Raw genomic sequence first — 272622 nt, forward strand, 5'->3', positions numbered from 1 at the left:
TGTCCAAAACAATGCTCCCCAGCCACCCATCTACCTCTCATCTCTAGAATAAAATGGGAATCTTCAAGTAGAGGTAGAAGAAGGGGATACAGGCTCATGGGTCAAGCCCTACTCTTCTCACCGTGCAATGTCCCCAGTCGTGCATGTAACTGCTAACCCATTTCCAATTCTGTTACACTCTTGTTTTACAAACTGCCAAGTGTTTTGATTTATCTGTTTGAATGAAGGGAGTTATAAACAAGTAAGGAACCTCACTCCAGCTGTCCATGTCTTGAAGGAGGCTGAGATAACAGAAATGAAAAAAACCGTGTCTCAGCAGAATTTTCTATATGAAAAGGATGGGTAGTATTAGTGCTGTTCTTCCATAAGACTAACACTGATTGAAAATACCTAAAGTGCTTCAAAACTTTTCCCAGTAAAGACAGCCACTCAACTGTATAAGAAAGCTGGGAAATTCAAAGGCAATTTTTAAAAAAGAGAGAGTTTTTTTTATTCACTTACTGAATTCATCAAGAATTTCACAAAAAGATAATCTGTGAAGACTGAGTACTGGTACTGATGAGTAAGATTAAACAAAGTCACTCTCAATAATGACAAATGCCTTTTTGAGAAGGAACTCAATGCATGACAATTTCATCCACTTAAAATTTCAGAGCCCAGTTAAGGACTATGTAAAAGTCTCATTAGACCAAACAAGCCTGCTGCTGGTGTTTTAGACCAGCCTCTGCACTGTTTGCCATTATCCTACTAGATTCCACATCAAGTCTGTCAAGACAGTGCCTGTTCTTATGCTGAGGTCTTGCCTTTTACAGTCTCCTACTGCTTGTACACTCTGAGAACACATAGTGGGACATGTCAGGTGATTTTTGTCATATGTCTCTGCTGCTTTGATGGAGCAGGAAGGCAACTCCTTGGACCCTCTCCCCTCACTGGCAGCAGTCGATGGTCCATGGAACTAAGTGGCAGGACATGATGTTCTGCCCATAAAAGGTGGATATCTTAGCCTGAAAATGTACTAGACTAAAACATGCATGTCTGTTCATGTGAACCTCCAAAGCTCCCTGGTTTTTGTATCACTGAACAAAAAAGGGTAGGTATAAAGAAATGTTGGGTGTTGTTAATGGAAGACAAGGAAAAAATGCCTGGTTTAATCCTGGTACTACCTGAGAGTTATTCAGCATATGGGAAATTTCACCTGGGTCCTTAAAACACTCAAGATAAACAGTGCAGTATGATTTCCTTATTTGAAAGGGATAAAGAGGGAAGGAAATGTGTACACCTTGTTTGTGACTTGCTCACTAAAGCTCAGATTGTTTTTAAGAGGACACAATATAATCCTGAATATCTCAATGCCAGCATTAAGATCAAGTGTCTTTCATGGTATTCAGAAATAGCATGTGATATGAGCAAACAAGTGGACAGAATTATTTAACCCATGGCTTCCTGAATCGTATTCACTCTAGAGTCCTAGAATAAGAAGATTTTGTCTGAAAAAACAGACATGGAACTTCTCATTCCACAATTTTGTCACAATGCACTACAACAATTTTCTGAAGAAATTTCAGTATAGGTACTATTCTGTCCTATTCTACACAGTTTAAGTTTTTCAAAATTACCTGCTAATTAATATTCCTCAAAAAGTTAACATTCCTCCTTAACAAAAACTCAGTGTGTTTGTATTACTAATACATCATGAGACATGCCAGCTCTTCCGAAATAATATAAATATTATAATACTTATTCATTAATAAACTAATCACTCCTTTGTTTAAAGTATGTTACCAGTTATCTGGTAAAACTAAAGCATCTTTAATGGCCAAACCTACACAAACTTGGAAAGGTAAATAAATAAAATGAAAGTCAGGATACTGTTATACAAACCAACATTTATCTATAGTCAAAAGGCAAGAAAGTAGTGTGAATGCTTGTCTATATAAATATCCACTTAGAGTCAATTTAAAATATAGCATGTAAAAATACAAACTCCAACATTTTAGACAGACTGGAACTTATTTCTTGGATTCTTGAATAATCCCCCTAGTTTAAGATTAAACTACCCTTATATGATGCTTAAAGGTCAGTTCATGAGTGTTAAAGTTGTTTTATTTCCATTTAAGCATAACCTGATTAATCTTTCATCCTAACCATTCCCATCTTGAGCTTCTTTCACTCCTCAGGTCTGACATATACTTATTTTTTCAAACAAATACCATTTAACTGTGAGCTTCTCTTTCCAAAAAGTTGCCTGGAGGTGAAAATATTCTAAATCCATTTCAGTCACCAGTAGTACATGTTCCTGTAAATTCAAGTAAAATGCTTGCTGAGCCAACACATCAATGCTCCTGGAAGCATTTAGTGTTGCAAGAGAAACATACTCACATGGGGTTCAAACCTGAAACTGTTATTAAATATTTACATAATTCAGTAGATTGTTTAAAAACCAGTTAGGGTAGCTATATAACTGCATGAAATACAACTACAATTATTTCTAAACTCTCAGTTACACTTTATTTTAAGCCCTGCATTCACTTCATCTGTAAAACCTAGCAAGGTTCCCTTCAGTCAGGGGAACCAGGCAGGCACTGGACCAGCTAGGGACCTATAAGATATTTATAGCAGCAGTGTTTATATCCTTGTCTGGACAGTGATGTGCTAATCTGACAGTGTAGTCAGTTGCTGGTGTGTGAGGAACAGCTAACTAACAATACACTGCCTAATCACCACACGCAAGAGTGGGATGGCTGTGACACCTTCACCAACACTAGTGCCCTTTCTCTTCACTGTCCAAGGCACACACAGCAGCACCTAGATAAAACAGTAACAACAAAGACTTTCTTTGGCACTCTGTAGTTGGCTAAAGTGCCAGGATGACAGTAAAATTTACACTCTGTTGGCTGAGGCAGCAGTGTTTGACAGAAGCTCACAGTGTAACATGAAACAAAAAGATCAATGTGATTCCAGCCTTTATTCTTCCAAGTATAGTGCTATGTCCTGTTCACATTGTGTGGTTGGTGAGACTATGTGCAGTTGTTTTAATGCAGTGATGTTAACAAATTAAGTTATTTGGAGAAGCAATGAGAGAGGAAAAACTCTAAGGCTTACTTTTTAAATCACTTACAACAGAAAGGTAATTATTTTTCAGATGTAGTATTTAGGAAGTTAGTGAAAGTGACTTTAAGCCATTGAGGACTCTAATTACTCAATTGAAAACAAACAAGCAGACAAAAATGCCTCTCAAAAAACTATCAAGCTTAATTTGCCAAATATTGCTATTAAAAAATTAAATTCAAACTTTAAATGCATGTGAAGGTTTTACTGTGCTGTTCTTGCTTTAAAAAAGCTCCCAAGAGCTTAAATTTTTTTAAAATATTTGAATTATTTACCTGGTTCAGATACTTAAAAACTTCCTGTTACCTTGGTATCTAAAAGCAGAGGGACACCAGAGTCTAAATCAATCAAAAATTCTCACTGTTGTTAGAAAAATGGAAATACAAGATACCAATTGTACTTGCCTGACAGTCAAAGAAAGCAATAATCAGGAGAAACAAAAATATTTTTCTTTCCTATAAAAAAGTAGTAGCTCTCCATTTTGATGACCAAGGTATGTGGGAAAAGAGAGCAGCTGCATGTTAGCTGCTGTCAGAATTTCAAGCAGCCAACATACACTGCCGTCCCATCACACACAGTTGCACCACCTGCATGAATCCCTGCATGAATCCCAGCATCTTCCAAAGGAATTGCCCTGAAACAGCGGTGAGCCAGCCCTGCAGCTGTTGACAGTGTAGCAGTGACTGCTGTGTTAGGTACAGCAGTCAACTAGCAATACACTGCCTACCAGACACAGAGCCCTTATGAGGGAGATGCCTCCTGACAATAATATGCCTGGAAACATTCCTTATTTTTTACCTAAATTCAGCATTGTTCACCTGCTTTAAGGTTCACGTTTCATGCAGGTATATACACAAGTTCAAACAGTATGTATTGTCAAGAAATAAATGTCACAGGTAAGTGTCTGACTCAGGAAAACCAGAGTAAGAGCAATACTATAAACCGTGTGTGGAGCTCCCAGACTGTCCAAAAGGAACTAGATAGTGTTACAGGTTCTTGTCTTAGTTGTAGGAACACCAGTATGATGTGGAATATAGCTGGTGGAAATACCAGTTACCCCCAATGTTAAATTTGTGTCATATACACTCACTTCAGTGCTTTTCTCTGTGGGACATTTACTTATGGCCACTGTTGCAACCCCCTCCCCTTAGTCTAGGTGAGCCCAGAGTCAAATTCAGCGTAGTCAATTTTGGTTTGAAATTAGAATTATCCTTGGTTACTCTATAGTCCAACTTACCTGTAGGTTACAAGCCACAGCATACCTCTATTTAGAGTCACCTAATGGAGAACAAAGGTTTCAGGACTGAAACTTATGAATTTAGTATGGATGGAGGTAAAATTTTTACCTCCAATATCCATTTCGATTGAAAGTCAGTCCTTCTGAAGTCGTGCTGGAAAGGAGGTACTGCTGGAAAGGAGGTGCTGAGTTAGACACTTTGTATAAAAGCCAATTAATATTGTATTTGGAGCCTTCACTTTGTTCCTTCAGAATTGGTCTTAAATCACTCAAAATAAATCTTAACTCGATACAAAACAAAACATAAAACATTTACTTCCTTGAGTGCTGCTGCTGTTAGCAGCCACAGAAAGTACTGGCTAATTGAGTTCTTCTTGTTCCACAGCAAAAGGAGGCCACCTCTGAGTTTTCCGTGATGCTTTTGAATGAAACAATATGGAGTGCAGCTAGCAGCTGTGGACACATCAGGGGCAACAGCCAGCTAACATGCACTGCCAGACTGTTACATTCTCTTCAGTTTGTGGCCATTAGTTCCCCTTCACCATCAAACCCAAAGTTTTGTCTCCCAGAGCTCAGTCATTGCTCACTTCAGCAACGTGGCTTTTCCCTAAGGGATCACTTACATAAAATACATATGTTGAAGCAACATTCTCAGCATGCTAGAGATTACGTTTCTATACAATCATGTCAATAGCATACTGCTTATCTCCTGCCTCAGTGTTTTTCAGCATGGTCCATCCCACCAACACCTTCACTTCCCACTCCATCAGTCTGCATGTTACATTCTTACCTGGTTTTGTGATTCGTGTCAACTCCTTAAGACACAAGCTGCCTGTATTTTACCTATTGATTACTGTTCAGCAATTATTTTTGTTGTGTTCTTTATCGTTTACCGCCCCCTAAATGTAAGTAACTGAGTTTGCAGTACCTGTGAAAAGAGAGCTCTGCAAATCGATACAATCCCTTCAACCAGGTCATGTAACTTTGGCTTTTAAAGAGTAAGCAGTCCCTCTAGTGCGCCAGGAGAGAAGCCCAAAGGTGGTTTTGTTTCCTGCCCTGAAGAGATGTCGATTGACCATAACTTGTGTTTTTCTGACATTGCAGATGCTACACTTAAGAAAGTGTCATAAGGATTAATAGAAAAGAATAAAAATTATATGTTGTGGGGGGTTTCTCAAAGTCAGTTGTTTTCCATAGCTTCCTTCCCTTCTTCCCTCCCTCTGTCCCTCAGAAATGTGCAGTGGAACTCTCAGTTCAGTGCATACAAAGGAATGCCTGTCCTTACCTTAGCCGCTCTCCGCAGGCTTCGCTTTCTGCTCCACTTCAGGTCTTTTCCAAGCGTTCTCATCGCGTCATGCTTGAAAGAAACACAGAGACACAACACTTAGCAACCGCGCGGCTCAGTTTATTCACCCTAAACCACCTTCCCTCTAGCCTTCCTGCTGGCGAGGCGTCCCTGGGAGCCACGGCCCCAGGGACAGGACAGAGACCCCGAGAAGGACCGGTCCTCCCCATGGAAGCCCCTGTACGCCCACGGGGCACAGTTACCAAAGCAAGTCCCCATCCATCCTGCTCCTTCTCCAGACGGGTACTTCTAATTTTCGCTCCGTCTCTGCCGGGACTGGCCGAAGCCGCTGCCTCGGGAGAGGCGCCTGATGTGGAGCAGGATCTTTCCCAGCGGGTCAGCTCCGGGCAGGTGCGTGGCAGGTAGCCCGCTCCCACGGACACCTGTGCGGAGGGAAACTTATATCCCGGTCGGCCCTCGGGGCGCCGATCCCCGCCGGGAGGCGGTGCCAGCCGCTCTGCCGCCCACCGCACCGTTCCCTGGCGCCGCACGCCGTCCTTTAAGCGTCCCGCAGGCGCGCCCGCCGAGGCGGGAAGCGCTGTCCCGTCCCGCCGGCGGGCCCGGGCTGCGCGGTGGCGGTCCCGGCTGGCGGCAAAGCGCCCGGCCCGGCGGGTCCCGCGGCTCGGCGGGCAGGGCGGCGGCGGCGGCCGGTGCCAAGGAGCCCTGGCTCGGCACCGGGCACGGGCAGCCCGCCAGAGCTGCACCCCGGGCGGCCGCTGCCCGCCCCGCCGAGGCCGCTGTGTCACCGCCCCGGCCGCGACCCCGGGACTGCCCCGTGGCTGTGCCGCCGTAAGGCGCTGCCACCGCCCGGCCCGTTCTCCCTGCCTCGGGAATGGGGCTAGGGCAAGTTCACAGCATCACAGCATCACAGCTTCACACAATCACAGAATCAATTAGGTTGGAAAAGACCTTTGAGATTATCCAATCCAGCCTATGATCAACACCCTATGATCACCAACCATGTCAACTAGACCAGGGCACTAAGAGCATCCAGTCCGTTCTTAAACACCGCCAGAGGTGGTGACTCCACCACTTCACTGGGCAACCCATTCCAATGTCTAATCACCTTTTTGTGAAGAAATTTCTTCTAATGTCCAACCTAAACCTAATGGCTTGAGGCTATTTCTTCTTGTCCTGTCACTGGTTGCCTGGAAGAAGAGACCGACCCCCACCTGGCCACAGCCCCGTTTCAGGCAATTGTAGGGTGTAATAAGGTCACCCCAGAGCCTCCTTCTCTCCAGGATAAACACCCCCAGCTCCCTCAGCTGCTTCTCACAGAACTTATGCTCCAGACCCTTCACCAGCTTTGTTGGCGTTCTCTGCCACACACAAAACCCCTCGGGCCTCATATCAGCTGTTTCCCAGTGACACTTCGCCTGCTGTGAGGAGCCGGGCGGCACCGCACGGAGAAGTCTGGGGGCAGGCAGTGCCATCCTGAGGCACTCAAACCAGGGTATCTGAAACTCTAAGCTGAATGCAGCGCCGTTTTCTCAGACGAGACTGAGCGGACGGCCGGTGCACATCTCCAAACCCAAAAGCGAACTTCATTACCATCTTACACTACCAGATTCCGAAAATAAGCTGCTTTTACATGTCAGGCAAAGGGAGAAGTCGTAGGAGAAAGTGTGAAAATTCGCTTCATGCCAGCAGATGAGTTGCTAATGCATGTGTTTTATGGGGTTCGCATTCCGGAGGGACAGTACACATGCTTAGGCATTCACTTCATCTGTGAAAACCTGAACACAGGTTTGATAGGAGAAAGGTAAAACACTTTATTTTGAAAGATAGGGCTTCGTTAAATCGAAAGGGGCAAAAAGAGACGAGTTACTGGTACATGTAACAGTTTTTTCTCATTGTAAATTCAGAACCATTTTCTTTAAGTCCTCGTCGTAATGTCAAAATTTGGGGTGACACCACCCAGGTTTTCAAGTGACAGACGAAGGCACACAGTATGTAAAAGAGCACATTTTTCCTATTTCTAGCTTTTGGATGTTAGAAATAGCATTAAAATTGTTATTTTCTAAGAATAAGAAACAGAGTACCACTTTTTAAACTACGCTGAAAGTATTCTTCACTTTCTCACTGTTTCTAGAAAGCAGGAGAAAATTTTCTAAATTTTCCGTTGGAAAATAATTATTTGAACCAATAAAAAAATTCTTCTGCAAAAATCTTCTCATATAAATTCTTATTTCCTACCTAATTCTATTTTGGAGCTGCACACTCCACATCTGTAGAAAAAACACCATGTAAACAAGATGATGGAGGGCAATATTTTTATTGATGAACGTATAATAAACAATAATTAGATATCAGTGGATGGAGTTGTTTTGCCAAATCAAAGTAAAACTATTTCAAAGAAGTGCCACCTTATTACTTCCCTTTGTGTTGGTAAGGGCACAAACTAAGCACACCCATCATACAAAGTGGCTGGGTCACTCAGCACCTTCTTAATGCTTTCTGTAAAACAAACAGCACACAAGGCACTGCTAGCATAGCTTCACAAAGGATTGTTTGCAATGCTTCAGTTGCTCGTTTAACGGAATGTGGGCTTTTTCCTACAAGACTAACGTTTAACAAGCACGGCCAAATATCGTCACCCTGCCTAACAGCAGACTGGCGTGTACTGCAAAGCCAGCTCGCTTGAACACTCAATAAATCAGCAACACTCAAGCGAAGTGTGTTTAACTGTTACCTATCAGACCAGTGTTTGAAGCTCTTAACAAACTTTTTTTCTCACACTGAAAAGTTTCTTTCAGATGAGAAAACCTGTAACCGTGCAGGTTGTTTGATAGTGGGAGGAAAGAGGTTTACGTGACTGTAAACTGGAATAAAAGTCAAAATCTTTCAAAGTCAACAAGGTTTTGTTCGAGTGAATTAGGATTAGGATTAATAAATGCTGAGCAATTCATTAAAGAGTAAATTATATGATCCACTGCAACTGGCGTTCCAGTGATTCCCACCAGTGAACCTTCACCCCATGCATGCTGTCATACATGCACCACGAATGGATTATAATAAAAGATCTGGAGGTTTTTCTATAAAATTTCTCACCATGAATTAATGTTAGGCTCCTCATTATGGAACTTTTACAGCCAATTGCTCAGTTATTTCACTTAAGTACTAGAAATGTGGCTGAAATTTTGTAGCTCCCTGTAAAAATATTTCCAAACCGATATGTAAGAAACCATGTAGTTTGTCCTCACTGGCAGCAGATGGTGCTGATATGTTGTGCCTTGTATTTGAAAGCTGATATTCAGGTTATCAATACCACAGTAACATCGGGTTTTCTCACCCATTATCCCTAAGATCTTTTACTATAAAATTGCCTTAATCTTTATATATCAAGATCTATTTAGATAAAACGCAAGTTTGTAGTTTGAAAGTGAGGTTTGGACATCAACAGCAGGACTCACAACATTACCAGAGAATTGAGCACTGACTGAAAAAATACATTTTAGGAAAAGCTGGATTCATCACATCCAGGCTGCTGGACAAGGACCATTAGTACTTTCAGGACCACAGAATTCCAGGATATGAAAAGGGTAGTAGTGCTCCTTGCCAAATGATTGCTGACAAGATGGGATGATAGCTTACACCAGGTTCTGGCAAGTAGAGAGATCTCAAGAGCTTGTCATAGAACATTGCCTTAAAAGCAATAGATCACAGATTGTCCCCATGTCAGAGAAAGAGAGAGATTAACAAAACTGGCCTTTAGGTAAGTTTTTAGGAAACTTTCTCTTAAATGAAGGCCTACTGTGAGAAACCTTTCTAGTTATGGAGCGCAGGGACTTAGATATCAAGGGCATACTGAGAGATTATCCAGAGATGGTGTAATCACTGCCTGTGACACTCAGGACAAACCAAGAAAGGTGTAACAAATTGTGTTAAGGAAAGGAATACTGTTTGACAGTGTGAGGGGTCTGAATGAGAATTACACAAGTTTGAGTTTTGAAATAGGTGGGAAAAAATTGTTGAACATACAGAGGTGATTTGCAATCAAGAGAGATTTCTGGGAACCAAGGCCTCCAGCCTCCTGCCAGAGGGAAAATTATGTCCCAGCTTTGTTATATGCTTACTGAGCAGAGATCCTGAGATATGGAAACATCTTAATTTTTCTTCCTGTATTTCTCCATTGTTCTCTCTAGATTTTCAGCCAGTATACCAGAAAGATCCCAATCTTGTTGCCTGCTCAGTGCTTAAGTGCTTCTGCGTGGGTTAGAGGAACAGTTCTCACAGCGGGACAGACGAAAAACTGGACTTTTCTGAGTGACTGACAGTTGTAGTAAATGGTGGTTCTCATTTATTAAAGGGGATTTTGACGCCCAAGTATTTCTATCTGCAACAGAAAGCAAAGCAAGAAAGGAGAAGGAAGGACTCGGGAAAGAAATAGGGACTCAACTCATGTGGCTGTTCCCATCACATCATTTCACACTGCAGTGAGCAGCTGCTGTTTATACTCCAGAATGAAATATTGTTGACCAGGTAACTGGAATATTCTGGCAATGAGCTCAAAGCTCCCTTTTAGCTGTACAATGAACTCCAAGCTTCATTTTAGCTGTGCAAAGGAGAGGTAATTAAGAGGACAAGAGGAGGAAATAGTTCCTGCTTACATTAAAACCAACAATTAACATCTCAGTCCAGTACTCTGGTGGTTAGAAATCTCCCATAGTATTTATCTTCACCAGCATAGTAAAAGGGGATGTGAACATGAGGGGAGTCAACTCTAGAAATAACTATCCACTGTTACTCTTGAGATTAACCCCCCCTCCCAACACTCAAACACTAAGGAAAATTACATTTCCTATGCAAACAAGTGAGAAAACAAAGAAAAAATACATAACTGTTACTTTTTACTGCATTCTGTCACAGAAAGAATGCATTATGTGCCTAGACTGGCATTTAAAAGATTGAATACTGTCTACATAGACTTTTGCCTGTTTGTGCCACACTTTCACCTGTATCTAAACCTCTTTTATTTCCAACACTAAATTCAGCAATAACAACAAGCCTGGTTGGCAAGCATATGAGAGATCAAGGCCCTATTTAGCTCAGGGAGGAATTTGTGTCATCTGTTACTTTCTGGTTTTATTGGTTTAAAAAGAGAAAGGTGGAAAAAAAAAAAAAAGCAAAGAAAACAAGGGATTAGTGCATTTTGATAAATTATATTAATTTTCATGTAACACACAGTTGACTCCCAGGATTTTCAGTTTTATAAAACAATAGTCTATTTCTTCATCAGACCACTACAGTAATTTCCTGGTTTTGCTTTTCCATGGACAGATCAAAAGCTGTCCTGCTAAGTCATCCATCCCAGGCCTTTCTACTAAGTTTCACTCTTCAACATGTTCTCCCTTTTTTTGTTCACACTGCAAATCCATTTCAGCACACCACTGCTACAGTTTAAGTCAAGGCTTCCAACACGCTGGGATCCTGTGCTGTCATTAAAGAGTGCATACAATGTAAAATTACATTTTGTTCAGCTTTAGATAAACTCCAAATGAACAAAGGAACTTCTGGGTTCGTTGCCAGCTGCCAACTGTGTGCCTAAATAATATTTCATCCCAGAATCCCAAGAGTCTGGATTAATAAACTGCCAGAATAGCACTCTGACTTGGTTCTTTCCAAAGCTTTCCTAGCAGCTTCTGTTGATAGGACAATGCTTATTTCTACATTACTATTACCAAACTGCTTGTATGTTATTGTACAATTAAGTGTTGCAAAAAATAATTACCACTCTGAATAACTATGAATTGCAGCTATATCCAAGGCTTCAGGCACCTGCTGTAGGTGACTCCTTTCATGTTGTCTTGGACACAGGGCAAGGTTTCTAACATTCTTTCCTGGATAAGGCTAATTAACTATACAGCTTAAAAAGCACTGTCCTCTCTCCATGTAAGCATGTTTCCCTCAAGTGATTGCTGACAGGTTCAGCTTCAACACCTGTGAGTTTCCGGAATTCAGTTGCATCTCCATGTGATTTGCCATGGAAATAAGCCCCTGGTTTCACTTCCAATGACTAATATTTGGGGAATCATGTCCAACTCTATTTTCAATATAGTTGAATGCTTAATCTAAGTTTTCAGTTAAAATGGTTTTTCGGTTTGTTTTTCTGTTTCATTCTTTCAAAACTGATCCATTTACAATCACTAGATCAAAACAGATCTTTTCCATATACAAATTTACAAAAATAATATCCCTCATCTCCCTATTGAGGTAAGAACTTCAGCAAGTTTTTAGATAACACAGGTTAAGTCACCCCCTCAGCACTTACAAACTTAGTGTTGAAGATACCCAGATTGTACCTTACTCTGTAGGAGATGTTCATCTATTTCAGCTCTTCCACTTTTTAAAGCTTCTAAAACCCCTCCTTGATATTCAGGGTATAGGTATAGATCAAACCATCTCTGTCAACTCACAATTTGTAAAATTCCTTCCCCTCACAAGAGATACAAGTCCATTACAGCTCCTCTCAGAGACACTGTGAGTCTCTAGTCCTGCAAAGACCTTGGAACTGCTGGATTCCGAACCCACTCAAAGGCCCACTGAGACAAAGGAGACTCTGAATCTCACCCGGAGACATAAATTTGACTGCAAATTTTAAAAGAGAGGTGCACACTATGAAACATACATAAAAATGGAACAGTACTAGGGACAACCAGACCAAATAAGAATAAAATGGTATTTTTTAAATAAATATCTCTGTATCTGCTTTAATAATAACACCTTTCACACAAAGAGGCCAGTATGAGAGATTCAGCTATTGATTTTACCCTCATCTTTTCCTTTCCTCTTTGTTTGGTAGGTATGCACTTGCTCTCCACTGCACACCCCAGAATATCCTGAAGTATGTGTTGCCCATTGCTCCAATCATGGAAAAGGAAAAAGACCTTATTTGGGGTCCTATTAGAAAGTTGAGCAGTGGTGTGTCACAAGTTCAGTAGTGATTTTGTAGCCCTCTTTACGTCTCATCTTGAAAAATGATGTGTAGTGTCCCAAGGCCACAGCCTGTTGGAAGTCAGATTGAAATATGTTAGGAACTCTCCTTCACCTGTTTCTATCTGAGATCCACCTGAGTTAGGAAATTACAAAGATATAAAGCTTTGGTGGCGGACAGAGAAAATCCACTAGAGTATAACATGAAATGTTTTTTCTGCTTGCAAGAGAAAACTGTTTGCAGCCAAAAAGTAAACTGAAAAGTAAACCTCTCAGGCATTCAACATCAGCTGAAGGCTGGTTTTGCCAAAAACCCAGGTAGGTCAAAGGACCTGGGAAATTCAGTTTTAGGAGTAAATGGCAGGATGGACATCATCAGATTTCAATGAACATGTTCAACAAAACAGCAGCTATGTCCCCACCAACCAGCAAGAAGGAAACACAGGCTTTCCTAGGTGCTGTGGAGTTTGCAAACTGCATGCTCCAGACCATAGCCAGATCGTAAACCCTCTCCATCACATGATGGTAAAGAAGAATGATTTCAGGTAGGGTCCTGAACAACAACAGACTTTTGAACAAATGAAACAGGAGATTGTTCACGGAGTAATCCCTGGGCCAGTCAGGACAGGATGTGAAAAATATGCTCTACACTGAATCCAGACAAAATGGTCCCTCCTGGAGTCCTGGCAGAAGGTATCCAGGAGACTCAAGGATGATCCCTGGAGTTTTGGAATCAGGGATAAACAGGAACTGAGGCCTTCTACACCCCAGCTGAAAAAGAGATCATTATGATGGGGTTTGAGTTGCCTCAGAAGTGGTTGGCACTGAGGCACATCTTCTTCTGGCATCCTGACTGCTACTGTTCCACTGGATGTTCAGAGGGAAAGTGCCTTCCATGCCTCCATGCCACAGATGCTACATGGAATTAATAGATTGCTCTGACCACACAGTGAGCTCAAATAGGAAACCTCAATCACCCAGGGATCTTGGAACGCATCACAAACTGGCCTGAAGGTGAAAACCTGGGATTGTCATCACCAGAGAAGGAAAGTGTTGCACATGCTGAGGAGGTCCTACACTACAATCAGCTGTCAGAAAACGAAAAGCGATGCACTCTCTTTCACGGATGGTTCCTGATGTATTGTAGGGACAAACTGAAGGTGGAAAGATGCTGTATGGAGTTCTATATTATTGAGGGACAAGGTGATCCAGTCAGTTCACAAAGCTGAAAGCTGTCCAGCTGGCTTTAGATATCACTGCATGAGAAATGGCCACTGCTCTGTCTTTACACTGACTTGCCAATGGTGGCAAATCCTCTGTAGAGGTGGTTGGACAAATGGAAAAAGACCAGTTGGCAGTGCAGAGGGAAACCCATCCAGGCTGCTGAAGTGTGGCACCTTTGCCCAGGTGGAGAAGTTTGCTGTAAAGTACATCATGTAGGTGCACAATACCTAGGAGCTGGTCTACTGAAGGATTTCAAAACAATGGAGAGGTGAATCGAGCTGCCAAGGCTGAAGTATCTCAGGTGGATCTGGACTGGCAACACAAGGGTGAATTATTTCTGTCTCAATGTACCCATGATGCCTCAGGTCACCAGGGAAGAGATGCAACATCCAAAGGGGCTCATGATGGAGGGTTGGACTTAACCATGGATACTCTCTCCCTGGTTACCACAAACTGTGGCAGATTGGTTACATCGCACTATCCCAAACCCACCAAGACAAGCTTTATGTGTTTACAGCAGAAACAACCCCTGGATGGCCCTCCAGGAAGGCATTTTGGATTAGTCATGTCTCAAGCAAAGGCAACTACATCCATGGGATTATTTTTGCTCAAGGATATGGATGCACTTAGTGGGTAATGTAGGACAGGGAAACATGATGTGTTCCTCAAGGAGGTTTGATTTTTGGATGAGAACAGTCTGTAAAACTGAATGGTATAATATTGGTTGCTAAATGACAGTGCCACTGTATGCCGTAACTACCACGGGCAGCAAGGATGGACTGCTCCAGATACACCAATTGTGAGCTGATACAGCACACAACCAGCCAACAGCACACAAGCCCTCCTGCTCTAGAAGATATCCAGGGAGGATAGAACTCATAGTCATGGACTACATGAATTCAACAGACATCTTGGAGGGACAACCATTGACTACAGAAATAATACCTCTATATTTTTATATCTCTGTCTATATAGATATATGTATCTGCAAGACACCAGGTCTGGTCAGTTAGACTCCATGAGCATTTTTTGTGTAATCACCTCCTTTTATGCATTGTTGTTAGTATGTATCATTGCTGTTACTTTTCATTTCCTTATCTCATTTCCAGTAAATTTCTATCTCAACCTACAATTCTGCCTTCTCTCTCCCTCTCTGTCTCTCACTAGTATGTGGATAAGAGACTTGAGCACAAGGAGCGGTTGCACGAAGTTTAACTTCCAGCTGGGTTTAAATCATAACTCTCACAGGCAATTGCAACAACAATTTACTGCGTGAAAAAGAGAATAGACTCAAAATCCAAGTTGGCTTATTTTAGCAAGTGGGTTCTAATTGTAGCTCCATTATCCACATAAGAAATCTGGAGGTTTTACCAAAAACTATTATTTTCATGTGTTTTAACAACACGTGAAAAAACCTTTAAGACTCCTAGTGATTTATTTTTCATAGGATTTTATTTAAGAGTATAAAGATAATATTGATTTATTTTTCATAGTATTTTATTTAAGAATACAAAGTTACTATTGAACATAAATACTTGCTATCAGAGTTTGAACATGTGCTAGATGCAGGGCAGACTTTAAGACTGTTTTTGCTGCAGCTATGAAATAATTGTGTCAAAGCAAGCTACAGCCTCTTTTCACCTCATCAGCTTTAGTTGTTTTTTAAGGCTGCACAATGCAAAATGCACATAATGGCTGCTGACCAGAAGTAAGTCAACATTTAGAAAAGATGAAGAGTGCTGATGCTGTCATATAAAAAGGACTGAAAATTGCTTGCCTTTTCCTTGAAGTTACACAGAGGGATATTTTTATTCAGAATAATATTCAGGAAAACAAGATAATAAATATCAGTGAAGTTCAATTTCTCTGCAATCACTGGAGAGCCAACAGTAGTAGTTTCATACTGCTGCCATCACATGATAGCCATGTTAGAATATAATCTCTACATGATCACCAAATGCCAGAGCCACCTCAATGCCTGTCTGCCACCACACAAGATATGTGGAAAACTAGCAGGAGCATCAGTTGCATCTTTGTGAATGGAATAAGAATGGGAGTTGCATAAACCTGTGTGCTTCAAAACCAGTGATGGGAGTAATTAAATGACACCAAACATTTGCTTGTGTTTGCATATAACTTGATAATGAACATCAAAACAATAACATTTCTCTTACTGGCATGTGGAGAGAAGTTCAGACTTGTGAATGGGCAATGTTTTCTCTTTATGATCCATTGAACAATCCTGATCTGCCCTGCAGGGAAATGCCATGCTGACACCCAGCCTTGGATAGCGTCTTTTGATCAAGGGGTGAGCAAAATTTCTGATAAAAAAAGGCTTTCACAATTTATAGCTATAACAGAAACCTTATGCCATTTCTAAATAACTCCATCCTTGTCCCTTCTGGGGAACTTCTAACTCCCCTTGGCCCTTTCCATCCTTAAAGTTACTGACTTCAATATGCACCTACTTACTAGAAGTTTGTTGAATGGAAACTTTAAGCTTGATTAAAACTATAGCTTGATAGTTTTAATCAAGCTATCCGTTGGGATCTGGTGTTTTCTTTCAATTAACACCTAAGGATTTTACCCAAGGAAAACCCGTATTCCCAGACAAAGTATATGTTAAATTGGGGTGCTTGTCTTCAATACATTCAACCAGTAAACCATTACCCTGGTTCTTGGTTTGGGAAGACAGGTATCTGCCAGGGAAAAGCTGGAGCTTCCCTTGGAACGGAGAATGTAAACCACCACCACCACCATTTTTCCAATTATATTTTTTCAGTTAAAACTTTTAGGCAAAAGATTTCGGAAATAGAAAAAGCACTTCTTTACTAGTGTGGTAAATGTAATGGATAAATTCATGTATCAAAGATTTGGTCTATTAAAAAGCCACTCCAGGGCATCTCCGAGATTCCAAGACCTGTGGTGCAAGCTGTGAAACCACAACATTTGCAACAGAAATGACATAGCCGGACTGGAGATGGCCCATTCATCAAGGATGTGCCTCCACCTCACAGCTGCTCGACATCTGATATCAATCTTGATCGGGGATCCGGAGGATGACCAAATCAGCACCTCAAAGACGAGACCCGGGGAGACTCCTGAATTGTCTTTTCATACTTACGGGAACCCCTTTCAAGACCTTGCTTGGAAATAAAAAGATACATGAATATTTGCACTTTCAATGGACTTAGCCTCAGGATAAATAAACTGCATAAAAACCGTACATCGGGACCCAGTGTGTGTGGTTGAGGTTTGATGGTACCGTTGTTACTGTCACTCTGCCCAACCAGCATTCAATTGATGTTGTCCAAATTTAATATGGCTTTTTTATTTGGTTTTGGAAATTTGCTAAATAAATTCTGTTATTTTGAATTGGCTTCTTATAATTTATAACACTAGTATGTATAACAAAGCAAACAAACAAACAAAAAAAAAAACGCTACAGCATTGATAATCTCTGTAGATTCCGTACATAATTTATAGGGAATGAGAGTTCTTTGAGAGAATTCCTCTCACCCTCTAGAAAACACCAGGAGTGGACCAGATGTTGTCTTGGTTTGGGAAGACAGGTATCTGCCAGGGAAAGCTGGAGCTTCCCTTGAAATGGAGACTGTAAACCACCACCACCCTTTTTCCAATTATAAATTTTCAGTTAAAAGCTTTTAGACAAAAGATTTAGAAATAGCAGTTCTTTACCAGTATGTATAACAAAGCAAACAAACAAACAAAAAAACAAGTACAGCATTGATAACAAAAACAGTACCAAGAACTTCAAGGGCTTTGCTTCACAAAAACCCAGGGCAGTTTGGTCTCAGTGCCTTTGTAGGATCCTCAGAGCACCAAGCTGGAAACAGCGGAGAAGTCCCAGGCTGCTGGGACGCTGCAGCCAATGACACCATTCTGGATGGAACTGAGGCCAGGCAACTGGGATCACTGTCCCGGGATGTGGTCATTGACCAGGGAATTGGGAAAACCCAAGAAACTCTCAGCCTCTGGCAGGGACTGCTAACAAGTGTGAAAGACAGATACCTTTGTAAAGAAGACCTCCTAGTGCACCAAGGAAAATGGAGCACAACAGAACAAGATATCTGATGCCTGAAGGAATTGGCTGTGCTGGAAATTATTTTTGCAGAAGATGAGAGATTTCCTAAGAGCCCAGATGATGTCCAGTGCACATCATGGATGTGGTAGAGATTTGCACAGCTTAGACCAGAGATGTACTCACGTTACCTGGCAACACTGCAATGGAGAGAAGGTGAGGACAGGGTGGGTGTCCTGGCTAATAAACTAAGGATTTACGAGGACACTGTCACCACCCCAGTTCGTACCCATGTCTTGTCTGTGGAACCAAGACTGGCTGAGCAAGTCAGGAGCTTAATTGGAGAAGGCCATCAGAAACTGAAAAAAGAATTTAAGGAAGAAATTTACAATATCTCACCAGAGCTGATGAGAGTCTCTGCCATTAGGAGCAGGCATCCCCCAGCCAGGGAGAGAGGATACACACCCCGAGGTAACCTCTGGTCTTTTCTTTGGGAGCATGGAGAAGACATGAAGAAGTGGGACGGAAAACCCACCTCCTCCTTAGCAGCCTGGGTACGTGAACTGAAAAGAGAAACACCTACACAAAAAGCCCATCTAGAATCAATGTTGCTCTGGTTTCTCATGCTCAGAACTCCAGATGATACAGGAATGATGATATGACTGATCCTCTTGAAGGGACCTAAGCAACATATTTACAGGAAGAGAACAATGTATGTGATGACCAGGAATAGGAGGGCCCTACCTCTAGACAAGAAGAGGAAAGGGACAATCAGATCTACTGGACTGATCCAGTGTGGATCCAGTGGCCTGGCACATCTGACCCAAAAAAAAAATTTGGCATTGGTTGACATTGGGGCCCAATGTACCATGATGCCATCAAGAAATGTAGGAACAGAACCCATTTCTATTACTGGAGTAACAGGAAGGTCCCAGGAACTGACTGTATTAGGAGCTGAAGTGAGTTTAACTGGGAATGAGTGGCAAAAACACCCCATCGCAACTGGCCCAGAGGCCCCATGCATCCTCAGCATAGACTATCTCAGGAATGGATATTTCAAAGATCCAAAAGGATATCGTTGGGCTTTTGGGATAGCCGCAGTGGTGAAAGAAGACATCAGACAGTTGGATACTTTGCCCGGTCTCACAGATGAGCCCTCTGCTGTGGGACTGCTGAAAGTAGAAGAACAACAGGTACCAATTGCCACAGCAACAGTACACCGTCGGCAATACCGCACAGACAGAGACTCTGTGATTCCCATACATGAGATGATCCGTAAACTGGAAAGCCAAGGGGTGGTCAGTAAGGCCCGTTCACCTTTCAACAGCCCGATTTGGCCGGTGCGTAAGTCCAGTGGAGAATGGAGACTGACGGTGGATTACCGTGGTCTGAATGAAGTCATGCCACCACTGAGCGCTGCTGTGCCAGACATGTTAGAGCTTCAGTACGAGCTGGAGTCCAAAGCAGCAAAGTGGTATGCAACCGTTGATATCGCCAACGCCTTCTTCTCCATTCCTTTGGCAGCGGAGTGCAGACCTCAGTTTGCTTTCACCTGGAGGGGCGTACAGTACACCTGGAACCGACTGCCCCAGGGGTGGAAACACAGCCCCACCATCTGCCATGGACTGATCCAATCTGTACTGGAAAAGGGTGAGGCTCCAGAGCATCTGCAGTATATTAATGACATCATCATGTGGAGAAATACCTCAGAGGAAGTCTTCAAGAAAGGAGAGAAGATTATCCAAATTCTGCTGAAAGCTGGTTTTGCCATGAAAAGAAGCACGGTTAAGGGACTGGCTCAAAAATCCAGTTCCTGGGAGTCAAATGGCAAGATGGTCATCGCCAAATCCCCACAGAAATAATCAACAAGATCACAGCCATGTCCGCACCTACCAACAAAAAGGAAACACAAGCTTTCCTAGGCGCCATAGGCTTTTAGAGGATGCACATTCCTGAGTACAATCAGATCGTGAGCCCTCTCTACTTGGCGACCCACAAGAAGAATGATTTCCACTGGGGCCCTGAACAGCAACAAGCCTTTGTTCAGATCAAGCAAGAGATTGCTCATGCAGTGGCCCTTGGCCCAGCCAGGATGGGACCAGATGTAAGAAATGTGCTTTACTCCACAGCCAGGAACAATGGTTTGTCTTGGAGCCTTTGGCAGAAAGTGCCTGGGGAGACTTGAGGCCAACTATTGGGATTCTGGAGCCGAAGTTACAGAGGCTCCGAAGCCAACTACACTCCCACAGAGAAGGAGATCTTGGCCGCCTGTGAAGGAGTTCAAGCCGCCTCAGGAGTGATTGGCACTGAAACACAGCTGCTTTTGGCACCCCGACTACCAGTGCTGGGGTGGATGTTCAAGGAAAAGGTTCCTTCCATGCATCATGCCACTGATACCACATGGAGCAAATGGATTGCCCTCATTACACAGCGCGCCCGCACTGGAAACCCAAATCGCCCTGGGATTCTGGGAGTTATAAAGAACTGGCTGGAAGGTGAGACTTTTGGATTATCCTCTGAAGAAGAAGAAGATGAAAAGCAAGTTACACATGCTGAGGAAGCCCCATCATATAATGAGCTACCAAAGACTAAAAGACGATATGCTCTATTCACTGATGGCTCCTGCCAAATTGTAGGAGCTAACAGGAAATGGAAAGCTGCAGCATGGAGCCCACACAACAAGTTGCACAAGCTACCGAGGGACAAGGTGGATCGAGTCAAGTTGCAGAGCTTAAAGCTGTCCAGCTGGCTTTGGATATTGCTAAACGAGAGAAGTAGCCGAGGCTCTATCTCTACACTGACTCATGGATGGTAGCTAATGCTCTGTGAGGATGGCTGAATCGCTGGAAAAAGGCCAATTGGCGGCACAGAGAAAAACCCATCTGGGCTGCTGACATTTGCCAGGACATCGCTGCCCAAGTAGAGAGGCTGACCATGAAGGTTCAACACGTGGATGCGCATATACCCAAGAGCCGGCCTAATGAGGAGCATTGCAACAACGAGCAGGTGGACAAAGCTGTCAAAGTGCATCTAGACTGGCAGCACAAGGGAGAATTGTTCCTAGCTCGTTGGGCCCATGATGCCTCTGGTCATCAGGGAAGAGATGCAACATATCGATGGGCCCGTGACTGAGGGGTGGACCTTACTATGGACAGCATCTCACAGGTCACCCACAACTGTGAGACCTGCGCTGCAATCAAACAGGCCAAGTGAATGAAGCCTCTATGGTTCGGTGGACGATGGCTGAAGTACAGGTATGAGGAAGCCTGGCAAATTGACTATATCACCCTTCCCCAAACACGCCAAGGAAAGCGGTACGTGCTGACCATGGTGGAAGTCACCACTGGATGGCTGGAAACCCACCCTGTGCCTCATGCCACTGCCTGGAACACCATCCTGGGCCTTGAAAAACAAATCCTGTGGAGACACGGCACCCCTGAGAGAACTGAGTTAGACAATGGGACCCATTTCAAGAACGGCCTTATAAACACCTGGGCTAGAGAACATAGTATTGAATGGATATACCACATTCCTTATCATGCACCAGCTACCGGGAAAGTTGAAAGACTGCCCTGAAGGCACTTGGTGGGGGAACCTTCAAGAATTGGGAACTAAACTTAGCCAAAGCCACATGGATGGTCAACACCCGAGGGTCTATCAATCGAGGTGGTCCTGCCCAGTCTGAACCCTTACACAGAGTGGATGGAGACAAAGTACCTGTGGTACACATGAAGGGCATTTTAGGAAAGAGTGTTTGGATTAATCCCACTTCAGGCAAAGGCAGACCCATCTATGGGATTGTCTTTGCTCAAGGATCTGGTTACACTTGGTGGGTAATGCAGAAAGATGGAGAAACCTGTTGTGTACCACAGGGAGACCTAATTTTAAGTGAGAGCAGCGTGTAAGGTTTCATTCTGTATGTATATATGCATACCTCTGTAAGAATGTATTGATTTGGGCATATTGTAGATGGTGATAGAATAAGGGGTGGATTGTTCTGGGTTGTAGTTTAGGATGTATTCTATCACCATCTTCAGTTAATGGCTCATCAATGCCTTGTGCATGACCCATAGATAACTCCCTCCGGGAGTTACCTCTCTTTAATGGGCCGTCAAAGACCTTCTATATGACTCACCATCCCATTGTGAGATGCTCCGCCCATGGGGAAGAGCCAAGCATTCTCACCTGGATATAAGCTGGGATTTGGGACAGTAGAAGCAGCCCTTATCCACTGGATTTCCAGAGGACCGGAGCTACCAGACCTTTCCATGGGATCACTGCTTCAGGAAGACCACCTCACCTGGACTGCTTCCATCACCCTGCTCAGGTTGTATTCTGACTCTGTTAGTGGTTTTTCTTTTTGTATTGTTGCATTTATTTTATTTTATTTTTTTCCTTTTCTTCTCATTAAATTGTATTTTCTGACTTAAAGCCTCTCACTTGGTTTGTTTTCAAACCACAATAAGTCACAATCCAACAGGGTGGTTACTTCATTGCTGCATCCTACACTTTTACTGTGTTACTTCGTTCCTGAGGAACTGATATTCTTATGAGCATCACATAATTGTACACACAGTACATTTTGTGCTTAATTTTATCAAGCACACAGAGAGGAACTGTATATATATACAGTATATATGTGTGTGTATATATATACACATGCAGTATATATATACACATGCAGTATGTATATGTATGTATGTACATATGCATATATAAAATATATGAAATAAATATATCTTTTGTTATCAACTTATTCTCTGCTGAATTAGGTGCAGACAGGAAGGTTTTCTCTCTTCTGTCTGCTGTCAAATCAGAGCTTTCATATAGGATTTTGGCCAAAATTCCAAAGGTCTTCTGCAGAAATGTAAATGTCTCTTAAGTCAACCCAGGGTTGAGCTTGCAACATCCCAGGAAGGACTTCAGCACCATCCTGATAGAAAAACGCCAGTGCTGAAGACATGAAGGACCTCAGATACTCAATGACAGCTTTTGCAGTCTCCTAGCAGCCATACAACTACATATTGTGCTGGCAACTGGCAACAACAACCATTCTTCTTCTGAATACATCTCTGCTTTCCAAAAACACAGCAGTATGTGCAGAGTTTCAACTCCCCTAGGAAATCCACTGAGGTGATGATGTGCTGTCAGCTTAACCATCACACAAGCCTGTCACAGTTGGACTGCTGTTAATGTACATGGACCCAATCAGTGATAGTGGAAAAGATGAATGCTGAGAAAACATTAACTTCACAGGGAGAAAATCTCTACCCTGGTTGGAGCACTGTGTCATTTGCATGCCACAGAAACACAAAAATATCAGGTGCTGTTTCATGAGTGTTTTTAGTGGCCCAGCTTTCAAACTAGTGGGTGAAATGAAATGCATCCATTCAGAATAGTTTAACAGTACTCTTTAGTTTTCTCTTTACCTAAGTTAGTACCAATGGATGTTAAAAGCAGCAGGTTTTATTCTAAAACTTTCTATTCTATCAGAGATGCCTTCTGCTATCTCCTCTAATGAAAACCAACATGCATACCTGATGCAAAATGAAGTCTACATTAAATCTGTACTACAAATAAAATGGCAATTTTAAGCACTATTTAATCACCATAACGAATACAAATATACACATATAATTGCACACATGAACGATACAAGTGCGCTTTGTAAACGTTGTGGGTGTAAAAATCCACGATGGAGCAGCTGCGTCGTATTTAACCACCAGGGACGATGACTCTGCTTTCATACTGGCCAACTTCAGCCACTGTCCTGTCAGCTGCGCTTGTCTGCTCAGCTGACTAAAAATTTCTGGATAAAACCGGGCAGATCTTCATTTAATTTCTACTTTCATTACAGTCATTGGGAAACTATCGGTGGCAAGCTGCCGGCCGAGGAGCCACAGCAGCACCGCGCACGAAGCCTGCGGCGGCCGTGGCTGCGGCGCAGGACTCTCGCTGGGGCTCGGGGACCTCTGCCGCTTCCGTCCCACCGCTTCTGCGGCAGCGGGGGGGAAGGCGTGGATACCCCTTTTCCCAGAGAAAACGGGGAGCGTGCCGTCGGGTGGGGAGCGCTGCCATCCTCACGCTGCACGGGGCCCCGCTCCGCCCTGCCCGGGACGCGGGTGCCCGGAGCCGCGGGGCTCTCAGCGCGGCACCCATCGGAAGCGGTGCCCGCCGGCGGCGGTGCGGAGAGTGAAGGCGTTTCCCTGCGGGAAGGCCAGGGTGCGGATGGAGCCCGCCTCCCCCAGCGCCGCCCGCAGGCTGCCGCCGCCCTCCAGCTCCTCGCTGCGGCCGGTGCGCAGCCCGCGGAAGGCGCCGTGCAGCCGCGGGCCCGGCCGCGGGCGCTTGGCTGTGGGGCTGCCTCCCGGGCTGTGTCCCGGGCTGCCCCCGGCGCTGTCCCCGGACCTGTGTCCCGGGCTGCCCCCCAGGCTCCGCAGGGCGGCGCGGCACTTCTCCGACACGGCCCGCAGCATGGCATCCACGCCCTCCGCATCCTCCAGGCCGCTCCCGGCCGGGGCAGTGGAGGCGGGAGAAGGAGGTAAAGGATGAAGTGGAGGAGGAGGAAGGGCTGTCCCGTCGGCGCTTTGCGGAAGCATCAGCGTCTGCCGGCGAGAAGAAGCGCGAGTTCCGAGATGTGCAGCGCACAGGCCCGTCTTGTTCCGCACCGCGCTGTGCCCCACTGCTCCATCCCACACCGCCCTGCCCCGAACCGTACCACGCTGACCCCCCACTGCCCTGCTCCACCCGGCACTGCTTTACCCCACACCGTACCAATCCACATTGCCCACCCCGCACCACCCTGCGCTGCACCACACAACTCCCACAACCCCACACTGCATAATCCCATTCCATATCTTCCCCAGGCTCTGTCCTGCCCCGTGGTGCTTCACGCTGCATCCCATTCCCACCCGCACCCGACATCACCCTGTCCCGCAGCCGGGCTGTGGGGCAGCCAGGCCAGCTGCTGAGCAGCACTCACGTCAAGGACAGCGGCCAGCTGCCTGGCCTGGCTGGCCAGCTCCTTCAGCTGCACATTGCTCTCTCGCAGTGTCACCAGCTCTTCCTGCTTCTGTGTGAGGGTCTCCTGCAGCTGTGAAGGACAAATGGGGAAAGGGGTGTTTGAGACATCCCTACTGTCCAGGCCCCTGCACACTAGGGCCCTGCAGTTGCCCCAGCAGGATGCAACAGAACAAACCCAGAGCAATCTGGGGAGGGCTTTGGGGTCTCTACCTGGCTGTTTGCTTCCAGGGCATCTCCCAATGCTTTCTGGTGCTGGTCTGCCAAGTCCCTCCAGCATGGCTCAGGGGAAGACACGTGCTGTGGGGGCACCTGCACCAACACACTACTCTGCAGCTGTGGGGTGCAGAGGCCAAAAGCCACCTCCTCACCAAGTGAGAAATCATAGTCAGTACAATCCAGTGATGGTGGCATTAAGGTGGATACATCTGGAAGGAATAGCCACAAGTGTTAAATGGAAGTATTAATGTTTGTTCCCAGCATATCGTTCTGGTTCTAAACATCCCTCTGCTATGTTCTGAAGTGCTTTTACGCTACTGTGACAGCTGTGCACCCTAAATCTGTTTGGATTTAATTTGTCTCCTGTGGGAGAAAGCTCAGTGACAGCTCAGGTCTCTGAGGAGGTGTGCAGTAATGCACTACTTCACAGACTGTCCCATGGTGGGACAAATGTGCAGTCAGTGGGCATCCAAAATTCCAAAAGCAAAGCAAAAAAAAAAAAAAAAAAAAAAAAAAAAAAAAAAAGAGACCAAATGCAGGACGACTGCAGATGTCCACATGCAGGTACATTTGGCTCAGGTAAGGAAAAATATCTACTTGCCAGATATAAAATCACTGACAGTATCCCTGAATTCCTGGAAATCAAACTCGGGCCCATCCTGGAAGCAGGGACCCTGTCAGGGGTGAAGGAAATGATCCAATGAGCAAGGTCCAGGGCTCAGACCTGCCCACACCACTGCCCATACTGTTTCAACAACATCTGCTGCCTGTGCTCAGCACCTTATCACAGCTCCAGCACCCCCAGCCACCAACCCCTTGCCACTTGCCCATAACCCATCTGACACACGGGACAAGATGCTGTCCTTTGTTGTGCCCATTTCGCAGAGGGGAGCTTATAGCACCCATCTGCTGGAGAGAGCTAACCCTCCAGGTGCTAAGAGCAGCCTAGGCTGTTCTGAACAGTAGGTTTACCTGCTGCAGGGTCACAGGGCCAGCTGGGGTGGTGGGAAGGATGGGGGCAGAGGCTGCCAAATCCTGCCAGTTGACGGTGCTGAGCACTGGGGACAGTCAGAGACAGAGGTGAGTAGCACAGGCAGGGGCGGATGTAGCCAGGGGGGCACGGCAAAATGAGGAGCACTGCTGGGGAACATCTTGGATATGCATGGCCAGGGAATGCAGGGTTGGGAAACAGGGTGCAAAAGCGCCAGAGGGGGGATACAGTGGGGCTCATGGAGAGGGGTCATGGCCGGGAGACCCAATGGAGGGTAAGGTGGAGGTGCCACGGCCAGGAGATGCAGGGCTGGGCAGCACGGTGGGGGACACCAGAGGAGCGCAGAAGGAGGAACGGGGAAGGGTACACGCCTGGGGGCTAAGGCTGTCCGCCGAGGGCTGACTCACCGAGGGCGGGCGCGGCGGGGGCCGGCGAGACGCCGCTGCGGCGCGGACGGGGCGGGGGAGCTCGGGGGCTCAGGGCGGCCGGGGGCGTCCACGCCGTGCCCCTGCCGGGCCGGGCCGGCTTCTTGGCTGTGCGGGCGGGCTGGCCCTGGACCGTGTTGGGGCAGATGCTGCCGAACGCGCGGCGGCGGCCGCCCTGCTCCATGCTGGCCCCGGCTCCGGCTCCGGTGCCGCCGGGCGCCCTCGGCCTCGCGCCGCGCTCGGCGCCGCCCCGCGAGCTGGGGCGCGGGGGGCCGCGGCCATGGCGGGGGCCGCCCGCCTTCGCTGCTCCGGGGCGCCGAAACCTCCCGCCGCCGCCACGGGCCGCGCCGCCGGCTCCCGCGCCCGCGGAACCCTTCCCCGCGCCCGCGGAGCGTGGGCGGGCCGAGTGGGCTGTCCCGGAGCGAAACTCGAGGAACGCGGCCGTCCGTCCCCCCAGCACCTCGGTGCCGCCCTCACCCCCGCGGGTCTCTGCCGGGCAGCGCGGGAGGCAGCTTGAGGGCTGGGCTGGTTTTGACAATGATGTTTGTTAAATATCTTTACAGGGGTAGGGGCCGTCTGCGCTGAAAGTCACGGGGGTCCAGGGACGGGGGACGGGGTTGTGTTGTGTAGGAGAAAAAATCCCGCCCGTGGCATCCTGAATGTACCGATCCCCGCACCGGCAGAGGGTACCCTCGCACCGGCAGAGGGTCCCACCCGCTGCTACGCCAAGTCCAGCTGAAATCACCAACGGGGTTGGCGGAGGATGAGCTGCCCCTTTTGCCCGTGGTGGTCTTGTAGGCATTTTCCGTAACAGCAGCGTGGACAGGGTTTTCTCGTTCTGCCTCAACACCTGGCGGCAGGCAGGACCTGGAGCGCCGCCCGGCGTCCGGGCCCCCCGGCGCTGAGAGATGAGCCCTCCCTGGGCAGCTCTAGGTGTTTGTGAGGTCTTTTAACACAACTTTTGTGCACAGATACAAACGAATAAAATTAAATTCTTTACAACACTATGACTATTTTCTGCCCTTGAATGTGTCAACCTACTCAGGAGAGTGCACCTGGATTACAGACTGCTAGAAAACTAAACAAACAAACCCGGCTGTTACTATAATTCCACACTCTGTTTTCCTACATTTATGTCACGTCATCTAATTTTTTTTCCCTCCCAGTCATGACCAAGACAACGGGTGCAGATTGAAACGGGTGATGCCCAATGGCTAGAAATAAAACCCCGTAGACTGGTGTCTATAGAACTGGTATTTGTTTATTGCGGCACTGGAGGTGAGGGGATTTCTCCACTTAACTCATGCACCGTTGCCAAGTGCTGAGGATTATTTATACAGTAATTTATACAGTAATAGCAATATTGCTTAATATTACTATGTTATTATCACATCATCATATATGTACCAGAACTGATTTACAGAATGTTATCTCATGGTCATAAATTGTTCTTCTGTACTGTGTGTTTGCTTCCCCAACTTAGGTGGTCTTGGGGGTCTTCTAAAATGAAGGCTCAAGGTCTTTCTCGCATCTGAATTTTCAACTTTGTCTTTGGGGCTTGCACAGTTATGGTGTTCCTTGTTCTTTACGCATCTAACCTGTCCAAGGCCTTCCTTCTGTGGCTAATTTGCTTTACCTTTGTGAATTACTTATTAGTACAACCTGCTGCTTCCCAATATAGCTATACTTGTCTATTTTTTAAACTATTCACTAGGCGAATTTCCATTTATTTAAGCATTAAGCAACTAGTTATATACTAGCTCTTACACTGTATAGAAAGTTATGATTCAGGTTATATTGGTATCTTATAACTTAAGATGTATAAGCATCTTGTAACTTTGACCCAAGTTATATAGGAATCAGAGGGAATGACACTATTGGGCATCTTTATTTTGTGGGGGATTGAGTTAACTGGTGAGGTGAATTCGTTATGTGCCAATGTGCTTCCTCTCCCAGCTGCATCCCCCTACCCCCAGCAAGTAAACAGATAGAGGTGACAAGTAGAAAAGAGTTTACTCAACATTCAGTTGGTCCTTACATTATCTTTATGGACCACTCTCCAATTAAATAACACAGTATATGAGATTCAGTGAATTATTTACATGCTGGACATAAAAAAGTAGAGCGAAGGGATAGTGCAGATGACATGATACATAACATCATTTGCGAAATGCCATCTAATTTTTAAGTTCCGATGACACTAAGGCTTAGCGGATCAGACTGCACCGACTCTGCGGAGCACAAACTCCGAGCCAGAGCCGTCGCCACCACCACGTGCTGTCAGCGGTTATCCCCAAGCCAGGGGCACTTCTGGGCCACCTCCGAGGGCAGGAGGAGAGACAGCGACCGCCCGTTCAGAGACACCAGGAGCTGCAGCTGGTCCATGCAGTCCCGCAGGAGCTCCTCCGGGTAGCCGCTGACTCGCAGGTCCAGGGGGCTGCGGTGGCGCAGGAGCCGGTCCGCCAGCCCCAGGCTGCTGGCGGCCAGGAGAGAGGGCGCGTATTTGGTGAAGGCATAGTCAGCCAGGCTGAGCTCCGCGACGCCCGCCGCCAGGCTCCGGGCGTCCGCCGCCTCCCCCGCGTCGGCGCCCCGAGCCTCCAGCCGCACCTGGCTGAAGTGCTCCAGGAAGAAGCTGACGGTGGGCGCCGCCAGGTCGAAGTCCAGGCGATGCAGAACGATGCACTCCAGGTTGCGGAGCTGCTGGCGGGTGAAGGCATCGCAGCAGAGGGCGAGGAGCTCTTTCACGCTAGGAGGGTGCACCTCCACCTGCGAGTACGGACAGGAGTGAGGACGCTGCCGCGGGGGAGCTGGCGCGGAGCCCAGCCTGTCTGTGGCCCCCTCACGGCGATGCAGAGACCCTGGCGGCGGGGCAGCCGGGCCCCAGGGCTACCCTACCTGTTTGCAGGCGATGAGCAGCGCTGTTACCCCCAGGAGCTGAAAGCAGTCGGCGGCCACAGGCGTAGTGGCGAGAAAGCGGTCGAGGATGTTGACGGCCAGGCAGAGTGCCTCCAAAGAAAGCCCGAAATGCCGGTGGACGGGGATGAGCCAGCTGACCAGCTTGCAGCGCGCCTCTGCCGTCACCTGCGGCACCGGCCATGGGGATCAGGTGGGGCCGACCCCGGAGTCCCACGCCCGCCCCCCGCCGCCGCCGGCCCTGCTGCCTCTACCTGCGGCTGCCGGGCGAGCGGCTCCCGCGGCTGGAAGCGGCTCTCCAGCCCCTTGCGAGAGCGGTACCAGCTCTCCCCGTAGTCGCGGAAAGCCTGCAGCTCCTGCGCGCTCTCCCCCGCCGCCGTCCCCGTCCCCAGGCGCCGCCGCCGCGCCGGGCGCCGCGGGCAGCCCCCGGGGGAGCCGCCGGGCCCCCGACACTCCGGAGTGCCGCCGCGCCGCCCGCTCGCCGCCGTCACCATGGGGTGGGCGGCCGTGGCAGCTCTGCTCCGGAGGAGGCGCCGGCTATTTGAGCGGCGTGGCGGCCGCCAAAGCCGTCCCCGCCCGCCTCCCCGGCACCCCGCCCCGCCCGTCCGGGGAGGTCGTCTGAGCACTTACGGGACCACCGTCTCCAAAACAAAATCCGAGACACCGAAACGTCTTCTCTTCTCTGCCGCTTGCCCTCGGGGAGAAGGCTGTGATGGAGTCGCCTTTGGACTGTGGCCTCCCCACCACGGCCTCCTCGCCCTCGCACAGCAGGGAGAGCAAACGAGGCAGCAGCGCTACAAACACACGAACGCAGCCAGCTGAAGCTGCTGCATCTCTCCAGCTCCTAGCAGTTCAACTCGGAACCTCGAAAGCTTTAACAGGTATCACTCTCCCCAAGTAACACTTTCAGTTCAAAGTCACTAGAAACAGTACAAATACACGAAGAGAGATAACCAGGAATGCTTACAGGGTAATATGGGTCTCAGTTACACTTCCATCTATAGACTGTTTATGTAATAGAGCACTCTTTTAAACAACTGAATGCAGGAAAATTAAACCTGCACTCCAACCATACATTTATAGTGTGCTGTAGATGGGGGAAGACCTGAAGAAAGAAAACCTCTTCAGGGCTAAGCACTGGGAAATATGGCAGTGGGAAACAAGAGCTTCAAAGCCCATGACACAGAAGAAAAAGAGGGGAGGGGGTGAGAATTCTTTGACGTGAACGGCAGGAGCAGGAATTCCTCTTCAAGCTGAGGACACTGACCAGAAGAACATGCTGCCTTTAAAAAAAGAACACATTGCACACTACAGCTGAGATTATGGTGACCAAGATCCAGGGATACTGAGTGGTCTTGTGTATGACAAATGCTTTGAAAAAGTAACACAAAGGTGCTAAGAGAAGTCTTTATTTAATAAATAGACCAAAAGATAAAGTTCATCCACCCAAAAGAGTACAGGCACAAAAGCTGCTCATGTATACTGCAGAAGCAGAAAGCCAGCATAATATCTGTTTTTTGTACTGTTTTTAAGATAACTGTGCTTATCTGTACACCACAGTGTGACCTCCTTAATCTGTTTTGCAGAAAACTCTTGCTCACACAGAAGATCATGCAATTTCCCAGTTTTTACAATATATCCCCTTAATTCATTTATTTATTTAAGAGATTACAAAGCAGAGCATGCTAGAGAAACACAAATAATAACTCTGAATTTCAACATTACCACCTATAAATGGAGAAAAACCTCTTATCAAAGTCGAATAAGAGAGAAAAACCCAAACACAATTCACACTTTCCCTGGAATCTAACAATTTAAGACCAACAACTCATTTGCAAAATTCATACCCAAAAGAAAGAGGAGCCTGCTAGTTACTGAATTACTGAGCTGTTTTTTTTAATTTGTGTTTCCAAAGGATACAAATAAAATGTCTCAACTAAAACAAAACCCCTGTTTGGAAATTTGTTTGGGGTATAGATTTAGTTTATATCTCCTATTAATATAACTTGCAAGTTTTGATTTTAGTGTGGCAATACTGAAGACAAAGTTGAGGTCTTAAGGTCTAAGATCAAAACTTCCCATTCAAATGCTTCCCTGCCTAAAATGGTTTTGTAAAAAACCCCAAAAGTGACTTCCTGTCTCCTATGAAATCAAGACATCCACTAGATTATTGTAATGCATAAAAAAAAAAACCAAAAACAAAACCCAAAAAAACCAAACAACAGATGTGATTGCTGTTCCTTCAAAGCTGTTAGCAAACAGGCTTTCCTCTTCCAAACTGAGTGCAAGCTAATGGGCACAAGCTAGACAGCAATACCAGTTCCTTTGTGATAAAGTAACTGGATAGGATCCATATATCTTGCCTTCTTATGCACTCAGTTTCCTCAGTGCCCTTTCTGTACGTGATTAACCTCGACTGTATAAAATCCTTTTTTTTTTCAGACTAAAAAATAGTTGGCATCTATACTGTGCTTCTGTCTGTAAAGACAGTTCCTATTTGACTCCAGCTGTTTAAAAGCAAATCCTCCCCACCAATCTATTCCTTATTCTTGAAAGCTGAGTTCGCTATCTAAAATTGCACTTCATAATTAGAAATAGTGTGGATAGGTGGAATGTGAGAACATCTGATTCATTAAGCTACTCAGTTAGAATTATTCAGTATTAAAGAAACAAGAAACAAAGGATCACATAGACATCTAGTGATTGTATGCAACTAGGGTAGGAGAGAACTGCCACATGGACGTTTCCACTAGGGGCTTCTCTGGTATTTCCTATAAAGAGGGTCAATATGAATTTTGATCAATGACAGGGGAGAAAAACCACATGATCATCTCTTGAAGGGGGCTTGCAAAACTATGCAAAACTTAACATATAAAAAAGAGACAGCAAAATATACTATAGTTGCAGGGTTGCAAGAATCAGGATGAACAGGAACAACTGTGAGAAGAGGCACATCCTTGGTTTGGGACAAGCTGAGTCAGTACATGTTTCACTGAGCACTCGTTCACAGCAGTCCATACTATCATCTTATCGATCCTTATAGAGCATCTTCTCAATATAAATCATACAGAAAAATTAAGACTTCTCTGTAGATAGTGTAAATTAATAGCTCCAAAGAAAAAAGACCATCACTTAGGAAACCCATATGAGAAACATTTGTCTTCTGTTTGTGCACATGGAATTCTTCTCAGCTGAGAACCAGGACTGAATTTTCAATCATCAGTCCACACTGTACAGATGGTATGATAAGCACATTAAGCTAAAAAAGAGGAATTGTTCACAGCCATTTCTCTTTTGAAAAGAAACTCCTTGCAGTTATCATTCATACAGTCAAGACAAATGGCACCAAATATACTGTAAAGGCTAAACATATTCAATGTTCATCTTTAAACTGATGAAGAGAAAGGCTAATCCTATGCAAAGTAATATGGTCTATCCCCATGGTGGCAGGTATCAGCCACACTAAGAATTTAAATACTTCCAATTAATGTTGCAGTGTGGTAATTTCCCCTGCAACTACTGAAGCTCCAATTCATTACTGATTTCCAATTTTAGTTACTGTTTTCTGTTTTTATCAGCTCTTTGATGATGTATAAGACCTTGTCATCTAGAAAAGAGAAGAAAAAAAAAACACAGTGTGTGAAAAAGAGCAGGCTTAAAAATTGATTCCTGAAACACCAAAAATTTTAAGAGAAGTCTAGCTCTCAGCAGCTTAAAATTTTAATGTTTTAGGTTATGCCAGAATCAAAAGCAAAACAAGTGGTTACTATTTGACAAACGAAAGGACAAACGGTATGTACATAGTACATCATGATAAAATTATTCACTGAAATGTCAAAGACCATTTCAATATTCCACAAAAGAGACTGGAAAAGTCATGGGTTAACTGCAGATACATCAGCATACAGGAACTCCCTTTCTTCTCCACCTACAATATGCTCCTGAATATCCAGTGTCCAAATTTTAAATTGTGCTCTGCTATCCCTCACTTTTGGGAGTAAACATGCCATTGGTTAACCTAGATTTTGAGACAACCTGTAAGTCATCCATGCATAGGATTCTCCACACAAACTCAATTCTATTTTGTGATGCGTGCTTCACCATTACTACCACTACCTTGAATGTTGCTACCAGGGCTCTTTAAAAGCTGTGCAGATCTTTGTACATCTGCGGTGAGCCACACAATATATACAGGGTTAGTAATGACCTTCTGGACACCTCACTGAGACTTTCATGTCACACATGCTACAGTGTGAAGCTTCAGTGTACTAATGATTTGCTACAAGGTCCACTTAACAAACAGTAATGCCAGCAGTAAGTTACCTTCTAGTGACATTTTGGGATTTTCAAGCTTCTTCTTCAAAACAGACTCAATAAGAACTCTCAGCTGCTTGAAAATTACTGCTATCTTAACAGGAGCCTATAAAGAAAAGACAAACATTTGCACACATTTCATACAAAAATACAGATCAAAATATTACCCTACGTAAAACCGTAAGTTTATAACAATGCTCCTACAAATATGATGCACATATGTGATTTTAATGGTAATGATAATCATGATGGATAGTATACTCATGAAATAACTGGGCTTACACTATGCCTCAGCTTTAGGCAGCAGTTGTTCACAGAATCAAAGTCTGAAGAACAGCAGCTCTGAAGGGTAACTAAGAATGTGTTCCCACACAACCAGCATAAGAAGAAATTGTTAGTTTACCAATAAGCTGTCCAATTAATTGCCTTTTACTCTCCAAGATAACAAAGTTCAAATTACATTTAAAACTGAAATAAAAAAGCTATGCATTTGCCTCTTGGGAGGTCATCCAGGCCTTTTGACAAAGCAATCAAAAGTCTTTCCTAAATCTCACTAGGAATTTGGATACCTAAAACCGAACTGTCTCCCAAAAAATATTTTATTTTATCCTATTCTCCCTATTTCAATCTTTATTTCATTTATATGCTGCCTTTGGTATAAGAACTAGCTTCCATGGCAGAAGCACAAAATGCAACATATTCTCCTTAGTGTCCCAGCAGAAAAGTAGAAATTCTGAAACACTAAGATGCGGTTAGCCCAGCAACTGTAAAACTGTAACTATCCAGAGACCAGGAAAAAAAAATCTCTAACAAACCAACAAGGGACTTGATTTTTAAAATTCCCTGTGCATGATAAGCAGTTAATTCCATTAGATGAATGCTTACTTGGATCAGCAGACTGCAAAAAATTGTTTTGTTGCTTATAGTTGTCTTTGAGAGTAGCACAAGGCCCAGAGCACACAGGGAGCACAGAAACTTGTAACCATGTAGCTGCCTGGAGAGCAAAATCCATGACTTGCCATTTACAAGAATTTACAGAGGATCTTTTCATGACAACTATTCTGTCTGCAACAATATGCTAGCCAAGTACTCCCAGTTTTCCAATTTCCAAATAAAACGTATACATGTGGAAAGGGAAAAAAAAACCTAACCATGAAAACCAAACATCCCAAACCCAAGTAAGCAGCTACTTTACAATTTGGATTTTTTTTCTTTTTCGAACAATTCTGTCTGCACTATAGAACAACATATACTGTAATGTGCTAAAGATAAATAGGTAGTTACAAGATTATAAAATTGTAGGAAAGAGTAATATAAAAACAGTACACTCCTCTGCTTTCAGTACAAGCTCTATAAAAAAAGGTTTAGTCTGCATCCATTTTCAATACCTTTTCTGAAAGAACACTTCCTTCTTGAAGAGACAGGGAACTGATTTGTTGCAAACCATATATAACAAGTCTCTTCTTTTGAGTGTGATTTATTAAGATTTCATTACATGTATATAAATTTTCTTATCATTATCTTTAATTCTCTGCCCCTTTTGTCCCTCTTGTCTCCCTCTCCCTTATACAGTGATCTGAATCAAGCTAGCATATCAACCATGTAATACAAAAGCTCATGGAATCACAAAAAGTAGTTTAGTTATGACTCCAACACACCTGAAAATGGATCCAACCATCAACTGTCAGGAGACGCTCGCGATGCTGGACTTCTATATCCCCACCAAAAAGCAAAATGGGAAAGGGGGAAATTAAAGTAGTTTCTCTCAAATACACCTTGGCATACCTCACCTGCATATAAACAAACACAAACAATTAAAAACAGCAACAAAAAATTTCCAAACTACATAACATCTATAACACTAAATTTGATTGCTACTTCTACAAGCAAAAAACACCTTTTTTTCCCTTTAAAAGATGTGACCAAAACAGTTATTGCATACAATCAGCAGCTGTTTGTCTGCCTTCCACAACATAAAATAACTCACCTCTAAGTGACAAGCTTATATGCTAGAAGCTGGCTAAAGCCACAGTTACCTTCTTAAAGCTCAAATAGAGAGATAATGTTAACCTAGAGGTGTTCATAGAGGCAACACTAGTAACACTACTGAAGCAAAAGGCAGCCAAAGCTCTTTGATTACATATTCTTCTTGGGAACAGTTGTTTTATCAATTTATCTACATCCACATATGCACATGCATAAATGTGGTACACACACATATACTGCATGAACGATGGGGCTCAGCATGTGCTGCTTCTGGCTTTGGAACATATCCATCAAGACAAAAATGGGGTGGAACAAGTTGTAGCAGGAAGAATGGACATAGAAAGAGTGCATCCTCATAAAAAAAGTGCAGGCTCTGTTTGCCCCACTGGTTATGGAATAAATTCCCTACCTTACCTGCTGTCTTGTCATTACACTACATGCTCTTGGGGGTCAGGAAATATCTTCAACTCTCAATACTATCACTTTCCATGCATTAAAAAGTCTAATATTTACTGCTTCTCTACAGTAAATCTAGCTATTAAGCAACTGCTGTAAAACTTTCATTGTACCTGAAGTATAATTAAATGGAAACACTTGAACTTAGCAAATAGCTGACCAGATTTTCAACTGAAGGGGAAAGAAGTGAAAAAACCCCAACAATTTACTTAGGAAGTTCACCAGTCCATTACAGAATTGGCTGTTTTATTTTATTACTGGGATATGTCAGTACCAAGTTACAAAACTCTAGAACAGTAACAAACCAGACTTTGAAAAGTTATTACTACATACTACTGTGTAAAGTGTTATTAAAATTTAAAAAAATCCATGAAACTATTAAGTAAAATGATACACAGAAAATTCCTTCCATTTATAGCTACTGGTTTCACCAGGAACAGATTTGTTCATGATCTTCTGCTTCACCTTCTTTTTCTTCAGCGCTCAGTTGACTCACTCTTATGGACGTTAGGATCATTAGACAGTAAGAGACTTTAAAGATAACACAATTAGATACTAAATAACATACATTAGTTTAAGTATATTAGAGGCAGAAATCCACCTTTACACAAACTACTAGCTACATTCACTATCTTCAACTTACCTTCTCCTGGTAAAGCAGCCATCCGTATGTCTGTAAGTCTCGATTTACAGAGGAGGGATGAACTTGCGCTTTACCCTGAGCAGTTTCTACCATGCAAGCCAGTTTCTCTGTAATATCCACAGACTTGGTATACAGTATTTTTCCTATGTTGTCATACAGCCCTGCAGTCAACACAGCTTTAAGAAGAGCTATTTCACTGAGAGACAGGGATTGTGTGGCTCCATTTCCATCCCATCCACATTGTGTTGAAGGTGCTGTGAACCCTGCTGCTCTGACCACTCTCATGAGTTCTTGCTTCACATCCTGAAATTAGGATGATATTAGTAAAGTTTGAATTAAAAAAGTTACATACTCCACTTCAGCAGCAGCAAATGACACTTCATCTGAATTATTCATGGTCTCCAGGGTAAAGTCCCTTACTAGACCAACCACTTCTATTTTCTGCAGCCTAGCTATTTCCATGAGAAAAACATTATTTATAACATAATCTGGTATCTGAAATACAGGATTAGACATATGAAAATATATATACTGCAAATACTAAATCTCTACCTGCAGTTAAAATGAGAAGATATGTTTGCATCAAAGATCCAGTTCCACTCAGATGTACTTAGTCACCCAAACTTAAAACAAAGATCAATTAAAACGTTTTCTCACCAAAAATAAGAGGCCATTCACGTAGGTTTGTGGCTTATATTTCAAATTAACTGTTAATAGACATGTTATTTGGTACCAAGAATAATATAAATACTTTAAGTTTTGATTCTCTGATGACAGTAAGGCCTAGCTTTTGCATGGTAATGACTACAAAGCTGCTTACCGAAGTCTGCATATCAAAACTCAAATACAGACACAGCTACCTCAACTGAGAGTGTGTATTTCATCAGTCCCTAAAATCCTGCTTGCTTTTGTCTAAATAGTAACTGCGATGTATCATGTCTTTGAAAGGGAATTACATTTTCAGAGGGAAATTTTAACAAATAACTTAGAAGTGCAGAGCATAATGATATGTTTTACCTCCAGAGTTAACAGTGAAGTCCTATTAAGAAAATTCCTTCTGCAGTAAGTCATTTCAGCACGATACCCCCCTTCCTGTCGAGCCCTTTTCCACCTAAGGAAAAAATAGTGTTTATTACAGCAAGAAGAAAGCCATCAAGACTGTAACAATAGAAGAAGCACTAAGTTAAACAAGAATGTGTTTTGGTAAGAATTCTCCACTCTAAAATAAGTTGTATTAATGAAGAGGAATGCTGCTGGTCTAAGGACACTCCAGAGAACATGCCTATAACATAGATTTGACAGATAGTAACAAAAATGTAAGGTGATTTATTCTCAAGACACCACACATTTCTGTCTTGATAGTTGAAACAAAATTCAGACTTAGTGGTAATACCCTAAAGAGGAAAAAAACCTGTATGTCCTTTTATACATTTGTGCTTTACCAAATACAAAATATTCTGGTCAAAATACCAAAACCAGCAAACAAAATACTTTAAACACTAGGATAAACTGACATTGTAAACCTCTGTATGTGTGCAAGCATAGTTAAAAGGAGTTGAAGAACAAAACACTAAGCAAGCTATCCATTTGTGTTACAGTACTTAGCAATCTACTGTTACTCTCAGCAGAAAAAAACTTGAAGTGAAAGCAGTTCAAAGAGATATTAAGGATTCTTTACATAACTGCATAACTTGTTATCTGCTACCAGTTACGAGCGTAAGAGAATCATCACTTACCCCAGATAAGCGTTGTAGATCGTTATATGATCAGAAACTGCCATAGCTAGAGATGATTTCGCAAGATCTGCTTCATCTCTTCGACCAATAGGTGTAGTAAATGGGGATTTTTCTGTCATAACAGCAGCCAAAGTTGCCTGCAATTATAAAGTACACATCACTTAAAAGTATTCTGTTGTAAGCTCACAGGTTTATAAAACAAATAGTCTTAAATTTTCTTTTATCATTATCTTAGAATAACAGGCTTGGGTTGCAAAGGACCTTAAAGATGATCTAGTTTCCATCCCCTGCTATAGGCAGGGACATCTTCCACTAAACCAGGTTGCTCAAAGCCCCATCCAACCTAGCCCTGAACACTTACAGCAATGGGACATCCAAAACTTCTCTGGGCAACCTGTTCCAGTGCCTCACCACCCTCGCACTAAAGAATTTATAATCCTCTAAAATGCCCTTCAGATACTGAAAAGGTGCCATTAGGTCATGCTGGAGCCTTATCTCCAGGCTGAACAATCCAAATTCTCTCAGTCTCCTCAAAGGAGAAGTGCTCCAGTCCTCTCTCATCATCTCTGTGATAAACTCTGGACTCATTCCAGCAGGATTCACTCAACATCCTTCCTGTGTTGGAGCTACCACAGCTGGATGCAGCACTACAGGTTAGTAGTCCGCCTTCTCATGAAGGCACATCAGATGGGCAGAATACCCTCCCTCCCCTGCTGCCCACGGGGCTCTGGATGCAGCCCAGGACACGTTTGGCTCTCTGGGCTGTCAGTGCCATGGCCGGGGCATGTCCAGCCCCTCATCACAGCACTCCCAAGTCCTCCTGGGCAGGGCTGCTCTGGCTCTGCTCATGCCCAGCCTGTGCTGTCCCAGGGGTTGTCCTGGCCCTGGTGCAGCACCAGCACTTGGTGTTGTGAGCTCCACGTCTGCCCACTTCTCCAGACCCCTCTCGATGGCATCCCATCCTTCAGGTGTGTCAGCAGCACCTCTCAGCTTGGGGTCATCTACATCTGCTGCGGGTGCACTCAACTTCTCCATCTACATCACTGATGAAGATGCTAAATAATTCTGGTCCCAATATAGACCTCTGAGGGCACCACTTACCACTGATGTCCATTAGGACTCTGAGCCACTAACCAGCACCCTCAGGATGGGACAGTGTACTTTCTTATCCATCTAATAGTACCCCCTCTGAATCCAATTTTGGCGGGAGACCATAGTAAAGGCTTTGCAAAAGTCCAGAAAACAAATATGTAAGCTTTTCCTTTGTCCACTAATGTGGTCTCTCCACCACAGAAGGCCACCGGATTGGTCAAGCAGGACTTGCCCTTGGTTAAGCTTATGCTGGTGTCTTGAACCACCTCTCTGTCCTCCCAAGTGCCACAGAATACTTCTAGAAGGATCTGTTTCATGATCTTCCCAGGTATAGAATTGCAACCAACAGGTTAGTAGTTCCCATGGCCCCTTTTTTCCACTTTTTTTTAAAGACAGGTCACCTGGGACTTCACCTTACTGCCATAAAAAAGGTTGCCATTGATGACTGAGGTAAAAACACTGAGTACCTCAGACTTCTCCTCATCCATAGTTACCAGTTCATCAGCTGGGGTACATTTTCTTTGATCTTCCTTTTCTTGCTGACATAGCTGTATAATCCCTTCTTACCCATCCTTGTGTTCCTTGCCATGTTCAGCTCCATCTTTGCTATGGCCTTCCTCAGCACATCCCTATGGCAACTAGACTGCATTCCTTTAGTCTTTCCAGGACACTCATCCTTGCTTCTGCACTGATTGTGCATATGTTTTTTGCCCTTGAGTTGAATCAGCAGATCTCCATTCACACTCATCAACTGTCTTCCCTGCCCGATTTCTTACACCTGAGAATCACTAGCTCTTGTACTGTACAAGAGTACATAATATTTAATTACAGTTTATCTTCTACTAAGTTTCAAGGAAAACTCAGGACTATAAGAATTTCCCATTTAGTATTCAGCACTTGCTTATATTAAAGCCACTGCTTACATAGTGCCTTAAATGCAAGCATAAAAAACTTCCCAAAACTCACATGAAATGTTTTGCCAAATGACAGTGCAATGAAGGTCAGATTAATCAACTGCTTTAGGTTATACCACATTAACAGGAGATAATTAAGAAATTCAACTTTCCCTTTCCAGGAACTAACATACTCATGTTTTCTTCTAATTTGCAACAAATTAGATGGATTAGCTGACAATATAAACTATGTCAGAGTCTTAATAAATTACCTATGAATTGATTTGCAATAACTTTGATTATGTTCTTGCCCACAAACTGGAGTAATCCAGACTGCCTAATCCCCATGTAAGAGGACATTTTCTTTAAATGTCAGATTCCCTGGGATCACAGGACAGCCCTGGAGACCAAGCCTGACTGTCCACTGTAGAGAGTACCTTGGAGTTTAGAATCCTAGAATCATTTTAAGTTGAAAAACTTTAGGATAATTGAGTCCAACCATAAAAGAGACTTATATTATTCCCCTCCATGATGTTTTGATGCCCTCATCCTAAAGTAAACATTTTAACTTGCATCAGCTTTTCAAAATACCCCATTACAAGAAATCAGATTAATTGCAAAGAATAAACAATTTCTATACTTTTTAAAATATTATTTTTTTTACTCACCACAGGATCCAAGCAGCCAAATATAGCACCAAATATAAGCATTTTGCCAATCTTTACATTAACAGGAAGGGCTGCAAGGTGCTGGCCCAATGGAGTCAGCTTGGGCTCGTTTAATTGACAAGCACCAATCTTCCTCAATAGATTCATTGCATTACCAATTACTTGCTGCTGTGGTGGATCTAATGCTCTGGAAAGAAAATCTTCAGGAGAACCAAGACTGCATTTCTGTGAAGTAAATGGACATATATTTCAACATAAAAATTCCTTATAAAAGCATTCTCTACCAGCTACACAGAAAACTGGACAACTCATTTTGCATCAGAAGTTCACATTCCCTCCCCACTAAGCATCTTGTTTCCCAGAAGGCTGACTTGTCCCACATTAGGTCAACAAAACATCATTGTTTGTAAGGGCTTCATATGACATGACCACTGTTCTGAGGCATGTGTTACCAGTGATCACTAATGAGCAGGAGATTCGATCGTGATGGGAGATGCTGTTCAACCCAGCACAAATTTGCCAGGTTGCTAGTTTTCCTGTGCACGTACTTCTCACTTAAGACATGGTGAGAGGTAATGGAATTGCTCCCTTAAACAGAAATCAATTAGAAGGCTATTTAACAGAGTTTCAAACTGTCAGTTTGAGAAAAACTGCAAATCATACAGTACACTATTCTCACTGAATCGTGAGAATATTTTACAGCAATCAAGTGCTGAGTTACCCCCAGACCTCAGTGAGAAGCCTCACTAAGTAACTGCATTGGATCAGGCCTGTCATAAACCAAACTTTTTTAGCTAGTAGGGTCAATAATTCCAAAACAAGCAATAGTATGAATAATACATAATTCCTCCAAAGGCATGCATAGTATTTTTAGCTAACAAGGTGTACTGGGCTTCTGTGGCCAGGTTTAGGTAGTAGAGGCTGCATGGGTGAGTTTGGTGAGAAGCTAAGAGCAGCTTGCCCTACATTCAGTCAATGCCAGGTAGCTCCAGGGCAGACCCACTGCTGGCTAAGGCTGAGCCAATCAGTGATGGTGGTCATGCTTCCAGGAAAAGTTATTGCACAGAAACAAATTGCAGCTAGAGAAGAGTAGGTGAGAACAACTCTGAAAACACCAATTATTAGTGAAGAAAGTAGCGGAGAGGTTCTCCAGCTGCTGAAGCCCATGGTGAGAAGGGCTGTCCCCCTGCAGCTCATGGAGCCCCGTGGTGGAGCCCACACTCAAGTGGGTGGATGCCTGAAGGAGGCTGTGACCCTGTGGAGAGCTCACACTGGAGCAGGCTCCTGGCAGGACCTGTAGCACCTTGATGGTATGAGCCCACACCGCAGCAGGTTTGCTGGCAGAACTTATGACCCTGAGGGGGATCCATGCTGGAGCAGAACATGAGAAACTGCAACTTGTGGGAAGGATTCACACTGCAAAAGCTTGTAAAGGACTGTCTCCAGTGGAAGGGAGCCCTAGCTGGTACAGGGGAAGAAGGAATCCTTCCTTCTCCTGAGGAGGAAGCAGCAGCACAGACAATGTGTGATAAACTGACCAAAACTGACATTCTCCATCTCCCTGTGCTGATGGAGGATAGGAAGTAGGGAACAGGGAAATAAAGTTATGCCCAGGAAAGAGGGGTGGTTTTTACTTCTCATTAACCTAACTGGCTATAAATTTAATTGATTTCCACAAATCAAGTCTGTTTTGCCTGGGACAGTAACTGGTTAGTCATCTCTCTGTGCTCTTCTCTCTCTAGCTATGAGCTTTTCATTTTATTTTCTCTCCCATCCACTTGAGGAGGAAAGTAATAGAGGAGCTTTGGGGCCACTCAGCCTTCAGCCATGGTCAACCCACCGCACAAGATTAGCAATTCCAAAACCAAAAACCATACCATAATATGAAGGCATAATTCCTCCAAAGGCACACGCAATATTTCTGGAACAGAATATTCCATGAAACTTTCAAACCTGCAACATCATAAAAACACAAACATGTATATTCAACATATATATTCGTATATATAAATATTTGAATTAAACCTGCAAATCCGGTTTTTACATGGTAATTCTTTGCAGCTTTTCTCTTGAGAGGCTGGTAAGGGAGTAGCACGGGTAAGTGACTCATACTTTGAATTAAGGCATGTGTTATGGAAAACAAATCGAAAAACAAATTTTAGTCAGAGAGAAAAAGACATGAAACTCCAATTTTCAAAACAAGTCTGTAAAATGCTTCCACACTGAAGTCTTCTGTGGGACTTTTTAAAAGGCACATTTCATTGGTTAGATCAAAAGACTAACCTTAATTGTTTCTCAGCTGAAAGTTGCTTCAGGCTTTCACAGAGGCAGGAGAAGAGGCAGTAACAGAAACTAATTCTGCAGTGCCTCCATCTCTTATGCATAGAGATTACCTCCTCAGAAACCTGCAGATTTCTCTGATAAAAAATTCAAAGCTCAGGAGGTAAGGTTTACGTATATTTGATGTAAACCAAGCAGCTGTTGTAAAAAATTGATGCTCTACAAGTCCTTGTGCTGCACTTTTCATTTAATTATGAATATTTTTTAAAAAAGACATTATAGAAACATTTAGAATAAAATCAGCTTCTTTTTTAGTGAAAGATTATTGTAACACTTCACACACACAATATTCAAATTCTTGTTTTGGTTTTTTTTCCAGTTTTATCTTTCTGTGAACAAAGGGAAATAAAGTGAATTTCAACAAGAATCTGGTTTTTCACAGAAAACAAAGATGGTATCTATGTGACTTACAGAACTCTGCTAGGTTTACAGTACCTGTCTCTTGTATACATTCGGAAGCAGAACCCATCCCTAACACGCCCAGCTCTTCCTTGTCGCTGCAGAGCACTAGCTTTACTAACAAAGGTCTCTTCCAGGGAACTCATCTGACTGCTTTCATGATACCTTAAAAATTACAAAGATTCAGATTCCTGAATTAAAATTTTCACATATAGATAACCTGAACACTACCATATTGACAATATATCTAATAAGCAATTATTTGAAAATACATTTAGTTTTGAAAACCAAGCATATCTGGGAGGAACTGTATATTATAAAACTTTGAATACAACTCACCAGTGAAAGTATAAAAACTGGAAAATGAAAGCTTTATTATTTCATCTCCCTGACAATTCAGAATCATTCCAACACATTCTGTAGGGATTTTTATACTTAAAGTGAACAAAATTTAACTTTTAAAAACTGAAACAGTATAAAAATACTTCCTTCATTTTTAAAACAGTCCTTAACCATTAATTATCCCTACACCATATCCATTATCTATGAACTTCCCTTGTTCTTCTCATCATTTTGAACTCCAAATATATATTCCAAAACTGTACCCAAAACTACAAGCTGTTAAATGAGCTCAGCACATTTCTGCATCCAGAACTCTAGCTTAAAAAGGATACTACAAAATTCTTGCAGTTCTAGCCTCCAAATATTCATATCAATCATGGTATGATTGATGAAGATCAAACTCTTACCTATTTTCTTTTGTTCTTCCAGTATCAATTACAAAGACAACATCTGGTATTGTGATACCCGTCTCTGCTATATTGGTTGCCAAAACAATCTGTTAAGAGTAACATAACATAAACAGAAAAACTGAAATGTCCAACGGGTTTCAATCTTTAAATCAATATTATGGAGTAAGTTTGGTTAAATTGTTTTACCCAATTTTTTAAATAAACTGACAAATAAACAAAACCTACATGACTTGGAAAACGGTAAAGTTTTCCCCAAGGAGAGAAATTAAAAGTCAAGAAATAATTCACATTCACATTTTGTTATACAATCCATCAAAATTACTGGCTAGTATCTGCCAAAACTGATCAATATTTAATTAGAGTTTGGCAGTAAATAAAACTGTATTTTTCCTAGATAAAAGCCGTAATTACTGCTTAACAATGGTTAAAATACAGGTAAGTAACAATTAAGGAAGTTCACTGAAAAAATTTAGGTTTAAGAATTTGTTCAATACTTTCAAGATTTTCACAGCATAGCTTCTACGAATTACAGACCACCAAATGAGATTTGGCTCTTTGCAGAGAAGAAATTCTAGGAACACCCGGTTGTGGTGTAATTCTGTATGATATTGTAACAATTCAGAGTTGCACCCACAGAAAATTTCTCTTTTCAGTTGTGAACTTTGTAAATATTACCTTTCTAACACCAAGAGGAGGTACTGTAAATGCAGCTGCTTGATCTTGAGTAGAAAGAACAGAATGCAAAGCTATCAATCTGTGCCTAGAACAAGAAATTATAGTAATAAATATATACTTATCAAATAACATGGAGTTAAAAAAAAAAAAAAGACTAGCATAATGACAAGATTTGGAGAAACCAACTAGAACAGACAATTGAAAGAGTAAAACTTTGTGTGATTAGGTATGAAAGTCTGCTTCATTGTTTTATTACAATATGTAGAAAAAAACAATCTAATTTGTTCACAGGGATGTTCTCCTATTCAGTAAAAATGTGGGGAAAAATAGTAATGCTGCAGAACTGCTGGTTACTTTACAGTAACACTCTAGCAATAAAGGTAGATAGAAGTCCACAAACTCAAGGTTTTTAAATTGTGCTTCCAAGACAAGGATCATTACAAATACATGCAATTTGAAGTCTGAGTAGAGACAGCTACAGAGATTGTAAAGGTCTGGAGAGAAGGAAAGTACCAATCTCAGCTAATCAACAAATATTTAGCATTTGACTGCAATTGTGCCTTTTACACAGTTTTGTTAACTTTTCGTTACTCAAAAAATAAATTTCAAAATTTATCTGTCACTACAGCCCTAGGCTATTTCTCCTGGTATATCCAGATGCCCTGGAACTCTTCTCAGGAAGTAGTCACTTCCATGTGAACAGTAAGCCACAGAAATCTGTATCCCAGGTATGGTAGCTTCCATACCCTAACAAGTGGAAAAGAAGTAGTCAAGTGCTTTTGATTAAGTAAATTTGTTGAAGAATAAAATAGAAAATAATGAAAGAAAATTCATCATACCATTTGTAAGTATCTGTTTTTTTTGCTTGTACAACTTTTAGATTATAGTAGTAAATTTGTAGCACAATCAGCTCAGAGGTATAACTCTCATTTGCCTTTTACACGAATAGTAAACCTTAATGAATGTTTGCTTGGTTGTAACTTAAGAGTATTAATTTAATAAAAAATATCCCCATTACCTATCATGCAAGTTAAATCTTCTGTCAGTTGAAATGAGATCATACAGCTGCTGGATATGAGCAAGGCCTGGTAAAAAGATCAGCACAGCACCTTCAATATTCTTGAACTGGGGAGTTCTATCTGCAAAATTACAGTACAAGCATATAGTTAAAACCAACATGCATTGCATACAGTTTCATACAACAACAGGAACAAATGCTAGGCCCTGTGGTTAATGCTTTTTAGGATCTTTCATGTAAGAACGAAGCACTTCATTATCAATAGAAAGCAGTGGGAAATAGCTCCAAAGGACAACCCCAAGTACATAAACTTAAGAAGTGGACTGTAAGTACCTAAGTATGCGAGCAACTCCAAAATAAGTTCAAGGTTGATCTTGTAAGGGTTCATATATAAGATAGCCTGCTGTGTACGACTGCTATACTTTGCATAGTAAGGAGCCAAACTGATACCAGATCCAGACTGGACTGGGACATACTCCTAAAAAACAAGAGTAAGCAGACAAAAAAAATCACATTCTTAGTAATTTAGAAGAACATAGCAGAGCAGAAGGTGAATTTGCCATTCTCTTGAAACAAAGATTGTGATAAGAGAAATTTAACTTCCCACCAAAACCTGTGTGTTAAATCACAACCACACATAATGTGTATAGGTATCTACAACTGCTAAATGACATTTCAGACTTCAAAAATAGGTAAAAATTAACGTCTTTCAAGAGGTAAACAGGCCCCAGGTCTATATCTGGCATTCAACTAGTATCAGTTCAAACTGGGATAACAAGATGCATACTCTTTCAAAATTTCTACTTAGGGGTGTAAGAAACTAGTTTCACATTTCCCCCTCTCCCTCACCTCATCCTTCTTAACTTATGGTTGCAATGAAAATTAAGTATGAACAAGGTGGCAACTCCTGCAGTGTTTTGGAACAGGAAAAAGAAGAGCTAGCACAAGAGACATAAATTTGAACTTTTTCTAGACATCTTACATATATAGCATAGTTTCTAAATTAAGTAGCACTATTGTAAACTATTTCATTGTTACTCAACACACTCAAGAAAGCTTGACACCACGTATCTTTCTGTACTGAAGGAAAATAATCAGCAGAGCATACCAGACTATTCTTCAACATATGTATATACGTGTTCAATTGCAGCAAGCTAATTTTCATTAGTTTCACAAAGCAAGTTGGAGCAGACAGGTATCTTCCCAACATACACAGTCTAGATGAACAGCCTAAGCTGCCAAAGTCAGATGGCATTGACAGCATTTCCCTATCAAGAGTTTTGATCCAAAAGCACATAGAGCTGTCACTGCAGAGTACCTCAGGATTAACCATAACCTGTTAAACTAAAGAAGTCTATACAACAATCCCATGTAAATCATTTGGCATGTCAAATTGGAGAATCTTGGGAGTTTTTCAGCTAAGAAGGATAAGGCCTTGTATCTTCTGTTGTTAAGTTCACTAATGCAGGAGACTTCTTTGGGGAAAGAAAAAAAAAAGAAATTGTTTCCCTGCTGCTTGTAGATCCAAAGCTGGTAATCTACATGAGACCTCAATGTCAAATACAGCAAAATCAAGACAGCTATACAGGAGCTGGAGCAACAATCAAAAGAGTGCAGCATTCATAAATAACAGTAGGAGTGCCATTGTGTCTGTTTCTTATGAACTGAAAGAGTATTTGATATTCTACAATCCAACCACATTAAATTTGAAGGAATCAAAACGATTAAATAATAAAACCCCTCAAAGGTTCCAACACAAAACTAAAAATGCCTGTCTTACCTGGTGCTTTGCAGTGCTTCCTCCTTTACCAGTAACATGTATTGTTACTTCTTCCTCCTCCTCCAAGAACTTCTGACAATATTCTGAGTCCTTCTCCAGAACATAGCCAGTAGCTTCAATTACATCTTCAACATGGAAAATCTTTAGTGAAAATTCAAAGAAAAAACATGAGGCATGTCAAAAACTAACCAGCAACCCTTTTCACATTTTAAAGCTTACATAATAAAGTTGAACAAGGCATGCCTTAACATTGTAGTAAATCTTGCAAATTTCAACTTGAACTGTCTTAGGATTTTTGAAAACCTAATCTAAGAGCTGCTACAGATTTGTTAATGGGCTTCTCCACCTCATCACTACATAACCACTACCACAGCCTATATAGCGTAGGAAAAAACACAGAAGAGTGCAGTGACAAAGTTACAGGCAGTGTGGGAGGAATTCTTTAATGCTTTCATTTTTACCTAGGTTTTAGAGAGAAAAATCTGTCACTGATGTGTCACTGAAGGACCCACCTGTAATCAATAAATCCATCACAAAAAATAGTAGACCTATGAACTCCAAAGCCTGTATTTTCATAAAGCTGTATCTTCATAAAAGAAATATTTTGTATTTTTTCATAAAAGAAAAAGAACTACAAGCCCTTGAAATATTTAAAGACCTGTACTTCTGGTTTAAAAAAAATAAGTGATGCAGATATACTGCCTAGATACTAATCAGGCAAACACTGTACACATAGATATGAAGTGTCTTGCATAATCAAAAAAAACATCTACCTACCTCAACTGGGTAGCTCCTCCCCGAGATCCTTAAAATGGGACAGTGTGAAAAATAGCTGGAAAACTTCTCACTGTCCACAGTAGCGCTCATTAAAATCAGGTGCAGATCTGAACGCTTATGCAAGATCTCTCTCAGAATAACCAGCAAGAAATCAGACTGGACACTTCTTTCATGCACCTAGAATTATAAAAACAGATCTATAGCAAGAATTTAGTAAAGGTCAAGGCACAGAACAACTGTAATTTCTGCAGAATAGTAAAGAATTTATAACCTCATCTACAATAATGTGAGATATATTTGACAGGAGACCATCTTCCTGTAGTTTCCGAAGCAGGACACCTGTTGTACAGTATAGCAGTCTGGTGGCTTCTCCTGTTCTTGATTCCATACGAATTTGATATCCACACAGGGAATTCTTAAAAAATAAAATAAAAATATAGAATAATTAAAAATAACATACAAGTTAACAATATTCAAAATTAAGTGAAATTTAGTAGCCATCAGATTCAGACACCACACAAGTGCTAATTAAGTAGTATAGTGAATGACTGCCACGCTTCTCTTTGTACAAGAACTTTTCTCTGTTAAGAAAGAAAATATATGTGAAATTTATCCAGAGGGGCAAAGAGCTGGTAAAATCAGGGTTGTTTTTAGGACTTTCTTGACAGTTTCAAAAATACTTTTGCACAAATTACCCTAACAAACGCAGGAATTCAACTTTTTTCAAATAACAAAATAACTTCAACTGGAAAGGGCCTCTCTCAAATCATGGCCTCACTCAAGGCCAGACTGGATTGCTCAGAGCCTTATTCAGGTGACTTTGCTTCATCCCCAGTGATAGTGACACAACATTCACTGGGCAATCTGCTCAAATCTTTGACCATTCCAGCTATGAAACACTGCTGCTTTACATCAGCCTCCGAAGATTTTAGAAATCATACAACCATACCTACAGGTTCACAGGTGACAAGGCAAAAAAAACAAGTGACATACCAAGAAGTTGTTTTCAAGAGAAAGTAACATGTAATTGTTTGGTTGTGTAAGAAATAATGTTCTCACTTTTTCTAAAGAATCGAGCCCCTTGTATTTGATCAAGACAAGTAAAGGAATTAAGACATTTCTTACTTTTCCTCCCGGTCCTGATTCGCAGCCCAGCTCTTCACAAACCCTCGTTGCCAGACTCACTGCTGAGATTCTTCGGGGCTGTGTGCAAACAATGTTGCATTTTTTTGATCCTTCATCTAGTAACAAGTCTTCCAACAAGAAATGGGGTACCTGGGTACTCTTCCCACTGCCTGTTTCACCAGCAACAACAACTACTCGATGTTTTTTAAGAGTTTCTACAATTGAGGATCTGTGCTTAAACACAGGTAACTCCTGTCTCTCTTTCAGAAGCCTCTGGTATCTAGAGGAACTCTGCAGCTTCTTAAACAAAATCCTTGATGGTTCCAAAAGATCCGTATCTGAGGTCTCAAGGGAGAGACTGCTGAAGTCCTCATCAGAAACCAAGTTTTCCCAGGAATCTTCAGGACCCTCAGACAGTTTTGGCTGGTTTTCAGACTGTAGCTGCTGTTGCTGTTTGAGTTTGTTCAACAATTTAGCAATAAAAGTATCACGCGGCTTGTTGGTTTCTATCTTGCTTTCTTCTTCCTTTTTCTTTTCAATATCACTCCATTCTAGCCAGACATCTCGGTAGGTAGGAGGCAGCAACTGATGAACTGACTTTATGTGCAAAAAGCAGAAAAAAATTACATTATTAACTACTTAGTAGTATCACTAACATTTTATGTGTAAACAAACTCAAATGTTTAAAGATTTGACAAAAATCAAGAAGGAAACCATTCTAAATACAGAAACTATGAAAGCAGTAATATAAATGTCAACAGTACATCTTTATTTCTGATTTCAGATTTTAGAAGACTGAAAGTACAGCTTTATTAAAAAGTATCGTTTCTGTATGCAGCAAAGTATATGCACAATTAAATAAAATAATTATGTAATGGAAGCAAAGAATTTAATGGGAAATACTACATGAAACTATTTCTAGAGCTTAACTATAGATACTACAACAAAAACGAGCAGAGGCAGATTCGACACCAAGAACAGCAATACTGCTAAGAAACTTACTTGTCCTTTGGTTAAATGGTAAAGTGCCAAAGTAGCAGCTAGATGTTGTGCTTGCATACTGTCTTCTGTTACAATTGTAGGACACATCACCATTACATCATCTGATGATTTCATAATCTTGACCCTTAGAGAAAAATTTCAAAAGCAGTAATCTCAATTTTTTGCTATCAATATAAACAGAAAATACATATATGATGTAACATTTTCAGTAAATATTCCAGTAGTGAATTTGTGGGATTTTTCTCTCTTCACAAATATCTCCATTTTCTCCAAGGCAGAAGTATTTATATACATACAATTACCACTGAGGTTAGGTGCTTTGGAAGGATTCAATGTTTGTGAGCCTTTAACTATTTGGGATAGATAAAGTTGACTTTTAATAATCTACATCTGTTCAACAGATAAACAGCAGTCAGAGAGGCAGCCAAATTTCCCATATTCTTAGGGGTGGCAGTCTGTCAGTAGTTTTTAGCCTGAGCAAGAAAATTAGCTCTTTTACTTGGTTCCTTCGAGAAACATTGCTTGTCTAGAACTCTGTGTCTCCTTTATTCATACAAGGTAATATTCTACTCTATAGCTCTGTATTTCAGACTTAATTTCTAAAAGAAATTTAAAAGTAAGATACCATAAATTTATGGGCCAAATGTTGCAGTACCTTGGATACAAATTTTTAACTTCCACTTTATTTTAAACAATTTCCAGAAGAGCTTTGGTATTCATAGACTTGAATCTTTGATTTTTTTTAATATGTTACTTTGAATAAGAATAACAAACATTAGTTGTTCAAAGCTATTGTTCACAGTGCTAATTCAGACAAAGCTTGCATTCAGCAATATACACATAAAACCCTTATCCCTGCTTTATGGGAACATTCACTAGAATCTTACTTTTGTGATTCTGTCTAGGCCAAGCATCACTTTTGCAAAACACAGAAGAGAAGAATGAAATATTCCCCTGATGGGCTAAAAAAGAGTTTGGTTTAAACACACTACATCAATATAAATCTCCATCAACAAGAGTAAATTGACCAGAATCTTTATTTTCAAATTAACCAAAAGGCAAATGTAAGGATTACTAGAAACACGTACCTACATTTCCAATATTTTCCAACGGGAATTTTTTCAAAAGAAGGATTTGGGCTCTTCGGAAAATTCTTTCTGCACCAGTCAATCAGAAACTGTTTTGGAGATTTACCAGTCCAGCTTCGAGCACTATAATCAAAATTTCTTACATCTAGTGGCTCTCTCTTTTTCACTGCAAGAGCAGAAAAACACATTTTAAAGCCTCCTAAAATCTATTTTACATTCCTTTGAAGTAATTTTTACCTTTTATTCACGTGTATTAAGCTAGATAGCAAAATGTTCCAAAATGTTTTATAGGAATGCTGGTATTATGATACATGACAGAAACATCTGCTTTTCCTAAAGAAGTATCTGGTAGAAAATTAACCTAAGTATTTTGTTTTCTTTGATCACCCAATAATTTTAGAAGTTTCACTGAAGTTTGGTTATTACAAAATATTTTAACAGTTGAAAGATTTATAGTGAGAATAGTTTAAAAAGAACAGAGTGTGACTGAAACAGGAACTAGCCCTACAACTGAAAAAAAAGAAATCTAATTTTTAAGATATGGCAGGATGACAAGGTAATCTGCTAAAACAATTACAGGTCCTTTCAAGCCAGCTTGGTCAGTGAGACAGACTGTACGCAGATGACACTGAGCTGAGTGGGAGTGTCGATCTGCTGGAGCACAGGCAGGCTCTGCAGAGGGATCTGGGCAGGCTGGATCATGGGCTGAGGCCAGTGGTGTGAGGGTCAACAAGGGCCAGGGCTGGGTCCTGCCCTTGGCTCACAACAGCCCCAGGCAGGGCCACAGGCTGGGACAGAGGGGCTGGAAAGGACCTGGGGGTGCTGGTGACAGTGACTGAACATGAGCCAGGCTGTGCCCAGGGGGCCAAGAAGGCCAATGGCATCCTGGCCTGGGTCAGCAATGGTGTGGGCAGCAGGAGCAGGGCAGGGATTGTCCCCCTGTGCTGGGCACTGCTGAGGCCACACCTCGAGTGCTGTGTCCAGTTCTGGGCCCTCACTGCAAGACAGACACTGAGGGGCTGGAGAGAGTCCAGAGAAGGGCAGTGGAGCTGGGGAAGGAGTATTGTGAGGAGCAGCTTAGGGAGCTGGGAGTGATCATCCTGGAGAAAAGGAAGTTCAGGGGAGACTTATCAATCCCTACGAATGCCTGAAAGGAGCTTGTGGCCAGGTGGGGTCAGCCTCTTCTCCCAGGCAACCGGTGATCCATCAAGAGGACTATAACCTCAGTCTGCATCAGGGGAGGTTCAGGCTGGATATTAGGATAGATTTATTCACAGAAAGGGTTGTCAAACATTGGCCTCAGCTGCCCAAGGAGGTGTGGAATCACTGTCCCCAAAGGCGTTTAAGGAAAAACTAGACTTTGCACTCAGTGCCATGGTCTAGTGAACATGGTGGTACTTGGTCACAGGTTGGACTCTATCTCAGAGGTTTTTTCCAAAAGCTAATTGGTTCTGTGGTCCACCTTCCTTTCCCATGGTGAGAGCTTGTTCACTCAGCACTGTAAACCTAGAAAAACAAGAACTAATTCTGGAAATTTATGGTATGATTCAAGCTTGCACTGAACTACTTCCAACGCACCTTTGTCTTCCTTTGCAGCACCATCAGGTTTTTCAAGCAAGCTCAAATTCAAAGTGGTTTCTTGAGGTTGAGGTGGGGGAGTTCTTTTCTTTTCATTTTGCTGTTGGTTTGAAATCTTTATGGCTGGATTAAATACTGGATGTTCCTCAAGTACTGCCATTTCTGTCAGAAAGAAAATACACCTTATACCCACCAACCGCCTAAGAAATAACTTTATTAATTTATACCAAGTACCTAAAACCAGAACCAGTGAAATGTTACTGATTTTTTTAGAATCTCACTGAGAAAAAACAGATTCAGAAAAGCCTCCATTTCACAGAGTGGCCTAAAAATAATGCAGTAATTTAATTCACCCTTACTCCAATATTTAATTGCCTAACAAACATGCAAGCCAGAAAAAAGATAACTTGCATAACTCTACCTTGCTGAATTCTTCTTATTTTCTCTTGTGCTGCCTTCTGGCCTTGCTTGTCTCTGTCTTGCTTGGATATGCTTGCTTGTTCTTTTGCTTCTGAAAGCTTGGCTGACAGAAGTATATACCTCTCATTCTATTTCAAACAGAATTATTAATTACAAGCTGAATATGGTATGCTTGTCACTTTCAATGACCTTCACAATGAAGTGCGGGTTTTTTATTCTTTATACCAAGCTTATGCAATGGAGAAACAAAGAGGTTTTATTTAACTGACACTCAATTCCCAGAATTTGATAGTAACTCACTCAACCTCACGGAAATGTATTTTAAATTCTTCTTTCCTGCACATTACATTCAACATTTTGAACACAGTACAAGTATATATGGGAAAGGAAAAACAACTTAGAAAACAAGAAGCTTCAACAGATTTTCCTTTCATAGCCTGATATATTACTGTTAACATAAAATTCAATCCCCAATTTGTGACACACAATTTTTTAACAAACAGATCCACCACATGCAGAAGTATCAGACATGCCAGAAAGACTTCCAAGAAGCATTATTCTCTCTTACTGGGTCAAATTTTTCTTCATCTGTCTCTTTCACAGACTCATCCTTCTCTTCATCACTCTGTTGCTCAGCATATTGCAAAATCCATTCCTTCACAGTAAATTCTTTTTCTTTCCTTACACTCTTTTCCTAAGAAGAGCAACAGAAGTTAAAAGTAATGATAAAGAATGTGAAAGCAATGCTTTTTTCTGCCAGTACCCAGGAACTACTGTTTAGATTTTATATATAAAATATATATACAAGAAAAAAATATAAACCAAGAAAATATATAATATAAAAATATATACATATTACATATTACCATAAATACGTTGTAGAAACATTAAATATATTTCTAAATAATATTTATATATAATATTATGCAGTATATTACATAATTTTATGTAACATAGGATTTATATATAATACATTATATAAAAATATATTTACACCATATATTATTAATATATACTAATACATATTATATACTAAAATTATGGGTTAATATAAAAATCTTTATTCTATAAATACATCTATAAATACATATACATAACACAAGAAAAAATATAAAACATACATAACAAGAAAAAAAGGCACCAATCTTTCCCAACCAGGGTGAATATCTCACTATACACCTAAAGAGATCTTAACGCTAGAATAACTGTAATTTCTGTAAGCAGTGAAATCATTAGCAGGGAATCTTTTTGTTTTCTAGTTTAAGATTCAATAACCACAGAAAGAAAAACACTGATAGCACAGAGGCAAACAAACCCTCCTAAGTCATTCAGTGTACCACATGTACATAAACAGACAAACCTATTATATGATAGAACTAAGAAATTAAGCCACAGAATGGCTTGCATTGGGAAGGACTTTAGAGATCATCTCATTCCAACCTCCTGCTATGGGCTGGGACACCCTCCACTAGACCAGGTTGCTCAGAGCCCCATCCAACCTGGCCTTGAACCCTGCCAGGTATGAGGCATTAGCAGTTTCTCTGGGCAGCTTGTTACAGTGCCTCATCACCCTCACAGACAAGAATTTTTTCCTAATACTAATCTAAATCTCATGAGATTCTCTGTGCTTTACCCCAAAAATGAACTATGAAGAACCTTCTAGACTCCACAGGAAAAATATCTTTAAATTACCATTCTACTAAAATTAAAATGCAGGTGACAATTATTAATCACACAACATTTTCATAAGCTTTCCATATCAGTGTTGGAAATCAATGCAACTCCTGTATTCTAGGAAGTTTTGTTCTCTCTTCCCCCACCCCAAGTAACTACAGATTAGACTTCCAGATTACCTTAGAAAATGGCCCTGAAACTTTCCTTTTGTTATCTCCCAAGTGAGGCAGTGTTCCACATTGTGACACAGCAGAACAAAATTTTCCTCTAGGTTTCTGCTGCTGTTCTTCGAATTGCTGGCTAAAACCTTCAGGCAAGGCATCTTCAAAACAAAAAACCCCAAAACATGTCACAGAAAATATCAATAATAATTATAGGAAAATATTTTCAACTATGTTTGGAATCAACTAGAAGAACACAAACTGAAATAAAAATCAGGCTTTAGCATTTATCTAAGATCGCGCATTTGCTCATTGGACTTCCACGGAACTCCAACTGTAAGAACAGGAAGACCAAAAGACTTCATGCACTAAAATATCCCAGAACTAGTCAGCTGTGCATCTAGGAGAGGAACACTGTTGCAACTACCAGTCTTAGAAAAACGTTATATTTAATTACTATTACAAAGTAGTAATGCTTAGCAGGTCCTATTTCTCTTCTGCCAAAAACTATTTTCTGTCACCATACTCACCATCAGGAAGGTTTAAACAGAGCCAGTCAAGTGCAGAGTGCAGATCACCACCATATAAAAGTGTATTTTTCATTGCTTCTTCAATGTGCTCAGTCTTAAAAGAGAATCTTTGTAAAGCCATGTATACATCCTATAAATAAGAGAGCCAGAAAAGATTCAATCTAGCAATCTAATATAGGCTTGCAAAGTTCTATTTCCCATATATCAGAAAGGCAGTATTAAAGGGAAATAAACAATGTGCATTAATGTACCCACAAATTAAACAGAAAATTCTGTTTTGCAGAATTCATAATATTTTCTTTTTAATTATGCACGGACAGGTATAAATAAATCTATATTCCTACATCCCTATACAATGTATTTTCTAGCTAAATAAAGATGTACCTGCAATTCTCCAGGTGTATGGAGTCAAAAATGAAGGAAACCTGAAATATTCAGATTAAGTACTATTCCTCTATCTTTTCTGAAAGCTCTTGATTTTAGTTCCTGAATCCATAAAGATGTGCCTTTCCCAATGAGCATACTTCTTGATTTCACTGGCTAATCATTAATATAACTACTGAAAAGCATGCTGTATTGGCTTGTACTGCACACAGTACAATTCTAATACACACGAGTGTAACATGATGCTTGATAAAAATTACAAAACATAAACTTTGTTCTAAATAAATAATGAAAAATAAAATTTTGAACTGCACCTGTAGTTTCTTTGCAGTCAATCTTTTGGAAATCATTCCTTTGTTGTCATTTTGGATATTATGGTTATTGATCACATCGATAATTCTTTTCTCCAAGTTACCATTTATCATTACCTGCAAAGAAAAAATTAGTTGCTACACGGTAAACATCGGAAGTTCTTACAACATGTGAATGCTCCTCATAACTAAGGATGTAATATTGCAGAAAACTCTGTCAAATACCAATTTCTCAAGCTTTTTATAAGTGGCCCAAACATGTCCTATGAAAAGGACACTACTTCTTCTTCTCCAAGCAATATGCTTTTACAAGAAAGAGAAGAGTTCATTCCTTATGACCAAGAAAGCCCGTTTACATCTTCAAGGAAATTTAGTATGTTAATTTGTAAATTAACTAAAAAAACTTGTAAATACTCCAAGTAAATGACAACAAGGCCTTTCTCCTCTGCTCATATAAAATAATTTGAACATCAAGATGCAATATGTGATATCCTCCTTCCAAAACACCTTTAAAAACAAATATAATACCATAATTCTAATATTTGAAACTCTTCTCCAATATGAACCAAGCTTCAGTTACTACTAAGTTTGATACATAAAATCTATATCGTTTCTCTGACAGGAAGGAAGATTGACACGCACAGCAGAAGTCCAGACCTAGCTCCCAAAATGGTCTTACAAGTATTCCCAAATATGTATCCAAAGTATTATCTGTTATTTAAAAAAAGACATTATCCTACCCCAGTAATTTAACCCTATGTCTTAAAGGGCACTCAAAATCCTAAACAAAATCAAACTCTAAATGGTCAACTGTCTCATACACTAATGCAGTTTTCATGCACAACATAATACTGAAGAAGACCTGAAGACATATTTACTCAGCTAAGGCAGTATGATGAAAATCAAAGTTATTGTAAGCAAAGAAGATACTTGCCTTAAGAACAGATTTATCTACATTTGCAGCAGCACTGGAATCCGTTGTTGAACCAAAACTGTAAGTTTTGGGACCTGCAAATTGCAAATAACCACCAATTACACAAGACCCACAAAGAACATTGTTTAATATAGCTAAAGCAGACCTAACGTAACACAGATTAGTGCAAGTTATTACATTAACTTGCCAGAAACTTGCAGGTAGATAACAACAACAACCACCAAAAAATGCCTTGAACAAGGAATAGCAAAGAGGGCTCCAACTCTTGGCAGCCAAAATATGAAATTCAAAGACTATAATGAGGGGAAATGGGATTGACTGCTTACTCTGAACACTGAAAAAAGATTGCTAAATAGGGAACTAAATGGCAATTTCAAAACAAGCAAGCCTGTTGAGGATTTTTTTATTGAAAGTGCATAGCTATGTAACAGAATCCCCCGCTACTAAAGCTATGGACAGTGGACATCTACTGAGGTCCAAGGGCAGACAGAACAGCTTTGCAGTATAGAAATCAATTGACATGGGACAGCATTGAAAAAAGAATTCCATTTGGTTGAGGGAAACCCTAAGCCACAGCTGGCAGAACCTGTACGAACACCCTACAGCACTATCACTACATGTCTTATCTGCTCTTACCTAGTTATATGCTTTTGTCCCCTACCTAACAGAGGGCAGTGGCTTACAGGAGCCTTTGGTCTGCTCTGGTCACTCTTAAATGCTGTTGATTTAAAAGCTATTAAAAAAACCAAACGTCAATTCACAAAACTATTTATTGTCATTAGAATGACAACACACAGGTTGCTCTTGAATTCCACCACTTTCAGAGCACATACACTGTAGGTGGCAGAAAGAAACTGAGCAAGGCCACAGCTTCCACCACTCTGTGTGGCTGCATGCTGCCCCAGCAGACACAGTTACCTCCCAGCAGCTGGGCTGGGCAGCTCATCCGTGCTGGCCTGCCTGCAGAACAGCTCTGGCAGAGCCTACTTTGAGATCAGACCAGGTTTCGGTAACTGCATTTCAGAAAAAGTATGGACCCCTCTGGTCAGGAGATACAAACAGCTGTCAGCACTCAGGATCTACAAACTGGCACTTATGGGTGGGCTGTTCAGAATATATCAAATTAGCTTTCACTTACATTGACTGATTTTTCACTACAGTATACAGACAGAGAGAAGCAGGATATTTTCAGAAGAAGACTGAGCATCATGGTTATTGAAGGAATGGATGATGTAAGAAATACATTTAGTAGAGCCTACACTTGTAAAAGCAGAACAGATGAACAGGTTCTGGGAACTTACATTAACAGATTAAAAGACCTTTTCTTAAATGGGAATCTCAGATGCCCTGGCCATTGCATGCATGATCTGCTCATCGTCTGCAACACAAGCTCTTTTAATGCCACAAGGTATCTGAGCTACTTCTAGCAAAGCTGGCTTATGAAAATAGTCATCACATAGGGCTTCAGACTATTACTTTTCAGACTGCATTCAGAACAGTCATCCCTCATCTTCTCTAACGCCACAGAAGTGCCCTGTAACAGGCTCTTCAAGACAGGAAAAAAAACCCCATTAAATCCACATTATATTGATTTTGGTAATATACAAAGCACACACATGCATCAGAAGCTCTGGAAAAGTGCCTTCCAAACTCTTGCTTCACAAGAACTGCTAATAATCTAATAACAAGACTTTCTGTAATTAACACATCAATGCCACCAAGGCTTATCCGCACAGGGACACCCCTGACAGTAGAATCTCAAAATGGTTACAGCTGGAAAGGACTTCTAGAGATCATCCAACTGGATACGGCAGGATCACCTAAAGCAGGCGATACAGGAATGAATTCAGGTGAGTTCTGCATGTCTCTAGAGAGGGAGACTCCATGACCTCCCTGGGCAGCCTGTTCAAGTGCCCTACCACCCTCAGAGTACAGTTCTATCTCCTGTTGAGGTGAAACTTGTGTTACAGTTTGTGCCTACTGCGGCTCATTCCCGGGCTCCACTGAAGAGTCCGGTACCATCCTCTTGGCACATGTTTTTGAAAAATTAATATACGTTTATGTGGGCCCCTTTCAGTCTTCTCTGCACTGAGTCTCTCCTGCACCATCTTTGTGAGAATCCACTGGACCTTCTCCAGTAGCTCATCATTCTTATTGTACGGAGGAGCCCAAAACTGGACATAGAACACCAGACGTGGCCTCACTAGGGCCAAGTAGATGGGGAGGAGTCTCCTCCCTTGAACCAGCTAGACAGGGAATATGGGCTGTAGCAGGCCCAACGAGACTGGGAGCGGAGTAATTCCAGCTGCCTCTCCCGACGCTGGGAAACATCAGCCTCAATGGCCAGCCTTTCCTCGTAACGCCGCGGCAGCCGCACCCTCAGGGGCTCCATGGGGGCACTGCCCCTTCCAGCCATGGCACCCTCAGCTGCGCGCAAGGCACGGCACGCCGCCACAGTGAACGACACGGCAGGGCACGGCCGCTCCCGAGCCACGCGGGCCACGGTACCTTGTTTGACACGTGGCTCCTTGGAGGCAGGTGCTGGACGCGGCGGGACCACCCGGCTGCTGGGATCCGCGGCCGCGGCCCTCCCGGGCGGCGCGGCGCGGGCGCGGGCGGTGGCGGCGGCGGCCGCATGAGCCGCGCTGCCCGCGCGCTGCTTCTTGTTGCGGCCGCCCATGGCGCCGCCGCCCCGCTACGCGCGCGCACATCCGGGTAACGCGCTCGGCGCGCCGCCGCCTCCCATTGGCGAGCGCGCCCGGCGCACGCGCGCGGGCCGCGCGGCCTGCGTCGGCTTTTCGCACATCGCCTCCTAGGGCCGGAGGGCTGGGTGTGCGCCCAGGGGGTGCTCACGGACGGGTTCGGCATCGGGACCGAGATCCAGACCCGGAGAGAAATCGAGATCGCAATCGAGCACGGGCCGTGTGGGCGGCTACCGGTGCCAGGGTCGTCGGGAGTCTCTGTCGCCCCTCCTGGGGCGGGGTCGGAAGGGCACCTCTCGCGCGAATTTTGCGACCCCCGCGCAGGGCATTTCGGGATCGCGGCGGCTAAGATGGCGGAGGCCTTTGGGGATGAGCTCTTCAGCGTGTTTGAGGAGGATGCGGCCGCCGCTGCTTCTGGCGCCAAGAAGAACAAAACGGGCCCCGCTGAGGCTGCCAAGAGGCCGGGGTAAGGGCGTGGAGCCGGGCTGGGGCAGTGGTACCGGAGGTGCTCTGGCGGTGGGGTGAGGGCTGTAACGCTGGGCCTGGCTTCTGCCGGCGTGTTTGAGCTGCTGAACCCCGTCGGGACCTTGTGAATGTCTGGAAGTGATTGAAGGGAGGCTACAAGAGGATGTAGCTGGGCTCTTCTTGGTGGTGCCGAGCAACAGGACAACAGACAATAGGCCGAAAGTGATACACAGGAAGTTTCACCTGAACATGGGGAAGAACTTAAGTGCGTGGGTGATTGTGCACTGGAACAGATTGTTCAGAGTTTGTGTAGTCTCTCTTACTGGACCTATTTAAAGGCCACGTGGATCCACTCCTGTGCAGGGTGCTCGAGGATGGTCCTGCTTGAGCAGGGCGGTTGGACCACATGACCTGCTGTGGTCGCTTCCAATCTGACCCATTCTGTAATTCTGTGACCTACTTTCCCAGGATCTCTTGCTCTATGGCCAGTTGGGGAGTGTGGGGACCATGTGGCCAGATTATCTGGGAACTGGTTTGAAATTCCATGGCTCTTTTTGTGGGTGAAGCTACCTGGGTTATTCCCCAAGTGCAGTGGGATCAGCATTGTCCTTAAGGTATCTGTTTTCTTTTCTGAAAATACATAAATAAATAAAGTAAAATTTAAACTTTTCATGTGTTTATATTGCAGGAAACGATCGGAAGAAAAACCTTCAGTAACAGCAATAGTCAAGCCTAAAAGGGAAATTGAGATTGATAGTACTGAAAATGTTATTTTAGGAAAAAAGCCGAAGTTAGAAGATGTGTTATCAGAAGATGTTAAGTAAGTGCCTAAATGTGTAAGGCAGTCCTAGCAATGCACCTTGGTTAGCCATGAGCTGGTTGAGAACAGTCGATACAAAGTAGTTTTGCACTGTTTTCCTGTAAAGATGAATTTAAGTGAGTTTCATTTTCCGTTATGTGTTTAAGTGAGAATGTGATGTTACTGCAGCCTCAGCAGTGATTAATGCTGGGTGCATTTAAAAGAATAATGCACACCTGTTGGCATTTGCAGTAGCAAATATTAATGAATTGGTAGTTACTCATTTGAATCGGTGACTTTTGGTCAAAGCCATCGTTGGTTTCACGCAGAGCTGGAGATGAGCTCTAGAAGGACATGGCAGGAGGCAGGCTTGCTGTGTCCTATGATGTTGAAAGACATAGTTGGCTTGAGTACAGGAAGAATAAATTGGTAATAAGACAAACAAGGCTTTTGAGGCATCTATGGTTACCACCTGCATTGTCATTTGGTCTTTGCTATAATTTTTCTGAAGTTTAGTGTCAGAGTTTCTGTGAGAAGCTCATGAGAAGACTTCTCAAAACACAGTAAACAAAGGATAAGCGTACAGAAGGAAAACAAAACCAGAGCTAATGTTTTAAGTAATTTTCTGTGTTAGTAGTATCAGTAGATTATATCAGAAATAAACAGTTTCATGCATTGGGACTCCAGTCTCTTCTCTTGGCCTTGAGAGAAGGAACTGGTAAAGAGGGGCCTTGTCCTCAGGCAGGTGCTTGAGATGCACAAGCTGCTCTTACTGTCTTTAGTAGTAGCAGGAATACGGGTATTGAATTTTGTTTCACTGTATCTTGAAAAAAGTCCTCATTTAATCATAAAAGTTTGTATGAGTAAGTGTGACCCAAGTGCCATTTCGTGGTGCAGTTTTTGAGTCAATAGCTCAAGTAGATTAATACAGTAGCAAAATTTTGACTTCCAAGTAGTAGTCCTGGTAATCTCTGTTACTGGCCTCAAGACGAAGACCAGCCTCACTTTTTTTAATGCTGCAGTTAAAGCAGAGGTGAAATTCAACATGTTCATGTTTATAAAAAACAGGATTTTTTAATACTATTTCACAGTCCTAACTCATCTTTTCAGTCTGACAGATCTGATGCCTCAAGTAAAGGTGCAGTCTGTGGAAACTGTTGAAGGCTGTACACATGAGGTGAGTGCAGTGAAAAGGTAGGCTTGTTACACCTAACTGTGTGTATCACTGCTGGTATAACAGTATTCTTTATTCTGCCTGCAATTATTATATGACAGATTTTTTTAGTTTGGAAAAGGCCTTTGAGATCATTGAGTCCAACCATTAACCCAGCACTGCCAAGTCCTCCCCCCTAAACCTTGTCCCCAAGTGCCGCATTTATACAACAGTATTAGATATTGACCAGGAATGGGAGTGTTACCAGTATAAATACAGTGCATTTTGGAAAGGGAATCTTATCAATATAACAGTAATGTATGATGTAACAGATCAGTAATTGCTTAGAATATCCACTGGCCAGAAGACATGATTGTGTCTTGGCTGAAAAGCTAGTGTTCCAAGGTAGGTGAAGCAGTAATAGCTCACACAAGACTGTAGGGCTATCAGAGATGCAAGAGAAGCAGCACTGTTGCAGCAGGAGAATAAAGAGATTGATTGAAAAAGTTCTTTAGAGGAAGTGAATGAACCCTTGATGCATGAACTTTTTGAAACATTATAACAGAAATTTGAATTGATCTTCATCCACTTCACATTGCCAGAAATGTCACTGTTGTGGACACAGAAATCTGCAACTGTTTTTATTTTAAATGTATTTCATAGGTTGCGCTTCCAGCACATGAAGAATTCACAGGTCTGAAGCCAAGAACTGGAAAAGCTGCAAAAGTATGTGGTAGATTCAATTTATTTTTCTTTTTGTACATGCTTGATATAGCAAGTTAAAATACAGGGAAAAATTATGTACTTTGTCAGTGAGGTCTGGAAAAGATGGTCTCTCATAAATAAAATTGATGTTTTTATATTTAAAATTTGGTAGAGGAAATTATGTGGTTGAATGAGGTGGATAAGGCATCATGATGTTGGTTCTTCCTGTAACGTAAGGCAGGGGCAGCATTCCAGTTCTGTTCCTGAGCTGAATTAGTGAAAATTCACTAGTCATCGGGGCAAGATTTTAAATTGCTGAGAGAGCAAGACATAAGTAAAGATCTTAGGTATGGTATGAGATAAAAATATTTTAAATACAAAGTCGTTGTATAATGCTGGGTTAAGATAAGGGGAAACTACAAGTATCTGCAGTATTTAATTTCTCCCTCTAATTTACACAATACGTCAGTCAGAAAATTAGTTAGATGTAAGTCTTTCTTAAACTTCTGTAATGCTTTTGCTTTTTTCCTTCTAGGAATATCCATTTATTCTTGATGCCTTCCAGAGAGAAGCTATTCTTTGTGTAGATAATAATCAGTCTGTGTTAGTGTCAGCTCACACATCAGCTGGTAAAACTGTCTGTGCTGAGTAAGTACTTTCCTAACAGGTTCTGATGAAAGAACAGCATGATGTCCCTTTTGTCACTTTGTTGAACTGTCAGTAGCTGTTGCCTCCCAGTTTCTTGATACAACATTCAGTCCACCAGTTTTAAATTTTAATCGGCTACTCTTGAATATAAAAAGTATATCTTTCATCATTTATTGGATAGCGAAAGGCTTAATTTGTGTTTGAGCTTAAACTGTCAAGGTGTTACTGTATAGATTGAAATGGAAGTTTCTTCATTGCAGGTTTCAGTAAATCTAAAAAAAACACCTTTGTTTTCTAGCCCTTGGCTAGAGCTAGTAAGGACTTTCTTCTGTGCTTTTTTGTTGGAAGCGGTGGTTTGATCTAGTCAGCAGCTTCTCTGTTAGGGTTTGGTTCAGACAGTGAAGTGCTGACCTGAAGTGAGAAGTGAAATGTACATGAAGATATATTAAAGCACGTGTTCAAGTAATAATAGTTTCGTTGTCTCAGAGTCACAGTTTTTAAATTAAACTATATGTACTCATGTCCCTAAGAATCATCTAATTTGGTGTTTAAAGAGTTCTCACTTTCAAAAGATGCGTATGTAGTCGTAGTGAACTTAATAATCAGGATATGAAATGCTAGACGTGTTAGAGCATAGATTCAAATGCTCTGTATCATTCCCTTGGTGTTCTGAATCACACAGTTTATATTATATATGTCTTCCTGACAGCTGTTAATAATGGATATTGTTTGAATACAGGTATGCAATTGCCCTGGCTTTGAGGGAAAAGCAGCGTGTGATATTTACAAGTCCGATTAAAGCTTTGAGTAATCAGAAGTACCGTGAGATGTATGAAGAATTTCAGGATGTTGGTTTGATGACTGGGGATGTCACCATTAATCCAACAGCTTCTTGTTTGGTAATGACAACTGAGGTAAGATCAGACATTAATTCTTGATTGGTGCTTTCTTCGACCATTTTTGATTGAGGAGGTCTAATTTTAGAAGACTAAAATGGCCTAATTAGGGTAGAAGATATTTTAAAGTTCATTATGACTCATTTGAATGTTTTAACTTCTGGTAAATCTCTGTGAATTTATGCTTTTGAACTGTAAGTCAGGAACTTCTGATTCTAATGTGGAGAAAGTCAGAATTTAATTTCCTGAGTGCTCACTCAAGACACTGAGTGTTCTGTAGATGTGAAGTGCTGAAAGTTAAATTTTGTAAATCCTGTGGTCAGTATTTTGTTCTAGAAAGGCAAAATAGGGAAAGCAAAATCATTGAAGGATAGTTGAGTGGTTTACATTAGGTGCTAGAACTCCGGGAATATGTAGCTGTTACTTATAAAAAGTAACAAACTACTGTTTACAGACTTTTTTTCACATTTCTGTTGTAGAAATGCAGCCATGAGTTGGAATTTTCCTCTTTTTGCCTTTACCTCAAAGGAACAGGCATAACTTTAGTGGGGAAAGATTAGAGAGATTGAATGATTTGATTTCTGACAGAAGAGTTTTCTCTTAGTCATGGGGAGGTTATTTATTAGGATGAGGTAAGAAGAGGGCTTGACAGGATGAGATCTGTAGAGCTGTAACAACTACCTGCCAGTGGAAGCTTGGAGAAATTCTTGTTTCCTTCTTTGTTGTTTCATTCTTTCATGTTCCTTTCAGAGAAACCAGTTTCTCTCAGATAGTGAGATTGTTAGATTGGAATGAACTTGGAAAACATCTCAAAACCTATCTTTAAATGCTTTTATGTTTTGTGCACAATAAGATTTTATATATCAGTGTAGATGTGGATTGAAAATTCCGGCAGTTCTTACCAATGTCCATGTAACATGGCTGTTGTTGTTTCATGTGAAGAGACTCAGCTTTTGCTTCTTTTTTTAGATCTTGAGGAGTATGCTTTACAGAGGTTCTGAGGTTATGCGTGAAGTCGCATGGGTTATTTTTGATGAAATTCACTACATGAGAGATACAGGTATCCTAGATGTACTATTTTTCTTTTCAAATCTTTGAATTTTTTGCCCAAGAAGAATTTCCTTTTCTTTTGAAGAATTAAGTCTTATTTTCTTTTCTACTATATGTCATCTCTTTGTATAAATAATTTATAATTTGTTTCCTGCTGAATTTGTATAAATATTTGTTGCAGTTTGTATTTTCTTCATCAAAGTAGTAATGACTTTGAGAGCATGTAATATACCCCATTTGTGTAGAAGAGATCTGGGTTTTTTTTTGTCTCATTTTGTTTTTAAACATGCTGTTCTTTGGGTTCAGGGATGAGAAACGTACTTTAATCACATAAATTTCCCATATGCCTTTCCATTTTCAGAACGCGGTGTGGTTTGGGAAGAGACTATTATTTTGCTTCCTGATAATGTGCATTATGTGTTCCTTTCTGCAACTATTCCAAATGCCCGTCAGTTTGCTGAATGGATCTGCCATCTTCACAAACAGGTTATATTTCTGATACACTGTACCTCTATGCTTTTTGTCTTGTGGCATAATACTGTCTGTTTGGTTGATAACTGGACCTCTGAGTTTCTTCTTAGCTATTTTATTGCTTATAGATGACAGTATAGATAATTCCTAGCTTTTCTAGCTGTATTCCTGCTTTTACAGGTATACTGGCTGTTGCTTTTGAATGACAACATTAGAGCTGTTTCCTAATGTCTATTTTCCACAATTATTTAGGCACCTGCCTGATTTCAGGAAACACTCAGAATTATAAAACATGATGAACATAGAGTGATTTTCTGAGGGATGATAGACAAGAGGTTATTGGGAGAATTTGGCTGAGGTGCTCTGTAAAAGGCCATGTAGAAATCAAAAGCAAATCTTAAGTCCATATTGAATACTATATATGTTTGCAAGCAAGTGAGAAAAGTGTTATTTAAGAGATCTATCCTGTCCTGTAACCTTTAATTTTTAAATTCCATTATTTTTTTCTAAGACATGCTTTTATAGCAAAGACTGTGTGAATTAGAACTGGAGAATTTGTTATCAACAAGATGTTGGTCCAATTTTAAAAATATCCTGGAGATTTATACTATACTGCCTTCATCATAAACAACATAAGAATCAAAGATGTCAACTTGACTTTGTGTTGCAGACCATTAGATTATAGGCCTTTTAAATGCAGATTTATGTAATATTTAATGTTTTAAAGGAAGTGTTGTTTTTTTCCCTAAACAAGCCTTCTCCATGCATCAAAACATTAAATGCTCATGCAAGTCTACTGTGAGTCTTTCTTAGGTGTTTCTGTAATACTTCAGGCTTTTTCTACAAAATACAAATTAACATGTTTTCCTTTGATTTTAGAAGATGTTGATATTTCAAGTCTGTCTAATAATGCTGAAAGAAATGTTGGCTATCTTTACTTGTTTTCATGAGAAAGAATTTTTGTAGCCAACTTGTGTTCTAAAACATCTGCAAACTTTCTTTTTCTTAAACCATGTCACTAGTACAAAAATCCATATTCAGGAAAGAAAATTTGTCATCTTAGTTTCTGAAGGCCTTACTTTCTGGTTTTTAGATAGTTGCGTTTTAGTAGTAATGTATTGTATTTTCCATCAAGTGATATTGCAATGCCATTATAAAATATTTATATGAATTTCTTCTTTATAGCCTTGCCATGTGATTTACACTGACTATCGACCCACTCCACTGCAGCATTATATATTTCCAGCAGGAGGAGATGGACTACATCTGGTTGTTGATGAAAATGTAAGGAATGCTCAGTTGGTCTGAAAGGTTGTTTTCCTCACTTAACAGTCAAAAGCTTGAGCGCTTGCAAAATTTGCATAGGCTATATAAAGGATGTTCTTGTTAAAATTAACTTTAAGTGAGTGGTGGTTATCTCTGAATTGCTTTTAGAGTTTTGGAGTCTTATACAAGAAATTTGTTTTATTATCTAATGTCATGTAATCAGCTGAGTAATACTTCCCTGAGATGTCTTAAGTGCCCACATCCTTGCCTGTTTTCTAAATTGTGTGCTACTTTTTGTAAGTCTGCAAAGTAGTAGATGTTTCTTGTACTGTTTCTCTCTCAAAAGAAAATGTAAATTTGACTGCATGTAAATTTGACTTTAATCAAGGGATCAAAATACTTTCATTTCTTTAGGTGTTTTTGGACTAAAAACTTGTTTAAAGTTTATCATTAGCTTGTTAATATAATTAGCTGGCTAATGCCATAAATGGTAGTGCTGCACTTGCAGATAGGTCTTCATTGAGCAATGTGGTTGTATGTGGACACACCTGAGAGTCAGTTTTGGTACTCTCAGCAGTACCAAAATGCTGGTGAGCATGGTGAGCAGTATGGTGGATAGAACAATGAGCAGTAACTTCAGAGACACACCAGTGTAATTGTGAGCTGTGACACTGACCTAATGAACTCTTTTGATAGCTCATGCATTGTTTTTGTCATTTTTCCTGTATATATATATATAGGGTAATGGTACTGGCTGTGCAGTGTACTAAGTATTTTTCAGTGGGCTTTGTAAGTAACTATTTACAAAAGTTCTGTTTTACCTCTAGGGAGATTTCAGAGAAGATAATTTTAATACAGCAATGCAAGTGCTTAGAGATGCAGGAGACTTAGCAAAAGGGGATCAGAAAGGCAGGAAGGGAGGAACAAAAGGTGAGTTTGTTCTGAGGTAATTTTTAGTATAAATTTTTTTCAAAGTTCTATGCAAGTTGTGCTTGTGTCTCAATTACTCTGTAAGATATTCTTTGTGGTAAAATTTAAATTAATGTAATCTGTCTGCAGGTCCTTCAAATGTTTTTAAGATAGTGAAGATGATCATGGAAAGGAATTTCCAACCTGTGATTATTTTCAGCTTCAGTAAGAAAGACTGTGAAGCCTATGCACTTCAGATGACAAAGTTAGATTTCAATACAGGTATAGAAATCCAGTCAATTCTATTCAGTTCTATTACAGATGTAATTTATTGTGAAATACTACTTTTCTGTTGAATATTTTGTGTAAAACTAAAAGGAAAATGCATATTGCTTTCTTAATTTACTGTGGTGGTACCTTAAGCTGTATTCAGTAGGAAGGTATTGGTGCACAGAGTCCTTGGTCATCACAATGTCAAACTGTTCTTCGATTTTAAACTCTATTTCTTGCCTCCAGTATGCCATTTATTGTAATAATAACACAAGGCTTCCTAGAAAATTCTGTCTGTAATGGGAGAAGACTGATCATAAAAAAGTATTCCCTAAAATTTTCATGTTAGGTTCATTGGAAAAATACTACACTCTCAAGTCCAAACAACTTTATAACAAACGAGTAGACTGTTCTTTCTCAACAACACAATCCATTTTTCTTTATTTCCTTCTTCCCCTTGCTTCTCAAAGTAAAAACCAAGGAGTAAACAAAGAAGTTTTTTTCATCTTGGATGAGACCAAGCTTTGCAAATAAGTTGAAGCTCATTGCTTCTTAGGAATCTCAAGAGTTTTAACAAAAATAAGGAATTTGTTGTAAATCAGTGTACTGCTTTCATGTTTGTGAGTTGTTCAGGGTTCTTGGCCTGCTTATTTGTTCCTATCTTTACACATTTTGGTTCAGTGTGGTGGAACAATGCAGGTGTTTGTCAGAAAATTTAAAGATACATGTGGAGGTGTCTTTTCATGTTTTCTGCAGAATCACACCTTTGAATGTATATTCTTGGTATTCATAATACTTAGTAGAAAGGGTGTAAACTTTGAGAGTTAACAGGGAAGAAAGAAACTGTATGTCCCTGCAGACAGGGACTAGTAGGTGGAAGAGGAACAGGGGAAGCTTATGAAATAGGCAGGGAGCACATGAGGCTGATAAATCCCAGGCTTAAAAGTAGCTGAAGTTTAAATTATTCTGAAAGGTTTGTTCTAGTTTTCCTTGTCCTGGTCATCTGCTTCTGCTTACCATCTGGCTCCTCTAGGCTTGTTTAAGTCTTGATCAAGACTTCAGCCTGACCCAGTGTGGGTGGTTTTGTGTAGACTTCACAGTATTCCACTCAATTTTTATTGTATGATTTTGTAAATATTTGGATGTGGTATCACTTTATTTACATCTGATATTACCCTTCTGCATTTTGTAATAACTTAAAAATTGCTTTCTTAGATGAAGAAAAAAAAATGGTTGAAGAAGTCTTCAATAATGCAATTGATTGTCTCTCAGATGAAGACAAAAAGCTTCCTCAGGTGAGTGGAGATTGAAAAGAGTTCTTTTGAATAGTGTTGAATTGCCGCTATTCTGTTTTCTGCAACTTGTGAAGCTGTGAGTGTTTTGTAGAGGGTACTGGATAATCTCATTCATCTCCCAGGCTTTAGTATCTCCTGCATTGCTTCTTGTCGTCATGAAAGAGGTGATAAGGATTCCTTTGAGTTGCAATTCCAGCAGATGACTGACATATGTCAGAATTAACAGTGGAGTTCCTACTCCTTGTTTTATTTTTTCCAATTATGTTTTTAAGTAAATACAGAAGTTTATAAAGAGATAGGCCTGGGTTAAAACAGTCTGGAAATAGTTCAAGTAGGAGTGCAGTATGCACTTAGCAGTTATTGATTGCTGAGGCTTTCAGAAAGTTGAATTGATGCATCTACAGTCTAATTTGTTGTATAATGACCAAGCATAGTGATGTTTTCCCATTTTTACAGTGGAAAAGTACAAGCTTCTAAGCAGAATATTAGAAAATTGAAGGGATAGTTACTTTATTTTTAATTGGGAAATAGTGAATGACATGAACACTAAGAACAGCATTGAGGCTTTCCGTACAACTTCTAGTAACAAGTGCTTAAAGTTGTTTGCTGGTCTTTTGTATGTTTCTTCACAGGTTGAACATGTGCTTCCTCTTCTGAAGCGAGGAATTGGTATTCATCATGGTGGTTTGCTTCCTATCTTGAAAGAAACCATAGAAATCCTTTTCTCAGAGGGCCTGATAAAGGTATTTTTATGTCCACCCATAGTTTGTTGTGAATACATGGCTGGTAATCCTAAAAATCCAGGAAGTACACTTTAGCTCAGGGTGTGTGCTGGTATTACAGTGGAGACCTAACACAATTGCAGCTGTAGTTTTAAGTATTCCGGGTTTTATTCACAAGTATTTGAACTTACAGTGTCTAACTTTCATATTTGTCTTCAACTATTTTATGTTACATCTTGCTGCCATAAATGACTGGACATTTATCAAGCTGACTGTTGGTTGTTCTAAGGACAAATACTCAGAAAAATGTAACCTTGGGTGAAAGTTTTGGTAGCTAGCTCCTATTTTCTTCTTGCAAACATGAATATTGAAATTAATTAATTAGTATTATTGATTAATATAATTTGTACTCCATTACGTTTCCTTTTGGAGTCTTTCACGTGGTCCCATCTATTTAGGTTTTGTGCTTTCCCAGGAAAAATAAGGGAAGACATGAAAGATGGTTTTGGTAAAGTTTTTAAGTATTGAATATGCCTGTGTTTCCTGTATTGACTGCACAGATACATTAAAATCCAGAGAGGTTTTGTCTTGCAATCTCTGACTGTTTTCATGTTTGCTTGAGATCCTTTTTGTGTTTTGCTTGCATAACTTCAGTCTGTTTATTTAGGCCTTATTTGCAACAGAGACTTTTGCTATGGGAATTAATATGCCAGCCAGAACTGTGCTGTTTACAAGTGCCAGTAAATTTGATGGGAAAGATTTCCGATGGGTAAGTAATAAAATGGTTCTGTCAAATAACTGAATTATTTAAACCTTATTAGGATTAAATTTACTCTTGATGTGTTCACCTCAGTGTAGTAGAAAATACTTTTTCTTTCAAAAATCTTTGTGTCTAATCCATTTATAGTTAATACCCAGATTTCTGAAGACAATTTCCTCGGTTTATCCATGAGATTGTTTAATAGCTACATCAAAAAGGAATCAATTACAGATTAGCAGCAGACATTGGATTAGACTTCTGCATACCTTTTTTAAAACCACGGGACCCAGATACTTTATTCTGTATTGGAGAACTCTGAAGAATAAATGGGCTTCATATCCTATCATGATGGTCATTAATTTTGACAGACCCAAGAAAAGAGGTCATTTACCTTGGAAGAGTATTATTTTCCTACAGCAGAATCTTTTGCTTAATTATAAAATTTTAGACATTAAAAACCAGGTATGTGGTTTACTAAAAAACAAAAATGATGTCTTGCAAATCATCACAGCAAAGTTTTATAAGAGCCACAGCTTATCCTTCAAGGGTGGGAAAGTTGTGGTGAATGGAACAAGTGACTTGACCTATGTGTTATGAAATAAACATTTCTTCAGTCTTCGTTTGGGCTGTTTGGTTTCACTGTTCATTCCGATTGCATGCATGTAAGATATATATAAGAATGGATTACCTTTGACATAGCAGATATGTGAACTTCCAAAATTATTTAGCACAGTTTGCCTAAGTAGTTTTTGAAATAGGACCTAAAGTGAAACTTGGGGAGTTGTTGAGAATGCAGTTCCACAGATGACAAAACCCCTGTTATATAACCTGCTGGGACATAGGTAGCCAGTTGTTGCTGCCTCTTGTCCATGTCCCAGTTCATAAAGAACTCTTCCATCTCACAGTTGGAAGGCATAAAATTACTCCTTTTGCAGCTATCAGTATGTTAGTGTTACTCTTGAATACTTTGAATGAAACTATACATTACTTCAAGATGGTGGAGAGGCATTATCAGTATGTTGAAGATCTGTTATTTCTCCACCATGCTCAGCAACCTTCCATTATAAAAGACATTAGTAAAATGGCTTTTGTGCTTGTTAAAGTGATGCACTGTGATACGGAGCTGTAGGAGCATTAGTTAACTTTTACTGCTGAGTTATATTATTATTCATAGTCATGGATTTACATTGTTGTTTCATGGTAATTATGACTAATGAAGTCAATCTGGATAACTGATAAATTAGATAACTCTTCTTTGCTAGCTTTTATACATCATGTGACTTACTGTGCTATTGTAATTAGCACATTATGTGTTCCTGCTATTTTCTTGATGTTTGTTAATTTCTTTTTCTCATTTTATTGTAGATATCCTCAGGTGAATACATTCAAATGTCAGGTCGTGCAGGACGCCGAGGTATGGATGACAGAGGAATAGTAATTCTTATGGTGGATGAGAAAATGAGCCCAACAATTGGCAAGCAGCTTTTGAAGGTAGGAGAGACATTTGGTTTCTATTCTCCCAACAAGATTATGCTTACTTGGTTAATGTTATATGGAAAATTATTCACCTTAGACAAGAAGATCATGCAGGTAGAAAATGACAACTCCTAAAAATAGCTTACAGTGAATTCTCATAGTTTATGTTCTGAAACTAAGTCAGAAGACTAATATCATCCTTATTTGTATAAAAGGGCTATCAGGCAGGACAAGTAGAACTCTATCCTGTTTCCGTAGTGATAGTGCTACGACTGTAATATTCTGTGTTTTTTGCTGACTGCCATCAGTTTAAGGATTATGGTGAACTGGGAAACAACTGAGCTTTTGCAAGAGTTACTAAATTCTAGGTTCTTGGTGATGAAATAAAACTTTGTTAATGCACTGTCAGTGTGATAGAGAAGATCATGCAAAAATGGGGTACATACAATAAAAAAGAAGAGTGACATCGCTGTCAGTGTGCTAAAATCAGCTATGGAGAAAAGACAGTTCTTGTAGAAAATGTTGAAGTTTGGAAGTTAAGAGGTTAAAAAAATCACTCACGGTTGAGACCAGCATTAAATTATACTACTTCACTGAACTGTAATGGGAGTTGTTACACATGATCACACTAATAGTAATATAATGTAATCTTGCTTTATAATTTGGATATGGAATACTGTAATCATTACACTTCTATTTAAATTCCTTGGCAAAAATAACCACAAAGAAGTATAATAATCTATTGTGTGAGTTGCCTGTCTTAGGCTACTTACATCATTTGTGCACATACGCCTAAATTTAAAACTTGGGGAGTTAGGCTCTATTTAGGAGCTTGTAGCCTTGGTGCAAATAGCAGGTCATTTGTGTTAGAACAGCATTTACAGTATTATTAGAATTAGTATAAATTGTGGGGATCATTTCAAGTCAGGGTGAAGTTATGTTAACAAAAGACTTTTAGCTGTTGCCAAAAAAAAAAGGTGCCAATGGTTTTTTCAGGCAAATTAAGAACAAGGGGGAAAGTACCTACATGGCAGCTGCTAGTTATGCAGGTGTGGATTCTTTGTTGTGTGTCTTGATCTTGTCAGTGCTACATCTTAATCCATAACATATCTGTAAATATGTATATTACATGTACCTTTTCTACTTCAAGAAGGCAGTATTTACCTTCTTAAAGTCACAATTTTCATGAATGCTGTATTATGGTTAACTAACCAGCAATCAGTAAAATAAATTTCAGAAATATTCATGGTATGGTAGCGTTACATTTTGTGTTAATTTGTTATTCTTGATTTGATTTGTGTTTTCTCAGTGGAGTGTATGTATATTTATTTCGTGACATGCACTCTTAATGCACGTGTACATCTCTGAGATGTATAAAGACTAAGTTTTTTTTAACTAGATTTTTTTTAGTTTTTAAGACTGTTTAAGAAAACAGATGTAATCTTGTGTCATACTTACTTTTAAAAAGGTTTTACACATACGTACTTCCTCAGATGAAAAATAGAGAGCAGGATATCAAAAATGAGAGAGGCAAGAGAGAAGCCTTCAAAATAGTATTTATTAAAAAGTCCCCAAAAAGTTTAACTTAATATGAAATAATTGTTAATAGCTTAAGAAAGAATGGTATTTCAACTATTTATCTTTTTACCTTTAAGAGAGTAACTTTTACTTACTTTATAAGCTCAACCATTCAATAGTGGGTTTTTTACAAGTTTGAAAAGTCAGTAGTTTGAGAACTATAGAACTTGATCTGAAAGAATTAAGGCAGTATTAGATCACTCACTTTCTTTTTGATACTACCTCTGGGGCTTTTGTCAAGATTTAAAGGAAATAGTAAAATCTTTTTCCTTCATTGAAACAAGACCTTTAGTTTTCCCCCTTTTTAATTACAAGGAAATAAATGGGAGAAAAATGGCTTTTGCTTTCTGTCTTCTATCTTTCTTCTTCTACATTAATCTAAATAAATTAATGCATTTCATTAATTTTTGACACTACTTCGCTTGTGATCAAAGATTGACTTTTAGATTTTTCTGGTAAAGATCAGAAGTGGCTGAAATGAAGGTATTGATGTTTCTGTAGCTTCTGTAACTATTTAGCCAATTGCTATAAAGGCAGTAAAAGTGATCTTTTATGAAATTAGCTGTACAGCACATAACCCCCCCTGCCCCTGCCCGCCCCCCTGCTATTTTCCTTCTTAAATACGAAATATCTAGAGGAAGTTCCATGTCAAACATGCCAAGGAAATCAATACAGACTAAAATTCCTGCTATATTTACAAATGATAGTCATCATTAAGTATGTGTCAGATTTTCTTTCGTTATAGTATTTTTTGGTAGTAAAGACCTAGTGGTTGCATTCTGCTCTCAGGATAAGCTAAAGATTTATAGGAAAAACTCCAGAAGAAATAAATTAGCCTTATTGAGAATGATAGAACATTTACATAGAACATTTTAGTCATAGCTCTTGAGCCCTAAGGGGTGTCTGATCCAAGCCATTTCCTGAACATGAGAGGAAAACATCTAGGAATGGTGTTGTCAGCTGCCTCTGGCTGCGGTTGGTGGAGTGAGAGCTTTGAGTATATTGGTATCAGCAGCATTGCTGCAGCTGTGCTGCTTGGCTGTGGCACTGTGCATTGCAACATTGTGTATAGCACTCCAGACTTATATTCAGCATTCCGTTCTTAGATGGCGTTCTTAAAAGAGCGTTTTGTAAATATTTCTTAAACTCAGTAATGCACATTTGTCTTCTGCAGTGTAACTAGGTTTCTTTGTTTATCCTTAGCATTTACTTGACCACTGAATATTTAGTAAACTGGTGACTTGCATGACTCAATAAACTTAAATGCTTACAAGGCTATTGGGACAGCTTTCTGAAGATGGTAAATTGTAATAGTATGTTGCATGATACTAAGAAGCATTCTATTGGGCATTTTTTTGTGTCCTTACTTAAAATCTTTAGCCATATTGTGTTAGTTTAGGTAGGGTGTGTAAAGCTTGTTCTTGATGCTGGATACCTTTTGAAACCAGTGCAGCATCTCTCCAGATTGGAACTTGGCCATGCTACAAGGATGTACTCCTACAGAATGAGTTGAGTTACTCAACAGTGGTAATTTTTGTTATGTCTCTGAAACATAAAACCCTTGAGCTAATTATGTTACCAGAATGGATGATTGCACTCTGAAAGGGAATGTGCTATGTAAGTCAGTTTTTGAACTTTGAATTTGAGCCTATCAGGGCTTTGCATCTACTTAGTTCATCACAGGAGAAGATAGACTCAAAAAAAAAAAAAATTCAAAGAAAACACAGAATCATCACAGTTGGAATCATCACAGTAGGTCACCAAGTCCAACTGTCAACCCAGTATTTACCAGTGCAAGCCCTAAACCACTAAACCGTATTACCCAGTGCCAGATCCAGGCACCTCTAAAACCAAGGGATGGTGACTCTATCACCTGCCTGGGCAACCTGTTCCAGTGCCTGACCACCATAAGAAGAAAAAAAAATTGTTTCTAATATCGAATCTGAATATCCCCTGTCTCAAGTTTAAGGCCATTTCCTTGGGTTTTCTCCCTGTAGGCACAGTAGAAGATACTGGGCCTCACCTTACTGACACGCTCCTTTCAGGCAGTTGTAGAGGGCAGTGAGATTCCCCTGAGCCTCCACTTCTCCAGGATAAACACCCCCAGATCCCTCAGGTGTTTCTCAGGAGACATTAACTGTAGATGCTTCGTGAGCCTTGTTGTCCTTGTCTGCACATGGTCCAGCACTTTATTGTCCTTTTAGAAGTGAGAGGCTCAGAAGGTGCCTTCTGAGGGTCACAGGACTCCGAGCTGTGACCTCGTAAGTGCCAGTCCTTTTCCCCAGTCCTGGCTACACTATTTCTGGAATGCATATAGGAATGCATTTGTCTGCCAAGGTAAAAAATACATTTATATGCTTTCTTGTCTTTTGCCTATGGAACATAAAGTGCCTCAATGCCAAGGTGTAGGAGATACTCCACTAGCTACATCTCATTCCTTAGCAGGACTTTAATTTTATAGAGCTGACTGTACTGCCTTATTTGTCCTCTATGCTGCTATAGCAAGTCTCTTTGCATTTTATTTTAATTCTTAAATAGTATTATTTTACCATGCAAAAGAGCATTTCAGACAATTCGATAGTTTCCTCTGCAAACATCAGCTTAGCATGCTATCTTAATTACACTGTGGTACTTTGGTTTGACTCAGAAGTTCCTTCTGGGAGGGGGAAAGCCTCAGGGATTGAGAAATTTACCATATCAGAAGAGAAATACTTCAGCTGGAGATTGGCCCTAATACTTATTGGAAAAGACATTGCAAAATCTAAAATAATAGATTATCACTAGTGGTTTGAGGACAGTAAAATATTCTTCTGAAGTTGTGACATAGATGAGAATCACAATAAAATGTATTTTGGATACTTTATAAACCATATTTAGATAAAAATAATTTTAATGTGAAATAATGCTTTTACTGTAAACTGACAACCCTTTCTTACTCTTATGAAGCATGCATTGCAGGAATTTTCCAGGCTCTGATTCAGGAAGGTACTTAACTTCTAACCTTATTTTAAAATTGCCTTGAAGTCAACAAGATTCTAGCATGAAATCACAGAGATCAGGGAAATGGATAATCAAACACTTTTGTGAGCAGGGTCACAGTTTTGTATATAACTATGGAAGCCAGCAGATGGAAGGGAACAGCAAATAGTTGTTCTTGCTGATGTTTGCAACTAAAATGTAGGAAAATGGGGTGCATCAAATAGTGTATGAAATGGTTTGTCAATCTTGAACTTCACCTCAGAATTTTCATGAGCCTGCAGGACTGAGCTAATGGGTTTTGTTTATTAATTGTGGCTGCTGCTTTAATACCACAAAATACTTCAAGTTTTATTTCAGTCTGTGGAAAGCAGTTTTCCTCCAGATTTTTGGAAAATTTACTTTGGTAAACTCATCACTACAAATGTGAATGCATTTTGGCTGAGCTAGATTTTTTCTTTGCTTTCTTAAAACAAAAAGAGTAGGTTAGAGATGAACAGACACCAAAGATACTTTTTAAAATTTATTTTTCTATTAATGTTTTGTAGAAGAATGGTAGTCTTTGCTAGAGCACACTTTTCCTTTAAGTTAAAACATACTGCATATATACTGAAATTGTAAAGTGTCATAAAATAAATACATTGCTGTCCTGGTAACTATAGCAGCAGATCTGTTGAGGATGTCAGCCAGCAGTTTTTTGAAGATAGAGAGACCATTTGCTTTTTCCAAAAACAAGAAGACCAGAACTTGGAGTTGCTAGCCTGAAGTAAAACTAATGATGGCTACAATAGTAGCCTACTGTATTAGAGAGGGTAAATGGTTGAGAATTTCCTTCATTCAGAGCTAACTTGAGAAGGTAGTATTTGCAGGTGAGAGAAGCAGAATTATATTGTTTTCAAGTCTCCTGTTACAACTGGAGCATTTGTTGAGTAACAGCCTGAGGTGTTTTCGTCAGCAAAGCCTGCTGAAACACTATTTTGCCACCCACAGTGGGTTCTGTTTGTGCTGGTGTGACTGGTCTGGGGCAAAGCAGTGAGTCAGATTGGTAATAAATTTGTGCTTAAAATACCAGTTTACCATTGTTTACTAAAAACAACCTTACAGAAGAGTTCTTTATTGGTTTTTGCAGTTTTTCTAATGTAGCTCAGGCTAATTCCGCTATCAGTGTAACTGCATGGGGGTATTCAATATTTCTGAGAGTACTGAATAGTCACGTGATTATTTTATTACTGATACCTGGAAGAAAGTGTGTTGTTATTTCACAAGAGGTGTTTCTGTGTCTTGAAGACATATCAAGCAGTCACTTGCATTTTTATTTAACGAAGGTTTTAATAGAAGTTTGTACTGATGACTGTTACAGACAGCTAAGTCTACTTATTTTCCTTATATGATAAACAAAAGGGAAATACCTTTTAATTATTATCAGTTTGTTCTGTTCTTTGCTCTTTTTGTAAAGTGTTTTGTTATTTCCTTTCTGGAAACTCATTGATTCAGTTTATCTCTGGAAACACTGATAAGCAAATAAAACTGTCACTGGACCAAAATGGTGTAAATTATATCCTATATTGTATCTAATTTCATCATTATGAAAGATACTTTATTGTTGCTTTGCAAATTAGTTTCAGACAGTATCTGCCATTTGATGTTCCCATGACAGGCTGAGGAGCAAGAAAGTTATGTGCTGAATTTGTTAGTCTCTGTTCATGGGAACAGATTTAAAAATGTAAATATTTTTCTCCTGCTGTAAGAGAGAGCAAGAGGAAGTAGCCCTTACCAAGTGTATGTCTTGCTCAACACTACATGCCATTTTGCAGCTCTCACATCTCTAGTTAGACAAGGCTTCCGAGTCTTAACACTAATTAAAAAAAAATGCTGTTTATCAATTCCTTACACCAATCTTCCTCATCCCAATCTTTATATCTTTCTAGCTTATGTGGGCAAGAAAATGTCATACCACTAAATACAGAATCCCCTGTTGGATTGTTTGGTTCTGTCAAGAAGAGGATCTGCTCAGAAATTATTGGCAGTTAAACAGGGAACACTGAATAGCAGCTATGATTTTCAGATTCTCATACTTTTTTTTAGCTTTTGACTAAATTATTTCTGTAGTGAATTTTTTATGGTTACGTTCCTGATTTTTAACATCATCAGCTTAATCCAGTCATTCACCTAATAACCCAAATCGTGGAAAACTTGAAAGGGTGCTTCTGTTAAGTTAAACTAAATTTTTTTGAGAGTTGACTGCAAGTGCAGATGGGGGGATCATTGGTTTCTAAGAGCTTCAGTTGATATATGCACTGTTCTCATGTATCCAGGCAATTGTCATCCAGAGGGATGGAAAACTTACGAAGATATTCTGCTTTCTAAAAACTATTCAGAAAAAAAATCTCTTGCTTCAGTCTTGCTGAATTTTTGAGGTGAGGGAGACTGTCATCTCTGAAGGAATGAGAGGCAGGATTACTTGCAGAAAGGAGGCTGGAGGACTGGAATGGTCATTCCTCAACAGCAGCATGTCATGGATGCCGTGCATGTTTGAAAGTCACTTCTTGATGCCTGTTCAAGGCAGTCTTTCTCATCAACTCTTTTTGCAGCTCATATAACATCAGGCTTTTGCTTGATCTTCTGCATTGAGTGGTTGATGGTTCTTCCTTTCTCTACTGTGGAAATTCTTCTACAGAGACAAAGGTGAGGTTTCCTCATAGACTGAGACATATTGAGGCAGATGATGGTGTAGCCTAGCTTGTTGAAGAGAAGGTTGATGTATTTTGACTGGAGGGCCTCTGGTAGAGGATGAACTAAGTGCTTCACAGTATTTTTAAGTAGAGTAATCAATCTGGGAGCCAGTGGCAAAAGGGTTGAGCAGACAAAGGGATTTCAAGAGGAGTAAATCATCATGGAGAAAGTGTAAGTTAAAACTGATTTATGTCTTATTATATCTTGGCAATAAGCAAAATCCAGCATAGTTGAACACTTTATATTGTGAAGACTCTTGAAGTCTTTAAGTTAGGAAGGAAAAGCTTATGTTTTCCATTTTCCTGTCAGTAATACGTCTTCCCTTCTGTTACTTGCTTCTCTCCACCATATGTATCTGACAGGTGACTTTAGGTAAGCACTAATGGTCTCTTCAGTGAAAATGACCATCTTTGGTATTTGCCATAAAAGGCTGATTGGCTACTCATGCAGCTGCAAAATCTGGATGTTGCTGTTAAGTAAATGAAGCAAAGGCATACAGGTGATTGCTCCCTGTTAGGTGTGAATCTACTGATAGCCTGGGGTAGTAGGTAAAGACTAATGCATGCTGCAGAACTTGCTTGCTGTGCTGAAGGCTGTGCTGTAGTATAGTGGAGCTAGTGTGGTCGTATTTCATTTGAAGAACTAGCAGTTTCAATTTTCAGACGAAATAAGCTTCACCAAACTCTTGATTTCAAATGTATTGCTTGGAGAACACTGAGAATGCAGGAGTTTCTGCAGCTTGGAGAAAAATGTGTTTATAAGATGATGGAACAGGAAAAATTCACCATTTTTGCCAAAACAGGATTTGTATTCTAACTGCTATGTCTTAATAGAATAATCATATTTTCAAATTGTAAAATGCTGATCATGTGTTTAAAATAAAAATTGCCACATCAGCAACTGCCTCAAACATTGCATTTCAAGTAAGTCTGCTTATATAATCTTCTAAATAGCTGGGGTTTTTCTTTTGTTTTGTAAATCACTCCTTCATAGCTGAACTCTGCTGATTTTAAAAAAGGTCTTTAAAGTGAATCTTCAGGAATTGTTTCGTCTGTCTTGATATATTCTATGTATCTATTACTTTTGTATGAAGTTCTGTGTTTTCTCACTTTCCACATTTAAGTGGAAGTGTGACACAGTTCTATTCTTTGAAATAGTTTATAATCTTGCAAGCACACAATGAAGGTTTTTCCCTCCAAGATGTCAGGAATGGAAAGAGGATTTGTTATGTACTGTGATCAGAACAGTTAAGCAGCAGCTTTTTGCCAGATCTCTGTAGCAAGCTGGTGAGTGTATTCCAGCTTGTTTAGCTGGTGCCTGGCTAGAGCAGTGGACATTGCAGTAGGAAAGAATCTGACCACTGTTAGATCTGACCACTTCTTGCTATAGAGAGGCAAGCTTTTTAGGGAGTGATAATTTCTCTTTCTTAGAATAAATAATATATTTAGAAAAATGGACAGGAGGTTGGTACATACATAATCCTTTTATCAGATCTAAAAAAACCACCTATGCTACATGTTGGTTAGCATCAGCAATGAAAGTTCTGTCATCTTCATTTGATATATAAAATCAGAGGCATCTGTAGAAACTTGAGCACCAAAGCTTAACTGTTGATGTTATTAGTGACACATTTCTGTTAGTAGAAACCCATCTGTGATGACTTTAGAACTGACATTGTTATTTTAAATACACATTTCATGGGTCTAATTTACAGGTACTTCTGCTCTGAGATCCATCACTTGAGGTGAAAATGTAGATGTGTATTTGTGATCCACTCAGAGATGTAATCTAGAATGACTGCATGAGTAGCCATGGGAAGCAAAACGTTAGAACATCATTTATTCAAAACTTGTTTTGCGTGTATTCGTGCTGGTACTTTCATAGTATAAACGTATGCTAAAGGCTTTTCTGTAACAGCTGTGTTCTTTTCTGAGGCAAGATAACCAGACAGTGAATAGGATTCTAGCATTGTAGGTAGACTTATAAAGATCTGCCTCACTTAAAGCAAATGGGCTTACAGTATTCTTAAATCTTGCACATGTGAAGGAGTTTTAGATTCAAACTGCCTCTTACTGTCTGATATCAGTGCATCAATGTAGTATGGATGTAGTAGGATCTGAATTCCTGATACTACCTTTAAAATTAAAAGAAAAATGTGTGTACTGTAATATTGTCATTTATAGTCTAGTACACTTAACTTGGTCTGGAAAACCACGGGATTTGAATTTCAGCATTTGTATGTATTAACAAATCATCAGGTAATTTTTTTAATAGCCAGTGATTTTTTAAATTAGGTATGACAAGGAAAAATGTCTGCTAATAGAGAAAAGCAAATAAATTAGTTGCAAAAAGATATAATTAGGTTTAGGCAAAAGAATTTTTGAGCTTAAAAAAGGTGCAGTGTTGGATTCTAGTGTCAGCATTTCTGAGCTTCTAAAATATCTGATAGAATATGTGGAACTTCAACAATCATATTGTTGAATGAAAAATATGTCTTGAAACATCTTAATTTTCTTGTTGCATTTTATTTACTTAAAACGTTTAATCATGACTAGATTTACTCATAGGCCTTGTTGAAATAACAATTCTTGTTTAGTAAATTTCTTATATTTCATATATATATATTATTTTAAAAGAATAAGAATCACAAGACCATTGCAAACTGTTGCCCATTGTCTTTTATTATACTTTCAGATTAAATTTCACTTACCATTTTATTCCTTGTCATGTTGTTTGACTTCAGACATCTGGTACAATTTTTTAGTAGACCTTGCTATTTTTCTATCTTTGCTTTTTTTATGTTTCTTGTAAGTCCAGCCCTCTTTGAGCCTCTGGGAAATTTTGTTTTGCAAAACACCAAATTTGCTCTTGTTTTCAGTTTAGTATCACAAGAGTTTAGTTTTTAAAAACCCTTAAGCATTTAATTATGTTACATTGTTGGAGGGGAGTATCTTGTCATAAGCATTTCAGGAATCAAGGAGGTATGATAATCCATGTACTTGTTAGCACCTTCGAAGAGCTCTGAAATATTTGTGAGACCTATCTTGGTTTTATAAAAAGCTTTTTGTTGCCGTTCTGCTATATTCTGTTATCTGTTATCTGTTGCTTCTGTTTTCCACTGCTTTAGTTGCACACAAGTTGTAATTTTCAACTTCATAGCTCCTGAATTTCCCTTGTATACTTTCTGAAGGACTGTCAGATACCTGTTCCTTTGATCCTAGTGCTGCTTGGCTAGAAGCTTATGCACCACAGTTGGGCATTCAGAAGTGTTGGACCTCTCTCATCTGATTTCATCAATTTGGTGTATCAGGATGGCCTTCTGTGCTGATATTCAAATGATAGACAGTTTCTCAGGCTTGCTCTTGCTTGGATAGGTTGTGTGTCGAGCTCTTATAGATCTCCTTTGGACACTGTTTAAGTGTTTCATTTGTTCTTTGAATAACTAGTTATTTTTAGTCTATGTCAATTAAATGTTTATTTATGATAACATGGTTGTCCTTGTGGGTAGAACATAGTAACAGCCAATGATGAATCACACCAAAGATGTGTTTACTTAGTCCAAAAGCGCTTTTTGACAAAAGACAATAGTAGACATTCTTAAAAAATAGGAATGGGTAAAGAAGGTAATATTCCCTGCAATGCTTTCTCAGTGTCTTTTTTTAGATTAGTCAAATGTAGTCAAAATACCCGTATGTTCTACACTGTAAAAAAATTAACTTCCCAGGATGGTGGAGTTTGTAAGGGACTTGTAGAGATCATCTTTTCCACGACCTCTATCAGGGTCATCTAGAGCAGGGTGCCCAGGACCATGTCCAGAGGAGAGTTCACAACTTCTCTCAGGCTACCTGCAAATTATGTTAATTTTATAATGAGACATAATTCAAGTGAAAGAATTTGCAGGTTGCTTGTTTCTGAACAAAATTCCCTAGATACCAATGTAATCAGTAGGTCTTAAGACTTGCAAATAAGGGTTTTTTCAGCGTTAAAATAATGAATTGCTTTAAATAGTTACATGACTATTACTTTAAGGTTAAAATAATGGAATCCAAAGTATAAACGACAAGAAACATCTAAAGTTTTTACCTGGACTTTTCATTCAAATATCATTTTTAATATCCTAGCTGTGGTAAGTATCTGTCTATACACTACAAATACTTTTACATGTTCAGCATAATAAAATTGTTTAGGGTTTTATGTAACATGTAATCAAAATTCAAGACAAGTTATGCAGTTCATCAGAGGAGCTCCTCATATGAAATACTGCACCATGGTTTATCCAATTGTGTATTATAGGCTGCAATTAATATTTTTTTCAAATGGAAAATGTTCTTCTATCTTTTCTAGGGTTCAGCTGATCCCTTAAACAGTGCGTTCCACCTGACATACAACATGGTACTGAACTTACTTCGAGTAGAGGAAATTAACCCTGAATATATGTTAGAAAAATCATTTTATCAGTTCCAGCATTACAGAACTATTCCAGAAATAGTGGAAAGTAAGTATTGCTGCGTGTTCTCATATGAGTAGGTATAATATATAGTCAGATTTAGTAGTTAGACTTAATTATGCTCACAGGTGTTTTTACCTGTGCAGTTTTTGTCTTCGCTGCCAACAGTTGCCGTGCACCAAGTGTTGCTGCATTATAGTATCAGTAATTTTCTCTTGTTCTTAGGACCTATACTGATACATGCTGTCAATTTTTGAAGAGAGCTTTTGTCTATGAGTCAGACAAGAGTGGTTGTCGCATTGCTAAACTGTAGAGAGGGAAGAAGGAAAAACAATTTAAAAATTCCCGTGGGTCATTTGAGACGCAGAGAAGAAAAATCTTAGGGAAGAGAAGTCTTCCACCTTTTAATATCTCAGTACAAGCCATGAAAGGAACTTAAGTGCACTGTATTCAGAGTAGTGTAGGTAAGAAATGTTTAATTATAATACAAAGAAAAATTCAGAGAGATCTGGAACGTTACTTGCGCTCCACCAAGTAACTGCATTTTGGGCCATGCTTGAGTAGTGAGTTTTCCTGAGCCAAAGTCAGTATCTGGAGATTTCAGCCAGTGTTTGAGAGTGAGGCCTCTTTCAAACTTAATCTAGGAGAATCATAAGAACATGAGAGGTAATTATAATTATTGAGCAGTTCATCTGTTTGTTTGTTAATTGGATGTTAAGAGAGAAAGCGTGTATGTGCATGTAGCTTTGGCAGTCATGCAGAGGGAGAGTTTCAATTACCTTTCTCTAAGTTTGCAGGTGTAGTAGTAGTTAAATATGGTATTTATTTCCTTCCTTTATTTCCCTGTTCCAGCTGGCATGCCTAGATCTTTATTCTGGCATTCTAGCATTGTTGTTTAATGGAAAAATGGAGCTGAAGAACATTTTTCATAGTTCTTGTAAAGTTTCAGTTTAGGCACCATACTGGGCATTAGAATTTTCTAATCACTTCACCTGCAATTAAAAACACAAAGGAGAGAATTGGTTACTTAGGCTAGGGAAGAAGGCATGCCATGAGTTCAAATGGATGGCTTATTTCTTTTAAAAACTGGCAGGTAAAAATAAGGAACACTTCCCTGAGTAGTTTCTCAGATCCCAGAGAAGTGAGATTTCCAGGCCACTTACAGCTGTACAGAAACAGCATGCAAGAGGATGAGTTGATAGAGAGAAAAAAGAGATTTTTTTATAATCTGTTCTTTGTTCTTGTTTGCTGGTGGTAATACCAGAATGACAGAATTAATCATACTGCTTAGAATAAAAACTGATTTGCCTAAACAAGGTATAAAAATATTGAAGGAAGAAAATCCTGATTTTTTAACTGGAAACTCAGAGCCTAAAACAAGTTAGGAAGAAAGTAGTCTAACAACTCCCCTCTTGTTGAAACACATGTTTCTAGAAGATGTCTTTGAGCAATCTTATTTTTGTAGGAGGAGATAAACAGTGGTAGGCATTGAATAACTTTTTACAGAATCATTGCAAGTTTTGATGTGACTTCTGTGCAAACCTGCATCAGTTATTCCTGGATAATTAGGTGTTGAGCCTTTTCCAGTTTCTCAAGCTTGTTTATTCTAAGAAAATAATGCTGCTGTGTAATTATGTATAAATATAATTCAGTGGACAAACTTACAGATTTTTAGCTTTCCAGAGAATGGATTATTGTAAGTAAAAAATTAGTACTAAAAGTGGTCACAAAATATTGGTCATGGAGATCTGAAAGTGAAACACCGATTCCTCAATCTGTGCAAATTTCCATGAGATTTTACTTTTCATTATAGGAGTCAATAACTTGGAAGCACAGTACAACAAAATTGTCATTCCCAATGAAGAAAATGTGGTAATATACTACAGAATCCGCCAGCAGCTTGCAAAGCTGGGTAAAGATATTGAAGAGTATATTCACAAACCAAAGTACTGCTTGCCCTTTCTACAGCCAGGAAGACTGGTAAAGGTAGTTCAATTTTTCTTTTGTCTTGTTTTTTATTTCTACCTGTTTGTGAAATTTGCAAGGGTCGTTTGTGTTTGCCACTTTACGATCTTGAAAAATCATGTGTCACACTAAGCACCAGTTTTGACTGGTGAATGCTAAGCATTCAGTAATTCATTAAAGAAATACTGTTTTCATGGTGAATAGTAGTCCTTGACTGTTGTGGTAAATATAAAAAATACAAAAAGTTGTGCTTGCTAGGATATTATTAAATGTGTTATGTTATAATATCCTGTAATATTTCCAGGTGAAGAATGAAGGTGATGACTACGGATGGGGTGTGGTTGTTAATTTCTCGAAGAAATCAAATGTTAAGGTAAAATACACATTTTCTCCGTTACCAAAATATATACCTGACTGTTTTTTCTGAAAGTAAGACAAAATTCCTATTCTTTTATAGTTCCCAAAGGCAAAAAAAATTCCTTTTATCTCAAATTTACAAAAAGCTCCTGAAGTGAAGGTATAAAAAAATAAAGCTATGGAAGATGGAGAAAACTCGAAGTCTTGTGTTCCATTTTTAACTTTTAACATATTTATGGAGGAAATGCTTGCTTTTCCTAAATAAATCACTGAAAATTTTTCCAACTAAATTGTTTCTGAGACATTGCCATTGCTAATTTAAGCTGTTCATGAGAAAGGTACTGTGTTGTTTTCTCTCAGAAAATCAATAGAAGCCCTAAGTGAAGGCTGAGAATAGTGGGAGACTGACATTTAGCTCTGTGAAAAAGGTTATCTTAAACTGGCAAATTGTGCCTTGAGTTCTGAATTAGTGTGGGAGACATGGAATTGCTTGTCCTCTGAGATGTTGCCATAGAACTGGAAAATTAAAACACGAAGAGAGCAAAACAATAGAAATGGATCTGAGGACATTTGGAAGAAAAGAAGACAGAGGGCAGTGATGCAATAGAAGCCAGACTTTCAGAAATGCATTTTCATAGTTGGTCTCTGGATAATCCTTAGATGATGTGTTGGTCTCCCTTTCAGAAATGTTTTAACCAGCTACTCTGCTCTGTAAATGAAAACCTAAGTTAAAACCATCTTTTTCTGTGGTAGCATTTTTGCTATAATTTTATCAGGAGAGCATTGGCTTTAATTTGCTATTTAAATGCAAGGTTGTCTTTTTTAAGTTCTAATGGTGCCTGTTCATTGTGGCACCTTTTGGTGCTTTTCTAATATATATGCATTAAAGAGGAAAAATGTGTTCATACAAAACTTACTAGTAGAGATCTTGTTTTGTTTTCCATCTTCCTTCTGAAAGTCATATTTCTTTTTTCAAGTTGAAAACCTGGGCCGTTACTGCTGTTGCTTAAATCTTTGCTTGTAGATTGCTTTTCTCATAGAGACACAGAAGTAATAAATCAGATTTCCCCCTAGTCCCAGATTTCTCTGTAAAATTGCCAACTTCTGTGTCATTTGGAGGCAGTTCTTCTATCTGTGTCATATTTTACTCACGTATATATTTGCCTTCCCTATCTGGCCTGCCCCACTGTTGTATAAACCTTTGGGTTTGAATATCAGCTTAGAAATGATGGTCTGTTTTGAAAGAGAAGGATGTGGCTCCAGCAGCACTTTTTTCGCTAAGTCATTCTAGCAGCTGGGTTGAATTTTTCTTTCTGGGTGTGTGGAAAGAATGACAATTGGTGCTGGAAATTAAGGAACAAACTTAAAGCAATGCAACTCTTAAAGTCAGTATGAAAAGACTAGTTTCTGTGAGCAGAGGCGAAACAAATTACTTGGAAGAAGTTACTGTTTACCGATATTAGTGTCTATTCAATGTTTTTTTGTCCTGAGACACTGATGTCATTCCCTATTACTATTTAAAATATACAAGTATACTTACGTAGTACTGGAAGAATATTACTTATGCTGTACTTTTAAACCTTCATCCACATGTGACTGTTCAAAGAGCAGTTCTTTGGGTTTGCTTTTAGGAATTACATTCAGTCTATATTAGTAGTTTAGTTGCAAACTTTGCTTTGCTATATCATTGTTTCTAATTAAATTCTGTTTCTTATGAGAAATCTACATAATTAATACAACAAGAATATTACAATACTACATAATAATAATGTAGGGTTATAGTATATCTGTATTCCACATACTATTCCTTACTCTTTGCACTGTGAAAGCAAATGCATAAATCATGTCAGTTATGTTTGTTATTAATTATGTGTAAATGCTTTTCCATCATAATTTCACAAATCAGTGTTCCATGAAACTGTCAATGCAAACAACACTTTCCTGTCTACCGTTGGTCAGAATAGAATTTATCTCAAGCAGGGGTGCTTGGTATGCATTCTACATTATAGTAGGCAGTAAAATAACTATGTCCCTTGGAATTCATAAAAAACCCATATATTTTTGAGTGAGAAATATTATTTCCACTGGATTGTGCCAGCAGTAAGCTAGTGATAGTGTATGCTCTTGATAGTCAATATTATCTGATCCCTGATTTTAGACATGAAATTTTTGTCTCTTAGAAATTATTGATACCGGAATTTGAGATATTGTAATTCTATCTTCCCTGTTTAGATTATTATAATCCTTGTGTATATATAATGTTTACTACATAAACATCTCCTTTAGTACTGTGTCATGGTCATTGAATTTTCAGTAAGTTTGATGTTACTAATCTGGGACTCTTCATTTCTTACTTGTGCTATCCTTCTTGGTTCCTGGGCATGATCATCTTTCTTATTTTATTTTGTTTCCAGACACTTAAAGTAAGAGATGTTTCAGGGCAAATCTAAAATCCTGAGAATTTGACTAATCTTGCAGTAGTCTGCCAAAAAGGGTTTAATTTTGTCCTTGAAACACGTGAATTGATGCAGCATGAACTAAAGAATCACTTGAACTTCATATGACAGAGAAGTCTGTGGCTAGCAAGTGTTTTAAGGGTTCTAGTCTCCTTTTATTCTTGCATATAGAAACATCTGTTGCTCTTAAAAGGTTTTAGTACCTATACTGTTGTAGGAAAAGAACACATTCAAAAAGCAGTTGTAGACTGAATCCTGTCAAATCAGCATTATCTAAAAGCTGTTGGTGGATGTAAACTTAAAGAGAGTTGTATTAGCAGCAGATGTTAATGATTTTTATACTCTTGCTTTATCAATAAGTTTACAATACAATCACAAGTAGAAATATTTTTCCTCTCATGATCTTCTAGACATCTCCAATTCTAGTATTTTCACTTGTGCAGCTAAGAGTTTAGTCTCTATTTCATTCAAGTCAGCTTTATGCCTTCCCTGGCTTTGACTGGATACTGATCTGGTACATTGTGGGTATTTTAAAATTCTCTTTCAGAGAATGGCCATGGTTTGGATCTCCTACATTGCTGTGAGTGCTTTCTGCAAGTGTAGGATACAATTCAGAGGAGTAGTTTCTTCCTCAGCAAGTAATTGGCATTTCTTTAAGAAATAATTTAGCTTGTACAACAGGATCACCCTGTTTTTCTCTAGTTTATGAAGGCAGTTTCTCATAGCATTTCTGAGAATCTTAAAAATGCTAGTCGGCACGCAGGGAAATAAAATAGCATGCTATAGATTTGTAATGCAAAATGTTGCCCCGTAAAAATGAACTAAGTTAATACGAGATTTTGAAAAAAGTTTTCTTTTTCTCTTGTATTTGGAAGCAGAAGGCTTACACGTGGTATTTTAAAAGATGATGTCTGCCTTTTATGTTAGGGCTATAACTTAGTTCTGTTCAAAGTTCTAAAAATATTTGTTTGTAGTAGGAGTGTATTTGAGCAACCCTTTTGCATATTGATCCAGTCAAATAACTATTGCCAGCCTTTTTTAAAGCAGTGTGTAAATAAGGTTATGGCCTTGTGAACAGTAGTCTTTAATCACCAGATCTGCATGTTTTTGTTTATTAAATCAATGCCAGCTGTTACAGGTGCAGTTTAGGGTGTGTAAAGATGCAGCCTGCAAGATGCAGCTTTCCACTTGCCACAGATACAGGCTGTTATGCTTGAAAGATTTTTCTGTGGTCTTTATTGTGCATGAAAATTTGAACCTGCAAACCTGCAAATGAAAGAGATCCCCTAAATTTTGGTGGGTTTTTTTTTCAAATGCAAAGTTCAGTACTGCTAGCATGATGCAATTATGCATTTCAGTTTTAAAACATATTGGCTTAGTTCGAATGAGCTGCATAGAGAAGAAAATGCAGTTGCACCTAAGCTTCAAGCAGACTTTAGGCTACTCTGGCAAGGGAGGATAAGGAGGGTAATTTTTTTCAAGTATTTTTTTGTGGGAGGGGTCTTCCAATCAGTTCACTACAATGTGGGTTTTCAGAATGTACTGCAACACTGAGCTAATACTCGGCAAGAGGCATAGCTCATTTCATACCTTTAATGTTGGAGTAATTGTGCATTTTTCATTAATTCCTACTTGTATTTTAAAATAACTGCTGCAGACCTACTCCTTTTCTGTACCCTCAACAGCCAAATTCCGGTGAATTGGACCCATTGTATGTAGTTGAAGTGCTCCTGCACTGCAGCAAAGACAGTTTGAAAAATTCTGCTACTGAGTCTGCAAAGCCAGCCAGACCTGATGAGAGAGGAGAGATGCAGGTTTGTTACATGTGTTTATTCTCAGTTGTTGCTTATAAACTTTCCCAAATCTTCATTTCCAAGCCATTTGCAAGCTATGATACAAGAGGGACTGATGCATTTGAGAAAGAGAATTTGTACACCTAAGTCTACCTTCTTAATAAATTAAAGTAATACATTTTTAGTAGTACTTTTTGACAAATGCTCAAATGCTTTTTTTTAGCAGTTTGACAGATGTTCTTTTTTAGTCTCTGGGAACAGAACTCCTTTTTTATTTCTTAAAATTATTAAGAGTGGAGAAGATTTTCAAGATCGAGTCCAACCCTTGAATACTAGTGTGTCACCTAAATCATACCCAAAGTGCCAAATCCAGTTGTTTCTAGAACACTTCCAGGGATGGTGACTCCACCACCTTTGGACGGCTTTGCAAAACTCCCTCATTCTAAAATTAAATTGAATTTTTTTTAGTGAAAATATTTGTATTGTTTTAAAGTTTCAGTTTGAAACCCTATATCAAGACAAACAGTTAGAATTTTCAGATCAGAGGAAGTTTAATTTGTCTGCAGGTTTTTTCTCAGAAACTTCATTTAAACCTTAGAGTTTAATACAGTATTTATTCTTCATGGTGTCATGATGTTTTTCGTACTTAGGAAGATGTATTTTTCTGGCTTGATGTTCTCGGCTAGTAGCATTCTTAGTTAAGTATATAACAATACTTTGTGTGGTTTGGATCAGAAGAGGTACTCCAGCAGGTGAGATGCAAGGTATTAGAAAAGCTGTTGGTTTGTTTTCAGTTGTAGTCATACTCCAGATGTAACTGCATTCAGAATTTTCCCCTTTGGAGAATGACTCCTCTTTATGAATCCTTCAGGTCATTAGCTGCATTTTCCTGCTTTCTGATACTGCTTTACCCACCACTGCATCCTTGAGCACTAAGTTTTCCTTTTCCCTTGAAAATGTTTTTCTGTGGACAAGTAACAGGAGGTATGTTTTTGACTTATTTGTGAGTTACTATACTCTCTTTAATAGGTTGTTCCTGTTCTGGTGCATCTCGTCTCAGCTATCAGCAGTATCCGACTCTACATCCCGAAAGACCTGAGGCCTATTGATAACAGACAAAGTGTGTTAAAATCTGTACTGGTAAGTTCCACTAGGCTGTTGTGAGCACTCTGCTCTGATTAGTGAGGTACTCTTGAACACAGGGCAACTTGTTCTAAAGAAATTTGTCTCTGTCACATCTTCAGCCTTATTCTTTAAATGAGTTGGAAGCCACAATGTATGTGAATTCCTTCTCCTGTCACATCGATTTAAACTGATTTTGAAAACCGCTTAAACATAACATAACTGACATTACGGCCTCCTGTGTCTATAGTTATGCTAGCTCATTTGTAAAAAATGTAGTTTATTTAACTGTTACTAATCTTAAAAAAAAAAAATCTTTTTTCATCATTTTAGGAAGTACAGAAACGGTTTCCTGATGGAGTACCCTTACTGGACCCTATTGATGACATGGGCATCAAAGACCAAGGGTTGAAAAAAGTAATTCAAAAAATAGAGGCATTTGAGCATAGGATGTATTCACATCCTCTTCACAATGATCCAAACTTAGAAAACATATACAAACTTTGTGAAAAAAAAGCGCAGGTAAAGATACAAACCAAATTACTTCATATTTAGCGGGGGCAGGGGGGATGGTGGTGTGCGTTTGTCTTCTTACTTGCTTTTCTTTTTATTTGCAAAACCCAAATCAACCTTTTTTAAATTATTGAATCTCACCACTAACAAAATGGCTGAGTTGGTGGTATGCCCTTCATTGGTACAGACACAAAGTATGTCTGCAAAGAAAACTTCAGAGGAAGTTTTCAGGAATTAGAAGGTTACAGGGGTCTTCTTCAGTGAATAGATAGATGTAGCACTATGCAGTGTAGGAAAAGTTTTCATAGATGATTTTTAATATAGTTGTGCAAACCTGAGTTGAATTGATGGGGCTTGTTAGCTTGAGGAGTGTACCAGAGAAATCATTGTGCTGCTGCTTCCTAAGAAGACTCTCAGCCTGGAAGCAATGCACTTACTTATTTTGTATGGAGTTGTACCCTCTTAGACTGAAAGCAGCTGTGCATGAAACCAGCTCTCGTGTTCTTCTGCTGCTTGAAAAAACAGGTTCTCTAGGAGCCACTTCACAGAAGTGAGGTAGTTCTGGTATGGACAGACTGCAAGCCACTGGAGAAGTTCGATAGCAGAAAATAATGTCTTTGGTTTACATTTCATTGAATAATTGGTCAGGTGAGACTTAGTATAGTTCTCAGAAGATCAGCACTCATTTCTCAACAGAGGAGCACTTCTTTCTTTTTTTAGTTTGGGCTGGTATGATTTGTTTCCCACTGTGGGTAAATAGCTTAACTTCCCAAGCTTGTCAGAAGTTTCAATGGGTAAATGGAGTTTATTTTTTTACTATTATTATTATTAAATTTCCTTTAAACCTTCCTCTTGGAAGACTTAGGCAAGTTGCCTAGTCAAGTAGTATGTTCATATACCATTGTTCTTAGGCCTTCATGTAAGTTAAACTATGTATTTAAAACAGCTGCATCTGTTAAACCAGCAAGGTGTAATTCCTCTGCTTCTGGCCCCCAGATTGCTATGGACATTAAAGTAGCAAAGCGAGAATTGAAGAAAGCCAGAACTGTCCTGCAAATGGACGAGCTCAAATGCCGCAAGCGTGTTCTGAGAAGATTGGGGTTTGCCACATCTTCAGATGTGATTGAGATGAAAGGACGGGTTGCTTGTGAAATCAGCAGGTAATTGGCTTCTGTGCAAACTGTTCATTGTCATGAATGTACACTTTATTGTCCTTGCTAAAATTAGTAATCATGTTTATATTTTAAAGTTTTGAGACAATTAGAAAAAGGGTTCTTCAGAGACTGTGTTCTGTGTAATAAAGGTAATATACTGATTGAAGCAGGATAAGTAAAGGTAGCAACTTAAGGACAAAATACAATAGATTTTAAAATTAGAATGTAGACATGAAAATGCCAAGATAGTGGCTATTTTTGTGCCTGATTTAGGTCATAGCATGTGTTTTCATTTAATGTTGTACACTGCATGAAGGTCTTGATTTCCACAGTTGATGTTGAACCGGGACTGTTGGTACAGTCACTCACAAATGAGTGTAGCAACAGTTTTGATGATTGTCAACAGTTACCAAGTCACTAACAGGTTTGGAATAGAGAAAAATTGGAGATTCCCATGCATTTTACTGTAATACATTTATCAGGTACAGATATATTGAAAAAGGTGAAAAAAATAATCAGATTTTAATATCTTACAGTATAACTCGGATTTTTATAGGATTTTGTATTTTTAAAAGTCACAGTGACTGCTGTATTCCTTGTCTTACAGGCAAGTTTGAAACCTGCTACTGATATTTGTTTAATAACTAATTGCCCTGAAAAACGAATCAGAATTTTATCTAGTTCCTGTCTGGAACTGTTTGAGTTACACATCTTTTTTTAAAAAAAATCGTGCTTTGTGTTTTTCCCCCCATCCTATGCGTTTTTTAATTAACTCTAAAAATAGATGTTTGGCCTTAACAAAAATTTGGTGTTTTATTTGAGTAAGTATGTTTGGATTTTGTATCTGCATCATGCACTTAACTGAATTATAATTCATTATTAAGTCTTTATTCAAGTAAGTTGAAGCAAGTTTGTTCCTTTCTTCAGTATTTTGGAAATGCCCAGTTGAATCTTTCAAAGCAGCAGCAGTACTAGTTTTAGTCCTTTTCCTAAGTTGCCTAACTCCTTGGTTCTTTTTGATCTCTTGATATTGTCTGATAGAAACTGACTAAATCATCAACTATTCATACTAACTCATGTGATCTGTAAGGAAAGTTTTATTGTAGTCCAGTAAGTGTTTTTAGTTTCTTTAAAATACTGTTGCAGTCTCTTATTAATTGGTATCCCCCTTAAAAAGCTATTATATATAATTGTGTGTGTGTGTGTATTTGGTGTCCCTTACAGTAAAATTAGGATGCTGGTGCTTTTATCCATATCCAGTTGCCTTACAAAACAGATTAATAGCTCTTCATTTTAAAATTACATATCACTAAGTCTTTCCCCTAAGCTTCCTTCTCTTTTATTTTAGTGCTGATGAACTACTTCTTACAGAAATGATGTTCAATGGTCTTTTCAATGACTTGACTGCAGAACAAGCAACTGCACTTCTCAGCTGTTTTGTGTTTCAAGAGAACGTGAGTTACTTCTTCAGTTCAAGAATTCTATTGAATTCTGTCTTCGTTCATTCTTTCTTCTAACAATACTGTTTTTAATTCAGTTGCAGAAATTCATTATAACACTATGAGCCATTGCACATTTTTTACTGCTTCCTAAGGTGAAAACATTTCAGTTTCAGTGCTGAAGTCTCTTTCCTCATGAGCGACATGCCAAAGGCTGTGTTAAATTGCAGTCTTCCTCTTGCAATGAAGCAGTATCATTAGATTCTCAGCATATGTGCTGCAATTTATACACACACACCCCCATCCATATAATTTAAAATGTAGAATTATTATCTCAAGAAGATGCTCAACTGCACCCTACACTCTGGGGTGAGCATATATTTAATTCCTAGATGTGTCTGTGTTATGTTACATGTACCATTGATCAAAATGGCAGTACCATGTGGAATTGGTAGCAGAAAGGCTGTTAAAATCACACCATAAATTTTTAAAAGCAAAACCATGGGCATTTAATAGATGTTACTGTTTCCCACCTGCAAGCTGTACATGAGGTTAGTATCACTCCAGAAAATTAGTAAGCTTCCATACGAAATATTTTTGCAAGTAGATAGCAAGATGTATCACTCAGATTGATTTTAAATATGGATAAAAATCCATTAGCAGCAGAGGCTAATGCATTCCATTTGTTAGTAGAACAGAAACCGAGGTAAGCCATTATAAATTAGAATATTAGGATTCACTCAACAATAGTACTTGAGTCTAAACAGGTAGGGCATACAGATGTTATGTATTTTGAAAAGCCGTGTTTTCATATATTGCCACTGATGCTTAAGTTACTAAAAACATTTTGTATTCTTAAAGTACTCAATGGCAGCTCATTTTTCAGTTTAAAACTATGATGCAGCTAAATAAAGGGAATTTTGGAAGTATCCAGAAAGCAGGAGCTGCTTTTCATAATGTTGGTATACTGTACAGAAAGATTTCATTTCTTGATTTAGTTTGAGGACAAACATTTGTGGAATTTAGTAATTTTAGTGTTTGGTAACAGGTTTGAAAAGTTATTGGAATAATTTAGGCAGTAGCATGCATTGAACTTCTGTTTTTGCATTTAATTTGGTATAGAGCAAATGTATAGGAGCATTTCAGATTGTTTAATGTCTTCTTTTTCAGTCCAGTGAAATGCCAAAATTGACTGAACAGTTGGCAGGACCACTTCGGCAAATGCAGGTAATGAGCAATCTGTCTGAGCTCAGGGTTAGTGTTAACATGAGAAAGCTCATGAGTAATGTATAAGTACACAGCAAAGACCTGATTTTGGATCATCAGTGAATTCAGCTGGCACTGCATGTGATTTTGCAATGTGTAATAATATGTTATATGGTTTGCAAGAAATCTTTATGCTAATTTAGGACATGCTTTCAAAAGTTTTATAAGCTTGCTTGCTACACTATAGATGGTTAGTGCAGGCAGACTTCATGTAAACAGTGGTTTACTTTCTGGTTCTGAGTAATTTCACACTAAAAGGAAAGCCTCATCCTGTAATGTAGTACCTAATAATGTGTGTGTCTATTTGTTAAATACTTACTCTGGTTAGAGATTTATATATTACAAATATATTTTATTTTAAAGGAGTGTGCAAAAAGAATTGCCAAGGTCTCAGCAGAAGCAAAACTGGAAACTGATGAAGAAAATTACTTGAATTCTTTCAGACCCAACCTAATGGATGTTGTGTATACATGGGCAAATGGAGCTAACTTTGCTCACATCTGCAAAATGACTGATGTGTTTGAAGGTAGGCTGATGAGTTGTTCTTTAGAAGGTATGAGTTGGTAATTCTACAATAGGGAGTGGTAATACTGAATAACCTTATAGTAAACTCAGTTGGGGAAAACTGTTTACTATATTAATTTATATTTACGCACTGTTGATTTAGAAGATTTTTTTAAAGGGATATCTCTGTATTCTAAAAACTTTCTATAAAACTTGGAAATTTTAAGCATTACAACAAAAGGTAATGCTTACTTTTCCTAGTTAAAAGGAAAAAATACATGTTCCAAATGCTTGTCATCAGGAAGTGCAGCACTTGCACTTGTCCTCATGATAGTTAAGTTTTTTATTTATTTGGTATAACCAATTGGTACAACCGATTCCTCTTGCTGACTTAATGAGGACAGAAGTGAGAAATGGTAACCAAGTTTCTCTTTCGAATAGTTTTGCACAGCAGTGCAATGGAGATAGTTGCAAAGCCTAAGATATGATGTATCAGGAGGATAAATTTGGTTCCTAAAACTGGCGTACTGGAAACTACTCCTTGAGGGAGAATACTTTGTTCTCACTTTGCTAAAGTGTGATGATTTACCGCCCTGGTGTTTTGTAAAAACAAACCATCCAAAGGGTTGTCAAACAAGAATGAAAATACCGAACCAGAATGAAAAAACAGCCTGTTGGAAGTTGTAAAGAGTAGGATGGATGCACTAGTCTCAGAAGTCTTCCTTTTTGAAGTCATTACTGTCACTGCTGCCTCTTAAGTGCTATTCCTTCTTTGCAAAGGTTTGCAGATTGCCTCATAACAAGGGAATTCATGCATGTAATCCAATGCATAGACCCAGGAACTTTCTAAGGAAAGTCACTTTTGAGTAACACAAATCTGGCAGTCTTTGCTACTGCAGTCAGCAGATTCCCCCTATTTCAATGAGTATCTTAGCCTTCTATTTGCTATGGAAGCACCCTGAGTATGTGGAGCTCTAAAGCAGCTGTCTTATGTTTTATATTGACACTTGGATGTTCAGAATACACTAGGCAGTAACATTTTCCACATATCATATTTGTGCTAAGTCAGTTTTGTTCTACTCAATAGTGCCAGCTCCCTCAAAATTAGATTTTAGTGGCCTGTTTTGAGAAGGTCGGCTCTTGTAACAGGGGTCAACACATGATTGTTCCCTTAACTTTCAGTAGGCTGGTTTTCTGTGCTTTGTCCAAAAGGAAGGGAAGCACTTCAGGCATCCATTATTGGTTCTGTGTGCCTTAAATGGATTGTGGTGCTCCTAAATCCCATAGTTTACCTTGGTTATTCAAGTAACTGTAGTGATTTCAAAGAAAATCAAAAAACAAAATAAGCATGAGTGGTCCAAGAACAAGTGTGTTTGCCATAAAGTGGCGTAGCCTTGATTTGCTAATGAAAACACCTTGTCTTTAACCTGAAACGTGTGTGTTGGGAAGAAGTAAAAATAAGAGCAGCTTTTTAAAGCCATTAGGAAAGAGCTAAACTGAGTTTAGTATCCTATCTGTTAACTGCAGACCAACTCCTGCTTTGTGGAAGTATAAACAATAGTAATTAATTTAAAAATTGCAGTTTTCTTTTTCTTGAACAAAAAACTATGTCTGCAACCAGCCCAGCTATGCTGCCTGTAAACAAGAACTTCCTGGGATGGCTGTCGGGTCAGCCTTGTAAATGGAGATGAGCAGGATCTTTGAGAGCTGAGCCAGGGCCTGCCACAACACAGCACAGCCGTGCTCGGGGCAGCTGCCCACAGAGCACTTGTGTTGGGGTGTGCTCTGTGCTCAGTAGTGTATGTGTGGGTTTTTCCATCTCAGATCATTGCAACAGGTTTTACAGACTGCTGCTCTGACACAAACTGTTCTCAGTGGAGAAACTGACATAGCCTAGTAAGGCCCTATGAATGCTTTTTAGAAGAGAAGCATTACTTTATCATATCTCACTTTCCCAAGCGCTTTGAGCAATGTTCTTTTCATATTGATTTTTTTTTCCCCAGATACTATGCCTTAAGGGGGTAATAGAAAGGTTGTGTAGACCAAACCCCCTTCAGTGAGCAGGGACATCTTCCCCTAAATTTGGTTGCTCAGAGCCCCATCCAGCCTGACCTTGAATGTTTCCATGTATTGAAAGGTCACAATAAGGTCTCCCTGGAGCCTTCTCTTCTCTAGGCTGAACAACCCCAACTCTCTCAGCCTGTCCTCAAAGGAGACCTGTTCCATCTCTGATCATCTTGGTGGCCCTCCTCTGGACTCACTCCAACAGGTCCATGTCCTTCCTGTGCTGGGGACCCCAGAGCTGGATGCAGCACTGCAGGTGGGGTCTCATGAGAGCAGAGGGGCACAGTCACCTCTCTTGCCCTGCTGGCCACACTGATTTGGATATAATTGGCTTTCTGGGCTGCAGGTGCACATGGATGGGTCATACAGAGCCTGTCATCCAGCAGCACCCCCAAGTCCCTCTCAGCAGGGCGGCTCTCAAGCTCTCCATCCCATGTTTACCCAATAATAGTTATTTTCCCTACAGCAATTTTGACTGTCGGAGATGCTGCTGGAGGAAACGACCATACAGGATACCGTTTGCTGGTGGCCAGAAGAGCAGAAGCATTTAGGGTTGTTTTGTGAAATTTATAGCAGTGACTTGGGCTGAGCTGTGAGGAAAGTTCAAAGAGGAGATAAATGCATACTAAATCACAAGTGGGTGTTGGGTTGCAGTGTAGGAGCTGTGGCAAGATGCTTCTGTGCATTATTGTAAATATGCAGTGGAGTGGTAGGGTTGTCCATGGACCCTTGAGTCGAATAGGTGTAGCGAGATAGATCACTTACTGTTTTACTGCCTTTGCCAACTAAAGAACTAAGGCTTATAAAAAACAATCCCAAAATAAACCTGCAGTAGTTCTTGAAGCAGCAAAGTCATCAATCTCCTAATGCTCTGTGGTTTTTGAGGAAGTCTTAACAAGTACTTGAAAGAAAAAAATCAGCTAGGAATTACTCAACAGCCCAGAAAGTAGTGTGATTAGATGTTAGAGACTGTAAAAACAGTAGAAAGGACAAGCATTTGGAAACAGCTTCAAGGAAATTCCTTACAGAGAAATTTACTGTGCAAACAGAAACAAAGTTTAAGACATTTGACTTCTAGATAATTGAACAGGGTTGTAGAAAGAACTATTACTTTGGAAAATTCAGGACCAATTATATGACATGGCACAAAGTTTTCCCTTGCTTTTTCATACAGGTAGCATAATTCGTTGCATGAGGCGTCTAGAAGAACTGCTTCGGCAGATGTGCCAGGCTGCAAAAGCCATTGGGAACACAGAACTGGAAAATAAGTTTGCAGAGGGTATGTATTTCATTTTTACAGTAAATGAAGCAGTTCTAGAAGAAAAAAGTGATAGAGGAAGGGGCTGCACAGGTAGTGAGGGCTGAAGGTGAAAAAGTTGTGTAATGTGAACTTCTCTTGTTGACTTCATAGTAAACAGCCACCATTGCTGTTATCTTTCCAGATGACATCTCTATTACAAAGTTTGACTTAAAAGGTGGCTAAAAATGGATGTACAGTGACTTCCATTTGATACTTGTAACATGCTTATAACTGTACTTGAAATAGTGGTTGTGTCAGTTCAGACTCTTAGGTATTAATATTCTTTTTTCCTTCTTCATAGGGATTACAAAAATCAAGAGAGATATTGTGTTTGCTGCAAGCCTTTACCTGTAACAACAGATGTCTTCCAGAAACTATATGACATGATGGAACAAATTCATCAGTGTCACATATGGCTTCCATATCAAGTAATTCCTTTTAATGGTGTTTACTTAAACCACAGTTGATTCAACAAGGCATGTACAAACAGCAGTATATGTAATATAACTTGTTACAGTTTTCAATAAAAATTTACAATTGTAATAGCTTTCTTTTAAGCAAGAGCTTGAACCAACTGAAATTTAAAGTTTAGATGCACAGTAACTGTGGCAGATGTTACTATATACAGGTAAAGTGAGCATCCAAGAGCAGCAGCAGTCCCTTAAAGGCAATTACTTATATTACATAGTTAGACTTGTGAAATTGATTTTTTTTCAGAGCAGTGAAGGTGATGTGGGTCATTCTTCATGGTTGATGATTGCTGCCAAAGTGATTTCCATTTGTTGGAGTCTCATGTAGGGTTGTATGGGAATCTTCTTTTGGTTGAAATGTACATCCTCTCACTTTGAAGAAGTCTGACACATACACAACCTAAGTGAACAAATTAGTGTTAAATATTACTGAGTGTTAAATTAGTCTTGCACTCACAAAATTCTGAAACAAGGGCTCTGCAGCAGGCAAATTCTATGATGAAAACTAATAAAACGCTTTTATCAGTTTTAGATCAATTTAAAACATTAGAAAATGGCAGGGAAGTCTTGTACAGAATTCAGACAGGTTCTTCCAATAGCTTTTTCACCTTGCCATTGACCATGTAGCCACTGATGGTTTAAGCCGAATTCAAGGCTTGTGCTAACTAACTGCTGATTGCCTTACCGGGCACTGCTTCATTACAAGCCATAGTTTGAACAACTCTAAATGAAGGAGCAAAATTTACATTTTGAGGGCCCACAACACAAGTTTAGTTAATTTTTTTTCCTGTAATTAAGGTAGAACAGGACAGGTGGTGCTTTAGCTGGACCCAGCAGCTGTAAGGCCAGCTCTTCCTATGTATGTAGTTCTTTCCTGCAGTCCTTTAAACATACCACCTCACTTCTTCACACCTAGGAGACATCTCCCTCGCTACAAGACAGGTGGTTGATCCAGTTCTGCAGCTTGCTGTCTTCCACTGCTGATTTCACCAAGTTCCATAGCAGATGTGCTGGGCACAGTGCTGCATGGAGTGCAATAAGTCTTACATGATCCCCCCCCTCCCTCCCTTCCTATACTGTGTCTTCCTCTCCCACTGCGACCCTGAGAACTGTGGAACACTGTCCATGGCAGAGAAACCAATCTCCCACCCACACTGGCAGCTGGCTGATGATCCAGCACACGCTTCAGCCACAGACCAGGGGAGTTTCAGCTTCCACTTAATCCCAGATTCCCTCAGTTCAATTTAGTGATCAATTTGCAGTTGCTGTGCCACTGTGCTCTAACCTCAGCTTGCTGCTTTTGGAAAGGAACTCATCAGTTCTTTCAGATAAGAGTCTGAGGGTAGTGGTTGGTGCTAGTGTATATTTTTAAAAATACTTTCCTGACCTTTCAACTTTACTTGCTGTAATGCTACTTTCTACTCTCTCTTGTATTACCAAGCACCTTCTGAATCATCCGACATCTTGGACTAAACTTGTTTTCCTAATAAAAGTGTCTTCACCTCTTCAATCTCTGATGTTTCTTACTCTCTGAACTTTTCTTAGAAAAAGAGATTGGACAAAAATGAGGGGTAGGATTATGCCAACATGTAGCCATTTTGTAACAGCTAATGCAGCCTGTACAATTTCCCAGAGCTGCTCCAAGATCTGTTTCGATATTGACTGCAACTAGTAGACAGCTTTGTCTTGAACCATACCCTTCTGACCTGAGCAAGCTGACAAAGCATTTATTTTGGAGGTAGTTCTTCCCAGCTAAGCCTCAGTTCTTGGCAGCTGAATCCTTCAGCATGACCTCAGTTTGCTCCCACTGATCCAGAAGTCTGGATCTGTCCCTTCCCATGCATGAATTAGCCATGGGACTCTGGTGACACCTAGTACAACTGTTGTCACCAAGTCAGCTGGGCCTGCTCTGATATGTTTAGGCAAGTGTCTGTTTCCTGGGATAGCTTTATATATACATACAGTATAGCTAACTTTCACAGGTTCCTTGCAAACACATTTTTAGTACTAGGAATGCACACAATAAATGGTAAAGGTGGCACACTGTAAGGTGACAAATACAGACACTTTGTTGCTCTCCTTATTCTTCAAGGCCTTTTCCCCCCCCATTTACTTTAGACAGAGTTCTCTGCATTTGTACTTGAGATTTTGAATGTGGCCAGAAGCAAAAAGTATGATTTATATAGAGAGGCCTACATGGTTTGCAGTTACCATTTACATCTTAGTTATTTGAAAAGCTCTTGAGCAGAGACAATGTCATATTGTCCAGTGTCTAAAACTACCACTTACCTCATTGGGCCAGAGCCTGCCTCACCTCCCAAAGTACTATTGCTGCACCCAGTTCAAGGAGTGGTTTCCCTCCTTCAGCAATTTTTGAAGCATTAAAAGTACAGGTTTGCTTTCCTCTTAACACAGCCTGCAATTCTAAGATGCTGTTCATAAAAGCAGCATTCACACACGCCCACCCCCTCAGGAATTACTTACAATGAGCACAGCTACCACTGCACCCTGGATGAGTCCTGTTAAAACATCACTCCAGTGATGCTTGTAGTCCGAAACACGTGAGAGCCCCACATAGATAGATGCAGCAATGAGACCAAATTGTATAGTAGGACGTACAAGTCTTGCCCAGTCTCCTTTCATTCTTGCCTGAAGATACAACTGAAATAAAAATAAAAATAAGTTACAAAATGCAGAAAGCATAGAAGCAGTGAAATTGTGTTGGCTTCTTTTCAAAGAATTGATTGAAATTTTATTTAGATAATATTCACAGCTCTTCTAGGTGCTGTAGCTATATTCTTAAGGCATCCAAGGTAGAATCTGATGGTTTTGGACTTTATTTATATTTAACACTATCATATTGTTCCATTTGTACCAATATGACAAACGAGTATTTTCAGGATAAAGGTCCTGGTAGTACTAGAGCCCTTTAAGGCTTAAAAAGAATCCACTGGAAGTCAAGCCAGTATTTTACATGCAGGTAAGCCTTATACAAAATAGTTCACATTTACTACACATAGAGCTGACAAGTTGTTTAAGTTCATTCACAATTCCAGTCACATTTAGTACTACCAACTTTTAGCATAGCATTGCACCTGTAGGTAAGTGTCAGAACTAACTGGATGTAATGATTGCATTTCTCAGTTGTCACTGGTGTATTTCACTGAGCTGTGTTCCTCACCTTTTTCAGCTGCATATTCACCATGCTACCACTCTGATGGATATTCCCATGTTTTTTCCCTCCCTTCAGGTCTGCTTTTGTTGCGTATGTCTATGTTTTTGATGTATTATCTCTAATTTGCAGTACTTATTACTTTCCCGTCTAATCTAATCCAAGACCCTGCTTTTGTTTCTTCTCTGGTCTGTCTAGAATCTGGCTGTCTATATATGTCTAGCTCTCTAGTTTCTCCAAATATACTCTGTAAACATAATTGAATTTATTCTGATACTTAATCCTGTCACCAAAAAATGCACCACAGTTACTGCATTCACTGTGAAAACAAGACATTTGGAAGTTGTATTTAACATTTCAAGTACATCTTCACAGAGACAACTAGAAACTTTAGGGCAAGGACAAAACCTTAGCTGACAGTCTTGAGAGATGTAGAAACCAACACATAGGCATCATACACCACACCAAACTCCTGGTAAAACCCTCCACTGCCAACTTCAAAAGTCATGGCTGACTCTGAGAAGCAGTACATTTACAATGTAAATACAGGCACAGAGAAGACACTGTAGATGCAGAGGTGATACTTTCCAAAGTTAAACATTTGGGGGATGTTTCTCTTAGTAACTTGCATCATAATTTTGTCATGCTGACATTTTGAGCTATAAATGGAGCACCAAAAACATCAACTCCATCCATAAACAGTTTTCTCTATTAGCAAGGTCAGGGTAGAATCAGATCTGAAGAAGCTACACCTAAGCCTAAACTGAAATGTAATTGTTCCCCTTCAAATTATCTACTGCACAAAGTTCTTTTAACAAGAAGTGTTTTAATGACTTACAAAGATACTACTACTGGATTTACCAACAGAAGACCAGAACACTACAAAGTGCCTAATGGAGCAGAGGAAGGTCCAAGGAACCTATGCTGGTAGCCTTAAAGAGTTGGCTGATGATTTGCTACTGCCTGTTCTTTGCTCTTTCCTGAAGGCAGTTAAAATACCTTGCTGCAATGAAGTTATTTCCTTGTAAACATTTCTGGAAGTTGGCAAAGGGTGTATAGTCATAGTAGGGGAAAAAAACCCTTTTGCAGATCTGGGTGAAAACAGTTTTACTGATGAACACAAGAGAAAATGGAGCAAGGCATGCAAATGCCAACTTGGAAAGATGCCAGCCCGGTGCACTGAATGATCGATAAAGTAGTCTTTGCCCTTACTCAGCATGTATTCAAATTCCTTCTGTTTGACAAAGCATCAGACAAGAAATTTGGATTTGAATCTATGTGAAAGCTTGATTTCTGTACAGTGAGAGTAAGTTCCCATCATTGAGAAGATCTGGAGCTGTTCTATCAGCTGCAGAGCACAAAGAGTTGGCTATAGACTTCACAAATTCTAGTTGATTCTTCACACACACATCAGCTCTTGTATCTGGACAGGAAATGGAAAAAGGCGTTCTTGCACCTTCTACTAGCAAACAGATTTTCATTGTTCTAAAACTAGTGTGAGAAGGGTGAGAAATGATACCACAGGTAAGTGTTAGGCTGAATGATCACCTCTGTTTAATTTCAGAAATAGCAGCTGTCATTCTGGTTACAATTGGGTTTGGGCTTTCAGGGTTTTGGGTTTTTTGTTAATTTGAAAGTAACTGCTTATTAACCAGGTGCTGCAATAGCAGATGCCGTGTTATTTTTAAGCAGGTAACCTCAAACTGACACTGCTTTTAACAGGCTCAGAGTTATGCTCCCCTGCCAAGCTTCTTCCCACTACTGTGACCTGCTCTTCAGAAGACAACAGCAACATGTCTAGGTGCAACAGGCCACCAGGTCCACAAAGCTTTTGTCATAGTTCATTAAATGTAAATCAAGGTTAATACTGGAAGTACTCCCAGCTTACCTTTATATAGTATTAGCCCTTATGTAGCTTTAAATGCACAATGTGGAGATGTCTTACCCAATGCTGCATTAACTCTTGCTACTATTTTGACCCTGTTGACTAAGAGAATGCAATGGCTTCATGCTTTTTACAGAACCTACTCCTTCACAGCATACTTCAGGTTCCTTTGCTCCTCTTCAAAGTCACTTACAGCATAGCTTTAGAGAAAGAGAACAGAAGCAAATCCCTGTCTCCCCACCCAACCTTCTTTTCTAGAAAGGAATATGTTTAAGTAAAACTTGGGATCTGTAGAAGCCACAGGAACTTTAGGAAATCTCATCTGGTTAAAACTGCTGAAATGCCTCCTACCAGCATTTCTCATACTGCTGAGAACAAATTTGTGAGCCTACAAACACAGCAAGAGAATCCCAGGCTGCCCTGGTGGTGACTTGCTCCTGTCAGCATTCTGACCATGCCAGCTTCCCTCCACACTGTTCTGAGCACTCTGATCCTTCAAGCAGTTGTCATTTAGCCATGCTCTATTGCTCTCCACTCCCTCATCCTGGTGTTTCTTGTAGTGCTTTGTTCACACCTTTTAAAAGTGCAAAGAGATTTCATAAGACTTCTTTTTAATGGTATTAAATAATCTCCAGAGTTTTTTCTTTACTGGCTTACTCCATAATGAAAATATGTCCTCTATGCCACACACATCCTGAACACAAATTTCTTCTTAATCTATGGTCTAGTACTTCATTTCTAAAAATACAGCAATGAAGAGAAACTCACAGCTCCTTTGTGGCTTCTCACAAGAAGCCACAGACATGAATGGAAGGGTCTCTGCAACTGGAGAATTATTTGCTATACCACATTTCTAGCATGACTTTTGAGCGTTCACTCTTTCATCAGAGCAGTATTAATTTACATAAACACATGCCTACCTAATTTGGAAGTACAGTGACTTGTGTCTCCTAGATGGACTTCATGACATGCAACCATGTGGCTTCACAAGGAAATTTCCTAACAGCTAACATATTACTTCTGCACTTTTAGGGCACAAAATTCTTTTAAGTCTACAAAAACCTACTCAGTTCACCAACCAAGTTCATATTTTAGATACTTAGTTTCAATACTTAAAACTCCTTGGTTATTTTTCATTCAATACCTTCTCCTATTTTTTCCAAAATCCAATTATACAGAAATCTTGTACTGCAAAATAATTTTGCCTATTTAGGTATGGGAAATCCTCCTGTACTTGTTCAAGAATGGAAGTCAAAAGGAAGAAATCTGGAGAGGGGAGGGATTGTGGTGGTGGTCCCCCACCAAATACTACTACTACTTGTATCAATAGATTTGTTCTGATACTTCTCAATAATGGATTTTCTCCTGATACCAAAAGGCCCCAGTAATTGCATTTCCTACAGGTGTCCTGTCGTAAAGTACAGAAGCAAGGCACACCTTCCCTTTAGAGATATATCTGTTTTCACTCTTGTTTCTGTCTCTCCAACCCTAACAGGCTCACAGCATCATTAACTTAAGAGGAGAACAATGAGAAAACAGTTTCCAAGAGAGAAAATTTCCTGTGACATAGAGAAATGAGAATGCTTCTCAGTTTGTCCAAATACAAGTAGTAAGACTCTGGAGATGAAACAAAGCTGCAGAAAGTCAGTTCTCATTAAATAAACCCCTACTTTGAGAGACCTTACTAGTCAATACAAGTTTTAGAAGCAAGCAAATAAATGGCATTTACTTTACTTAGCTGAGCATTTGCTATTAGTCATGTCTTACTTTGGTTTATGGTATCTGCCTGCGCAGTAAGGAAGAGACTTATGTCATTACTGTTCTAGGAGGCACAAAATACTACTGTGGTTATAGTTAGTATTTGGATCCATTATTGGCTACCGTTAGGAAAGCTCATACTTCAAAGCAAGTCTGCTGACCCAAAAAGTCCCAAGAGCCACAAACCATAGGGATTCTTCCCAAACCACGAAGCTCTGATTTAGGAATGCTTAAGCACACTCAAGTACTTGTTTTGTACACAAGTATGTGGTTTGCTTTGGGATTTCAGAGGTGGAGGGAGTAGATATGGAGCTACTGTGTATAGGGGTTTTGTTAATGAGGCAGGGGTGGAACGAAGGGAAAGCACAGGAGGCACCAGTGTTTTGAAGTCTTCAGAAAAACAGCCTTGGCATAACTAATATGAAAAGATGGGGCAAAAATTTTCAGGAGGTCTGGGATTAGGCATTTACAGCTGCTGAGAATCCAGGCACATTTGTAAAAACAGGGAAAATTCCATTTCTACAGATATCCCTAGGACATCCTTACAGGACACAGTACCCCCTCTCCTAAGACTGTGTGAAGTCTTCCGTTAGGAAGTTGGGTAGATTCATAGAGTGGCAAAGTACCTATTCACCCTCTAGCTCCATCAGTAGACACACACAGTCACCTTTCCCTGAGGGGATGACAGTGCAGTAGCTACAGTACTACTGTTGAACGAGAGACAGCTGGCATCTGAACCTCTTTGATAAAAGCCCATATTAAAATAGATTCTTGCATAATGTTACAAAGCAACAAAACCCAAACATTTAGACAAACATACAGATAAGTGATCAGCCATCCCTGTTCTGGTCCTGTTCAGCAATCCAGACACCTCTCCCCTGCTCAGACTAGGCAACAATAGAGAGAAAGGTTCCCTTCAGAGATTCTCAAAGCTTTCTCCTACATCTGTGATGTTTGCAGAATAGTTCTTCCCCCTTTCTGACGGTTATGGGGAACTTGAGAGATGTCTTCATATAAAAGCTAGTTTATATAAATGCTATTACTCAAATAGCTTTGTATAGGAGTTATTAATCATATTTCAGGTAGCACAAACTCCGGAATTCAAGGAAATATAAGAAATCCAGTAAACGGCTTTAAAATTGCAGTTCTGAGCACAAAAGAGTCACAAGATGTGCTGAGAAATAACCCATCATATACAAGCTTACATTTATGCAAATATTACACAGAAGTGCAACAGCTTATTTTGTACCTGGAAGCACTGTATCTATGAATAAACACAGAGCTATAGGCCTCAGCCAACAAGATACTGCCTGCAAACCAGAAATGTGGATAATGTCTCTCCCATGTACTTTTAAACACAGCAGGCTCACATCCAAACAGAAAACTGTATTATAAAAGGAATACAGAGCTGTAGAAGAATTCATGAGTTACTGTGAGCCAGGCTTCTCAAAGAAATATTTAAAAGAATAAAAATAAACCAACTTAAGACTTTGATGCCTGTCAATACATTTTGCCTTTTTAAGATCATCTCCTTTTCATAAATATATATTTATGATCCCTGGTAAATTGCATTATAATATATATGTCCTTTAGTTTTACTTTGATTGGGCAAAAAATAAAAAAAGAAAGAAGCAACAGCTCAGAATTAGTTCTTCCCCTTCCAGTGAGCGAAAAGGATACAGGTCTGCAGTGACCTCAGTGTGGGGGTATGTCTGAGCTGCTGTTTAAAGGGATGGCATTTCCCTATTACTCTGACCATACCTGTCTCCCCTGCCTCAGGTCTGATGTTTGAACAGCCCTTCAGGGAACTGATCTATTGGAGGGCTGAACTGTGAGGGGGAAGTTACTTAACTAGGGAGAAAAGGCAGAATACGTACCAGTCTGGGCTCCAAGACAGCGGCATCCTCTTGCAATTGATGTGCAAGAGCTGCCTCCTGAGCAACTGGCATAAAGTCCTGTTACTAGTAACAGTTCAGCTTTCAATTCTATATCAAAACTATAATCAATCAATCAAATACTACTTATCCAGTGGGTAATGATTTTCTTAGGTTTTAATCCTCCAGGGTCAACTTGGCCGTACATTGCCAAAATACTTTCACATTGACATATTTTTTACCATAGAACAGGATAAACTAACATTTTATTCCACTGCAAATTGGAATACAACACTTACCTCTTTTCCCTTTTCAAGCGGAAAAAACCCCTTGAAGTTAGTATTTTAACCTTTACTAGAAGAACTAAAGCACCACAATGTATTGCTTTCAACTCACTCCTAGAAGAACCAGTTCACAATACTGGCATTACTACTGGTGACCCTAACTTCCAAGCAAACCACGGAGAAATCAGTTTTCTTTGTTTGCTTACCATAAAAAGTCTAAATAACAATATTAAAAGAATACTAGGAACACATACAGGTAGAAGCACAAGTGCTTCAAGCACAAAGCTTGAACCTTGCAGCTCAAGTTACCCTTTATTTTTTCATCTGCTGAAAGTAAGATACTTGATATTATGCGCAGCATAGCCAAACAAAGCATTTTCAGTAACATGTCTTTTCATTAGCTTTAGAAGACTAGTCCTCAACTTTCATGTGGGCAGGAACACAGTTAAGATAGTTCTGTGGCTCTAGTCAACAGCATTTGGGAAACCGAACAAATAACTGCTGTGCAAACAGACATAACTAAAGTGATATGTTAAAGACTCTTCTTTGAGTACTCACTCAGCCTCCCAACATAATTAAAATCAGAGTTTGAGAGCAGAGCTTGACTGGCATATTTGGGAGCATGAGTACCAAAAGCAGCCTAAAGCCTGCTTTCATTTTTGTTTATCCTATGATCTCTCTGCAAAAGAAGGCTGTCAATCCCAGCCACTGGAACACCACCTGGCCTCCTGTTCTCATCTGTAATTCCATGTGTCCTTGGATACAAAAAGTGTTCCAAATGACTTGTTGGAGAGGCACTCAAGTTACAGCGTGCAAGATTCATCCTCCCCGTTTGTCCCAAGTCTAAGCAGCACAAACGTGTTGCCACCCTCAGAATAGCACTGCCTCTTGGCAAGGTTTGTGCAGCCCTACTCTTCATCCTGGAATAGGTGCTGGCAGGAAAGTGCCCAGGCCCACTACAGCCAAGACTGATTCTGTTACAGCAACATAATCCTCAGGGCCACACCTATTTCTGCCAACTGCCCACAGTTGTGGTAGATCATTCTCACTACTGATGACAGCACACATTTAACATTTTTACTTAAAATAACTTTCTAAACATACTTAAATTGAAAAGTCAAAGCAAAACCAGCATGTTTTGCATGGCTCTAAGGCCAAGGTGGTAGTGTGGTCCTATAGACACTGCTAGAAGAGGTGTTCCACTACACTTGCCCTCCCATTCTCCAAACCAAGATGAAATAGTTTTGGGACAGGACAAGCCATGCCAGCTCTTTAACTATGGAAGGAAAAAAAAAAAAAAAAAAAAAAGAGCAGCATTGGGAGAGGACAACACAGAAAATTTGGTATCCATAATCTTACTAGGTCACTGTATTCCCACATACTATTGCAGTCAAACTCCCTCAAGGTTCCATACAAAGCTGCTGTTGGCAGTAGTTCTTATCCCAGAGATAACAGCTCTGTTCAGACCCAAACTAACCCATCTAGCTTTGTGAAATGAGTCTCAAAATACATTCTCCACCATAATTTCCCAGATTAATAGTCTGCAAACAGGTTGGTTTTTCTTTCTGGGGTTTCACTCATTCTACATTAGGAAATATAAGAAAGCATAACTTTAACCTGGAAGTGGGCTGAAAACTCAAGCTTTAAATTAGTCTAGCTAGACACAGTAGGTTTTTTTACACGTGCAGTAACTTCTGTACTCTGAGAACAACAAGCGATGTATACTGCTGTGATGGATAATATAAACTATTTAACATTTCCATGGAACAAGCAGTTAAGGAAGAGAATTTGGTGACAGTTCCATGTGTGGCCCCTGCTAAGAGCGGGGACATGCAGCATAAGACTATGTTCAAAACTGCAGTTTTATCCTCCTGATACCAGCAAAGCCATGCAGTAAAGACTCAGATAATTTCTTCTGTAAGTAAAAGAAAGGAATACTCTTCAACATAATTCAGACTCTTGAAGAAATCCAAATGTCAAGTCAAAGTCAAAAATGTCATAGAATCACAGAATTTTTTAGGTTGGAAATGAGCTTGGAGATAATTTGAGTTCAGCTGTTAACTCAGCACTGACAAGACCACCAGTCATTCATGTCCCCAGGTGCTGCATCCACATATCTTTTAACTACCTCCAAGATGGCAGTTCCACCAGTTCCCTGGGGTAGCCTGGTCCAGTACTTGGCAATCCTTTCCAAGAAGAATTTTTTCCCAATATCCAATCGAAACCTCTCTTGGCACAACTTGAGGCCATTTACTCTCACCCTATTGCTGGCTGCCTAGGAGAAGAGGCCCACCTGGCTACAACCTCCTTTGAGGCAGTTGTAGAGAGTCATAAGGTCACCCCTGAGCCTCCTTTTCTCCCAGCTGAACCCCTAGCTTCCTCAGATGCTCCTCCAAGGGCTGGTTCTCTACAGAGTCATGAGTTCACCTGACACAGCACATGCATTCAGAAGGTAACTCCTAAGAGCACACTCTCTGCAGTACACATTCAAACACACACGAGAAGACAGACTCCTCCAGCCTCTTCAGAACGCAGCATGCTACTGTCTAGTTATGATTAATACAGCCTCTGCGTAATGCCACATGTTAATGACCTGTCCTGTTGGTGACTGAGCCCGTGGCTGCAGAATGTGTGCAGGGTGCAAATGAAGCCAACAGAGTTCAGCAAGAGAACAAGTCATCAAGTGCTGCACGTTTGGCTTGGAGCCAGCAGCCACACTCAGCCTTGCCACTCAGGCAAGTGCATGTGTGTTTTCCTCACCTTCCTGCACTAGCTGTCTTTTTGAAGACATCTGCACTTGATTTGGTTTCTTGGTATGCAGTAAGGCTGTATTAATCAGCAAAACAAAAATGTACTGCACAGGAGCCATTAACCTTCTTCAGATGTCCCTACAGTGGCCTCATGGCATTTCTAGATGAATAATCTTATCAGACAGAAGGAAGTAGAAGTCTAATCTCCACAAAGCCTCTTATTTTTCCTGAGCAATATAGCTCAGCCAGAGACAAAAAAACAGGTGCAGGAACAGACAAGGCTCTGGAAACTCATTGACTAATTCATGAAAAACAAACTGATTTCCAATGAAACACTCTGTTCAAATGTGATCTTAGAAGAGTTAAAGGCATTTGTACACCTCTAGTTTAAAGATGCTATTAAGCAAAGCCACATTTTGCAGTTACTACAGAACCGAGTGAACACAAGGACAGCTCTGGGCACAGCAAGTGTCTGAACCAGGACAGACACAATGCCAGGATTTATGGTATTTTGAAGTAGCTTGCATAAGAATGGTTCAATTTGCACTTGACTTGTCACCTGTCCATGTGGGAGGGGAACTGATACACACAAAGCCCCAAGACAGCTAAGGTTCATAATTTCCTCTTCAGGAACTTTCCAGACAAGCTCTTTTGCATGGATTCAAAAGAATATGCCACAGGCACTCCAGAAAACATTATTCAAGCCACATGAAGGTAGTAACTTCAAAATAAAGAATTCTTTACTTTCTTGCCAAAGGCTGAATTTTTAAGCCTAGTAGGTTAACTAAACAAGGTCTCAAGTCCAGGCTGTTCAAGGCATCTTTTACTATCTTGTATGCATCTATAAAGTTTTGTTATCTAATGTGACCCATTACCTTCAGTTAAGGAGTTGAGAATTGCTACTGACCACCACTGTTTTCCCAGGCTGCAGCAAAATTCACCTTACACACATGGGACAGAGGTAAAAGCTCAGACAGCTTCAGGTCCCTGACAGATGACTGCAATCCAGTCAGTATAAACTATCAACAATACGTATTGCTACACAACCACCAAGGTCTTTCTTATCTCCAGGTTTGCTTTCGTGAGGTGTAAGTATCACGTTATCATGTTGCTCAACAAAACCATGTGAGAAGATGTTGGATTAGAAGGGTGTGACTAAGCGCAGAGGGGCAAGTCAGTATTAGGGTGCTAGCTGTATAGCACTAATTGCTTCACTGTACTATGGAAAGAGTGGGTTTGAGTTTGAAATGCTATTATGAGTGGACCCATATAATTTTGGAAACTGCCAGTCATAATGAGCACAAACACTTTACTATTTATTTTCAAAAACCCAAACAGCCAACGGGAACATACCACATTCTAGCCAAAACCAGGATATAATACTTTCATGAACTCTTTTGTTTGAATCAGATAAGACCCGAAAGCAGGGGTCGACAATCCAAACAGGTTTAGCCATAAAAAAACCTGCATGATAAATCAAAACTGAACACCAAGCTTCTGAAATAGCTTTATTTTAAAATAAACCTAAAAACCTACCTACATCATACTGAAGAGCCACCCCTTTGGTGTTTTAGTTTGAACAAGTGGTTCACACACTGTGGATGTTATACTATTGCCAAGAGAGAGTGAAAAAATTAAAAAAGCAGCAAAGACAAAAAAGCAAATTGAATCTGAGGCCTGTAAAAATCGTTGAATGTCCATATTATGTTAGCAGCTTAAGTCCAGAGCTAGAGTTTAATTTTACAACTACATTAACAACAAAATTCCATAAAGTTGTTGATGCCTTCTGTGTTACTACTTAGCAGGGGGAGAACAACCAAATCAGTCTTTCATGTTATGTGTTTTATGCTAAGAGTGAAGATAATTTGTCCTAGTTGACTTGGAAAAATTTCAACTAAAAATATTAACCTCAAAATGAAGCATTTCTAAATTGATTTTATCATTAGTATTTACTGTCCCCTTGTTTTCCTCAGCCTTCCCCCTCTGTCCCAAAAAACACGGAAAAATAAAAAGGAATTTGAAAATTCAATCTCATCTGCTGTTTTGTGTTTATGTGCCCAGCCACACTTATCAGTGTTTAAGGGTCTTGTTTGCTTTATTTTAAAATAGGCTTTGCACATCTCATCAAATCAGACATGTTTTATTATGGATCTTTATAAGGTTTACAAATTCAAAAATATTATAAACCTTTTAAGTGTTATAAGGTTTATAATAGTTTAAATGTAACTAAATTTAAGTAGCGTCTTTTTTTCAAAGCACGCTTGTCACTGGACTCATTTTAGACATGACACACAAGCCAAGTACTATATTAGGTATTCTTAGGCATAATAAGCATCCTTTTACTTCTTGTCCCAGTATCACCACCCTTAGAACTGCTATTGCGAAGTCTTTAACTGTACCAGAAAATCATCCTACAAAAGCAATGTCCCTTGTGCAAAGCAGCCAAGTAAATATTCAGTACTGGGTAGCTAAGAGATCTTTTGTTATCACTTAGATGGAAAGAGGATACTTACTGCTACGAAGAGCATGCAGTACATGGAGAATGAAGAATGGCCAGAATAAAAGGAAAGTCTGGAGGGAAAAAAAAAAAAAAAAAAATCAGACATCATCAATTTTCTCTTATGACATTCAGTCTGCAGTGATACTAATCTATATTACACAACAGAACTGGTCAAATGTAAACATATCCAAACTACCCTTCAAGGTGGCTCCCTAAGCCACATCACACAGATTTTCACAAACAGTACAGACTTCACTATGCAGCAGTTATCCTTTTCCAGAGTTAAGCTGATCTCTACATCAGGCAATAAGAAGACTTTTGACTGAAGTTTGAACAGCCACAGATCTTCAAAGACAGTAATCAAGGGTCCTTTAATAGTTCATCTTGACAAATACCAGAATACTTTAAATATAATTACTTCTTAAAATTCCTTATCTTATAGTCACAGTATATGTATGAACACAGACGACATTTATCACCCCAAAACAATTACTTGCATTTAGTCACCATCAAGAGGCAGCAGTTAACAACTTACACCTTGTAGTTTATATTACATTTGTACACCTTTGTGAAATGTATGATTCACACAGACCCTCATCATTTGTCATTGGAGGGAAGGGGAAAAGGCAAAAATGCAGTTTATTAGGCAACCAACTGCAAAAGATGACATCTCATCTAATATTTGTAGAAATTGGTACTTGGCCATCTCATTTATAGTGTCAATATTGCCTTCAGCTCCCAAAGGCTTTATCAAGTCCAGGCTGAAGGGACTTGACAGTTGCCACTGAAGTCCAGGATGCTTTGGCCAGGTCCTCCCCTGCACAGCTCATTTTGTGACGAGCCACAGCTGTAAAATAAATGCCACCCACCTCTTCAAGAGAAGGCACAACTGAAAGACATTTCTAATTTAGTCTTAAGCAGGGAGATGAAAGAACTGTACTGAGGACTACTGCTTTCCATTTTATGCACAGAGCCTTGTAACAGTGCTGCTTCACAGGCCACCAGCCAGGTCTCAGCCAGCCTTCCGTGCAATTTACACAACCAGAGCACTCCTCCCTCAGCAGTTGGGCATACAAAAATATGGCCACCTTAATAAAGTTGCATAGCTCTCCAAACTGACCTCTACCATATTCAGCAAGTCCCTTGTTTTGGAGCCTCTGCTTGGCAGACCCCAAGCTCAGGGATATTCCTGATCAAGGAAACCATTTCCAGTCTTTGGACTAGCAGTAGCAAAGACATCTCTGACATCCAGCAAGAAAATGAGGTTAAAGATACCCCACTCAAAGGGTTCCACAAAGAAGGCAATGAAACTATCTTGTGCTTAAGTGAAACTGCAAAACTTCCTGAATTAATGTGCACATATAACATTTAGAAACTGCATAAGAAAAAGCCTTCATAGGTTTATTCCAGAGGTTTTAGAGCTTTTGGTTTATGGTTGATTTAAAACACTGGCAGTAACTTTTGGGTTCAAAGGTAGTAAACAAGCAATCAGAAATAAGATGATTTTTGTTTCACCAACTGATTTTCCAATTAACTTCTTAAAAAAGAAAATCTTTGACAATGTAAACTTTGACAAGGTGAACTTTAAACATCTAGCTTCAGATGTTTAAAGTTCAAAACCATTAAGATTACCCCGCAGCTAGACATCCCTCTTCCACTCTTGTACTCTAAAACTTCAGATTTCTGGGCAAGAGTCCACCAGGAAAACCAATACAACAAGCATTTTGAAGATGTCCTTCAAACATCATCTGAGAATGCAAAGCATGCAGTTCTACAGAAGACACTGAATAAAGAATTCTTGGCTCCTATGACAATATTTTATCCAATAGCTCTGGGGCTATTCCTGTTGGCCATAAGATGACATTTCCTACAATTATTGAAAGCAACCTGTTGCAAACTGAAGGAATTTAGAAGACTAGTAAGTGATAAAAGGCAAAAATACCATTCTTTATTTTGGAATTCCTATACTTTTTTTAAAGTGTTCTTAATTACTGCTCTTTTTTGTTTCAGGAATATATTAGCCTAAGGTTCATTAAGAATACCTTGTCCCAGGTTGAAGACTACAAATTTTGAATGGATTCTTACTGAGCATGGATAAGTATGCTGTACACAACTGAAAATACTGTGTTTAGCACATGAAGTATTGCCAGAAGTACAGCTGGGACAAAATATTGATCCAACTTTCACACTGTGCAATCCCATTGAAATTTCTTTGTCAATACTGCTGTCTCTGGACGTTTTTAAAAACAGTCATTTAAAAATAATCTTAAAATACTTTCAAACAACAAGATTGACAATGAAAAATTTCCCAACAATTCATCAGAACATAAATAATGGCTTCCGAAAGCCAGGAGAATGTCATGTCTATCAGGCCAGCCAAGCATTTGCACAGCCCAGGCTTCTTGGTGATCCTACTGCAAGTGCTGGTTTCCCATGAGCCAGCAGTAAAATGGTACTGACAACTCTCCAAATCCCTACCTTTCACCAGTGAAAGAAAGGCTAACCTTTCCCAGCAGGAATTCACACATCAGATTCCAAAACATCCTTTTCAAAGTAGTCGTAGAACAATATCCAGTGAAACTGAAGTATCATGAAAATGAGCTGGTAAGTGCAATCCTGATCTGATTGTTTCCAAAATGGCCAATTCTGACATCAAAAAAATAGTTTTTCAGTCCATCAATACCTACCTCATAGATCTCCTCCTATGTCAGGAACAGGGCTTCATTTTAACAGGAAAAAAGCATAAGCTTTAATTACTTCCATTTGGACAACATTATTCCCAAGTTAGAAGAATGCCTTAAGTAGTAACATAAAACCAGCTTCATGTCTCAGTTGAGGTCTAAAGTATACTCCTAGTTTCCAACGTACACAGTAGAGCTGGACATAATAAAACAGTCTTGAAACAAGGTAATTTAAAGGCTGTTTTGCTTTCTTGAAACTTAGTTTAATCATTAATTTTACATGGTTTCCAAAAAAGACAAAAATTAAGACACAGTAGTTCTTAAAAATGTTGCCATAACATTGACTACAATTTATCATGGTGGTTTACAGTTTAGAAACGTCTGCATTTTTAAAGAATACCTGGGAAAAAAATGAAAGTACAAACAATTCCTACAAGAAGCAGATCAGCTGAACCACTTCGTTATTTTAGCCAGGATTTCTGCATCCAGATAAGCAAGACTAAGAAAGATTGTGTTGATGACGACAGCTTTCTATTACCTTCCATGCACAAGGCCAGCTTAGCCTAGGGGAGCAGAGCCAGCCTGACAGGCTATGCTTCTTCAATTAGTAGAAAAATGGAACACAGCAAACAGCATATAAAAAGATCATTTATCTTGTACCATGACTTACAAGAAAGAGCACGTCTTAGGTAGTAAGTTCTGCTTGGCACAATTCATGAAGTGTATGATTTCTTAAGTGAATTAGTACACACTGGGGCTCAGTAAACAAGCTTGATGTCTTGTCTTCATTTAATGTCTTCATATAAACACCTGAATGTGCAGAAACTTTAAGACCAATGCAGGAATCTGACAGTGAAATCAGTTTGGGAAACACAAGACTAGAAAACAGCTGAACACATGGTACAGTGGAGGATTAAATGGTGAGAAATTGAAGTAAATGACAGCAGAAAGAGGTATGCCACAAGAAAGGGCATCCTGTGGTACTACAATAAACTTGGCAGAGGCTGAATGATAAGGAAATCTTCCCAACCTAACTACAGAATTACGGAATGATCTCTTGGAGAAAAACAGAAGACTCAGCAAAACATTAGGCACTCTCATATCAAAGCAAATAAACACACCCAGCTGGATTAGCCAGTGTGTCCTTTCCATCTTCAAGTTCCCTGGATTCTCCCAGTCTGACTCAAAGCTTCCACTGACATTTGTGTTACCCATTCCATGATCTGGAAGGCAATAAATGCCAGACTGCTGCGGCTCAGAATGGATGTGTTGAGTAAGCCAACTCCTGTGACAAGCAAGCCACATGCTCGTCAGTGAAATACTCCTAGTATTTCAGTGCCATGGTTTTAAAGTCCTAGTTCTGCACTTAAACACTACATTCTTTTAAGCAAATTTTCCCTGTCTTGAACAATCAATTTGTTCTCCCAAGATCTACTCTTTCCTCATGTGCTGGACTTGCACCACTACAATTTGCAAAAGCGTGGGCTTTTGTGTGGGCTGGGAGGTTTGAAGACTCTGAAATTAAGCACTTCTGTCACTACTGCACAGAAAAATTTAAATAGATACAAAAGCAGTTCACCTACTGAACAATATCAGGAACTACTCAGAACCTCATGTTCCCAATTTCTCCACTTTTTTCCTTCTCTGCCAGTAATTATACCCACACTTCAGTACAAACCCATACATTTACACATAGGAAAATGCTGCCAGAGTCTTTCCAGTTCAGTAATCCTCATCTGGAAAATTTTGACAGTTTTTTGAACTGGAGATGTAACATGTAATAGCAAGTATCTTGCACAATTCCCATATCATATCCTGGCTGAAGTGTAGATTAACCCAGCTCTGCTTTATGCAGTGGCAGATAGTGAGGAAACTGTCAATACTGACATGTAACACATAGGATTTAATACTATGACCATGTTTTTGCAGCCTTTCCACATTTTTCCTTTTACAGTCTATCACACACAATTAAATTTCCCTGCTTATCCTATCAACATAAACACAATCTAACAGGTTCTAAGAAGCAACAGATATTTTTTTAATTTCTAACCACCTTCCTAACCATCAGCCTTTGAAACAAACACTGCAGACTGTGCAAGAAATGGGTACAAAGTAACTTTTCCCCTAACTCAGGATCAACATGAAGCAGTTTTAATCAACACTAAGTATGAAGTACAAAGGGTTGTCTTCACTGTTAGATTGACCAGATTCTGAAGTTGGTTAAAAGCTTCTGCTGGCATGATTTGATGGGTGCTTGTTTCTTTATTCTCTGGGAACTGAAGAAATTAACTGACAATACATTCAGGTGTGCAGATAGTCTGTAAATTTTATTTAAACAGAAGTATTATACATTGATGGAACAACCTAACATAGCAATGACTACTTAAGCTAGCTATTTTTACAGCAGAAGTTTATATCGGCAGCAACCAGGGGAATAAACTTGATTGCAAAATAACCAGAAATAAAATTTCATAACCATACTGGGTTTTTTTTTTCCTTTTAAAATAGCAGCAGTCAATCTGCACATCGAACTTCCAAACGGTTTTATTTTTTACCAAGAGAGCAAGAAGTTATCAACTCCTGTCATTCATGCCACACAAAAACATGTACATTTTGAGCTTTCAATATTCCAAAGTCCAACAAAATTCCATGCTGCAATTTCCTCATGCACATTGCAAAACCATTACAAAACAAGTTATCTTTCATCAGTTCTGATTTTATTCCATTTAACTCAATGCACAAAAGGAAAGTTTAACTTTCTACTACATTTCCAGGTAGCCTCCTCCAACAGGGAAGAAAATAAAAATTATGACTTAATTTCGTTTTCTCAGAAATTCCATCTTAGGAAAAGACAGAGTGAAAACAGCAGCAAGGAGTACTCAAACCAACATTTCTAAAGACTAATATCTGCTCTCACACCAGATTGCAGGTTCCTGTTTTATTTATTATGTCTGCCTAACTTCTCCACCTAATACTTTTTTGATTGACAATAGTGTTATTTTACATAAAGTGAAGGAAGACAAAACTATAATCTTTATTAAATCAGGGATTTATGTGTTATTCCTTCTTTAAGGAACTACTTTGGGCAAGAAATGCTTGGCAAGCATGCAGAACACGTCATTTGGCAGATTTTTGTTATCTTCAAAGGGGAAAAGGAAAGGAGGCAGTGGGAGAACAGTTAAGGGGATTCCTGTTCCTGCAGTACTATCTGCTTCACACAGTTATACACACCAAAAGTTTTATCTTAAAGGACTTCCTGTTCCTCCTGTTACCTTAGATATAAGCTTTGCAAAGCAATGAAATTCTGTAAATGAGAAGATGCATCTACCCGCTTTGTTGGCCACAGCTTCTAAATAATTTTCAGGGTGCACTAAACACAGGTGCATGACTTCAAATGACCTCAAGCATGATAAGCTACTGAAATAGATTTCAAGCCAAGCTTTGTCTGAAAACCATTAAAGGAGGAAGAATTTTAGTTACCATAATGAAATAGACTCAAAAGGTCAATTCACACTAGGGCAAAGGAGATGTAAGATCAGAAAAAAGATCCAGATTCCAGAACCGCATTTCACCTTATTAGAGCATGTTCACCTTTCAGATTCAATCCTCCTTACCACAAGTCAATTTCTTTTGCAAAGGCAGTTCCTTTTGCTCTCAGATCCAGTACAGCCCCATTTCTACAAGCACTGCCAGCCCAGAAGCTTCTAAAACTTAAAATATTTAAAGGCTTTTATTCACTACTATTTTTCCATCCATTTAAAATTGTATGTGCTTGCCCTGATTAAGCTCCACTTCTCAAATGTGATGAATAATTTCACTAGGACTGTAAGTGTTCCCAAACGAGACATGTTATATCTTGAATAATAGTAATGGCATTAGGGTGAAAGCAGTGTTTGAGGAAAAAGCTGCACCATCTGAATAGTAGTACCTGTGTAGCAGCCTTCCATTCCTCTCAAACACCTTGGTATCCAAGCATCTTCAATTGGGTTTTTTGTGGGTTTGGGGTTTTTTTTTGTTTTGTGTTTCTTGTTTTGGTTTGTTGGGGTTTTTTGTTTTTGTTTTTACATATGTTTTTAAAAGTAAAAACTAGTAAATTAGTTTCTCAGATGAAAATTTCTCTGATGAAAACTCCTATACATAGAAATTTCAGTAGTGTAGAGCACTTCACAGGTTGAAAGCTCCATAAAAGAGATAATCAGTGCTGTACACAACATACTTGTATGCTCCCAGTAAACACATAGGAAGTCTCTGGCAAGTCAGAAATTTCTGATTCATGAGGCTGATGGACACAGCCAGACGAGAAGTAATCCATCTAGTTATACTTGAATCATTAAATGCAGTTTGGTTTTCAACAAAGCTTTAAGAAGTTTCGAAACAGACTATTGGCACATTTTATAAAAGCAAGTAATTTTAATGCAAAATAATACTTCACTATAGAAACACTCCCAGTAACACTCCCTGTCCTACTGACAGGCAGGGAAACAGATAAGGAGAGAGACAGACAGGTTATTTAATAGAGATGGGTTAACTTAAACCAAATGTTCAGTCCCTTGACTTACGTTTAAAAATTCCAGAGCAAACCAAGGGAAAACAATTTCATTACAGTCATTAAAACAGAAGTAAATAATGTATAAGCCTTAGAAGTTTTGCAAAGGTTTTTTGGGTTTGTAGTTGTTTTTTGTTTTAACTAAGTTACAATTTTGAAGGAGTACACAGAACATACAACAAAAGAATTTCCAAAGTTGGGTTGAATTTTAAACAAAGTGATATAGGTTAGTCCCATACCAGCCATCTGGAAGGAGTTCTTTGCCACTGGGAACTATTCAGTGATTTAACTGCACTCACAGCTCATGCAGGGCTATCAACCAGAGAAAGAGCTATGAACAAAGCTGACAAATTCCTGCTAAATAATTGTAAAGAGCATTACTCTGTAATTGTGTTGACATAAATTATCAGTGTCAAAACGTTCAGCTGTAATTTCCTAAAAACTTCCTTAGAGGATTACACTTGGAGTTTGCAAGGGCAGACTATACACAGCTTGTTTGGAGTACAGTTAGCATGGGAGCAATACATCAACTGAAGCAGGGAACTATTTTTTCCTTTAAACAACTGAGTTGTAATATGAATCTGTACATTAGTAATACAAGTATAATAATGAACCTTGACAGCTGTGTTATCAGTTACCACAAACAGAAAACTGACAGACTGAAGTTAGAGAACTACAAATACCAAAGTTAACTTAAAAGGAAGTGTTTCACACACATACACATCCTTGCTAACTGTGCAAGTCTGATTTTTGGGGCCAACAAAGCTCAGACTGCACAGAGTGCCTCTGAAGTAGCAGCCTTCTACAATATGGTATAATACTTAATACTTCAGGTTCAAAGGTTTAATTTTTAGGTATGTGCTTAGTGAGCTGACAAATAATCCAGGAAGGGTGGTTTCCTGGATAGATTTCTGGATCTGGCTTGTCAGGAGGTTTTCAGTGTTGCTCCCAACCCAGAACTCTGTACTTTTAGTTTCTACCCCAACATCCATACTCAGCAAAAAGAGATAAAAAAAGTAATATCTAACAAAAATACCTAGAAGTTAGTTATTACATTATTGTAACAAATCTGCACTGGTCAGCTAAAATGTAATAAATGCTGCTTTCAAGAAAAATTTGTAGTAAACTCAGGAAGCCTAAGCAGGTAGATAAAAGAGCCCTTTATCACATACTCAGGACAATTATATATAGGAAAAAAACCCACCACATTGCACAAGAATTTAAACTGAGGAGAATTAGTTTAACCAGTGTTAAAGCAAAAAGATGTAACAAACTGTACTGCAAACTGCAACTAAATTTAGTATCATTAGAAGGGAAGGCCATTATCAGCCTAAGTGAAGATGTTGGCATTCAGTTAATTTTCTGGATATTCATACCATGCTTTGTTCCTCTTTCTTATTCACCTGTTGCATTAAGGAAGAAGACGGATTTTGGGGAACAATAAATGATAAAAAATAATGATTTTGTCCTAACCTCATTCTAAATAATAAGGAATTCTCAAAATTGGTTAACATGATTGAAACTTCAGCTACAGAAGGCCTTAACAAGAAATTCCTTATAATACATACTAGAAAAGATAATTATGGCAATCACTAAGTACGCCCACTATCAGTACTCACTTGTAGATCACCGACACTACTGCTTTGTGCTCAGAAAGAGAGGTTAAGCAAAACAGGGTATGTATGCACACAAGTACTGCATGCACATAGTCTTAACTGCTCAGTTAGAAACTTGCCATCATATCTAAAACTGCTTCCTTAAAGGGATAGTCTTTCAAAGGACTGTTCAGACACATATTTTCACATCCTTCACTAGAAAAGATCTGGACTCTTACTTCTCATTCCCAGATTTACAATGTATTGACCAAGGAAGAAGATATTATGCTTATGGCCTCCCATCTGCAACTGTTGCATGTCTAATAGCAGGACACTTAAGCACTTGACATTCCTGGAATAAAAAGGCTGCTTAGTCTACATGATGAATATAGATCCTTGCTAAATGTGTATAATTGCCCCACTTTTTCCATTTTAAAGAGCATTAAATAATTGGGGAGGCAGGGGGTGAGATCTTTGCTACATGCATCTTCTTGCTGTAATGAATACTGACTCCTCCACTTTCAGAAACAGAAACCCAAACTGTTTCCATGTACAACACTGAAACTGCATTGTTATGGAAGTAGTGTCAATATATCAGCTCCAAAATGTGAAATAAGGTTCAGAATTGCATTTCTGAAGACTAAGTTTCATTATATTTTTTTTTAAAACCCCAAAAGCTGGACCCAGCAATTACCCAGGTTTGAAATTCAATCCAGATTTTTCAGTTGCAGTCCATAAGGACAATAAAATTTCATCACAAAGGGACATCTGGAATTTATAAGATCCAGATCTTGTATATGAACGTAACAAAAAGCCCTTATATCTGCATCTCAAAAGAAGAACCATAACAAGCCAGCAATACCTCAACAGTAGATGTTTAAAGAGACAGGAATGCCTCCAAATCTGCACCTTAAATAAGAGCTCAATAAATAAACTTAGGACTAAAAGTTAGTGAATTGAAGGATCCAAGAAATTGAACCATATATTGACCCTTCTCCTTTTAACTCATCGTAAGTACAGCTGGAGAGGCATAAAAAGAAAATGCACATGCCATAAAAGAAGGTGAGCAATTAGAAGGACCTTTTCTAGCCTCCCAGGTCTTCATGCTTAGTAGCAAAGTTCAGAGAAGAGAGGTAGTACCCAGCCACAGAAGATCTTACTATGATTAGTAAAACATGAGACAAGCCCATGAGTCCATGAGACATGCATCCAGTGGTGCTGAACAAGGCAGATGATGCCATGATCAGGCTGTCTAGATACCTCTAAGAAGCCATTTGGAGCCAGTGTGTCCCTCAGATGGTTAAACAAATGGATATGTATTCACAAGGCTTTGTCAAAACGCCACAGCTACCTTCACATAAATGAAATATTTAACCCATTCTTGCCAGTCACTGTAACAAAACTTCCACAGTCTTCAAGATGATATAGACAGTAATAATAATGGGGGGAAGGTAGCTCAAGGCTTGCTACATTTAGAAGAAGCAAGAGAAGCCAGCATATTTATTTTCTGGAATAATTTAATCCTTTTTCTGGTGACATTTTTAAAAGGTTTTTAAAATAGCTTTCACCATCACTAGTATAAAAATACATATTCCACATTAATCCAAAACTATGAAGAATAACTTTATAACCAAATTAACAGATATCTGAATTGATTCTTTAACTTGTATCCACTAAGTGGATTTGTCCCAGCTAATCTGTTTCAGAGATTTATAAACCCATAATAGATAACCAGGTACACTGAATATAGAAGAAGAGGAACACATTAAATAAAAGCCTTTTGCTTTCAAGGCTTATAAGCTCAACACAGCATTAGCAAATTTGTGTTTCTCACTCCTTACTAAATACAGACATTGTAAAGTTTTTCCTATATTATTACTGCAGGAAATTATTTTAAAATGAGAAAATTAAAAGAAGTATGCTTTAAAGCTTTGAAGTTCTAGGCATCATTTGCATGAGCACTAACTAGTATATTATTACATCCTAGTATATTATCATCCCTGTGAAATTATTCAGCAGACACAGAGTAAGAGCATAGCACACTTCATGCCACAATATTTATTTTTAACATTTTGTGGATAAAATGTAAGCTGAAATAGCATCAGATTCAATACACCTGACCTTTACACAAGGCTTTAATGTGCAGTTTGTGCTGCCAAGTTTATAAAATTATATATATTTATACACACTCAAAGTGACAACACAATCCTAAATTAGGTTCTAAAAATACTCTAAGATCTATATAGCACCTGCTACATTGTTTGAGAATTAAATAAGACTAATTCAGATATTCTTTCAATCACATACAACTTATCAATACCAGAAGTTTGGGGTTGGGCTTCCTTGTTGATTTTGTAGAGTTTTTTTTCAGTTTTTACATCTTTTTTGCTGGGAAGGCTTAGGGAGCTTTGTTTGATTTTGTTTTAGTTTTTATCTCTTGTAGAAAGAACTTAATAAAACTGGAGATAAACACCTACCATCATTACTAAGTTCTCAACTGCCTTAAAGAATATTCACAAAACCTTTATTTATACTGCATTTATTCTTTTTGAAGTTAAATTTTACAACCAAGAGGAAATACTTATTGTTTGTTCAAGATGATAACTGACACTTGCCTTTACTAGGTTCATGTTCATCTGGCCAAGAGTGTCCCCTAGATTCTAGATCCTACTTCCCAGAGATTACAAATGCTTATCTAGGCAAAGGCAACCAATGTTGAATTAGCAATTCCTGACTGCCAAAATTAGTTGGAAGCCACTAGCTAATATTGCCACACCATGGTTCAGTATCCCAATGATATAGTCAGAAGGCACACTATCACTGTCTTTAAATCTTGAAGCACAATATATTTAATCTTAACTTAACAAATACCTTATAAAGTTGTCATTTTTCCCCTCTGCCAGACGCTAAAATGTAAGTCCATTCAAAAACAATCAAGTGTTCACATACTAGAGGAAAAGAGCAGCTCTCGATGTTCCTTGTTACTCTACAAGGCTCTCAAGCTTCACTGTTTAAACACTCATTTCAGACAACCAGCAACTACAGTTATAGCAACAAAGTATACTCATGAGAGGAACACTGAAATACTAATTCAGAGCCGCTGCTGAACATCTGTGGTTTCTGTTCAGTCCTTCGGATGCAGGAAACCTAACAAACAGGATGTATGAACATCTGCCATGGACTGGTTAGAGCAGACAGGTTTGGGAAATATGCCTTAGCCACCAATAGTGAATGGGGAAGCCATGATATGTCCTATCTGCCTACTTCTCCTTGAGGAATTGGATATTTCACCAATCCACTCAAAGCCATGCTAAGGGAATGCAGTGGAAGGCCAGAAGAAAAGGAAGATGAGCAAAACTGGAAGCTGCATAAGCCAGAGATTAGTAAACACTGCTCCCTCACCCGCCCGCCACTTTATCAGGGTTATAATACGTGTATGTATTTTATAAGCAGGCACACCTGCCTATTTTTCTGAGCCTTGCTATGTTTATTTGAAAGGGGAAACAGCCAACTGACTAGTCATTATCTTTACAGGTGCTAACGAAAGTACCCTAAAGGTATGAAAGCATATAGCAGTACACTAAAAGTGACATGCTAATTGCAAGCACCAGTGACAACAGAACACCATGACTTTGATCTCTCTTCATTCATAGACACAAAAACTTGTGCTTCCATATCAAATTTACTTTTCTTTAACTAAAACAAGCTATGTCAGGCTCCTTTATTGAGTTACTACTCTTAGCATTTATTTAGAGGGAATACTACACACCTCTACATAAAACTAGCCGACATCAAATCCAGCAATGCCTCCACAAAAGCTTGAGATGGCACTTCTGTACAAGTCATTCACCTCAAAAAAATGCCATTGAGTATATCATTGCAAGCCTCTGTGTCTAACTTAAATTAAATGCCAAACACCACCTGAAGAAAGGACTGCCTCAAAAAAGAGGCACAGGAAAAAAGTACATCTAATAGTTAATATTTAACTAATTTATATAACCAGTGATTTTCATGTGTAGAGATCTTTAAGTGCTACAAACTTGGATGTATACATGCCAACTCTTACATGCATCTTTCAACAAATATGAATCAGATTTGCTAAGTACACTGCTGTGTTTGTGATCCTCTGCTTTGCTGAGCTAGCAGCAGTAATCAAAATGCACACATACTATAGAAGTTGTCAAGGAGAACCGAAGGTATTTAAACATGAAAAGGACTGCTTTCAGTATGGTGTATTAGCAAACAAGATGCTTCAGTCACGAAGAACTGTCTTATTAACTGCAGGTTAGAAAGTGAAACTTTACTGAGACTAATGTAACTCTGGGCACTTTACTCATTTACACAACCAATCCTAAATCCATTGATTTATATTCCTGATAAAGCAAGCACGTATTGTTGTACTGTTGTGGCCACTGAACAATAAAAACTAAACACTGTTTTTCTCTCTTGTCCCCATGTTATAACATAGTAGACAAATGCAAAGAGTTGGAAGCGTCAGATTTACATAAAGCAGTACTGGAACATAATGCTCAATATATTTGCCTAGAACATTCTCAGCCTCCAATCATAAAACTTACAGGCTTCCAGAAACACAGGCTGTTTTCTTGAGGTTAGTCTTCTAGAAGTTCCTGCAAGTGGTGTTTTGAACTGAGCCAAACTTACACATCACAGTACGATAAAGAACTTACACAGCTTATTCCTTAATCTTCATGTGGAAAAAATAAACTACTTCAAATAGTTTCTCCTTCCAGTTTTACTGTTAAGGAAAAAATGAAAGCACTGACTGATAACCTAATTTTATACTTTAGGAGCTTTAATCTTACACCCAGCTTTTCAACACACACACACACTTATACTATTTCAGAACAAGAAGTCTGATCTACTCAGGGATGCTCCATACCAAAACAATTTTATACTTCTGATTAGTAAAAAATGGTATGAAATGAGAAGGGAGGAGATAATCAATCAGAAAATACAATATGAATAACGGGAGCACATAATGGACTTTTACATTGCTCTCACTGTTTTCAATGAAATAAAATAATAAATTTGTCTTTTTGACTATACAATTAAGCATGAGTCTTTAAAAACATTCAAATGCAACCTCAAATTTTACTACTGTAGAGGAATAATAGGTTCAATTCAGAACATATGATTTTATATGCAACACTATGATTGTCCTGTTTTCATTCTTCCTTTGCATTTCTACCTGCCTATTTAATCTATGCAAATGAAAGTAGATGGTATTAGGTGTGCCACTAATAATTTTATCAACTAATATAGAAATCCATCTCTGAGTTATAGTTTGAGAGACTACTGACCTCTCCAGCTTCCTGTAAAAAGCTCCCTGCAATCCACCTCTCTCCTCTTAGTGGGCCATTAACTGAAAGGTTAATGCCCTTGGGCACTTGGCCTCTGTGTGGGCCCGTGACCCAGGATCACCAGAAACCCTGAAAGATTTACTGGATCACTGCACCCAGGTCATACAACTCTACAGGACAATGTCCCACTTTAATCTATCCTACCCTTCTTAAATTAGTTACTAACTTTTTGTTTACTGTTTCTTGTGCATGCAAAAGCCCCATCTGACAGCAGAAGCCCCACAAGCAAGTACATGTTCAACTGAGCACCTCAAGGAAAGTTCTGACCAAACACAAGAGCCCTCTCACATGGCTCTACAGGGGAAACTAGCAACAGAAAAGGGGAACATGACAGTAGCTGGAAATACAAACCTAATAGCCAATCAGTTAATAGATGACAAAATAATCTTGCATCCAATATAGAAGTCTGAGATGTCAAAACACAGGGAAGAATACAAGGTAAGCAATCACTATGCCATTGTTCTCCCATTCTATTCTCATACACAAAAAAGCTATTTCTTTTGTTTAAGCATAAGCTAACTCTTGTTTTCCAGCATCCTCAAAACCCAGAAAGATTACATCAGGACCATTTCAGTCATTACAACCAATTCAAATTTTTCCTCACACTGCTCCTTACACTTAAGAAGCATTTTTAGACTCATGAAGAAGTTAAACTAAAGACTTGGAAATGGCTGGCACTGGCTTAGTGGGACATAGCAGCTTCTCAAAGAAGCCACCCCTGTATCCCCTGCCACAAGTACCAAGTGCATCATTCTACAGCCTATTCATGCACTTTCTCCTCTACCACCAACAGTCATTCACATTTCATCAACATTTTCCTGTGGCTACTGAAAAATACCATGCATGTTACTGGAAAATTATAGGGAACACATGCCCAAAGAGCAAAGGAGCACAGAGGACAGTGAGGAAAACGACACACATCTACTTCACAACTATACAAAGAGAGAAGTTCTAACTAAGACAGTATATAGAACTTCTAGAAAAAGACATCTCTGTACAGGTAAGGTTACAGAAAGCTCAAGCAATTAAAATCATTCTGAACATACTTTTAACATTTCCAGTAGCACTCAAACACTGAGTTTACTGCACAACAACTAAAGTTTGAAGTGTCAGAGGCTTTATTCTTGTTTCCACAGTATCTTTCTGCAATTGAACTGGCAGATAAGTAGTCAAAATTTTAAAATTCTTAATAATGAGAGAAAATAGAGTGATTTTAATAGTCCTGCATATATTTATATGGATGTGCAGGTTTTATTTGCCTTCATTCCAAAACTAAAACATTTCCTTTGCTATTGCACATCCAATTTCTAAGTCAAATTTCAAATTCTTCTTTTCATTTAGAAACACAAATAAAAGCCAGTTGAAATTAAAAAATAAAGACAAAGACAATCACCCACAAGCATAAAAACACACAATCAGGCATTTAGCTATACATTCATAAAACAAGCTTTCACAAATTGGGGAAAAATCACCCAGGGTCTAGACAGGGTTTAATGTTTGAAATAAATTACAATAAATTTATTCTAGAAGCACAACAACTGCAGCAGCATTACCAAACTCATCGCTCCAGGTTAACAAAAACATTATGCAACGAAGTATACAAGGTTCACTCACCTTCCCTCATTGATTTTTGCTTTGTCCCCATGGCAAGTGAAGTTCTCAATGTATCCCAGGCTGCAGTTTATCCGTGTCCAGTCAGGCTGGCACACAGCAATGAAGTGAGGACGCAGTCTACCTATGGAGTACTTGGCAATGTCTGTCAACGACTGGCTAGCAGCTGCCCCAAAAATGAAGGTCCCAATGGCTTTGTAGATAGTGGCTATGTAGTTATTTCTGACAAACGAATTTGAGTGCAAATTATTATAAAAGACTGAGAGAGTCTCTCCTAGGATTATCTGAAAGAGAAACAAGGACAACAAGTTAAAGATAGAAACTTCAAAAGAAAAATACTACACTATTCTTGTTAATACGCACACATATAGTTTCAGAAATCACTTTTTTATAAACATTAAGCTGCAAATTTAAGTTTTCCAAGAATCAGCAGTAATCATGTCCAAACATTATAAGCACATTCACAGAGAAGAGAAACACCCTTTTACTTTACCCTACTTCATGTTAAACTTAATCATATTTTCAGAATACTTATTAAAACAAAGCCTTCTTGAAATAACATTTAACCATATTACTTGGCATGACCCTAATTAGAAACAATTTCTCCTGTATAACTTCATTTTACATTGAGTCTTCTTCAACTAAATTTCTACTAAGTAATTTTTTTTTAAAGCTTGTTATGTTTTTCATGAAACCAGAAACTATTCTGAAGGGTTGAGACTTTATATACAGATCTGAGAGGCCAGATGTTCCAAGAAAGACATTTCCTACTCCTCATGGAAATTAAATCCTTTGGGGAGAAAAAAACACTAATGAGAGTAGGGAAAGACAGGTCTTTTACTGAGGTCTTTTCAAGGATTTTTCAGCCTACATGTCCAACGTACATGTATCAAGTGTTGACAAGAAAGCAGATCTAATTGTTTTCTTGCAACTTCATCTTTTGCAGAAAACAAGTTTTCCCTCATGACAAATACAGAACTGCACTTCAGATAATTTGGATATTGAACCAGATGGTACCACTCGGTACAGAAAGGATCAATTCATACAGATGATCATATGTGTGGGGGACTGGATGCATATATGTGAAGTTACCTTGAAAAATCATGTAAAAATTAAAATTATGGCTCTGTCTGTCACTTGAGCGTGCCGGGTCCTGGATCCCAGCAAAGCAGAGCTTTGGTGAATTAAGCCATTACTTAGACACTGCCACCTAGGCACACAGAGTGACAGCTTCTCAGAGGCTCTCCACACGAAGGCAAACAAACAATACCATCAGAAGCTTTACACCCTCCACTATACCCAAACATGGACTGAAGCAGAGAAATACTAGAACATAGAATAAAGCTGACAAAGTTTTCAGTAAAGTACATAGACGCCTAATTCAGAAAGTAACCTCTTAAGGAAGATGGATGAGCACAAATACCCATGACAGGTAAATACTGAATCCCTTTCAAAGAACATCACTGCAAAACCTGCAAGGTGATCACTTATCTCAGGTAACAAAGTCAGTGCAATTACTACACTGTACAGGCATCAAAGAATATTCACCTTCAATAATCTGACTAAGCATTGAGTAAAGGACACCAATATTTGCTTTTACCATCTGACTGTGAAGCAATCTTGACAGAAAAGTCTGATTTCACAACTAAAAGGTAGTCTCTCTGATGTTGCAAAAGAAACTTTGTTAAACAAAATACTCGTAAGAGCTCAAATGGAGATTGGATTAATTCAAAAGGGATACATCCATTAAAAAACTATATTCAGCAGAGTCTTTTCTCACTCAGGAAGTCTGAGTTGCAAATGGCTGGTAGCCAAGTAGTGAGGGGAATACATCAATCTTTCCATGCTCTATTCTGTTCTTCTTCACTGAGCTGTTTTAATTGCTCTAGAAATGAGATAAGCTATATGGACTTCAGTTGTGACCAAGCATTGATGCTCTCAGGTAATACTGACTATCGAAAGGCAGTAACAGGGTGAAAAAAAAGTCATATCTTAAAGGCAGGATCTTTAGTATAAACCCCTTGCCAGTTAACAGAACACACAAACCCTCCCCCCCACCCAAAATTTTATCTGGTTCAGAAGCTTTTTTATAAGTTTTTGAAGCGGCTTTTCCAAGACAAGGGAAACTAGGCAAGCCACAGTTTCAATTCTCAGAGCATATTTCTAGAATTGCAAAAAAATTCCACCCAAGAGCAAATATGAGCAAATTGACATTTATGCTGGAACCTCGATAAAAATTCATACAGTCCCTATGCAAGGCAGAGTTAGATTATCATAATATCCCTCCTGACTTAAACCCATTAGCCCAGAGAAACAGCTGGTCAATACTGAGGATTACATTTAGCTGTGCCTTTTCATTTTTGGCTCCTAAATATACTTGGATAAATATTTATACACCTAAAAATCTTATTTGGCTTAAGAAAGTTTTAACTCTGTTCAAAGCATGGCTCTGATGAGTTTGGATGCTACCCAACAGAACCATCAGTGGAGACTAAAGCTTTTTAGCACATCTGGGCAGGAATCTTGAGGCCCCTGTGGAAGGGCCATTGTAGGAAATGCAGTGCAGTCCCATCAGACTTAGGACATGAAATGGTTAACTGAAGAGGTCCAACTGTCCCCTCTGCTCATGAGGACATGTCATTTTGCCCAGCCTGGGTATGCCTCCAAGAGCCATTTGCACTCCATTGTAGCCAAGGAAAGCTGCTGTTTTCCGCCAAGCTAAGGCATTTTACCCGCTGATCCTGGCTCAGACAAGCCACAAGAGGTGGCAACAGACAGGGTAACAGGACCTCAACTCTTGTCCATACGTAGTGAGCTATAACGTTAGCTCAGCTGACAGCATATAATTAAATATTAGATGTAGAAACTCACTATATCCTTGAGACAGTTCAGCTGAGCTAGGAGCTGTGGGCAGAGAGAGATCCCAAACTGGCAGTCACAGAGAATCTGTCCAGCTCCCTTATCTAGTGTAAAGAGGAGGAAAGAACAGTACTCTGTTTTCAGCCAGGTTAGGTTCAGTATGAAGCATGCCCCTGCAATAGTTGAAATACAAATGGGTCCAGAGTTCTATCCTGGCCTTCAGTGAAATATCTAGGGAAAAACACCACACCTTATTTTTGTATTCTAGTTATGCTTTTGATAACATCTGACTGGAAGCCATAATCTTTCTCTTAAATAGGCTAGTATCTGTTGTTACACTACCACACACAAAAGTATTCCCAAAGATTCTGTGGCAGATAAAAAAAGCTGACTTAATAGGTCATGCACACTGATATTCTGGAAAGTAGCAAGTCCTGAAATAAAGACTTGTGACAGTCACAACAGACTAGTTTTATTCTTAATAAATCTGGTAAGAAGTTTTTATCTCTCAGATTATAGATTTTAGCCACCATAGTTCTAAGGGTCTAAGGTATTGTTTTTCTGTTCTATAACTCTAGCTGTTTTACTTCAGTTAAAGAAAACCTTTTAGTTATTCTTGCCAGACTACCATTTCTACTGCTTTAGCACCTGGCCTAAGGCCATTATTTTAAGGTTGAGAAATCTTACAGAATACAGCTTTGTAAATCTGTAATAACAGATTACCCCTCCTCCCTCTTTCCCGCCCCCACTGAAATTAAAAGCAATGAAGAAAAGTTTAACTTACAACAATTACACTGAAAGGAATAATTATTCCCGCTAACAATTTATAAGAAATGGTGTCCTCTTTGTATGGATACCGGATGGATTCATCACTACAGAAAACTCCTCTCTGGAAGGGGGTACGTCGTGAACTGAGAATTGCAAAAGGCAAGCCAGCTGGCAAAAAGGAATACAAAATACATTACAAAACCAAAACAAACTGGCAATGATCATACCCCCACATTTCCAAAGAGAAGTGCATAAAGAGGAATGAGCATGCAGGAAGTTAGAAGGTTATGCACTTCCCTTGGCCAATGACTACTGCCTTGACTTTGTAGCTTCCAGGAAGGATTGCTGAATGAAGGAGAGCAGGGCAGGATTCCTCACATCTTCACATTTGTAGCACTTCAAGTGTAGCCAAAACCATGGCTGAGTAAATAGTTCAGTGACAACCACTGAGGTGCTCAGTCTGTGTGACAGGCACAATTACCAAATATTTCTTTATGTTCCAGTGAGCAACAGTTGCCCCTGTACACCTTCTCTGGATAGCTTTACAAGTCAGAAGAGCAAAAATCACATTTCATGAAAGCAGAAAATGAGGTGCTTTACAGGAGTACAAGTGCAGAGGGAGTTTTTGGGAATATGGAGAAAAGGAAATGACACATGCATGCGACCCCCTCACTTCCTCACACACTGGGTATCTTTCTAGAACAACAGGGTCACTGCATAAGCCCTACAGCCTCAAGGCATGGAGATGTTACTGTCACCTCTTCCACCAAAGAGGATGCCTTTGGCTCGATCTAATACCTACAGAACACAATACTAAGGTGCACAATGCTGCACGCTATTGCACATCAAGGTACCCACAACATAAACCAAAACCAGTCAGTTGAACAGCAAAGGCTTTTTTAAAAAAAACTCAAAATAGGATGCAAATTACTACAAACTAATAGAATTCCGTTTCTAAATCCCATTTCTTCATCCTTAACACATATACAACATCTGCACAATCTGCTTGTGTACAGCGATGAATACTCTCAGAAAAATAGCTCTATGGAAAACAACCAGTGGAGGACTACAAAGAATGTTCAACAAAACAATAAATAATCTTCTTTAGCTTAGGCATGTAGATCCCAGTAGCACAACAGCTCTTGACTTTATGTTCAAAATTCTGTTGTGTTGCACATAAAATACATACCACTTTAAAGTTACACAACAAAAATTATCTGGAGGAGATACTGACAGTATCTGACAGTAAGGGATCAGAAAGATAAAAACAGTCTCCATCCTCCCTTCTCAGCAGAAATAAATGTTGTTGTAGTCTCAATTCTCCCCTCAAGACCTCTGTGCCAAGGTATAGCCTACCTCTTCCCTTCCAGATACACACCTAGCCCCAAATATGCATGTGCAAATAAAAGTAAAGATGTAAGGAGCAGGAGAAAAAGTGAGTTAAAGACACCAACAAGAAAACTGTTAGATAAGAGACCTAGGATCCTTTCCAATCCTCTTCCCTCCTTCCCTCCACCTATGAAGTCCTCCAAACTAAGCCTGACTCCTGGGACCATCACAACAATACAACTAGGATTTTACCAATGATTTGCTACCAGTTTTGTTCCACACACCATATACTGCTTGTAAGAATACTCTGGTTTGAAAACAAACAAATAAACTAACGGCTCAAAAGGTGAAAATTTCCCTGAAGTGAACTCTGGTGAACAATTTTATTCCTTGATCAGGTAGTTTATAGGTCTATCATGTGGGCCCATGAATTTCAACTAAGCCTGTTGCAAAGAATCATGCACACTCTCTACTGCAGCAGTCATGAAACCAATAGCATGCAAAACCTCCCTGCCAAACGTGGTAGAAAAAGACCACTGTCATCGTCAAGAAGGGTTGTTTCCAATCTATGCCAGTGGAACTACAACTGACACAGCTCTGGAAGCCTTCCAAGCACACCAACAAAGCAGGACAGCAGGATGGGCTGAGAGCCAAGCCAGAGCCTCACCAAAACACTGCACTATTCAGCCAGCACAGAGCCTGGGAGCCAGACTCTGCAGTACAGTGCAAAAATACATCCTTTCCTACTAGGAAAAAAATTCCTCTCCCTTTCTCTTAACAGGAAGAATATCAGGGTTTTGAAAAACACTGCAGTCCAGACCTCATTTTTTCCCCCCTCCTCTTGTGCTGGTATTGTGACACATCATGATACAGCATTAATTGTCTAGTATTAAGCTGACTTGGGTCAAGGATGAGGCAGCAACATCTCTAGCCATGGTGAGGCACTTTTCAACATAATGCTGTGGTGTTTCCAACACCATTTATCCTACAAAATATGTATCATATGAAAATTTCATCTGCCCTGCAAACCTACTAACACCAATATTCAAGACTAAGTATTGGACAAAAATATATTGTTTGAACCTCCAAATGTAGAGAATTAGGCATACACAGATAAGAATTTCTTAATTATTTATATGGTTACTTCTTTTGAGTTGGAAGTTATTGGTAGTTGATTATCATAGAAAAGCAGTTGTTCACAAAATAAAGTTCCACCCAAAAAAACCTTATCACAGCTTCAGCACACTGCCACAAACATCTGTGGTTATAGTTAAGATAGTGTCATTGACATCAAATCACTAGCTCTGTATCACCCATTTTAAAGATCTGCTCTATGAATAATGGTGTCATGGTACCCTACTCCTCGTTTCCTTTAACCCACACTTGGATGTTTCAGCTTCTCAAGGTGAGAGATTGAAAATTTTCACAATTCTGGGGTTATCCAGGGGAGGAGTTTTTTAAAATGTACACTCCATCTACTAAATCAGATATAAAAAGCAGTGGTGTGTGGATCACAGGAATGAAATCCCTCATGCAGTGAGGATCCATGTTCTTCCACGCTGAGTGAAGCTGCTTGAAATGTGTGTGCTCATTCTTCAGCAGTATTGAGATTATGATGCAATTAGCCTGTAATTGCACCTTCCTGTATCTAGATCATGGAAACAAAATACCAAACAACTCCAGGTCTGTTTTTGTTTTGCTTTGTAAGTAAGTATGAACAGCTGAAACAAAATTACTGTCTTCTCTTTCATAATTTCTTAACACCTCCTTTGCTTAGAGTCTTAAAAGGTCTGGGTATCTATGTGGTACTCATTAAGTTTCTATTAAATGGAAGAGCTATGCACTGAAATATAATACTGCTAATAAACCTTATACAATAAATGTAAGACATGTTTCTTCAGTTTCCCCAACTGCACAGCACATTCAAGAAGTAATTCCAGTCATTTATCTTACTGCTGTTCCTCAGCACCTTTCAGTGTTGAAAGAATATATGCTACATGAAACCTTGAGAGAAAAGTTTTAATTTCTAAAAAACAGACTACAGTAGAACTGATCAGATTAACTTAACACTTAAATTGTATACTGAAGTCACAGAACTACATCTGTAATTTACCTCTTGCTCAATCCAAGGAAGTCATTAGCCTGAAAAACCATGCCACTAGGGGCTTTTGATATCTTTTTGGTTAAAGCATTCTCCAATGTCAATACTTAATCCCTCAGAACACGCTCCATGAAGCAGGTTTAATTTGCTTTTTAACACACATGGATTGACTTCACTATTATTAATTACTGGGAAAGTGCAGAAAAGTAAAAGTCAAACCAAAGGGACATCAAATGTTTCTGGCATGTGAAGCCAATAAGAGAACCTTCTCACAATACTCTGGGTTCTGTTATGTTTTAAATAAATCAGCAAAGTCCACTTTCATGGGTTTTCAAAGTGTTTTCATTACTAAAATCAAATCAAAATTATTTCAAATATATAGCTTAAATATTTTCTGGAGTGGAAGCTTCCCTTCAAGACAATAAAAGGACAAGAAAAATTAGTTAAGCTTCTTTAATACTGCAAGCAGAACAAACAAGCTGTCATAAGTGATAACGACGCAAAGCTTCTTACTATATCAAGTAAAACAGTAGAGTTTCCCTATAGCTGTGATATGTTACTTTTCCATCCTGACAGATATCATAATTTCAGAAGACAAGGATAAGTTTTTGCATCACACCAGCAATTTTCTAAGCATGGAAGCTCCCGGTACAGATGAACAGGATATGACTGAAGTTACCAAATGATACTTGTCTTTATAATGGTACCACCACCACTAGTGTCAATGTCCTTAATATCACAGATATGACTGAGGAAAAAATATTTACTGTAGTATAGGAAATAGTGCACCTCGACAGTAGGTTTATTCACATAAACAGCTAAAGAAGTTTCTCAAGAAAAAGTAACAAAGATTAAACAAAGATTCACTGTGAGAAGAAATCCTGCTCATCTACCATGGTCACAGTGCCACATTCAGTTAAAAGAAAGGTCCTACAATATCCTACAAATACCCATTTTGCTCAGTTTTCCCTGAAAGTAAAAGCTTTTATGTAAAAAGTGGAGACAGCAAAGGAGCAGTAAAGGCTCTCTACTGAAGACTTCTCATATGGCAATACCAAAAAGCTTCCCTGATATACACTTCATCTTCTAAGCTAGTTCTAACACAGCAAAGAAATTACCTAAAGGGAAAATGAGGACATGCATGTCAGGAGGAATTATGAGGTTGGGAAGAGGTTACCTGTAGGGTAATCTCAAGGATAAAGCCAACAAGCTGGTGTTATGCAGTGCATATGCATTCTTAATGAATAACTAGCAGATGTACTGCTGACGGAGCTGGCAATTCTTTGATACAGTGGAAGATCAAGGTCAGCCAGTTCTGCCTGCAAAACAACCCTCAAAGACTGAGGCAAGAGAACATGTGGAGATTTGTGCAGTAATGAGCTCAGAGTCATGCATTTGCAAGTTAAACAACTCTGTTGAGTTGGGAGCTTGTCAATTCAAAATAGCAGGGGGAAAATAACGTGCTTCCTGTGGTGGTTGTATACCAGTATAATAGCATTACCATTAGACAAGTCTTTTCAGAGGCATTAACACTTCTAACCACTTGCCAAGTAATTTCTTCCAAGACATCTTCAGCCAGAATTAGCAAATCCATTTGGTTTTAATTTGTATGTTTTAAGTGCAGACAGAGAAGGACTGCTAGGACATATTCCTCATTATCTCAAAAACAAGAGTTTAGTTTTGCATAGTTCAGCAGAGTCTAAGGTCTGTAAATCAGCCAAGTGCAAACACACAAGATACTAGAAAAAAAAGAGCAAAGCTGATCCAACAAGCAACCAAAAATTAAAGAACTAAAACCACAGTTGGTAATAAAGATACAGGGGGAAATACAGGCTCTGAAATGTTTCAATCAGAATACTTTGAGTAGAAACAAGTAGCTCAACTGATAAGACTACATATTCTAAACAATTACCCTTGTCCATAAGTCTGATTTATACAGTATAATGAATTTGTTCTCCTCATAAACTGGAGTGATTTCTGACTGATTATGTTAGGTTTTTTCCATAAATACCCTGCATAACACAGATCCATTTCTTTCCAAATTTCTAATCTTGGTTAGGTTTCTTCACTGGGCATGAAGCTGTTCTCTCCACTAAAGCTTGACATTAAACTCTGAAGAGACAGAACATCAAACCAAATACTTCCCTCAGGTTGTCCTTCCCACTCTGTACTCAGAAAGCATATCACCTGGCATTTATCCATGCTGTATTTCACCAATATTACTGCCATCTTTTGTATTTATTGCTCTGGGTTCCCTACTTCGCTGCTCCACTGCACTCACTCTCTCCTTCAGGGCATTTATGACTACACTCAACAGGGCAGACTTCCAGAGAGCTCTATTTGACATCTTCCTTCCCTGCAAAGGACAAGGAGCACTTACTCCTACTGCTCACCTCACACAGTTTAATGAATTATTTGTTCATTTAAGGATTCTTTCTCCATAACTCCGTAACTTTCTCCATAAATGTCTCCATAAACGTCTCCGTAACTATTTACTTTCTTACTATGTGGTTGAAGTAAATATTGGAATACACACATCCAAACAATGAGACTTTCTAAAAATTGCTGCTTTAGCCTGAGTTCTCCATCATCTTTATTTATCACAGGGATTAGTATAAGAACAGCTGTGACTGACACCAGGAAACAGTGGGTATGTTTCTGACAAAGTAGCTTTCAACATCTGTGCTTAAGTAGTGGGTACTAATCTTTCTCTAGAGTTCAGAAACAAAACAAAGTTTAAAAGACTTTGTTGTCTTCTCTCCCAGCACTTCAAAAAAACCTGCCACCACTTTTGTGTTGTTATCTACTGCCAACTTCATTGCTGTAGCTTTAAACTGGAACTGACACCTCCACTTATTTTTTAAAAAGTGTAAGTAATATTTTGAGGTTTAAGTCTTCTTATAGCAGAAGTTCAGATAGATGGTAGAAGCTAACATTTCCCCCAAATATGCTGTAGGTATTTTATCACTAATTCCATCAGCAAAAACATCTACAGTACTCATTACATTAGAAATACTGTCTGGAAAAACGTGCTTTGCAAAAGCTTAGATAAAACTTGAGCAGATATTACTGCTCATATTTTGTGAAAGCTGGGTAGGGTGTCAAAACCTCTTCACAAATTAAGTTGAGACTTTGGCTTCTCAGTATAAGAAAAGTGCTACTTTCTCATAGGAGTTTCAGAGTTCAGGAGAGCACCTACCAAGAAATAAACCATCACTCCACAGTTCACTAAGATGAATGGTTCCATTTTTTGACATTCAGCTTTTTCTCCTGAAAAGGTGGGTAAAACCTATCTCTTTGCATGAGCATTTCCTTGCACAAGGCAGAAGAAAAAGAGGTACAGTGATGTGAGCCAGATAAAGGGAAACAGAGTAGGCAGCAAAAAAGGAACAACCCCTGCCTTACTTTCCCTGCTGCTTGGCTCTGGTTCCTAGCGGAGTTCTCTTTTCTGACACCCTCTCCAGTCTCTGGTTTAAGTCCTATATGTCAACAATACATAAGTAGTAACTGTGTGTTAACAGACTTGAGATAAAGAAAAATCTATGCCATAGACTGCTAGGGTTTAGGTATCTTCCTTAAATTACAAAACTTAAATAAGCTGCAACTTTCTCTACCTACATTTCTCCATTTTACCCTTTTTTATACTCCATTAAATAGTACTTTAAAAATCCCCCTATACCAATATGACTGCTTGGCTTTCTCACAGCTATGACCAAGCTTCACTCAGCACTTTAAAAGCCATTGTCTGGAGTTCCTCCCACTGTCAAAATGCCAACTGTATTGCTCAAACACTATGTGCCTTCTCCACCACTGCAAGAAATGTATCTGAAGGGTTAACGAAAGTACAGGAACAAGTCCACAGGGCTAACAGGCAAGTTGCTATAGTTTTTTACTTAAAATACAAAGGCACTTAGTAAGAGTGATTTGTACAAGTAACAGAGGCAAATGGTGCTCCTCAGATATTTCCTCACCTTATTTCAAGCTCACCAGAACACCCACATCATGGACAGGTCAAAAAGTGAAGCCAAAAGTCAGATGCTGCTACTTCTTCAGCATCTGGTCCCACAGCACTGATCTCAGTCAGGAAATACTCATCAATTCAACAAGTCAATAAAGTGAATTACCTTACACACTAAACCTTCACACATGGATTATTACTACGCTGGCTTTAAAACCAGAACCAAAAAAATAACAGTTTATTCCTCAGAATAAAGTTGAGTTTGGAGATAGTGCCGATCTGCAGTAGCACAGTTAATATCAAGTACGTGAACAGTTAATATCAAGTAGAACTCCCGACAGATTATGAAGTTCAACAGCATTGCCCAAAAAAACTTCCTAATGCCATAAATACACCAAAAACCACAATGAAGATAAAACACGAGCACCTTTTCAAAAAGTTACCAGGTAAGAGGCAGTCCTGCTCAGAGCATAATAAAACCTCTTACAAGTAAACTGAAACCTAGGAGTCAAGTTGAAGTCCACTCTAGCATCAAACAACAGTTTTAATTTCAATTAGCTGCAAAACTAACAGTGGGTCATAAAGCTTTGACACGGCTGATAAAGTGAAAAGCACATCTACAAATCAGTAAGTCTTCATAGGTTTCATTAATCCCCTCATTTATTGATCTCTATCACAGCAGTAACTACCTTTGTCCATGAAGACAGAGAAATTTAACTCAGTGAGTGCTTATGTCAGTCAATCTAATAGCTGATGTCAATAAAAGCTTCCCTTCAAAATGCACCCCTTTCATATACAGCATAAAAGATCAATTTCTTTTGCCATAAAAGAAATCATTCAATTGACTCTAAGGATGATTGTGCTAATCTGTAGGAGGGAAAGCTTCAGTCAGAATATCATTGGTATAAGCAGACATTCCCAAAAACATTAAGCCTAACACCTAATAGGTTAAAATTGGCACAGGAGCAAAGCTACATAGGTCCTTTTTGGGAATTCACTATGATACTGAGGACATTTTGCCACACCAAGCCTAGGAATGTTTTGATTCAGCCTTTTTTTGGTTGTTGTTCGAACTAGTTAGAAATCAAATGTATCTACCTTGTATGAAATCTATCCAAATATCTTTTGAACATGTTCAAGGTGGAGAAATTAAGTCCTACAGGCCACATCATATTCCCTTCTCTCAAAGAAGTTCCAAATAGCAGTGGTTATCCCAGAGAACTGGGCTAAGTTCTGTATTTACTAATGAATACTTCCTTGTAAGAAACATCAGCATTTGCATTACTTGTTTTGGTAGCAACAAGCTGTGGAGAACTTTGTCTCCCAGAAACTCAGTGCAGGCCTTTGGCCGAGTTAGAAGTTCTGAACTCTTCTCTCTATATCAGCCCATCATGTAATAGAAACCTACCAGCAATTTGTGAGCCTTCAGCTCTGGGACAGAACTGCCAGGCAAAGCCTTGGCAGGGAACCACAGAAATCCTAGAAAAGGAAGCAGAGACAACTCAGCAACTCTCATGTTGCTCTGTTGTTCTGCTTCTCTGTGAGAAGGATGTTTCTTGTAGAGAGGTTTTCCTTGCTCTGTGCTTCTCCCTCCCCCAGTGCCACTACCACTGGAGGTATGAGAAAGTTCCATGAGTGTCACTGAAAGAAGTCATCTGAGTAAACAAGATGACTGGAGGTAAAAAAGTCAATTTGAAAATGAAGCTACCAGAAAAGCCCAACTGAACAGGGCATCTACAAATAGACATGGTTACACCTCACTGGAAAAGATATTGACATTAATTTCTCATTTATACTTGAAAAAGTTGGTCTCATGCAGACAACTGAAGACCAAAAATGCCAGAACAAGCACATTTCCAAATACTCCTAGAGCTCCAAGCCATGGACGGTGCCTAGTCATGGCTTTTAAATTACACAGAATTACTATCTAAATATATCCAAAACACGTAGTAAAATAGAAGGATCTTTTGGGGTTCCTTATACGTTAGATATAATGAAAGTGTGCTGCTCTAGACACCAGCCTAAGCCATCTAGAGAGATTCAGTCTTCTAGCCCACTACCAAGACTTGTTTGACCCTAAATCTCAAAAAAATTCTAGTACAAAAATTGTGGTTCTCATCCAGACAAAGAGAGCAATTTGGAAAATTGAGAAGCATCATACTAAGAAGTAGCACTTCAAAAAGAATAAACATGTGTTTCTCAGACACTTTATTTCCTGATAAAAGGTGGCAATGGCAGCACAAAGGGTTCAGAGCTACAAATAGAATTATGATTCCTAAAAGCATCTTCCTATTTTTGAGTTTCTCACACATCATCTTCATAAAATGCCATAAAAACAAATCCATGATTATGCAACCTAGTTTCTTTTATGTACAAGAGACTTAATAAAAGATCTGTGTATGTTTTGGGGTTTTTTTGCTTTGGGTTTTTCCTCTTCGAGAATATTTTATACTCCATTACAGGCCTACCCCAACAAGACCTTTTAGTACTATAATTATTATTATACAGCAAGATGTTCAGGCCATTTCTTATTCCATTCTGAAGACTAGCAGGCCCATAGTGCAGCAAGGGCCATATGCATATAAATGGGTTCTACCACTTAGGAGTAAGTATCATGTTTGAGGTAGTCTGATCATGGAAGGCAAGTACGTATAAAAGTGTAATTTATCAACTCTAGATGAAATTTTTGTCATCAATTCCTTCAATGAGGATTCTGTCCCTTTCGGTAAAGTCTCATGTCAGAACAACAATTTTTACTAGATGTGGGATAATCAGTTATTGCCCAAAAGTCTCTCACAGGTGAGCTGTGCTCCTATTGGGGTATTGAATGTGGAACATATTGCTTCTAAAAACTTAAACTGCCTTGGAAAAAGTCTTAAGCCTTCAGTGTGTCAGACCAAAGCAAAAAAAATTCCGAATTCAGATTCCCAAACTGATAATTTTTCCCAGATTGTCCATTTTGAATAAAGATCAGTTTTGAAGACAGAATCCATTCAACTGGAGCCCTCTTTCAATTCAGGAAGTTGTGATATCCCATGTCTCATACGCTCTAGCTGTACAGCTTACTCTAGCCCTCAGTTCTCAGTAGCTATGAAGATTTTTTCACCTCTTGATTGAGACTGAAGAGCTCTCTACATCTAAAACTGAGATTAAGAGAGCCAGGTTAAGTAGACCAAGCAAGGTGCTTTAAGGTTTGGAAAATGTTCAGACTGAAAAGCAAATTACTTGGTTAGACTTAATCATAACAGCTATAAGTGCTCTAGAACTTATTTTTTTTAAACATCTCAGCACAGAGACTAGAAGTGGCTATTCCAATTATAAACTCTAGCCTCCTGAACAAAGACAAGCAATGAAAATCCACTGTGTGACTTCTACAGAAGTCCCATAGCAGAAAAATATCAGAATAGACTGGAATTACTGACACATCTAATTTTAAGCTGTAACTTCCACTACAAAGATTACCTAAAATTATAATAGTACATACTAGTCTTTAAATGTTCAGACTTTCATGTGAATTAGCTCTAAGTCAGATGTTTTTCCATGGCTTTAGAGCCAGGAAAAAAAAAAATCACTCTCCATTGACTTTATATTTCAGCAACAACTTCAAATCTAAAAATGATATTTAAATATGATAATTAAAAAATTACACAATTCAACAGAACTGCAGCTAGAACATTTCTTTAAAAGTCCAAAAGTACACAGAGCTGCAATTGTTAGCTCACCTGTACCCCTATCAATCAGGGTACACAGGAAACCTACTGGAAAATAAATTTTCCCTAAGGTGTGCTGAAAATACACGTACTTGTCAAAGCAACAAACTTTGCTTAGAAGCGAAACTATACTAGTGAATACTTGTGTCAGCCTCCTATTTATTGCACAGGCCTAATGGAAGCTTTAATACATAAGCACTAATGGGAAAACCAGAGTAATGCATGTAGCTCAGCAGGTTCACTTGGTTTAAATTACTGTCTTCCATACTTAAAGCACTTCATATACTTCTTACTGATTAATTTAGCTTATATATCTATCAGATAAAAAAATATCATCATAATCTTTGACCACAGGCTTGGCCAAGTACTGCAGAGACAAAAAAGATGTACCTTCAGGTTCAACACTATTTTGCAAAGTTAAACTTTTGATTCTACAAATCAGCTCAAACATTACTAAAAACTGGGATATGAGCAGGCTTAAAATATTGTTAGAAAAACCTACTGAAGAATTAAATTGTTCTTTGTCAAAATCATGTGGTCTTTAAAACACTGAGCCTCTTTTCTACAAGCAATTAGATTTTCAGCCTCTGTATCCCATTTTATCCCACTCTTCTTTAAAGAGTAAATGCATTACTTTCAAGCTTAGAAAAAGCTTCTGAGTCAAAATAAGGGTTATTTTTGCAAAAAATACATGGAAGCAACCAGTTATAGGCGTGTGCACTGCATTACAGTGACAAATTCTAACATCACAAGTGTTTAAATTAGCAGACTAACCCATTCTGAACAAGAGATGTAATCATTCCACAATATTTTCGAAGAGATTTTTTCCTCTCTAGTGATAAAAGCCTAGTATACACTTTTTTTCCTGTTCCTAAAACAAATGAAATTAGCAACACTAGCAGTTAAAGATTAGTTCCAGATTTTCTGTGCAAACAGTAGCAACAGCACCTTTCACATGCATATAACTATACATATATGGGATTTTGCCTGTATAGACTTGTCTTCAACTCATTTACAGTGCTGAGCTCGTGGAAGGCATACATTTTACTCCCATCACCAAAGCTCCCTATATATTAGCTACTTACAGAGAAAATGGGCAGGGTGAACCCCACTGTGTAGAGGACAGTGGATGTGATGGTACTGTCATGGAACGGATACTTGATGCTGTCATCATTACAGAAAAAGCCTCTTTGATACGGTTTTATTTTGGCCAAGTTTAGAACACCAAGGGGTAAGCCAGCTGTTGGGGGAAGGAAAACAAAAGAACAAAAACAAGAAATACATGTGGTTAAATCAAAAAAAAAAAATCATTTCTAATCATGCATGGAGGAAGCTACCAAACATGCATAACTCAAATTTCCTAAGTATCATGCAATGCACACACTTACCAAACTCTGTTTACAGACTTTTTTTTCAGATTACTTCAGAAAGAGTCTGAGGTTTCCCATCAGGTACAGATGTTTAAAAAAATACAAAGTTTGAAGTCTTCCATCCATAAGGTGAGTTGCCACCAAACCAAGATTACATTCAAGAAAAAGCCTTTGCCCCTCACATGACTAACTGTTATTGAGGGCAGGTAGCCTTTCATCCCTCCTCCCTCTGCCACTATGCCTTGACTTTGGCTTGTACCTGATTTGCCAGCCTTGTTCTCTGCACTATGATGTGGTCAGTGTTTACAGATAAGACAAAGAATAGACAGGTTCTGTCATGGTTAGGGAGTTAAAAATTTCATGCAAGTAGTTTTCATGCAGGTAATGGGAACAAGAGAACTGCAGGGACACTAATAGACACGTTGAATGGATTGCATCTCCAGGTAATGAGATTATACATTGAGTATCTATTTACACAGCTTTTGTACACTTTAGAAGATTTCTACATGAAAATATAAATTATTAACATAGCAGCTGAGATCTGGGTACAAATTACAGCTCTCAGAATTTATACACTGTGATATATTACCAATTCCCTCTCCTATGAGTTAACTTGCATTATACTATACTGACCGTCATGTGAAAGAAGCCATCAAGACTTCTGATTATTATACTCAGGTTTAACTTACTTCTGATTAGAACTGCTTGCCATGTAATACATGTTCTGCAGGAATAATAACCTCAGGAAATTAAACTTTTCATTTTACTTTCTCATAAAAACAGTAAGGTTGGAAAGGACCTCCAAGGTCATCAAGTCCAGCCTTTTACCAAATAAGACTATGCCCAGTTTCTCCCTTCCCTTTGATCCACTAAGCAAACTCAGTTTAAGCACAGATTAAAGTTGGTAAATTACATAATGCCAAACCCCCAAACAAAAAACAAAAAGTAAAATTTGTTTTAAAACATGGTAAAAAAGGATAAAACTTTGTATTTTCCCCAACATCCATTCAATAAGTAATGCTGCAAATAGACATTCTATATGTAAATCAGAGGGTGGGCACAATTACTGGAGCAGGAAAGACTGCTCAGTATATAAACAACTTGCTGACTGAGAACAAAAAACATTTCAAAGAAGTTAACATGATGAGTGATTGCTTTGATTTCTGGTGACACCTGCTCACTACCAGGTAAGTAGCTTAAAGTTGTTTTAAGTATGCTTATTTCTATATACTACATTAGAAGAAAAGACATCAAGAGTGAAAGAGTGTAAATGTGATAAATCCTGGCCCTGTCTTTAGGCTGCTCAGTTGCAGTGCAAAGGCTTGTGAAGTGCATAATGAAACTGTGTTATGACTGGTAGCACCCCAGCTTTCAACTCCTCTTCTGAGAAAATTGCTATGGTCACAAGAAAGCAGTCTGGGAATATTTTAAAGCCTCTTATGGAGCAGAGGGGAATTTTTTCACAAATTATGTGAAATATGAAAACTGTCCACACTTACTGATGCTTACCATCCCATAGAGAAAAAATGAATGAAAATACAAATGGCACTAAGCTTATTCTTCAATCAAAACTTCAGGCAAAGTTTTTCATTAAGTAGCACAGTATACCATTGAATCAACTACATCTCAAAGGGCTCTCTACTTCTGTCTGCTTAAATGACTGAGAGAAGAGCTAAAGCTTGACAAAACACACGGCAGACAAACAGATGAAATGGAACTTCAGCCTTTCAAACATGAAGGGGCCCACACTGAAGAACTCAAAGTTCACGCTGACCAAAGGGATTGCTATATGTTCACATGCCTGGAGCCAAGTTTCATTTATGCTCAAGACCATGGCAAGATTCCACTAACATAATTTAGGAGTTCATGTTTCCTGTCTTTACCTCTACTACTGCACACCCAGCAGGATGCTGGAGTGGTAATCCCATTACCTATTTGATATAATCATATCTGCTCAAACAGGTCACCAGATTTCCACATACGGAAATATCACATGCTCGTGATTAACTTAAGCAGCAGCTTGTGTTTTCCAGAAGTGAAGTGCTTTATAAATACCTGTTTTCCACAAAAAGCTGCCACAATCTTATACCAAGAACTGTAACACATAATAAACTTTTGACCTGAAAAGGGGAGAAAATGAAAAGCAGCAAATAAAGGCGTCACATGACAACAGTTTCAAAGCGACTGCAAAACTCATCTGTATAGCCTACACTGAAAGAATATAAAAAAAATTAAGTTGGTTTCAGATCTTACACTAACTGCCCATTTCCATCTTTTTTCATTACTGTTAAATTCTTACTGCAATCTAAATGATATACTGTTTTCAAACAGCTGACTATAAGATTTTGTAAAGTGGTATTCAGTTGATCATTAACCCATCCCAAACAGTGGTAGCATTTTTACTGTTTCTCATTTTATAGGTAAAGACGAGACTTTGTGCATGTAAGCAAACTTTTTACTGTAAGCAGAAATAAACCCCACCACTAATGTACATAACAGGCCAGTACTGCCATCAGAGGTGCCAAGCATCACCATGACCTTTAAGCAGGCTGAACTTCAGAGGAATGTACTTATGTCCAGTCTCATTAGCATCTCCAAACTGGAGCAAAGAGTGACCAAGATCTTGTGCAAGATCACCAGGCTGAAAGGCAATCTTGTAGAGCAGCCCTCATGCCTTATTCTCTGCTCAGTATATCTTCTTTTCCTTTTCACCTACCCAGTACCAGCAGTAACCTCAAGGTGCTCTTCTAAACCAGGTAGCTTTACACCTTAAGGGATCATAACGGCTTAGTCATTATTCATATCCTATAAAGCATGGTCTTCAGCAGTAAAAAAGGACTATTACTTGAAGTCACCCATCATTCAGGCTGGAACATATTAGAATTGGATTTTATCTACTTTCTGGTAAAAACTGCAGTTTATTTTGTCAAGAACTAGTGACCAGCATATTCTGGGCTGTTTTGTTAGGCAGTAGCAAGAAATAGACAGCAGTCCTCTGATGTTCCTTTCCCCTCTAATTATAAAGGGAAAACAACCAGTCACTCCAGTGCTCTGTGACTTACAAAAGGGGACACTTCTGCAATGCTCACACAAATAGACTCTAGCTAACCCACAGACCAGGCTGGATGGGGCTTAGAGCAACCTGGTAAAGAGGAAGGTGTTCCTGCCCATGGCAGGCGTACTGGAACGAGATAATCTTTAAAATCGCCTCCACCCAAAATATCCTACGGTTTTATAACCCTGAAAGCTACAGATGTAGTAACAAAGTTGAACAGAAAAAGAGACTCCAAAGATTTGAAGCCTTTGCCTATGAAAGAAAGGTAAGAAGTAAGCAGGGTAAAGACGGAGACAAAGTCAAGAACGATGCTTGAATTACTGAGGAGGGATTGTAGGGACAGAACAGCCTTTAAGTTTTGGGCTAGAAATGTAAGAACAGGGCAACATACATTTGTACAGTTACGTGAGGTATGCTGAGTTCACAAGGAATTTTCAACTCTAATATTTAGGTCCAAGTCAGTTGCATTGTAGCTTCCACTGACCACCTACAGTAATTCACAGTAATATACATAGCCTTTTTGATCATATCTGGCTGGATGACATAGCGTGACAAACGCCTGTAAGAAGGGAAGGAAGGGAGGTCCAGGCTAGGAGAATAGGGAGGAAGTTGCTGGGAGAATGGTCCTCCACCCACAGAAAAAGAACATTAAAAATAAAATACCAGTACCCAAGGGGGGGAAAGTGAATTTTTTTTTCCCAAAGGAAGTCTGTTAAATGAAAAAATGTTGATTGATTTGCTACATTTTTAGTGGGTTTTGTAAGACTAAACAAACAAACAAACAAAATCTCAGTTTATCCTACAAATGGAAATGATGGGTACCAATCCATCATCTTTTTACAACGTGTGTATCACTGCATTACTGTTCTGATCTGTGACATTTATCACACTGGCCATTTTAGAGTTGGGTGCTTGAGCTTGGAGGCCTAAGAAGTCAGATTCTGAAGACTTCTAGGTGTCCATGTAGCTTTAGCAGCAAGCTGCCTGTTTTTCTTAAACAGGAGAAAAGAATTTATAGCCAAATTAATTATAGCCAAAGAATTTTATTTTATGTCTAAAAGGATATGAATAATATTTTACGTATAAAAGGAAAGAAACTGTTAAAGTTCCTAACCACTTCAGTGATGCTGTACTACCTAGTTCTCAACCAGATGCAATGCTCACAAAACTTGGCTCAGTTTTCAACAGCAACCTAGGACAATCTAGACTGTTGTCCTCACCCACTACCCCTCTCTTGCCCAGGCATTAGTTTTAACACCAGCCTGTCCAAAAAGATAAGCCCATGCCCAAACAACACTGGTTTTTCAGAGGCACGTGCTCATGTGGCCAACTGTATTATTGTAAGACCTGGCTTAAAGGACAAAGTAGGAACACGTAGCCAAGGGTGTGGAATAAAGGACAAGGACAGATGGGACAGATCAGCTTCAACACCTCATGAAGCTGCAACTTGATCAGCGGTGCTTTCTCCCTCACATTTTTAAACAGTACAAAGGAATGCACTGTATTTTGTAAACACACCTTAATTAACCCACTTGGCATCCTTATCTGAGCAAGTGACTAAATATCCACTTGAGGTTCTGTGCAGTCAAACCCATGATGAATTGCTGTTTCAAGTCCTCCAAGGCAATATTACTTTGTACTCCTGTTTGGTCCTCAATCAGACAGTTCTCTCCAACAAAACAAGTTAATATCTAGGAACTGGGGTAAAGGCGGTTACCCTTAAGGGACACTATGGCAAATGAGAACATTCTAGCTTGATTATTAACCAAAGTCATTTCTTCATGCTGCAATGAACTCACAAGTAAGTGTTAAGTAAGAGAACCTGTGCTGGACTACTATGAGACTCAGGGGGTTTTTTCTCTACACTTACCCTGAAGAATATGATCAATACACTCTGCACTTGATATGCTGACAAAGCTTAAGGTTTTGTAAAGAAATTCATAGTTTATTATTTAGTTAGGGAGTGTCAAACAATAATTCTAGCTGTACTAGAGAAATAATGAAATAATCTCCAGAAACCACATCAAATTATATCTTAAAAATAGATTACCTACTTCTTACAGCTTACATTCCTATTAGATAGATGATACTGTTAATAACCTCACGGAGTCATTTCAAGCTAAACCTATACAGCTGTCAATTACTACCGAGAGCAAGAGAGAATTTAAGTTTTCCTACTCTTACACATATATTTTTTCCTTTTATTTTCAAATCGGACAACCATGTTTGCCTCACTGTTCATTTTTCAGTGTACAGTCTGGGGTGAGGAAGTAGGCAAGGGATTTGAAGAAAATGAGGTCAACCTCATGGTACTGGAGAGAGCATGGAAATATCTGTAAATGATACTGCTCTCTGCAGAAGACAGGTTGAAATTCTTTTTCTGTCAACAGTCAGAGAAAGAATCAATATACTTTAAAATAGGTGGTTAAAAAACAGAATACAAAAAACTACCAAGAGAAAGAAGAGATTAAAATAATGATAAAGCATTTAGACTTTTGATAATTAGAGGTAAGGAGTGTACAAGAGAAAAATCAGTGCACTATTTATTTGCAGTAGCTGAGAGAAGTGGGTAGCCCACAACTTACCTCCTGGCCACTTTAAAGAACTTTATCTTACTTTTCTGCACTAAAGAATGTGAAGTATTTCTAATGCCAGTAAACTGATTGTTCTGATAATGCCAGAAGCTGTGATAGGCTTCAGTAAACAGGATACATGTATTTAAAAGCATGAACTTTCTAATCTCTCCTACTATTTTACTTGCAACTTTATGCTACGTACATTTTTATTTGTCCTCTGATTTATGATTTGGCAGCAGAAAAGCCAGATCAGCAACTGAGCAAGTTCCTCACCACTTTTTGTTATGCCAGGCAAGGGTGATGGAGGCAGGAAGCAAATGAAACTTTCCTCTTAGCTCGAACAGCCTCAACACAAGCATGCAATTTCCAGTCATTTACAGAGACAGAACTACATCATGTTCCCATTTCTTTGCATTCAGCAGTCTACTAGATGGGAGCACTAGTTCTACAGTCCCAATTAATTAGAAGTCACTAATTTCTTGTGACTTCATCACTTGTTTATAAACATTTGCATGGACAAGTGCATTCTCCCTTATATCTACATTTCAATTTAAAAAATGGATGCTTAAAAGCGGTTAAAAGTAACTACATACATGTTACTCTAAAGCCTATGCAATTGTCTCTCTTGTGAGCAGTTAGAGAAGTGCAAATGCAAATTTAAAAAAGGCAGACACAAGACAGTAATATATCCTATCCTGCTCTATTATTTAGAGAAACCTACACCAGACAAGTGAGCCATCAGCAGGTCACAAGCAAAGACTGTGCCCTGGGCTCTGCTCTCGTGGGGGTGGGGGGGGGCAGGGGAAGAGAAGGCTGAAGCTGGATAAGGGATGGACCCACACCTGGAAGTCATTAGCAGTTCACCCAGTGCAGCAGAGGCCAACTGCCCATTACTGACACACCTGAAAATATTTAAGACCCCAGACAAACAGCTAAAAAATTTGGGACAGAGGCATAGAGGGGATGGAACAGGAGAAGTCAGCAATTCTTTGCACTGCAGTGCTGTTCAAGGGGTGAGGAAGAGTCCAACTGGCTGTAGCCATAGTAAATAAGGGTGACTTCTCCCACTATAACCCCTCCTATGTAGGGGAAATTGAATATTTCATCAATGCTTGCATTATGTGCTCAGCATCAAATTCAGTTAAAGACTTTGACGGTACTGTATAGAGAATTAAAACAATGTACATGCTGCCAAAGATGTAGATTTCTGCACACAATCTACCTAAATCAAAGAGCTTACAGACCAGGAGGGCAACACAGCCAAGAAATGAACAGCCAAGGCCAGCTAGTCGGCAAGACAGTGAAGGAGATTTGCCTTTTTTTTATGTAGGTGACACCAACTCTGAATGTCATTCAAGATTACTTCTCTTTTAAACTCCAGAAGTTATAACTATTTTCCCATTTTAATCTTTGTTTTGTGGGAGTGCACAACAGGAGGCTTTCAGAGTATTTCACCTATAACTACACACCCTAACTTGAAATACCATTCAGTCTCTAGAAATATAATAGGCAATTAGTTGTCAGGAATGTAAATGCTCGTTTTCCAATGAGTCCTACAAGCATAGCAGTATTTTATTTAAACAGTCTTTAACGAAGTCAGCAGTGCTACAGAGGGACTCAGAATTTCCATGACATTGTACACCCTGTCATACACCGCAACGTCACTTTATACTGTACACACTGCTGCATGCCACCATGTTTAAGAGAACAGAACTTCTTTTTCAAGTTAGATTGAAATCTGTAGTGTCTAATGGTACGTTGTAAGAACATAAACTCTATAGAATGCTCAATCCAAACAGGTTTTAAAAGAAAAAGTGACCATACCCTATATATTCTTGACCTATCAGAGCAGTTTTCTTTTGTACTGAGTCAGGAGACTGCCCAAAGTCCATTACTTCAGAATATGGAAAAAATACTTATACATTGCTCTTGACACTTGAGTACTATGAATAATGCCATAGCATAGGAAGTCTTACACTACACATAGACAATAACAGACCAGGTGCTGTTTTCCATTTGTAGTAGAAGTTATCAGCATTAGATTTGTGATCTCAGTCTCTATATATTAAGGTATATAATTTTCTAGTGTTGATAATTGGACTCTTATGTTTAAAAAAAAGAGATGGGAAGAATGAAAAGAGTCTGCAAGCAGAAACAGTGACCTGACTTCCATTCCCAGGATCTCCACTAGTATTAGACCTAGCCATCACACTGGCTCAGAGTATTTTAGCTGAATACTAGTACTGCAGCACATGCCTACCTACCAACACACAAGTGAAGCCCAGTTTCCACAAGTCAGTAAAAAACTACAAATAACTCACTCAATGGAACATGAAGGAAAGCAGACACTAAGTAAAATAATGACTAAGATTATTTTTGGAATTTAATAGAGAATAGTTCCTGACTCTTTGACAGGCTCAGTCTCACTGTCTGCCTTCTGTAACCCTTAAGGGCCATTAGCTTGCTGCACATCAGAAGTTTTCCCTGGTTGTAATTAGCAGTTTATTCTCTCAGGTTTCTCTACCACCAGCTTCCAAACCACCCCTTCAGTTTAAGATAAGCACAGTTCACTGCACTTCTACGCCTCAAAACAAGGCAGGCAAATTTAGATAATGCATTTTCCTTATCATCCCAGTACTCCAGTTTCAGAAAATATTGCACCTATTGCTTAGTTTCAGTGAGTTAGTAATATAAGACTTTTTGAAAACAACAGAACTAAGTTAAATGGACAAAAATGCACTAATATTAATCTGAGGTAAAAATGTCACTGTATTCTGAGAGGCAGAAGCCACCTGAGATGCTGAAATTTGATACATAATTCCTTCTATACTGAGGCAAAAACTGAGCATAATTCCTTAGTTTTCTCCTTTCCTGGGAAAGAGATCACAAAAAACTGTGGCCCTTCTTTCAGATCAGGCATGGCTAAGTAACAACTTGACACTACCTTATGAGATCCAAGGAAACCCCGCATAGCTCTTCTGAGACCTGCACATTTAGCAGAGGCAGACAAAGGAGAGGAGGCACTAAAATCTAGGCTATGTCTAGAAAACCCATTGTTTCCCCAGCAGCATCACAGACATAAGGGTGTACTGATACAGCTCATCCATACCTTTGATTTCATTTAGTAGCATCTGGTTGATAGACATTCCAAAATGGATGTCCTTATCTGACATACTTGTATTTGCTAATTTAAAATTTTAAAAATCCTTCATTTTCCTGTTGCCAAATATCAAGATACCACATGAATGAGAGGTGCCAAAACTGAGTTGAAGAACAATACAAGTAAAACTGAAATGCTTTCCCAAACTTCTGAGTCAGACACCAGTCTTGGTCACAGCTTTTTAAAGATGAATCAGTAAAGTCTATAAGAGAGCAAAAGCAGCCTGTTCTTGTACTGGCCATTTCCTCAAACTCAATGTGGTAACACAAAGGGTGTTTGATAAATGCAATAGAAAGTTCCAACATTATCTTTCTATATTATAATTTGCTAAAGAAGCTTATTTGGGTCTTGGCTTCCATACAAACAAACAGTCTTTATTTTAACAGTTGTATCTTAATGTATGAAAAGGATTAATGCACCAGAGAATCTGGCAAAAGTAGAGCCAAAAACACAATGCAGGCTAATGAGCAAACAGTTATGATTCTGAACCTTTGAGATCAGTCTCATAACTTGGAAAAAGAAAATTCCTCCCAGAAAGTGGGTCAAGTCATTAATAGTCAATTGTTAAACAAGAAGAGACAGGCATCAGATTCTTAATATAAGAGAACAATTTTTCTTAGTTTTAGTATTGCAGGATTGAACTCTTCTGGCTAGTAAATTGTTTATAAGTCTATTCACAGACAGGACTGAGAAATTTATTGTTACAGCTGAAGTCAGTATCTGTTTTAATGGAAGGTGTTTCTATCCACGACAGGGAGGCTGGAACTACATGGTCTTTAGGGTCCCTTCCAACATATTCTGTGATTCTATGAGCAGTGTTTCCTGATGTAGAGGCAACAAAACAACAAAACAAACCAACACAATTTCAGAAAGTATCCTAAGGCAATCTTGCTTCTTCAAAATAGCTTTAAATGGTTTTAATCTTATCATAAAACTAGCTGTTTGCTAGTCATCCATTTTCCAAATTTCTAGTGTCTGTAGATTTTTCAATTGTTTTCAATCAACTATTTTACCTGAATAAAACCTAAGAATTCAGAGTTTCTTTCGCAGGAAAGAGAATAAGGAAAAGAAGCATCCTCACCAAACCAAGCAGATATAACAATAAATCAAGCTCATTTTAAAGCTGTATTTCTGTGGGTGGCATATCTTGCCAATAGGCTCCTATGCAATTCTGTTCACCACTTTTTTCTTTTTATCCTCCATCCAAGGTGAGTTTAATTCTCCTGGACTAATTCTGTTAAGAGGATTATCAATTGTTGGGGATAGTAAATCCGAGTCAGTTGGCAAGGCCTTCTACTACAAGGCTCAAGTTCTCTCCTCACTGGGTACTTTTAAGAGTTGAGTCACCCCTTTGTGCTACCTGCCTTCCACTGCTGCAACACAGTCACAGACAGAGGATTATCACAGCTTTATCCCCTCATCAGCATCTGGTCAGCAACAGTGCTCCTACATAAAACTATGCAGGCAACCAGTAACCAATTCTTTATTTCTCCCCATCAGGGCTGTGATTGCACAGCCTTCAGATCAAGCTGCTTTCAGTCAGTATCAGTGCATACTGCCTAACTCTTTAAAACCAGGAGGCACCAGCTCACTATAGCATAAACAAGCATACTCAAGCAGTATAGAGGAGAGGCAAGAATTCCTCAGCTATGAGAGATTTGTTATTTTATAATTTAATTTTAGTGTGATACTTAATTTTCTACAGAAAATGTCAGAAGCCCCTTGCCCTCCCACTCCCTTATGCAAAGGTCACTGCCCTCATGTAAGAAAGCTGCAAGAGCTCTTCTGACTGTTTAAGGCTAAGGAAAAAAAATCACCAGGACTCAAGCAGCTGGTAAGGAACCCAATAGCTGATAAGCATCTTGCTCTACTACACCAAGGGAAAATAATATATTCCTGAGTTCATGACTTAGCTCTTGGGAAGGCACTGAAAGGTAAACTAGGATTCACCCATTGCTTCAAAAATTAAGTACAAGAACTTCTGGTTTTGAGTCAGAAGTTAGTACAAGGTACACAACAGCAAAAGCCGGCAGAACAAGAACCAGACTGCTGATTTTGAATAGTGTTCATTAACTAACTGAACTCTTACCTGCAGTTTTTCTGCAGGCTTCTGATCAAGAGGGAGCAAGTCTCTGGCAGTGCATCTTACTTTATGATGGAGAAAATATCAAGTGACTGTTGCAAAGAAGAAAGCACAGCAGGAGAGGAAAGATTTTTCCCATTTATAGGTAACAACTATGTTTCCTATTAATCGAGAGTGTCAACTTAATAAGTACCAGGTCATGCTACCTGGTGGATAGTGTCACTGAAGACAAACTGCTCTTTCACATGTACCTGTTACAACTTTACAATGTATTCATCCACTAGAAAAAGAATTTGGCACCCACATGATGTGGAAAATAAGAATGGTGACACACATGTCAGTGAGTCACAAATAATAGCGGAGGAGGTTTTATTTGAACTAGGGCAATCAGGAAGTGCTAACCCACATAGAAGGAGCCCTCCCTCACTGAACAGCAATACCTTAATTGTCGCCGAGACTGTAGCCTTCAGCGACAGCACGAGTAAACACTCCCAAGAGAGAAGAACAGCACTGAAAGCAAAACACTGTGAAGGGTGGTCCAGCCATCTCACTCCCACAGGTCACACCCTGCAAAAGCAAACTCACTGTGCCCTATATACACGCATCAGCTGTTTAGCATGTTCTCATGTATCACAAAATATTCCAGCAATCTTTAAAGAGCAAGCTGAAAGAGATGTGAGTGTTTACTATTTCTGCGTTCAGTTCATATGTCTTTCTGTTTGGAAGGACTGGAAGTCCTTCCCTTACTCAGAAGTAGTTTCATGAAAAAAAATAATAATTATCATAACAAATAAATAAGACATCCAAGAGTCTCACCTTCCCCACAGTCACAGGGTAGGACATGGAGAGGAAAAAAAAAATGAAATCCCTACATAAACATATTCCACAGGAGCTTTAAATTGAGGTCATTCTTGACTATTTCCAATATATTGCAGAAAGGTGAATCAGAGCAGCAAGGGTGGTTGAATTCTTTAGAAGGCTTCAGTTTTTCTAATCTTGGGTTGGACATATTCTTGCATTACACCAGCAACATAATCGCAAGTACACTCCAAAATTACTTATAACATCTTGTCAGTAATTGCATAGTCAGGTAAAGGACTAAAGAAATACAGTTGTGTTGTACTGCACCCCTGCACTCAAGTTAGGCATGAATTTCAGAAAGTAAAGACCAGATGAAAGTCGGCCCAGAGTTGTGACAGAAAGCGTTTTCCTTATGGCTCCAGTCACCTCAGCAGAGCTTCCTTTAATCTGACTTGGTCTTTGTGAAAGTCTGATCTAAAGATAAATGTACTTAGCAGTTCTGCCACTGATTGCAGGGATATTGCCATGTGTTTCCCAATTTTGTTCTTTAAGTGTTGTTTACCTGCCTTAAGGAAAAAGGAGCCCGATTTGCAATCAAACAATAGACCTGTAAGAGTGGCAGACAGTGTATATGTGTGTGTGTATATATATATATAGTGCCTAATGGAAACACTAGTTGCAAGCTCACTAATGAAGCTACCCTAATAAGCTGTCATTTTTTTGCATCACAGTTTGTAAGTGCAATAAACCATAAGAACCAAGCCTCAGTATATATCCGTGAAAAATAGTCTTACTACTGTCTAGAATGCCAATCTCTGACACGCTATATAAAATGTCTCTCAGAAAACTTAGGCGAGACAAGTAATAGAGAAGCATGAGAGAGAAAGAAATCCTGCAGCCCAGGTCACTCATGCTTTCCAGTGCCAAAAACAGCTGAGCACTGTCCACTGGAGCACAGGGAGTATGGGAGGCGCTGCCTGCAGCACTGCAGAGCTGCATGCGGACATGCAGCTCACACACACCCCCAGCACTGCAGATCAGCACACACAGAATGCAGATACAGCCTCCTCACACCATCTGAGGACAGATACTGCAGAAACCTGCAGCTTTTCCTTTTTTTAGATTGCTGAATATAAAGCTAGTTTAATGCTGAAACACCAGTGTTATTTTTAGGAGAGAATTATCATGCTGATAAGAGGGAAGGAGCTATTTTCTCAGGGCAACAAAGAGTGCTTTCCCTGAATTCTCTCTCCTTTAGTGTGTAAAAAGGCAGATGAGGGAAAGATCTTTCTTGGGGACAATTAAAAGAAACTTAGACTGAAGTTTCAGGCAACCAAACTGGGCTAATAATTTAATGGGGGGAGATGTTTTTACCTCCTACTTTTTTCCCCACTCTCCTCACCTGCTCTTCTTTGATGTCTTTCTTACTCTGCTTCCTCAGCTGCATCTTAAGCATGTCACACCTTTCAATAAATCCATCTACATCACAGAGACACGCACACAAAAATGACAGGATCTCTTTTTTCTCTTCCCCTTCTTTTGAAAAACTTAGGCTGGGAAAGTTCAAACCACACAAAAATGGCCTGACTAAATCAGGAGCAAGTAAGTCAGACGCATAGTCAGGATCACCTGCTTCCACTGCAGTGAGTTCATGGGTGGGTCAGATCAGTGCAACTTCAAGTGGTATGCTTGGATATCACTTGGGCTTCAAGCCCAACATTACCGAGACAATTAAATTAGTGTTTCTTCCCCATCTCCCCTTACTTTGGAGGAGGTAGAAACAGGAAAAAGTAGAGAAAAAGAAAAGCTCTGTATCAAGTTACCCTGGGGATTCTGAGGATGCTACTGGTACCCATTTTTGTGGTAGTATGGGCTACCACACCAAAAGCGAGGGTTCAGTCCTCAACTGAAACTGGTCTTCCTGGTTTTTAAATCTTCAGTTCTGTGGCAGGCCTCGTGGTATCCGCAGTGGAGATACTAGGTATCATTTATCTATACTGGCAAGTCACTTTATCTGGGCAGTTACCTGTGTCATTTGAGCAGATACCAAAGTGCACAGGTAGGGGGAAGGGCAGGGGTGAGAGTTAAAGTCCACAATCAATAGGAACTATTCTTTTTAGAGTAAAAAAATTAAACAGCTATTAGACACAGGTAAGACCTTTGTTCTTATAAGGGCCTGTCTCAGCCAGATGAGAGGCAGAAGTGGAAGAGAACTTGGTCCTACATCCAGTATCTTTCCCACTCTGCAAATATCTACCTTTTTGTCCCACCTAGAGTTTCATTGAAACTTGTAACTCAATGTGTTTAAAGTTGCAGGTGTCAGGGAACTTTATATTATACACTGCCTGCATTTTTCAGACCTTTCAGGAAGTAAACAAGCCCAAGGGAAAATAAAAAGACTGGCAACCCTCCAGTACATTGAGGAACCAGGTAAGTGCATCTGTGATCAAAATACTACACAGGGTGAGGGAGAGAGGAGGGAAAGGTGTGTAAATTGATATTACACTGCAGAGCAAGGTCAAGAACCTACCTTCCCACTTTGGTCCCGGTGACTTGGGACAACAGTAGGGGAAAACGCTCATCCTTTCAGCTGGATGACCCTCAAGTTATATGCTTCTGTAGTCTTACTTTCAATATAGTTTGCTTTCCTTGATTACTCAAGACTACTTACAATACATCCATATGCTTCATACAGACCAAGCCATATACATAGTGCAAAATTTTTGTCTAATTATAAAGATTTTTTAATGACAGTTATCCAGACAGACAAAACTGCTTCACCCATCATAAAGACAGCAAGAAAGGTTAAACCTTACAATAGCATAGTTTGATAAAACTCCTAATCTCAATAAAGATTGCCCCCAGTGGATTACATGGATCCACTATCATTTTGCAAAAGCTCTCTCTCCTATAACATTACCTCAGAACAAGGCATCATTCATTGTAATTTTGCTTTTTAATGGCATTTAGCTACAGGTACCATTGCAATTTGAAGCATCCAGCAAGAGAAAAATGTTGTTCATTATGTTTGTACTGATGCTACAAACATCAGCCAAAAAGTTCAGCCAAGCAGAAATTCATGAGCTAGGCGTGAATGCTATCCACTGAACATGACAAGAAAGTGCTTAGATTACTGAAGTACTGACATTACTGGAGAAGCAAACATCCAAAATTGGCACTTCCTAAGACTGACCAAGAAGTACGTCTCCAGAAAGTAAAGACACTTCCTAGGCTTCCAAGATTGAAAGGTGCCACTTCTTTACGAAGTGAAAGTACCCCTTCTCTGATTGACAACAGACATCATTGCTCTTTACACTGTCTCATTACATAAAAGGAGAGAGTCAATGCAAATTGTCAGGGCATGAAGTAGTTCCAATAGAGACTGAAACAGAAGAAAGTAGCACTGGGAATGCGCTGGTATTTGGGCCGGCCAGGACAAGCATCGCAGCGCTGTGGCAGTGTGCTGAGGCTGTGTCGGTTCAACCCCTGACCATCACCGAGGCACCGCTCCTGTCCCAACACCGCTCTCTCCCTGCTGCACACGGACACAGGGCGCAGACACCGCGCTCGAATGAATGCCCCATTTCGCTTCCAGCCTACAGCTACAGCGGCGCTTCGGTGCCGCCGAGACCGCACTCGGCTGAGCCTCACCCACAGCGAGACCCTGCCCGCTGCCGAGCACCGCCGTGCCTCTGCAGGACCCTGGAGGGAGGAGGCGTGTTTCCGTCATGACGGCCCGTTCCAGGACAGCTTCCCGACCCACTCGGGAGCACAAACATACCCCAGGCTGCAGGTATCTACCAGATATCTACCTCTCCAGCACTGGCTTTTGCCACAACCGGTTTTCATCTCACAGAGGACGTTAGGAAAGGAAGAGCAAGGACATCAGAGAGAAGAGGGAGCTCCAGATGCCAGTGGATAAGCTGCAGCGGCTCCCTCCCCCCGGGGCTCTCCCTTCCCCTCGCGGCCGGCGGCAGCGGCCAGATCCCCGGTGCGTGAGCGGGGCGGGGTGCGGGCGAGGGGCGGCAGGCACGGCGGGGGCTGCGGCCCGGCAGGAGCCCCGCTGCGGGCGGTGCCGGCGCGGCGGGGAGGGGAGGCGAGCATGCGATCAGCGCGGTGCCGTGCGGGAGGGAGCGCGGCGCCCCGGGGGCGGCTCCCCCCGCTCCTCCGCGGCCCCCCGACCTACCCAGCAGCACGCAGAGCACGTCCAGCGCCACGAAGGGCAGCCGCGTCCTGTCAAACATGCTGGCGGCGCCCGGCGGCAGGCGCGGTGACAGCCTCGGCCCGAGGGGCGGGAGCGCGGCGGAGGCGGCAGGGAGGGGCTCCAGGCGAGGCGCTCCGAGGGATCGGCCCCCCCGCGCTCCCGGCACCGCTGGGCAGCCGCCGCCGCCCGCACTGCGCTACTGCCGCCGCCGCGGCCCCCGCGCGCCTTTAAGGCCGGGCACGGGCGGCGGGGCAGGGTGGGAAGGCCGGGCGGCGGCCGCGCCTCGGACCGCCCTCACACACGGCCGCCAATCGCGCCGCGCAACGCCCCGCGCAACGCCGCGGCCCCGAGCGCGGCCCCGAGCGCGGCCCCGAGCGCGGCCCCGAGCGCGGCCCCGAGCGCGGCCCCGAGCGCGGCCCCGAGCGCGGGCCCCGAGCGCGGCCCCGCGCCCCGGCCGGGCAGGGTGAGCCCCCAGCCGCCGTCACCTGGCGGCCCGGGCCGGCCCCCAGGGCACACAGGCCGTGGCTGGGAGCTGGGAGGGAGAGGGCCGATCCTCCGCGGAGAACACGGGGAGGTATTATTATTGTTATTATTGTTATTGTTACTGTTATTATTGTTATTACACAAGGAAGAATCTCTAGAATCGCAGAATCCTGCAGGTTGGAAGGGACCGCAGTGGGTCATCTGGTTCAACCTCCCTGCTCAGGCACCAAGGACAACCTAGCTCCTTCCTCTTGTCACCCACGCCTTTTAGATATTTATAGACATTGGCGAGTTACCCTCTCGGTTGTTTCTCTCTTTTCGAGGCTGCACAGGGTCAACTTTCAGTCTTTCCGCGTGAGAGGGATGCTCCAGTTCCCTAATCACCTTTGTTGCCCTCTGCTGGACCTGTTCCAGGAGCTCCATGTCTCTGTTGTGCTCAGCAACCTGGAACTGGACACGGCTCTCCAGATGTGCCGCACCAGCGCTGAGTAGAAGGGCTGGAAGAGTGCGGGGGAACTGCAAAAAAAATTACAAAACAGCTGGAAACAGAGTTGCAGCCCAACCCAACCCAAAGCGTTCTTCTTTCTTGTTAAAACCTTTTATTTGGAAAGAATACACTTACCAACATGAAGAAAATGTTTTCTTCACATTTTTATTTTAGTACCATTAGTGACAAACCAGACAATTTTATTCACCAGTGTTAGGATTGTTGGGCACAAACGTGTAGCTCCTGCTACAGAGCACATCTATGTTTTGTTCAAGGAAATTGCAGGTGGGATGAGTGGCACTTCCCACAGAGGACTAGGCATAAGATTTTCAGCCATTTCTTATGTATATTCCACTCTTTAATTCTGTAAACAGCTTCGCTTTGTACAACATCCTAACAACTGACTAACAGGTTTGAGGGATCAACAAGAGAGACAAGTTCTTGAGGTGGAAGTGCCTCACTGAATATGTTGTACCTTCAACTGTGCTGCCTTAAAAAGCCCTTAAAATAGTTCCACACAGAATATATGAGGAAGCTCTACAGAGTAGCCTATACAGGAGATCTCAATTTTAACTCAATGCCTAAGCATCATCCCAGCTACATGTCAAAATAGACAGTTCTAGAGATTAAAACTACCATTCATTTCTTTAGGTGCAGTGTAAATTAAAGAGTACATTTTCCTGTGCAACTGTGCTGAGATGGTTTCGTAACTGTAGAAATTCCTGTTGTCTTAAAATGCATGAAGTAATGAAACACTGGAGCACAACCTGGCAATGAGGAGAACTGGGCTTATCTTTATGAGAACTGCTGCTGAGAGAAAAGTGTACAATCTGCTCTGCTCCTCACAAAGCGGGGAATTGTTCACAAGGTCTTATTTCAGGAGTAGATAACATCCCCAAAATTGCAAGATGGTTAGAAAAACCAGAAGACAAGCAATGCAAACATTTTACACACAATTGCCATAATTGCTTTCTTCAACCCAAAAGCAGCAGGATAATCTTGTTCAGGCTAAGCTGCAAACAGCCCCCTTGATCCACACCCCTATGCAGTAAATTAGAGACCTGAGAGATTGCACTAATTGAAATGGATCTCTTCCCAGAAGAATGTGAGCAAGACAACGATTACATTTAAAAACATCTGGAAATTGGGCCTCAGCACAGCATTCACTGACAGAAATTAATCACGCTTTATTGTCTTGCAGTTTCTACATCTCTGTTTCACCCTTGAGATGTAGCTTGCCCTGAGGGAAGAGGTGTCTCTGCAATATACTAGATTTCAGGAAAGAAAGCAGTCACTGGTTTCTCTCCAAATTTTCTATTGCAGAAGGGATATGAGCCTTGCTGTTGCAACCTTATTCCCATCACTTGGCTTGGAAAACCCCAGCTGAGCATAGTTTGGGTAGCAGTGCACAGTTCTAGGCTCTCAGAAAGCTTTTCTGGGCCTTCTTATGCAGGCAGGTATTAACCATGGAAGCATGCCAACCCAAGCACTTCCAGCCTGAAGTACTACTCAAATTAACAAAATCCTACATTTACACAGAGGCTATGTTAGCATAAGTATTGGCATCTTCAGATATGTTTTTGTTCCATACAAAAAGGATGTTTTGGTGTAAACTGAAGAAAGAGAAAAAAACAAAAAAAAAAGCCGGCATACTTTAGTACCTTTAACAAATAAAAGGGTGTCTGCAGTAGCAACTAAGCCCAGAGTGAGAGAAAGGTTAAGCTGATGCTACTTGTTTAGAGAGCATCTGGAGCAGTATATTCCAGAGGGGATGGATGTTGGTTGATTATAAACACAAATAGAAATCATGTTCAGCGTTAGTTGGAGGTTCGGAGGTTTTAACTATACAGCACAAATACCAGAGTCTCTAAGTTTCAGATTCTCCTGATACTGTGAGAGCTTTGTAGTGTCACTGAGCTTCATGGCATTTTTACTGTGTAGTTTTTGCTGGGACCCTCAGAGCAAAGTGCTAACTATTGCCACTGCTCTTAGCACTATAGTGACCCAGTGAGATCAAGTCCGAGCCACTCATATGCTTAATAAAATGCTAAAGAACGTTTCTGGGCACAAGTAAAAGTGAAAGCAGCAGACAAAACTTATAATTTATATTGTCTCATGTCCCTTAATGAGATTTACACGTTGAGTTAGTCTTAATATTACTCTTTAGAATTTAGACTCTTCAAAGTATCTTCCCCTCTCACCTATTCTCTTGTTTAGTATGGTTATTTAGTTGGTTTGTTTGCTTGTTTTTAAAATGGTATCTTTTTGTTTGTTTAAAGGAGGGCAGTGAGCAGCATCAAACACCAAGACCAAGTTAAAGCCCTATTAACATCATTGTTTTCTTCTGTTTCTTCTACAAACTGTGATCTTCAGTGTTTCACCCATTCTTCTTAGAAGTTTTGTGTGTACAAGGATTAAACTCTCAGGAAGTTTATCATCAGTCTCTAGTGGTACTTGTGTGATAATTAATCAGTACTGACCCAACAGGACTCTTAACTGCAATTAACATTCATATGGATCAGTAGCCTTAGTAAATGATGGGACTTTCCCAGGCTTGTTTCTCTGTAGCTTGTTCCGGGGTGAGAGTCAACTGCATAAAGGGATGAGAGTGTCACTGTGGATACTTCTGGGAAGCCATCCCCTGGGTGCTCAGAGAGAGAGAGCACCACTCCAACCATAGCACTTGGAATGCTATTAGGAAAGGGAGACATCTGACAAATCTCATTATGACACATTCCTGAATGCCAGAAATCCCAAATGAAACAGAAAAGAAAGCGGGTTTAGAACTTGTATACAACAATTTCAATGTAGCAAAACCAGAACATAGTGTTTCAACGTTTAAAGGGAATGATGGAGAGTAAAAGTCTTTATAAAGTATAGATCTAGAAAATCATTAAAGAAGGTTAAATGGGTAACAACCATTCAGTACTTTGCATCAGCTAAGAACCAGGGAAAACTTCTACAAGTTGTCAGACCATGGGACTTTTTTACATCCGAATATCATGTAATGTTTTGCCTTGGAATGCTGTGGGGCACAAAATTGCAAAGGAGCCAAGAGGCACTAGGTGAATTCACAGAGCTCGACAGTTAAACAGTGGATCTTGGCAGTTTCAGAAACATCCCTACTTCTGATTTCCCACGTTTAGAAAGTACTGCTGGGAAACAGTCATTCCATAGTGCCTGTTTCTTAAACTCCCCCATAACATCTGCTCCTGGGCACTGCTGCACAGTTTTTGGCTGGATAGACTTGAACTGAGTCAGGTCTTCATATGTTGAAACCCCGTCTGTGCACAGTGTAACACTGCAAAATACATTAGTAATAGCTGAGATTAAAAACTTCAGATGTATTTTTAATGTTCCATCAGTTTCAGACTCCGCAAGGCTTTTTTGTGGCTATTTTGAATTTATCTGCCAAAACCCCACTGATGGAGTATAGAGGACAAGGAGCAAAGTCTGCAAGATAGCCCCTCTGAATTTAGCTTTCAGGACACAGGATTTGCCTCTAACAAGATTATATACTCTGCTATAGGATAGAAGAGGCCTGAACATCTTAAATCAGCTGAAACCCCTTGCACAGAATTTAGATTCCACCAAAATATCTTAGCCTCATACCTCTTCCTTAGTTTGGTCCAGCCATTTAGTTGTTTTCTTTCTTTTGCTCCTATGTCTTTTGTTTGTTTTGTTTTTGAGCAATAAAAAACACTTATATATCTAATAAACAAAGTATGAGGAGTTTCCTGTCTTCTCTTTTTTAATCCTTTTTCCTTAAAATACAGGTGACACTTGTCTGGGTATTTCAGCCCTGCTGTCAGGCTGACTTGAGGTTGTTACCTACAGGCAAATTCAGATACGTGATGGGTACTGCTCCCCCAGTTTTAGGATGAGGTTGTAGATCATTCCCACAAGAAATCTGTTTTAGTAGAAAATACAGGTTATTTCTAAAGATTAGCCACAGAAATAAAGAATCAAGCAGAACTCACCAGACAACATAATAACATATTTAATGTTCATGCCCATGTAATGAGCAAAAATATATTAAACCCCAAGTATATAATTTTGTTTATATTTTACGGTGTGTATCATACAGCCTCAGAGAATCATATAGCATATTCTAGATAAAACAATACAGCTACATCTACACAAGTTAATTAACTGGGGCCAACACACACTAAGCAGGTACTGGCACATGATGGTACTGTTCCTATGTTAGCTCACAAATGGTGTTGTTCAGAACTATCACAGCTTGGGGAGCATTCCCCATGGCAATTTTGCATGCAGACATGCTGTTTTGATGGGAAGAAAAAGCAGCTCTGTGGCCATCAGCTATGCTCTACCAGTGGACCTTAGGGCTAAGAAACTTTCCCTGTTTGCTCTTCACTGGATTTCATTATTTATTTCAATTACAAATATTGCTCTGAAGCAGTAGAAGGCTCTGAAAGGGAGAGTGTCTCAAGGGCACTCACAAAACGTTTATGTCTGAGTGAAACGTTTATTAAAAAGATGTTATGATTATTGCAAATTGGAGTGATTTAGAGCCTGCAGAATTTGTATCCTCTGGATTCTGATTTCTCTTCTCTTCTTGATTGTGCTTTCCTGTCAAAACATTTAGTGAAGCAGAGGTAACTGGCAGTAGCCATACATCTCCAGAGATGAACTTCAACAGGCTAACCGGTTGTATAGGAAGAACTTGCCAATGATGTATTAAAGGCATGCAGTTTTTGACCCATCATGCAACCAAAGTGGTAACTCAACCTCCTGTGCCTGTTTCTATGCACATTTGGATACCCATGTACCCATTTCAGCAGAGAGAAGGAGGTAAGCTTGGAGGAATACGTGTGTCCCTGCAACTTTGGGTGTGCTTCACTGGGTGATCAAAGCTGTGCATTCAGACTGCAGCAGATAAGGAGGCTGTCCCTGCTGCTTCTCCCTGCTTGGCAGCAGCAGTCCCACCACTGACCTGACACCCTGTGCTTTAAACAGGAAGCAAACTGCAAGGAAACCATTGCCAGGTTGCAGCTCCCAGTTCTGGAGTCCTTGAGGATGGCCTGGATTGCCAGTAGATAGAAGTACCACTAGAAGTACAGCATAGGAGCACAAGCAGAGAGACCCAAAAAGAGATAGGTCTAGGTTTTTTTCCTGGCCCAATGCGCTGCTGCTAGGAGGATGAACCACCTGACTGCTGCCCTTTAGTGCAACGTATCTTCACTTGTGTTAGGAAGTCTTCAGGGCAACAGTGATCCCTTACCATGTACATTTCCTAACACAGTCGATTGAGCCATTACAATACTCCTAAGTCATATCTTCCACAACTCACTCTGAAGCTAATACCAAGTCAAAATACCCAGAATGACTACAGAAATTTGTCTGCATATTCTGTAACAGTTATCAATGCTGCTTTTGTTTCATCTCCACCTCTTATTTCTTTTCTAGTATCTAGATCTGAAGAAGTTTATTCACAAGTTTATAGCATCTAGTTGTTTTTTTCAAGAAATTGTGACTATATTGGATAAAAGTAAACCTTGGACGTATCTTCATTACTGATACAATATGATTACAATAGCCTAGCCACATAAGTGATGGCAACTAGAAAAATAAATTATGAGGAAACTTTGAAAGTTGAATAAGTATAGACAAATTGTCACCAGAACCCTAAAACTGGAAGAATCCAGTAAAAAAGGAAACCTGCTTCAGTACAGATTGCAGAGCATGTTTATTTCTTGTACATCTAAATTATTTCTCATAGAGCATGATCAGGGCCAGTTCCTGCTCCAATCACAATTAAAAGTGGAGGAGAATCAACAGATGATTAATTATTTAGAATTCTTCCTCAAAGCATTATGTGAGAATTTGGGTCCTTATACAAACAATTATTATCTAATGGAAGCTTTTGCTTCTCCAGCTTCTATAAAATAGTATTTGATTTCTTGAAATAGTCGTCAGAGTTGAACACAAAAAGCCACAGCTGGAGCTGCTCCAACATACAGAGTGTTCAGTTACTGAAACCTTACACTTCCTCTTAGTTTGCATTCTACACCCTGTGCAGGAAACGTGGGATTTCACTTTGCTGTCTTGTCTCTTTAGATGGATTCACTCTCATGCCAGTAGCAGACTCAGTGCCTTAAAGCACAAGTCAATGTCTCCTCTAATCTACTGCCAGAGCACAGAATGTCCAGATTATAATTAAGCCCTGACCATTTGGTATTTACTTTTATTACACTAAAATACTGTGAGGCCTCAGTAAGATTGGAGCAGATCGTGTTATGTGCTGTGGACACTCAGAGCCACTGCCTGAAAGACCTCACAGAACAGGGTGAGAGAAAGAATTATTTCCCACAGCAGCAAAAAGAGCCTTAATTTTGTTGCTGTTCTCCTTGAGGCATTAAACCCAAGAGAGAAGAGGAATAAACCTGTCTCAAATGAGTCATCTGTGCAGATGAAAGCATAAAAATATCCTCTTATCTCCTGTTTTATCTTTCTCTTCCACATTTCTGCTTCTTTCCCAACCAGAATAATAACAACATGGGAGTGAAGTCAGCCCTGGGCAGGGACGTTGTAGTGTCTGGAGCACCAGAAGCAGTGGAAGCAGGCAGGAGTCTCACTCAATGTGCTCTGGCTCCTGTAGTCAGAACAAGAACTTGGCAAAGGTGAGGAGAAGGATTATATCTGTCAGAATAACTTTTATGGGACCCAACTCTTCCAGGAATTGTTTAAAATGCACATAATGCTCCTGAGTGTTAATGCCTGTATTGGGACATTTGCATTAGCAGATAAATGTGCAGGAACATGTTTCCAGACATCTGCCTAGTGATCACATAGCTGAGCAGTTTGCTGAAACTTGGTCTAAGGTCCGTGAGGTCCTTGGGCTCCTGAAATGACTTCCAAGGTTTGTAATAAATTGTGCTGCTGAAGTGTACCACGGTTAAGCAATTCTTGCATGATAGAAACAATATGTGGTGTACTGCACTAAAACCAATCTATGTTATTTTAACTTTCCAACCTTCAAAAGCTTTCTGAAGGGAGCACAGACATACAGAAGAATTTCATACGTATAGATTGGGAAAAAAATAAGAAAACTTTTGTGACAGTGTCCAGAATTATTACCCTCCCAGTACAAGACAAGTGGATGTTAAAATGCTGATCATTCTGCACTGTATTAGTAAGAAGTGAGGAATAACAGTGTTGTTTTTAAGGCAACTATGCAGTCTCTAGATTTCTGCAGAGCCCTGGCTGAATTGCTGACATTCTTCCAGCTAGGTCCATGATTTTTTAGCCATGTCAGAGAAGGAAGGACTCGGAATGTGTAATGCCACAGGGTTAAGTGGTGGTGATGTCTTGTTCATCTTCAGGCACCAAAAATATTGCATTATTGTTGAGTTTCCCCTCCTGATGCACACACGGGATTTGCAGGATTGCATCAGAGTGTGAGTCAACAAGGAGGTAGTGTGGGCTTTCAGGATTTTGGGCTTGAATGGGAATGCAAGCCATGAGCTGACCTACACCATGTGTCTTTCCCTTCTTTCAGGCAGGCAAAACAGTGGTTCTACACTGCAGGTAGGTACTGGGAAGATAAATGTCACAGAAATATCACAGATGCTACTGTCATGGGTATAGGTTCAGGGCACAGATTCAGCTTGTTCAGTTCTCTAACAATATTAATGTTGTTGTTGTTATTATTATTATTAAATTCACAGATGATAATCTATTATCAGGCTACACACACATTGTACATACTTTGTATGACTAAAGCAATTAAGACACATAAAAATACCTTGAATTTGATAAAAAATAGGCAAATGGGGAGTATCCCATCCCAGACTCAGTAGCTGGCAGAAGATATCTGCTGCAGTCATTTACTGTGAACTTGAACTTTGTTTTGCTTAAGAGTCCATGAATCTTGTGATTAATTTATACTGGAGCAGCTGCAGCAGGCTGACAGAAGTACTCAGGACTAAGCATGATTTTTATTGCTCAGTTACCTGTACTCTTAAAAAAAATTTGTTACCATGAATCAATATAAATTCTGTGTGGTGTTTTACACTGTTTCTTGGCTTAATAAAATGTAAGAGGAAAGCTATAGGGAGAAGTGGGAAAGTGCCTGGTTAGAGCCTATAAAGGCAGGTCTATAAAACATGTAACACTGTAAAAAAAGTGACATGCAATACAATTTTAAGATTATATCTGCCAAGTATATTCAGAGTAGAGCTTGTGTTCTATCAAGTAATTTGTACTGCCTTTGTTTAAAAAGTATTAACTAGTTTTTTAAAATAAAACAAACAAACCAGTCTTGTTTAGAAATCAGTCATCACTTTCATACAGTCTTTGTCTTTGACTTTGTCACATGTAAAGACAACGGACAGAATTAGTTCTGTAAGGCTGTGATTAGGAAGACCTCTGATAGATTGTATCTTTCATGTAAGTCCGCTCCACATGTATTATGGAAAAGAAGGTAGAGTTCAGTTTCCCAAATCTCCCGTCTCCCATTCTCCCATGCTGAACGTGGGCAGAACCTGTCTGCTTCCTGGATGTGATTCAAGGGACGGTTGAGCAAGGGATAGCTCTGGCTCTTCCTGCTCGATCACATCAGTCAGACACAAGGACTGCAGGAACCCAGTTTTTTGCTTCTCTTGTTCTCACCTGTGAGGTAGGCTCTGAGCACTCTCATGACCCCAGGATGACTGCAGACACTGGAAAGCTGGGTCCCAGACATTGTGAATACACCAAAGGGCTGGTATCTAAAAGGCCTCTTAGGCACTGAAGACTGTGAATAAGACTCAGCACGGGCACCATCACAGACCTGTTAGTCTTCATCTGAGACCCTTCCTAAGTGTTACTCATCTTTGCTGACACTTGTTTGCATAAATCAATCCAATGCAACACATGTAATTGTTTGCAAGATAGGAACCTTCCCATTTGTCTGCAGTCTGCTTTGAGGACAACCACATTGATTTTTCTTGCACTTCAATAATTTGGGTACCATATTTAAGTGGGGGCTGAGGGGAAGGTAAGGAAAGCAGGTGGAGAAACAGAGAAAGACCGTGTGCACATGTGAATATCTGTATCAGATTAAATAAATATATTTTCATAGGTTGATAAGGGAAGGATAATTCAGTTTGGTGATACATTTTAATGTAAAAGAAACCCCAAGGTGTTGCCAAGATTATGGCATTGGTTAGAGAGATGAACCTTCTGCCATCAGTGCAGTTCAGAGTTCTGCCTGAATCCTAAGGCTCCAAAGACAGATGTGCAGCTCTGGAGACAGAAGCAACTGTCAGTGGGAGAAGAGAAAGGAAGCAAAGGAAATGCAGAGGCATCTTCTGGCATGCTCAGTGCATGCAGAGCTCATGTGCGATTTTATCAGCACTGGTGTCTAGTCTTCCAAGAAACATTTTGAAACAGAACAGTGATGGACTGCTGTACACACAATGGTGTGGAGTGAGAACTGGGGGAGCTCCATCTGAAAGCATCAGAGAAGTCAGTCAGTGGGTAAAGGCTCAGTGGGTAGCTCTAATTTAGAAGGAAATCAGTGTAAATTATGAAAATGTTTTGAATAATTTTTCACAGGGGAAGAAAATACTGGATTGTATTTTTTTTTTCCTGGAAACAGGAAGAAAGGTGTTGGAAATAGATTAGAGTATTCCAATATGAAGATCCTGGATAAACTAACTCAGCTTCACCCCTTCAGGCTTTCTCAAATGACATGGCAGGATATCTAGCACAAAAACATGCTGAGAAAGGTTCAGATTCCAAAAACACAGTGACTCATGCACTTCCAAAACAGTGTTGTAACAAGCTGCTGTCCAAATTTCCTGCTGTATTACATGTAATGCACGTTCAGTGGTGCTGCTGGCACCCTTCCCTTTGAGTCAGTACAGAACCACTGCCCTGATTCAGAGTTAGGCGACCACTGTGCAGCCGGTGCTTCTGTCATTGCAAACAGATGTGAAACACATGTCCCAGTTCCCTGTAGTCCTTAGGATCCTTTTACAGACAGCAGAATCTAATTAATCTCTGACAGAGTGAACTAGTACGAAGATGGACACCTACCTTCTACATTTCTTTGCCCTTCCATCTGGTTACAACAATTTTCAGTTGGATTAACATTCACCTCTGGGAACATGGACTCTAAGTTAGGGAAAGAGAATGGGAAGTTGGAAGGGAGCACTATTTTGTATGTTTTTTCTTTGTTTCAGTACCCAATGCGAAGGTATTATGTCTTAATGCAACACGTCCTTTCCCATGGACCCTCCTTGCACTGTGTGTTTGACAAGCTCTTACAAAGCACAGGAAGCCATGTGGAGAGGAGAAGGAAAGTCTAAGTAGAGAGAATGACAAGTACTGGCCTTAACCATATAGATATATAGGAATTCAGTGATGCCAGGGGACAATACAACTTGCCTGCTCCACAAACCCTGGAGTAATTCTCCTCCATGGTGATTTCTCTCTGTTCTCTTTTTCCTCTTCTTGGTCTTACTGCTGAAGAGAAGCCTTTCAGCCTTTGGGAAATCTTGACCTATGTAGGTGTTTACTGCAGCTTGTAAATGAACTTGAGGAAAGGGTAATAATAATGAACTATTAACAGCATTGTGCCCGGACTTAAATGATCGTGGTTTAAATGCAAATTCATTTAAACATTTATGCATTTCTTACTTTTTAAATGCAAAAAAAGTAAGAACCCCAAATGCTGTAACAGGGGTCTTCTTTGATGTTTGGATGCCATCAAAAAATATAAAGGAAGTATAATGAAAGCTGTGTTTTGTTTTTCTTTCCTTTTAATGTACTGGTGGACCCCTTGAGCAAATGACATCACAAGGCTCGTTGTGCCTTCCTAGTAAAACTTTTGCCCTCTGTAAATGCCACTGTTTCATGTAGAAATCTGGAAATGAAAAAAATCTATCCTAAAGGCAATTTAATTTGAATTGATAGTCTGGCTTGAAGTAGTCAAATTTGAATTTTTCCCAGAGGCCATTACCTGTCTCCTGAAAAAGAAAGACTGAATTTTTCAAAAGGTTAGGTGTTGCCCATTGTATGCTCAAAAACCAGCTTTGTAGATCTGCATTAAGGCAAGATGGTATTTGAATCTGGTGGAATGCTTTAGGTATTCATATTGCCTGAAGGCTGGAAACTTTTTATCACCAGAGGGGTAGCAAAGATGAGAGTAAAGATAGAGTTCAGTCAAGAGAAAATGAGAAAGAGAAAGAGAAGAAAAGAGAAAGAGCAAAAGAGAAAAAGCAAGAAAAAGAGAAAAGAGAAAAAGCAATTGTTGACACCCAAATTTTCTTCAAATGCTTCACATACACACACACTGCCCCCGTTTTTTGTAGGTTTGTTTGTTTGTTTGTTTGTTTTGTTTGTTTGTTTTAGTAGGGTTTTTTTCAGTTGGTTTGTTGGGGTTTTTTTCATGTGGAAGTCTCCATGATGTTCAGGGTATGTTGTACTAGATCCCAGGGATAGCTCAAATAAATACAGTTTGATCCCTGAGTGGACTTCAGATGTAAATAAGAAAAACAAAACAGCTGTTCTTGGCTGTAATGAGAAGAGTGTCATGTCATGTCCTTGCAGCTCTGACTAAGGTAACTCTCTACAACATTTCCTACAGTATTTCCTTTTTTACAGCATTCTTACTGGCTAGGTTAGAATTCAGTATTTAGCAATGATGGTTCCCACAGATCTTACTCTTGGAGATACAACCCTCCCTCCAAGAACCTATCCTGAATGGCAAGGCAGTAAAAATTAGACACAGAACTGAAGAGAAACCTAATCTGTCGTCTTTTTTAACCTAGAGCTAAGAATCCTAAGAGAACCAGATAATAATCTGATTTAGTCCTGTCTTGAATGATCCAGGTAGCTTCTTACAACCATTCACTTTTTCTTGTAATAACCTTTTTGTGACACTACCCTTAAAAATCTAGTATTAAATCAGACAGGCTAAGTTGCAAATAGATATAGACTGAAAGATGGAGGCAGGACATGTTGGGGTTTTGTACTAGTCCTTAGTTTCTGTTTCTGCAGAAACAGGATCCATAAGGTTTACTGATGTCTAGAGATCTCTGGGTGTGTGCAGCCATACTCTGATGCACACAATAACTGGAAAAATTGCTATTGCAGGCTTGGAAAATATGACTTTTCCTCACAATTACAATTAATTTAAACAACTACAGGACACAAACCTAAGATTACAGCTGAAAACACAGCAAATAATTAGGGATACTCTACCCTGTGGGATATATTCATAAACCATATTAAATAAAGAGTTATGCACTTACATTATATAAGAATATTTGTGTACTCCATTACATGACATTTAAAAAACCCAGACAGACAAATAACAAAACAGAGAATAATGCAACATGCAAATAGCTTGGAAAGGAAAATAATTAAAAGCTGTAGAATAAATAGTGCTATAAAAAGTGGTAAAACAGTTGCCAGAGACCTTGTAGCCTTTTGCACAGGTTTACAATTGTGTTTGATCCTCCTTCTTTGGTTTCTCATGGGACCCTTGTCCAGCTTTGTCATTCTTTATTATGAGACTGACATCAGTCAGCTGGTTTGTAGCCAGTTGTACTAATAATAAACTGGCAAGGAGATCAGAAATTACTGGAACTATTTGGTCATCTTGAAACTAAAATTGAAGGACTACTCCAAAATTCTTGAAGGCAAAATCCCCACTCTTAAATGCCTTTTCTATAATAACTGTTTCACAGCATAAAAAGTCTACAAAGTTCAAATTGTTTCAGTTTATTTAGTGCTATGTTGGCCTTAAAAGTTGTAGGAGTTCTAGCCAACAGAATCTACCTCCTCCAAGAGGGATTCACTTAATATTAGCAAATAAAAATACATATTGTTGAGGATCCAAACCTTTAAAGCTGTAGAAATAATTTATTAAGGAGAATTTTCATACCAGATTGCCTACAGCACTCCACGTAACAGACTCCATTTGTCCCACAAGCCTTGCATTCTAATGTGGAGACATTAAGAGACTGGGTAGGCTTTTGCATCAGGTACACAGCACAGTGTGTGATGTATTTGCATGTTTGACACCCCTACTTGCAGGTTTTTTAAGAAATTCAGCTCCTGTTTGCTGAGGTCATTCACCTACAGCTTTACAGTTCTAACCTCACTCCACAGGAGTATGTAGTGACTGGCTGACTGCTTTTGAACATCTGGCTGATGAGAGCTTGGTGAAATTCATGAGTATCTCACTAATGTTCTTGTGAAGATGGAAACAGTGATACAATGTTTTCCTCTCTCTTTGCACCTCTAGGGTTTTGGGTGTAACTGCACATACCCTGAGGCAGCTTTTGCTAGCATGCAACCTTCCTATTAATTTTCTACTATTTCTTCTACAGCTTTGGTGTGGCCAGTAAGGCATTTTATCCCCTTTGAAAGTCCCCAAAGTAAGAACAGCAAAGCAGTCCACACAGTTACACTAATTTTAGTGGAGATTATCTATTAGGCAGCTGGAGGGTACTCCCCTCAGGTGTGAGTGTCTGGAACCTGGACACAGCCTGGAGCAGCCATGGCTGTACCTGTCTATCTCAGCCCACCCACGATGCCCACCCCTCTACTGACAGTGAGAAATGAAATGCCCTTCTTGCATTTGCTCAGGGCAGGACACAACATTGTGGGAGTGGGCTGGAATACAACATGGGCTCAATATCCATCCCTCGGGTTACAACCAGGATGTTTCACTGCTCCCAAGAGCCAGGCTGCCAAGCTGACTGCCACCACAGACTGATCTCCTGGTGGACTGGATATCAAGGTCTCCACAGGAAGCACCTGATCACAGCCCAGCATGGCAAACTTCATGACCAAAGAGTTCCTCAGGGGTTCAACCAACAGTGGGTAGGGTGCATGTTATTGTGCATGCCGTGTGTCAGTGGTGCCCTCTCCAAAACAGGTCAGCACCAGAATATCTTTAGGTTCCCAAAAGGGACTCTTTCTACTTGAGTTGGGCAGGTCCAGCGGCTCTCAGAGGAGCTCCTGCCTGCTTCCACTCCTCTGAGAGCCCTGATGGGCTACACAACTGTCCATTCACCTGCTGAAGAACTGTCATCAGGAATACCAGAATGGGGACAGCTGGTAGTGGGGGTAAGCAAAACTGGACTAGTAAGTCTAAAATGTAGCATGATATAATGAACAAGTGGTGGGGCTGACGGAGGAGGAAACAACAGATAATGGAGTTCTGAGTCTTCCATGATTTCATATATATTTTGGCTAAACTTTTTAAAATACACGTGGTCAAAAAATTCACAGCTTCTCTCCAGCTGTCTGTTGGCTTGAGGTTTGTGGCTCTAGTCAGTAATGAAAGTAGTGAATTGCATGGAAATTCACACAGCACTTAGAAGAGGGAAAGATCTTTAAAGCTCTGTGACTATTCCTTACAAGTGTTTTTGAAGAGGACACAGTACTCTTAGTGGGTTTTTTCTTCCCCAGTAATGCATGACAACATCTTTACACAACAGATTATTCACCAAATTTAGCAGTTAATCTTGGTGCATACTTTTCATGTGGCTCAAGTGCTATAAAATATTCCACAGATAAATGCTACTGACAACTAACATGCAAAGAACAAGTACATAGAGCCCCACGATGCAATGACACAGATGCAAATCCCAAAGTCTGAGTGATTATTTGCCCAAGGAGTCAAAATAACAAAACCGAGATTCACGCTGGAATGACACAGCGAGCTGAGGGTACTACAAAGACCTTTTTCCTTTTTTTTTTTTTTTTTTTTTGCACTTCCTACTTACTCACTTATGTCCTGAGTTTTACTTTTACTTTGGTACTCACTATCTCAGTGACTTTCTAAAAAAGTAAATTTATTATTGCACACTCAATGATACAGCATGCAAACTGTGATGCAGGTCCAACTGCATCTGAGTAACAGCTGCTGAAGTATACCCTGATCCTTGCATGGAAAGTGGAGTCCTGCTGTTTCTGATGGAATCTTCCCTTAACTGCCAAAACCTTTTCAAAAGCAAATTCTCCAAGGGCTGAACCACTGCCCACTGAAAGCAAAGGGAAAGATTCCTATTGATGGCAAGCATCCCAAGTAAGCCAGAGGTCTAGATTGCCCTTGCCAGAAAATTCTATTTATGTGCCTTTTGATGACTTTTAAAGCTTCTCTTTTTGTAGTTGTCTTTCATATGGATCTTACCATGTGATTCTTTTCTAGACACTTCACGTGCTGGATAAAGTCAGGTTGATGTGTTTTGATCCCTGATTCAACAGAGAACATAATTTTATCAAATTAATTTTTATGAGACCTTCTTTTCTGAGGGTGCATGGGGAAGCATATGCAATGTTTAAACATTCTGCTGCCCAATGGCCTGATTCTTCCCGTATAAACACATGGGATGAAGGTAAAAGACTTAGTCATGTGTTAAAGAAAACTATGTGGTGCCCTCACAATAACACTGTAGAAGCCAAGTTTTTCACAAGTTTACTCTATGGCTGAAATTCACTTGCAGTTTGTGCTCAGAGGTAAGTATAGACATTCCAGCGCAGATGGCGATTGTGGAACGAAATGGGACAGTCTCCTAAGCTCTCAGGGAAGGTGTGGAAGCCTGTGGTCACGTACATTCTCCTTTCATGCCACTAAATGGCAATTTATTATTAAGGTGCAAATCAGGTGAATAAACCTGTCTGAAAGGGTTTCATTGGGGCATGAGTTATCTATGAAAACAGACAGGAAAGGAATGAAAAAATGTGCCCGTTTAGGTAAGAGTTTATTTCTGGAGAAGCTCTAGCCCATCATTTATTGCAAATGCTACGATAGGGTAGCTGGCTGCCTGCAAAGTAGAATAAACACGTTCACTCAGAGAGGAAAAACTGTCCCCTTCTGTTATTCTTTAACTAAACTTGTTTTCTTCTGTCAGAGTAGAAGCAGGAACAGTTCATGCAGTTGCAACTCAAATTTTCCATATTTTTATAAACCAAGCTCGTTTTAGGCCAGATCAGTTCATTTAAAAAAATGCAACACCCTCCTGCCACTGCATTAAAAACAGTAAATTCTGTTACATCTTTGATACCACAACTAATGATTCAAAGAAATCACAATTAACTGGAGTTTTGGCTATAGAGTTTACCCCTAACTTTGCACTCCTTTGGTATAGAGTGTATCAAGAGGACAGACATTATGACACTTGAACCTGAGCCAATCCTGTAAAAATAGGGAGCTAGTGGCATCATAAATGCTGAAATTATTTCAAAAGCTTAATAAATCTAATCTTAGGAACACCAGTCAAAAGTAATCTACTCATGGCAAGTTTCATAGAGGCAGGATATGATCTTTTGCCCATTGTGAATCTGGTTGTACCCTAAATAGCAGCTATATTTCCATAACAGAGGACTTTAGTCATGCAAATCCTCCCCCTCAGGCCCAAGGATGGCAGACAGGGTAGGTGAGATTTAGTAAAGACTTCCCTCGGTAAAGGGTTTACACCTCTAGAAGAAATGCAGAGCAACCATGAGCTCTTCCAAATTCCAAACACACAAAGCCAGCACCAACTGTTCCTGGAAATCATCTTCACTGTCTCTGCCACTTTGTACCAGCCAGGATCTCTTGAACTTTTATGCTGGAAGGTAAAGGAATGCACAAGAGTTTGCATATGCTAACTTGGGCTCTTATACAGAGGAGAAAAAAAAAAAAAGTATTTACTGAAGAGATAAATAAAAAAACAGCAAACAGCCTTTGTCTCTTGATGTCCTTTAATTTGGATACCCTGTGGTAATTTAGTAAATCAACCTAAACCAGGACAGAGAAGAAGCCAGATGGGCAGTGGGAACCACATCTCTCTTTGGTGTGTCATTTGGTATCTAGCTTGGTACTCAAACGCGTAGGCTTTTCTCCTCCCCTCCTATTGCAGCTGAATGACTTTGCTGTGTTGATTTGAAATGACCTGACTAATCTCAACTTCCTCTAACAGTTTAATGAAATGTCAGAAGTTAACAAGCTTCATAGAATTGAAAAAAGGCCATTCAAACAATGATGAAAAGAAACACATGGATAGCAGTTTTTAAACAGTTTCTGGGCTATTGGAAATAATTCAATGAGCTTTAGCCAAGCTGCAGTACAAATATACTGAGATGTGACCCAAAAAAGCTCCGTTTTTCATCTGGGCAGTTTAATATATTTCAGAGAAGGTGGTATATAAGAAAAGCCATAATTAGGTAAATTTGGGGGGAAAAAAAAAAAAAAAAAAAAAAAAAAAAAAAAAAAAAAAAAAAAAAAAAAAGAAGAAAAAAAGGAAGAGACCCTTCCTGCCCCTCTTGGATCATCTGGTGTTTGGAAATACAAACCATACAGTAAAAGTTATGTGGCACTTGTTCCACCGTCTGAAATTACAGGAGGCAGAGGCAGCAATGATCTGGCAAGTTGAGTCCTGCTCCTTTCCAAGAGTTTAATCGTGTTCTCAAGTGCAAAGGAATTGAGTACACTGGTCATGGTTCCTATCTGATAGAATACCAACTCGGAGGAAAAAGCCTACTCCCCCATTAAGTGTGGTACAAAGAGCTAAACCAACACATCGGTGCTTTGTCTATCATGAGTATTTTACTTCCTATTAAGAAGTTCTGGAAAACTCTACTAAAATAGCATGTTTTTTACTTAAGACAGCTTCCAGATTTTGTGACTTGATCACAGGAATTAATTTTTGCTTCCAGCTGAAGGGAAGGGAGACACTGCTTAGCTGATAGCAGTACCAGTTATTGCCAAGCACTAATGCTTTTCCCATTATTAATTCTTCCTCAGGTAGGCATGTTCCTATCTGTTATAAAGGTGACAAATGTTTAGTGCAGTTGTCCTCTGAAACGTAACATCCAATAAGGCAAAACCACACTTTCCAATGGCCACCATCTCTCTCACTTCCCTCACTACCATTTCACTGCAGAACCTGGAGATTGCAGCATCAGTCTGGTTCTTGTACACAGGAGTCTCTAGGACTTCCCACAGTGCAGACTGTATTTCCTAGCTTTGACAGTTTCAGTGTTCCAGGAAGTCTCTCCTCCTTCTAATCACAGCTCCAGCTGTGAGGTAACTCAGTTACGCTGCTGCTGCCTCTCAGCTTTCCGGATGTGACATCCGAGGATGGATGGATGGATACAAACTTCATTAAGTAAACTCTACAAAAGAGTTTAATCAGCCTTAGGGCTGCCTACATGTCCTTGCATGTTCATTTACACATGCCTGGACTTGAGCACTCGAAGTCGAGATATGCCTGTAGTCCAATAATGGGGAATCAACTGCTCTGGCAACCTTCAGACTCTCAGGCTGACTCCCCGTGGAATGAAAGGTTCCATGAGCATGTAAACAGAAGACAATCTTTGTTCAGAAGCCTGATGGAGAGAGGAGCAGCCTGGAGGCTGGGCAGGAAACCTATCAACATGACAAAGAGCTCAGTGTTGCAACCAAATGCTGTTATCTTGGAGGCCTTGGAAAGGCTGAACCTCTAAGAAAATAGGCAATGCTACGTAAAATATCCTCCCTGTGACCCTCTGTTTACATGATGCAAAGTTTGAATCCCAAATGCTCATATTTGCTGCATAGGTCATTTGAGCTACACAATTTAATACATTAGCATTACATTGCCAATCCAGACAGAACAGTAAAAAAATTGTTTGTAGGAACAGATGCAGCTGTGAGAGACTGGAAGAACAAAGGAAAACTGAGAGCCAGTAACCATAGGAGAAATTATGAAGATCACCAGAAGCTGAAAAGAAGAATCTGGGCCATAATAAAATTACGAAATGATGCTAGGCCATTACAGAGAAGGCAATGAGATTAGTGCAAGCATACAGGGAAGGCAGTTCTTTCTTGTGTTGTGACAGAAGACAGACTTATAAGCCATATCATCTGTCCTTGTCTTTAGAAAATACAACCAATTCTGTTCATTACAATGGTCCCACTGAAAAACTAATCCCTTGGCGTCACTGCTCAAAGTGTGTAATGACCTACAGACATGTCCACAAATTCACCACATAGGCATGTCCACAACTGCTCTTGGAGCTCCCTGGGAATTCCCCTGGCTACTTAAGCTTTGGCAATGTCTGAAGATCATGCTGGGTTAATGCCTTATGTATCTTGAGATCTGGATTTTAGCATGATGGTATCTGCACAGAGGATTAACTGCAGCTGCTCAAACCTCATGCAACAAAAATTTCAGTTTGCATCACTGAATTATCACATAATATGGAGGGCTGGATTGTCAGAGTGCAGTGAGTTAGGGATGGTGCCAAACAAGGAGCCTGGTACTGTTAGGAAGAAAACCTTAGATTCTTAGTCAATGCCCAGAGCTGAAAGTGTTTCATCTCACAGCTTACTTCAGCAAAGTTTGAGTGTAAAGACAGATTTCAGTATTTCCAGCAAAAATAATTTTTCTTCTGTGAGAAGGCAATAAATAACATTCACAATACACCACTGGGTCAATATATTACTTTCTTTGCTTTGCTAAACCACATGATGATATCCTGGAACACAGAACCTAAGAACATGAAATTAGTTGGCCATCACTGCAGATGAAATGTTTGTTTGTGAAAAACTACATTTTGTATTTGCACAGAAAAAAAAAACCCCAACAACAAAAACAAAAAACAAAACAAAACAAAACAAAAAGACACTGCAATCTACCTCTGCTCTTTTACGGCATGTAAGTTGCCATTATATTTTAAGATATTATTCAACTTAGGATGCCAACAAAGAAGAAAATCTCTTAAAATGTCAATCTATTTACACACTCCTGACTTGCTTCTTACACTTATGAAAATCTCAACTGCACGTAGTAAAATTAAAAAATACTTTATTTTAATAAACTGTGCTTCAGGAGATGACAGTATAATAAAATACTTGCTATCGCTCTGATCCTTACCAGTCTGTAATTCAAATCAAAGCTTTTAAAGGCTTGTATAAATAAACAAATAGTGCAGCAAGAATCTATCTCTGTAACACAGAGCTAAAACTATCTTTTATAAATGTTCTGAATAATTTCTTTCTAAATTTTAACTCAGTCACTGTACATTGCACTACTGAAAAAAGAGACAGATACAAGATGCAATTAGGACATTTCCCCAGGAATTCTGTCTTTCTTAGGAATTTCTGTTGACTACTAGATCCTAACAGAACTTAATTCTGCTAAAACCAATGGGTATTTTATTATCAGTTTCAATTACAAGGATATAAATAGTGGAATCATATACACATGGAACATGGAAGGATATTATAAAATTTAATTACCTGCACTAATCAGGGTTTGTACCTAAATTTAGCACTGAACCTATAATAAATAAGCACAAGAGCTTAATATGAATAAGCCAACAATGCTAGGAAATCTGTATCTTTCATCCTTTCCTTTTGGTTTTCAAGTACTTCTCTTGTAAGAGTCTGCACAGGAGAAAATAACCAGGATGGGGCAGATAGTTCTCTCTAATACAGAACAGATGATGGATGTATTCTCCAATTCTGATTTAAAGTCACATAAAGTTACACAAGAAAAGAACAATCAGAAATAATCACTCTATTCTGCAGATAGTATTCCAAATCCATGTAGTCTTTTATTTCATACAAATCAAAGGATATTTAGGAAAGTGAGTGTCCTTTACACAGTGTGAGGAGCCTAAGTAAAACAAATGGATTTACATAATTACTAAAAAAATTCACATAATTTCCAAAAAAAGCATAGTAATAACCTAGGTTATGCTTTTTCACTGTCTTTCTCAAGAAAATATGAACTTTTACCCTGAAATGTAATTATCTTTCCCAACTTCTACTTCATAAACATTGCGCCACTCCAACTTTTTTCCTCTTTTACTTACTTTGGAATTTAGTATTGCTCAGAGTTCTCTTTCAATTATTCTGCATTTGTTGATTATTTTAATGCAACAAAACTCTGCACAAAGAAGAGTTTCTACTCTCTCTCCAACCACAAAAACGGCATTCCACTAGTGTCTGGCAACTTAATTGCTGCATGTTTTGCGTTAAGACACAGAGTTACAGCAGGTAGATGAAGGAAGGTGTTTATGTGCTTACGTATGTACACCCTCTTAATTCGTAAACAAGAAGTTAAAAAGAAGAACATCCCCATAATAAAATCTTCCTGGATTCTTCCAGCTCCCATTAAAAATTATTAAAAACTTAAATTCTTTTACTTCATCCATGATTTTGAAGACTTGTCTCTCTGCTCACATCGAAAATGTCTTGAGTAACATAGTGGGGAAGTGAGAGACTATCAGAGGGAGACCCTAAAAGGGAGGCCTGTAGGCTGTGTACACCATGCATCCATAAAAACCACATGCAACTTCTGACAAGACAACTTCACAGCACATAATAGTCCAGTAACAGAGTTGAATTGAGGTCAAGCCTGGAATACTAATTTTAATTGTCTTGTTCTAAATTTTTTATCCTCCTGGCTTTCTTGTATTGTAGGATCACAAATAACTTGTGTACATATTGGTTCTGAAAAAAACACTGAAACATGAGTTTATTGTTTCTCCTTGTTGGAATTTCCTAGAGGAAAAATATTGCCAAAACAATTTAATAGTGTATTCAAAATTAAGAGTGCATTTTGACCCAAGTGACTATAAATTAAACTAAAAAAAAAAAAAGAGGAAAGACAATAAATTCTTCATTTTCCAAACAAATCAGGAAAATAACTGCAACAAAAGAGCATTTCAAAGAGTCACTGAACAATACTGAGAAAGCATGTCTGCTAATCAAGGTAAGAACAGTTCATTTGGAGGAAAGACTTCCACAGCTTGAGGCTGGAAGCTTTGTGTTTGGAGAAATGTGCTGTAAAAAATTAAAATCTGAGCTTCATTAATTTTTGTTGTACTTTCAACAAAACCAGGAGAATTGTATCACTCAAACCCGAACCATTTCACTCCTCATAAAGTTGTGTTTTCAGAGAAGCAAGACGTGTCCTACAAAGCACTTGAATGATGTGTTTTGAATTTGTTTCAAAGGTGCAGCTTTTCCCAAGATCCTCACATGGAGGACGGTTCTCATGCCTCACAGTGTTGCTCAAGGCTGTAGCCAAATTTCGCAGTACCACTTGTGACAGCCACGGGAGAAGGGGGAATTTTCACAATAGGAATTGTGCAATCAGATTAGCCAGTCCAAGGAGGATTATAAAGATGTGAATGATCAATGCAGGCCATGTCAGCTGCCCAGCACGGTGCAGGGAGATCATGTAGATGAGTGATGGATACACGAATACAAAGGCCAGACCACATGTTGCTCCAGAGTATCTGAGGAAAGGGAGGGAAGAGGGGAAGGAAAAAGGAAAAGAAAGAAAGAATGCTTTGCATTTATTCTTATTTCTTGTTGTCATTTTCCCCCGCCAAACCAGTGAACAATCTGGATGAATACTGACTATCTGCAATTGTTAAACATCAATTTCTGTTCCTTGCTGACAATTTCTGTTCCTTCCCTCTGTTCCTCTACCTCCTTCACTAGCATTTAATTATCATTGTGTTGTCCAGCCCCCTGCTTGCTTGTACCTGTACTCTGACTCTGTCCTTTCAGTCACACCCTGTTGGGTGTTATGCTGTTGGGGACCAAATCCCTTACTTAAGACTTGATGTTTGCACATTCTTTCAGGAAATTTGTCAACATGCAACAGAAAGAGACTGGACAGTGCATGATCTGTTACACATCCTTTACTGTCAGAACTACAAACCTCATTGTACCCCAGCCGTCTGAGAACACATATTAAAACATTTAAATATAGAAATGTTCTTGAATCTGCAACTCTTATTTTAATTTATTTAATGAACTTCAAACAAATCATTCTCCAGACCTAAAAGCACCAACATGCCCTTCTGGTAACATGATCAACCACAGCAAGGGAAACATTTAACTGTTCTTTTTCTAACCTCTCCCTTGCTTCAAAAATGTTCTTCTTATTTTCACCTACTAAGCAGCCAAATGTTATTAAGTAACAACATATTTTGTTTTATATATTTGAACATTCCTTTCAGAGGAAAGATCAGTCCAACTTGCAAACACGCAAGTTAGACTGTATAAAGACAATTTATCTGCTGGAAATCTACTGTTCAACATGTTTGGCTACTATGTACAATATAAACACATTAGAAGAGATAAGCACCAGTTTGCAAACAGAGACTTGTACTGCACGATGTTTAACCAAATTAGGTATCAGGAAGAAATTCTTTGCTGTCAGGGTGCTGAGACATTGTAACAGGTTGCCTAGGAAAGCTGTGGATGTCCCATTCCCGGAAATGTTCAAGGCTGGGTAGGATGGGGCTCTGAGCAACCTGGTCTAGTGGAAGGTATTCCTTGCCCATGGCAAGAGGTCAGAACTAGATGATCTTCAAGGTCTCTTCCAACCTTAAGGTTCATTCTATCATTCTAAGAGTATGATGATGATTAACTACACCATCTCTATTACTGGAATACAAAAAATTTTACAAGGAGTGGTAGAAGAAAAAGAGGAAATGCATAAAACCCTCAAAGATCAGTCACTGAGCAAAAGTAAGTTCTTTTGCTACTCTGGTCAGATCCAGACCTGTCATTCTGGTTTTATAATTGCATATTTCTGTATTTTTAAACATCTCCCTCTTCTGGTTGCTTTAGGAAAGATGCAAACCAAGAATAAATGACAATGCATATAAATATATTGACGTCAAACATAGTAAAATCAGACTCATTATTTCCTCTAATATTTTCTAATTATAGAAATCCTAGATTTTCATCAACATAGTAGATTTAGGCTATCACTTAGAAGCACAACTTTGATGCCACTTTTCCCTTTAAAGTTACTTGCTTTCTTCATTTTTTTTATGTTCCTTCAAACCAGGTTCAAATGGTCTTAACACAAAAAAGAAACTTCAGAGAAGACCATAATAACAAAAAATTTTTCTTCTGGAACCATATTCTTTTATGAGTAGAATTACAAGGTCCTCAGATACAGCTCCAGTAAAACTCAACCACCTCAGACACAGAGGCACAATAACAGATGTCAGAACCTTGCAAGCTGATTGTTTACACACCAAATCATTACTTACAACTTAAGAAGGCATAAGCTTCACAAAATATAAAGATACAATTATTAGTGCTCCTTTTCAACATCAAGACACAAACGTAGTAACACCACAGGGAAGCTCACTGTAAGCAACACTCACCTTATAATACCTCCTATATTTGGATAAAATCTGGCCATTGCTACTCCAGCTCCTACAATGGCTAGGTTCAGGATAAGCACATGGAAAAGGCTATGGGAAAGTGAAGAAAGAGTGTTAAAATCTCTTATATTTATTACAAAATGCCACCACTGTCCTTCATTTACTCTAACATTCAACTGGTACGTGGATGGTGTTTTCATTTGCATGACTCTCTATTAAAGCTAATTAATTTCATAGCAAACACGTCATCTACTGAATATTCAGAGTGCCAACTTCTAAATATCTAGTGTTTTGACTCAAAATATTCTTAAGGAATAAGAATGTGTAATTTGGCAATTCTTATGAAAAACATCGTATGTGGTACTCAGCACTCAAGCATTTCAGATGGATATTCAAGTACCAAAGAAACAAAACTGTGTAACTTAATTCCCACAAGAAAGAATCAGCTTGTTCACAGAATGATCTGAATTGCTCAAAGTGAACTAATGGAAATGAGAAGAAAGGCAAAGATGCATCAAGTGGAAAACATTACAAATGCTATTAGGGAGAAAATCCTTAAAATTTGCACTCTACTACACTTTGATGGAGGACAAACATTTAGAATATTCGATGTCTTACCATATATGAACTGTAATAAACTTTCTTGCTCCTGCCCTATTTATGCTGAATTTTTTAGCTGAATTTGTTTTTACAAATGATTTCCTGTTGCTTTGCTTTTGCATTAAGGATGAGAAAAACAGCGATTTTTCTGTTCTGCAAAACCAGCTTTTACTGCATGAGACAAATTCAGTGCAGTTATGCACAGAGCTGAGACTCAGGAAAGTATCACTTTTCTTTTGAGAATATGAAATGTTGGCATATTTTAGCAGAAGGTAAAGTCAGGAAATATAAAAAACCTGTGACATTTTGGTCACACAGCTGTTTCTATGAAGGGAAAAAAGAGTTCTCACAGAGGAAACATACAGACACTTACAGGTTTTGTTTATTCTTCTGAAGGATATGATTTCCTAAAATATACAAAACCTGTAAGCCAAGGCTAAGTTTTTCTTCACTGTAGAAAGTATGTGTATTATGGAGGATGTAACTAACTAACAAACTTTTTAGAAGTGACAGCTTCCATGGCTATGACTGAAAGGCTGCCTGCCAGTTTCCAAGTTAGGAAGAACGATTAGAGACATAGAACAGTCTCATTAAAGTTCAAGGAAAAGAAGGCAATTAAAACACAAAGGAATAATTTAAGCTATGGACTGTTTTTAATCTTCAATCATTAAAACTGATTTCAAAAAGACAGAAAAAAATATCTTTAATTTTGTACATGACATTTTAACAGTGGTACAAGAGAAATATCAATGATTACAGAGAGACTACAGCACCTGTTCAACTTTAAAAATAACTTCATTGGATATAAATCTGGTAAGACCCTGTGAACAAAAAATAAAATCCCAAGAAACAGACTTCTGGGGGACCAAATGCGTTCACCTTCTCTAATACTGCTAAGGAAAGCCAGTTAACTAACCTGTTTACAAAAAGTGCGTCTACCATTAAAAACTGGCTCCTCTTTCCCTACACATGACAGATCACAAATCTTACTATCACACAACTGAAGCAAAAGTTTATGGACACAGAAAATGACAGCACTTCCATTCTTTTTTTGCTGAGACTATTTTTTTTAGCAAGAGGGACTAAAACCACTGCAGGCTTACTAATTCAAAAATGTTTTGCAAATCTATGTCAGTTTGGAGTAGTTTTGCAGAAAACCTGAAAAATCTCTTAAATATTTTATTCTGGCATTCTTTGACGATGTGATTTTGTTGTTCAAAGCTATTGTTTAAAAAATTAATTCTAGATTCTCTTAAATTTTGAAAGCAAATAGGCATGTCTGTATGTTTGATGTGAAATGAAACACTTTTCAATTTCTTGATCTGGGAAAGGATTACTAGGTTGAGGGGGGGCAGTGTGTTCTGGCTCAACTGAAAACAATGGTCCTCAAATGCTGAAGCCTCCAAAGAAATTCGGAATTTGTAAAGTAGTGATTTGCAGTTTTGATTGTTAAAATTAATCAGATTCCTCATGAACAATACCAAAATCAGAAGGCCTGAAAAGGCTTTGCATCTATCTGTTTCAATGTGAAAGATTACACTGCATTCCTCTCCTGGAATGTCCTTGATCCTTTCTTTTCCTTTTGAAACAGCCTGAGTTGTAACCATGACAATATGGACAACAGGTTTTAATTAAATTTAACCTGCAAACCCTTTCTTTTGGCTAGGCAGATAGCCACAGCTCAGCTCAGCTCAGCTCCAGGACAGGGAAAAATTCTCAATCTTGATGCAAAGAAAGGCATTATCATTTAGGAAAAAAAACCCACACCCTTCTAAATAAAGTAAAATCTGATACCTGGGGCTACAAGATGCTACATTACTTGAGACAGTACTTTTCCTAAGACTCTAGAGTTGCATGGAGGTGTGTTCCAGACAGGACAAACATTTCTCATAGCCCATGACATTTTAACAAGTTCTGAATTGCTCAGGTTTAGCCTGACACTGGTTTACAGTAAAATTCATGCTCACTACACATTGCAAAAGGACAGTCAGGAAAAAAGCCTTTGGAGGCAGGGGACATAACCATACCACTGCTTATTACAATTACACAAAGAAAAGTATTTAGAGGCCATTAGAGATTAGAAAAGATTTGGCCTGGTTTTGCTTAATCACCCTGGTCACATACAGGTGTTTTCTTAGTGTAACTTTCTTCCTCATGATCAACAGCAGCAGAGTTGGGTGCTGGACTGTGCCTGGGCAGCCTGGTTAGGGCTACTGCTCTAAGGCACAGGTTGGGTTGCCTGAAGGAGGCTGTAATTCACCAAGGAGGCACACCCATGGCAAGGCTTTAATATTCTGTCCTCTATCTCCATACTCTCTGCTGGGCAGATGAAGATTCTAGCTCTTTTCTGCAAAAGGAAATCACTGCTCACCTGCAAAAATCCTGCAATCCCACAAAAATGATAATGGAAAAGGGAAAAAAGATGAAAACAAAACACAAGCTTTCCCCTAAGTCTTGCTTTTTTCTCTTCTGGCAAGGTTAACCTTTCAGACTGACAGAGTGGACGAACAACCTTGTATGCCAGAAGATATTTGAAGAGTTTGGTCCATCAAGTTTTCTCCTGTGGAAGCAGCAGCTACACTTAAGTTACTCATTGGCAGTGGCCATATATATCTAATTAACTTTGGCATTGTCAAAATAAGAATCATGTCAAAAACAGTGAAACCAAACCCTAGCACAGGGGAAATATAAAACCAGAAACTGATTTTAAACCTCATCAAGTTCTAAGTTCTCTCAGAAGTTCTGGACTCAGCATGGAGTCAGAGAATGAAAATACACAATAAGGACAACTGGAAAACAAGGAAAGAAGAAAATCAGGATCATCCAAGTAAGAATTTTTAGGATATTTCTGTGTCTAAAAATGCATTTTCTTCCTGAAAATCTCACTCAAGTGACATTGGTCGAAAGACAATGAATCACAACCTTTAAGAAGCTAGACAGAGGTTACATGAAGAGCAGACAACCAAACATGCATGCAAACAGGAGAAATGTATTTTGTTCCATCAGAACACATACATCTGTGGGAGAACTGGCAGGTCAGCTGGGCTACCATGGAGTAAAGGAAGGAAAATCATTAAGGAAAGCAAAGTGGATTTGTCTATCAGCTTATTTAACCTCTCAGAACAGGAAAGATGTTAAAACATTTTAAAAAATCATCAGTTGACTGTATAAAGCACTTTATGCACACCATTTAATCTGCCAAGGGAATCTCTGTCAGAAATATCACTGCAGCTATGAGCCAGTAACAATGATAAAAAAAAAAATGGGCTTTCTGTACATATAAGAAGATCCAGAGTCAGGCAAGGAACAGCAGATAAAGCACATGCATCTGGCCCTAAATCAGCTGTTAAAATGATGCCATTACAAACATATCTCATTTTAGAAAAGAACGCAATTACCCAATACACAAAATTTTGGCCTTCCTTAACAACACCAGGGAGAGCAGAGAGAATGAACAGTTCCTTGGATTTTCTCCCAGTACATCACTTTCTCTGTTGTAATCTGTATACTAACACACATTTTGAAAAATAAAAGAAGAAATTAGGATGTCTTCTCTCATTTCTAAATCTTCTGTAGGAAGTAGAGAAAGGCTGAAGGGTCTGTGGATTGAATGCACCCTCACTACCAAGCGGTGTATGATGCAGTGGACATGCTTGTCATCCAGAGGGACCTGGATGGGCTTGAGAGGTGGGACCATGCAAACCTCAGGGAGTTCAGCAAGGCCAAGTACAAGGTCCTACACCTGCATTGGGGCAATCCCAGACACACCCACAGGCTGGGCAGAGAAGTGACTGAGAGCAGCCTGTGGGGAAGGACTTGGGGGTGATGGCTGATGAGAAACTCACCACGAGCACACAGTGAGTGCTCACAGCCCAGAAAGCCAAGGAAATCCTGGGCTGCATCCAAAGCAGCACTGGCCAGCAGACTGAGAGAGGGGTTCTGCCCCTCTGCTCTGCTCTGCTCTGCTGAGGCCCCAGCTGGAGCACTGCATCCAGCTCTGGGGTGCCCAGCATGGTGACCAGGAGCTGCCAGAACAAGTGCAGAGGAGGGCTGGGGGGTTGCTGAGAGGTCTGGAGCACCACCCCTCTGAGGACAGGCTGAGCAAGTTGGGGCTGTGCAGCCTGGAGAAGAGAAGGTTGTGTGGGGACCTCAGAGACACCTTCCAGTATCTGAAGGGGCCTACAGGGAAGCTGGAGAGGGATTCTCTGACAGGAACTGGAGTGACAGGGCAGCAAGGAATGGGTACACACTGAAAGAGGGAGATTTAAGTTAAATGTATAGAATAAACTCTACTGTGAGGGCGATGATACACTGGAACAGACTGCTCAGGAAAGCTGTGGATGCTCCACCTCTGGAACTGTTCAAGGCCAGTTTGGATGAGGGTCTGAGAAACCTGGTCTAGTCAAAACTGTCCCTGCCCATGGTGGGGAGGGTTGCAACTAAATGATCTTCAAGCTCCTTTCCAATCCAAACTACTCTATGATTCTATGTGATGATGCCTGTAAGAAGATTACCATATATATTTGATTTTAAGATAGGCGGAGACACAGGTGACTACTACTTGTACATAAGAGCAAGAAGAATCCTTCTTCTTAGAATCAAGGATGCTTTTGCTCTCCTCTTGACTGTTGGAAGACAAGACTCTCATTTCCTTTCAGATAAGCAAGCTGACACTGTTCAGCCTATGTCTATTGCAAAACCTCTAAGAAGAAAAGTTACATATTGACTGTTTAAGCTTTTGAGCTGCTGAGGTGAGCTGCTTCATCACTCAAGACTATGAGTTAGTAGGATACACTATAGGTACACATAGCAAATAGTTGTTCATAGAAAAATAGCACTACAGAGTATCTAAAAGGCACGGGACAAAAGAGATGAAAATCAAGTCTTCAGACAATAAAAGCTCCCTTGAAGATGAGTATGTAGTCTCTCATTATAATCCAGTTATAATCGATGGTTTACCAGAAAAAAATAAGATATGAACCATGATACTGCTTTTGGCGGAATTTGCCTTTGATTAGATTAAAAACCAAGACTATAAATTGCAGAACAGCAAACTAATATCTTGGTCCTTTATTACAATCAGTGACAGATAAAGAAAAAGGGGAAAAACCCCGAGAAAGAAATTGATCTGAGCAATACAATCACTCCCAGGAATTAAAAACTGTCTGGCAGCCCTGTAAACTTGTGTGAGATCAAGCTATTTGCTTAAGTTGCATCCATCCAAAATTCTAAGTACTCCATTTAATAACTTAATGGCTATCTCTTAACTCCATCCACAGCAGCAGCAAGTATCCACACTTGCAAAAAACAGCTGATGTGAAGAAGCCTGGCTTTTAGAATCAGTCAGCTTCCATATGAAGCAACGAACAGCTTAAAAATTAAGATAGAAACATTTCTAATGGAGACTTGGACCAAAGAAGAAGGTGTTTCTGTTAGACTGTGTTGTTTTTGTTGGTTTTGTTTGGACAATTACAGTCAGAAGGCAAATTTGTAACATTTCTCTCAGATGCAAAAAAATCTTAATTATATGAAAGATGCACCTATGAAAAGATACATGATTTAGCACATAGAATCACAGGATTAAAAGAGGCTAGGTTGCCAGCAGCGATTCTGCTCTTTTCCTCCTTTTTCATCCTTTAGGGTCACTACTCACAGAAAAATTTTCTCCAGACATATGACTCAGAATATTCTCCTCGATTTATTCACCTTATACAGATATCTAAGAGGTAAAGCATGAATCTCTGTAGGTTAATCTTATTGTTGCCCAAGAGCTGTTAGCCCTGATTATTGAGGCTTTGAGAAAAGATGCCAAGTACATTCAGTATTAGTAGAGTGCTCATTTTCCTACACAAAAAGCCATAGAATGTAATATTTCCAGGTAGGTCCTTCAGAGTGAATCAACAGGCTCTCCAGTAAGACATCAGCCTATGTCAGTAAGAGCAACATCTTCATATTTGCAAAACATTTCCCTACAAAAGCAGCTCAGGGAAAAACCAAAAATACTGATTTTTTTTCCCAGAGAGGTGATGAAGTGCTACTAAAGAAGCTTTTTTGGGTTAGGTGACTGGTGAGAACCAGTCATGAAGATACATTTCACAACCAGGCAGTAAATCTTTACTGTCCTCCCAGAGACATGTCCTGTGCTTGCTACCAGCCTTCAGGAAGTCTTTACTGCATAGAGAAAAACAAGGGCTGACCTTGTAAATGCACAGAAGCCAGAGCCTGAAGGTTAATTGAGTGATTTCTGTGCCATATTTGAGACACCTGGGATGCTAGAGAGTGAGAGACAGCCCATTAGTCAGAAAATGCTATCTTATCACTATAGCTTGGAGAGACTTATACAGCTTCCTAGAAACCATTTTTGACTTCTCAGAAACGTTAAATACTTCACTATAAGAAGTCTCAAAAAACCCTGCCAATTTAAAAATGCTTGAAGCTACCCACAGGACATTCTGGAGACAAGAATCAAGCAAGTATCTGCATCATCAAATTCGTCATACCATGAAGGCTTAAAACAGCAAGCTGGAATTAACCTGAGAAGAGACTGGCATAAAGCTGTAGGTTCCAGGAGAGGCCATGAGGGAAATGAAAACCATTCTGGTCAGAGAGTAACTAGAGGGAAGAGATAGGAAAAGGCACATCCACATTATATAAAGGACAAGACTATTTACCAGTGCCTGTGAAATCCATCTTTAGCACTTAAATAAATGGCCTTGTTTCCAACAGTAACTTGCAGCAGTTCCTAAAAATCTTAACGTCAAACTGCATACAATTCAGAGTCAAAAAAAGCAGGCACTTATTTCACTACCTAATTTTAGGCATTCAGTTTCTGGAACTTCTACCTATTTTAGGACTCAGAAGAAACTTGGAACAGCATCTCTGCAGACCTGAACTGCTGATGCCACAGAGGAAATACGCATTCCTTCCTGAGATTTTTTTTTTCCTTTCCTCCATCAACAGTAATTCACAATACAAAATAAGAAACTTGGAGATAAATGTAACTTCTCAGCTGTGACAAACTCAGTACTCCAGTACTCCAAATATAAATGTCCTAGGTTTTATTTAAAAAACCAAACTAAAACTGAAATCTGCATCAGCTCTTCCCTGAAATACAGACACTGTACAAATGCAAGGGTGTGGCTCATCTCTGAAATTAGCATGTGAAAAGCTATTTTTATAAACATAGCAGCAGCCCAGATAGTACAACTAACAACTCACTGAGCTCTGTTTAAAAACAGACGGATGATTACTAATCACGCACAGTCAAAACAAAGATGGCATGCTGAAAGGTTAGTATCTGGAGTGTATGTTTTTCGCAGCTTAAGGATTGCTAGATGAAATGCTTCTGGACTAAATGATTTTTTTCCTGTACAACCTTTCTTTTGCCATATAACTGCATAACTCAGAGGGATTGTGTTGACAAAATTCCTATTTATTAATAAAATGAAGAACTAAACTAAAAGAACCCCTCCTTATTCTGCTCTAGCATTCTGTAGCAGTCCTAATCTGCAGAGAAGTTTATTTTGTGCCTATTTACCCTGACTCTACAAACTCTATGAAACTAGCTTACGAAAAGTACCTAATGCACAAAGCAAACCCCCAAAACCTAGCTGAATTTCTGACAACAGTCAGTTAGGCGAAGTGTGCCAAACTATCGTCAAGAAACAGACATCTTACCTTGGGTAAGCATTTCCAAAAAACTGTCTTAACAGCTGAACTCGTGCCAGATAGCCCAAGAGTGGGTATACAGTCATCATTTGGAACAGCAGGAATATTCTTGCAACAAATGACATGATGTCATCACTGGGAAAGTTATCTAGAAAATTCTAAACATATAAGTAATGTTACACATGAACAGTGGCTTGTTTACATGTATCTGCTGTTTTTTTCTATCTGTGTGCCAGAAAGAATGAGATAAATCCAAATAACTACAATTGCTAAATGAACTCCATAATATGAAAACCTCTCTCCCTCTTTTACAACTGCCTTGCCACCAATTTTTGAATACTACTAGGCTGATGTCAGTGTTAATGTTAGTATTACATAAGGAATTATTTTCTTATCTTCTGAACATCCTCAGCTAATCCAGGCTGTGGAAGGGCCACCTGACCTTTTAGGCAGATGAATTCATATGCTCCTATTATCTGTCCTATCATACCTACTTATTAAAAAGTTATTAATAAATAACTAAAATCTGCATTACATACAAATGAGGAAGGAATTGTACACTACTAGTGGGAACATGTGAAAAAGTATTTTAAGACTTAGATATCACAGAAATATACAAACAGCTTCACTAGTACCTGAGGTAACTATAGAAAATAAATGGGAAGAAAATCACTCATTGTTTGTTATTTAACTGTAGATTTCATCTTGTGAAATTATTTCAGGTGGTTAAAAAAATCATTTCATAGTTTAACAGTGATACCAGCTCTAACTAATTCACAGTCAGGGGAAGCCTTTAAATGCTTATTATTGCCAAATATTATGCCAGAACTATACACCTGGCATAAAATGGATCCCCCTTTGATAACTGCTATCTCTGAAGCAATTTAGGGTGTGGAAGTCAGGCTTGCCTATAAGCAGAGAGCTTTTAGCCTTCACAGGGTGTTTCATGTGGTGCTGTTATCTGAAGAACTCTGCTGGCAAGGCTCATGGGAGTGTCAGACTCCAGAGTGTCAGACTCCTAATGTAATGGCACTGAGGCCTCCTATCTAAACAAGCTTCATTTCACATTTTCTATTTTCTGGATTCCAAATGAGTCACTGCACACACTTCTCAGTATTAAAGAAGCTAAAGAAATGAAAAGCTCAATTGTTAACTTGTTCATTATGGTCCTTCTTCATCACTTTCAAAGAGTAATGTTTGTTTTTCACTGAAATACTTGGGACCATTTATGAGCATAAATGAGATAACACAAGCATTACTCATCTGTTCATGATGTTGTATCAAGGTGTCCCATCAACTGACCATAGGCAAATGCAGATGTGCCTGCCAGAGTGAATCCTGAAGCAAGAAGCAGTAGCTATGAGATTTTTATTGCATACTTATTAAAAGGTTACGGACAAATATGTTATCTTAGCATGTATTAGGAAGAGCATTGCCAGCAAGTTGAAGTAGGTGATCCTGCCCTTCTAATCTGGTGAGGCACATCTGGAGAGCTGTGTCCAGTTCTGGGCTCCTCACAACAACAAATACAGGTCCAGCTCAGGCCTACAAAGATGATCAAGGGACCGGAACATCTCTCTTTGAAGGAAAGGCTGAGAGAGCTGGGCCTATTCCTGCTGCACCTCATCAAGGTACACAGGTATCTGAAAGGAGGGTGCCAAGAGGATGGACCTGGCTCTTCTTGGTGGTGACAAGCAATAGGACAAGCGGCCAAGGGCAGAAACTGATGGACGGAGAGTTCCAGCTGAACATGAAGAAGAACTTCCTCACAGTGTGAGTGACTGTGTACTGGAACAGATTCTCCACAGAGGTTCTGGAGTCTCCCTCACCGAAGATATTCCAGAACCATATGGATGCAATCCTGTGCCATGTGTTCTGGGATGGCCCTGCTTGAGCAGGAAGGTTGGACCAGATGACCCACTGTGGTCCTCCACAAAAAAACACGTTTTGTGATTCCATGAAATACATACTGCAGTAAAGTATCTCACCTGTTCAATACATTCTTTGGATAGTGGTGGAGAAGGAAAAGATGCAAAAATTATTACTCCAACATACAGATATGTTAGTCCAACCAGGAAGTATGCAATAGAGAGGTCTCTCACCTGAGGAAAAACAAGATTTTGTTTAGGCCAGCACTTACACACAAAACCAGATGAAATAAAAACCTTGTGAGAAGATTTCCATTTCATGTATTACTGTTACTTTTATATTCTTTTGTTCTGCATTACTTTTTATATTTACTACTATCACTTGCACATTTTTATTTTTACTTCCTACTACTTGAATGGAGATTTTGGACCTGGTGGTTCTGATCAGATCAGAAAGCTGCAAGGAGATACCTCAAAGTGGAGCTAGACAAGTATTATTTATCTCTCAACATACCAAAGTCACCATGAAAGAGATGTGCCAATAGATGCAGCACGTAATTTTTGATGCATAAACATACAACAGTTACTAAAACAAACAAGAAATCCCTTCTACTTTCTTAAATTCACCTATACCTACTAAGACCCTTGGGACACAGACACACCTGTCTAAGGAAGAAAGCCCAGCAATGCCGTATGTTAAATTTTTTGTCATGAATAAAATCTTGCATTCAAAGACATCAACCTACCCAATTGCCGATATAATACAAATGAATTTAATCAGAAGTTTTAAGGAAAGAGTGTTGAAGCTAGGGTAATAAATCCACACTTAAGGACACTACATACACTTAAGTATGGATTTAAACCTAAACATCAATGTTCAGTTCTGAAAATTTTGGCTATCTTTGTAAAATATACAATATAAAAAAATATTTTCCACTGCACAAAAATAATTACACATTTATTACAGGAAAATAACTGGCAAATCTACTTAAGCCCTTTATGAAACTAAAGAATCCACATACACGTCAGACTGATCTCACAGCAATGTACTCTGTGAGTTACTCTTCTACATAAATTCCTTCCTTTGGAAATAGAGACCATTTGTTTCTAGTTATTAGCTAACTAAATTCTGTATAAGCTTACATTACAGTACAAAACACTCATCACCTTAAAGCAAACCATTTGTTCAGCTGCTGCTAATCATCAGCTTCTTAAAGGATTACTAGTAATGTTTCAATACATGACCCCATTTTCATAAGACTGAGAATCTAGTCTTACTAGCTCAGGCATAGCACCAAATTATTAGGATTATACTGGTTTTCAGACCAGGGTAATAATTATCACCCACTGCCAGCTCACTGAGCTTGAGCAAAGCTTCCTCACACTGTGCATGGAAATGTTTCCCTAAGTGCTTCTTCACAGTATCTTGTTGACAGAAGAAGTGTAGCCTACACCACTCCAGGCTCTGCCAAGGGCAAGGCAATCCTCAAGAAAAGCATAAAATGCTAGATTATGAGTTTTGAGAGAAATTCAGATAGAAGCGGTTTCTGGTGAAAGACATGGAATCTCCTATTCATTTTGTCAGTGTTTTGGGGGTAGAAGATTGCTGTCTGATGAGGAATATTATCTGTCTCTTTGAGGCTGATGGGAAAAAGGCATCAGTGTGGTCTGAACATGTTCCAGGGTGGCCTTCAAGCTCCCAAAAGCTGCCCATTTCTAGTGGTAATCTCTTCCTCCTGCTGACCAGTTAAATGCACAAGGAAGATGATTCCCTATAACTGACTCTTCTCATACTGGTAATTAAGTAAGAACTATCAACTTTCATTAGAAGCTGAGCAGTAGCCTTTTCTTTAAATTATATGCAGAATTTCTCTATGTGATATGAGAATCTGTAGAGATAGATATATAATATCTACATCTTTAAAAGCAACAGTGCTCAACCACCCTAAGAACTGATTTTAAGAATACTAAATATGATTAGTATTCATATATCCAATTCATATATCCAAATTTCTTACAGGTATTTATCAGTAATTTCATTAACTGCAGGACTCAGACACAGTAAGGCAATTTTGCAAAGAGACATAGACTCCGATCTCTTGAAGACAGGACTTGGACAATTTTTCAAAATGTACCCAAGACATTCTTCATGCACATCATCTGCCAAAACCTGCTTTAACCTGAGCTATTTTAGGTGTAGTCCTAATGCATAAAAACAGCATAGTAACTCACAGTAGTTACTTGTAATCCGCCTACACAAGTTCTAGAACCAACTGTAAAACTATTTTTGCTGTTTGCAGTTGTGAGGGCAAGAAATCTGAAACAAAATTCTTACTGCTTTCTTTGGATATAAAAAATGGTAGATAGGTGGTGTGCTATTACCTCCAACAGCTACTAGTACCAGAACTAACCAGTTCATGTTTCTGGAGTTTTTAAGGGTGTATGCTTTAATCTGCACTGAAACTAAGTGCTGAGATAATTTTGATAACTTATTTTAATAGTATGTAACACAATAGACTGTTTTCTGCAGGTGCTGTCACCATACAAAGAGTACCCAGATTTTGATTTCAATAAGCTATTAAAAAAGAAATAGACAACTTGAAAACCTGAATTTATTTTCTTCTCAAACATCCATCAGCTCCCTTCCAAACATGTAAGTGTGCTGCTGTGTATAACAATGTGTTTACATAACAGGATCATGTTTTGATTAATGTTCATTACTCCTCAAGAGACCTGGGCACATTCCCTAAAGACCCTGACAGTACTGTTTAGACAGCATAATTCCAGATACAATCAAAGGACACATGGGGAGAGATAAAAGGACTATTTTAAGTAAGAACAATAACTACACTTTTTTTTTTTAATTTTATACATGAGGCATTTACATTCAAAATGGACATTGCTGTAGTGAAAGCTGCCTAAGCATAAGAATATAGCAATTCTTACAACCACAGTTTAAAAATAAAACTCGCAGAAAAAACAATGTTGGAAGCAGGAAGTATTTGTAGAATCACAGTGGTAAGTCTCAAAATATGTATCTAAGGTAATAGGCAGCTCATAGTCCATAAGGATCACAGCCTGACGCCTACCAAACCCTGTCAAATACACCTGAAATAACAGGCAAGTTTTCAGACAGAGCTTGAAAAACGTATGTTAGTTGCAGTTACTGCTGACAAGGAGCTCCTCTGCTCAGAATCACAGAACAAAGTGTTAGAAGTGCCATTGGAAGAAGAGAAAATTGGGTGATTAAGGCTGGCAGCAGCAGAAGAACAGAGGAAGAAATCAGCCTCCTAACAAAAAGATGTCTGATAAACCAGGTGGAGCTAACCATGACAACCCTGAAAGTACAAGACATTGTATCACACCCACAGAACAGTCAGTACTCAGGTGCTGCTTAGACCTGCAGCAAGAGATTTGACATGGCACAGAGAAGGCTCTGTGGCTCTATGGACATTTCTTATGTGGTGCTGCAAAGAACAGGCTACTTCCAAGCTTTGATTTGCCTGTTGAATGCCATGGAGAAAACAGTTCACTTCCTTCCTCAGAACCAGTGAAAGCCAGTTTGTGGAGTTGCTTCTTGAATGGAGAAGCCTGTATCAATACTTAATAATGATTATTACATTTTAAGTACTTTGCAATCATCTTATTTCAGATTAGTCTCTTCTCGAGATGCTGTCTCTGTAATATCTCAACAGGACTTTGATCTATATCATAAAAATAGACTTAACCTGTTCATGCACCAAGCGCGAGTGGTAACATTTAATTGGGCGACAAAAAAAAGAACTTCACCGGGACAGATGATGCTGTGCATAATTTTGGCTGGAAAGTGAAACCAGTGGTATGGCACCATCAATGGAAGCTCACCCTGTTTACAGGGAATGAAGTGTTTAAATACTGCAGAAAATAAGTACCATTTACAGCTCCATGTCTTCTGCAGTTAATACCTAGACAAAAAACTTCTCCCCACCCTTTCTAGATACATCCACAAACAACTGCTAGAAGACAGCACCAGCATATTCATGCCTGTAGGTCATAGTGAGCTTGTGTAGCATCTGTACTGTTACTCAGGGAAACTAATCAGAGACATGAATCAGGAAAAAAAACAGCCAACCAAAACCACAGCTAAACTCCTTTTTGTGGCTAGGTAACGTTTCCTATGCAATTTGTTTTCAAACCATTCGACTGAGCACTGTAGAAAAACTTACACTGATAAATACAAGGAGGCATCCACCAGTGGGAGATGGAACCAGGAAGCTCTATTCTGAACTGCAGACTAAAATCCTGCTCAAAGGGCTTCTCCAGGCTGTGCTGCTGACATGTGGCTTACTCTAGTGCACTGCTCTTCTCACACCCTCGCCACTGTACGGGGATAGCAGCCAGAGCAATCCTCTCCCATGCATGTTTTAGCTTTGGGCTGTGATGCATGCCTGTGACCAGAATTGAAGTGGCTATTGTTTTGAATTTCTGACTCCACAAGAGGAATGTTATTTATTGTTTGTCTTACATTTTTTCACCTCCCCAAAGAGTTGTTCTATGACCACTAGCTTCAGCAAGTTTTGATCAAGACTAAAACAGTGCTTTTCCAGGCCAAGTTCTGTGCCTTTTCACAGAACACTGATGGAAGTGACACATTAACAGGTTGATCAATAAAACAGTGAAGTTTTTATCTGTGGAGTTACATTAGTATCATCCCATCAGACACTGAGAGAAGAAAGCATCACTGTAAATATATCCGGGAAAAACCCCTCATGACTTATGACAGAGGGCAAGACCCCTATACATATGGAAATGTCCCACTTAGCCCAGCAGCTTAGTGACAATCACAAAACAGCTTTTCAAGAGCACAGGTACTTCATTAACATTTGCAAAGCACTTTAGAGAGCTAGGCTCCTGTACAGCTACAAACAGGAAAAGAAATCTCCAGCAAAATAAAACTACTACAAGAACTACACAGAGATTTGGTTTCCCATTAAAAGTCTTTCCTGCCATACTTCAAAGGCGTCCCTCCTGAGCAATTTGAACATTTTTCTGGAATGCAGAGTTTTGTCAAGGGCTTGAGAGGGATGCTGGGGCTGACTTGGAAATTCGACTTAAGCTCCAGGGAGGGTATAAGAAAAGCTGATTCAAATGCAGGCAGCAGTTTCTTCTTTCTTCACACAGGAAAAGTAAGCTGGAGAACACTCCAGGTGCTGCTCTTTGCACCTGATTGCTTGCTCTGATGTAAATGGAGGGGGGAAAAATACACAGGAAAACCTTGAAGATGGAATGACAGTATTAGGCTTCCTCTGCATATAGATTGGCAGAGATCTACCCTTTAGAATTTGAAAGCCACAGCTAAAGAGAAATTTTTCCCTTCTCCACATCATAAGGTTTTCTCAAGGAAATGAAGAAAAAGCTTACTTAGCTTTCTTTGTCCAGACCCCCAGCTGTTACACTAATGTCCAAGAAGCCCCTAAGCCCCCAGAAGTAGAGAATTCATTACTCCTTTGCAGATAGGGTCATTCACAAGCTAGTCTTGATTCATAAGTACCAGGAAGTAACTAGGCAGACATCAAAAGCCTAAGAGGTCATCTCATTCCATTGGTACATAATCTGCACTTCACTCTCAAATAATCAAATATGACATATTTTATCTGATGTGTTGTATAGGCATCTTGCTCTTAGTGGTGCTGATTGAGTAGGGAGAGAAGATGACATCCAGAGGTTCCTTGAAACCTCAAGCATTCTGGGATTCTATGATTTCGTACCAGTTTTTCATACAGCTAGTATTTTTTAAAAAAATTATGTTATTGCAGATACCTTTACAGTTAACATTTTAATGAAGCTGGACAAGAATCCTTGGAAGCAGGGAGGAAAAAAATAACTAGAGTAAAAGTTACTCTTAGACCCTATGTACTGTGTTTACTCCATTCAGTATTTTATAATGGGAATATACTAACAAAGAATGCAGTTCCATCTGGAGGAGCACTGCTTAACTTTTTCAAAAGCAAAGCACCAGTCCAAAGACTATCACAAAACCTCCTGATCCAGACTTCAACTTGCAGGATTTTCTAAATTGTGACAAGTTTCTCTACAGACTTTGACTAGGATTGTGAGACAAAACTACTGAAGCAACACTGAGAAGACCCTAAAACTACTGTTCAGGATTCTGCTAAAATCAGTCCTGTACCAAACATTTTCCACCATTTTCATTCTAAAGTTGGTCAATTTTTATTGAGTTCTACAACACTGTCAAGTCATCTGCCTCCTGTGTGCAATTTGGCCATTTAATACCAGGGCATTTCTCAGGGCCTTTATGTGAATGAACTTGTAATTTATCTGTTACTCCTGCATAGCAAGGAAAAGAATGGGTAACTTTTTTCTTATCACAGGAAAAAATTAGTGTTGTCTGGCAATCTAGATATAAATAAGCACAGTCTTGTGAAGTTACTTACATTATTGTCTTGATTCTTGTTATTCTGAAGAAGTGTGATGACACAATTGTGGATGAAGAAGGCAAGTGTTAGAACCCCTGTGAGCTGAGGGAACAGAATTCTAAACTCTAAACAAAGAAAAAAAGAAGTGTTTTTAAATTACTTCTTTGAAATAAACAATGCCAAAATGCAGATGACATACAGTGCTCTAGAAAATACTGGCAAACTCATAAACCTCCACCCTGAAATGGGACAATCTATCTCATCTTTGACCATAGCCAATATAGATATTTAATCAGGAAGTACAAAATGCATGAAGACAGTAGTTACAGTAGAATACACTTTCCAGCAAGGCTTCTCTGATAGACTCCTATCAGTGTCACCATCAGTGATAACTGGGTTAATTTAAGATTGACACATACAAGGTCTTCTGCTCCTCAACAGTTTAACTGGAAATCATTTGTAAAACCAGAATTGACAGCAGTAAGGCTGTAAACCTATGGGTTCCTGAAGAGGGAGATGGAGGGAAGGAATCATTTACCCTGTGAGAACTTTAGTTATTAAGAAGTCACTTATGCTACCAGAAGAAAAATTACATCTGCAGATATTTAAGAGATTCTACTTACAAGCCAGGGCATAAAGAAAGGCAGAGCAATTTCTTATCATGCTTCACAGCATGTATGAAAAAAAAATTCTTTCTTGTCTCCAATGGGGAATAGCATTGTTCTGCTTGTTTTAATGCTCAAAAGATGTTCACAAGATGGTGGTTCTGGAAGTGCTACAAATGGTCTAGGAATTCACAAATTCGTAAGATCATTAAAGAACCATCGTGGTTGGTATTACCTAAGAATGTATTTACTCTTTAGAGTGCTAACAGCAATTAGAGACCCCTAAGATAGCTCAGCTCCCGAGAAGCATCCAGGAGTATAGCACAACACTCTTCAGAGGTTCACAAACCCTTACAGAACAAACCACAGAGAGCTGCATGCAAACATATTTAAAACAGATTTCTGCAAAGTGCAATGAAGTTAGGAAAGTAAACACACCCCAGGCAACTAATGGAGGGCTTATCCAAACTGAAAGAATAAGCTTTCCCAAGAGCTGGTTTCACTGTACCTTCAATACCTAATTAGCATGATGAGCTATGACAGAATTGAGTGCAAACATCTTCTGGGCTCCACTTCTGGGCTTATTTTTCATCCACTACTTCAATCTCAATAATAAAAAGCAAACTGACAGTTTCAGAACCTTTCAGTAGTTGTATTTGTACACATTAGCTACATGCTTTGTCCATCTCCTAGAAGTACTAGGAGTTTTTGCCAAGTTAATTATACTACTGGGTGCTGTACTTCTCAATGGCCTGTGGCACATGTACCACTAGAACTCATTTTTCTTTTGTTTCTAAGAACAGGAGAAGTGATACTATTCTAATGTACAAGACACAGCTCCCTGGAGCTAACTTGTCGTAAAATCTTGCTTACTGTAAAGGATGGGGAAAAATCAGCTAGGACCTAACCCTGGTTCTCTTATTCCAGGTTTCTTAAAAGAACCCCTCATCTCTTTAGGCCATCTGTTCAAGCAATACCAAATGCCATTTGTATATGACTACAGCATCTCCCAGAGTAATCTGTAACAGTAATTTAGAAAGAACAAACAGCCATCAAACAACTTTCAAGTAAATAAAAATATACTGATGGGTACTGATGGAATAAAAACACCTAATCGGTGTTGCAAAGAGAAGAGCTTCTAAGATTATACCTAAAATTTGAGATAGACCAGCAAGTACAGGAAAACTGCACTTGCAAATTATGGTGAATGAGCTATTTCGTTTAAGCAAGACAGTGTGTGGGGAACCTAAAGCACCTTTAACCGTCAGTCTGTCTACTGTTTGTCATTTTTAATTGCTACTGAAACAGGCATGATCTGAAACTGGTGCAACCAGAACTTAAAATAACATAGGTGAACCAGGACTATGGCCAGCTCTCTGCCACGAGATGTTTGTTGAAGATTCCTCTGATAGGCACGCCTCCTCTTCCCCACTCTTGATACTGTCTTTTAACTATGGAACATCACTGGAAAAGGGATTCCTTGCCACTTTGTCCTGAGGGATCTTTCCTCTACTTGCAACACCAGACAACATTTCCTCACTTTATTTATGTCTCAGACATGTTAAAAGAGAAAAAAAAATCTTAAACTCACCAAATATATACTTTGTTATTGCATTTGAACTATCTTACCTGGTACAAAAAATTCATTCTCTGTAAACCAGCTGAATTCTAAATGTATTCCCAGATGAGCAGCCTTTACTGTAACCAGAAAAACTAAGTAGACAACTGAAACTGTACCTGGAAAACACAAGAGCCAAACCAACACCACTATATAGTAGAAAGCATTTATTTCATTTCTGCTCCATGCATGTAGCTACTAGTAGTCAAACAGTTATGGCTGGTATTCATTCCTAACAGAAGACTAGGTCTAAACTTTTCCTTTATTTCTCTTATACATCAGAGAGAAAAAATAATGCACATGCACACAACATAAACTTCCAGCAAGTTTAATATTTTCCAGGTGTTGGTGACAGCAGAGGAAGTACTCTAGAATCCCTGTTGCTGAAATTAAGAAAAGAGAAGGTTCTGTAGATGAAGATCAGCTAAAATATCCTAATGACTTCTGTTTCCATGGGGATCAAGATAAGATGGATTCAAAACTCTACTGAGATAAATTTCAGCATCTCAAAATTGCCTTCCATTTCATCATGTCCTATAAACTTCAATGTTTACAAAAATTAAGGCAATTTTGAATAGCTTCTGAATTACCTAAAAATCTACTGAAATTATGAGTAATTAATATTCTGGGTTTTTTAAATTTCTAATCTTATATCTACCTACATAAAATGCACATTTTTTGCACAGAAGCAGTGTGAAGTACCGGAATTCCTGCATGGTATTTTCATTTAGTGGTTTCAGCAAGAGCAGATCCAAGCTGTGGTAAAGTGTCACTGAACAGACTAACAAGCAAGACCTTCAAATCCTTGTCCTCTATCTCCTCTACAGTGCATATCCAACCTTTTCAGCCTCTGACCCACATCTAGTTTTCCCTTGCTCTTCATTGTGGGCTTCAGGGCTACCCCTCAGACCTCTTTTAGTCCCTGAACTATGACCAGCTACACCCACCCACTTTACTCACTTTACCAGCCCAAATCACCTTGGCCTCCTACTTAAAGACGTGGAAGCAGGAAGTCACAGCTGTTTCCTCTGCAGCACAGAAGAGTCCACAATATCAGAAGTTGGGACAAAGAACATCAGCAGGTCATACTGACTGACTGATGTTGTGATTAATTAATCACTTAATCAGCAAAAAATTACTTCAGAATCAGAAGCAACTGTTGGTTTGAAATGTTTACCAGAGGAGGAAGCATTATGTCTGATTATACCAAGGTAGTATGTATCAAATGCCTCACAGTAGTATGCAAAGAACTATTTGGTAAAATCTGTTGTGGATGTAACGGAATTTGTTTCACAGGATTATCAAGGAAGAAAAATAAACTCCTCGTCACCCATAAGATTCACCAAAACAACATACAAAGCCTGTGGGATTAATAAATCAACCAACAACCCACTTCAAGGCACAGTATGGGCTGCCAGCAAAATACTGGAAAAGTGGCTGGAAAGCTGCCTAATGGAAAAAGACCTCGAGGTGCTGGTTGCCAGCAGCTGAACATTAGATGACAATGTGCTGACCAATGGTGGCCAAGAAGGCCAAAGTCATCCCAGCCTGGATCAGCAACGCTGTGGCCAGCAGAGCCAGGGCAGGTATTGTCCCCCCTGTACTCAGCACTGATGAGGCTGCCCCTGTGACATGAATACTGCCAGTTTTGGGCCCTTCAGGACAGGAAGGACATTGAGATGCTGGAACTGTCTAGGGAATGGAAATGAAGCTAATGAAGGGTCAGGAGAACAAGTTCTATGAGGAGCGGCTGAGGGAGCTGGGGGTGTTTGGCCTGGAGAAAAGGAGGCTCAGGGGTGACCTTATCATTCTCTACAACTGCCTGAAAGGAGGCTGTGGCGAGGTGAGGCTGGGTCTCTTCTCCCAGGTAACCAATGACAGGATGAAAGGACATGGCCTTAAGCTGTGCCAGGGCACATTCAGATTCAGAAAGTGTTCTTCTCAGAAAGGGATGTCAAGCATTGGAACAGGCTGTCCAGAGAAATGACAAATCACCATCCCTAGATGTATTAAAAAATGTGCAGATATAACACTTATGGACACGGTTTAGTGGTGGACTTGAGAGTGTTGGGTGAACAGTTGGACTCAATAACCTTACAGACTTTTCTATCCTAAAATATTTTATGATTCTGCTCACTGAAGTAGTTTTCACTGTCCTCTATATGCTTCAGTGACAATGAACCAATGCTTTAATAGTATTTGTTACCTACCTAGGACATTGAACTTTGCAAAGAAGGACGGAGACTTCAGATTTAGCAGGGGTAGAAGAACTGCAATCAGGTAAAATGGTACTGTTCGTGATTTGTCCCACCATTCCTCAAAGAGTTCAAAACCTGTTCTGTTGCCAGAAGAGAACATCACACTTCTGTTCTGTGGTGGGTGATCACTAGCAGCACTTGGACAAATGACTGGAAGAAAGGAAAAGAAAATCATCCTCACATGAAAAAGGTTTTACTTGCACAGAATATTCATAGCCAAGATCCCACAATTGCTGGTGTGTTTTACCTACTGAGGATTGCTCAAGTGCAATGTTCACTATCTCAGTTCCTAACTTCTATTTGTTTTTTCAATTAGGAATTCATTGCTAAGATTCCACTGCTAGGCACCTTGCACTCTAATCTGACAGTGCTACAGTTCTTCCAGCTGAGCAAAACAAAGATGATAATTTATCTGAAGCTCAAGTTGTCACAGAGGATCATTCTTCCAGGTCACATACCTATAATGAAGTCTGTTCAGTGCCTATGTGCACCTGCTGGAATCAAGTCATAGCAATGCTCCCCTGCATCTGGCTGCATATTTAGCATCCTAATCTGTCCCTGCACACTTAGCAAGATCACATCAACCAAAATCCAAGTGCACCTCTATACAGAAGAGCTTTAAATTGCTCTACAAACAAACAAAGGATTACAAGAAAGCTACTGTAACAACTGGAAGGTCGAAAACTCATACAATGAACAAAAACACTCTTGCCATCTTTGTGCCATGACAGGGGCAAGTACATCACTGCCAGACAACACAACAAAACAAATTTGAGATGTGCTCCAGTAACGCTGCTAAGAGGGAATGTCATAGTCCTCTTACACAGAGACTGATCAATGGCAAATGACTGGACAAGTGACTGGAACAAAATCAACCAAAAAGACCCTCTGAGGAACACATGCCTATGAAGTTCTATGTTGAAATATAAAACTTCTTGTTCTCATAATGTCTTATTTAAAATCTTGGCATCCCACAATACTCAATAGCCACTATCCCACACTGTCTGCATTCCTATTCTGTCAAAAATGCAAAGGCATAAAAAGCATTCTGACAAATTTCTTGCTTAAAAGAGGATTGTTTCACAAATGTTGAAAAATGTTTTTGTTCTTACTGATCTCCTTGGTAGCCCTGAATGTCCTGTCTAGAGTCACTTGAATATCTGGCAGTCCCTAATTTTGGGTAGCAGCTGCTTTAAACCTTCTAGCTGGTGGAAGATAGTGTGGAATATTGTCTACTTTGCCTCAAAGTTATACCCCCTGCTGCAGAAGCATGGGAGAGAACAGCAGAAGCAGGAGAGAGCACAAATTGGTGCCTAGCTGGTAAGGACTGTTAGAGGAGCAGGATTCAGTGCTAGCTCAAATGCAAATCAACTGGTTTTAAGAATTATTTCTCAACTCCTTTGCCTGACTCCAACATCTGCTCTCCAGAAACACAGATGCAGCTAGTGTTACACACAGCTGCCCAACTAGTAGTGATATGTTTTCCCATTCCTCATGTACTCAGGATAGAGAATGCTTTCTGCTTCCTAAGAAAGCAGTACAGACTCAGTCACTATTACAGAGGCAGAAAAAATTCAGGGGTTGACAATGCCTGCCTTGCTTTGTTCCTGCCTCCATTCTACATTATTCTGCCTACTTATGAACTTGGAACAGATCTATGTTCAGAGTTGACTGCAGTTTCTTCTCTTAGTTGTGCAAATGTCAGACTCTCCAAAAAGCATAAACAGAGGCTCAAGTAGTCTGACACTTATTTCTTTTTTGCACTCAGCATCAAGAAAGCTGTTCTTACATAATTTTTCAAAACAATAATCTTGCCGAAAAACTTGTGGGTAGTAAAGCTGCCCCCATCAAGATTTTAAACAGTAAACAGAACTAAGGCGCCTCAAATTTAGGGTGTGAAAGTTAAAATTCCTTAAGGCAATTCCTCATTGTGCAACTACTGTTAAAAAGTTAACAGTCAGGCTTTTAAGGAGGATGTGTCTGGGCATACAGAAACTTGTAACTGGCTTTTTAATACTTACTCTCACCTCCACTTTTTTAACTTATTTTTTTACTTCTCCAGTTATTCAGATCTCCAAGTGTGTGGTCATTTGTGGAAGTACAAATCAAATTCCAGATAGAAAAATAGTTTTGTAAGAAACACATAGTTACAACCTATGACATGTACTTTATAACTAGAATGTGGTTAGGCATTGAAACATGATGATTTGCCTTTAAATTCCCACCTCAAAACTTGAAACACAATACTGTAAGTTCTTCTTACCTTTGTTACTTCCATTGGTGCCAGGAACAATATCTGTTACATTAATGTCATGAACAAAGTCTGTAAAGAAGAAAATCTCACTATCAGCATTCCATATGTGTATTAGGCTTTCATCTGTTGACTTGACTAAAATTAAGTAAGAAAATATTTTGGAAAATTACATCAGAGGCACAACACAGCAGCTTGCATTATCCCCAGACCCAAATGAAAAATTTCAAACTATTGTGGAAGTGTTTTAAAGTAGCTCTACACTGTATTACTTTCTTCTCAAAAGCCCTGTCCATTTATAAATTTCCCAAGACTCTCCACTCCCAGGATTCCTCAAGCACACTTCCACTTCTCCAAGCTACTCAGTTAGTAGTGTTGAACAGTAGGCCAGTGAGGAGATGCATCTTAAATCCAGCCTCTTTTGGGACAGAAAAAGAAGCATGCAAACATATCCCTAGTCCAGACAGTATTATACAGAAAAAGTTTTCCTTCCTCATTTTCTAATATTTTGTTTGTCAGAAGAAGCTCTGTGGAATGCTTTTTCCATGTTTCCATGGGAAGCGCTGGAAAAAGGTTTAGACCTCACTATTGCATAGGCATCTTTAATAGTGTTTTATTTCCAGTACACTCCTGTGCTACCTTACTGCTCTACCACACTAATTTCCAAGTTTCTGCAACCTCAACTTTATAAGGGTATTAGAAGCAATTTCATTATGTTTATTTATTACGTGTATATACACACACAGAAAATGCCCCATCAGCTTGGAACCTGAGTTTGCGTGTCACTGGTTAAATTACATTTCTGTTGAATGTGGGTGTGTTATGCACAGAAAATCAACTGGGACAGTAGGCTTCAGATTTTTTAAATGCAATTAAAAGCAGCTTGTTTCTCATAAGGAAAGCAAAAAGTCTTGTGGGAAGAAAACTGCTTCTTCTTTATTTATTTTGATTTATGACACCCTGAATCACAAATAAGATTCTCATACTTACTTCTACAAGTTCAGAGTATAGAGCCATAACTAACTAACTAATAAATAAACAATAAATAAATAAATAAAATCACTATTTTGTGTTCCTAATTAAGAAAAAAGTACCTAGTGAGAAGCCATAAAAATTAATAGCTCTTACAGAATTTAAGCACTTTCAAATTTGTTATAGATGTCAACTTCAGTTTCTTCTGTATTTAAAAAGCAGTTTAGGACAAGCAATTACATTTGCGGATTTTGTTTTTCCCATAAAATAAAAACTGAATAAGACCATGCAATCCTTGTTAAAGAAAAGACATGATATTGCATTCAGCTAACAATTCTTGCATTCTTTGTGTACTACAGATTTCTAGACCATCCTCCTGCAGGAAATTAGTTTTTCCCTACCTAAATTGCATGTACAGATGTTTTAAGAAGTGATCTGAACATATTAAGAATAAACACAGTAGCCTGCTTAGAATACTTAGAAACACATGGCTGGAAGATACCATTATGTCAAACCTACATCCTATTACACATTTTATTACCTAGTAATTAAGTATGAAAGTTAGGACAAGAAGCCAGAGATTGCTATCTCAGACTGAACAACTTAAACAAAGACTCCAAAGAAATACAGGTAAGGGATAAAATAATATGCCAATCCCATGGAAAAGTGTGACTTTTTTCCTAGAAAATAAGATCTTTTCACGATTTTTAATTTTGCTTATAAGAATTGGCATTATTTCATTTAGAATAATTTAAGTTTAAAGTGTTAATCTTCTTTAAAAAAAACAAAGTGTAAAATGAAATGGCTGTAACAATATATAAATTAGGTCAGCTATAAAATCAGTCATTAACCAGTATAGTAAAGTTGTCCTATAGGGATGGTGGAAATTCTAATTAAACACCGTTTAACAGGCTTAAGTGTCTGTGCTGCTATTTGCCTCAGAGATAGCCATCAAAACAGAATATTTTAAACCTTAGTCAACCTACTGAACTCTATGAGTCAGATTTTCAAAGCTCTCAATTCCATCATCCATTCCCACAACTCCCTATTGATTACGCACATGAATGCTTGTACGCCTGTGCATGTACCAGGGTATAAAAACCCAGTGTGTTTTCTTTTGTAGCAATGCTACACTAAGAATGATTTTTACTGTGATACAGTTCATTGCTTCCTCATGGACAGTTGCAAAAACTTCCTGTACGGCAACACTTTAAATGTGTTTGCTGAAATCTATAATGAAACCGTATTTTTTTTCATTATCCTGAATCATTTCAACAGTCTAGCCTGTTATATGGCTACATATAACATATATAGATACACCCATGCAAACAAAGAGGGAGTGAAAATAGAATGGAAACAAGCAACCAGGTTTAGGTCGTTTAAACTATACCAAGAAAACTACACTTTGAGAGAAATTGAAAAAGCGGCTTTGACAACACACAGGACTTCGCCCATAACACCACACATAGTTAATTATTCTTAACTGATTTTTCACACAATGTAGCAGGAAAATCAAGATTACATAAAATGGACAATCCTTCATAAGAATAAGGCAGTCTTGATCTTTATAAAGGATTACTGTAAAACTTAACTAAAAATGTATACTTACTGTATATAAATTTCCCTGTGTTGAAGAGGAAGTTGGACATAAGTACCCAATAAACAACCATGGCTCCAACAAGTGATACCATAGAAAATAAGAGGCTTGACCATTGACCAAAAGATCCAAAGTAATACTTGCAAACATCTGGGAATTCCCAATTTGAGGTATCTGTTAAAGCTAAAAAAGATAAGAAAACCAAAAATATATCTGAACAAAATGTCACATTAGAGTCAGTAAAACTATTAATGACAAAATTTGGGGTTTTTTTATCATATTCTGACACACATTCACAGTGCTTTCAAGGACTAAGAAAATTGCCAGTAACTTTAAAACATAGCACTCATTTGACAAGACGACACTTTTATTCTGACCATACTACTACTTTTGAATACTTTCAGAAGCATTGAAATAAGACACAGCAAAAATGTCACCATGCATTTGCAGCTAAAGCCTTTTGCAGGTGTTATGGCAAAGTACGCCAAACCATGAACTGACAAACTGACAAATAATGGCCTTTATTTGAGCAAGTGAGAGATTATGCATTAAAGCACCAACCAAAGAAGAGCCAAAAGGTGAGTTTTCAACAATAAAAGTACATTCTAATTAGAGCTGCTGTCAATGACTGCTTCAGCTGCTGACTTTATTTAGAGTGCTTTCAACATAGAACATACACAAATATTAGGGTAATTCAGGCATACAACACAACATAGCAATACAACACAGCTACAGCCCACGCCGTTCCACTGTGAAAGTTCATCAGACACGTGGAGGACTGGACAGCTTATGGAGAAAAGATGCCTTGAACTCCCCACGTCCCCAAAAACTTAGTAAGAGAACCTGCTACCTAAGAGTTTGTGTCTGACTATAATAGTTTGGTCCCAAGCAACTGATTGAATACCTAATAAGGGAAGACAGTAATTTAGCATACAGAGCTTAGACACAGAGTACAAAAATACAGGTAGTCAAAGAACAGCTTTTACTTGCAGATCAGATCTAACATATAGTAAAGACACATACAAACAGAATCTAATCCATATTGGTATTTCACACTTAAAGAATTTGCATGACAAAGCTTTGGATTTCTTACGTATCATTTGCCGTGATTTCACAACTCTGTAACAGCAATAAAGAGTCAAAATGCCCATCAGTAAGATGAGAATAATTCCAGAAGTGAAGCCTGCCTGTTAAAAGGGAGAAATATAGTTTATTTATGAATATACTAAAAAAAAAAGTAAGCCACGATGCCAAAAACATTTTCATATGCATACATTTTTCATAGTTTACCTGTTTTATTCCCCATGGGATACTTAATATGGATGTACCCATCATGGTATTCCATATCATAAATCTAGGAAGAAAAAATCCAGTGAGTATTTTAAGAATCACTCTTACTTCATATAGTCTTCTTAGTTAAAAACAGTTACATTGTAAATATGCAACATTCAATAATAATACATTTTATGGCTACTATATGGCAAAGTGTTTAACATACATTGTCACTAGACTGGAGTTTTTACCATAGCCATCTGTGCAACTGTCAACTTTAAAAGCAGTTCCTAATGGACTGTACACGAAGATTTCATCAGGAGCTGGGAGTACATGATCAGGAGCAATCTAACAAATGGATAAAAAGCAAGACTTATTAGTAACATCAACATAACTAATTGACCCAAATACAGCATGTCAACTATTGTAAGTCACAAAGGGAATTACATTAGGGAGAAAAAAAAAAGAAAGAAATTTAAAAAAGGAAAAAGAAAATGAAAAGAAGAAAAAAATAAAAAAGAAAAAAGAAAGAAAAAAGAAAGAAAAAAGGGAGAAAAAAGAAAGGAAAAAAAAAGAAAAGAAAAATAAAAAGAAAAAAAAGAAAGGAAAAAAAAAGAAAAGAAACCCAACAACAACAAAACCCCCCAACCAGTTGTACTATGCTAATTCTCCTCCTGTAGGGAAATACTCAACAAGTTGTTGAGAGAATTTCTATCCAGATAGCTAGAAAAATACATTTTTCTTCTGCATTTTCTTCTTCTGTAAACACACTATGAACACATAGTGCTAGCTCAACAGCTCCATTACTGCAGCTGACCACAACTTTAATCTTATAGATGGGACAAATCTGGGCAGCCTGGATCACTGTTATAAAATTCATACTGCCTGTGCATTTTCTTTTAATGGCAAAAGCATTGCACAAGAAGCCTGTGATAAAACAAAACCTTTCTAAGGCACTCAGCTCTTAGATACTTGTTTCAAAGCAAGATGCAGAACAATTTTCCCCCAACCTTTATTTCTGCTGCTTATAAAAATCTAGGCAGTGTAAGATCCAAGAAGCCAGTGGCCACGCAGTCAATGAGGCCCTGTCCTTGCCTTACCAATGCCCTGTCTGCAGGAGATGTGAGCCTGCTGTAGTAATGAATCCGCTTATTCATTGCTGAAGCTTCATCAGTGACTCTTTGCATATCATCATTCTCACTGACTATGTTTGTGGGCTCCACATGAAATGGTCTAAAGGAGAGGAAAAGAAGGGAAAAAAGGAAAACTTTTAAAACCATGGAACACAAGATCTAATATACAACTCAAGAGATTATCTCAGGATAGTTCTGTCATTCATTGACTCAAGGCAAATGCAAAAATAAGAATAAATGCCACTGAGTGAAGCTGCCACCTGTGAAAGAACTGTGAGTTTATATCATCCATATTAAAATGGCCTCCAGCCCAGATTCTGTGGAGCAACTTAACATCAGACCTAATACCCAGCTGTTAGTTTTCAACAATGAATCACACACGGAAATACATGTTAATAAGCTTGGGCAAGCTTATTAGTGCTTATAACTGATGTTGCCAAAACTAGTGATGACGAACAGAGGTAGAAACAGAAAACATGAGAATGCAGAAGCAGAAAGCAGAGAAAGAGGAATGAGCAGTGACAGTGAGGACCACTTATGAAGAGATTAGGAACTACTAATCTAGGCTGAAAACACTGTATGGAATTGTGTTTAGTGGGGAAGGAACTAAGCCCAAAAAAGTCCATGTGCCCATATTATTTTTAAGTCAAGGCAACGGGGAATGGACTATGCCAGCAGGGAAAGCTGCTCCGAAAGTTACAAGACAATACAAATACAACTTCATGCAAGGAGCACTACCAGACAAGTGTGTCCAAACCATGACATTGCTGAGGTTTTTTTTCTAACCCAAGTATAATTTACTTCCGTATAGGCATACTATGCTTTTGCTTAAAAACAACTTGACTCTCAGCACTGAGAGGCTAATTTCTCTCAAGTGAGACAGAGGACAGTGGTGTCCTCTAACCCTTAATACACAGGAAGTTTTTTTGCCTTTCAGCAGTGCTTTTAATTTTTAAAACTACCACAACAGCTTTCTGATCTTCCTCTTCCAGGCTGATGTTTAAATCACTCATAAACCCATAGAAGCAGAGATCACAAGTTTCCAACTACTAAGAACAGAAACTAGATCAGAAACAAAGTCATGCCATTTATTCTGTAATACGAGCAGAATCTATTTGAATTTATTATTTTTCAATACCCATTTCTATTTCAGACTACAAAGGAACTTGGGCAACCCTTCCAACCGCAGCTGTCAATAACATCCATTATAAAGTTCCCATTCTTCTTCCCAATTAATCATTTATGCATTTGTACTATGACACCATCTGTTATCTGTAAGGAAGATAAGGAATACAGTTCCGAAGTTCTTTGCTCTATCTTTGGAAGAGAGGAAGGTAGGTTCTTATTCCTCTGTGCTTAAGGGGAGACAGTAGGTGGGAGTATCTGTGAAAGTTAAGAAAACCTGACTCACAAAAGGGGAAAACAGAGAATACAAACTTCCATCTCCACAAATTCATTCTTTCTTTTATCTTAAACTTAATTAATTCTTACATATTCCTTCATCATGGAAAAAATGGCTTAGATTTCCTAAGTTGTTTCCTACTTAATGAAGTGAACACTTTTAAATTTTTAAAACATTCTCAATTGACTCTTCTTCCTGTGATTATGACATGATGGGGGAAATGCATTTTGTGTGCACTTTGTGGTGTTCTTATAAACAGTTTTAAGCCATAGCTTTACTACTCAAAACACAAGCACACAGGGCTAACTAACTCCACATGTACGTGCGTACAAAAATACTCATGGACTGTCAGTTCCAAAGGACTTTACTTGTTTTAGCTTAAAATGTATTAGGTTGAGCAAATCATTGGACACATTTAAAAAATATTTCATTAGAAGACCTGTAAAATAAAGACTTCAGTCATGAAAATAGGAAAAGTAACTTGTTTAAATGCTGCCCCACCTCCAGTCAGCTCTCTGCTGTTTTCTTTTTGGAACACTGACATGCACTATATTTAGAACACTTAAAAGTATGTGTTTTGCTAATTATACAGCAGCTGCATAGTGTGAAGACCTTCCTCTCTTTCCTCATCTCCATTTAATATTTTTAGTACATCCCCATAAACTTCTACTGCAACTGTGGAAAGGTTACGGTGAGACAAAGCCCACATTTTGCTTCCAAGTGAGTAGATCTGTGACAAAGATTTCTTTCAAAACGTTGTTCAACAACTGCTAGCACAGATGTCAAATAAAATTCTTCCAGAGTGTAAAACATTCAGAAATTATTTTTAAAGTAATGCAGGTGACAGACAAGGGTGATTTTAAAATTAAAGTAACAGAAAAACATTAATACAACATTCTATTTTATGGGGAAAGTAGTGTTGTCAATGACCAAAAAAATATAAAGAAAATAAATTATGTGTAGCAAAAACCCATCTGTAGGTAAGAAATTGTTTAAAGAAAGAAATTTCGTTTTTTTCAGTATTATGAACAGAGTCTGGATTAAACAAGCAATTTATGGTCTAGCACAAAACAAAAGGGTATGATCCAGAATCTATTCTATGGGTGAGGAAAAGAAAATAAAATTAAACAATCTGTAAGAAACTGTTTATACCTTCTGCTTCCTGACCAGAGGAGTGCCTAAATTTATTGTTGCCAGTACTTGGGCTACTTCCCCTCTTGATTCCTGCTACTCTGCATCCGTTGAGAATGAAAATTATGTAAAGCATCAGTTAATTTTATTTCTTCCAGGGTACCACTGCACCACTAGCCCTGCTGAGCAAGTGACTGTTAAAACATACTGACCACCCATCAATTTTATGTTATTTGCAGATCTCTTTGAAAACATCAGTCTGACTTGGAAGCTGTGTGAGCAGGCTGGGAGGCCTTCAACCTACCCTGATATCCACTAGGAGAGGGCAGCATTCTGTTTAGGATCAAGGTCAAGGTATTGCTCCCATCAATACACAGATCAAAGACTGGTTGTAGGCCATACTCAAATGGGAGTCTGAGAAGCTCTCTGAGGGACTCAAACAAGTTCTCAAAGACTGAGATTTTCAAAGCCCAAAGCAGGTAGGATATAATCTGGGGTATATTCTGAAAAACTCTGTCTAGGGACCTTATGCCCATCAAGCAAGCACTCTGAACATGCAAGTATTAGCAGCTACACAACACATTGCTATAAAAAAAATCTGATTTATACAGGCAATTATATCATATCTCTCATGGGGCAAAATTATTATGAAAAGAATGTTGTACAGTGTGATCTGGAGGAAGGGGAGAGATTACATGACTGTGATTATGATGTGAAACAATGCAGACAATTTCCATGCACTGATATAAGCTATAATATCTCTTGAATTTCATCCACATTGAAAGACACAATTACAATTACTATTTCAGCAGCTAGCCTGAAAAACAATGCTCTTTTACCAAGGCAAACACACCAGTAAAACAGAAGTGTTTTCCACACTACCATGAGAATGGACAACTTGCAAGACCTCATGCAGGATGTCCACATCTTCCACACATTACACCCAGCGGATGTATTTCAGAAACCATTCCCAGAAAACTTGCAGATACACTCATCTTCTCTTGGTCACACAAAGGGACAGTTAATAATAATTCTCTAGAGCTGGTCCAGGAAAAGAAAGAAGAGTGCTTCTGTCTAAACTTCCTCATATTATCAACTTCAGTAGCAATTTTGCAAGCAAAGAAAATGAAGAGAGATGCTCATGATTAACATTGTTCCCTTGTGACAAGCAAAGTTCAAGTGTTGGATTTGGAGGGCTAGAGGGAACAGCATAATAAGAACAGTGGTCAACTATGTAAAATTTTTCATAAGGGTGCTACATTCATCTTATGGATATTTTCAGCAATGTGCTACATCTTTAGGGCAATGAAGCAGTAAGACTAATACATATCTCAAGAACTTCTAGACTAAATAATACTGCTTTTCAAGTACCTTTCCTGAAGTATTTTTACACAACAACTTGTTCTTGAGATCGGATCAAAACCATGGTGAGCAGTGAGTTATTACACTATAACAGAACTTTTTGTACCACTATGTCTTTTAGCTCTACATGACAATATTAATGACTATAGACAAGCTTTTCATTTTTAAACAAATATGAAAAACCTTCTTTACAGGATGTCTTAAAAGTTCTTTCCTGCAAACAGACCACAAGGAGACACTTTAGCTTAGTGCACAGATTTCTTTGACACTCCACATAAATAAGTTACTTTTTAGGGATGTGATAGGACTGCTACAGAGAAATAAAGCTAGGAAATTCCTACAGCTTTATTGTCTTACTGAGTTACCAAATGATTATAGGAATGCTTATAGGAATCACAAGATGAACTAAGGAGTAAAACTAACTCACTGGAAACTAAGGAAAGGAGAAGAAGTAATAACAATAGGTGGTTATTTCATAACTGGCAACCACCTATCTGGATAGGAACACCAAGAACTGGAACAGGCTCTCCAGGGAACTGGCCATGGTATCAATACATGGTACCAGAGTTCAAGAAGCATTTGGACAACAGTCTCACGTACATGATCTGATTCTTGGGGTTGCCCTGTGAAAGGCCAGGAGTTGGATATGACAATCCTTGTGGCCCTCTTCCAACTCAGGATCCTCTGTGATTACAGATATCAGTGTGCTTCTCTTAAGGAAATCAGTATCTAAGCATTCCACAACTGACTTGGATTTTACTTTCTAAGATGTCTGAATTTACTGAAGCACTCAACAGTGTGCTTACAGTTATTTTGCAAGATCTTAATTCTCTTGGCAATACACTTTACCTAAATTTTTCTGCATTGATATTACCATTATAGTAATTACAGCATGATCACACATGTTTCTTAAAATGTTGGATGCAGAACTAAAATAACCTTTTGAAGGGTAATGTCATTGCTTGCACATTTTAACAAATCAGGGATCACAAATTTTACCACACCACAGTTCAATCACTATTCTTCTTTTGCATTAAAGACAAAAGCTATTTTACTTGTCACTTACCAAGAAATATGAAAGTTCTTAATTAAGGTCACAATTCTTTCCAAGTAATAAGAAGGAATATTAGGAATTCACAAAAATGTTTGCAACAGAGAAAAACAGGGAAAGTAAGCAATGGTGTAAAATGATCACATTAGTATGGAGTAGTAAAGGCATAATGAATGCAGAAAGAACAGATACACACAGGTTGTCGACCACTGCCTACCTCCTCCTAAGTTAAAAGAACATTGAAAATAAAGGAAATCAAACACTTTTGCATGAAATAGTCTTCTCTGACTGCCATCTACAGACACTTTAATTTGCAGCTGTTTAATTTCACTGACTGATGCCTCCTACATTCCGGGAACTTGTGGGACTTCAAAAAGAATAGGGAAAAAAGGCAGAAGGCTTGGTCTGCCTTTAGCAGGAGGCATTGTCAAGTTTCCTCACATGCAAAAGAACCAGCACAAAACATCAATTGCTTCTTTGAGGTTCAAGTATTCCTGACCAACAACTGCAATGTGCAGATTTAACAATGAACAGATTTAAATCGCAGTTTGAAGAAAATAAGAAACACCCTCTTTTCCATACAATAATCACCAATATGCCACTGTAGCAATGATATTCCAGTTTTTAAAGGGAGTCACAAAATGGGAAAAACACACTGAATAGGTGAAGAGAGAAGAACAATAACATCCTCTTTAAAAGGATTAAAAGTGGTTTTACATTTCTACCAAATTAGCAAAACAATACTAGACAAAGTTATTTACAACTCTAAAAAGCAATTAGCTTATTGTTCTTATGCAAACACTGAAAAGCATTCCTTTCAAAAATCCCAAATTCTACAAGCTGTTAAGAAAACCAAATAACTAGGCAAATGCCTCAAATCTCAAACAAACCAAACAAAAGTAATGAACAGCACTAAGACAAACAGCAATTACTACAAATCACACACAACACTTGAAAAGCTATCTCAATCAGTGCAAAGTTACCAAGCACTCACTCGGAGTCCAGTTTCTGAATACCAAGTTTAAAAACAGGAACAAAGCAAGAGCAAAAACTTACTGCATTGTACTACTGCATTTTCACTGTTTGATACTTTTATGCATAACAATCTTCTTTCCCAGGAGCCGCTATTCCCTAAAGATTTAATGAAGAAGCCCTTCAAAATGTCCAGTGCTCTGACCACGACTGACACAGGCCCCAACGGCTTCTCCTTCCTTATTTCTTCTTTTAAAGTGTGGAGACTGCCTGTTCTAGTACAGAAATGGAGTTCAAAATTGTTTGACCCCTCTATTATTTCCAGGCCTTCCTGATACCCCAGGGCTCATGCTCTTTCCTCATCCTTGTGCCTCTGCATACCTGGAAGGTAAAAAGGCTAGGTCGGGGAAAATGGGAGAAGAACTCGAGAAAGGAGCAATAAGGGCATTTAGGCAGATCTGCAGAACTGGAGGCTGTGAATGTGGGCATACAATCCAAGCACATACTTCTGCTTTTAGGAAGGGAACCAAATGCTACAGGCTATGACCTTTCATAAAGCTGATTCTCCAGACTTGAGAAATCATAGGGAAGAAAACCCAACCTAACGTCACTTATAGAAGGAAGTCTTAGCATTGAGGTGTTTAAAAAAACCTCTCTTATTGCTACTGCATCACCCCAACACCTGAAACCCAGTGCTCCTCAAACAGAAGACATACTACCTCCAAAACAAGTCACTTCTGAAAGTCATACATACAAATTAGCAGTCTTCTTATGATAAGAAAGGATCAGATACGCCACAAAAATAGAAAGATTTCATTTACATTCATTCACAGCTGCCTTTTCCACCTGAAAGTACTCTACTGCTTCCTAGCCTTTATAAACGCAATTCTGTATGTTTCTTCTACACCTGTGCTCCCTTTCTTCCCCCGGATTTACTTAGACCCTAATCCTCCTTCCTTTCCTTGCAGAGAAGAGCATGTACATAGGCTCTCACAGCTTTCCAAAGCTGGAGGCTGAAGGCACCAAAGCGTTACCCTCAAGAACTCTTTTTTTTGCTGAAGCAGCCTCTGACAAAAGCATTTTGTATGCAACAGTGCCATCTTCAGTTCCTTCAGGAAAACTGCTTTACCAAAATATAATGGATATAAAGAGGAAAAAATTAACCATAAATTGGTCCAAGAGGTGCTACAGTACTATTCCTTCATCCAAAAAAGCAAAGCTGATGCTTTCAGCTAGTAATAGAAGGGCAGATCCCACTCTGATCTCAGTTTTGGTTCCACAACCAGCCCACAAAAATCTTAACTGCAGCAGAGGAAGTCTCTCATTCCAAATCCCTTTATGGAGATGTTAAACTCTTAAGAAAGCATGTAAAATAACAACTTAGCTAGACGTATTATTCTTGATGGCACAGTAATAAGGCTGGACTGATGAATTTTTCACATTTTCTCACTCTCAGAAAGCACTACACTGTTTTTATTAAATGGCAGTAAAGGTCACTCAGCTCACTTAGTACTAGCAAATAATGTATTTTTCCAGCACCAGAACTTTCCAGCTGCAGAATGCATACAGCACCATCTAAACATACTGACAACCATTTATCTACAACATTGGGCAAACTTTCTTGCATAGCCCCAACATTTCAGTTAGCTGTTCTAAATAAAAAAAGACATGCTCCACTACACAAATTCATGATGTTCATGTTTAAAGAACACTTTAAAAGCCTCATGATGAGTTCTCAATGGAGAACTCTCTCTGGAGTGATGACAATAGAAAAATATTATTCTTATAAACAAAATATAATAAAAATATCTGGTCACTCGGTGCTTGGAAATAAAATACATCATATAGTGACGGAGTAGGAATTATGTATAGAGATCCTGACTTCCAAATTTTAATCTTCTGTCCTTGTAGGATTCTGTTGTCAAAAGCAAAGATTAAACAACTCTTTGACTCACAGTAATTCCATAGGTTACTCTTTCCTCATACCTTTTGCACCTATAGTCTTCCGGATTAAACTGTATATTCATGATTCCATAATTGCTTTCATCACCTCCCACAGGAACCAAGATAGGTTTGGTATCCTCTTCCATATTTGCTGAATATGTCTCTTTTTAGAGTCTGTCAGTTACTCTAGCCTGAAAAAAAGGAAAAAAATAAATGAGTCCACTAGAGTTAAGCAAAACTATGTCCCTGCTACAAATTTAATGCTGGTAGAGTCTCCCACAGTTTCAGAAGCTTCTGGGGTGAAAAGCACCAGTAAATAACTTCAACATGCCACTTGAGAATTCTCACTCCATAATGCAAACATCATGAGGCATGTATGGTGGGGACAGTATTTTTTAAAACACACTATCCAGCCCTAAATCACTTTTAGCACCACAACAAGGCAGTATCAATTAAATACAAATTTCTAAAGGAGCTGTATTTCTAACATGTAATGGTACTGCTGAGAACAATCTATCAGTTATAAGAGCCCAATGTTTCACTAAATTACATCAAACTTTGCAGCAGACACACATGCAGTTTATTTCAGTTCCAGTATATTTCCCGTAATAAGGATCAGATTATTGCAGTCTACTGTGTCCAGATCTTCTGAATAAAAGGTCATAAATGGTTTAATAATGCATTAATAACAACTATTAAATGCATTTAGACCACTCCTGGCCAAAGAGTGGGGAGAGATAGCTTTTAAACTAATGGATTTCTACACAGATTGAATTACAGGTCCCACACAGGACGTGCTGTGATCTTGTGTGCAGCTGAACAAACACGATGGCTTAACAGCTCTCATCCCTGCTATCCTCGGGTGACTTTAAGATGCCTGTATCCCCAGCTGTCTGTTCTGTTAATGCTGGATATCAAGCTCTGCACCTTTCAGGCTGGTTCTGAGAGCCAAGGGGGAAAGGACACGGGGTTTGTTTGCAGACCCTGCACTCGCTGCCCCGCGCTCTCCCTCGGGCTGCGCTGTCTGCAGGACAGCGGGCACAGCTCTCCTCGGCTTTTAGCGAGTCTTCAACTCGCTGAGGCAGAGAAGCTCCCCAAACTGTGGTTTTTCTTCTCCTTGGAGCTGTTCAGCCCGGAAAAACACCAGGAGCTCAGACCTGTGGCCCAGCAGGGCCCAGGACGTGGCATTTCCCGGCACAGGAGGGGCTGAGGAGGGAGTGAGTGAGCCGAGCTACACCCCACGACAAGGACTGTCTGAATTTGCCATTCTTCAGAACAGCAAGAGGTTTTATTGTTTAATATTATTTGTTTTTTATGTTTGTGAATATGTTTGTGAAAAAAAATAAACATGTTTTTTCCACTTTTCTCCAAGGAAACCTTTTCCCGAACCAGTAGGGGGAGAGGCTGATTGAATCTGCTTTCCAGAGGGACGCTTTTGGAAGTTTCCTCCCAAATTTCCATAATCAGGACACCTGCTATCTCCTGAAGAGTTCCTTAGGCAGGACTCCTTCAAACAAAAAATGTCAGAAGGCAGGACACTTTCAAACAACAATGGTAGAAGTATTTGTTCTTTCACCATTTCAGAATGCTTTAAAATGTTATAAGGCTGACTGAAAGACAGATGACAACCAGAGCTGGAACAAGACAAGGAAGGGTAGTGCTGGATGTTTGAAACGTGGAATGGCAATGGAAGAAGGTAAGATAAGACAGAAAGCATAAGGTGTGTATCATCCTTCTGCATCCTCACAGAAATAAACCACAAAGGCTCAATCTGAGAAATCACATCAACCCATGTTAAGCACTGATGCAGTTCTAGACCCCTCCCTTCCTAGATGCATATTGTAAATCCTCTTCCATTAGCTAATCCTGCTAACGCCTCTGGCAATAAACAAAACAAAGTAAAGCATCTGAAGGAGAGGACGAAAAACGAAAGTTTTCAACCACATCTACTCTCCCCAGTTGAAAAAACTGATGAAGGAGGCATGAGAAAACACTGATGGACAATGTGGCAGGAACTGCAGAAGCATTTAGACTCAACCTGCCAACGAAGTGCTTTTCAGAATGGCTCTCAAGGGGAGGGGATCACTCAAGGACTCAGTTTATTGAAATTGTACTACAAGTTCAAGTCCTGCTTTGATAGCTCAATCGCATTTATGTGATTCCATACTGAACTGGACAAGGATTACTGACACAAATGAAAATTAACCATTCTTTTGTTTTAAACCCAGATCAGTGCTGAGTTTGGGGCTTGTTATCCATATTGCTTGCATGCCTGTGTAAGAGAGGGGATAGTGCCACAGAAGCCATTTCATCTTGCAGCTCTGACAGACTCTTCCTAGTTTCAATATTCAGGAGGGCATTTGAACAGTTACTACCTTTAAACGTAGTATGATTTTGAGTTTAAAGGCACAATTGTATCTCAGTCACTTTAGCTCTTTGAGAGGATACAATATGATGCAATGAGGATACAAGCCGTAATAATCAAGGCAATCTTAAGAGACTTAACTGCACATGCTGATGGCATACTTTCTCCTACATTTAATTTTTGCTGTTATACTCCCATAACCTTTATTCCCCTACCTTTTTCAGACCCTTCCCAAGAGACCCTTAACTTACTGCTTTTGCTCTTTTGTCTTCTATAAAACATCAGTCTTGATTCTTTACCCTGAAGCCCTTCTCCACAATACTGCTTCTGGTTCTTTGGTCTCAGCTAAACATGCTCTTATCCTTCTCAGCTCCTCTGCTGATGCTTAGACAATGGATTTTTCTGCTCCTCATGCTCTTTCTATTCTCTGTCTCTCCTATAAGCCATCAAAATTGCTTTTCCAACCCATCTTTACTAAGCACTACCTACAAAGAGGTATCTTAGTTCACACCAATATTTTTACTTCCTTTCATGTGACACGCTGTTCCTCTTCAAACTTTGTTTACAGATCCCCTTTTGCACACTTCTTTTCTACTGCCTCCTCTTATTTTTCTACAGCTCTAGGGTTTCTGCTTTCTCCCTACTAATGCCCTTCCAGTTAAAATTTACCCTGGTGCGTATCAGCTTCCTGCAACAGCTAAATACTGATGGAACAAAAACACAAGCTATGCAGGCAGTCCTCTGCCATTCCCATTAAAAACTGCTATTACCTTCCTTTAGTTTATTCTGGTTTTTTTCAACAGAACATCGTGTATTCATTTTACAGAAGGACAAACCTAGGTGTCAAACATGATCCCCCTCACTTGTTCTGCATTTGCATTTCTCTTAAGAATTTAAATTGCACTTCAGATCTAGCCATAAAAATGCAGATGAAAATTTTAATTACAAATGCCTGAACTTAAAATTGAAATAAATTCAAATCCCAGTCAGTGGTTTTAGCCAGAATCTTCCATAATATCACAGTATAGATAACTCTTCCTTCCACAGGCCACAGTTTGTGAGAAATTAAGCAGACATCAAACGCACATCCTTTCCTTAAAACCTGTTAATAGTTGTGCTTTACGAGTCAGCCTGATAAATGCTGACAACCGTAATCACCAGTTTGATTTTTTTCTGCACTATTGCTGTAAAGAGAGAACCCAGATCTTATAGTACTCCATGAAGAAAAATAATCCTTCCAAGATATATCACACAAAGTTTGGTTCAACAACATGATTTGAGGTTTGTGGAGCTGGTGCTCACTGACTCTTTAGGGTCACTTAGAAGCTGGGTCTGCAAAGACAGATTATTTTTTAGGTATTTATTGTTGATAAAAATTAAGTTTATGATCAGCAAGCTTATCACCAGCAAACTGGCTACTCTACAAGTAAAAGCAGTAATGACACATTTAAAGACTGGAGCTGGAGCCAGCATGGTTTAAAGGAAACTGTAAGCAGAAAAGATAAAGGAAGAAGAATTAACCAGGTTATATAAAATCTTTTATCTACCTATCTTTTATCTATCTATGTCTTTTGACAGGACTGCGTTCACAATAAAAATTTTTAATACAAAGAATGGAGTGAGTTATGCTCTGTGAACTTATTGCCTGTTTCTGTTACAACAATTTCTTCCCAACTGTAACCTTCTTAAGCGTTTTAGTCAGCTACAGATTCTTCTTATACTGAGTATCTGATCTATGTTCATCTAACTCAGGACGTTTCTTTCAAGAAGCTGAGATGGGACATGGAATATTGTCTATATTGTCTATAAAGCTTATAATCAGGACAGGGATGCCAAAGACAAAGAATTCACATCAAAAACCAAAGTTGTTTGACAAACTTAATTTTTGCATGCAGACAATTACTATGGTTCTCTGGGAATAAAAGTATGGCTATTTAGAAATAAAGGTTGTTGTACAGATACCCTACTCATTTCTTGTCAAACTGGATTTTCCTGCAAGTGGAAAAGAGGTCCTTCTAGCTGCAGTGTAGCTGGAGTTGGAGACATAAATTCATGGTACTTTGTCTTCAGCAGAGTTAAAAGCAGTGCCGTACATTCTCAGTCCTTCCTCCTCTGTTCATCATGGCACAGCTGTTTCTCTTCTTTCCTGTCTTCATTATGAGCAGGACTGGGGAAGAGATCTAAAGTAGTTTATTAGCTAACAGTTTAAATCTGAAGGGGAAGATAATTGTTTTGGTGCTGGTTTTGGATTGTCTGGGTTGTACAATCAGCAGTTTCACTGTCCAGTTGAAAAGAAATGGTATGGTCCGCAGAAGAAAAAAGGCAACACTAAAGCCACAGCCTGAGGGACCACCTACCTCTCTGAGTACACTTATATTACCTCTTTTCTTCCCCTGCTTCATGCAACACTGGACAGTACAAAAGAGCACTTGTGCCATGCACCAGTGAATGACATTAAATATTTTGAAAGCAATCAAGTTGCTCTCAAACTGAGCTTTCAAAATTTGTGGATTCTTTTCCTGTGTTTTAGTCCCTATCCTTAGAATAAGGATAATGCTAGAACTTGCCTTAGCTCATGGACATGTTGAGAAATTATCTTTTACACGAAACTTAGTGATTTGTAGTAAGCACTGCAAAAAACATTCAAGAAAACCAGTAATGATTTGTAGAGCAGCAGGTAAAGCAGATTACTCTTGCACACAACCAAACACCTTAACTTTGCTGCTCTAACAAAACATTCCCTGTGTTTCAAGCCAGACAATGAGAACTGTGGTTTGATAAAAACAGAAAGTACTTCTAATTTATATCGTAATTCATATGTACCAAGATAACCAAGATTATCTAAGTAATTTTCATTTTCATCGAACTTTGCTAAGTTTAATGCTCCAACCTTCGAAGAATTCAACTTTGTAACCTCTGTCCTTTTAAACATGTTTGTCTGTTTATCCTTGCAGGGATACTAGGGTTGTTTTGTTTTGTATTTGGTAGTGAATAGAAATTTTCTCAATATATTGTACCTAATATTCCCCTCTAAAAATGTTTTTTGTCTGTCTGGACCTTCTGCCATTTGTGTGTCACCATGCTGTTGTTCTGCAAGTTTTCTTTTCCCCCTTCAGGGTCATGCTTTTGCCTTCCTCTACTACAAGCATCATACCTCTCCTCTCTTAAATTCTACTAATACAGCTATGATGAAGTTTGGTATGACTTGTTGCTCTATTTGTAATTCTCCTACAAACAGCTGAAGCACTACATCAGAAGGGCAGCAAAAGGAAACAAGTGGATCAGAATTTAATAATCCAGGTTTTCTGTTGCTAGTCATAAACTGTGAAGAAATACCTAAGTCTATGCAAGTTATTTTTCCCCAGTCTCATTCTCAGCTACATTCCACATGGCTTTCAGATGGTAATCTTAACTGGACCTTCTTTAATCCTCACTGGCTCAGCCCTAAGAGCTCCTGATTTCCCTGTCTTCATGTTCTCTCAACTGGATTCAAAACCTAAAAAGCATGAAAGAGCAAAGACAAGGATATGGTAGATTTTGACACCCCATTGTAGCCTGTGAGCTAATAATGTTGGCACTGGATAGCAAAACCCTGTTTGGCTGGCTTCCACTGTGAATTCAACAATGGCAGTTTATGGCTCAGTTATACATGTGTGTGATGAAGCTTTAAAATGAGACAGCCACATCAAAAGATAATTGAGTTACAGCTCAGGTCACGCCAGAGAGCTAGTAAACAGGTTTACACAACGCCAGGAACAAAACTGTGTCCAGTTAGTCAATCATCCAAAACATCCCATAAGTATGGACTGCACTTAGCTGGTATTTATGAGAGAACCTCCCACAGTGGGCAGGAAGAGAAAGGCTGAGAGTATCACTACACCCACAGCACCCATCATGCTGTACAAATAGGAGCTGAACACTATTTGTACTCCATTTCTTATTTAAAGTCACTACTTTTAAAAACCATCTCACACTCATGGTTTAAATACCAGAATCTGCTCATCAAAGTATTTAGTTCAATCAGTGATTTTTTTTTAAAGTGCCACTTGGAGTAATCCAGTTTTCCCTTAAATTCTGAGCAAGATGAATGCAGTTCAAGGCATAACACTCAAGTAAGCTGCAGGCTGTGCACATATGAGAAATAAGCACAGGCGACACGGAAATACGAGGACAGCAGAGTTCTTCAGTTCCTCAGTGAATCCTCTCTCAGAAGGGACCGCAGGATGCTATACTGGTCATGAATGTAGCAGCATACATTCAGAACTCCTTAAAATGCCGACAGCAAGCCACCTCTTGTAGCACCTTAAAGACACCTTAGCTTGTCCATACTCTCCTACAGCTGCACTGGTTAAAGGCAATTAAAACTATATAAGCAACGTAAGTTAGCTACTCTTTGAGGGGAAAAACTACTTTTGAATATACAGGCTGAACCTCTCCTAACCTTTCGTGTAGCTCTGACTGAACGAAAAGATACATGACCAATACGAAATGATAAATCTAAGTAAAATTAAAAAGAAATGGCATGCTCAACCAAATTTGTCTTCAACGGATAAAGCTTGTATAATTTATATACTTGTGGGCACTGCAGATAAATACTTACGGATACAAAACAGTATCACCTTATGCTGACTTACATTTAAAACACGATTTTTAACTTAACGAGTCCTCCTCCCTCAGGCCCGTGAAAACCGATGTCAACATTTCCCCGCTTCACGGACCGCCCGAAAGGCTTCCCCGTTGTTCCTGTACCTCCGCGCCCGCTCTGACGATCCGCCCGTGTTCCCGCGGCCGGTCAGTGTCTGCGGCTCCTACCCGGCCCCTCGGCCCCGCAGGTCGCGCCCCCGAGCCGGGGCACACGGAGGGGGGCACTCCCCGCGCTCCGGAGCCGCCCCACGCCCCGAGACCCCCGCGGCCGCCCCCGCCGAGCAGCCCGGCCCGCGCCCCGCCTGACACAGCTCCTGTCCCTGCGGCTCCTCTCCCGGCGGCTCCTCTCCCGGCGGCTCCTCTCCCGGCGGCTCCTCTCCCGGCGGCTCCCGTCCCCGCGGCTCCTGTCCCCGCGGCTCCCGTCCCCGCGGCTCCTCTCCCCGCGGCTCCTCTCCCCGCGGCTCCTGTCCCTGCGGCTCCCCTCCCCGCGGCTCCTCTCCCCGCGGCTCCCCTCCCCGCGGCTCCTGTCCCCGCGGCTCCTCTCCCGGCGGCTCCCGACCCTGCGGCTCCTCTCCCCGCGGCTCCTCTACCCGCGGCTCCTGTCTCGGCGGCTCCTGTCCCTGCGGCTCCTCTCCCCGCGGCTCCTCTCCCTGCGGCTCCTCTCCCGGCGGCTCCTCTCCCGGCGGCTCGGGCCCGGAGGCGCGGCGCTCCGGCCGCGGCCACAGGAAGCACGGCGGCGGCTCCGGGCGTGCCGGGCCGCGTAGTTCCCGGGGCGGCTGCGCCGAGGAGGCCGGCCGGGCGCTGCGGAGCGCAGGACTACCATTCCCAGGAAGCGGCTGGGCGGTATTCCCGGCCTGCCGGGCGAGGGCCTTACCGCGGGGACAAGCGTGAGCCGAGTGCCGGGAGGAAAAGATTTGCACTTTTTGGTGCTGGCTGATGATAATAGTAATAATAATAATTTTTTAAAAAATAATAAAAGAAAAATAAAAGGACTCGTTTTGCTTTGCAAAAAGGAATTGCTTGCATGCTTCTGCGGTCAGTATGGTGATAAAAGGCGTGCGTGACCCTTACCAAAACAATTTGTGCTGGTCTTCACGTGACTGGGCACGATCGTGGCCCTCCTGACCTGCTCAGCGAGGTACGAAACACCTGCTGAGCAGAGCACACCGAGCAGAATAAACAGGAACAATGAGCCAGGCAATACGTTTTAGAAATTCACTATTTTCCGTCCTGGGTTGCTTGTTTGTTTTAATTTGGTACTACTTAAATCAAGCTGAGATAATCCTTTTCACAGCTGAAACCACGGTTAATATCAGAATTTAAGGGTATTTATGGCTCATGCTTGGAAAAAATGCTGAGTTGCAAGGAAGACAGCACAGAGAGCTTCCCCATTTGTCAATATTACAAAAAAGGCTACACAGAGATCACCCCCTGTACTTCCTGTTCAAGTAGAATCCTGAACAGGATGTACGGCTAGCAGCAGGACTGCAGGACTGTTCAGCAAGAAAACTGCTGTTTACAGTTTTCAATTCAATTTCAGACTGCTGACGGAAATGAGGCAGCAGAGACTTAACACTACTCATCATCCTGAAATACAGCTGTGCACAACTCATTAGGACAGAAATTCTTGCTTCTGCACCCAGGAAATTCACCATCATCTTTTGCGTCTGAGACGCTCTTAGACTCCAAGTGTGCGTTGTGGATTTTGGCCATTAGAAGATTTTGGTTGATGAGGCAAGAAGTCTGTCCAGCTGCTATCACAGGAACTTGAAATGCAATGCTAGTGCCGTGTGCTGGTGCTATGAAAGTAAATTAAACTGAAACCCGCAAAAGTAGACATGTGTGAAAAACTGTTTTTTTCATCTTGCAAGCTTCTAGTCTTGCTCTTGCAGGCCTGTCTTCTGTGTCCTATTGCAACTATAAGTTTGCTATTTGTATTAGTTACTACTATTGCAGATAGTATACCACATTGCATTCTGGGTCACCCACTACAGTTTTTGAGTTATGCTAAGGAAAAATGTTTAATTTTGAGAACTACAAGCCTAGCAGATGCAGATTCCTCCTGCGCCCTCATGAAATCTGCTGTCCCAGTTGGCTTCAGAAAAGGCAGTTCAGTCTCTGTCCTGGAGTGTTTGCGTTCTTGCTTTCTGTTCTGATGACATATTACCTCCTGGGGAAAGAGCGTGTCTTCCTACATGCTTGGACAGTGTCTAGAAAAATGGGAGCCTAGACTAATTTTAAAGCTTTTGGTATATCTGTAAGACAAAGGAAGTATTAAAAATCCACCTCTAAGAAATTTCCATCTCATGGTATGTTGAGTCTTCTTTTTACCGCCGCAAGGCATATTTTACTCAGTAGTTGCAGTTGCAGCATGCACAAAATCATAAAATTGTGGCATAATAGAACATTACAGTGCCTGAAATAAAAACCTTCCCCAGTAATGCAAACAGAGCACGGTGACATAGCCAACAAATTTGGAGGAGTGTTGCATTTTGGTAGAGAAAACTCCAGATTTCTTTCTGAAAGATACTGATAATACAACAGGATAGCATTTAAGATATAGAAACTCTGTTATACTCAGAAACTTGTTTGTTGTCAAACAGAAAGTATATCTACTTCCCATTTAACTAAGACAGTAATTTGTTGAAAGTATAACTGAAATTCTATGTGTCAGATCATTATTAGTCCAGCACCATTACACAAAAAGAAAGAATAATGGGTTTTATGCACATATTTGCTTCCTTCCTCTGTTCTTGGCGCTATGCTCATCCTTCTACAGCTGCTCTGGATCATGAGCTTGCTGGTTTCATTCTTGGGCAGTGGTGAGAGGAAAGGACATTACAGCAGGTGGTCAGCATCTGGAGCCCATTTCTGAGAGGAATATGATATTTACATTGCTGGTTTCTTCTTCCTCATTTTAAGGGGATGCACTCATACTTGAGGTAAATTCTTATAAGTTTTTGTAAAATACTTCTATATGTTTTTCTGGTTAGCTGCAACCCCATATTATATTTCAATGTACTACATAAGATGCTGTTTACATATGTTGGAACATACTTTGTTCTGGTTTTCCTCTAGGTGACTCTGCTTGAGTAGGGCTGGTCGGGTAAAATGACTTCAAAGGTGGTCTGTAAACATCTTGTGCAAAATGTATGCTGCCTGTATCTGAGATCACCCACCAAGGATTACAGATCTGCTACTGTGACTGCCTTCCTACTAGCTCCCCATCTCTACCATTAAAAGTTACACTAGCAAAGCTGAGTGAATGGTAACCTGTTCCTGGAAAGTAGGACGAACAATTTGAAAGCGTTCTGTTTGGCTTAGATGTGTCAGAGTAGCACATCTGCACTAACCATAAATTTCTCAGGAGAGCAGACACACTGCTTTTTTCTTTATGGCCATCCAAAACAGAGCTCCAGTGCAATGCGAACAAGCCGTTTTGGCCTATGAGGCAGCTTACTCAAGCTTCCTTGTTTAGGCAAAAAGTAAAATTGTTACCACAGTGGGTGAAATTTAACTCATGAGCCTCCCGGCTAGTTTCAGATGCTGCTTTGGGAACTTGTGAAGAGCTTAACACACTTCCCACAGGCATGCTCCCACTGCAGATTCTTCATCCTTAGACATTATGTGTCTGACTGAATACTTATTGAAAGCTGGTAACTTGCAGCACTACGCACATCGTACAAACACACACACACAATCTAGTGGTGCAGATTTAACCTTACTGTGAGACAAAGAAGCTGGTTATGTTGCTTACCGACTTTGAACTCTGGCCTTAGTCCTATCTTGATGCTCCTGAAAAATGAGCAGCTGCAAAGGGTAGGGCTTAATAGATGATGGCTAATGAGAAAATAACAAAAGCATTAGTTCAAAGACCACTTTCCAAAATTTCCCAGGGAATTTGCTTTGATGCTTAAAGTCCCTGCTAGATATTCAGATTTTACTGCAGAAATATAGATCCTGTTTGCAACAGAAGGCATTAAAGTTCTTCAACAGACACACAGTTTTTCAAATTGCTTTTATGATGAGGAAAATCTGCTGAACATGGTGGAACAGGTTTTAATGAGTTTTATTGTGTTTATGAAATGACACAGGACATTCCTTAAGTTTTTATGAATAAGCATTGCTATGTTACCTCACAGCATGAGATAAGGTAGAGGTACAGAGGAGACAGACCTCTAGCTTGGAAACCCAGGCTGGAGTGCCAGACTACTTGCTACTAATTTTAGTAGATTAGTTGAACTGATAGCAGTGCAATGAGCCAGGAATTCGGGTACCTTTCTTATCTCTGACAAGTCTGGTATAAGGACAAACAGCGGGAAAGAGGTGTCCTTCTTAGATTTGAGTTGTCCAGGGAGGCTAATTTTGTTTCGTTTTTTAAACATGTAACTTGTTTAACACAACTTGTTGTTTTGTTTTTCAATTCCAACAAAAGCACACGTCCCGTTGGGTATCCCGCTGGGAGCAGGGGTGCGCGGTGCGCAGTGCGATGGGCTGGGCTGGGCTGGGCTGGGCTGGGCTGGGCTGGGCTGGGCTGGGCTGGGCTGGGCTGGGCTGGGCTGGGCTGGGCTGGGCTCGGCTCGGCTCGGCTCGGCTCGGCTCGGCTCGGCTCGGCTCGGCTCGGCTCGGCTCGGCTCGGCCCGGCCCTGGCGGCGCCATTCCCGCCGCGGCGGCCGCACGTGAGCGGGCCGAGGCGCGCCCATTGGCTGCCGGCGCCACACGTGACGCGGCGGCAGAGGCGCGTGTTGCCGCCTTAAAGGCTGTCGGCTGTAGCTGCCATTTTGTTTCGGTGAGAGGCTTTGGGGAGCGCGGAAGGAGGTAGGAGAGGGGCTGCGCGCTGCCCTGAGGGAAGGGGAGTGCTTTTCTGCGGGAGGGCCCCCACCTCCTCTACAGATTCACACCATCCCCTCCAGCGCAGCGCCTGGACCGGGCGCGCTCACTCCTGCCCGCAGGTATCGCCGGCTAGCCGTGTCGGCGAGCCTCGGTGCGGGGCGCCATTTTCTCTTCTTTCGCGGTACTCTCCAGAACCTGGCGAGAGGCAGGTACTGGTGTGTTATGTCTCCTGTAAGCAGGTTTGGCAGAGTGCAGCATGATTGAGGAAGACTGGAATGCGGAGATAGGGGACGAGGCATTGCTCCCATCCCTTGAGAAGGTATTGAGCTGGGGGCGAGGGGGGGTGCACCTATGGCGATGGAATATGTTTGCTTTTCGCTTTCCTTCCTCCAACCGGTGTCCTTCCAACTTGAGTAGCTGCTGGGCAGTGGTGTCCCCTGTTCCCATGATTTTTGGAAGTATGGTAGGCAGCCGTAGGAGTTCACTGTTACTGAAGAAAGGAGTTTTTCTCTGTACTAGCGATTTGCTTGCTGCTATTTTGTTCAGCTATTAGTGATTGTTGTGTGCTTAAGTGGGTTTGACATGTCAGCTCTATGTAATGTGATTTTTGGTAACGTTCAGATGCAAACAGTATGCCATTGAGTATCCTGAAACGCAATAAATTGAAGCAAACAGAAGAGAGTAAGAGTTTATATTTCAGAAGGTGCACGAGGCAACGTCTTTAAAGTGCATGACTTAGTAGCTGTGTTTGTATTTATGTACTTTACTAGACCTAAAGTTATCATTATGTTGATGCTGCTTTTCTTTTTGCAGGTTAGCTTGCTAGAGAGACCCAATGACCCATCATCTGTCTTCAGCCCAAGTGTAGACTCGTTTGGTATGTGAAAGGCACTTTTGACTTTACTGGTGTTTGGAAGAGTTGGTCCCTTAAGTGTTGTACAAGATGAAAGAAAAACATAATATTGTGATATTTTCATGGCACCCCTATGGAATAGCGACATCAAATTATATAGAGAACATAATGGGTAGACATTATTTTTCACTCTCAATGCTTCCTTGTTTGCTGCAATTATTTAGTAACATATAATTACTACTGAGTTAAAGATAGGTTTGATTTTGAACTTAATTCTATTTTTATATTGTAGGTACTGATCAATTTGTGAACACACAGCGTCAGTCAGTGAATTGTTTTGGTAGAGGAAGGAATTTTGCAGCCAAAGGTAACTTCCAGCTGTGGTGGTATTCCTGATGGCTAATTGTATACCATACATTAGATTTTGCCATGCACTACTTTCAGTCAGCAGGCAGGTTCAGCTCCATGAAAGTAGAGCTCTGTCACGCATGACTGTGGCTTGGGAAGTCAGACACCATCTTTCCAAATGCCCACCTCTTCCTCCTTCTTTCCCTGGCTTTATATGCTGAGCTTGATGTCACATGAGATGGGATTAGCTTTCCTGGCTCTGTCCCATTCCATCTTGTGCTCCCTCACCCCTCTTGCTGGTGGGGTGGAGTGAGGAGCAGAAAAGGCCCCCACTCAGTGTCACCACTGCTCAGCAGTAACTAAAAACATCGCTGTATTATCAATACTGTTTCCAGGAAATACAAAGCACATGTATTTGCTAGCTGATGGGAAGGAAGTTTACTCTGGCTAAACACAACACAGTTTACTTGTTGAAAAAAATTCTGTACCATTTCTGCATCATTTTGGTTGAACGCTGTTATATTGGGTGAATGCTAGGCTTGTTTGGTGTAGGGCACTGATGACAAGCAGTTTTGCTGTAAACTCTCCAGCAGCAATTATGAAGTAACCTGGAAGCTGTATTTAAGGTTTATTGTATTTATGGATGCTTAGAATACTGTCATTTGCATATGAGCCCTTAAGATAAAATTTTTATATCTTTAACTGTTGTGGAAAAACCAGGCTCACTGACATAGTGGTCTACACACCAAGCTTTGGTGGAGAAGAAGCCACTGATGCTGTGCTGGGAGAACTTAATGGTGTCCTGTGCCAGATGATACTGTTTGTTGTTAAAATATGGTAGAACAGGTGTTCAGCTGAAGAATAAGGACTAAGGAGTAGATTATGATCTAAGCTGATTGCTTGGACCTTAGAGAACACCTGAAACTTAAGTCTAAAATGAGGAATATCTTGTTTATGCATGTGACTTACATTTAGGCATATGTTTATTTCCTTTCCCATTCCGTCAAGAGAGTGATTAAGGAACAGCATTAGAAATAAAAATATGCTACGTATGTCTCACTGCCAACTGAGTAAGGAGTTCTGAGTACTAAAAAAATAGGATTTGGTAGATGTGGAAGATATGTTTTCAAGTCCTTGCTTCGTAGCAGGCCTCAACTGGCATTGCCACCTTATTCTTTAGTACCAGTTAGGAAAACTGAAGGGACAAATGCTGTCAGTTGACCTCAAACGAGAAGTCTGAAATGATCCGCTTCCTTACAGAAGAGTTGAAGTTAATGGCTTGATCAGCATGCACACATGTAAAGTCAAAATACTTAAAGAACCAATTTTTGATTTAAGGTTTGAAATTCTACAGGAGAGCAGTACTGTTTTCTGTCAGATTTCTTGGCAGAAAGTATTCCTGTCTTCATTTTATTCGAATGTCTAGGCAAAACACTCTTGTTATATGTTGAACTTCTTGTGAAGTTGTTAAAGAAGGACTAAGAACAATTACCAGATGTAAGGTGCTTGACCTGCACATCAAAATCAGGCAAACTTCAGTGACTGTGTGCTATGCTGTACTGCAGGTTTTCAAGAAGGAAATGGAGAGGATGCTGTAACACAAAACAGAGGGTTTAAAGGATTTGGACAAGGTGAGAATAAGTTTTTTGTGTTGACTGGTTTGAACAGTGCAAGCATACACTGGTCCGTCTTTCTGGCTTTGCCTGTTCCCTGAGAATTAGCAGTCAAGAGTGAAAACTTTGAAATGGCTTCTTCAGCCAGATAAAAGGCACTTGATGTTCTCCTGCAGAACTGGGCAAATTGAGTTACTGTGTGCTATGCTGTATTATTGCAGGTTTTCAAGAGCAAAACGCTGTAGATGGTGCTAGTCCACAAAACAGAGGGTTTAAAGGATTTCGTGGTGGCTTTGGGCAAGGTAAGTTTGATGGTTGGGGCTTGTGTTTTTTTATACTGAGTAGTTTGTATGGGTACAGCATATGTGTAGTGATCTTCATGGGTTTGCTTGCTCCCTAAGGACAACCTGTACAAGGGTGAAAGCAATGAAATGGCGTCTGTTCTTCAGCTAGATAAATAGTGTTTGATTTATACATACAAAATTAGGCAAACTACGTTACTTTCTGTTATGCTATATGCTGCAGGTTATCAAGATGGAAATGGAAAAGATACTATTACACAAAACAGGGTGTTTAAAGGATTCCGTGCTGACTTTAGACAAGGTGAGAATAAGTTTTTTGTGTTGACTGGTTTGAACAGTGCAAGCATACGCTGGTCCGTCTTTCTGGCTTTGTCCGTTCCCTGAGAACTAGCAGTCAAGAGTGAAAACTTTGAAATGGCTTCAGCCAGATAAAAGGCACTTGATGTTCTCCTGCAGAACTGGGCAAATTGAGTTACTGTGTGCTATGCTGTATTATTGCAGGTTTTCAAGAGCAAAACGCTGTAGATGGTGCTAGTCCACAAAACAGAGGGTTTAAAGGATTTCATGGTGGCTTTGGGCGAGGTAAGTTTGATGGTTTGGGCTTGTTTTCTTTCATACTGAGTGGTTTGCATGGGTACAGCATATGTGTAGTGATCTTCATGGGTTTGCTTGCTCCCTTGAGAACTACCAGCTCCGCAGAACTGAGAATTCCTTCTGTTCTGAAGAGCAGAACTGCTTCTGTTCTTCAGCTGTGTTGTGAAACATGAAAGGTCTCTTTAGAAAATGATTATTACTGGGTATAATACAGTATAGTTTGGAGTTCATGAAAAAGTTGTTGGGACTGTTGCCCTGCAGATTTGTTGGAGTGAATAGCTGGCTTTAGTTGCAGTATTTAATTGTACTAATATGCACATAATTTACAAGAGCTGATCAAGCAGCCCCCCTTAACCTCCATGCCAGCCATTCAGGTGAGTGAAGGGGTAGTGTTTGGGCCACTTGGCATGCAACATAAAACACTCTAGGAGCACTTGTGACCAGGAGTGGGCAAACTGGGGTGTGGCATGGCAAGTAGCTCATGTGGGGAAATGGGCATGGCAAGGCAGTGAGGGTGTGGCACAACAGGGGCTGTGGCATGTGAGTTGCAGCAGGTGGGGCACAGCCATCCTCGTGATGATGGGTTGTGGGGTTTTTTTGTTGCCCCCCTCCTCCCTGCTGCCCCAGTTTACTACATCCAGTACTGGTTTACAAATGGTCAAAAGCAATTGCTGCTGCCAGCAAGTATTTGCTAACCCAAACAGAACTCCCTCAAGAAGGAAGCAGGTGTCCAGGCTGTGGTGAGTGTCTGAGTCTGGTGTTAGTTCCAGAGGATGGTGCAAAAAATACCTGCCTATGGTATAAGCAGGTGAGTGATTTGCTTTGTCTGGGGGCAGAGCTTAAAAGAAGTATTTAAGTACTTAAGGAGTGTTAGAGGAAGCAAAAGAGAAATAGATGGAGAGAGTAACACCCTTCCAGCTGTAAGAGAAGCTCAGCAAGTATTGGAGGAGCCCTGACCCCCTTGCCGTCAGGCAGGAGGAGGAGGAGCTGACCTAGTAGATGGGGCAGGAACGGAAAGAGATCCCTTCTTTGGGAGGTAAAACAGTTCCCTCCTAACTTCATTGCCTTCCCAGGTGACCTTACAGAATAGGTATGAGACCTTGGGTCCAGAGAGTCAGACAGATGATACTAAAGAAAAGAATCCATCTGGGGGCTCTTCCAATTGCACTTAACCCTGTCAGATGGATCACAGCCTTAGATATTGAAAAGAAAAGAGAGGTGGTGGTTTTAGGTGACTCCCTTTTAAGGGGAACTGAGGGCCCTGTATATTGACTGGACCCGCCCTACAGGAAGTCTGCTGCCTCCCTGCAGCCCAGTTACAGGGTATCACCAGGAGATTCCCTGAACTAATTCATCCTTCTGATTATTATCCACTGTTGTTTGTCCAGGTTTGCAGTGATGAGGTTGATAAGAAGAGCACCAGTGCAGTTTAATGGTACTTTAAAGCTTTGGGTTGGTTGGTTCATGGGACAGGAGCACAGGTGATGTTCTGCTCAGTTCCTTCAGTAGCAGAGATGAATGATGAAAGGAATATGAGAACCCTATCACTAACTGTCTTAAGGGCTGGAGCCATCAGCAGATTTTGTTTTTTTTTATCATGGGGCACTTTTCATAGCAGTGGGGCTTTGAGTCAGGTAGGCTCTGTCTGTCTGACAAGGATTCTAGGCCAGAGTTGGTAGGGCTGATTGAGAGGGCTTTAAAGTAGGTTTGAAGGGGGAAGGGGCTGAAACCAGGCTTTCTGGAGTGGATGCTAAGCGTGGTAAGCTGGAGTCAACGCTTAAAAGTCCAGCTGAAGTACATCACACAAATGTGTGCAGATAACAAGAGGAGCTGGAAGCCTTTGAACAGAAGGAAGACTATGATGTAGTAGTTGTTGTGGAAGTGCAGTGGATATCTGCTTGCTCTTCAGAAGGGACAGGCGAGGGAGAAGAGGTGGAGTGGTTACTTTGTACATTAGAGAGGCTCTCAACACTGTAGAACTTAGGATTAATGATAGATAATAAGGTTGAGTGCCTGTGGGTGAAGGACCAGCAAGGCTGACATCCTGGTGGGTGTGTCATGGACCACCTATCCTCTATGAAGAGAATGAAGAGGTAGATGTATTATTCTGTAAACAGCTGGAGGGTGCTTAAAGATCACCAGTCCTTGTTCATGTAGGAGACTTTAACTTAGCAAATAATCTGCTGGGAACTGAACACAGTAGAGAAGATGTAGTCTGCGAAGTTCTTGAAGGGTATGGAGGACAGCTTCTTGTCACATCTAGGGAATTGCAGGCCTGTCAGCCTGCCCTTGGTACCCAGCAAGATAATGGAACAGATAGATCACCCTGTGTGTGATCACAGGGTGGGACATATAATACGGCCAAAGGATCAGACCCAGCCAGCGTGGATTTTGGAGGGACATGTCCTGCTTGACTGGTGTGATCTCCTTTTATGACCAAATGACCCAGCTGGTGGATGAGGGGAATACTGTGGATGTTGTCTACCTGGACTTCAGCAAAGCCTTTGACACTGTCTCCCATAGCATATGCCTGGAAAAGCTGGCAACCCATGGCTTGGGCCATATGCTGGGTTAAGAACTGGCTGGACAGCTGGGCCCAGAGAGTTGTGAATGATGCTGCTTCCAGTTGGTGATCAGTCACTTGTGTTGTCCTCTAGGGATCTGTGTTTGGCCCAGTCCTGTTTAATATCTTTACTGGTGGTCTGGATGAGGGGATTAAGTCTACCATTAACAAATTTGCAGGTGACACTTAAGCTGGTATGTGTGTTGGCTGATCTGCTGGAGTGCGGGAATGCTTTGCGGAGGGACCAGAACAGGCTGGATCCATCAGCCAAATCCAGTGATAGGAGGTCTAACAGGTCCAAGTGCTACTGCGTCCTGCCTTTGGGTTACAACAGTGCCTTGCAGTACTGCAGGCTGAGGCAAAGGAGCTGGGCAGCAGACAGGCAGAAAGAGATTTAGGGTACTCATTGACAGCCAGCTGAACATGAACCAGTGTGGCCAGGAAGGCCAATGGCATCCTGGCCTGGATCAGCAGTGGTTTAAAGGCTAGGACACTGATTGTCTCCTGTACTCGACCCTGGTTAGGCTGCACCTTAAGCATGGTGTCCAGTTCTGGGCCCTTCAGTTTAGGAAGGATCTTGAGGTGCTGGAGTAAGTGCAGAGAAGGGCTGGTGAAGGGTCTGGAGCATGGGTCCTATAGGGAGCAGAGGAGGCAGCTGGAGGTGTTTAGCCTGGAGAAATGGAGGGTCAGGGGAGACCTTATCCCTCTCTACAACTGGTTGAAAGGAGATTGTGGCCAGATGGGGATCAGCCTGTTTTCCCACGCAGTTGGTGACTGGAGAACAGGAAAGTTCTTTCCAGGGGAGGTTTAAGCTGGAAATAACTAAGATCTTCAGAGAAATGGTGATTAGAAGCTGAAATAGGCTGCCCAGGGTGGTAATGGAGTTACTGTCCTTGGAGGTGTTTAGGAAAAGCTTGGATGTGGCACTCAGTGCCATGGTTTAGTTGATGAGGTAAAACTGATGATCTCAAAGATCTTTTCCAATCTACTTGATTCTGCAATTTCTGTGATGTTATTTTACCCTGTATGAACTACGCCATCTGTTACAGGTACTAAAGATGGACAGAGGGGGGTACCTCAGTCTGGAGCGCTCGGCTGTAGAGAAAGAGGACTTCTCGCAGATGGTGCAGGTGAGACTTTCTAGTAGTGGGGGTGAACTGTACATATGTTCTCACTGCTGAGTTGTGGCAACATAGCTATTTGTTAGCTTGCTTGGGACTTTGAGCAGCCTGATCTAGTGGGTGGCAACCCTCCCCATAGCAGGGAGATTGTAACTAGGTGACCTTTAAGGTGCCTTGCAACCCAAACTATTCTATCATTACTACGTGTTTTCAGAAGTGCTCCTTGGTATCTGAAGAACTACTGATTTGATTCTATTTTTAGTTCAAATAAAGATTTTTAGTAAGTGTTACAGAGGCAGCATGCTAATAATCCTTGAGGACATAAACTGCATCCTTAATACATGCTAGCAATTCTTTTCTGTTAAAAAAACAAGTTGCTCTTTTCCAAAACCAGCACAGTTTCTTATTCTTTCAAAAAATTAAGACCACTTTCCCACCTTATAGACTGCATCTCATTATGGTAGGGGAATGCTAGACTTGTTTGACTAAGCAAGACAGCAGCACTTTGATGCAGGGCACTGACAGGCAGTTTTGCTGTAGACTCTACAGCAGCAATTATGAGGTAACTTGCAACCTGTATTTAAGGTCTGTGGTATTTATGGATACTTAGCATACTATCTCTTGCACATCAGCCTTTAAAATGTAGTTTTTATTTGTTGATCTGGGAAGACCAAACTGACTGACATAGTGGTATACACCAGGCATTGATGGAGAGGAAGCCACAGGAGAGGAGAACCTTTGTGTCCTGTACCAGATAATGCTCTTTGCTTTTATAGTGTGACAGAACAGCTGAATGCTTTTTGGCAAAAACCTATCTCTTGTCTTCATTTTTTCATATATTTAGGAAAACCACTTTGTTATATTGTACTTTTAATATGAATAATATAGGAACTGAGAGGAACAATTACCAGATGTAAGGTGCTTGACCTGCACATCAAAATCAGGCAAACTTCAGTGACTGTGTGCTATGCTGTACTGCAGGTTTTCAAGAAGGAAATGGAGAGGATGCTGTAACACAAAACAGAGGGTTTAAAGGATTTGGACAAGGTGAGAATAAGTTTTTTGTGTTGACTGGTTTGAACAGTGCAAGCATACACTGGTCCGTCTTTCTGGCTTTGCCTGTTCCCTGAGAATTAGCAGTCAAGAGTGAAAACTTTGAAATGGCTTCTTCAGCCAGATAAAAGGCACTTGATGTTCTCCTGCAGAACTGGGCAAATTGAGTTACTGTGTGCTATGCTGTATTATTGCAGGTTTTCAAGAGCAAAACGCTGTAGATGGTGCTAGTCCACAAAACAGAGGGTTTAAAGGATTTCATGGTGGCTTTGGGCAAGGTAAGTTTGATGGTTTGGGCTTGTTTTCTTTCATACTGAGTGGTTTGCATGGGTACAGCATATGTGTAGTGATCTTCATGGGTTTGCTTGCTCCCTTGAGAACTACCAGCTCCGCAGAACTGAGAATTCCTTCTGTTCTGAAGAGCAGAACTGCTTCTGTTCTTCAGCTGTGTTGTGAAACATGAAAGGTCTCTTTAGAAAATGATTATTACTGGGTATAATACAGTATAGTTTGGAGTACATGAAAAAGTTGGGACTGTTGCCCTGCAGATTTGTTGGAGTATATAGCTGGCTTCAGTTGTACTATTTTGTGGTACTAATTTTATACCCTCTATCTGCTATGTCTGTTACTTACAGGTGTGAAAGATCGGCAGAGGGACACACCTCAGTCTGGGGCTCAGGGTTCTAAGGAAAGGGGAGCACTCTTAGATGGCGCAGGTGAGGCTTTTCAGTAGCAGGGGTGAACTGCATGGATTTCCTCACCAGTGATTAATGACAAAAACAATTCCTTCCTAATTCTGGGGAATACTTTCACTAGTGTTTTTCTCTATGTAGAACCTGCTGTAAATGCTAGGTATCTTGGCTGTATGCCTGTAAAAGACATGTTTGTAACTAATTTGGATTTTAGTTACTGTGTTTTCAAAGCTCTTGTGTTATATAATCTTTGTTCTGTGTCTTGCTGATGTTTCAGTTAATGCACAGTGAAGCAGAGGTGCTAACCCCAAAACTGTTTGAAACAGTCATTCTATACTTGTACCTTTCTACATCCTGTAAAGGGAAATACTTTCTTGTCAGTGCTGACAAAGTGTGTAGTTCTGACAGGCCACTTACCCCTGATTTAACTTTTATTTTAATGTTGGGGGTGTTTTGTTGTCTGCTAGGGATTTTTCCCCCGTAATCCTGCTGTTTTCTTTTGCCGCTGAGGCTACAGTATATGTTGTTCTACCTGGAGCATGGTAATATTCACAGAAGTACCATAATTCAGATTAGGAGTGGGATTAAAACAGGTTAAACATAAAATGGTCAGTGGATGGCTGATATTCTCCATGTAAGAATATGTTTGATATTCATAAAAGAACTTTTCACTGTAGAAAAGATCGTTCAGTAGCTCCTTACTCGGAGGATGAGTTGAAGGGAAGCGCTGGAACAGGCTGACCAGAGGTCTTGTGGGTACCTCATCCCCTCATCCGTGGAAGTGTTCAATGCCATGTTCAGTTGGGCTTTGAGCAGCATGGTCTAGTGGATGATGTCCATCCTGAGGCACAGGGATTGGAAGTGGATGATCTTTGGTTTTGGTTGGAAGAAACCTTATTCTGTGATCAGTGATTAGTATACATGTTCTGAAGTGATACTTAGTATTTGAAGAACAATTGATTTGCTGCTGTTTGACTCAGTCCAACAATTTTTTCAGGTTTTTTGTTCAAATAAGGATTTTTAGGAGTTAAAGTCTTTCAGAGGCAATGTGCTAGTGCTTATAGTGGACATAACTGCATCTTTAACACAGAATAGTAATTCCTTTTTTATGACTATAGTGTAAAGTGTTAGTGTATTAAAAACTATTCTGGAATTTGATATGCAGCAGTTGCATCTGTCTGTATGGAATTTCATGTGGAAAGAGAATTCTTCAGAAAGAGTAAGTTGTTGTGTGGGAAGCGTGTCCTTCCTTGTGTCATTAGAGCCTGTGTCTGCCTGGATGATGAAGAGCCTGATTTTATTTTTGTGAATACCTCTTGAAAGTGGGATCCTTGAGTGGATGTAACACATGAATGCTTTACAAGTCTAACGTCATATGGAGGTAAGTTTTAGGTCGCATAATATAAAATAAAGTTGTGGTAGAATGAATGTATGGAATTTTGTGCCTTCCTGAAAAATGAAGGGAAATCCAGATGGCATGTCATTGAACTTAACTTCGGTAGCTTCATACTTAAAACAGTTTTATTTTAACTTCTCTTTGTATTGTTTGTGAACTTAAGTGGTTGTGTTCTTAAGGTCCAAAGGTGACTTATGTGCCTCCTCCACCACCTGATGATGAACAAGCCATCTTTGCACGTTATCAGACAGGAATGAATTTTGACAAGTATGATGAGAATGTTGTTCAAGTGTCAGGACTGGATCCTCCAGCAGCATTAATGGTTAGTGAACTGGTTGTTATCACAGTTTGTGTAGCATGATTTACAAGGATGTGTAGTGGTGTCAGTATTTGCAGCTAATGAAAGTAATCATTAAAAATACTGACTCATGCAAATAGTGTGATGTTGGAAGGAGGTGCTCCCCATTTGAAAGATAAAAATTTGATTTCGCAATAACTAATGAACTACATAAATGGTCTAGAAAAAGTAATACTGATATATAGGAAGAACAGTCATTAAGTTGTGGAGGAATACCAGTTTCAATATTGAAAGAAAGAGGTCTTTGGCAACAGTTTTTGGGCAGGCTGGTATAGTTACCTTATTGAAGTAAATTACTGAGAGATCTTCACAAATGTAAATGAGCACCTGTTGAGGTAGTATTCATTTGGACAGAGGCGTGTTCTAAAGTAATTTCTAACCCTGTTCTCCATAGTTGCAGTTCATTGTTTAGCATATTCCTAAGTTTTTTATCTAATGGGTGGCCAGTGATGAAAAAGAAAAAAGCTCTTTTTAGGGAGAAGAGTGAGAAGTGCGGAGGTTAGTAGGAGCTGTGTTGAAAGTGAAGATGCAGAAGTATTCTCCTCATCCATCTTGTCAAAGGTGTTCTCACTGAAGTTAAACATTTTTCTCATGCATGTTGCCTTTTGTTCCTGGCTAGCAATGTTGTTTTAGCCACCATTACTGGTTTTAGCACAGAGACCATGTGTAGCTCCTGTCTGAAATGAAAGTAAAAGAGTTCCATTTTTTTTCATAGCATGCTGTGTGAGTATACTTGCTTGAATGCAAGTATATGGCTTCTGAGCAATTTTGTCCTGAAAATAAGACTAGCTGAAAACGTTCAAATTCCCTGCCCTGCAGACAATGTTACTTGAATGGCATGAGCAGATTTTAGAGACCTTTGGGGGTTTTATCTTAAGGAGCCTTGGTAACCTAAATGACTGGTGAGACTACCTCTAAAGTTAATACTCCTTAATATTTGGATGTCTGTATCCTACAGTAAGCATTTTGTGTTTTAAACTTATCCCTTCTGTGATTGTGTAATGACTAATATTTTTCTCTTACAGAATTTTGCGGACACTAATATGTGTCATACTTTAACTGTGAATGTTGCTAAAGCTGGATACTCTAAACCTACTCCAGTGCAAAAGTACAGCATTCCTATTATACTGGCAGGACGGGATTTAATGGCATGTGCCCAGACAGGATCAGGAAAAACTGTAAGCATTTTGTGCAGTATTTATGCGACTGAAAATGTGTGACTGTGGGCTTTTAGGGGGATGCCATACTCTTCCACATGTCACATGCTTAGCTATTTGTTGTCCAGTAATTTCTCTTGCACAGCAATGGCAGGTATCAGGCACAGATACAAGTGACAGGATGGACACATTTTGGGCTTTATTCTTTTTTTCAGTAAACCAGTTTCTTAATACAGCAGGCTAGCCTTCAGAGATACAGCTGTGAATTGAGAAGTATGGGCAGCCTTAGAGACTGTTGATGACAGAATTCAGCAGTTGAAAATGGAGACTTCTGTGTTGTATGGGGTTTTGTCTTATTTAGTGGGGTTTTTTTGTTAGTTTGGGTTTCTTTGTTGGTGTGGGTTTTTTTGTTTTGTGTTTATTTGGGTTTTGTTTCCTTTTTGTCTCCTATTGTGTGTGTATGAGTTTTGTGTGATTTTTTTTTTTCTTTTTTTTTTCTTATTCAAACTTAGGCCAGCGTGTAACTGCATTGTGCAAGTTTGATGAAGTCTGATCTGCATCAATCTTGGTTTTAGGTGATTTGCTCTTAATCATGGAACAGTGTTGAGAGTTGATATTAAATTGAAAATTCTCAGCTTTTTAAACTGTCAGTGTACCTAAATCTAATCATTGACAGCTGATGGATGGCAATGTTTAGTCATGAAGTGTAGCTTTTTGCTAGTTTTGTTTTAATGTAGTTTACTAGTTACTTCTTTTGAAAGACCTCTTCTGTTTGCAGAAGCCTGTGCTCTGAATGCTTTTGGGGCTGCTATACAGTTCCAGGTTCATGGGTGTCTGATCTTACGTGGAAGTAAGTGTGCTGGTGTGGTGCAGCTACGTTGCAAACTGATCTGCCATTCTGGTTGCCTGGAGACTGTTAATACATGATTACTTTACAGACCTACTAATGATAACTTAGAGCTTTTAAGTACATATTGTAAGGATGGTTTTGGTCTTGGATTGCTTAATTACCGAGTTATGTAATCAGTATGTGGAACTGTATGGTAAGTTAGCCACTGCATGATTGTGTTCCTGTTACTAGACTGTTAAGATCCAGAGGGATACTTGCATACTGGTTAACAAGGAGAAATAAGCTTAAAGGTTCTGCATTCAGGTCAGTTGTTTTGCAGTCTGCTGTCCTTGGTCATTGTGTGCACTATTGTTCAAGCTTTGAGATTGATACACAGATTTTAATGTGGCTCGTAAAGAGCCACATTAATGTTTAAGTCATAAAATGTTTTAAGACTCAACAGCCCGAATACTGCTGTGGTTTTTTTTTTCCCCCAGGCAGCCTTTCTTGTACCAATTGTGGCCCAAATGATGAGGGATGGTGTAGCTGCTAGTAGCTTTAAAGAGCATCAAGAACCAGAATGTATTATTACTGCCCCAACTAGAGAACTGGTAAATCAGATCTTCCTAGAAGCAAGAAAATTCGTGTATGGGTAAGCTTTTCCACTGTTGTCTGGTATTATTGGTAGTTACTTTGCTTACATCACCAGTGCTTTATTTTTTCATAAGTATTTGCAGATTTTTTTGGGCTAATCAAATTGCAAACACTTGAGTTTAGATTATAATGAGTTCAGACTATTGTACTGGTTAGCAGGTTTCTTACTATATAGCTAGGGATTTAAATGCCTGATCTTTCTGATATTGGGGTTGGTGAGTGGGACCAGTGAATGGAAGGCTTACTCCAGCTTGAAGCAGAGATGAGTATTCAGTTTACCGCTGGAGTGAAAAGTGAAATTTCTTAAAAAATGTGTTAAGAGAACTTTCCTGTCTGACTGTCCAGGAGCCACTCTGGCAGTCGTTCTGACACCACCTGGGACTTCAGCTGCTGGGACCAGAGTCCCTTTGCAGCAGGTGGCTCTAGAGAGCTGCTGGCTGCCCTGCTTGACTCCCTACACACATCACACAGAAAGTAGTGAGGTTTCCTCACTGACTCAACCCCAGGTTTCCCATAGCACAATCTCAAACCTCTGTTTCCTTTAAGTAATTTCATTGTTTTGCAGCAACATGTAATAGCTCAAGCAAGGTGTCTCCTAAAGGGACCCCTGAACAAAGGAATCACTGGGTTTTTATATGCTCACAGTTTATGTACCTAGTATTTTGAGGTCTTCTTACTGAATTATTTGCTCCTGCAGAATCTGGGTGTCAGATTACCTGGCTAGAGATGCAGGTCTTTATGCCCTTTGTTAAGCAGTGGGTCAGCATCAGTTTATTGTCTTTTGCCTGTGCTCCAGCTATTTCTTGCCACCCAGAGATCAGTCAGTAGCTTGCGCTGCAGCTGCACATTGAGCTATCTGCACTAGATGTGTTCAACATGAAGAAATTCACTAGCGTGTTTCACTAGCAAGTAATTTATACTTGCTTTACTTTCATCTTGGCAAAATGGAGGTGGATGTTACGGGTTTTAGTTAACTTACAGTTACAGTTTCTAATTACTCTTACTTCCCTGTGTTTCTGGTCTTGGACATGTCACAGCTCAAAGGAACTCTTTGAACTAGAGATCTAAACTTCTCACTAAGTCCTGTAATGTTGTGTGAGAATACATTTGTGGTAGATTTGTCATAAATCTTTTTACTAAGTAATAGATTCTAGCAGTGTACAGAAGTGAACTAAATCTATTGTGTGTAAGTTTGTTATTGTTTGAAGGTGAAATGGAGAACATGATTGCTGCAGAATCTGGTGGGATAAGTCATACTTGCCTTTGTTAAAGGAAGCTTACACTTAGAGGCTGTCTGTCTTCAGGAGAAGTTACCATGTTTGCATATCTAGTTATTAAATATGTTGTTAGGAACAGCTTAATCGCTAAAACTGTTATAACTTTGTAGCTGATTCTGTTCATTATGCTGTTTTAAACTAGATAAATATGATTTTACCATAAAATAACATTTGAGTCTAGAACGTTTCTCTTGCAGCTGGCCTGTATTACAAATGTGAATGAGTTAAACAGCATCAGGATGTGAACCTGTGTTGTCTAAAGAAGAGAGCATGCATGTTGATCAGTTGAGATTTATGATCTTAGGCTCTTTGATTTAATTTGCAAGTAGGAATATGAAATACCTGGGTGTTGCCTCAAGTTTGCCTGTTTTTCACTTTCTGCATTTTGTTCTCACGCAGCTTCAAGTAAACTATGTATATTATTAGAATTGTTTACATTCTTCCTGTCTAGGAGGAGTATGATGATTGATGGTGATGGTCACCAACGAGGTGGAAGAGGTGGCTACCTGTGTAGCCAATCTTGGCCTGTCTGTAAATTTGTATATATATGGAGTCAGAAAAATAAAGTAGAAGCTTTTCCTGCTTGACCTCCTGCTGGCCTGCGTCATCCTTTCGTGCTCCTAACAGCAGCCGCAAGTGTGACCCTCCGTCACAAGTGTGACCTCGACGGTGAGAAAAAAATTCAGCCGTCTGTGTCTGAGGTCACACCTGGTTATACTAATAGTGGATAAATACTGAAATTGTAAGATTCCAGAGGGAATTTATATTCTTGACTAAAGCTTTCTGAAAAGTTTTGATTTAACTTCATAGAAGTTCACTGGGTTTATCTGATCGTCATTGTTCATATGAAGCTGAATTAGTATAATTAATATCTTCAGTGAAAGACCATTTGAATTTCTGTGTGAAAATACTTATTGCAGGCGTGTAAAAGCCTTAGTAGAAGGTTATAAAGATGAGCTTGTAAACATGATTCAGAGCTGTGTAAGGTAGTTCCTGCTTAGAGAAGTGGTTGTCTATGGAAGAGTATCTGATGTAGCTCTAGTTGGCAGATCTAACCAAAAAGCTTGGTGGAAGAGCACTGAGTACTCTTTGAGTGGATTTGCTGTCCAGTCCTTCAGTGTATGGAGTGAATCCTATGAGCATATGTAGATTTGCTGTCTAATCCTTGGCATGTATAGCCAGTGTGATTAACTGCTTTACAAAGATGGCAAATGTGTATTTATTATTTTGCCCTTTTAAGGTCTGCAGAGATTACTTCTGAAGCTCTAGAGGCATGTTTAGTGGTGGTTCTGCTTTTTCTGAGGATGATGTATAAAAGGGAACGAAATCTTAACACTGTTTTGACTGTTACTGTTAGTAGGTCCAGTTTAAAGAGAGAGGAGAATGCTGGTGAAATCAAGTGTTTGTTCTAGCAAGCTGCTTTGGCAGCCTCTGTTGTGTAGTGTCAGGGGGAGCTTCAGGTGTACTTTGAGTCAGTTTCTGGTTTTGAGCACTGTTTTTTGGATTGACCTATATGCTAAAGGAGTTAAACCACTCCTAAACTGATTTACAGTAGATCTGATTATTTTCTATGAACTTGCATGAAGCTATACTCTATGCATAATTAAACAATTAATCCAAACGTTTTTCTACATAATAGAACTTGTATAAGGCCTGTTGTGGCCTACGGAGGTACACAAATAGACTATTCAATTCGTCAAGTAAAGCAAGGCTGTAATATACTGTGTGCCACTCCAGGAAGGCTTCTAGACATAATTGGAAGAGGAAAGGTAAGATCTTAACACTTATCTGAATTCTCTAAATACTCTTGCCTAAAAGATAAAATATTATTTTTCATTTTTTCAAAATTAGCAGAAACAGAGGTTGGTTCTCAATGCTGCCATCAGTATGCTGTCTTTGTGCAGGCACTGAAATACAAGTGAGGTTTTCTTAGGCTGTCTAAATTCCATTAGGTTTTTGAAGGAGTAGCGTGAGTCTAGATCTCTTCAGTTCCCTTCAGAGGCAGCTAGGATAATACTGGTCTAAACCAAAATGGCTGCAGTTGTCATGGCAATAAAATTTAATATCTTAAATGCCTGGAATACCTTCACTTAGTTTTTGTGGCATATTCCATAGTAGATCTTCACTTGATGTTTGTTTCGCTACAATGGCTTTTTATCTATCTAGCACTGTATTTTCATTTACTGATCCAAAATACAAAAAATTCCAGGTTATATATTTGAATTTTTATTTTCCCCTGTCATTATAAATTCATATTGAAATTTTTACATGTTAGAGTGGTGACTCAGTGATCACTGAACAAACAAAGTTGTCAGGATTTTTTTAGTGACAGTCTTGGTCAGCAGTGATGAAGTTGTAATATTCTTAATGCTTTCTGACATTTTTTTAAGAAAAAATGTTTTTTTTCAGACTGTTTGAGGGTTGAGAGAATCTTTCTAAAACTGAAGGCATAATTCCAAAACAAATTGACTGAATTAGAGTTGGTCTCTACTCTGTGTGTTTACATTGCTGAACCAAGTTCTGAAGCACTATGGTGTGAGAATTTGCAGATTAAAAGGCTAAGCAGAGGTTGAGATGTAAACAAATCATATACTTCCACTTTTTATTAACTTGAAAGAAATAAGTAAAAGGTGAATTTTGGCAATTAGGGTATTTTGTAAGTGCATTCTGCTAGTGAACCAATGGTGTTTTTCTTTGACTGAAATACTTGCAGATTGGTTTGCATTGTGTGAAATTCTTGGTGCTCGATGAAGCAGACCGCATGCTTGATATGGGTTTTGGTGCAGATATGAAGAAGTTGGTATCTTTCCCAGACATGCCACCAAAAGACAAGCGCCAGACACTAATGTTTAGTGCCACCTTTCCTGAAGAAGTTCAGAGGTGAGTAGAATAAAAATAGGAATCTGTCTGAAGATGCACTTGTATAGAACTAAGCATCTGCAGTTAAAAACACTCTTATTTTTAAGAGCTTGAATATACCGAAAGCTATGATACTCATATGTTGTTGAATTTAAGCAGGGACTCTACAACATTAACTGCTTAATTTAGATGGACGCTCCTAAGCAGTTTATAAAGTTGTCTGAAGGCTTTTGAATTCTGTTTGCAGAAGTCCTCATGTTCCCCCTGTTGGTTTCTTATTCCTCCACCACATCTGTGCAAGCTCAAAACCAGTGATATTGCTGATAACACTGTGGCTAATGAGACATACCAATTACTGCTCTACTTACCAGCGTTTATGATATGCAATTCTTACTTATGTGGATAATTGGTATTTATCTTCAGTAGTTTTAAAGCTTCTGCAAGTAGATTGATGATAGATACATTTTACATATTTACTACTCATTACCTTTGAAGTCCTTCTCACTTAAGGGAACAGTCTTCAATAGCTGGCAAGTGTAGTTGCTGAGTAACAACAAAACAACTAATTCCCTGCAGGCAGATGGAAACTTTTTTAGTGTTTCTTCTGCTTTTCGAGATGCCAGCACCTAAATAGTCACTCTGTTAAATCAGAAGTGTCTTTAAACTTCAGCTGATGTAGTTCAAATAATTTTGTTGACTTTTTTGGTAGGGATACTGTTAGAAAGAGTGTTGATAATTCAGGGAGTCAAATGCGGACAACTTCTTTGGTCTTAGAAAGTCTGCGAGATCTTTTCTGAGGCAGGGAGAAAATACTTTTCAGTAGTTTGCTGTCCTGAATGAAAGAGGGGAATGGGCTGCTTTCTCCTGTTCAGTCAGGTAGTGCTGACCACTGATGTGGATATGTATCATCTTCCTTGAAGCGGGACTCACCTGTTGTGACTTTGGCTCCTTATCAAGACCTTTTTCATAGAGTTCTTTAGGAAAATAATGCTATAATGAATTAAAAATTACTGTTTGCTCAGCTGGTAATCAAGCATTCAGATGATACCATACACAAGTGTAAGTTGTGTTCATTCTGCGCATTTACCTGTTTCTGCAGGAATGTGGTCTCACTTCTCAGCGTGTCCTGGGAAAGACCAGACTTGTGTATCTCCTGTTAAGATGCACAGTGTGCTCTGATTCGCTCAAGTTTTGTGTTAGAAGAATCTTGGTCCCTTTATCTCTCACAATGTTTTTATCATTGTGGTTGTGCTCATGCTTTTGCTGTGTATTTTTCTTGCATACTGGGGGATGAATTGAGAGTACTGTAACTACCAGCATCTGAGATTCCTTGACTTTTAAGATGTTTACTATTGCTGCTTCTGTTGAATGAAAAAACCCCAACAGATCTACCTTTCTGCTCTCAGTCCTGTAGGATTTACAAGTGCTGGTGGAAGATTGAGAAACCAGAGTGATTGGATCATGGTTTGGAAGTGCAAAATAACATTATAGTCCTACAAGTATTTAAGTTAGAAAAAACCCTTAAGCTGATCAAGTCTAACCGTTAACCCAGCACCAGCAAGTGAATCACTAAACCAATTCCCCAAATACCTCATATGCTTCTCTTTTTTAATTACTTTCTGGGTTGGTGATTCCATTGCTTTCCAGGCCAGCCTGGTTCAATGCTTGAAAACTTTCAGTGAAGATTTTTTCCCTAAATAGCCAGTCTAAGCCTCCCCTGGTGCAGCTTTGAGGCAGTTTTCTTTTGCCCCTGTTGTTCTTGTAACCTTTGGAAACTGAAATGCCTAAAGGTAGTGTTCACATTTTAGTGTGTGAAAACCCTTCTTTTCTGGAGTCAGTTCTTTCCTGGATTTAATGCTTTTCTGGTGCTGAAGTCAGGAAAGCTAGTGATTTCCTCAAACTCTTCTGCCAGGAGAGCTGTAAACAGTATACTCTTTTGCTAGTATTGGACACAAAGGTGCTTTTTTTGGACCTGTTGGATTTAAATCGTCCTGCACTTCTGCTCAGTGAATATAATCAACTTTAGTTTTAACATAATGTTTGGTTTTATACCTGAACTTGTTTCTGCTGTTACATAGACCTTTGATCTGATAGTTGAAGCTCTTTCTACACACATGAGTTGAGAGAACCATGCATTTTTGTAGTACTGGAGAACTTCAGTTTAGCATTTGAAGCTTCATAACTTCCAAAAGACTGTGGTTTAATCCCAGCTGGCAACTAAGTATACAGCTGCTTGCCCTGAAAGGCTACTTCAGGGGCTCCCTGGAGCCTTCTCATCCCCAGGCTGAGCAACCCGGCCTCTTGTCAGTCTGCCTCCCTAGGAGAGGTTCTTCAGCTCTGTTATCAGGTTAGTGGCTTCCATGAGCTCATTCCGGCAGGTCCGCATCTTATACTGGGGACCCTGGAGCCCAGCACACGTGGGGTCTCACAATATCAGAGCTGAGGCGCAGAATCCCCTCCGTTGCCCTGCTGGCCACAGTTCTTTGGATGCAGCTCAGGGTACAGTTAGCTTTCTGGGCTGCAAGTGCACTTTCCTGGGTTGTGTCCAGCCTCTCATCCATCCACCAGCACTCCCAAGGCTTTCCCTTCAGGTCTCATCTGGATCCATTCTCTGTTCAGCCTGTACTTGTCACCTGTGTAAAAGGTGTCGCCTACCATACCTAAAGCCTACCATACCTTTAGGTACTGGAAGGCTGCAGTTAGGTCATTCCAGGCTTAATGACCCCCACTCCTCAACTTTCTCAGCTTGTCTTTAGAAGAGAAGAGCTGCAGCTCTGTGATCATCATTGTGGCTCTCTGGATTTCCTGTGATATATCTTTCTTCTGGTGAAGATGCCACAGCTGGATGCAATACTCCAGCTGAGGTCTTACAAAGGCAGAGGTAGAGCCTGTTGACCTGTTGGTCACACTTCATGCAGCCTAGCATGTGGTTTGTGTGCTGAACCCAAACTATGCAGACAACTCTGGCTTTTTTTAAAAAAATAGTATAGAAGACTACTTGTATTGTTCCTGACAAAATGGAGGATAAAAACATTTGTTCAAAGTGTTGCTTAAACATAAATGAGTGTGTGCTTTTAAAGCAAAAATAATTGCATAATATGTTTCCTGTTGCTCAGTTATGTGTCTTTTTCAGGCTAGCTGGTGAATTTTTGAAAACCGATTTTTTATTTGTTGTTGTCGGACATGTGGGTGGAGCATGCAGAGATGTTCAGCAAAATATTCTTGAAGTTTCTCAGTATTTCAAGAGGGATAAACTGATTGAAATTCTACACAACATAGGTAACTTAATGCCAGTTGTTCACCAGGGAAGTCAAAATTGCTTGGTTTTTAAACTTGTGTTTAGAAGGTCACGGCTCTATGATCTTGTGTGTTACATGCTTTACTTGACAAGATTATTGTTGACTTGGGGGAGCTGTGGATTTTTAGGCATATTCGTGTAGAGGTATTTCATAGAGTCACAGGATAATTTGGGTTGGAACGGACTTGTAGATGTCATGGAATCTAGTCTAACGCCCAATATTTGTCAATTATTTATCTCTATTAGAAGACAACCTTTCTAGTTGGCTTTCTATTTTATATGGTCAGTTACAGTACTTCAGCATCTGGGGCTATTATCTGAAGGTTACAGGTGTATAAAAACTACTGTGTGAATGTTTGGACTGTATTTTATTAGTGTCTGTGATTTTTCTGTAGTTGTGCTGTATGTCCTAAATTTTAATGCTGAAGACTGAATGTGAGTTTGGAATTAAAAAATGGTCTGTGGGATCTTGCTTTCTATGCTTAGGATAATCTGCTGCTTTTGAGCATGTGCTGTAGAAAGGAAATGCATGCTTGTCACAGGGAACAGTGTTTGTTTCCCCCTTTTATTGAGGAGGAAAACAATGTATGTGTATATTCAGTTTCTGGTATTGGTATAGAAATTGGTGGATTGAATTTAATTAGCTCATAGTAGGCAGGAAATTACGTCCATACTTTAAAGAGTGTTCAAAATGTGTGCCTGCAATTAGGTGTTAATATAGATAACAAATAGTGAAGATGTGTCATGTTTCAGACTGCAGTGGCTTTAAACTTCTGTTCAACATAGGTGATGAACGAACCCTGGTCTTTGTGGACACAAAGAAGAAAGCAGATTTCATTGCATGCTTTCTTTGTCAAGAAAACATACCAGCCACTAGTATCCATGGGTAAGTATTTTTGAAGTGAAAGTCACCTGTATTTCGTAAGAAGCTTTTATTGAGAACTCACATTTGGCCATATCTGCGTAGTTTAGTTTGCCATGTGTTCTGACAGACACTCAACAGAGGTTGAAGAAGGACTAAAATGATCTTAGCATGCAGCTGCAGGATGTTTGTGTATATCCTGTGGCTGCTGGATTGTAGGTGTATGAAAGCCACACAGCTTTTGTGCAGATCTGGTCTTCCAGTCCTGGCGAGCCTGAACTACTAACTCACAACCCCCTTGTGTGAGAGGAGGTTCTTAATACATTTCTGTAGAATTATTATACTGGTAGAATAACTGGTTCAGCGGAAGCTGTTAAGTTGTCATAGATGTTACTAGTTTCTGATTCATTTTGCCTTTTTGAGTTGGAGTTAGGATAGTTATTTTTCTTCAGAGTAATGGTCATAGCAGGCTTCACTACATATCCCATATTAAGAGCCTAAAGAGCACTGTTTAGCTTTCTAATTTGTTTTCTTATTTGGACAACAAAGAACATGAGTGGAATTCTGACCCAGTATAGTTCAGTACTGGGTAATCTGTAAATATTCTTCCAACATGGAAACACCAGAGCAAATCTATTTTGTCTCATGATTATGCATGGGAGACAAGTTCTGTACTGCTGACTGGCCAGTTTTTTTAGTATACCTGAAAAATGGCCTATGTAGGAATCTGTGTAGACTTTTTCTTTGCCATCTGTCTCCTTGCTACAAAGCTGTAGGAAAAGCACTTGTAATCAATTAAGCAAGTGAATTTTCTTAGAGAAGCAGTGAGTTTGATGCATAATTATTTCCAGTTCTTTTAAAAAAACTCAGTTTCTCTAGAGACTTAACAGTTCTGTCTTGCTGCTCCTCAGTTAAAAATTCAGAAAACCTAAACTGGGCAGTGTATGAATTATTTGGTTTTTTTTTTTTTTGTTTTGCATCCATTGTCTGTCCCCCCTACCCCCCAAGAGCTTTTTTTCCATGAAATATGGCATTTAAATAGTATCTTAAATAATACTGCAGGTTTTAGAGACATCCAGTCTAACCCTTGCTTTCTTTATAGAGATAGAGAACAGAGAGAGAGAGAAATAGCTCTTCGAGATTTTCGTTCTGGAAAATGTCCGGTTCTGGTGGCAACCTCAGTGGCAGCAAGAGGTCTGGACATTGAGAGCGTTCAGCATGTTATAAATTTTGATCTTCCTTCCACCATTGAAGAGTATGTGCACCGCATTGGGCGAACTGGTCGTTGTGGAAATACTGGGAAAGCAGTTAGCTTCTTTGATAACAGTTCAGATGCTCATCTTGCACAACCTCTGATTAAAGTGCTTTCAGATGTAAGTTTCAAACATTAGTGCTTAGCTTTTCCCCTTCTTTAAGATTTCACTTAAATGTTCTGAGCAACAGTGACTTTTTTGGTGCTGTTATGGAACTCCTAATTGAATTAGTAAAGTAGTCAAGGTCTCTGAATTGATTTTCCTAATTGCGTAGGCTCAGCAGGAGGTTCCTGTTTGGTTGACAGAAGTTGCTTTTGAGGTTGAAGGTGGACGACTCCCAGTTAATACCCAAAAGGTAGGTCTGGAAATTAACAGAAAGTCTTGTCTATTAGTTTTAAACTGGGACAAAGTTCTATCTTCAATGGTGTATATCCAGAATAATGCCACTGAAACAGTTCTGACTATAATTGTGTCTCTTTTCTTAATTGTGCATATTCAAGGAATTCAGTATTACTGAAACTAATTTCAGACAAGTTTCTTGACTTGGACTCTTACAATGTGGCCCCTTACTAAGCTGCCTTAGTCTTGATCTATACAGAGTTCCTCAGGAAGAAAACATTGCTGCAAATATACACAAAAGCTGGAGTTCAGAAATTTCTGTGCTGCACATGTAGAATGGGAGCGAATAGTTGCTGATTATACAATTATTGCTTGTTATTAATCACCCAGTCAAGCAATTATTTGACTCAAAGCTTAAGCTAATTATAGTGAGAGAAATGCACCAGTCTGGTCCGTGTCAAAATTCTTAATGTCTGTGATGGGCAGAGGTCTTTTAGTCTTTCACTGTTGTTAATTTTAGGGTTTGAATTCTGTGCTTACTTACTCCTGTATGAAAGCCTTTCCTTCATGTCGTGATTCCATAGGAACTTGATCACATTTCAGTTGCTTCCAAATGTTACAAATGTACTTTCTTTGAGACCATAAGTAGAAACAATTGCTCTCAATGCTTATACAATGTTTGAAGCTTCAGTTCAAAGTCTGACCTTCCATTCAGTAATTTTTTTTTCCTATACCATAGTTAATGAAAGCATTGGGTGGTTTGGGTATTTTTACTTGGCTGGCTAGTCTTCTTACTAGATCTGAATCATTTTTCTGGGGGGCCTAAAGAGATCTCAGTTCAAATGTTGCTTCCTTCTCAAACTTGCAGCCTCGCATTACAGCTGTTGCGTATGCTTGCGCAAACTTTTTCTTCCAGAGTAATTCTTGACTCAGTGGATCTTAAGTGCCCTTGAACTAGAATATGCAATATATTTTGGCTTTTTTACTAGATTGCTTTCAGAGGTGGATTTCACTAGATTGCTTCCAAATGCAGGTCTCCAGCCTTTGTGTAGTGTCTCCCAGGATTTAATGAAATCTATAATTTCTAGGTCCAGGTCTGTCCATGTCCTTTAACACCTCTGAGTTACCAAATCTGACTGTGACTCTGTCTGTAATAGAATAGATGTTCGTGTGAAATCTGTCTGCTTGTGTTGGGAATTCTGCCCTGAATATCACATATTTACAGTGCACCAGCTCTTTGAGTTGTAGATCGTGAGGTTCTCATTACTATGAGACCTTCTCCTGCCAGTCTGACAGAAACGCTTTCATTTGTCATCAAGCCATTATTTTCAGGGAAAGGCCATTTGATAACCAAATGATGGGTTTGAAAGAGGAATCTGTTGGAGGATGATAGGTAATTATTTTGAGGCAGTTTTAGAGATTACTGAGCTTTATTCTTTTTCCAAAGATTTTACTGGGAAGGTAATGCAGGCAGTAATTCTTAAGTATGTAGTGGAGAAGGAAGGGGATTTTTCCTACAATTAATTGTATGAACTGATTTCTGTTGGGTAAGAAAAGAAGTAGGAATGTGAACTGTGGGAAGTGTTATTCCCACAAGTAATGAAATCTGAGATTGATTAAACTACAGGGTCAAAAACGTTGTATATGAATGATGAAAACTGAGTGTTCAGATTACACTGAGATAGAGGTGTGCTGAAAGCTAAAATTGTTTTTTTGCTGACTTAACCATTAAATGATTGAAAGTGTTAATAATTCTAAACTAGGACCTGTTGTGTTTCCTAGAATTACAGAGGCAACATGAATGCAGGAGCAGTACAGATGGAGTGTTCTGCAAGAGAAATTGAGTCATGGGATTAACTGTAACAAACTAGTTTATACTCTGTTATGCTGTAAGTGTAATGTTGCATGAGAAGATAATCTTGTAAAATCCTAGTTTGGCACTTTATGTAAGGGTTTGCCTAAACCTTGTTTGTTTTTTTATAACTTTCATTTTAAAAGTTTGAATCTTGTGTTACGATGATTTAATGATCTGTTAAACAGCTCTTAAGCAGTTAATAAAAGTTTGAGAAATACGCTTTGATTATTGCCTCTGTATCAGCTATATGTCATTGCAGTTCATGAACTGGTATTACTTTGACATGTGGAACATTTGCATCTGCATGTGGAACTGAAGTTCAGTGGCTACACTCACAGCTTAGTGAAAATACATGTTTTTTACAGAGCTATCTTCAGAGAAGGATGGAGCCCTGTGTTGCATCTAGTAGAATGTTTTTAGCTTTGATAAATACACTTCTGCTAACTCTTGCGAAAAGTTTGCTTTAGAGCAAGCTTGGTGCCTTATATCCAAAAATTTTCCCAGGCTTGCAGAAGCTGTAGGAGGTAAGCAGTCACTAACAGTTCTGAATTTCTGTAAAGTTCTTTTTCCTTTTCCATATGATATGCTACAAAGATGAGGATCATTGGGTCCCCAAGGAAAAGGGCAAGGTCATTACATTCTGTAGTATCTTGCACAGCTGAGCAAACTTTCAGTCTTCTCCTGGTTTGCTGTTTAGCACACAGTGCTGAGCACTATGCCTTACAGTCTTCCCACAAAATCCAGAGAAATATTACATGTGCTTGCAGGACTGGAGTATTAGTACTCAGGCTAGCAAGGATCAGAACTGACTGGGCAATACTAAGGAATCTCTCACTGTGGAAAAGTGGGCTGTCATTCTTTGTATGACTATCGTTGTGAAACTATTTACTTAAATATCTACTTAGAGAAATACTTTTATTTTTGTAACTGTAATTTTACTGCTATATATTATGCAAAAGGAGTAAGGTCTTAATTGTGTACTTGGAAGCTAGCTGAAAGGACAGTATACTTAAATTGCAGCTCAAAAATAGTGGATGTATTTAAGCATGATGTTAATAATTCATTGTAAATACTCTGGGAAGTATGACTAGTTTTCCTGAGAAATATCCTTGAAGATTTTGGCATCCATTCTGAATTTCAGGTAAAATGAGGGTGATTTTGGTGTCTGGCTGCAGTAAGTGCAAGTGAACTGTAACTGTTGGAAGAAGCTGTGAGCTGATAAAACTTGCCCATTTCTGTGAAGAGATGTCAAAGGAAAGAGTCGCTTGTAACCTAGAGTAAACATTTGAAGGGAACCTGGCTTAGTATTGTTTAAAGGAGCACTAGGTGTTTTTTGCTTTGTGTCCCATCATATGACTTCTGAGTTGTGGTCAGGTGACAGAGGGAATTCTTGAATTGTTACATTTTTATAGAACAGCTGTTCTGCCCCTGTTCTTCGTGATCATTTGCACAGAAAGGTGATAAAGAAATGATTGCTGTTCTAGCATAGAGCTGCAAATTCTCATAAAGAAATGGAGCTAACAAACCAGTCCCTGGAATGGTATTGAAATAACTCAAAGGTGAAAAATCATGTTAACTATTTTTTTGAGAGGGTGAGATTTGGAAGGACCAAGTCTACTGTGAAGGAGAAACAAAAACTTGAAGAGCAATATTTGCAGATACATCAAATTTTGGTTTAAGCTTTGTGATTCTTTAAAGAAATATTTAATCTGCAGGTAAATATTTCAGTGTGATTTTCAACTGGAGAAAAATGCTGACAAGGCAAGTTCGGGTGGGGAATGAAGTACACTGTCAACTGCCTGTTTATTTTATTTTTGCACTCAATCTTACATGGAGAGGATGTTGAAAAACTTAGGAAAATTCTCTGTCAATATGTTGTCAATTCGAGCATCCTTTTGTCCTGGTGGCAAGTCAGGATAAGTGTTCTTAAAATCAGTTCAGCAAAACCTTTTATAACCTGAGGTTTATGTAAAGGTGCTATTTGTATTGGAACTTCAGTTCAAGATTATGTTGAAGATTCTTGACAGTCTAGTGTTAAGAAATTATATCAAACCTTTCATTGAATGATGGTCATGGATTTTTTTTTTTCAATCTAAATTCAATTTTTGTGGGATGTATAAAACAGCACTGGCAATATGTGTTTTCTTTGAATGCTGGTTTGGGCACAAATTATGTCCAATTCTTGTCACTAAAGGAAAACATAAATTAGTGTGATGGTTTTGCATGACCTGATTTTGGTAGTGGGGGAGCCACAGAGGTGGCTTCTGTGAGAAGCTGCTGGAAGCATCCACCATGTCTGGCAGAGCCAATCCCTGATGGCTCTGAAGATAGATACGCTGCTGGCCAAAGCTGGGACAATTAGATGATGGCCTTACAACTCATTACAATGAGTTGTAATGCCTCTGTCATAACAGAATTAAGAAGAAAATCAAAACAAAGTGAGTGAACAGGTTTTTTTCCTAGTCAAGGAAGAGGAGGAGAGAACATGTGAGGGAAAACAACATGGAGACAACAAGGTCAGTGGAGAAGGAGAGCAGGAGATGCTCCAGGCACCCAAGATTCCTCTGCAGGCCCTGGTGGAGGACCATGGTGAAGCAGCTGTGCCCCTGCAGCCCACGGGGATCCATGGGGGATGCAGAGATCCACCCATGGGGCAGGTGCCCATGCTGGAGCTGGTGAATGCCTGGAGGAGGCTGTGATCCCATGGGTGACCCTGCAGGGAGAGGGGGCCTGCTTCCAGGCTGTAGCAGCCTGTCCTTGGAGGACTGCACCTGTGAAAGAGTGAGCCATGCCTAAACAGTTTTGAGAGGACTGTCTGCCTGTGGGAGGGACTCCCAGTGCAGCAGTTTTGGGAGAAGTGCTCTTGTGAGAGTGGACTCACGCCAGAGAAGTTCATGGAGGACTGTCTCCTGTGGGAGGGACCCCTTGGCATAGTAGGGGAAGGACTCATCTCCCACAAAGCAGAAGAAAATCCTCGGGTTCATCCTTGATAAACTGACCCAAACCCCCATGCCCTGTCCCCTGCATTGTTGGTGGAAGGGAGGGAGAGGTTGGGAGAAGAAAAGGTGTTTTTAAGGGTTTACTTCTCACTCTCCTCCTCTGATTTTGTTAGTAATTAATTCAGTTTGTACCTCTAAGCCAAGTCTGTTCTGCCCTTAGTGTTTTCCCCTGGTCCTTAACTCATGAAACCTTCATTAATTTTTCCATCTCATCTGCCCAGCTGTGGCAGGGGAGGGTGAGTGAGCAACTTCTTGGGCACCTGGTGTTTGGCCAGTGTCAAAACATGACAATTAGTAATTTACAGCCTTTGATCTGGAGCTGTTCTGTGCTATGGATGGGTTGTAAGGAATCTTCTGGTAATAGCTGAATAAAGCAATGTTTTCATGATATGCTTAACTTTGCTGATTAAGGGCTGCATCTCAACACAAATATTATGGCCCTAAGAATTGAAGGACTGTAAACAAGAGTTCTGTAAAACAAAAAGAAAACAGTGTCTGTGAAACTAATAGCAAGTTGATTAAAATCCTCCAGAGTGTTTTGGCAGATAAGGAAAGCAGACTATAGTCTGCTGAAGACTCAGCAAACACTCTATTCTGAAAACATCTCTTTCCTTGTTGGTAATACTTATAGAAATTTACTTTCACCTCCAAATTAGCTTTAAAAATGCCAAAGAATGGACCTGTCTTTCTTCTTTGACCACAATGAAACTGCTGGAAACAAAAAGCAAACTTTCTGAATATTTTCAGTGTCAGGTGGCTTTATACAAAATCTGTATTCCTCTTTGATTTAAAACAAAGTGTAAGGCTTCAATGCTAGGTAATAACAAGGAGGGGGGGTTTTTTTGTTAGCCAAGCTGAATAATTTGAATATGCTATCCAGCAGTTCCAGGAATTCCCTGGTGACTCAGGAGGAGGATATTTGACATCTGTCACAACTTCTTCAGTGACACCATAAATGGATGGGTCTTGGTCAAATGTGGATGTCTGTACATTGTCCTGTATTTCAGAAATTGTGAACAACAAAAATACTACACTGTCGTTGCAAACCTTAACTTTTTGTGTGACTTCTATTGTGTGTGGTTAGTGTCAGTCTTTAGCAATAATATTTCTTATAAACCCTGAGTTATCTGAGGGGCTGTATGCTATGATTGTTGCCATGTCTTAGCTCCATTAACTAATAAGCAACAGTAGATGAAATCATTTGACTCTGAAGCATGGACAAATGATGTGAGGATCTTACATTTTAGCACATTCTCTTCAGATTTATCTGATACTTGTATTTTTCTAGATAGCTTAAGGAAAATGTTGAAATCAGTAGAACTAATTCTGGACAATAGTTAGTAGCACTTGAAATATAAACATTAAATGTTTTTTATTTTATGCTGGTTATTTTGTTCAAAGGAGCTATGGTACACTCTTCGGCACTTCTAAAGGTAATGAGTTTGGCTTTTATTTCTTTTTATTAAGCAGGAAAAATAATCTGTTGCAAAAGGACACTTAGACGTATCTATGTTGTATTCAAGACTGGGCAGTCATCTCTTTGAACAAAGTTGGCATTATTTAGGAGCCAAACTGCTGAAACCATGTCTTCTTTATGATTCTAAATAAATCTGACTTACATATACGTGATATCCGTATATAAGTAAGAATAATATTTTATTTTCTCACTCTAAATGTAGATGTTGCCTGCTGATACTGTCTTAGAAAACTATGGGCAATGGCTGTTGTCAGCTAATTTCAGTGTTATATGACCTTGTTATTCTTCCTGCAGTGCAATACTATCAGGCAGGATTTCCCTGCACTGTTTCTTTTCCCTCCTCCTTTTGCCAAGTCAGCTAAAATAGTGTTCAGTACCCAATCCTTCAATGTCTCCCACCTTTAAAGAATGCTGTGCTTTGCTCATCCTCCACTCTTCAAAATAAAATATACACTGTCATAGTAGATGGGATGGTTTGTAGTGGTTTGAAAGTGAAACAAATGAGAAGCTCCAAGTCAGAAATAAAATTTAATGAGAAAAAAAGGGGAAAAAGGTAAAATAAATGCACTAATACAAAAAAGACCACTGACAGAATCAGAATACAACCTGAGCAGGGTGATGGAAGCAGTCCAGGTGAGGTGGTCTTCCTGAAGCAGTGATCCTGTTGACAGGTCTGGTAGTTCTGGTTCTCTGGGAATCCAGTGGGTGACGGCTGCCTGTACTGTCCCAAATCCCAGCTTATATCCAGGTGAGAATGCTTGGCTCCTCCCCGTGGGCAGAGCATCTCACAATGGGATGATGAGTCATGTAGGAGGTCCTTGATGGCCCATTAAAGAGAGAGAGCTCCTGGAGGGAGTTATCTATGGGTCATGCACAAGGCATTGATGGGCCATTGACAGAAGGCACCCCAGAGGGAGGGGGGCCTGGGAAGACACTGCTCCAACAATTGAATTCATCAGGTTATGAAGATGATGATAGAATACATCCTATACTACAACCCAGGGCAGGGTTGTTGACAAAGACCTCATGTCCTGGAAAGATGAGTGAGGGTTATACTGAAACAAGTTGACTCAACTTTGGCCTCTTAGTGCCTTTCCCTTTACCACTAGTAGCAGGGAGATGAAACAAGGCAGATGGTTTTTCAAGAATTCTTTGTCTTCATCAACTCTGCCCCTCCACTCCTGCTGCTTAAAAATGCTGGGTATCTTCCTTTAGAATAATTTTCATGGACCAGTTGAAACTATGAAGCTAGTCCTGTCGCAGTATTTTGTGGACTTTTTGGTCTAAATATGCCATTCAAATTAAATTATATTGAAGACCTGTGTTTCCTTAGGAGATTCTGTAATTATAAGGTCATATGCAGCATACACAAATGTACTAAGCAAAGGAATGTTCTTCACCAGAATTTAATTTTTGAGCTTGCAGTATAAACTTTTTTATAGTAGTTGATCAGTTTATTTAGAGATGACTTCTAGAAGTTAATATACTTCATTCACATTTACTGTCTAGAGTGGTGAATATGTAATCCACCCTCTCTGAATGACTTTGGGAAATTTTGTGCATGTAGTCTGTAAGTACAATATATGCAATTTAAGAATACAAAGCAGTGGTTTATTAGACCATGTAGATAACTGATAGCATGTTAGTCTTGACCAAATGGTTCATGCGATATCTGACAAGCTAAAAGGAAAAACCTGACCTCAGACCGCAGCAACAAAAAAGCCTGGCCTTCCCAAATGAAGGCTTGGTGGCCTGACTCTTTGGAAGGTGCAATTGTAGGTAGCCAGGTAGGAAAGAGAGGAGGTCAAATCACTCTATGAATCCTTTATAGGAATTTCAGAGATTTAGAAACTTGCTTACTTAGAAGTAGTGTGTCTAAAACATTTCCTAAACTGTATTTCCTATTGCAGAAATGTGGTGCCATAGTGAGTATCTGCAATGTCTCAAATTCACATTGGCCGTGCTTTGTACTGTAACTCCTCTCCATGGTGTGGATTTTTCATTTTATGAAAAGCAGTTGTACTTCCATATTGTATTCTTCAGTCACCAAGATTTACCTCAGATTTGCAGTTTAGAGATTTGTTAGTGTTTTGTCTCTCAGTGTTTTCCACTCTGAAAAGTTTGACAAAGTACTTTGTGTTGTCTACCTGTAATAAAGCCTTTGACACAGTTTCCCACAGCATTCTCATGGGAAATCTGGCAGACCATGGCTTTTACAGGTGCACTGTTCACTGGGTAAAAGCTTTCAAGGTGTTTAGGCCTCGAGAGTGATGGTGAGTGGGGTAAATATCCCGCTGGTGGCTGGTCATGGGTGGGCTCAGTACGGGGAGCACTTCTGTTTAAGTACGTCTTTATTAATGATTTGGATGAGAAGGTTGAGTGCACCCTCAGTTTGTAGGTGAAACCAAACTCTTCAGGAGTGTTGATCTGCTGGAGCACAGGCAGGCTCTGCAGAGGGATCTGGACAGGCTGGATCATGGGCTGAGGCCAGTGGTGTGAGGGTCAACAACGACTCAGTGTTGGAGGTCTTTTCCAGTGTTAATGATTCTGTGGTTCTGTGATAAGTGGAAATAGCCTTAGGTTGCATCAGGGGAGGTTTATATTAGATATTAGGAAAAACTTAATAATCGAGTCATTGAGCATTGGATTTGGCTCTTCAGGTAGGTGGTGGAGTTGCCATCCCTGGCACTGTTGAAAAAATGAGTCAACATAGCGTTTTGTGATATAATTTATATCTTAAATTTAAGATTTAGTCAGCGTAAGAGAAGAATATCCGTGTGCTAAGTTGTTCTTGTCTACATAGCCTGTTTCTTTTTCTTTGTTCTTTGTTAAAGTGTGTGAGAGAAACTTGCTTCATTGCAGGTGGTTACTACAAGCTGGTGCAGCTCTCCCTTCATAGTGAGTCTGCCAACAGTAATCATGCTGATTGAAGTTTTCATAAAGAGTCTGCTCACAGTCATCTTGGGGTGGAAAATTACAAGAAATGGCACTCTATAGTCCTGCTATTAAAGCCTCATGGGATTTTCAGTAATTCCTTTAGCCTGTTTGTACAAATGGGTTTAAATCTGTTTTGCTGCTTTTGCAACTGTACTGTAATAAAAGGCTTGGGAATCTTAAATTATCATAGGATGAAAACATGTAAAAAATCTGTAATAAACCTCTAAAGGCATTACTCTGGGAATAAAGCTTCCCTTCTTTGCCAGCATTTAAAAGATTGCAATTACAGCTGTTGTGATGTCGCAATACTGTGAAGGAAGATGTGACAGGAAGGAAGTATTGCATAGTTCTGTATTCTGAAATTGATAACAGCTTTGTGGCCTTCTTAGCAAAACACCTGATTCTTTTCTTGAGGAACAAATCTTCTCTAGGGTGTGGATGAAGAAGATTCACAAATAATTGCACTTAGGCATTAAAAACTGTGTGCATATTAAATGTTGGTAGCTGTATGCTGCACAACATAGTAATTGGTACATTTCTTATGCCTTTTGTTAGGTATGAGCTGTTTGTAGAGTCTGTCTCTGACTCTAATTTTACATATTTTCATACATCCCCATTGTAGGGATGCTGACTTTAAGCACATAATGGATTATGGTGATCCTTTCTCTCTTTCCTTACACTTTTATCAAAAACCCAGTGCTGTGTGCTTATATAGTAAGTCAGGGACTAACGCCAATTTCCATGCCAAATGTGTAATTTAGTAATAAAACTTTCTGATTGATTTTGGACCCTTTGACTTGTTGTTCCTTTTGACCAATGAGCATTTATAAGTCTTAGGTGCTTTTGTTCCCCTTACACTGTTGTCACACCCATTGTTGCTTATTCAGTAACACATTACATAAGCTTGGACAATGCATTGCATTTAAACTAAGGCTTTGGTCATAAACCAGTAATTTAAGAGCATGATTTTGAGAGTACTGCTGTTGTTGAATTTTTATGCTACACGACAGTGAAATTTCAGAATGGCATGGTTAATTTTTTTACCTGTTAAATGCAGCCTTGCATGGAGGTTGATGCTAGTAGATTACTAATGACAAACTACTCCCTGAAAAATGGAATTATGCCTGTTTGCAAATTGGTACCAAAATCAGACTGTTTTCACTGGATTTTTCTTCCCCATGAGGGAAATCACTAGAGAATAGAAGGACACCCATGGTTTTTGTGTTTTGCAATGCCGTAAGTCAATGAAAGTCTGTTCTCATTCCTCTTTGCATTTAGAGGAATGAAGTGGTTCAAGTCATTGGCATAGGTAGAAATCAGCCTAATGGGTTTCTTGGTTAAAACCAACCCTGCAACTTCCTGAGGTAAAATTCAGTAGATGTTTTCCATCGAACCTGCTTTTGCTAAGACTGCACAATTAGATGCTATAAGGTCCATTTGCAGACTGGTCAATGAAAATGCACCAAATTTTTTCACTGAACTACAAAATGCTCTATTCTGTGCCAGTGTTAATTAATACAGACTCACTATAATTACAGTGGTCAGTAACTCTATAGGGTGTGGTCATACATAATACAGAAGATAAATTTTTTTCAGAACTGAACTACTATGGGTAACAAATCTATTTGCAATGAGGGTCAGATTTTTAGCAGTAGTTCTGCAGTCTCCTGTCTCACCCTGCCAACTGAGACAGTGGAAATATTTCTCTTTAAGGAGTGGTACCATCTGGGATCAGCCAGTCTCTGGAGCATTTAGCCCTGAATCACCAGCCCAAACAAATACTAGTAGAGGCATCAGCAATGAAAACAGTTGAGTCTTTCTGTGAAAGGCACTTCCTTCCTTGTGTTTCAGGAACAGTAGCTTTGCTTTGCTCCTACCCTCAGAACAGAAGAATTAGTTCTTCTAGAGCATTTATGTGCAAAGTGGATAAAAGTGTCTGTAAGTGTGGATATGAAACACATTTTTTGGCAGAATTTCTATTGTACTCTAAAGGTTTCCTGTCTTCTGTGCCAAATCATTTCGGTAAATAACATCACTTTTATAAGATGTTTTTCTTTTTACTATTGACTTGCTACAAGTGGTAGTGGCTGAAACAGTTACTGATGCTATCATTAACTGCCATTTGCATCCTGCAATCTTCTAAGTGTTACTGTGTACAGTCCACGACCAAACATTTAAGACTGTGGAAGCCTTAATGTAAGCATGTACATAACTCTGAGGCAGGCAGAGAGATGACTCAAGGTTTTTAAAAATTAAACAAATGTTTAACTAGTCTGTTAGGTCTGGTGCAGCTTTTCATGATTTTGAAAGATGGAGCAGCCAACTTTCAGTGTGTCAGTAAAATCAATATATTCATTAGTTGCCTGTGAGAACAGGCAACTAATCAGACCAAGTCCAGAACAGAGGTTCAGTAATTAATCATAATTAAGGGTCTGGTCCTGCCCTTTCTTATATTCTCACTAAAGAAAAAAAACCATCTGGTATACCAGAGTATTTAGGTTACAGTTTACGAATGCTGGTTTTGAACCACATTTCTGTTTCATCTGTTACCTCATAGTAAAACAAATGCAAGTTTTAAAAATACCACCATGCGTGCTATTTTAATGCTATTTAAATGGCAAGGGGGATTTAAAGACATTAAAGCAGTTTACAGCAGAGGCTCACACGGAATTTATGGATGATGGGGACATCATTCAAACATAAAAAGGGAAGCAAATGGGCTACCTGGCTGAATCTGATGATTAGCTAAAGAGGGTGAAGGCTAATGAGTGGTCTGGAAGTTCGCCTGGGTGTTGAGCTTGTGTGTTAAACCTGAGATGCACTAGTCATGGAAGTTGACGCTTCTGCTGTGTGGGACATTAGTGCAGGATAAACAATTTGTTGTCTGTACTGGATCTCTTCCTGAATTGCAGCCAAGATCTCTTGATGTACTGATTGCATT

At 39.7% G+C, this 272622-nt stretch overlaps 7 protein-coding genes across 12 annotated transcripts; 2 read left to right on the plus strand and 5 right to left on the minus strand.

Moving 5' to 3' along the window:
- Positions 1-24032: 24032 nt before the first annotated feature.
- MCIDAS (multiciliate differentiation and DNA synthesis associated cell cycle protein) lies at positions 24033-26725 on the minus strand. The gene is made up of 6 exons (XM_066339407.1): positions 26524-26725; positions 26098-26183; positions 25727-25799; positions 25120-25334; positions 24869-24979; positions 24033-24491 (listed from the first exon to the last, which is right to left on the minus strand). The coding sequence occupies exons 1-6, from the start codon at positions 26723-26725 to the stop codon at positions 24033-24035; spliced, it is 1146 nt and encodes a 381-aa protein (XP_066195504.1).
- Positions 26726-28247: 1522 nt separating this feature from the next.
- On the minus strand, positions 28248-30287 carry CCNO (cyclin O). The gene is given in 5 exon segments (XM_066338670.1): positions 28248-29307; positions 29437-29622; positions 29709-29999; positions 30001-30155; positions 30158-30287. Coding segments are annotated over 5 exon segments (1248 nt in total). The 3' UTR covers positions 28248-28821.
- A 560-nt stretch (positions 30288-30847) lies between these two features.
- On the minus strand, positions 30848-60873 carry DHX29 (DExH-box helicase 29). Of its 3 annotated transcripts, XM_066339042.1 has the most exons (27): positions 60699-60873; positions 58191-58264; positions 57260-57373; positions 56562-56691; positions 56050-56192; positions 54765-54890; positions 54198-54324; positions 53777-53938; positions 52199-52364; positions 51111-51234; positions 50109-50705; positions 49255-49398; positions 48984-49160; positions 48207-48347; positions 46760-46904; positions 46427-46547; positions 45409-45493; positions 44731-44819; positions 44018-44146; positions 43120-43195; positions 41243-41467; positions 38590-38726; positions 37871-37964; positions 36854-37156; positions 35427-35558; positions 33778-33874; positions 30848-33061 (listed from the first exon to the last, which is right to left on the minus strand). In XM_066339042.1, the coding sequence occupies exons 1-27, from the start codon at positions 60868-60870 to the stop codon at positions 33006-33008; spliced, it is 4086 nt and encodes a 1361-aa protein (XP_066195139.1). In that variant the 5' UTR covers positions 60871-60873; the 3' UTR covers positions 30848-33005. The 3 variants fall into 3 exon arrangements, with proteins under 3 accessions (XP_066195139.1, XP_066195137.1, XP_066195138.1); XM_066339040.1 differs by lacking the exons at positions 54198-54324; positions 54765-54890; positions 56050-56192; ... (2 more) ...; positions 58191-58264; positions 60699-60873 and having other exon boundaries at positions 52199-52354; positions 53766-53920; XM_066339041.1 differs by lacking the exons at positions 53777-53938; positions 54198-54324; positions 54765-54890; ... (3 more) ...; positions 58191-58264; positions 60699-60873 and having other exon boundaries at positions 52203-52260.
- Positions 60874-61005: 132 nt separating this feature from the next.
- MTREX (Mtr4 exosome RNA helicase) lies at positions 61006-101987 on the plus strand. 2 transcript variants are annotated; one of them, XM_066339038.1, is made up of 27 exons: positions 61226-61358; positions 62046-62177; positions 63267-63333; positions 63973-64035; positions 64550-64662; positions 65402-65576; positions 66528-66618; positions 66970-67094; positions 68265-68363; positions 69173-69275; positions 69405-69536; positions 70740-70819; positions 71452-71562; positions 72209-72310; positions 73667-73792; positions 85409-85559; positions 87325-87497; positions 87781-87849; positions 91975-92103; positions 93112-93222; positions 93538-93726; positions 94714-94877; positions 96220-96325; positions 97481-97537; positions 97940-98102; positions 101319-101423; positions 101746-101987. In XM_066339038.1, the coding sequence occupies exons 1-27, from the start codon at positions 61243-61245 to the stop codon at positions 101796-101798; spliced, it is 3105 nt and encodes a 1034-aa protein (XP_066195135.1). In that variant the 5' UTR covers positions 61226-61242; the 3' UTR covers positions 101799-101987. The 2 variants fall into 2 exon arrangements, with proteins under 2 accessions (XP_066195136.1, XP_066195135.1); XM_066339039.1 differs by lacking the exons at positions 101319-101423; positions 101746-101987 and adding an exon at positions 100256-100395 and having other exon boundaries at positions 61006-61358.
- On the minus strand, positions 101862-164101 carry PLPP1 (phospholipid phosphatase 1). Of its 2 annotated transcripts, none has more exons than XM_066339048.1 (6): positions 163908-164101; positions 135595-135746; positions 131955-132235; positions 116151-116208; positions 104399-104575; positions 101862-102314 (listed from the first exon to the last, which is right to left on the minus strand). In XM_066339048.1, the coding sequence occupies exons 1-6, from the start codon at positions 163963-163965 to the stop codon at positions 102189-102191; spliced, it is 852 nt and encodes a 283-aa protein (XP_066195145.1). In that variant the 5' UTR covers positions 163966-164101; the 3' UTR covers positions 101862-102188. The 2 variants fall into 2 exon arrangements, with proteins under 2 accessions (XP_066195145.1, XP_066195144.1); XM_066339047.1 differs by lacking the exon at positions 135595-135746 and adding an exon at positions 147762-147916.
- Positions 164102-185422: 21321 nt separating this feature from the next.
- Positions 185423-232290, minus strand: SLC38A9 (solute carrier family 38 member 9). 2 transcript variants are annotated; one of them, XM_066339044.1, is made up of 15 exons: positions 232150-232290; positions 225193-225341; positions 217256-217388; positions 216382-216503; positions 216174-216237; positions 215977-216070; positions 214896-215066; positions 212327-212386; positions 210016-210213; positions 207817-207924; positions 205601-205707; positions 199287-199400; positions 197308-197456; positions 189031-189120; positions 185423-187134 (listed from the first exon to the last, which is right to left on the minus strand). In XM_066339044.1, the coding sequence occupies exons 2-15, from the start codon at positions 225294-225296 to the stop codon at positions 186969-186971; spliced, it is 1680 nt and encodes a 559-aa protein (XP_066195141.1). In that variant the 5' UTR covers positions 225297-225341; positions 232150-232290; the 3' UTR covers positions 185423-186968. The 2 variants fall into 2 exon arrangements, with proteins under 2 accessions (XP_066195141.1, XP_066195143.1); XM_066339046.1 differs by lacking the exons at positions 217256-217388; positions 225193-225341; positions 232150-232290 and having other exon boundaries at positions 216407-216587.
- Positions 232291-237248: 4958 nt separating this feature from the next.
- On the plus strand, positions 237249-262270 carry DDX4 (DEAD-box helicase 4). Its single transcript, XM_066339586.1, has 19 exons — positions 237249-237311; positions 237806-237869; positions 238138-238212; positions 239759-239804; positions 240074-240108; positions 244315-244395; positions 245368-245433; positions 245637-245717; positions 246075-246155; positions 247707-247849; positions 248911-249063; positions 250369-250523; positions 253442-253571; positions 254516-254682; positions 257795-257940; positions 258746-258845; positions 259924-260194; positions 260349-260429; positions 262196-262270. Exons 1-19 carry the CDS (start codon positions 237249-237251, stop codon positions 262268-262270), a joined length of 2013 nt encoding a protein of 670 aa, XP_066195683.1.
- Positions 262271-272622: the final 10352 nt, after the last annotated feature.

Source organism: Sylvia atricapilla, chromosome Z (assembly GCF_009819655.1).
Source record: "Sylvia atricapilla isolate bSylAtr1 chromosome Z, bSylAtr1.pri, whole genome shotgun sequence".
Classification (NCBI taxonomy): Eukaryota; Metazoa; Chordata; class Aves; order Passeriformes; family Sylviidae; genus Sylvia; species Sylvia atricapilla.

Coding starts and splice junctions, on each gene's coding strand:
- DHX29 (XM_066339042.1), bottom strand. CDS start 60,870: ATGGGCGGCCGCAACAAGAAGCAGCGCGCGGGCAGCGCGGCTCATGCG. Junction 58,265..60,698: donor GGAGCCACGTGTCAAACAAG/GTACCGTGGCCC, acceptor TGCAATTTGCAG/GTCCCAAAACTTACAGTTTT. Junction 46,548..46,759: donor GGAGTTGCTCGCATACTTAG/GTACTTACAGTC, acceptor GTAATTTTGCAG/ATAGAACTCCCCAGTTCAAG.
- MTREX (XM_066339038.1), top strand. CDS start 61,243: ATGGCGGAGGCCTTTGGGGATGAGCTCTTCAGCGTGTTTGAGGAGGAT. Junction 62,178..63,266: donor GTGTTATCAGAAGATGTTAA/GTAAGTGCCTAA, acceptor TCATCTTTTCAG/TCTGACAGATCTGATGCCTC. Junction 73,793..85,408: donor TTGGCAAGCAGCTTTTGAAG/GTAGGAGAGACA, acceptor TATCTTTTCTAG/GGTTCAGCTGATCCCTTAAA.
- SLC38A9 (XM_066339044.1), bottom strand. CDS start 225,296: ATGGAAGAGGATACCAAACCTATCTTGGTTCCTGTGGGAGGTGATGAA. Junction 199,401..205,600: donor ACAAGAATCAAGACAATAAT/GTAAGTAACTTC, acceptor GTTTTTCCTCAG/GTGAGAGACCTCTCTATTGC. Junction 187,135..189,030: donor AATATAGGAGGTATTATAAG/GTGAGTGTTGCT, acceptor CCCTTTCCTCAG/ATACTCTGGAGCAACATGTG.
- MCIDAS (XM_066339407.1), bottom strand. CDS start 26,725: ATGGAGCAGGGCGGCCGCCGCCGCGCGTTCGGCAGCATCTGCCCCAAC. Junction 26,184..26,523: donor CCCCGCCGCGCCCGCCCTCG/GTGAGTCAGCCC, acceptor GACTGTCCCCAG/TGCTCAGCACCGTCAACTGG. Junction 25,335..25,726: donor TGTCAGTGATTTTATATCTG/GCAAGTAGATAT, acceptor TATTCCTTCCAG/ATGTATCCACCTTAATGCCA.
- DDX4 (XM_066339586.1), top strand. CDS start 237,249: ATGATTGAGGAAGACTGGAATGCGGAGATAGGGGACGAGGCATTGCTC. Junction 237,312..237,805: donor TGCTCCCATCCCTTGAGAAG/GTATTGAGCTGG, acceptor TTCTTTTTGCAG/GTTAGCTTGCTAGAGAGACC. Junction 239,805..240,073: donor GCTGTAACACAAAACAGAGG/GTTTAAAGGATT, acceptor TCCACAAAACAG/AGGGTTTAAAGGATTTCGTG.
- PLPP1 (XM_066339047.1), bottom strand. CDS start 163,965: ATGTTTGACAGGACGCGGCTGCCCTTCGTGGCGCTGGACGTGCTCTGC. Junction 116,209..131,954: donor GCAAAAATCAATGAGGGAAG/GTGAGTGAACCT, acceptor TTTTCCCTCCAG/ACTTTCCTTTTATTCTGGCC. Junction 104,576..116,150: donor ACTGCATGCTCTTCGTAGCA/GTAAGTATCCTC, acceptor TTTTTATTTCAG/TTGTATCTTCAGGCAAGAAT.